General features: G+C 36.9%; 1 protein-coding gene, 2 long non-coding RNA genes and 1 other non-coding gene across 5 annotated transcripts; 3 read left to right on the top strand and 1 right to left on the bottom strand.

Moving 5' to 3' along the window:
- The first annotated feature begins 657 nt into the window (after positions 1-657).
- On the top strand, positions 658-65,867 carry LOC129480682 (uncharacterized). Its single transcript, XR_010120494.1, has 10 exons — positions 658-1,348; positions 1,448-1,520; positions 6,515-6,620; positions 7,583-11,046; positions 25,478-25,591; positions 25,941-26,099; positions 31,726-31,845; positions 32,773-32,876; positions 42,259-42,308; positions 57,252-65,867. It is a non-coding gene; the product is annotated as an uncharacterized lncRNA (long non-coding RNA).
- On the bottom strand, positions 10,856-143,779 carry PDE5A (phosphodiesterase 5A). Of its 2 annotated transcripts, none has more exons than XM_055274713.2 (21): positions 143,355-143,779; positions 121,209-121,797; positions 110,660-110,749; positions 80,254-80,325; positions 78,565-78,654; positions 76,068-76,205; positions 73,562-73,629; positions 67,145-67,253; positions 66,057-66,144; positions 55,957-56,132; positions 52,463-52,522; positions 39,066-39,212; positions 34,414-34,539; positions 32,520-32,614; positions 24,160-24,247; positions 20,700-20,800; positions 18,947-19,024; positions 17,630-17,693; positions 15,695-15,769; positions 14,264-14,347; positions 10,856-11,880 (listed from the first exon to the last, which is right to left on the bottom strand). In XM_055274713.2, exons 1-21 carry the CDS (start codon positions 143,504-143,506, stop codon positions 11,743-11,745), a joined length of 2,628 nt encoding a protein of 875 aa, XP_055130688.1. In that variant the 5' UTR covers positions 143,507-143,779; the 3' UTR covers positions 10,856-11,742. The 2 variants fall into 2 exon arrangements, with proteins under 2 accessions (XP_055130688.1, XP_055130689.1); XM_055274714.2 differs by lacking the exon at positions 143,355-143,779 and adding an exon at positions 141,964-142,577.
- LOC129480685 (uncharacterized) lies at positions 66,192-80,659 on the top strand. Its single transcript, XR_008657103.2, has 3 exons — positions 66,192-67,082; positions 68,994-69,083; positions 80,271-80,659. It is a non-coding gene; the product is annotated as an uncharacterized lncRNA (long non-coding RNA).
- Positions 83,792-83,918, top strand: LOC129481458 (small nucleolar RNA SNORA11). The gene has a single exon (XR_008657447.1). It is a non-coding gene; the product is annotated as a small nucleolar RNA SNORA11 (small nucleolar RNA).
- Positions 143,780-243,793: the final 100,014 nt, after the last annotated feature.

The following is a 243,793-nucleotide window of genomic DNA, read 5'->3' as shown; positions in this document are numbered from 1 at the left end:
ATATACCCAAAGGAATATAAATCATTCTATTATAAAGATACATGCACGTGTATGTTCATTGCATCACTATTCACAACAGCAAAGACGTGGAATCAACCCAAATGCCCATCAATGATAGACTGGATTAAGAAAATGTGGTGCATATACACCATGGAATACTATGAAGCTATAAAAAGGAATGAGATCATGTCCTTTGTAGGGACATGGATGAAGCTAGAAGCTGTTATTCTCTGCAAACTAATGCAGGAACAGAAAACCAAACACCGTAAGTGGGAGCTGAACAATGAGAACACATGGACACAAGGAGGGGAACAGCACACACTGGGGCCTGTCGTGGGAGGGTGCTGGGAGGAGAGCATTAGGGAAAAGAGCTAATGCATGCTGGGCTTAATACCTAGATGATGGGTTGATAGGTGCAGCAAATCACCATGGCATACATTTACCTATGTAACAAACCTGCACATCCTGCACATGTACCCCGGAACTTAAAAGAAAATGTAGAAAAACGAGTAGAGAAGAGCGATTTACATACTTCATTTTCCAATTAGTGCATGTGAAAATAATTCATCTTGGTAGTAGTGTCCAGATACTATCTCTTCCTATTTAGGTCCAGGAACAGTCTGCTTGTGTTTTTTATTGTCAAATGTGTTGTTCCCTAATTTCATCTCTCACTGGGAGAAAAAGAATAACAATACTCATACTCATAATGCTGTGGCTCTTTAGAACCTGTTTATATGAAAATAATATAGATCTTGCCTCTGCAGTTCCCTAATACCATTCACTGATGTTGTTTATATTATTCGTGATGCTGTTTCATCCATTGTGTTGCCTGTGAATATTGGTTTCCAATGACTAAAGGTTTGTTAGTGTGCTTTGTTGATGGTCATCACAAATGCAGGTGTTCCATGGTGTAGGAAGAAAAAAATGGGAATGATAATTTCTGGTCATGTTAAATTTATTTTTCAGAATTTTATAACTTAGAAACACATCTTTCAGTTTTACTTTTCTTGAACTCATTAGATCATATTCACTGCATTCCTAAAATGTGATCCCTTTCAATGTTGACCTCTCTTCTGTCCCCTATTCCCCCATACAGCCACCAGCAGAAAGGAGAGATGAGTAAGAATGTTCTCATTGGCACAAGGAATGTTTGTCCCTAGAATGGCACAGCTTAAGACAGAACTAGGAAATCGCAGATTTACCACATTGATCAGAGGCAGGAGAAGGCTTGATTGGAAAAGCCCATTGGTGTTGCTAATCAACAATCTAGAAAGCCCTTAGAGGGCAGGCATAGTTAACCTCAGAAAACTCCGTGACATTGGCTAGTGTGCTTTGTGGAGGGAGTCAGGTAAGTAAGGGGTTTGGAGAACATGTTTAGGTTCAGGAACATTCTGCACTTAAATGGGCTAATTCTCACCCTCTGCTTCAATCCCCATCCCTTCTACAGGTTAGATCTTGGGACAGCCCACATACCTAGACAAACTTAGGCTTTCCAGCTTGCACTGGACCAGGGTGGAAAGGTAAGGAAAAGAAACACATCTGCAACATTTTACTGCTTTTTTTTAGATCAACTTCACCCATTTAAGGAGTGTGGACTGATGGCTATCACACTACAAACAGACTGGGTTGAGTTAGAGGTGGAGAAAGAGGCTGAGAATGTCACTTTAGGGGTGCTCCTCCATATGGAGTCACAGGAGTGAGGAATCAATGATTTCTCCCAACTGCTTCAAGCAAATAGATCTATTGTGTGAATTTCTTGGGGATCTGATCTTAGTCTTGTGACTTCTGACTTCTTACATGGTGATTGTTTCCTCATGTGTCTTGAAATTATGAATTAAGAATTTTTCTTAAGTAGTGTAATTTCTGTGGAAATTTGATGGGTCTGTTTGAGGATGTGATATTCCAAAGACATTCTGCCTTTGCTTTTGCCAGATATACAGAGGACATTACTGGCCTGAGACTTCTTTTTGTGCTTACAATTTAATGTGGGTAGTTCTAGATCATATTCAAACTCAAATTTGTGTGACTATGAGGATAAACCTGATGTAAATTTTTTGTTAACCAGGGCCCAGATTCAGACAGACATGCTTCCTTTTGTTTCCCTGTGAATCTGAGTGGGTTCTTGCCTCCCCGTCTCACACATATTCATTGAGGATGTAGCTCTTCAGAGGTTTCAGCCTTACTTGGAGGGCCATTCCTTAAAGGCTTCCTGGGCTCTCAAGACCACGTTTCCTGTGTGAAAGTTGTCTGTACCAAAATAGAGTCACTTATGTCAAACCGTAAGGAAAGAGAGCTGGGAGACCATGAAGGGAGGACCTTCTTACATGTTTGCATGATAACAGAAACTATCACAACAGATTGTCAAAACCACAACCTTGTACAAAGATTACATCTATAAGGATGCCTGCCTAGCAGCTGCCTGTCCACTAATGAACTGATGCCACTCTTGTTATTAATCCTTGTAGCCAAAGATATTGTTTCAAAACAACGAATGTAACCTCCTTTGTTTTGCCTTTATTTTCATATTGTTTTGAATTATGTGTAAGTAATAATATAATTTCTGGGTTATTCCAAATTCCCTTTTGTAAGTTATCCTTAAGTTATTTCGCACACTGCTAAGTTTAATTTAACCTTGCTAGTTTTGTTTAATAGGTTAAAAGGAATTAAATTGGTTTTAAAATAAATTATGCTGTGAATAATAAAAACGCTAATAGGAAATATATTCCATTAAAAAAACCCCTTGTCTTCTTTGCTTCTCTGGATGCACCTATGGCCCTCTATAGCATGGGTATCTGATTACAATCCCCTGCTATTACCAGATAAACTCTGATCTGGAAGCCAGTCTCTCTGCTGTTTATTTTAGGTTGACACCAGCTGGGGTGGGCATTAAACCCTTTATGACAGAGGTCTGCAAATTGTCCCAGGTCTGTTATAGCATCAGCTTACATGCTTTCTACTTGGATATTTAATTAGCTTTGTTTTGGCCTCTGGGAATTTCCCTTACTTTCTTAAGAGCTATGTCAAAGGATATTTGCTTTATTTTATAAAACATAAGTATATAATATTTATACTTTATAAATATACTTTTAATACTCATCATTCATAAGTATAATAATTTTGTAAGTATTTAAATAAGTAGTAGGAGATGTTTCAAGTTCTCTAGTCTGCTAGTTTTAGGTCTTCAGATATTCTAATTCTTCTGCCTGGAATGCTGTTTTCCCTTTTCACTTGACTAAACCAGAGGTCACATCCTTAAGGAAGCTGTGAGCCTCAAGTTTGAATTAAATACCCTCCACTCTTTACCCTCAGTGCATAGATCTAATGGCCTGTTTGCCCTGGTGTGTTTCCTCCACTAAACTGCAAGCTCTGTGAGCCCATGCCTATTTAGTGTACCCTAGCTTGACACTTAGTAGAGAACCAAATGTTTCTGAATGAATGCATGTCTTCTGTTGACTTGTTTGCTTATTATTATTTTTTTTAATCCTGCCTCTTGGCTTGAAGTTGTTTGTCTCCATAGATTTTTGGCCTTTAGCCTTTATGAATTTTCGTTGGTGCCTAGCAATAAAAGCTCCCACTGGGAGTAACTTCACACTGGTCATCAATTTATTAATGAAAGCCTGGCAACTAACTTGTTTTTCACAGTAGAAACAGAAACATATTTTTCTAAAAGCTTTTTTATTATTCAGTCAGTTTTTTCATAGTACGTTTCAGCTCTTGTTCAACCGAGGATTCTTTTAAAAATGCTATATTGATTTTTCTATTGCCCTTCACTAAAATTACCTTCTTCATTATAAAAAACTCAATTTTATGTCAAGTAAGAAACAATGGGAATCTATTCTTTTACTCCATAGGTATTTGTTGAGTCCCTTCAAAGTACAAGAAAGAATGCAGAGAGATGTTGGTAGTTCAGGAAGGCTGTGTAATTCAGGTGGGGCAGGGGAGAACTGAATGTTTCTCGAGAATGGAGCCAGAGTAGAAAAAGAGCAGCAGAGGTTCCAAAAAACAAAGTTACTAATGATGGGCACAGTCGTCTCCTCATCTTCCAAGGAGTGTTACTGATTTACTGATTCTTTTCTATAGGTTTTATTTTTAATTGACACCTGACAATTGTACATATTTATGGGATACAATGTGATATTTCCTTATCTATCTATCATCTATCTATCTATCTATCTATCTATCTATCTATCTATCTATCATCTATCATCTATCTGTCTATCATCTATCTATCTCTCATCATCTACCTATATATATAGCATAATGATCAAATCAGGGTAATTGTCTAATCCATCATCTCAAACATTTATCATTTCTTTGTGGTGAGAACATTCAAAATCCTCTCTTCTAGTTATTTGGAAATATAAAGTACAATATTGTTAACGATAGTCACCTTACTGTGCACTAGAACACCAGAACTTATTCCTCCCATCTATCTGTAATTTTCTGTTGACCAATCTCTTCCCCTTCCTGACCCCCAACCCCAGCCTTTGGTAACCATCTACAGTGTACTTCTATGAGATCGGTTTTTTTTTTGTTTTTTTTTTTTTGAGACGGAGTCTCGCTCTGTCACCCAGGCTGGAGTGCAGTGGCGCAATCTTGGCTCACTGCAAGCTCCGCCTCCCGGATTCACGCCATTCTCCTGCCTCAGCCTCTCCGAGTAGCTGGGACTACAGGCGCCCGCCACCACGCCGGCTAATTTTTTTTTTGTATTTTTAGTAGAGACGGGGTTTCACCGTGGTCTCCATCTCCTGACCTCGTGATCCGCCCACCTCAGCCTCCCAAAGTGCTGGGATTACAAGCGTGAGCCACTGCGCCCGGCCAAGATCGGTTTTTAAAAATTCCACAAATTAATGAGATTATGTGGTATTTGTCTTTTTGTGCCTGGCTTATTTCACTTAACATAATGTCTTCAGGTTCATTTATGTTGCCACAAATGACAGGATTTCATTCTTCTGAATGGCGAATAGTATTCCATTGTGTATATATACCACATTTTCCTTATTCATTCATCCTTTGATGGACAATTAGGGTGATTCCATATCTTGGCTATTGTTAATAGCTGCAATAAACATGGGAATGCAGGTATCTCTCTGAGATTATTTTATTTCTTTTGGATAAATACCCAGTAGTGGGATCGCTGGATCTACTTATTTGTTCTTTATTTAAAATTATTTTATTTTTTAGCGATAAAGGTCTCACTCTATCACTTAGGCTAGAGTGCAGTGGCTTGATCTTAGCTTACTGTAACCTTCAACCCCTGGGCTCAAGCAACCCTTCTGCCTCAGCCTCGAGTAGTTTGGACTAAAGGCGTGAGCCACCGTACCCAGCCAACTTACTTATTCTCATAGGCTCAGTAGAGCAACTTTAGTAGCTATTTCTATAGGCTTTTCTGGAGAGAGAGAGAAAGACAGACAGATAGAGAGCAGTTGTGGCTGAGGTAGAGTTGTTGACCACGTTTCATGGCAGATCAGTGAGACCAGAGAATTCCTGACTTTCAGAGCTGGGTGGTAAAGGGGGAAGTTTGCTTCTTACAGTTACATGCTGATTGGTGTCATATAAAGCCTTAAAACACTCCTATTGGGTAAGATAAAAATGATATGAAGTGAAAATGTGAAAAATAGCTTTGCAGGTAGTTAATATTGGGTATATTAAAGTTAGAAACTATTATGAAGGTTGCATGGTGGCCAACGCCTGTAATTTCGGCACTTTGGGAGGCCGAGGTGGGTGGATGGCTTGAGCCTAGGAGTTCGAGATGCTGTCTCTACAAAAAATGGGTGTGGTGGCATGGGCCTGTGATCCCAGCTACTTGGGAGACTAAGGTGGGAAGATCACTTGAGCCCAGGAGGCATAGGTTGCAGTGAGCCAAGATAGCATCACTGTACTCCTGCCTGGGCAACAGAGTGAGACCCTGTCTCAAAACAAAACAAAAAAACCCAAACCCTGTTATTTTAGTTCATGTTCAGTGTTTTTTTCTTTAGCTATGCAAGCCTGTCCCTCAGATTCCAGTTTAGGAAGAGGAATCCTAAAATTGGGATTGCCGTTAGATAACTGAAAGAACCAACTTAGTTCCTGTGGCTACTGCCTAAAATCCCTTTGTCCACCATAAACACACCTTTGCACAGGTGTGTGCACATGCACACAAACACACATACTTAAAATGAGGAAAGCCAGGAAGAGAAATCACATATGCTAGTCAGTCAGATTTTCTTTGATTAAAATAATCATGATTTTTATTCTATTTGTAACTTGTGGGTTTTTATTTTAAACAAATGGTTTGTGAACTGGAAACATGTTTTTCTGAGTTATAATCTGAATACAGCTTAAAACTGTAAAGAATATTTTCTTCAAGTTTTAAGTATTTCTTCTAATTTAATGTTATGTGCCTTAAGAATAGAAAATCATAGGCTGACATTTCCATATATCAAATGTAAGAATCCTTGTTTGCTAAGAATGCTACAGAACTAATAGCAACAAAGCAGGTTCAAGAGTTGTCAAATGTGTCCCTTTTCCATAGGAAGGGTAGATGTCTACCCAAATGGAATATTGAGTATCAGAGACTTCAAATGATAACTTATTGTTTGTCTGGAGAAAATCTTGAGGACATGATCACTGTACAAAAGGTAATAAGCAAGTCTTAAAAAAATTTTCCCCCTACCTTTTATTTTCTCTATTGATTTTTTCCATTTATTTTTCTTTAGCCACTAAAAATCATTGGTCAGAAAGGAAGATTACTTCTTTAAAGATAACTAAAACTCTGGCACTCTCTAGTGGTCAGAGAATCTAAAATATTGTTCTACATGAGCTTATACTTTACTTCTTCCTTTAGCTTTATGAATTAGACATAACCTAGATATTCTGCCCCACATGAAGACGGCTTGTCTAGTGGCAAAATAATGAAATCAGAAATTCTGCATTTACTCATACTTTCACACCTCTAGACTAGAAGCACTGAGATACAGTGGTGTTGGAGTCTGTGAAGGCATTTTCTTAGCTATTACCAGATGAACTAAATTAAGAAATGTTAACTGTAAAAACTCAGACAAACCAAACCTGCTGGGTGAGGGAATTCCTATCTCTAATGCTTCCAGATAGCCCATTTGGCTTGTAAGAGTGGACTTGAGACCTTTATAAATTTAAATTCAAAAAGAGAACTAAGGAATAGACCCTTGCTTTGCAACTAGACAGATCTGGGCTCAAATCCAGCTCGTGCCATTTGGCCAAGTATTCAGCTCCAAGCCTCAGCTCCTCATGGAGCATCAGGCTGGTAATAATCACCCTTCAAAGAGTCATTATTGACTTGAAGTGAGAAGGAGATGGAAAACATTGCCCCCAAATTGGCAGCAAGGAGTATTAATAAAAGGAAGACTATTAACTGAGAAGAGTCTAGGCTAAGGAAAGGATTACTTTTCTTCAGCTAATAGGATCACAGTTTAGCTTGATTAAAGTCTCTCAAACTATTGGGCCCATTCTCTCTGCCTAAAATCCAAACTCCCCTATTAATTCCCCACCCTTAAAATTCAGAGTCCCCTAATAATCACACAGTATTCATACCTACTTGTTCATTCTTTTTATTTTTACAAAGCATGGCAAAATGAGGAAACCACTGACAGGTGAAGAATCTGCATAATGGAAAACCACCTTGACCATCTCATGACTTTATACAGGAATCGGAGGTAAGTGTTCCTTTAAAGTGATTTTGTCATAAAAGAGTCATCTGAAATGACCCTCATGATGGAGGTAAGGAAAGTAATGAAATCAACATTCATGGTTATTTAAAATGACTTAAAAGCTAAGCATAATATACATAGTAACTCCTTTTCCTAGTATAAAAATAGTGCCAGAAACTATATTTGTTCAAATATATTGAAAAGGTATAAGAATACAAATAGATATTAACAGTGGCTAGTGATGCCTCATAAGGTTTTCTTTTCTTAAACTGTAATATAAATTTATATTTTCAACTATTTACATTGCTTTCAACAACATTCATTAAGACATGTTTATGCAGGCTTTTAGTAAGTATATGGAATGGTAAAGTGAGCTTTAATACTTTCTTCTTCACTCTCTGTAGTAGAGCAGAAGGGGTCCAAAACCATGCACAATTTAACAGTTCAGAAGAACTGTGTAATCTTTACCTGGCTAGCACATGGAAAAAATAAACTATATACAAGAATACAAAACTCCTAAAGTGTTCTTCAACTATCAACAGGTTAAGTGATTCATATTTGCAAAAAGACAGGATGTTTGTTCACTGGTAGATTCTTAGTAAGTTTCAGGTAAAGAACGTGCATAAAACATATGTTATCGATGAAAATGGAAGTGATGCAGTATACCCCACGTTCTCACGTTAAATCGGCAGTATCAGAAGCTAAGTCTCTTCTCCAGCACCTCCTTCAGGGACCGTGAGCTCCTTGAGGTCACTGCTCTGTCTCCACAGCAGAGCACAGTACCTAACATGTGGCAGGACTCAATAAAAGGTGGGTCAATGTATTTCTGACACAAAACAATTAAATTGTGCCACCTTATTTTGACTACAGTTGTTCATAAGAGAGGATAACGATGACATTTTGTATCCTCTCATATTAAATCAGTCTTGTAAACAAAAGACAATTGCTTGTGATGGCCTGTTAAGTTTTAGGAGTACAATCTGGTGAAAAACACAGAAAAAAACTGTAAATCAAATTGGAACAGGTCTAGTATGTATTTGCTATGCTGAAAATAAAGGCACTTTACTGCTAGGCAAGAATATATCTGTGACTGAACAGTTTTCTCCAAGAATCCAATATTTCCAGTATATTTTCATATACTTTCTTATCTCTAATACTCCTATTAAAGGAAACTATTATTCAAAATTAAGAGACAGTGGTGACAACATCATCATCCTGGATTTGTACCTTGAAGCAATGTACTCGATGAGCTCTAAATCTCACATTCACTAGTGATCTGCAAGTGAAGCTGAATAAATATATTCTCTTTGTTCAGTCTTGGAAACTCAACATTAGAAATGACACGTGGGAATAGATCACCTTCTCTCTAGACTAATATCCCATTTATGACAGTCGTCTCCACAGCCCATTGGGGCTTATAAAGTAGCTGCCTTCTGTGACATTCTGCTTGAAGACAAAGGCTTTGCCCAAACATAACTCCTTTTAAAAAAGCACAACTTGTTTAGGCACACAGAGGTAAAGTGACTTACACAAATCCACCCAGGATTGTGATTGGCATGGTCTAATCTACTGAAAAATATAAGGCCAGGCAATTATATAGATATCTTTTAACAAGTTAGTCAAATAGTGGGGACTTTTCTGACTAAAAATTGAAATTAAATGGTATGTTACTCTGTTATAACTAAACAAACAAAAAATCTAGAACAAGAACTTCTTGCTAGTTATGGGTAATGTAAATACAGAGTAAGGTGAAGGAGGACTGTATGTATATTTTTCCAACTTGAGAAGATATTAGAAAGGAAATTAAAAATTATTTGAACCAATTAACCAGCCCTAAAGAAGTACTCTGCTTTGTATGAACTAAAATATCCAACAAAGAAATAAAATAGGCATTGCCCAGCTTCTTTTAATGTCTCAACTAGTAAAGTAAAATAAACATTATTCAAAGGCAGACCAAACCATTTCTAATCTAAATATATCTTCTTGCTTATTAAAATGACACACATACAAAGCCTCTAAACACGATCTACCATGTCTTTAAAAAATTTCTCAGTGACACATACTAGAGGGGACCAAACTACTAAAGTATAAGTACATATTTTAGCATAACTGCTAAATCACAATGTAATAAAAAGGTTTATTAAAGATTGCTATTCTTTATACAATTTTTCTATACTAAGGATTTATGTATGCATGCATAAGTATACACCTGTATGTATATATAACTATTATTTTAGTGATAGTCTGTGTATTTTACACACCAGTGCCACCAAGGGGCAACCTTACAAATTTTATCTGTATGGCCAAAAAAAATAAAATATCCTAAAAATACAAGTATACAATACATTAAACAGTTGGTAACTTCCTAGATTAACCTTTACCAAATACAAAATAATGGCAATACAATGTGTTTTGCTTCTATTTTTTGTTTTTTTGCCAGAATGATAAAAATAAAACTGCATTGTCAAGATATTTGTACACACTCAGAATTTTAAAAACTTAAGGAACATACTGAATTTTAGGCAAAATTTAGGGGAATCGGGACATAGATGGAAAACACATTTTGGCGAAAGGTCCTTGAGAATGCTGCATTACTATGTCCCTAAGAAATTTTCTATCCAAATTAGTGATAGAAACTCAGATCAAATATCTTTTTTGTGGGTTGGAGGTAGAAGTTAACAAATCAAGCAAATCTCTCCTTCTACTCTCCCCAAATCCAAACATTCCTGCATATTTGAAACAAATTTTCCTTTCCTAGACCAGTTGCTTAATTCATTATCTACTTTTCCAATATTGAGTAAATGTATCTTTAGGGGCGCACATGTAGAATATTAATCCACTTAAATGGGCTCAAATTCTAAGAAAATATTAACTATACTAAATGTTATGGGAAGAAAATACATTGAATATGAGTTAAGGGCCAGTGTTTAGCATTCACATCCAGAATTCTCTGGATCTCAGCTGACTTGTCCTATACATCAAAATATGGCAATTTTTCAATCACAATACTGCTAAATGTTATTCAGGCATAAAGTTTCTTACCCACTGTTCCCTCAAATTCATTTTTGACCCTACTATTGGCAATAGCCCTTTGCTATTTATATAATTAAAACTTTTCTTTAAATTTCAATTGACAGGAAAAAGAGTCATTTTGTACTCTCTTATCTAGAATCATGTCTCACTTCAAGTCAACGCTACAATTGTCACTTTTATTTTGAAAAGGAAGCTCAGAAGGAAAAAAACTCTTAGATCTTCTAACAGAACATTTTTTCTTCACTGATAGACATCCAAGGCCATTCCATTTCTAGATCACACTTATCCCTCAATCAAGTCAGTGACTGGATCATCTCCTAAGGTTTCACCTGCTTTGCATCATCAGGTAGGTGAGATGAAAGTGATTTTATGGGTAGCCTTTAGAAAAATGTACTGCACTGAAGTGACAAAGTTCTCTCTTGCCTGTTCTCTCACAAAACAACAAATCAATTAACTAATGTTTTCTTTACAATACAGTTTCATAGGACTTTCCATTTGTTTCAGAATGCCTTAACTTTTTAAAAAAGACACTGTTGACAAATACAATTATTTCTCTTAAAATCCACTCAGCCAGCATTTTTCACTATCCTATAAAGGCTTTAAATGTCACAGAATGTATGATAATTTGCTCCTAACCTACTTTTGAAAAAGGAAAGATTCCAAACATTCTTGAAAAAATGGTAATTCAGAAAACACAAAAACCAATTATTTAAAATAATCCCCAAGCAAAAAAACCTCAGTGCAAGAATACTGCTTACACTTTGCAGTACACGAAATATCACAAACAATGCTTTTATCAATGTGCTGACAGTGGATGTTGTTGATCCTTTCAGTTCAGTAGCATAAAACAAATATACAAAAAATATGTAATAGTCCTCTAAAAACATTCATGCTATACTCTCAAAAGTTGTGCAAAAATAAAAATACAGCAGTGGCAAAGTATATACCAAATACAGACACTATACAGACAGTGTGTAAGAAACTAGGCATATTGCAGAACACACCATCTCTGTAAACTTCAACTCTGCATGAAATAGGCCACTCAGTTCCGCTTGGCCTGGCCGCTTTCCCCATTAATCAGCATCTTCTCCTGCTGTTCTGCAAGGGCCTGCCATTTCTGCCTGTTCTTTCTGCAGCCATCTAGCAAAGGGAAACAGTCCTCTGACACGTGGGTCAGGGCCTAAAGAGAAAAAAGAAAGCAAACAGCTAGAGGGAAGCCAGGAAATAAGCCCTCTCCCACAGGCCTGTTACAAAGGGCCACATCCCACACTCATTTCATGAGCAGACTCACTGTTGAAATTTTCACAAGCTGTGTGAGCACATACACATATCATTTACGCATGATTCTTCTAAAATACTACAGATAAGGAGTACATGCTGAGAGACAGAGCAAACACACACATTCCAAAATAACATTACTGTGCTAGGGAGACAGATCTGTGTGGAATCCACTTTTAGGGGAAAAAAGACGTTTTGTTTGGCTCTCCCTAAGTGTGACTGCATCAGGGAACTGCTTAGTTTTTGCATTTTCCTAGGGAATGGTTTCATACAATGTACTTAAATAGGCTTTTATCCAGGATTATATTATAATAAAGATTCATAATTCGGTGTGGCATTATTATGTACCAATTATAGTGCCATAAATATTTAGCCACAAGAATGTTCATTTTAGATTTCTTCCTAATAGTGAACCACTTAAAATGACAAATACCCAACAATAGGTTGTCACTGGAAAACCTCCCACAGAATAAAAAAAAAAAGAAACCTCACAGAAACAGATTTGATACATAAAATATGGATATAATGACATTATGGATTGCAAAAGGCAATTACTGAATTATTGTTAAATGAAAAGTATATGAAAATGTCATAAAGCATATAAATTGATATGTTATCTGTAGTTTTCTCTGGGTAGTGGATTGTAACTGGTTTTATTTTCCTTTTTGCTTCTCAGTAATTGTGATTTTTCTTTTTCTTCTTTTTTTTAGGGCAGGGTTCCACTCCCATTGCCCAGGCTGGAGTGCAGTGGCATGATCTTGGCTCACTGCAACCCCCTCCTCCCCTATTCAAGCAATTCTCCTGCCTCAGTCTTCTAAGTGGCTGGGACTACAAGCGCATGCCACCACACCTGGCTAATTTTTCTATTTTTTTTGTAGGGACGGGGTTTCACCATGTTGGCCAGGCTGGCCTCGAACTCCTGAGCTCAAGTGATCCACCTGCCTCAGCCTCCCAAAGTGCTGGGATTACAGGTGTAAGCCACCATGCCCAGCCTCTGATTTTTCTATAGTGAGAACATAACTATTTCTGTAATAATATTAAAAATACATGTCAGTATCACATAGAATTTTCAACAGCAGATTCAAATAAAATGAATCCTTGTATATATATAAATGAAGGATAACATCTATAATAGGTGATGTGATTACTATGTTGACTGTATTTACAGGGATGGAGAAAACTCAAAAGAGCCATTAGTATTTTTAATGGAGAAACTCTTAATCCAATCAATAAGAAAGCAACTGTTATGGAAAGAATGAGATGTCCAAGTGTTTGAAACAATGCTCTGAACACATTTCATACTTCTGAGGAAGAACTTTGAACAAAGGAGTAAACAAGTAGAATGCTGAGAAAAATAGGGAGACGACAGGGCACATGACACCTGTTTTTTTTTTTTTTCTCCATGGTTCTTTTGGTATCTCTCCTTCCTTTCCCTGTCAGCCACAGTTCTTTATTAATTCTTTTGATGGCGAGAACCCTGGAGTAAGAGTGAGAACTGGACTGTAGATGCACCTCTCCCACTAACCACCTGTTTAGAGCAAATAGTCTATCTCGTTGGGAGATGAACTTTACAAGTTCAATTACTAAATATGAAATATCTGGATTAGAATATTTCTAGTTTTTTTTTCTGGTCTTGACATTCTATGATAACTCCATGAAAAATGTTCTTTTTCCAAATAATTAAAACTTAAAACAGTTCCCTGTTTAAACTTTCAAAGACAAAGACAACCTCTTCTTTCTGCATTTGAGTCATAAACATCTAAACTAATAAATTAGATGTTTTAGGGAGAGTCTATTTGCCTACAATAACCACCCCCTCTCCAAAAGCCAAGCCAGCAGATACGTGGAAATGGGAACCTCCAATATTCTACCTCCCTCCTTTTAATCCTCAGAAGAATTTTTATAACTAAAGCCACATTATGATAATGAGAAAAAGTTGGATTACTTTTCTTTATTTAGGCTAAAATTTAGACTTAAAAAAAGAATATGCTAATGCACAGTATATACAGTATTGCTCCTTGAGGGTAACACTGGCACATAATTCTTCTTAGCATCCCCAAATCAATTTGTTGGAGATTAGCACATAGTAGGCACTCAGCAGATATTAGTATATATTCCTTGTTCAATACAAACATGTTAATCAGTAAAAGAAACCATACTACTAATAATTTTATTTCTTGATTTAGAAGCAAAAAATAGGCACCTAATATTAATCTCTTCAATTTAAGTTCTAATTCATAACAACAGTCTAAGTTTAGCAAGTCTAGTAGTTTTCATATAAATACCTCATACAGTTGCAAGCAGATGGCATCTATGAACCCAACTTGCATACTTGGGATTTTGTTTTTCTTCTCCCTGTTCATTAGATCCTGAAAATACAAATACAGACCAGACATACAGATGTGCATTTATTTATTTAGTTGGTTATTATTTTATTATTTTTTGAGATGGAGTCTCACTCTGTTGTCCGGGCTGGAGTGCAGTGGCACCATCTCAGCTCACTGCAACCTCCACCTCCCAAGTTTAAGCTATTCTCCTGCCTCAGCCTCCCGAGTAGCTGGGATTACAGGTGTGCAGCACCATGCCTGGCTAATTTTTTATTTTTAGTAGAGACGAGGTTTCACCATGTTGGCCAGGCTGGTCTAGAACTCCTGACCTCAAGGGATCTGACTGTCGTGGCCTCCCAAAGTGCTGGCATCACAGGCATGAGCCACTGTGTGCATTTATTTAAAGAACACAATGAAAGCTGGCTGTAGAAAGGTGAATCAGTGGGTTGGCCTAGGAAGGTCAGACAGCAACTAATACAAAAAGAAAAAAGAAAAAAAGAGGAAATCTCTATGTTTTATTTCAAGGAAACTCATTCCAAAAAACAGAAGTGGGCTGAGAGGAATCTTTACTTGTATCCGAGATCCATACTCTATGTAAAAAGGCAGTGTGTATCAAAGACCTTTAAATTCTGTTTGCTCTTCAACACGACAACTTTGGGAATTTATGCTAACAAGATAATGAAGAATGAGGTTTGGCGGTTTATCAATTCCCTTGGTGTAATGTTTGCAGTGTTCACTATTACAAACAGCACTGTGATAAACATCTATGATAGATGAAACACTGCTCTGAACACACTTCTGAGGAGAACTTTGAACAAAGGAGTAAACAAGTAGAATGCTGAGAAAACTGGGGAGACAGTGGTGGTGGCATGACATCTGGTCTTTTTTCCTCCATGTTTCTTTTGTTATCTCTCCTTCCTTTCCCTGTCAGCCATAGCTTCTCTATTAAATTCTTTTGATGGCGAGAACCAAGGAGTAGGAGTGAAACATCTATGATGGATGTTTATCACAGTGCTGTTTGTAATAGTGAACACTGCAAACATTACACCAAGGGAAGTAGGTAAATTATGGTTACATCTATTTCATGTAATCATGATAATACATAAGAATATTTGTTAAAATGAAAAGTAGTTTGTAATACTTAAGCGGAAAAAACAAATTACAAAAATCACTGATACAATATGATGAACCCAAGAGTCTTTTTTATGCCTTTTATTGGTTTTGCTTTCTGTAATGAACATGTGTAATTCTTCCAATGAGAAAAAAGTTTTAAAAAATAAAATGAGAAATTGTGGTCCTAAGGAAAGATCCCATAGAACCATTAAAAGGAGTCTACAATTAAAAAAAAATCCATTTGAATAATTCCTACCAACAAGGTTTCATACTTACAGTGGGTTCTATGTTGAGTTCTTTTCTCTCTCTGTCTCCTTGATCAAAAAATTCAGTTGCTACAAGTTCTGCTATCTGAAATAAATAACAGACTCAGTTTTGACAATGAAAAGCATATCATTCTTTAAAACAGAGACCGTGAATGAAGGCCCTGTTAGGAGCTGTATATCTCCATTTTATAGCAAATAAGCAGCAGCTTGATACCCGAAGACAAGTAGTCCATGTCCAAAGCGTGCTCTCTTGATTATTACATTATACTCTTTTTCACTTAGGTACATCTCTCTCTCTTTGGTAGCTTCCAAAATTTTTCCCTTTTAATTTTTTTTGAAAATGTTTTCTTCCTTCATTTATTTTCCCCCCATAAAACAGTATGTACAAGGGTTTGATTCAAGGGAAAGAAAGGATATATGAAGACACATTCTTCCCTCTTCTGTTCTCTTCCCTGTTTATTATGGGGCAGGAAGGTAGGTAAAGATCACCTAAGTGCTTATGGCATGTTGGCTTTGGCACATGGAGAATGAGTTTTTGATCTTGTTTTCTTGGCATGTCTGTTTCATGAGATGAGCCTGTAGGAAGAGTTACTAGTCTCCCTGACTATGCAGCCCAGAGCCTTGACCAACAGCAGGCTGTCAACAAACCTAAATAGCACATTAAGGACTCAAAATGAAATCTTGAAAAACAAAAACACAATATATATGTCACTACATGGACATCCATCACGTTTTCTGAGCCTGTATTGCCTCTGCAAAACATTATAGCAGTTACTTAGTTAGAGGGAAGGATTTTTTTCTAGCTTCCTGGTAATAGGCTCCGTTCAGAACCTTCTTGACATCTTATATCAATACTTCCTACATCTACAAGCCCCAGAAATCTCTATGTTCTACTTGTTAATGTCTATTTAGAGCTGAGGCATAGCATAGAAGGCTCACCATAAGAAAAGTAATTTTGCTTCTTCTAATTTTCAAGGTCATTAAAGGGATGACCTTAAGAAACAGGTAAGCCAGAAGTATAAGTTATATCCCAAATCCAAAAATCTGATATCTAAAATGCTGCTCCAATGAGCATTTTCTTTAAGTGTCATGTCAGTACTCAAAATGCTTTGAATTTTGGAACATTTTGGGTTTTTGAATTAGGTATGCTCAACCTTTCATACTGAAATGAAAACTGTGCTAATGTAGATGCTCTCTTTCTTAATATATCTTACAAAGAGTATGTGCAAATGCATCTTCTAAAAAGAAAAGCCTTTGTATGTCCAATTATCTATTTTTAATACTACTTAAAAATTCCAAAAAAAATTCCATACTTACTTCAGGAGCTACCTTTAAGAGTAGAAACTTAAAAAAAGTTTGTTTTATTTTAGATTTAGGGGGTATATGTACATGTCTGGTATATATGTATATTGTGTATTGGTGGGGACTGGGCTTCTAGTATACCCATTACCAAAATAGTGAACATTGTACCCAGTGGGTCGTTCTTCACCCCATGTTCTCTTCCCACCTTTCCCCCTTTTGGAGTCCCCAGTGTCTATTATTTCCATCTTTATGTCCGTGTATACCCACTGTTTGGTTCCCACTTATGAGCGAGAATGTGCAGTGTTTGATTTTCTGTTTCTGAGTTAGTTCATTAAGGATAATTGGCCTCCAGCTCTAATCATGTTGCTGCAAAGGACATGACTTGATTCTTTTTATGCCTGCATAGTATTCCATGGTGCATATGCACCACATTTTCTTTATCTAATCAACTGTTGATGGACACTTAGGTTGTTAGTACCATGACTTTGCTATTAAATAATAAATGGTGCTGTGATGAACATGTAAGTGTCTTTTTTATATAGTGATTTATTTTTCTTTAGGTAGATACCTAGTAGTGGGATTGCTGGGTAGAACGTTGTTTTGACTTTTTAATTATTATTGTTATTGTCACTAAGTAACATACCCGTTGTTGAATAGGCCAGGGTTTTGTAATTGCAGAAAGATCACAAGCTGTCATCAGCATTGCCCTGTTATGGAAAAAAGAAACCCAAAACTCCTATTTACTTTTGTGTTATTATATATCCTCAGGAAATAGTTACTAATAAAAAAAAGTTAAAACCCTCTAAACAATGGAAATGGCAGTTTATAAAGACCAAAGAAGAAGAAACAATTTATATGAAAGTCTAACTAATACAGTGATAACAGAGCATCATTGTTTCAGTTTCCCTTTGAACTTTTGGAATTTGTCCTCAAACTGCCTCACTAGCTCCAGATTGGCAGACTGAAAAATTATTAACCTTGGGTAAAATCTTGCCTGCTTTTATTATTTTTGTCACCTTAGTATTCCATTCTCAGAGACAGTATGATGAAAGTACATTGATTACTAATAACCATTAAAGTACAACATCAGGTATCATACTGATAAAAGTCTTATATCAGAAATTATAGTAGGTCATCCTAATTCACTCAACACACATGGTAACTTCTACATGAAAAGCCTTTGAATGATTAATCACGTTTTTCAGCCTTTTCCGTTATTGTTTCTGCATGTTGAATTATAGTTAGGAAAGTTTTCTCATCCTAGGTTATAGAAGAATCCACCTATATTTTTTATTTAATGCTTGTATGATTTAATTCTCTACATTGAACTCTATGCTTCAGTTGGAATTTAAGCCTGTATAGTAGATCCAATTTTGTCTTTTTCCAGTTGGTTATCCACTCATCTCTCTCTTTCCTCCAGTCACTGGAAATGTTATCTTTATTATACACTATATGTCTTATGCAATTCTAGATTTTCAACTGTTTTCCACTGGTCTGCCACCAATATCAAACTGTTTTAATCATAGAGACTTCATAGTATGGCTTCCATGTCTGGACCCTGACCTCACTGCTCTACCTTTTCAGATTTTCTTTAAGAGAAGTAAACATTTTGCAGCTACATCTTACTTCCACAACATTTATAATTCCATTTTCAGCACTTCCATTACAATGAATTAGGAAAATGAATAAGGGAAACCTATAGCCATATATTGACACTCTACCACATTTTAAAGGTTTTTCTAGAACAAAGGAACAATTCATTCACTTGGATTTGCAAATGCATTTCTTTTCAAGTAAATATTCAAATTTACTCTTTGTACAACCCTCTGCAGAAATCTGACAGCTTTTAAGATCATCATATTATAACAAATAATTGCAATAAAAACTAATAGTGAGAAAAAATACTGAGAAAATTAACTGGGTAAAAAACTTCAGCTTTAAAGATAGTAAACCTACTTACAAAAACAACTCCTTTTGATGAGGATCTTCCAAATTGAATTGATTTTTTCTTATAAGTTCAAAAAATTCTCCTCGCCTCCTACAACGTTTAAAAAAAAATTGTTAGTTATAATGAGTACCCAGGCTCTTATCCCTTTGGTCTACAAAGACTCATGGACTAAATTTTTGGTTGAAAAAACCTCTGATTTTTTTTTCCCATCTTAGAGCCCACTATAAAATCATCATTTACAAATCTTTAATACCTCACTTTCCCCCTTCTATCATTTGCTTTCGATAAAACATTAAACCTCACCTAATTTTTAACTATAGATCACAAATTACGGTAATTTCAATTCTTGAATATTTGTTATTTTAAGAAAAAGGAAATAGTATGAGTTAAAAATTTGATGCTGAGAATGATTTCAGATATTTTAAGTGCATGGCATAATGAGATCTATAGGTTTCAGTTTAACTATCATTTATTTCATGGTAGAGGATAAAATATATAAAGTCGTGAAGTGCTTCTGAAGTAAACAAAGACTAGGTAAAGTTTAAAATAAAATAATATTTGTTATTATTCAGTGAATATAATAATATTCGGTGTACAGTGAATACCTCTTATGTGCCCAGTATTGTTAAGCATTTTGAGAAGGCATAAGACAAAAATTTTTCTTTTCACAGTGTTTAATATCTACCTGGAGACACAAGACTCAAGAAAAACTTTATGTAATAAAACTGATAGTATATGATTATAAAAAATGAAAAGTATGTTTCATAAGGGTTCAAAGGAGAGACCCATGTGGCCTGTAAAGGTTAGAAAGGCATTGTGGTTACAGGTATTTTTCAAGTTCTTGGTAATTTGATAATCCTTATTCTGCAATTATTTTTAATTAACTGAAGTTTACTATTAATATATATTATTTTGTCTTAACCTCAAAATGCTCTAAAAACCAGTTAAGTAAGCACATGCAGTTACTTCTAGATATATAACAGTAGATATCTGGCAGATGTTTTTGTGTTTGTTCTATGTGTTTTTACTTCTCCTAAGAGTAACTACAACCATGAATGTGAATCCCTTACAGAGGGAGAGAGACTCATGTTACAAGGAAATCCTGAGTGTGATTCCCTGACTCCCCTCATTCCCACACATGCATCAAAGATCTCAGCTAGGAGTTGGAAACTTATGATTGCTCAAATGCAGGAAAGTATTTTCTAGGTTTTAGAAAGGCAGTTTAATCATGAAAATGCATAATCACAGAGACGACTCTAATGTATACTCTTATTTTAGAATCAACAACTTCGAAGTTCTACATAAATATTCTTATTTTGCCAAAATCAAATAAAAAGAAACAAGAGTTACTTGCTTGGCGGTAACTCCTTTTCCTGCCCAACTAAGCTTGAATGACGGTATAAAGGAGTCATGAAATGGTCAGAAGTTGTGGGAAGCAAGGGAAAGGAGGAAAAGCAAATGACCTATATAATCTTTGGACAACATGGCTTGGAATGACTGACCTTGAGATGGCTATTAGATTTGTATATAGTTTCAGAGACACAGTGGTAGATAAACATCAGAAATAATAGGTATTCTTAATCTTCAGCAGTATAAGCCAAAGGAGTAGACTTTTCTGGCCACCGTTTCAGAAACTGCTCCATAGTCTGATAAGCAGTTTTGCCAGGACATTTGTGCTTTGAAATTCCTCAATATGGATGTCAAAAGTTTGAGACAATGCAAAGACTTCAAATACCTATTTCTCAGGTTATTTCTTAAAACTTACTTAATGTACAGTGCTAGGTCTGTAGCTAAAATAGCTTGCTTGATTATTTTCAACGTGGTCTTATATTCTTCAATGGAGAGGCCACTGAGAATCTGATTGCCCTTTATAAAAAAAGAAAACCAATATTAGCATCCTGGAGAAGCTGCTGACAAGAACAAAATCTGGAAATATATTCACATATCTTAAACACATGCCCAGTATTCTAAACTCATGAATGTGGAGGGCACACTTAAATACCACGAAATAAAGTTTCCCCGCTATGCTCCCACCCAACCCCTCTGTCATACATGTAAACTGCTTCATAATGCTTCATCTGCCTACATACGCATGTTTTTCCAACTCTTATACTCCTTAGGCCTTAGTCCAGACTTAAAATCTAATAGTTATCCTTTTCCGTAGGGCAGACTAATCGCTATAATTTAACATCATGTAAAACTTTGAAAAAAATCAAAGCCATATTAATGGATATGAAGAAAGAAGTGGTAAAGTTTTTAAACTTCTCTATGGCATTTTAAATAAATCCAGTAGCATTTCTGGTGCAAATTTATATAATTTTAACTTGGTCAGTTATGATAACAGTGCATATTCCTTAGGAACATCTTAATATAGATGGGTAAAGGGCATGAGCCAAAGGGTGCTTACTGGTCAATGGTGAAAGAAAGAATGGGTTGAAACATCTATAAGGAATATTTAAAAGGTAGCTAATCCATGTGCAAATCATTCAAAGTTTTCACTATGTAACCATTTTTTATTTCTTATCTGTAATGTAAACATAGTGGTTCTCTAATCTTGAACTAAGTAAAATACACAGACCAGGCACTCAGAATACAATCAAAACAACATCTGTAAGTTGAGTCAGATGTGCTTCCTATATCTTAGGGCCAAGAAAAAACCCAAACGCTTAGGAATGAGATCTAAAGGCAAGGGATTTGTTATGAAGACAGGAGAACTTCTGGGTATGTTAGGTTGGGGCCAAAACACATTGGTTAAAGGATAACTAGATGCTGAAATTGTGGCATGGATCTAATTAATGACAATAATCTATAATTACAACCATAAACATTATTTTTAAATACTAAATCATTTTAGATTCTAGGCTAAACAGAAAACTATTCAGAATTATACCTTCTGATACTTATTTTAAGATAAAACAATTTCAAGTGGAAGATGAAATGTCTTTTGGTGCTGTATTTTTATTTTTTACTCTCAAAAGCTGAGGATATAATTTCTTGTGTAATTATGCTTACAAAGATAGAATATATAGATAGGTCTTATAATTTGAGCCAGCCATATAGATAATCAGATTCCTTATATATTAAGTAACAACATATTACATAATAAGTTATATAGTAACAGGTCAGTTGATAGGAATACTGTAAAATATGCTTTTAAAAAAGTTAGCATATTTTCTTTCTTTGGAGCTAAATTTGTAATGGGATACTGAAATGAAAGTTTTACTGGAAACACACAGATAGCAAAAGTACAGATGTTCCTACTATAACATGACATATACATTCCTGAGAAATTTCAGTTCTGAAAAACTGTACACTAAAAATAACATGGATTATGTGAAAAAATGGTATTGGGAAAGACCACTCAAAACCTATGCAACTTTGTAACCCGAGCACAAACTAAACCAAGAATTGGTTCCTCTGGAAGTAACTTGGACAGGCCAGTCTGGCAGGTCTGAAGGCTGCCTCTGAGGACATTAAAGATGGACAAAAACAATCAAGTAGAAATTCTGGTTTGAGGGGCCCTGCAATAATGCATATAGAATTGATTGTTGAGACAGTAAGTCTGCTATTAAGGTGGGCATTGAAAGAAGAGCAAGCTACCGAGAGGCTACAGCAGTCCAAAGCAAGGGAGAGAGCCTTAGGTGCAAGTGCTCATTTTTAATATTCCTAAGATAGAATGGAAAGGGCTGTATATGCACAAGCCAAAGGGAGGGCTTTTTTCTTTATTGCTGAAGGTCAGAATTCAACTTCTATAATTCTGGCACCTCTTACCCCAGAGAAGTTGTGTATGAAATGATAGAACATCTATAGTATACTGATACCATTCTTCTACCTCCCAATCACACATGATATAATTCACATTAAACAATCACATGTTGCAGAAAAACAATCTGTACTAGACCATATACAGACTTTATAAGCAGGTTGCCAGAACAGGCTATATAACTCTTAACTCCTCCCTGACACTGAGGTGTTGAGGGAGGCGTGAGAGTGAGTTTCCCTTTACCTCAGGTAAGAGAGGGGGCATAGAGTTCCTGTGTATGTCTCCTATCATTTAGTGGGTGGAGGTGGGGCTAGAGTAGACTTGTGTCTGACTCTTGTCTGGAAAGTCTAAAAGGCAAGGCACTCATATCAGTACCAGTCAGTTAAGAATGTTTTGACGTTTCTTACCTATTCTCCCTTCCCATTCTCCAAGTATGAAGAGGTAAGAAACTACATGGAGGCTGGGGAGAGAGGAAGGAGTTAGAAGAAACACATGGTAGGGAATGGGAGAAGCCTACCAGTGCAGCAACAGAAAACCTGAAACTTTAAATCATGTTCAAAATTTGGACTGCTACCCAGGAGTACATATTTTGGTTTCTGAGTTGAGAACTCTATACTATATGTTGGAACCTAAAGTAACTAGAGGGCTTTTGCTTATAAAATAGTGACCAGAAAAGTGATGGGAATCCCTGAATTTTTTTCCAGGGCTCAGGAAAGAACTAGCCCCATTGAGTAAACTTAGCGATATTGTGGTAAAATTGCTTTAAGATTATATGTCATGCATTGTGTACGTTCAATGTAATAGTTAAAACTTTCATTTTTTCTTATTATTAAGGTAATACATACACACAGCAGATAATGTAAATAATGAACAACCATCCCCCCCAAAAAAGAGATTAACAATTTCATTACACCAGCACAGCCATTGTTAATATCCTGGTACATACTATTTTAATCTCGTTTTCCTTAACATAAGTATGTTTAGCATAGCATAGCATATGCTTTCTTATGTTGATAAATACTCATTTCACCAAGTAGTTAAATAGCTTCATTCTTTAATAAAATCCTTTCTTAGTGACTGGAAGTTTCACTAAAAAGAAGAAAAGGTATTGCTTTGTGAAAGCAAATGCTTGAGCTACAGAAACCACTTCATTTGATTAAACAAAAAAAGCAGAATTAACTGAGAGCCACAAAATACACATTTTGTTTGTTTCTAATTTGGAATAGCCACATAGAGTAGAATAACCAAATTTCCCTTATTGGGCAACATGTAGACAGTTCTGGTTGTCTAGAGAAGTGAGGCTGTGAGGATCTCAAATGTTTTGGCTTTGCCTTCCTTACCCAAAAAGGAATAAAGTATGTGCAAGAATTTATGATGCTGGGAATAAATCCAAGAACTAAAAATAAAACTGAATTTATAAAGCTCTCTTTTAAAATTCCACAACAATAAATTAGGTACTTACTGGACTATTAAGAATCATCAGGCACTGGTCAAAATGATGGTGTTCCATGATTGAATGGCAGTAAAGCTGGGCAAGTGGATGTTCACTTCTGAAAGTATTTTGTTGAAGAAAAGAAAAAAGATTGGTTTCCTTAATATGCCAGTTTATCAGTACATTTTTATTACTGTTTAACTAAAAAAGAGGCTACTTCACAAAATTAATCAACTAACAATTTTCTCTCCTTTTACTGAGAAAAGTGTGAAGTAATCTCTGGGAAACAAATACAAAGAGTCAAATTGTTTTCAAATACCAATGTGACCATTGCCAGTGTAAAGTATGAACAATTTCATTGGTTTAAATATGGATTAAAATAGAAGTAAGGAGTAAAGACAAAAAAAAATACCTCCAAACATGGAAAAAAACCCTCTGAAATAGTTGTACCAATTATATTTTTCAATTTCAAAACTGCAATTGATATACAATCTGAAACAAATTCATGTTAGTTTTTCCTCTGAAATAATGCTCAGGCTGAAGGTCAGCTTATTCATGTGTGCCTGCAAATAAGAAAAGGACTGACTGAGATGGAATTAACTGAGGTATGATTGATGAAAGGCAAGAAAAAGAGGGATAGTCAGTGCACATGCTCCCTTGGAAGGAAGGAAGGAAGGAGACGGCTGAGTTGGAAAGTTCCCCACGTGGGATCCAGGTCATTTTAGTGCAGAATATCCTGCTAGTTCTGCTAATTGAACTTGATGAAGCAGTAGAGACCCTTTGGCTGAGTGAAGAGAAAGGAAAGGATATTATACTCAGTTCATTATATCTCTGAGACAGTCACAAATAAAGCTTTAAAGCACGACAAGCACAATCCTCCACCTCATGTTTCTCAAGACCCTTCACATGTGAATATTAAGCATAGTTTTCACTATTTCTTCATAAGAAAAAGATGAAGTTTCTGAAAGCCTCTGTTCATAAAATTTATAGGAAAGGGGTTTGTGAATTGTAAATCTCCATATACAAGTGTTGGATAATACAACTGATTTGTTATCTCTTCCTATTACTATCTGAATGATTATTTTACTTTGCATTTAATTTGTTGAAGATAGAGAAGCTACCTAAGACTGAAGAAATGTAATGTGGGAGAAAAATGGGTAAAGTGAGAGAAACCTGAGGGAAAAAGAAAATAGTAAAGTGAAAATAAAAGTAAGAGGACAGAAAATCTCATCTATTCTTATTGTTTAAAGTGTTGTCTATATTGCTGATTTATCAATGTTACTGTTGTTCTAACCTTTCCCAAATTAATTCTTGCCCTTCTTGTCTTCTTTGCTCCTTCCATATTTAGTGAGTTGGACTATGGATCAGGTACTGTGCTCAGCATCAGAAAATGGGATGACAATGAACAGAGTAACACGAGTATATTTGTGAAAAAGGATGAACTTACTGGAAACAGGATTGCGTATGTATCGAGACTACTGGGAGTTAGTTAGGAGACTACTGGGAAAATTCTAGTAATCTAAGTAAGAGAGAGCCTGGATTAGAGTGGTAGCAGCCCTAAGGAAGAGAAGCAGACATCTGAGAGCTGTCTAAGAGTAGATCAGATAGGAACTGGTAATGACTCCTGACTAGGAGTGGGATGAGGGAGATGAGGGGATGAGGGAGATAAAGGGAAAAAGTATGAATGTTAAACTTTCTGCCTTGGGATGCTGACCTCATTTACTGACATAGGAAAAGGGAGAAGATGATTAAAGATGGGGGATGAAACAGGGGAAGCTGACTAGCCGAATGTTGGATCTGTTCATTTTAAGGTGCCTGAAATAGACCCAAATGGATATAAATGTCTGAACTCAGTTCTGGGCTGGAGATATAGACTTGGAATGCACCAACATGCAGATGGCAATCCTGGCATGCCAGTAGGTGAGATCATCCAGAGGAATGGCCTATAATGAGAGCCTATAACATGTCAGGTAGTTTGCTTTAATTTTTTTTAGTTTATTGTATTTAATTTTTACAATAACCCTGTGCAGGGCATTCCCATTTACCACATCAAAACCCTCAATCCCACCTCTTACTCATCCACTGATGTAGTGTCCAGTTACAGGCCTTTAACAGACTTCATGCAAGTACCAATTAGAAGGTATTTTGCCCCAGCCTACCTTTAATACCTCTCACTTCTGCCTTAGAGCTTTCTGACCCCACAGCTGGTGCCCAAAGGAATTTTCTCTGCACTCATACTTGTTCAACCTGAAAGTGTCAAAGAGTGAAGGCCTGTGGACCACCTTGGACCAGGGCGGGTACAAAGACCTAGGGACAACTGCCTTTGTCTTGCTAGTCAACAGTTCTGTGTCTTATTTCTTAAGACTCCTCAAAGGCACCTGGGAAGACTAAGCACCAGTATGGGTGGACATCTGGATAACTCATCCCTCTACTGCCTTTCCTTTCTTTCCTGCTTCCTTCCCAGTTCCACATTCCTGCTCCCTGGGGTCATATTCACAAATAACCTATAGGCACACTGACTTTCATCTCAGGTTGTGTCTCCAGGGTAACCTCAGCTGAGACCTCTCTAAAGTTGCCATCTTTTTGCTTTCTAATCAAAGGCTCAGTGAAAAATAATGTGCTCAAGGTTGATATGAATGGTAGAGCTGGCATTCAAGTATATCCTCTTCAACACATCACACTGTCTTAGGATACCAAAGTACTTTAAAGGCACACAGTATCCACTCATTGACCTACTTAGGGGCTGGACTACGAAATGCAATTAGGTGGATATAACACAAACAAGTTAGAACTTCAAACACACATTACATTTTTAGACAACGCAGAAGGGACTGTTTCACATTAGAGAAAATTCTTGGCTTGTGAGATAGATGAATGCAAACTGTGTTTGCCTTTACTTACATTCTAAAAATACAGATTTATGAATCCATAACAGAGTGACAAATGCCCCGAATTTCCTGTATATAAAAACATTCATGGAAACCAGTGTATTCTCTATCTGTTGCATTTTCCTCTTTCAAACAAATGTGGCTTCTTTATTTAAGGTTGCATCAGAAGGACCCAGTTAAACCACTACTGCTACAGAATTTTGTTCTCACAGTGCTGTCAGTGAGCACTAATGGATCAGCAGACTCACTTTGCATTTTCCTCTGTTCTGCACAGTTGTTGGTCCATCTCTGACAATAGTATTAGGATGTCCAATGCAGAAATCAGACCAATATTTTAGAAATAGAAAGCCTTAGAAATAGAAAGCCTTAGAAATAGAAAGCCTTAGAAATCTATAGAAAATGAAAGCCCCATGGGGGTGGGGAACTATATTGCCACCCCAGTCTTCCTATGTCACCAAGAACAAACAACGTCCTTGGTTCTGCTTCTTAGCCATATATATTACTCTGGGCTCAATTCTCTAACAACCTCTTTGTAACCTTCAATCCCATTTAGTTCTTTACTTCATCATTTCTCTTCAAATCATCACTATTGCCTTCTTCTCCTAATCAACCTTTTTTTTTCTTGCCTTCTCATTGTCTATAATCATATTCAATGACACAGATATTCATAATGATGATTCATTTCACCTTTTGACCTCAGAGTTCTCTGACCTCCTTGACACTACTGATTATCTCTTTGCACATAATGATGGACAGGGCTCCGCTTCTTTGTTCCACAGCTACTAGATTCTACTGGGCACAGTATTTTTGCCACTCCCTTTATTCACCACAGGACAAAGCAAGATCTTGAACTCCTATCTGTTGCAAGAACATTCCCCTGTGAAAATAGCTAAAACCTGTAGAGCATTTAACATGTGCCAGGAAATGTTCTAAGCACTTTACATCTATTTATACCCCTTTAATCCTTATGAAAATCCCAGAAGATAGGTATTTTCATTATTCCATTATACAAAGAAGGAAACGGGGACATAGAGAAGTTTAATGACTTGCACAAGGTCACAGAGTAAGAGGAGAGAGAAGCCAAGATTTGAAGCTAGGCATCTGGCTCAAGTTGGCTCTTAACTACCATAACCATCACAGCCACTGCATGGTGGTATAAGGACTAAATGAACTAATATATAAAAAGTGCAAAAACGTTTCAAATGGCATAAGGCCTATATAAAGTTTTAGCTTCTATTATTAGTATTTACTACTGACATAGGACTAATTGAATTGATCTTTCACTTTATTCATAGTCAGATCTCCAGGCTCTCAAGATCTCCAACCTGAACAGAGATCATCTCATTCATGGATAAAATGGACTTTATCCAGTTTGAACTTCACACATGATTTTGTGCTGTGTGTAGTGCCCTTTTAAGTCTCTCAGATCCTGCTGACCCTCTATTCCCACTGTGCCAGACCATGACTTCAGCTCACTTCTGTCCTCTATTACAGCAGAGAAGACAGTCATGGGATAGAACAAGTTCTCCCAGGACAAGTATACAGTGTGATTGTGGCTACCAGGAGATTTTTTTCCCTCTGATTTTATTGCATCTCTAACCTTGAAAAAAACATATTCGTTTGATTATTTTACCACTTCTAACTACCACCCTATTTATTATCTTCTACTGGACTTATTGCCAAAACTCCCATAACCTCCATTCTTGCCATCCCTCTCTCTCAATGCACACATATACATATTTCCCAGCTCTTTCATTTTCATCAATGGCACCATCACTGTTCCAATTTCTTGGACCAGAAGTCGTATCTCCTTCCTTCATGTTTATATATAACTAGCTACTCATTATTAAATTAAAAAAATTTTTTCTCCTTCAGTCTCTTCCTCTCTCTAGCCAATATGTGATTTTTCAGCTTATACCTGACTTGCTGTAATAGCTTTCTAGTTGAGCTCTGTGGTTCTAATTTCTACCCATTCACCTTGTAGCTTACATTCAGACTTCCTTCCTAAAACTGTGTGTTTATTACACACTGCAGTGGCTCCTTTTTCCCACCCATATCAAATCTATAATGCACTGCTTAGTTTTATAACCCTGCGTCAAAAAGTTTCCATTTGTTCATTCTCTTCTTTTTCATTCCTAATCAGTGTGAACCTTTCTAACTCTAGTCAAGCTAGCCATCACCACTGTTCCAAGAACATGCTTACCTCATGGTGCTCCTGAAATATATTTATCCTTTTTCCTTTCTAAATCCTACCCACATTTTAAGACCAAGTTTAAGTCTCATTTCCTCCATTAACAATGGAGATGTACTACATCTGTCTTGACCAGTTTTCTCTGCTGAACACTTACAGTCCATGCACTAAATAACTCAGGACTAAATCTTTCTTGTAGTGATCACTATTACTTCATGAGACTATGACAATTCTTAATGGCAGGAATCACATTTTATACTTCTATCACTCTCTTTCTCCCTTGCAAAGGGCAAAAGCCCTAGTATAATAATTTTTCATTATCTATCTGCCTAGAATATAACATAATTTCACTGCATTATTTATCAACACCAAACTTGAATCTAACCAAATAAATGCATCTACAATAGTCTTCTTATATTGAATGCAGACCTAATGCAGGTAATCTCTCTACATAACCCAAATGCTACAATTGTGTTTTCTCTAGTGGTTGTCTGCACTTTAGCTATTTTGTTCCTATTACTGCCTATTTTTAAAATAAGAATTCAGTATCTATCTGAGATCATTATTATTATTATTATTATTTTTGAGATGGAGTCTCGCTCTGCTGCCCAGGCTGGCGTCAGTGGTGAGATCACAGCTCACTGCAACCTCTGCCTCCTGGGTTCAAGTGATTCTCCTGTCTCAGCCTTCCGAGTAGCTGGGAGTACAGGCACCCGCCACCACACCCAGCTAATGTTTTTTGTATTTTTAGTAGAGACGGGGTTTCACCATATTGGCCAGGCTGGTCTCGAACTCCCGACCTCGTGATCTGCCTGTCTCAGCCTCCCAAAGTGCTGGGATTACAGGTGTGAGCCACCGTGCCCAGCCCTCATTCTCTTCTTGATTCACCCAAATGGGAGAAGTAAGCATGAGCAGTGAACTCTTCCCTCATATATGCCACTGGCATACCTGTAGAACTCCTCTACAATGGTAGTTTCCTAATCAAAGAAGGCATCAAATAATCAAATGACGACTCAAGGGGCAACTTCCTATTGAAGAAATATCTTCTTTCAAGGTAATTTCAGGGTAATTTTCTGAAAAGATGTTCAAGAATGAATGAGGAAAATCTCAGTTTCTAACTTTGCTACCCCATGACCATTTTTTTCTCTTTTTGATAAATTACTTTCATCTCTGTGCATTGTTTTATTTTTTGATTTTTTCTAAATATTAGTTTGAATATCTGATGAGGGCTGGACACAGTATACCTTTTTAGAAGATAGTACTTTACATGGGAATATTTATGGTACTCATAGTTTCCTGGGTCCCCTGGCTAGGAAAATTCTACTTTAAGTATCACTCATTTACCAGCAAGGAAAGAAAAAAAAGAAAAATCCCTGGAAAATGCTTGGTTTCCTCTACTGAAACCACAGGGATGTAGGAAGAAATAAAAATCTTTGAAACTGCCTTAACTTTTTTTTTTTTTTTTAAGTTGAAGTCTGCTTTGTGGTGTGTGTGTGAAAGCAAGATTCTGCAGTCAATGACTTTTTCCCAGGACGTTTTCTTTTTCTTTTTTTTTTTTTTTTTTTTTGGAGAAGATGACGTTTCTCCAGATGTTTTCGGGATAATTATTTTTAAATAAACAAAGGAAAAAATAGTTGAGTGTTTTTTTTCACTCTAAAGCAGGGCAATATAGCATCTTAGAGCAATCCATACACTAATAATCCACATACTAATAATATTATGTTCAGTGTAGCACATGCTTATTCTGATCTTTAGGTTGTGCTGACTGTGGAGGAGCATACTGTGTGGCTTGACTCTGCACTATACATCTTTTCATATCAGTGTCCCCTTTCATAATTATTCTGTGTCTATGTGAGGCTCAGGATTGCAATCACATGACAAAGCACAGGGGACAAAGGACATGTCACCCAGTCAGTTCTCCAAAACATGAGATTTTTCAAGAGGAAACAGCCAGACTCTGATACTCAGGCAAGAGTTTGCTATCTTTTCCCATCAAAGGTCAGCAGAGGACATGGTTGTTACATCACTACAATTCTTTCTACATGAAGTTTTCCATTTATTTAGATAAGAAGAATGTGATTAGAGAGCTTTCTGAAATTCCCTCTAGATATCAGACATCTGGAATTTCCTTGAGAGATCTGTCCATTAGTTGAATCACTTCTGTACTTAAAAAATGCTCAGTAGTAAGAGATCTTGCGCTTAAAATGTAGACCTTTCAACTAAATTCCTATAAGAAAATAAAAATATCACAGTGGCTCAAACATTTGATGAAAAGTGATGTCACCTTTATCCTCTCATTTGTCATCTCAAATGCCACTTAAGTATGGCTCTTAAAGGAGCCTGAAACACTTGTCCTAACGGATAGTATCTCACTCTCAAACTCAGCCAATGGGCAGACATCTGATGACGGTACATCTCTAGCATCTGCTTCTAATATTTAAGACTTAAATAGGTACCAAGCATTCTGCTTGGTATTGATGTGCATTATCTTTTACAACTATTATCTCCATTTTACAGATCAGGACATAACGGTAAAGAGAAATTAGACAGAGGCCCAGACAGAGGCCCAGTTCTCCAACAGAGTGCTATGTAGCTTCCACTAAGACCAAAAGCCTCCTTCTACTGAGCACTTAATAAGTAAGTAGGGGCCGGGCGCAGTGGCTCACGCTTGTAATCCCAGCACTTTGAGAGGCCGAGGCAGGCGGATCACGAGGTCAGGAGATCGAGACCACGGTGAAACCCCGTCTCTACTAAAAATACAAAAAAATTAGCCGGGCGTGGTGGCGGGCGCCTGTAGTCCCAGCTACTCGGAGAGGCTGAGGCAGGAGAATGGTGTGAACCCGGGAGGCGGAGCTTGCAGTGAGCTGAGATCGCACCACTGCACTCCAGCCTGGGTGACACAGCGAGACTCCGTCTCAAAAAAAAAAAGGATGTAGTGCCGAGCTAAGCACTTTTCAAATATTATCTTTTCTACTGCAGGGTGAAATGTTACCTTTTCTAAACTAGTCTTAATAGTTTTCTAAGGAAGCTGTTAAGCTGGATGCATATAAACTAAAGTAAAACTCCTGGTAATTATCTAATGAAATAAGATTCTCAACATAAATATGTTTTGAACTTCAGGGCTGAAAAATTGTAAACATAATACTTAACCTGCATTATTTTTTCCATTACCTTTAAATATAACCAGAGTATGTTATGGGACCTTGACCAATTGCAATTTTGTACCATCAAATTTTGCTGTGGCTTTAACTTAAAAAAATACAGCCCTACAATTAAAAGAAAACATTTTCTTGCTTTACAGGGAGTCTTACCGCTGTATGTAAGAGTTATTCACACCACGGTGATCCAAATCGTGGCTTAATGCAGCAATCAGCAATGCAAGTACCTCCAGGTCAGTCAGCTTGTTCTGCATGACCAAAGACATTGGAGGAAAGAGAGAACAAATATAATGTGGTGAAGAACATTGTATTACCTCTTTTCAGTAATCTTTTTTTTCCCCTCAGTGCTTTACATACATACTTCTCTATAGTTATAAAGGACTAACCCTAGAATCCTATTCTTCAGGGAATCAGTTGTCCTTTGTCATTCAGAATGGGATCACCACAAATGTCACTTAACAACAGGAAAAGCTGAAATGCCTCAATAAATTAATAATCTGTCCACCTATAGTAAGTATTGCTAATTCTTAATTATTATGTGAAATAATCACAATAAACTTTAAATAATTTTTTTTTCCTCTTTTAATTCCCTGCAGACTCTGTTCACTCTCTGCTATCACCTGCTGTGTCCTTAAGGAAGGCAGACAATGTTAATTCAAGCAAAACAATAGAAAGAAAAGGACTTGAAATGAAAACTTGGCTTTAAAAAGTTACATAATATACTCTAAAGCTAAATATAGGTTATTTTTTAGTATCTGCCATGAGTATTATCATTAATACTGTTCCCCTTCATTAGCAAAAAAACACAAGTTAAAATTATCATCAGCTGTATTTTCCTAGAACTCTCAGTACTCTAAATAGGTTTTACAACAAACACAAAAATCATCATTTTATTATTCCTCACAGAGAACAAGGATAGTTTTCAGTGTTGATAATCCTTATGACCTTCCAATACCCCAAAATAAGTTTACACGATTTCTTACACTGGTTGAGTATCCCTAATCTGAAATCCAAAATGCTTCCAAATCTGAAGCTCTTGGAGCACCAACGAGTCTCAAAGGAAATGTCCATTGGAATATTTTGGATCTTCAGATTAGGTATATTCAACCGCTAAGTATAATGCAAATATTCCAAAGTCTGAAAAAAATCTGAAGTCCAAAACACTTCTTGTCCCATTTCGGATAAGGAATACTCAACCTACACGTGTTTGCTAAGGTAGGAAAATACTACTATTGTATTTAATTTCACCTCACTTCTTTAATAACAATCACTTCTTTTAGATTTAGCCAGTTAAAATGTGCACCCATGAAAGTAGAGACAGAGAATAACATTTTAAGAATTTATTTACAAAAAGAAAAAGGCAGGGAAGCTCTGAATTAAAAACAGTTATATGATGGATGCCTGGAATCACTTACCTAGAATAACTAGTCGATTCCCACTGAAGTTAGAATCTAAGTACAGAGATATGGATAAAATTTGGCCTGGAAAGGAACGAATTACTTGAACGTTTTCTGCATTGATCTTCCTTTTAAACAGTCTCTGGTCAATGTATATGAATCCAAAACCCTTTGTATGAAACAGTACTTACAAAATTTACTGAGTGCTCCAGAGAAAATGCAATAGAGACCCTTAACTTATCAATGAAGCAAGTTCAGGACTTGGGTGGTTTTTGAGGAATTCTACTATGGAGCAGGTTGAATGTGAACAAGAGAAATGTGATACTTTTTCTTACTTTTTCTTAAAAAGGCAGTGTTTTCCTCAGAAGGAAATATTTATTTGCCCAAAGACTATTTACGTGCAACATGAAGTTATTTTAAAGGTTTTCTAATATGCCATATACATCATATATGGAAGAAAATTAGCAACTAAGTAGTTTTGCCAGATTAGTCCTCTTTAATTAACAAAATATAACTTATTATTTAAGTGGCAGCAAATATTATTTTAAATCATTATCTGTGCACCTTGAAGTGAAATTGAAAGAATAGGCTATAAATTTTACTACTAAGCAACAAAATGTATTAGATATATGAATGGCTCTAAAAGGTACCTGAATTTTGCCTGCTTTTAGAGCAGCAAACATGCACTGAGCTGTATTAAAGGCATGTCTCCAATTATGATAGGCAACATTCTTCCGATAATTCTTCTTAACACTTAAAATCCATCTGCAAAGAACCTTTAGGGAATAAAACATAAGTAGTAACAATAATTGCCAACATCTTCACACATTTACTATGTTCCAGACACTGTACAAAGCATTCACATTTAGCCTGATACTCCGATTTGGATCATCTTACAGACAAGAAAACTGACACTCAGAGAGGTAACTTGCCAAAGGTTACCTATTGTTAGTTAGAGATAGGGCCAAAATTCAAACTTGAGCAGTTTGACTTCACAGCCTACCATGTTAACCACCATGCTAATTAAATTGATATAAAACACAAGACATCCCTAAGAAGGGTATTTTTGGCAGGGTAGGGCACTGAGTAGGTTTTTTTTTTTAATAAAAGGTCCATGTGTCCATGTGCCATGTCCATGTGTCACCAACTAGGAGAGTCCAAAGGGTCACATAGGTATGAATTCACCATTAGAGAGCCATAAAAGCGGCCACTGTCAAGTTCTTCCCATGCTCTCATGTTGTATATCTGTGAAGGTATTTAGTGCAAGCCCTGGGGGTGGACTAGTAACAAGGTATATAGCACATATCCAAGGACAAATTGGAGCTACAAGACAATGCTCTTTGTCCTTTTAATTTAGCTACAAGCTAATGCTCTTTGTCCTTTTAAATTATACTTATTCAGGTAGTTACTGCCTGGTTACAAAGAAGTAATTAAAAAAATAATAATATGTGCCAAATAAAGCCCTGGGGTCCATATGAAAAACACTTTAAAGGATGGCCGGGGGAAGGATAGACTTTAGCAAGTCTCAAGAGTTGGGTTTAATTCAACTTCTAAGTGGTGTATTAAATAAAATCCCCAGAGACTCATGGGCCCTAAACATGGTTTGTGTTAGCATCAGAATCTGCCTCTCTTCAAATCTGAGTGATCTACTATACTTTTGGGGATTTGTAAAATAAATATGTGATTCTCCCTACATGTATCACTGGCGTTGCTTCAAACACAAAGAACATTGCCCTGGGAAATGGAAAAAGTACCATGGAAAAGAATGTTGCTTTGACAATATTCAACACAATACGATTAGCTACAGAAGTAGGCCAAAAACAAGGCTTTTTCATTGTTGGTAGAAACTGCTTATAAAGAACTTGGTGTGAAATCAATGCTTCCATATCCTCCCTTTTCTTTTCACATCATTTTATTCCTGTTCTATTGCTCAGTTTACAGGAAATTCTGATAACAAAGAACCCTAATGTCTCCTAACCTTTTTACCTACTGAGTTGCCATATTTCAAGCACAGGATTTCTGTGTGCCTAAGATTGAATGTGTTCACCCCAAGCATACTGCAGCTTCTTTCACCATTTTTTCATTTCTGAATAGAGTCTGTCAGGAAGGTGATGGATGAATCTTACTGGGAGAGTAATCTTACTGAGAGACTTTTAAGTAAGATCTATAAACTCTCTTTGATATGTTTAGAAAATATATTGCAGAAAATTACTGGTGATTAATTAAAGCAGCAAGAAAAAAAAAACAGGAAAACCCAGAAATTTAATCTTTGGATATATCTTTTTATTAATCATAAATGTACAGATATAATTAAATATATAATACCATATATTGTGAAACAATGACCAAAATGACTCTATGAAACATAATTCCTAATGGACTACTCTATTTTCCTTTTATTAAGACGGACCTAATAGAATTGGATAACCCAATGGACAAAATAGTTAGTACCTATATTTAAGCGCAGTTTTAGATTCTGTTACCAGGATGTTCTCAACAGCATACAAGAAAATTATGGTCATATCTGGTAAGTTCTCAGTGGATATGCTGGACAACATTAAAATTTGTAAGACAGTATTTTGTACAGGACTACTGCGTAGTTATTTGCAGTTTGGATGACTCTAGAGAGCACGTTCAATACGTTCAATCAGTCTCCAACAATTATGGAAGGTTTCCTGAGTGGTGAACTCAAGATGCCACCGGAGAAAAAGAAGAAACAGAAAACAGCTTAGCTCCTGCTTCAAGAAACTCAATCAGTAGTGAAAATAACAAAATTGCATATATAAAGGAAATAAGCAAATAAACATAAAATTAAGAGCAAGTTTATACACTGCCAAATAGCAATTGAAGCAGCATGAAGTCAAGCCTAGGGTTCTCTTACAAACAGATATTCCTGAGTCAGGCTCTGAAGAAGAGAAATGTTTGTTGTGGCAGAGAGTGGAACAGACATTATTCAGGGAGGAATGAGATGTAAAAGATAGAAAGTGAAAATAAGCACAGCACATGCAGATTTGCTTGAGCAGAATGAAGAATCTGTTTCAGAGATCAGCAAGAGGCAATGGTTACAATCATTAGAGGAGAATAACTAAAGATTTAGAAGCCATGCAGAGAACATGAAGATCTGTCTTTCAATATGAAATATTCTTAGTCACAACAGCTTCATGATGTTAACATCCTCTCTACCATTAACATTTTAATTTCATCATCCTAAAATTATACTGACAATAATATCTGAAAGAAACAAAACAGAAGAGCCACTAAGGAAGGCAGGCCAGCCAGAATGATTGCAATGTTCAAGTTTGATGTTAGCCAGAATTAGAATAATAGTTATTCAACCAGAAAAGGTAGGATGATGAATCAGACATTAAGAGGAAATATTTTCCTCATGCATAAAAAACCAACAACTGGTAAGAATAAAGATTTCTACAGGAACTTTGAGTGATTATCTTCATTACCCAACCCTTAAATGCTATCTAAAGGCCAAAGAGAAATAAACCAACTTATATGAATTTCATTTAAAAGTACAAGAATCACATTCCTCTGCTCTAGTCAAGTCCTTTCAACAGAATCATTATTAGTTTCAAGAATGAGAGTACTCAGGAATGGAAAAGGATTTGAGATACTATATAGGTTTATAAAGTCCTGTAACTAGCAAGAAGCAGAAGTGAGATTCACATAGAACTTCTGGCTCCAAATGAGATCTTCACCTCATCAATAGATACGGCTTTAAAAAATGAGCCTTATGATCTACTATTGAGAAATTTGATGAGTGATGTAACCAGTCAAACTTGGCCTAAGAATGGGAAAACTGACATGGACTCTACACCTGTTTGTTAAACAGAATATTATAGATAAGTACATACATACACATGCATACAAATAGATAATCACAGATGCACGTATAATTCTCCTAAGACTCCCATGGGGAAAATAATACCATTACCCCTAATAACAGATAAGGAAACTGAGAATATGAATGATTAATTGCCCAAGGAAAAAAGAAGTAACCAGTAGCAGAGGTACGACTCAAAAATCCATGATCTTTCTACTCTACCATGCTGTGTCAATTTCTTTATTTGTAAAATGGGGATAACAGTAACCCCAGTAACAGCCTTTCTAGAGAACTTGTTGAAATAATTAAATGACATGATATCCCTTAATCAACACACTCTAACAAGAGTAAAGTATTATTAGGTAAGAGTCTACGGACAATTGTTCTTTATTTTCACCTAAGAAAGAGTAACATAAACTTTGGTTAAATTCAGGAAGAACCAGATTTGGGCCCCAATAATACCATAAATGACAATGTATTAGTCTTAGCTATATTCACTCTTAGTTTTCATTTCTGTGAGGCCTTTGAGAGCAGGGACAACTCATTGCTGAAATGTGCACCTGGCATAGTCCTGAATTAATACAATGCTAAATAGTGGAGACCTTCAAGATATTTAAATTTTCAGATAGGAAATCTGTACAAGGAGACTAGACATTCAACTGATCAGAAAAAGTAATTTTTAAAGGCAAGATTACTGAATTCTTTTTTTCAAATAGTCCTTTCTGCTTCTTCTTATTCTTTGGTGCTATATATTATAATACATAGCCATTATGAAACAGCAGAATTCCCTAGTTTCTCCAAACTGATATTAGAAGATATTTATTTAAGTTTTTCTATTTTCTGAGAAGTGAATAAGGTAAGCAACAGAGGTTAAAATCAGTTTTCGTCTTCACCCATATGGGTGACCCTGTTCCAACTAAAAGCTTGGCCTCCCATCAGTCCCCTTTATTTCCTCCTTCATTTTCAAAGGAGTTCACTCTGCTTCGGTCCTTCCCTGTACACTATTGTTATAACCACTGCAATGAGAACATGCTACTTCTCTGCATAAAATTCCTGTGACTCACCATTGTTTTCAGGGTAAAATCCAAATTCATCTGTACGGCTTACAAGGTTCTGTATGATTTGCTTCTCACCTTCTTCCATTGCTTCTCTTGCCATTCTTAACCCTCAACAGTACTCCTGGCTCTCACCCTCAATCTCTTCTGTCCTGCCTTTGCACATCCTGCTCCTATTTTTAGGAACACTCTCCCTTAGTCTTCACCCTGATACTTGATACACGCTAGTAGCCCATTAAATGTCTTTTTGATAATGATAATTTTTCTTTAAAAGTCTCGGCTATATATTAGGTGACAGTATATTAATCACTAAAATGTAAAAATCCCTATTCCATATTTGCATTCAAAACCAATTCTCTCTCTTACATACACACACACACACAGACTTTTCCAAAGGACATTGCTGCATTCCTACCTCATGTTTCATCTGGAAGTTCTGTACAAGGTTGAGGTCAGTAAACATCCGAATTGTACACAGTGCTGTTTCCAGATCAGACAGCTCAAAGTCACTGAAGCTAAAGTCAGTAATTTTAAGGGTCTGGGCAGATGGCACCACAGCAGCCTTAGGTAAGGAGAGAAGAAAAAAAATAATGCTGTTAATTAAAGCAGCAGTGATTCGTAAGGTTTTCTTGTTTTGCTGCAGAGAAATAGCATATTGTGGCTTTTTTTTTCTTTTTAATGAAAGACACTAGAAATCTTTTTGTACAGTGGCAACTCCACTCTCTGCATTTTTAAAACTGAGCCACATACGGGTAACTAATATGGTTCAAAGTAGGCTAAGTGGAGAAAAGGGAGTTGTCACCCTTAGACTGTACCTAGAACAGTGAGCAACACTAAGAACTCTAGTGATCTGGCTCCTTTATACCTCCCCAATCTTATTCACTCAAAAGAAATTTATAATTTATTGAGTAAATATTCTGGAACCATCCCAGTGCTCTGGGCTGCAAATCATCTGGTAAGAAGGGTAATGATAATGTTCTAAGCATTTTATGGTTAGTTCTCAGGACAACCTTATGAAGTGGACACTCTAGCTCCATTTTTCAAGTACAGGAACTTAAGCACAAAGAGGTTAATTTTCTTGCCAGTGGCAGCCCAGCTAGTTAAGGAATGAGGATGCCAGGCCTCCAGTCCAGGAAGACTATCCTGTGCCCAGACTAGCAGAACTTGTCTCCCACCATACTTGCCTCACACAAGCCTGATCATAAGAATCACCTGGGTGCCTATTAAAAAACATTCATTTGGACCAAGGAGCCCTGGCTCCCTCAGTCTGAACAGAGCACACAGGCTCCTCTCCTAGATGTTTTGCTGGGCCCTGTGGGATGGGAATTTAAAGGAACCTCCACTCCTCTGCCCTTGGACCATTTACCCTGTCAGCACTTTGCTAACTGTTTTGGCTAGATCAGGCTCAGATTAACTGGACCAACGGAGGCCTTTATGTGGTTTGAAGTAGAGGGAAGAAAAATTAAGAAATTTCAGCCAGGTTCTCAAACCCCTTAAGTTTCCTATGAGTATATGAGATAGCACTACTTTGCTTTTGGGAAGTCAAAAGGTGAAAATAATAAAATCTTACGGAGCAATCTAAAGTAGATTTCCCTACAAATCTGAAGGCACTTGCACATTCTCCTTTTTATTCTGGACTTCAGATTTCACTTACATATACCAGACTTGTTTAAACTTTCCATGAATGTCACCCTCTTCATTCAAGCTAAGAATTTTTTCCCAAGACCAAAACTGACCAGAAAAGATGCATTCTTTAAGTCAATTCCATAGGCTAATGTGTGGGCTGAAATAGGGGAAGAAAGAAGGATTTAAAATGTTTAGATAAAGGGCTTAGTTGTTTATACCAGCCTCCAACATCAGAGATGGAGTGGTAACTCAAGTTTGGGAAGTGTGGAGGTGGGAACAAGCCCACCTTTTAACTCAAAGCAGATAACAGCTGCTTTCCTTAAAATACAGTGCAATGGAAAGGAGAACAGATGTTTTTTCCTTAGGGCATCATTATTCTTACAGCAGGAAGTTTTCTTTCATTCCTCCCACAAAGAACATTCTAAAAGCTACAGAATAGAAGCCAGCACAGCTTGTGCCTCTTTCCATTATCTACTGTAATTCCTAATCTCTCTCTCTCTACTAAGAGAAAAGAATCTTTTCTTTTGCTTGTTTGGTCACACCACACTACAACTCAAACATTCTGAGCTGACCCAGTGGGGACATGCAAACATTTTCCATAAGAGCCTTGTGGTCAGTGATATACAGGTTCAGAATTCTGGGATCTATTATTAACAAGCCATGAGAAGTCAGAAATCCTTTCAAGCTCTTGTACTCTGCTTCTTTGACCATCACAAGAGAATTCAACTTTCTGTTTAACTTAGAAAGGCTTTGGATAAAGGTGATTTTAAGTAAAACATAATTACCTATTATTTTTACTTATCACGTTGTAGGATAAAATATTGTACATTTTACTAATCGCAGGAAATAAATTTACTAACAGCAGGGAATAAAGTATGTGGTATTTCTGGCATAGGATGTATATACAGTTCCAGATTTTCACAGTTTCTTGTTTCAGTGACTGTTTTATTCATTAGAATTAGCAAAATGAGATTTCTGAGTTTGATTTTCTGCAGGGGATTTTATTATTGCATTATGGTTTTGAAGCCTAACAGAAAGAACATATTTTAAAGATTCTGTAAAACAATAAGGTACTATAAATTAAATATGTAAATGTATTTTTATGGTTGGGTAATCCAATTCAAAACCACTGGAACTGTGATACCACCTGATACCACCCAATATTGCTTATTTATATGAGAGCACAATGTCTCTGAATTCTTGGACAAAACAGTTTAGATATTAGTGTTTAATTCAAATACGGTTAAGCTCTTACAGGACTATGGTTTTAATGTCAAATTAACCAAATATGGAATGTAAAAAAACAAAGCTCATTGGGTTAAAGATTCAATCTGACAATTTGATGGTGTATGTATTCTTCTGGGTTCTTCAATTGTATCTGCCACTCAAACTAATAAAGAAACTAGTTGGCCTCTAGTGACTCTTTAAAGGAATTATATCATAAGTCACCTTTTTATGATCCTTTTCTAATACCATGGCCCTCTTTTCACCACTCTTGCAAAAATTAAAAATAAAAAAAAAATTCAACTCTGGACATGAAAAGTCACTAAGAGTGGAACGAGAGTTAATCTTTGAGTGCAGGAATGTCTTGAGTTAAAGCAGTAGTCAGAGTTATAAAAATATTTTAATTTTGCAGTGACCTTAAAACTAATTGTTCTAAATACCATCTGACTGATAAGGAGCTAAATAGTAAACTGATGTCCAGCTGACAAAATGCAGGATCAGCTACCATATTTACATTTCAGCACGAGATGATGATCACAAACAGAAACTTAAAAGCAAGGTGAAGCAAGTGATAAAAAGGAACGTCAGCTATTGGGGGTGCTAGTCCAGATGTTCCACTGACTTTGTCACCCTGAACAAGATGTTCAACCTCTCTGCCTGCTTTTTTTTTGAAAGTCTAAAAGAAGGAAGTTGGAGTAGACTATCTCTAAGGTTTAACATTCTCTGATATGTTAACACATTTATCTCTGTATCCACAGGGCTCAAGCACCTCTTACTGCCTCCTCACTCTGGAACCAAATGCCATACTGTAAGTGACATCTAGATCTTGCCAGTGACTTTCCTGTACACGGCCTAAACTCAATCTCTGGTTTTCTCAGCATTTAAGGTACATGGATGGCTGCACCTTGGCAGTTATGATTATGTTGTATTTTTCATGCTCGATTCCATACACATCACTTTGGTCCTGCTTCCTCACAGGTAGGAGGAGGGATATTTCACAGCTCCTGGCTTAAATGGAGGATCCTAACCTCTACTGGGTTAAAGTAGTGGAGGGTTAGACTCAATATGTGGTAGCCTCTCTTCTTATTGCAATAATGTTCTAAATTTTAAAAACTCACTTTTCTGAAATTGTCTTTTTCAGGGATGGGGGAGGTGTCTATATATTTGCCATCTGTTTTTAAGGTTAATTAATAATCTCTCTCTCACAAGAGAGAAAAAGAAGGCTCTCTTCCGGGCCTCTTTGTTTCTTCTCTGCCTAGAATGCATATTCCCATGTTTTCACATAGCTAATTCTTTAACTTTTTTTATATCTCAGCTGCATCAGGGAAACATTCACTAGTCCTTGTGATAGCAAGGCTCCATTAACATCTGTTTCAACCTTTTTCTAGTGAGTCTTCATCTTCTGAAGAGGCTAGACAGCTAACAATAATACATTTCCTTGACTCCCTTGCAACTAGGGTTCCAGATAGATTTGGTTTCGGCAATGAGGCAAACTTGAGTGAGACTTGAATTTCAAACTAACGTAGTGACACATGGGAAACTCATTATTTTTGGGGGACGTGACTCTAGAGGGAATACTGCAGTCCTATAGCTTGCAGTTCTGCTAGCAGCTTTCTGACTCTGGCCTACGTACGTAGAAGTTTCCATAGTGAGCCAGAACAGCAATTTTGTTCTAGGACTTATTCCTGGGATGACTTACCTACCCTTTCCAATGATTTGAAAGTACTTAGTTAAATTCTTTTCTGCTTAAAATAGCTACAGCAGTTCCTATTACCTGCAGTTGAACCCTGTTGATGCTCTATTTTGCAACAAAAGCATGTGTAGGCAACAGACTCTCAAGGAGAGAAACTGGAGTTTGGATATTTGACCTGATGAGTTTGAAGGCAGAGGGGATCCGTTTCCATTAGAGCAGTGGTTCTCAAAGTTAAGTTCCTGGACCAGCAGCATCAGCATCTGGGAACTTGTTAAAAATGCAAATTCTTGGGCCCCAACACAGACCTACTGAATCAGAAACCTTGGGAGTGGGGCTCAGCAATCTGTATTATAAAAACCTTCCAGGTGATTCTGATGAATGCTGAAATTTGAGAACCACTGCATTAGGGATAGGTTATTGGTAGTAAATAGTAGTTAACAGTCATTTTAAGTGAACAGTTTAGAACAAAATGCCTTTTTGTAGACCCAGTGGTGACTGTCATATCACAGTGTGATGGGCAGAAACTGTAAGTGCGTTGGCTGCTTCTTGCCATGTCAGAGAGATTAAAGAAAGAAAATGAAGGGCTCTGGGCTTAAAATTTTTGGCTCAAATAATGGTCTGAAAAATAGGGAAGTTTTATGGCTTTCCTAAAACAGCCTATTTCTTGTAGCACTGATGAGCCAAAACCCAAGTGTAGTCTTATCCTACAGGTTGGTGAATTACAGTGTAGGTTGAAATCACAGACTTGCCACATCTCCTATGTGAAAGCTAAAGCACTGATTAGGAAGGAGTGGAGCACCAAGAAATGGAATTGAGACATAGGAAAAGATCTGGATAATGACATGTATCTCAGACCATTCACTCTAGAACAGGTTTCTTTGTAATTTCACAATGTTTTATACTTTACAGTCCTACCTCTTTTTCCTAATTGTAATTATACAAATTGTATAATTATCTTATATATGACTTTATTCATTGTTATATTTGGAGCACCTAATATAATGCCTGCATAGAATAGGAGTTAAATATTGAATGAATAAATAAATGGGTTTTTAAATCATCTAGTACCTAATCAGTTTCTCCATATTATGCAGAACTATTTCATATAAATTTAATTTGGCACAGAGCTATAGTATAGTATTCATATTAGTAATGAACTATACTATGGCAGAAACAACCAATATGTTGTGGTACATGCCTTTTTCTCTTAAAGTTCAATTATTCAATTTATTTTCTTTTGAAAAATTTTAATGATAATTGAGTTTCTTTGTTCATCTGCACAACAAATACTCCATTGCTGTAATTTTTAAAAATCAGTTACAGCTTGTCTTAATAATCATTAAGATTTGATTCTCTCACTTCCAACAACACTGAAAACCCAGGATGAGAAAGCAGTGACCAAAAAGTTTTCCAATTTTTAGCTTCTTTCGTAGGAAGTTACTGAAAATGGTGAATTCCAGATTGCTCCCCATAAGTACAGAACTGGTTATACATTATGAATACAAGGTTTACACTTTTTTGTGTTTACAAAATATGACACATTTTCCCCCAGTAAGCTTTCCACCTACCTAATTCAACTTAAGCTAATTTAAACATGAGTTTATAATTTCTTTTTTTTCTTTTTTCTTGAGATGGAGTCTCACTCTGTCATCCAGACTGGAGTGCAGTGGCACGATCTTGGCTCACTGCAACCTCCACCTCCCGAGTTCAAGCGATTCTCCTGCCTCAGCATCCGAGTAGCTGGGACTACAGGTGCATGCCACCACGCTAGCTAATTTTTGTATTTTCAGTAGAGACAGGGTTTCACCATGTTGGCCAGGCTGGTCTCACACTCCTGAGCTCAAGTGATCTGTCCACCTTGGCCTCCCAAAGTGTTGGGATTACAGGCGTGAGCCACGAGGCCTGGCCAAAAAAATGAGTGTATAATTTTTTGAGTGCTTATTATTGGAATGGCTAGTGCAAAAAGGCTTGGAACATCATAGGAACATAAAGATTTCAATGGTATTGCTACTAGATATTGAAAATTGACGTTCCCTCCCCCACCTATTGCCACTATGAGCAATAACTAATACTTAATGGAGCAAATGTACCAGGAACACATTTGCTCTGATTCTGTGAGGTAAATTCTTTTATTATCCTAATTTTGCAGAGGAAGAAACTGAAGCACAAATAAGTCACATATTTGCCTGAGATCACATACCTGGAATTTGAACCTAGGTATCTCTCTCTCTCTAGTACCCAGTGCTCTCCATCTTGCTACAGTCACAAATATGAAAGCTGACAATGAAAACGTTATCTCAGTGTCCCTCAACATGGCTGGCTCTATCACCAGTTTGTAGGCTGTTTTATGTATTTAATCAACTCTCAAATTATTTCTAGTTTCTTAATCATTTTAAGGGAAAAGAAAGCAAAACCTTATTAAATGTATTGAAGGAGCTTGATCTGTGTTTCTTCTTCCTTCATGCTAGATTATATGCTTTCTAAAAGTCTGGGTTTTCTAGAATCCATTCATTGACTCATTCATTGATTCAATAATTCGACAAAACACATAAACCAAGTTCATGTTAAGCAATCACTAAATGACAGCTATTATTATTATCACCAAGAACTAACAGCCTGAAGGGAAAGATAGATACATAAATGAAATACATATTTTTTAAGTGGAATAACAGAAGGAAGTATGTTAGTAGCTTGTCTAAGTGATCCCTAACAACACAATGATACAGAATGTGAGTCCACATTTTACTTTTTTCATTAAAGAGAATCTTTCCTGAGCTTTACCAATGCCTCACTTAAGACAAATGACAGCCCTTCTTTTGTTCAACTTTTTATCATTATAATGGCCATTCACACAACAAAAGGGACATACTTGTGTCCCTTTTACACAAGTATAGAGAGTGCCTTTTTGTTTATTCAATAGAGAAGAAACTTTATAGAAAATAATACATTTATAAAATGTATGGTCTCCTTGAAGACCATAAAGCATGTGTTTGTAGAAAATAATATACTTGGGTAAAGTAAATATAATGATCATTTAAAAATTATTAAGTTTCTAATTTTTAGTGGATGCCTCATGAGAAAGGTCTATATTTAGGCTACAGCAAAGTCTCTGGTAACCTCAGCAGAAAATAAAGAAATGTGGCTACATGGCTACGCAATTTGCTCAATTGTGTAATCTTTGTACAAAAAAAGGTCATACTGCTATCAAAGGCATTCTGCTTGCCTTAGGTCTGAAGCGTGAAATCTTAAGAGCCAAAATAAAAATTACAGAAACTGGAAACAATTCCTAATAGCCAACTGCTAAGAAAAAAAAAGCCTCTTTATTCAGAAAGTTTTTTATTAAAGTAGTGTGAAAAGAACGGCAGTGATGGAACTTGGTCTTTCATAAAATGTCAAATTCTTCCAATTAGCCTCAGTGTTTTATAAAGGTATTTTGTTATATTGCTCCTTGGTATTTATTCAATATAAATGTCCACAGGTAAAAAGGTTTCAATCTCAATAATCCATTTTTAAAAAAATTATTTTTATTAGATATTTGATGGGTTATATCAGTGGCTATAAGGAGACATCTCCTGCCAGGTGTTTTAAGCTCTTCTTATCGGCTCTGACCACCACCCCTACCTCACAGGATACTTCTTAATGGAGAGCAGTTTAATTCCAGGTCTTTGAATAAAGCCACCTTGACAGCTGCTACATTACACCTTATGGAAGACCATTATCTCTTTTCTCCACTTTCCACATGCACAAGACAGGTGTTTTTAAAGAAGAAACCACACAATTAGTTTATAAGGCTTTTAGAATTTATCTTTTTCCAAGAGGGAAGTGAATCCAAAGACAGATAAGAAAGAAAACCACTTTTAAAACGGGAATGAGTATGAAACTCAGTAAATCTTGCAGACAGTAAAGAAGTGAATCAGGCACAGTGGGACTGGACTAGTATATTTTCTTTAATAACAGCAGCAACATGTTATATGATTTTTCCTTTTTTTCTAACATTATATAAGTGAATCCCTTTAAATCTCAATAAGAAAGAGGCACTGACTATAAAAGGTTTTATAATGTGCTTATAGTTTTTCAAAATCATACAGAAAGCATGTAATAATGTTAAGATTCTGATATAATGTGCATACATTTATAAGAAAACTTTTAGAGTAAATTTATGATTGCAATTGGGAATAATATACACAGATCTGATTACCATCTTGGTTATTGAGTTCCAAATAAAAAAAAGATACTAAAACTATGGTGTTTAGAACTATACACAGTAGTTAGTAAAGAAGCAGCTTAAGAATGGTGCCCTCATACTTTGGAGCTAAGCTTATCATTGGAAGTAACCCACTAGTAAAATCAAATCAAAACAGAGAAGATTAGCTTGTCACATGAAGGCAGGAAGAATTAAACAGAAAATCTAGTAAGTCTTGCCAATGTGAAAAACACGTAGCCCAGTTAATGTTACATAGGTCTACAAAAATCAATGTCTCAATCAATGGTGTACAGAAAGTCCAAAGTATTGTTTCAGAGGATTTTTAGGACTGTTTGAGGAAGATGATGCCTTGGGGCTTCCCAACCACTGAGTTGTGGACTGGTACCCGACTGTGGCTGGTTAGGAACCAGGCCACATAGCAGGAGGTGGTGAGCAGTGGGAGTGAGAATTACTGCCTGAGCTCCGCCTCCTGTCAGATCAGTGACAGCATTAGATTCTCATAGGAGCATAAGAACTGTACATGCGAGTGATCTCGGTTGCATGCTCCTTATGAGAATCCAATGCCTGATGATCTGAGGTGAAACAGTTTCATCCCGAAACTATTCCCATACCCACTATGTCTCCATTCTGCGCAACCCCCCAGCCAACCCCTGGAAAAATTGCCTTCCACAAAATCAGTCCCTGGTGCCAAAAAGGTTGGGTACCACTGCCTTACTGGATGCCATAGGTAATTACAGTTCAGTGATAGTGGTTATCAAGATAGTAGGGCCAATATTTCTTTGTTAAATTATCTGCTCAAAATTTTTCCATTTATAATCTGGCCATCCATACAGTTTTCAAAAAGTGAAGGAATATGATGGTCATCTTGACATAAGGAACTTGATCAGTGCCATAACACTGACTTAGGCATCAGAGATTTGGGTGAGGTACCTGGCTCCGCCCCTTACTGCTGTCACCTGCAGCAATCACACACATGCGTGATCAAGACAGGGTCATGGGAAGTTTTTGGCTCTGAAAGGTTAAGGTCAAGATGAGGAAAATTCTGGCCTAAGAAATCCTACCTAAATGGTCAGCTAAGCTATAAGGACTGAACTGAAACAGCACTGACTCTGTGACAAAAATGAGAAGCTATTTTATAAAACCAAACCCTAGTATATATTTTACTGTTCTAACAAGAAAGGAAGGCTGCCGGGTCTGACCCACAGACCCTGACAGAGTGACGGATGAGAAAATGCACTCTGACACAGATATGCAATGAAAGAGCAGGCTAGGGGACCAGGTAACCCACAGAAGGAGTTGTAGCTGCTGCAGCCCTGACAAGCTGGGGCTGCAGGCATTTATTTAGTACAGATTTAATGACAGAGGCCTTGAGTCAACACACTTGTGGGTAATTAACATGGTCGCCCCCCACCCCCCTTTTATCTAACCTAAGCTTTTAGGCACCAGATAAGAGAATCTGGCTGCCTTCAGCCAAATCCTTTTCTGAAGCTTTTGTAAAACCTCCCAGCCTTCCAAGAAGGTTTGCATCTTTCTACAGTTTTTCCTGCCACCCTGACCGATCTCCTACAGAAGGCAAAAAAGGCTGTCAGTCAATCAATGACTCAAATATTTACTTCCTAGTTTTTCAGATAATAAATAAGCACTTATTATATTCTGATAATTAATTAACTTTCTAATAACCATAACAGGCCAGCTGGGGTTCTTTTATTATTATCTCAGCAACTTGCAACTAAGGATCATTAAAAGGTATACGCAAAATGCTCAGTTTAATGCCTAATTTATGCTACACCCAATTTTAAGCCAAGAGAAGGTTAGATTTATAATGGGATACAACACTCAAGCAACAGAAGTGGAAAAAATAAAGATTCTGAATTTCCTATCCACTAATTACTTTGTTATAACTGGAGAACTTTTTCTGGACACAGGCATAAATATTTAGTAGATTTAATTCTCTTAAGAATAAATTTGTTAAAATAAAAGTTAAGAAAATATTTGATAGCTTTTCCATTTATTTTGGGTTTTAAATTGAGATAACCAGACAAATGACAGCAATTTTGGTGATTGCTGGATGATACAAACACCTGTGTAGCTAGGGCTGTACAGGCATTTTTATTTGGTTGACAGAAAACTAGAACTGAAATCAGTTGCTGAATTTCAACCAATTTAAGTGAATTACTTGACCTACAAGCTATGTAACCCTAAATTTCTCAATGCAGCTGCCAGAAATCTATTTTCTAAATGCAACAACAGCTGGTTTTGAACAATACTGCAATATAGCAATTTTCAGTTATTCCAAAGTATTTTTCTCTTGCTAAAATTATAAACAGAGAGAAAATAATTTTCATATTTTTCTGAAAGACTGCTATTTTCAAAGTGAAAAACAAACTTGAATATCATCTTTAGAAATTACTTGCTAGCTTTTTTTTTAACCTAGAACAATACATATAATGGTAGAGTGTAACCCTCGCCTTCATTTTAGAAATAACTTAACCCTGCAGTACCTGCAGGAACTTCAGTATGTAGATAATTTCCAAATCACCAAACATATTGCTTGAAAACTACGTCATTCTAGGAAGAATAGACAAATGGGCCAATTAAGCCGGAGGCGAATAATACTTTAAACCTGTAAACCTTTGTAAATAATTGAAAAACTGCTCATCACTTCAAATACTGTCATCAACACACAAAATAAATACAGACAATTCCATATGAGGTTAACTCAAAAAGGACCTTAACCTTTCAGGTGCAATTAGTATCTAAAGTTCATAGAATTGTTGTTCTTGGCAGTTAACTCAGTTTCACTGGCAAATGACTCGGTTTCTTACTCATGGATTTAACTGAGAATGTTTACAAGTCCTCATTTTATTTTGTTCTGTCTAACTCTCTCTCCACTGCTGTGCAATCTTGCGTGGGCTCTGGATCCAGAACGCCTGGATTTAGTACTGGCACCATTCCCTCCTTACAACCTAATGAGATCCTGAGAAGCACAATAGAAACTCTCTAAGCCACAAATTCCCTCTTACAAAATGCTAACAATACTGATTGTTTAGGTTGTGGATTCAGTAAAGTTAGTTGACTTACACAAAGAACTTAAAACACAGTCAGTATACAGGAAGTGCTCAACAAATGTAGCTATTATTATTATCTGTATCCTCTTGTTTGGGCAAAAGAAATGTTGCTTTTTCATGCCTAGCCCTCTTCAAGGCCCTCATCTCTTCACTGTCTTGCATTGTTATTCTCTCACTGACGTCTGTGCCTCTGCCTTTGTCTAAGAACATTCTGCCTTTCTTGCTTGTGAGCAATGCCAGCTCACACATTCAAAAGCTAACGAAACAATAGAAAACTTCACATGATTTGGGCAACATCCTTCATATCTGCTCCTCTACTCTCTTTTACACAAAACATTACAATTTTTGAATAGTCTATATCATTTCTTCCACCATTTACTTTTACCTTTTGCAGTTTCACTTCCCTGAAACTGCTTTCTCAATAGTCACTTAATCAACGAATCCACAGCAGCTTTTTCACAATCCTCATATTTCTCATCCTTCCTACCACTGATGAGTCTCCCTTTTTAAAACTGCTTTATTTTGCCTTCTGTGCACTGCACTATCCTAAATCTTCCTCCTTGTTTAACTACCACTTCTCCACCTTCCTAGCTGTTTTCTTTTCCTGTTCCTTCCATCTAAGCCTATATTCACAGGAGTTCTGTTCTCAGTCTCCCTACCTCTCTGCACTCTCTCTCAATTGATGCACCCCATCCATGGGATGTTAACTCCCAAATCTCCACCTCTAGTTCTAAACACCACCCCCTCATCGCCCGAGTCCTGCCTTTTCTGATTGCTGAAGATGTTCACTTGGTTGTTCAACCAGCACCTCAAACTTATCTTGTCCTAAATCAAACCTGCAGTTTCAGGGAAGTGAAACTGCAAAAGGTAAAAGTAAATGGTGGAAGAAATGAATATAGACTATTCAAAAATTACAATGTTTTGTGTAAAAGAGAGTGGAGGAGCAGCTATGAAGGGTGTTGCTTGAATCATATGATTCTTAATATTCATCTTAATATTTCCACTTTTATGAATTAATGTCACCATCATTCTTTGAATTGCCAAGGTCAAAATATTTGGATCATCTTTCCTCTCTCAGCACAGTGTTCTGTGCACAAGCTCTGGATGGTGAACTTGTATCCTCATTCTTTCACTGCATGGCAGTGACCTCGAGCAAGTCACTGGGCTTCTCCAGGCTTCAGTGTGGCCTTCATAACATAGTTATGAAGTTTACATGAGAACACAGTTGTGCAGTTATGAGAAGATGTAGGTAAGGGCACAAAGAGTTTAGCATGTGGCAAACTATGATAAGGATGACAGAAAAAGAATCTCAATGATCTGTTCATGCTTTTCTCATTCCTTACATAACTCTTGTCACATCTCACGTGGCCCTTACCTATGTCATCGCAAATACATTTAAACACAGGAGGACAACCTAGGTTGTAAGGTGTTAAAGTGCCTCAAATTTTCATTAATCTCAACCAAGCCACTCCAAACCAAGACCTACAACATACATCTACTTACATATCCATGTGCTTTTCTCTCATTGTATGCTAAATAATGCAAAGAGAATTCAGGAACTGACCTTATTTGACCCCAATTTCAAACAGCATTTTATAAGCCATATGGTCAGAAATTAAAATCACTCTCAATTCTTGATAATACAGAGTAGGTATCAGTAACAAATTATAAATTGTTTTGTTATTACCCTAGCCAAGCAACCACCTCGTGGTCCCCATTTCCCCAGGAACTAAAAGAAAAGTAAATTTAATTTTGGCCCCAAAAAGATGTAATGATTATAACAATTACTGGAAAACAATATCAGAATCATATACTGTATTACACAGTCAGTATAAGTTATTTAATACCTTTTGCTTTGTATTATCAGTGACTTTGCATCCCTGCAAGAAATCAGAGTTAATTAAAGATTTTTATAAGTATCCATCTAAATATTTACCAAATTTGGTTAAATTGGGTGTCTGTAATTAGTAATTTTTAAAAAGAAAGAGGATAATTACCGCTAGCGACTGTAGCTCTCTTGTTTCTTCCTCTGCTGCTGAAGCATGATACGACAGAACCTACAGGGTAGGAAAAGAAGTCCAGGTTACACAGGAGAGAACTACCACATGTAGACTAGAACTTCAAGCTTGGAATTCTGCTAAATCTTCTTGGAGAGATAATTAGACTCCTCAGAATGCCAAATCTTGTTTGCTGTTTTCTTCAACAGTGAAAAACCCAGATTTAGATTCCATTGCTTGTTTTGGAAAACAAAAAGTTATACTCCCTATGTTTAAAGAAAACTCTTGTTAACTTCCAGTCTGACATTATTGCTATAACAAACACATTATTTATAAGCCAGCCTAGAAATAACTTTTGCTCAAACTTGGCAGAAAATTTATTTTGTTTTTTTTTAAGACAATATTGACTTTAGTTATTTTTGCTTGTGTACAGAATTAAAGAGAAAATCTTTGCATAATCTGACATTTTGATGTTAATATTTGGAAAGAAAGTAGTCTAGAAGTGGCTCTCAAATGAGGCCTGTAACCATTCTAGAATTCACACAGAAAAACTAGATGCCTGGGACACAGTCATACAGATTTAAGGATCCCTTTACACTTCTACAATTCAAGAGCTGAGAAGAGAGTAGTGCTGGCCTGTAAAGCCATCCATTGACAGTTGGGGACACTGAGCCTCAGGGAGTCTCATGATTTGGCTGTAAGCTCACACCTCGTGAGATGACAAGGAGATTTAGGACCCAGCTTTCAATTCCTAACCTATACACGTTCCATTACTTAGTAGGGTTAAAAAAATCAGGCTTATTAACCTAATTTCCATTTTCAAAAGCAATCATTTCTAAGTACAGGTTGAACATCCCAAACCTAAAAATCTGAAATCCAAAATGCTCTAATGAGCATTTCCTTTTGAGTGTCATGCTGCTGCTCAGAGAGTTTTGGATTTTGAAACATTTTTGAGTTTGAGATTTTTGGATTTGGACTGCTCAACCATTAAGTATAATGCACATATTCCAAAAATCTGAAAAAAAAATGCAAAATACAAAACACTTCTGGTCTCAAGCATTTCATGTGAGGGTTACTCAAACTGCAATGGGATTTTTTTTTTAAACATTCTTTTAAACCAAGGTAGTGGTTGTATTTAAAATACCTATCGTGCTTTGAAAGCATATTTTTTTAAAGCTCATTTTTGACAGAGACAACACAGATTTACAAAAAAACCCCAAAAGCTTAAAAATCATTGATGAAAAGGTAGCTCATTTTCAGACTTTAAATGGTGAGTAAAGTAATTCAGCAACCCAAACCAGTATTTCTTGAACCAGTCTTTAAAATTTTAAGTAATTAAAAATTTAAAGCCAAATGATACATATTTGTACTATCTTATGATTTAGAACTGTTACCATACTGCACTACATTGCGTCTTTCTCACCATTTGAACCATTAATCACTAGGAAACCTCAAGAAACTCATAGCTGCTCTCTCCTTCACATGTGAAATTGATGGGTCATGGCTATAACCTGTTGCTACTGAGACTACAGTGGTGGTTCCCCAAGAAAAGCTAAGACTGTGTCCATGAATTAGACTAATACTAACAAGTGCAGTGCAACATGGATACATGAATAAAGAAATGACACAATACATTCTAAGTTAAAAAAATTTTATTACACACAAAAGATAAAAATAACATCTTACACATGGGGCATAAGGATTAACTTTGTTAATACATGTAAGCATTAGAATACAATTGAAACATCTGATAAATTTAGTTATTTTTATTGTCATCATTATTTTATTGTTATTAGAATGATCACAACTTCCAGGTCAAAATAATTCACTGTCTTTTGAAGACCTGAGGGGTTTGTGCCCTTGGCTTTTGTCCAATGGCCTCATAAAGAAAGGACCATTTTTTTCAAAGTCATATCTACGATCATAGAAATGACTACACATATGACCTGAAATCAAAAACTTTTTATACTAGGTAAAAGCCTAATTATCCATATATTTAACTGAAGGAGAGCTACAAAGATAGAAGTAAGTCTCAATCAGGAAAATATTCAGAGATTCTGAACGAAGTAATACAATGTCTGGGATTGCTTCAAACTAAGCCAGTGGGAGGGGAAGGGAAGTGCAGAGGAGTGCGGTGGGAATGGATGGAGTGATAATGGCCATGGGTTGATAATTACTGAATGGATGATGAGTACGTGAGGGCTTATTAAGCTCTCTACTTCTGTATATGTTTGAAGCTTTCCATAATAAAACATTTAACAAAAGAAATAACTTCTAATTGATAGCTGACTTAGATTCAATTTTTCAATGAAAAACCATGGAACTGAAAAAATTAGATTAAAAATTATATATATTTTTATAATATATAAACACATATATACAGATATATGTATATATGTATATTTAAAGCTATTTGTACACATATGTACATGTGTATATGCACCTAATTGAAACTATATTTGAAATATATATTTGTGTGTATATGCGTACATACATATTTGAAAGATTTCCACTGGTTTATAATTCAAAGTCTTTTATATAATACTATAGCAAACCTATTAGTATAATATATTCAGCATAGAAAGTAAAGGGTACCATCTGGTAAATTTTATATAATATATGTCCCTCTAGCTCTTTTGGTTAGTTATGTACTTAAGAGAGATTGAGGGAAACGTTATTATATCCCAAACATTGATTTTCTCTAATTTCAACTAGATAAGAAATCTCCATGTTACATCAATTAAATAATTTCAAGGCAGTTAGTGAAACATTATATAGAAAGGACTGACCCTGTTTGAGTCGGCCGGTCCTTTGTGAGAAAGACTGTTCCTCGGTCAGTCCCTGGGAGCCAGTGGTTTCTTCACTCGCTACCTGCACATTCAGAGTCACCTGGGGGAGCTTGGTAGTCATACAGATTCCCAGCTTCTACCCAAGACTTGCTGAATCAGAACTTTCAGAAGTAGGGCATATAAATTTGTAGTTTGAAATAGTTTCTTAGATGATTCCAGGAGTTAATACTCTTCCTGCTTTTCGTTGATTTTATTTTTTCTTTTCCTCACTTCTAATTCTCTTAAGAGTGCCTAGGGTTTCTGTTTTTTGTTTGTTTGTTTATTTTTAATTTTTTTCCACAACTGTTCTCACGGAAAGATGGGGAGGCTCAGGCAATGGGAAAGAGACAGGTAAGTGGCAGTAGTCATCTGTGTCAATGGATTATTAAAGTCAATATTGCTTTCTGCAGAAAAAGCAAAGGCCTAAAGGGATAAACATCCTGAGTTGTGGTTTGGTTATATGACATTTGACAAGTTTCTTAAATATTCTGAGTCTTAGTTTCTTTCATTCTTTAGTTGAGGATAATAAGGATCTCATCATCTAAATCACATAATTTTGGTGAGGACACAATGACAGAACACACGCACACCATGAGTGATTATGAGGGAAAGGTAAAAGCTGAGGATTTGGCCGTACGGTGTGAGAGGTCCCTAAACTTCACCCACCTCCAATGTGACCATTTGCTTGGCCATGGCTCTCTCCACTGCTTCATACATCTGTGTGTTCTGGATCCCCAAGCCACAAAAGATGACAAAAGCTTCCAGAAACTGTTCGTCATTTCGGTTGAAAGGCTTAACCTTGCCAGTATTCTCCTCCATCTTATTAACAAGTTGGCAAACCCCTATAACAATCCACGAAATTGAGCAAATGTTATTGTTGATTATCATAGTTTTTGTGGACTTTAACACACACACCCAAAGACTGTCTTATACTTTTCTCTTAGGAATGCTTGGTATGTCAAAATAAGCAAATTAACCCCCACAAATATAAGCTAGAGAAGTAAACAGAATTTATATGAGAACTAGTTTCACGTAGTTCAAAATGTACATTGCTGGCGTTCAAAAAATCCTAGAGTACTATTTTCTTCCAGACTCAGTCACGAATTTTAGATCAGTTAAGTCCCCAAAGACAATTTGTCCTTTGGAAACTAATTGGATTTTTGTACACTTGCCAAGAGAACAATTTTGATGCACATCAGAATTTTGGGTCAAACAGATCTCCTTTCCTTACTGAGAAACCAGAAGTTACACACACACACACACACACACACACACACACACAAACACACACACAGTTACATACAAAATAGAATGCAGAAAGGAGGCAACTGACATAAGCAGTCTCAAATTTCAAATCTACACCTCTGTATCCAACAGAATCAAATTTGCAGAAAACTTTTGATTCTGCAAATAATTATGCAAATAAAAATGACTACTTAGAAATAAAAGTTAAACACGTAGTCAATAAAAATGGAAGATTACATCAACATTAGGATAAATCTTTACTGAACTGGTTGTTCTATGAGTTTCTGAGCCTAGTGGTCTCTGTGAGGAGTGACCTCACAGAGGTCACTTTGACCCAGCCTACCTCTGTGTAAACAGTGTTGTTAAAGTCCTTATCACTTCTGTCTCTGAGTATATAATAACAGACTTCTACCATGTGCCCACTGTGGGATAGGCATTGTGCTAAATACTTTGGTAGACACATGATCTCCAGTCCTCACAATTTATTCTGTGAGGTAGATGTGACCATCCTCATTTTACAGATGAGGAAACTGAATCTCAGAAAGTTACCATTTGCTCAAAGCCACTTAGCTGGTATGCGTGGGTCTAAAATTCAATCCCCAGCTCAGCCTGCCACAAGGGCCACTCTCAACTGCCATATTACCTGTCAGATCATTGCTATCAGTGCCCTGGTTGCATCTTGCTTTGCCCACACCTTTGCTCATGCTTTTCCACAGGTCTGCACTGCTCCCCATTGCCTTCCCTCCTGCCTCACCAGTTGATCCCTATACCTCCTTCACAATGAGCTCCAGGAGGCCTCTAACTTACAGGTGAGGCAGGCATTTTTCTATTCCCTTAACATGACCAGTTGGTGTATCATGGTAAATTTTATTTCTATCTCTCTTTCTAGACTGTCACTATCTCAGGCTTAGAGTTTTATTTATTTTTTTCAGCTCCACTTCTTCAGCTGGCAAAACGCCTAGCATATAGTAGGAACTAAAAAAATGTTTTCCGAATTAATGAAAGAATGCAGAATTGCAGCTCTGACTGTAACTAGTTTCCCATGAAGACTATAATAGTCTATTCTTTATTTTTCCTAGAACACAAAAGGATTTCATAGAGTCTGGAAGACGGTTGCACATTAAGCCCCTTTACCACCATCAATGTTCACTTTCTTTACTTTTCATCCTATAAATGATCTGGACTCTCCTTTTTGCTCTTTTTGTTTGTTTATCTACTTTAAACAGTAAAGACATCTACATGCTTATCTATTTGCATTAGTGCTGCAGAAGTTACTTTATCAATTATTCCATAGTCGAGGGAAACTTTAAACAAGATATAATGAATTTGGGCACTGCAAGTAAAAGCCATATACTAAATGGCAATCAGCATTCATTATCTTAAATGTATATATCCTGTGTGTGGCAAAAAACAAGAACAACAAAAAGCAAAAAACAAACCAAGGGTTATGTCCTTCAACCTTTGTGGATCCCCAAAATATAAATATGGAACTGTTTATACAGGCTTCTGTCTCCCAAATCATATTTTCTTGAGAGTCACGTTTCATGCCCTTATCCTCACATCACAATGGAATTGCCTTTCAGTTTTACTAAAGTTTTCTCCTACTTGATAGCCTTTTTCATAAACAAGATTTTAAAAATTACTTCTTAAGAATTACTACACGTATAGCAAGAAAAGTACAACACAGAGGGGTTGAGATGTGAATAGCAGGCAATCTGCGAGGCTTATGACCTAGCTAAGTATCTCTCCAATGCAGCAGTTCAAATCTATGCCTTGGTCAAAATTCACTGAATGAATATATTAAGAGTCATTAAATTATACCTTTGGAATTGCCCGCAAGTCCTTTAAATGGAATGTTATGTGTAGAAATATCAAGGTTCTGCTATAACAAATACAGCTCAGAGCAGAACATCTGAAGTATATCCATGTTATGATCTACCATTATAGATATAGATCCATAGACACAGAGTTAAGCTCTGGGGAAAACAACAACAACAACAAAAACGGGTACTGAAGACAAATCATCCATCTAGGCATATAAATTAATTCTCTTTTCAAAGTGAAATGAACAGCCATATTTAAATAGCATTCATGATAATCCCATTGATCTCTTTACACTCTTTGGAAAGTTTAATTCTATCAAGCAAAAATACCCATGTTAAAACAAAAAGTTATCAAGAAAAAGAGGGCTTATAACAAATGGGGTTCCCTGTTTAAGAAAACTAAAAACCGGCTCACGCCTGCAATCCTAGCACTTTGGGAGGCTGAGGCGGGCGGATCACGAGGTCAGGAGATCGAGACCATCCTGGCTAACACGGTGAAACCCCGTCTCTACTAAAAATACAAAAAATTAGCCGGGCGAGGTGGTGGGCGCCTGTGGTCCCAGCTACTGGGGAGGCTGAAGCAGGAGAATGGCGTGAACCCTGAGGGGCGGAGCCTGCAGTGAGCAGAGATCGCACCACTGCACTCCAGCCTGGCCGACAGAGCCAGACTCCATCTCAAAAAAAAAAAAAAAAAAAAAAAAAAAAAAAAGAAAACTAAAAACTAGGGCACATTTACAGATAAGAGTGTTCACAACTTCTTCCTTAAAGATCTGAAAGAGTAAGGAGTACAATAATGAAATTTAAAACTGAAATTTGAGATGCCACATTACTCATAAACTATACAAAGTCAAATCATTTACATTTAAAAATGAAATGTTTAATGCAAAACTAAAAATAAAAGAGAACCATTCAGCAAAAACTCATTAATAAGTGCAATCATAAAATAAAACAACATTCAAAAACATATTGGAGAAAACCAAGAAGTAGTGAAGTTAGACAGCAAACTATCAGTGTTACGTAATATTATTATAGAGTTCATGAAGTACTCAGAATGTGGTCATTATAGTAGGTCTGAGAGTTGGTTAGCATTGAAGGCACCTCTGGAAATTATGCTGAAGGGACTAGATGGCTTCTAAAATTAAACAGTTATATTTTCTTTTCCATAATTCCAGGGATCCGATGTTGTTACCAACCACAGTCTTCCTCCTGGCTCTTTGGCAGAACAGGGGGTAAATGCTTATACCCTGCTTGCAGTCTTATGTCCTCTTTGCCACATAACATGGACTCCAAAATTAGCATCCTGCCTTATTAAAATGTAAAACGAACCTTTATCATCTATCTTGCAAATACTTTTGTTTTTGCACTTTTCATTTGTCAATCATCTTAATTTAGAGAGGCTTTTGCTGTATAAAAGATTTAATTTTTTAAGGAGCCAAAATAATTATCCTTACGATATTCAACTATAGTGCCTTGCTTTTAAAAGAGGCTTCCTCATTTTATTATTATATATAAACCTATATTTTCCCTAGTACTTTTATAGATGTATTACATTTAATCTTATAATCCAACTTAATTTTTCCCCTAACTGCTATTGGAGTCTTATAACATCTGAATAGTTATCCATTCTCTGATGATCTGAATTGTCACCATATACTAAATTCATGTTTGTTTCAACTATTACTTACTTTTTCCACATTTTAATATTTTTGAAATCAGTATGCATGTTATGATCAATAGCTTGACAGAGTAAATTGAAATCATATTTTACTTTCTTGGAGATACATAAAATGTTGTATTTCATTCAAAAGTATCTTACTTAAAAATAATGAAATATACCCTACTCTGTTATATACAATAATACAATTATATATGCCAGATTATGGGTCTACATTTAGACTTTCTGTTCTGTTTCATCAATCTTGGCATGTCTTTTAGCACCTATACCATACTTTTAATTATTTTACTTGTATATCATTTTAATTTCTGAATTAAATCTAAATTTAATTTCTGAAAGGGCAATAACCATCAGCTATGATTCTTTTTTACACCTCTAGTTGTAAGTATTATCAATGTTTGTAAATGTTGATCAGGAACAACCTCCCCACCCCCACCCAAATCTCACAAGGATACATAATAAAATTGATGCAAATCTAATCTGGGGAGACTTGATATCTCGTAAACTAGATTTCAATCATTTCAGAAATGTATTCACTTCTTAATGATTTTTAAGTCACTCAGAATTTTGTAGCTTTCCTCATATAGATGGCATATATTTCTGGCCAAGTTTATTCTTTGTTACTATAGTAAATGGGTTTTTTTTTCCATTGTTTTCTAACAAATTTGTCTTGGCATATATTAAAGTTATTTCTCTTTAATAATTTGATAATTAGGCTTCTTATAAAACTCTTACTAGACAGGTACTTTCAGCTAATTCTTTTTGGGTTTTCCATTTAACACTAATATAATTTGTAAGTTATTTTATTTTGCCTCCTTTTTTTCTGTGTCTCATCTTATTTCAACATTGCCTCCCTTCTGATTGCTTTGGTTAGAATTTCCTTGGGCAATAGTTTGTTTTTTTTTTTTAATAACAAATTCTTTCTCAGTTACTCCCATGAACAATTCTAAAATCTTCTTGAGTTAGTATTGGTTATTACCAATTTTTATAGAAATTCTCCATTTCTCCAAATGTTAAGCCCTATTTGCTACACTGTAATATCAAGTATCTTTTAAAATGTCTTTGGTATCTGTAGTTACATTCCCTCTCTCATTACTATTTGCGTTTCTCTCTTAATATCCTCATTATCTGTTGGAGGTTTGTCTATTATTATTGTGTTTGCCCACTATCTCTTGTTTATTTCTTCTCATTTCATAAGTTTGTTTTTTCAATTTTTTCTTCTACTTTCTTTCTTCTCATGTATATATTTATTTGGGGAAGGCAGCAGAGTGAGAAAGAGAAAGGTGCTGTTTTTCTAATTTCAACGGTTGAATGCTTAGTTAAAATGTTTTCATTATTTCTTAATAATAATAAAATATTTAAAGCTACATAATTTCCTCTGAGTATAGCTTTGACAATGTACCTTCAGTTTTTACGTTATGTTGATAGAACAATTACTTTTCTAAAATGCTGTAATTTAATTATGACTTTTGATTTCTTCTTTGTCATTTAGGAGAATGCTTTTCAGGTTCTAAGTGAGTATTTTCCTTGCAATTTATCTTTTTATTATATATTAACAGTTTTAATGCACTGTGATCTATGAAAGTGGCCAACAATTCTGCTTTTCAGAAACGACTGACTTTGTGTTGCATATCATCAATATTTGATTTCTGACATATATTTGAGAATAATTTATATTTTTAAATTCTGAAACATGAAAGTAAAGCTATATATGTCAATTAAATCCACTTAATTTTTATCAATTCTAATGTTTCTTTATTTTTTCCTATATTTTAACACTGACAAGTATATTTCAGGCCCACTGTGATGATCATTTTGTCCATTTCTCCGTGTATTTTTAACAGCTTTAGTTTTTGTATGTCAATGATGCTATTTAGTTTATTAGCATTCACGGCAATTACATTTTCCTCTGTGAGTTTTAATTTTACTCAATGAAAGGTGATTCTTTACATTACGTTTTACCGTATATTCTACTTTGTTGGATAGAAATATTGTTATCCTTATTCAATTTTTGCCCATGTTGTATAAAATGTGTCTTTATAAATGACGTATACTTCACAGGTTCCAGGAATTCCTTAGTGTTTCTGATCCACTAAAGACTACTTCTCTGTTTTCTAGTGCTACTAAAAAATTTTCCTTATTTTTGTCTTTCTTCAGTCAATTATTAAATCTGTAATCCTTACATTGTTTTTATTATGTAGATCTTCACTTCTGTAATTCTAAACTATAATATCTTAATTCTATTTTTTTCTAGTTTTCTTCCACCTATTACTGCCCTTACACCCTACAGTCTTATTTCCTTGTGCTTATTATAACTAAGCATAATTTACAATTCTCTAATTGGGAAATAACCTGGATACTTTAAGTAATACAAGCAATGTATACCATGGAAGACAATGTACAATTATAAACAAATGAATAGTGATATTGCCAAGTGATAAAATCTAATATGAAAAGTAAAATGAAGTAGTAGTCAAACTTAAGCTGATATAACATTAGAATACTTATTTATGCCTTGGAATTCTACTGCAACACACAGATGAGCAGGTTATCTCTCCACGTATTCACCTATTTAAAGGTCCACCCCTGAGCAACTTATTAAATAAAGCCAAAATAAATTAACAGAGTAAGATAAGATGATGTGGTAGTGACAATCAATGATTCAAAAATTTATTAAGCCCTACTCAAAAAATCTCTGCAGGCATGCAGGTCTCCCAAATTTTATTGATAGAAAGGAACTAAAATGAGGTGCCATTTGGAGCATCGGAATGATGTAGGTGTTTAGCCAGTTCAAATAGGCTAACAGAACAAGTTTGAAAGTGTAAGAGACTTAGAAAATTCATTGTGGAAGGAAAAAACAGAACCTTCTTACAGTGTACATGAGAAAGGATTAAGATAGTAACCAGTTGACAAATACATATTTCTTTGTCATATTTCTCTGTCAAACAATGTGTGGTACAGCACTGTAATTTTTATTTTTATGCTTTTATTTATTAACAAGGAGATGAAAAAGCAAGCTATTTAAAGTGGAGATGTTCTAAGTATCTTTTTTTAAAAAAATTTTTCAATGGGAATAGGACTAATTTCTGCAAAATTTATCCTGAAATTGGTATGGAAAAAATAGGCATAAAAATGTCTGGTAAATATGATATTGGAAAAAGGCATTTAGCATAATAAGCAGGGAAAACAATTAGTTAAAATAAATGAACGTTCAATGAGAAATATATTTCCTTAAAAGTACTGGAAGCAAAGTAGTGGAAACACTTGTGTATTAGCCAGAGCACTAAGAAAACATTTGATAGGAAACAATACCTCAGGGAATAAATGTGATGAGACAGCAGGCCCCATACTGGTGTAATGTCTATAATTCCATCTAAATGTCAGTAATGGAAAAAATGAGAGGAAGGAAGAAGATTACAAAAAACACATGTGTCCGTCTGTCTTTCTGCACGTAACTCTATAGGGATTCTCTATTAGAATTACATAATAGTGGAATCTGGTCTATGACATGTAAGACAAATTATCCACACCATGACATTTTCCATGCTACAACTGTAGGTACATAAGTATAGTCCAGAAATCAAATTCTTAGTTTTGTCACCCTTGTAAAGCAGCAGGAACACTGGAAATTTTCCCCCTTATATTTGGGATCTACTTGAGAACCTCCCTTCACCCCACACAAAACCTGACTAGAGAAATCATTTCTTTCTCCTTTCTTTTTATGTACAAAGAATTTTTCTCTCCAAAATCTACATTTGCCTACTTTTGGCTCTGTCATCAAGTAGGGTGATACAAAATACATGCCAAGAGAAGTCTGATTGTTTCATTTTTTATTTTTTTGCTTACTTGTCTGACACAGTGACAGGATCACAGAATGTGAATTTTGAACAGATCTGAAAAGTTATTAAGTTCAACTCCACAGAGGTGAGTAATGTGCCCATAAGTGTGGTTGAAGATGAGTGGCGCTAACACAATGCTATGAGTCCGACCCCCAGTCCAGCGCTCTTTCCATGTCGTCTAACTCGCTCTTATTTACTTTCACATAAAGTGACAAAGGGGCCTGATGCCTAACTTCCTCCAGCCACTCCCCATTCCCAGTTACTATTCCAAAGAAATGTTGCTGGGGAAAAGTGAAGATGTGACTTGATGGGGCAAGCTGCCACTCTGCCTTCCTTCCTATGACAACTTACTAGTAAATAATACATTCCTTCTGGAATTTAATTTCACATTTTCAAAGGCCAAAGACAGCTTGCAGTAAATCTTTATACTTATAAAAAAGCATTTTAAACAGCATAACATTTATAATATAGTTTTCCCCTTGAACTCCCTAAGAAATAAAATTTTATAACATTTACTTGGTATCATATTGTAAGGCACCCTTGGCAGTTTTCTTTTATTGCTCATGTTAGAGATCTGATCAGTGACAATCTTTAAAAAAGATCTCACAGATTCATTAGCCTCCACTTTTTTCTCTGAGAACTGTAGAAGAGTTGACTCAACAGCCCAGCAGGGGGTTGGCACGCTGGTTTCTAAGCGGCTTTAATGCACAATTCACCAGGGTCAGGAGCTGACCCTCAACCTTGTAGCTTAGGCACTAGATTAGCATACTGAAGACTGCTGGGGTGGAGTCACAGTAACTAAGTTGACAAGACTGATTTATAAAACCAGAATAGTATCAATGTTCAAAAAGAAACAGATCTGTCCCAGAAACAGAAGTATAAGCACCTGCAGCTCCAGCCCATTGCCTCAAGTCCAGTTCATACAGTAAGAAACAACTTTCAGGGCAACCAGTATATTTGAGAGGACATGAATAATGCATTCTCTTCCCATAAGCTAACCTACACTGGAAAAGAAAGTAATCAGTACAAGTTGGATTGGTGGGACTGGAATCAGAACAAGGGAAATTAGAGTCAGAGAATGTTGAATTGTGCTAAGCTGATGTATTCCTTTGACAATAAGCATGCATTCTAGGCAGAGGGACTGGGAATTGGAAAGATATTACTGGCTATAATCTGATGCATCCATTGCACCTAGTGAAGGCTCACCATATGGTCAGAATACTCGATGCACACTGATACAACTCTCTACATCCGTCTCTGTGTTAGGGACAAATGTTACTTTACTCTTGCACAGAACTTGGACAGTCACTTTTAATATCTGTCTTTTCTTTTTCTATTTTCATTACTGATACCTTCTGCCCCTTCTTTCTGACTAAAACTCTCATTCAATAAAATTACAGTCAAATCTTGCAACTGGAAAAGTATTCAGACTTTTAAAGTTATATTTATATATCTAAATGTTGCTCCATTAGGGTTTTAATTCTAAATTTAACCTTTAAAAAGTTATCATATTTTCTTTACTTCCAAGTTCCTAGGAGAATGTTAACAGTCCAGACCTTTTTCACTACATCAACCATGGATGATTGGCATATAAAATCCTACTTAACCTTTACATAACTGCAATACCAGGAAACAAATATGTCAATAAAAGGAAACATCATTCAATTTTTCTGAGAATGCATTCTTCCATCATTCCTGAAGTAGAGGTTTTTCTATAATCATGTTAAGAACATAAGCTCCTGAGGGCAGGAATTTCTGCTTTGTTCATCAATTTATCCCAACTGCCAAGAACAGTGGAGTGCTCAATAAATATTAAATGAATAAATAAATATAACCTATAATCTAAACTACATTCTTAAAAAAAGTCAACATCCAGGAAATAAGACTCTAAAACAATACACATTATCTACTTAATATCTCTTATACAGTCTACTAAATTCAATACATCATCAATCATTTTTAAAAAATTCTGCTGAAATAGGATAATAATTACAAAAGTGCACCATAGTTTATAAGATATTTAACAAATGTCTGTTGGTATTTATCAATTATTTTGGTTATTCTATCATTCCAATTTTTATCTTTTTAAAAACATTTTATTCTTTACATTTGAAAGAAAGAAGTATAGCTAGGAATACATTTTTAAAAATAAGTTTAGAGTATAGGTTAAAGGAAAGGCTTTACCTATAACTTTATTCTTCTTTCCATTTTTTATAGGTGTACAGAGCAAACTTCTAATGCACTGCTGGTTTACATTTCCTGTATTTTCAGTCTAAACAAAAATAAAAAGAACAAAACAGCTAAAATGGTAAAGAGATTGATTTGTCCATTAGATGCCATATAAACTATATGATACATTTGAAAGCACTATAGATTCAACTTTTATGTTAGAGAACATTGGAAAGCAGAAAATGTATAAATTATAATGAAGTACACATAAATGCAATATAAAGCAATGTCTTTACTTTGTTAAAAATATCGGAATTTTTTTCACTTTAAACTTTCCAAGCAGCTTAATAATAAGTAAAATGTAAAAATAGGTAAAAAAAATAAGTAAAAGTACAGTATCTATTATACTAGTGTAGTAAATGCCCCAAATAATTTAACAAGCGGGGGAGAATCTAAACACCACCTAAAATGCACCGTGTTACAAACCTGTCCTTTAGTAATACCACTGTTGCTATTGCTATATTGCTAAAGTTCTAACAATGTCTCCAAATAACACCCAAATAACAAAATCATCCAAATAACAAAATCAAGGCAGCTGCCTCAAAGTGCAATGCTTTCCTGAAAAGGTGGAGAAAATACTATAATACAAATTTTTCAGTGTCTTAGAACCAGATATTTGTAGCTTTGAGGTCAAGAAAAACCGACATCCATTTTCCCAGAGCTACTCACTATGGGAGATTACCAATTGCATCAGTTCAAACCACACGGAAACTAATTTTTGCAAATAAGACAAAAACTCTAGCAATATTATCTAAGGAATGTCATTGACATTATGTAGGTAATAGCTAAATTACTTCAAAAATAGTACAGTAACTTATTAATAGACATTTAAAAAGGTGAAAAAAGTACAAAGAAAAATACCCAAGTACAGCTCTCAATAGATGTTATCATCTATTTTATTCTCCTTCCTCAGATGAGGGAAAGCACAGATCATTCCTAAACAGTCAATTCTAGAGCCAGTCCTTCAGTTCAAGAATAACTGTAAGTACAGATGTGATGGGAAAACAGCCTTCTAGCTTCAAGTCTAAAATTGAGTTACTTACTGTCCAGGGAAATCTTTTATCCTTACTGACATCTGGGATATTAAGTGGTTCCATAGTATTTTTGACATACTGAGCATACATGTAATTGATTTTGTTTGCATCGTGTTCCCTGTGAAAATAACAGATATGAGTTCCCTCTTGTGCAGTTAAAAAAAAGCATGGGCAAACAGTTAAATAAATGATTAAGGGAGAAAAATACCAGCCTTAAATTATAAGGCATATATACTTCTTTGGAAAATGCAGCTTTAAATGTGTTTGATGATTTACAACCTTGTCAGTTACTATAATTTAAATGTTTTGAAAAAACAAAATCCCACAATTTTTCAATAATTTTTTAAGTGTGAATGGCCTTATTCTCATTGCAAATGGGCATGGTGATTTTTGGTGTCATTTAATGTAAACTCATATGTCCCTTCATATCTTATTATTTTCCAATCAGATTATGGAATGCCAAAGGTCTAGTGCTTGTTTTACTTCCTCATTATTTGGTTTCTCTATCCATCCCAATAAAACAGTATTTTACACATTTTAAGACCAAGGGAAAAATCAAACAGCTTAGAAAAAATTTTTAAAGCTCTTCTCTCTAGTTAAGTCTATTTTCATTCTCCTTCTTTTTGTCGTGTCTTCCTTAACATCTTTCCCTTTGTTCAGTTTCCTCTCTACACCTTTTTTCTGCCTTGAGATGCTTTAAGATACTTTTAAAATTAAAAATTTATCTTCCTCGAGAAATTTGTATGAACTTAACAATATTTTTACCAGTTATGTTTCAGTCTCTTGCTTAACAGAGTGAACATGAAAGATTAATCTGATGGCAGGGGGTACAGTGTCAGTGCAAGGGATGGAAAACAGAATGGAACATGTTTTTTCATCAGGAAACTCCGTATGTTCCCTTGTGGTGATGATAAATTCAACAAAGAGGGTCAGGTTATGGAAATGTACTCTATCTATAAGGACATGCTTATTTTAATTGTAGTATCACTAAAGAAGTAGGAAAACCTAACAATAGTAGACATTTCAAAATAAAATACAGTTGGCCCTCTGTACCCACAAGTCCACATCTTTGGATTCACCCAACTGCAGTATCGAAAATAAGCCAAAGAAAAAATAAATAAATAAAAAGTAACATAAATTTAAACAATAGTCCAACACAACAATTATTTAAATAGCATTTATATTGTATTAGGTATTATAAGTAATATAGAGTGAGTGGATGTGCATAGGTTATAGGCAAATACTACATCATTTTATACAGGGGACTTTAGTGTCTGCAGATTTTGGTATCCATAGGGGTTCCTGGAACCAATTTCCCAAGGATACTGAGTGACAACAGCATATATCTCAGGAAAAATGTCCACTGGTTCTAAGTTTCCAAAGTTCCAATGTTCTGCCTATCTTCTGTCCTTCCCACCCAACCTGCCCCAGCTGCTTCTTGGGACAGTGGTTTCATATGGCGTCCTTCAGTGCTAGTGATTCCATGAAGATTTCTGAACTCTGTGGCCTTGTTCCTGGTCAAAATATTTCAGTCTTCCCTTTGTTGTAAATTTTACTTTAAGTGTAATCTGGTCAACCAAGTACTGACCACTTGTCTAGTATTATGTATACATGAAAAAGAATGAAAAGGAAATGGCAGAGGAGTGACATAATAGTAAATGAACTTTAAATTGAGTATTTCTTAAGACTAGACTGACAGTCTGCGAAGGCATGCCAGTTATCATACACATCAGACCTAATACACTCCTGTGGTCCTACTTCATACGTATTATCTGGGTGACACTCAAGAAAAGGTTACATAAATGCAGGGTTTAGTTTAATAAAACAATGTTTAAAACTACAAATATTTCATAAATAGCAACAGCCTAGAGAGAAGAAAATAAGAAGCTATAGTGAAAAGAAGAAAAATGAAAAGGTGACCACCAGGAGAATGAAGTATATTGGAGAAGTAAGTATCCTTGTAAAATCTCTTTTAAAATGATAATTAGCATTTCAGTAACTATTATTATTCTTATCATCATCATTATTTTAAGAGTAGGAGCCAGGAAAAAATCGAAAATGGTTAAGCAATTTGTCAGAGATCATAAATTCAGACTTACACTAGTTAATATAGAGAAGGAGTAGAAAAACTACTTCTAAATCAATAAATACCTGATACCTTATTTAACTCCTCGAAATTTTTAGGTTTTCCTGATGGTTACTTTAAGTGAAAAATGAGCATTAGATTTATTAAAGTTACATGATACTATGTTTGTTTCTTACTCTATAAGAAATGTTGATAAATTTTTAGTTCCTGAACTCAATAAATACAGATTGAATACCTTCTCCATCAGAGGCACCCTTAGCAGTATATGGGAGACAAACGTACATAGGTTAGTAACTGTCATAGGAGCTTACAATCTAGTAGAAGACTGAAACAGAATGAATAATGTGTTCAAATTACATGGACTATTTGGGTAGAGTCTAGTGCAGAGACTGCCAGTTGTCCTTCAATAATTCTCCTCCCCTTCTGTTTGTCTGGACATATATGGCCACCCAGAATAAAGACCACATTTCTCAGCCACCCTAGTGGCTTAGTATTGCCATCTGCCTAAGTTCTAGACAACAGGATGTAAGAGTAAATGTCTGTGATGGCTTCTAGTAACCTTCCTAAGAGACAGGTGATACATGCTGTCTGTCTCTTCTTTCCCTGTCCCCCATCCTACTGTTTAAAATGTGGATATATAATGACTGGAGCTGCATCCTTGACCCTGAAGGAAAGGGCCATATCCTAGGGATGTAAGGTAGAAAGTCCAAAGGTGTCTTGGTCCCTAAGGCCTTTGTGGAGCAGAGCTACAGCACCAAGCCTGAGCTGGCTACCTCTGGGCTTTTACAGGAGAGAGTAATAATACTGTGTTCTTGTTTAAGCTATTTTTATTTTGGGTTTTCATGATCCACAGTTAAGCCTAATCCTAAGTGATACAGTGTAACAATGCAAGCACCACACGTGTGGAGAAGATGGACAGGTAGCACCTAAATGGAGTGGAATAAGGAAGAGGTAACATTAGAGAAATGAATTCACAGTTGGCTGAGAATTTTTAAAGGAGAGACATCAGGAATGAAAGGTAGAGTATTCCAGGCAGGAAAAAACAAAACAAAACAAAAAACAAAACAAAACAAAACAGTATAAAACACATTGCTGACATGGAAGAGTTCCATGTGTAATTGGGAAACACTAAATAGTTACAGATTGTCAATAATAAAATGATGATTTCAGGCTGAAAATGTTAGGCTAGGACAGATAGTGAAAGATTTTGAAAGTGTAATACAAGGAATATGGATCTCATTCTTTCACTGATGGGAATATTATAGTGGCCTTTAGAATGTGCCTCAGAGCTCCAATTGTAGAAAGAGTAGCTGACCAATGTCTCAAGTTGCTGTGCTCTGGAAGCCATCAACAAGTTTGCACTGAGGTCACCTCTACCAGGGCTGGTCCCAGAGAAAAAGACTGAGCACACTAGGGACACTAAAGTAGGCCTAATCCTGGGAGGCCCAGTATTCTTCTCACAGTAAATTTCAGCTAGAGGACTTCCCAGCAGCCTTGCCAAACCTTCCTTAGAACTGTTCAGCTGGCTAGGATACTTCTGTACAACTTTCCTTCCTTCTTTCTTCCTCTCCTTAACTCTGCGTCAGACTTTTGTGTTAGTCTGATGGCTTTCCTGGCTCCTTCCCTCTGGTTCTCACAGGGTGTTTTCCCTAATAAATTTCTGCACATTTAATCTAATCTTGGCATCTGTTTCTTGGAAGACCTGGACTAACTCACACATCTAAGGCTTTTTGTACAATGTGTATCAATGAACTGTATATGAGTGCATTGTTGGGATGACAGAATTAGGTACATGGAGCTTGAAAAGATAAATTTCTGTGCTTTAGAATTAAATGGGAGTCACTGCAGGCTAATGTAAACCAAAGACAAAAAAATATCAAAGAGCCATGGAAATAATAGCTAACACTTACTGAATGCCAGAAATTTTCTGAAGCATTTTATATACATTATCTCACTTAATTCTTAGTACAATCCTACTACCACTACAGATGAAGAAACTGAGGCTTTGAGAGATTAAATAATTTACATGAAGTCTCACAGCTAGTAAGCCCAGTAAGTGGTGCAACTTAAATACTTACATTTAAATACAATCAGTCTGACTTCTACATTCTTCTATGCTGTATCCACAATTTTTTAAAGTAGTAGTCTTTGCTTATTTAATTACACTTATATTTTCTAATATGATAATCAATAACAAGTATAAACTAATACGTATATTCCAAGAAAGTGACCTAAAAGGATTAATTCTATGTATTTGTCATTTTATGACACAAATGTGCATTTGTGAATGAACAAAAAGTTAATTAGTATGGAATTATAGCACTAAAATATCTACTTCTCAAAATAAAGAGCTAACATAAACTGCACAACATTATACTCATTTTTTTCCTTCTAATTGGGTGGCTCTTGAATTGAAGCACAAAAACTCTAAAACTTCCCACCATGTGGAAATGAGCCTCCCTTTGGAAATTCCTGGGCAACTCAACTCCCAAGAGCTTACTATATTTTATCCCTTTTATGATATGCTTCTAATAATTATGTGTAATGTTCACCCTGAATATGTTGTTTTACATTTAACATTTCAAAACCATCTTCAGTATATTAATGTATGAGGTCATTAGTGGATTGGTTGGAAAAATCTTCAATGAGCTATGCTTTTTAATTGATAAATAACTTCCTGAAAAGAATGATTTGCTTACTGCTAACATCAAATTGCCTAGTATTTCATCAAATTGAGAGATGGAAAAGTTTGGATTGGCAAAGTTTTTAATAATGAGAATTGGAGTCCTAAATCCTACCAATAATCAGTTTTAGAAACATAATAAAGAATCTGCTGGTGAAAAATAAGTATCAATATTAGTTTTGCCCTTTTTCAAAACATTAACATTACTAAACACCATTTTAAATTCAGTTATTGCAAAATTAGGCCTGTTACCTAATTTTTATTAAAATAAAAAAAACTCAGAGGCCTTTTACTGTATCACTATAATAAAAGCTAACTTTAAATGTTTAGTTAACATAAGCTATTACTGTTGAAATGATTTTCATTATTGTAAAGTCAATTAATAAATCAGTTAAAATGATCCATGTAAATTAGTCTCTTTTAAGGTAATCACACTGACCTATTTATCCTTTATAAAAAATATCTTTATACTAAGACTGTCTTGGAATCATTAAATCAGTAAGTGGAAAGATCCTTTCCATTTTGCCTACAGAGAGGGAATGTGGTATTTAGAAACAAATTATATATATATAGCAAGACATTTTTGTGTTTTTTTAAATGCATATTTACCAGTAGAGGTCACTATCACACTAATTCACCGGATTTGTCCAGCTACTTCTAAAAGAAATTAGAGGGCCTGGCTGAATTTATAAGAAAAAAATCAAAAGCCAATACCTAAAATATAATACACAGAGATATGCTGCTGCACAAATATTAAAAGATAATGAAGATGATTCATCATTTTGGACTTTTAATATGATTATCATACTGATGTTCCTATTGTCCCATGGAGATAAAAGATGTATATATTTCTATTTATATATAGTAACTCATTATTTATGCAAGCCAAAAAGTAAAATATTCAAATACTTACATGTGTCCTACCTAGAAACTTTCTAAAATCTTCTTTTCAAAAAGGAAAAAAGGTATTACAGCATCATAAAATTAAAATAATATATATTAATGTGCACATTTTCAGACATTTCAAAAGGATTCAACACTAACTAAAACAATGTCAAATCTGCTAGAAAATGCAGTGGCACAGGAGCTTAGGATAGAATAGGTGTGGAGACGGGATATAATCTTCAGTGCATGATCAGCAAAGCCAAGAAGGAAATAAAGGTCAGCTATTCAATTATGACCATGTGAACCCCAAATTCCAGGACATCAGAAAACTCTCTGGTTAAAGAAACCATCGTTTATCTCCCTTGACTACCCACTTCATGCCCAAGTCAGCAGTCAAGGCTTAAAGTCAGGTCTACCTTCTGAGTCAAATGAATTCCCCATCTGCCTCCAAGTTACACCCCTGCCCTTTGCTAATTCCTAAAATCCTTTAATAGGAGAAAAGGCCCTTCCTTGTACCACATTGTCAAAATAATAGTCTAGTAATGAGTTTTGATTTAAATATAAATACTTAACAAAGTAACAACTTTAAGTCACTGTGGTCAATAGTCTCTCCATCTTGATGGAGGACGACTTAGGACCGGAAATGTGAGAAAAGACTAGACAATAAAATAATCTGTAGCTTATATTTCTTAAATCAAACTGGTCATGAAATAACTCTTTAGCCAATATTATATACATGTGATAAAGACAAGTAGAGAATAAGTGCTTTTACCTTGTTAATGTATCAGATGATTTTTCTAATTCCTCACACTCCATGTGAAACACACTAGAAAAAGAATCCTAAAAATAGACAACACAGACTGAGAAATAAGTTTGACAAGGTAATGAAAACTATCTAGATACAGACATACATGCTATGGAATTGACAAAAGACCCCAATACTTGTAATATATTTTTGGACAAAATAGACCCAAGTACTCATTTTATGACATCCTCAAAACTGCTTCCCATTTAATTAAAATAAAAGTTTTGTTCATATAATTTCTGATTTTCTCTTGGAAGAATGACTATATGAGTACTACTTATTTTTTTCTAGGTGCTGATGGATTTATTAGTTTCAAAATTTTTTACACTTATTGAAAATTCTCAAGTTTTGGCTTTTAAGCTTAAGTACATTGATTGTTGTTAAATCCCAGGTAAAGAATCCCTTCGTAAAAAGATGTTTCATTCAGTAATACTTTATGTGATTATTAAAATAACTGTGAAAATTTTAACAACATAGAGAAATACTTTTGAAATTACATTAAAGGCGTGGTAGCTCACGCCTATAATCCCAACACTTTGGGAGGCCAAGGTGGGCAGATCACTTGAGGCCAGGAATTTGAGACCAGACTGGCCAACATGGCAAAATCCCTACTCTACTAAAAATACAAAAATTAGCTGGATGTGGTGGGCGTGCCTCTGTCATCCCAACGACTGGCGAGGCTGAGGCACAAGAATTTCTTGAACCTGGGAGACCGAGGTTGCAGTGAGCCACGATCATGAGATCGTGCCACTGCACTCCAGCCTGAATGATACAGCAATACTCTGTCTCGAAAATAAGAAAGAAAAAAAATTTTTTTAAATCACATTAAAAAGCAGAACAGCACATTACGCCCATGCTCTATTTATACAGAATTGGAAGAAAACAGAAAAAAAAATGATAGTTTAATTTGGGGATGGAAGAAATCTGCACATTTTTTTCCTCGTTACATTTTCACCTTTGCTCATGTTGTTGACGTATTTTTAAACAACAAATAAATGTAATACAAAGGAATATAAAGTCACCTAATTCCTTTCCTAAATCCTACAACTTAAGTAGTCAAAAAGTGAGCAAAATATCTTAATAAGCATATTGTTGCACTATGCTTCCAAGTAGCACTGATCCAAATCAGTGTACTACCATAACAGGTGTTAACTGGTAGAAGTATCCATTGAGTGTGAATTAAAGTGAGATTTAAGTTGTCTAAAAAAAGGAGTGCTTCACATATAACTTTCAAAAATTAAATGCAAAAAATGGGTCATAGAGCAAAAATTACAGATTAAGTGACATACTGCATTCAGGAATTCTGATCTGAAGCTTAAAATGATGGCTGCTATATTAAAACCACCTCTATATTAAGGATTTTATAACTGATTGAAAAATATGAAATAGTATCTATGAAAATACTGATTACCTTTTAGCCTACTGAGTTCTCATTTGATATTAATGAGAATTTTGTATTAAACAATGCATTCATCTGACACATATACACATCCCAAATGGTTGAGATGTTGGGTCATACAGTATAGTCCTTATATCTAAATCAACTAAAATTTCTTAAAATAAATTAAGTACTGAATACCTTTTATTATTCTACTTTGCCCCAAAACATAACTTCAGATATCATATGTAGATTATAATTGACCTATACAAGTGATAGTGCACACTCTCTTTCCTATTAATCTACAAATGAACAACCTATTCTTAGGGACTAAAGGAAAAAGAAAAAAAAACAACTACAGCAAAAAGAAATATTCCAGAAACAGTGGTTCATAGGTTGAGAAGGGAGAGAAAGTGCATAAAGAAAAACCGCCTTAGGCCAGGGGCCCTGATTCTACTGGCAAACTCAAGACAGCTGGCCTGGCTGTAACTAGCACTCTGTGACACCAGACACCTGAAAATGTTTCTTTACATTACAAAATCAATGGACTGAAATCTACCAGTTAGAACAGTTTAGTGGTTTTCCATTGTTGGTAAAAATATGGAACTTATGGGGACCATTAGTAATACTCCTACTGGGCTATGCCTTTGGTTTCTATACAATTTCTGGTAAGAAGAAATTTTTATGCCCAACCCATTCAGAATGAGGAGTCTGGTCTGCCTGTTCATAGCAACTAGGGCACCAGTATTCCTGACCAAGAAAAGTCAGCACACTGTAATGACAATATATTTCTCCATGAAGACAGTGTAGCCATTGGTAGAAGCAGCACAAAGACATTCCCATGGTAACTATTTTCAGGAGGGTGGGATGGGGACATGAACAGAGGTAAAAAAGGGTGATGAAGGCACCCTCCACCCTCCGCCCCTACTTGTCTTCAACCAGAACAGCTCATACCCTGATTGGTTTTATATACATATTCATACACATTTGGGTTTGAGAGAGGGTTCTAAGACCAAAATGAGTTTTAAAAGTAGTGATTACAGAAATACAAGTTTCTGTCTTTCTAAAAATAAAAAAGTCATACTCTGTACTCACGGAGCAATCTTCATCCACTATGAAAATGGTGCATTTCTGCACTTGCATGAAAGAGATAATAGTGGCAGCTATTTTCTTCAGGATTACTTCTAATGATTGTTGTTCTTCAAAAATTAAACTAGCAAGGTCAAGCAGCACCTAGACAAAAAAATTAAGAGCTTATTATTTAGCAATTGTTTGTAATTATTAAAGCACAATTATTTATATGGGTTATAAACTGTTTATATAACCTAGCAGGTTATGATCAAGTCTGCATTCAAATATAAATATGTCTCCACTTATTAACAAAATCCTTTATTGACTGTTAATATAGTTAATATAGTTGTTAAGATCACAGCCTCTGAAGCCAGAGTAATCAGTTTTTAATCCTGACTTCCTTTCCTGCTAGCTTTGAGACTGAGGGCAAATTTCTTGAACATGGGGATATTAATAACATTAAAATCATAGGGCTGTTAGGAGGATTAAGATAATATTTATAAAGTATTTTGAACACTATCTGGTACATAAAACACACTGTTAATGTTGTTCCAAACTTTTTAGATCAACATTTGTCAACATGATCCATATTTTTACAGAGCACAGTAAATATTACCCGTCAAAGTAAACAAAGTTTTAAGAATTTCCTTTGTGTTTTTTTCTGGTAGATTTCTCTTTCTTCTGAACCGCATAAGTATTACCAAAAACTCAGTGGAGGTGACGCTATCCTAGCTGAGGTCTGAAAGATGAGCAGGAATCATTCAGGTGAAATACAGAAGAGAAATATTTCAGGCAAGAATAATAGAATTCAGAGAAAGTAGTACACTGAAAGTTTTGATCAGATTTTATAAGAGCACAGACTATAAAGAGAAGAACTGGGAAATGAGATTGCAGGGTTAAGCAGAAAAAGAACCTGAAAAGCACTCTATGTCTTTTGAAGCAGTTTAGACTGTGATGCACTGCAGGAAGGAAGTGGTGTGATCACATCTGTTTGTAAAAATGGGGACTGGATGAAAGGATTGCAAGAATAGAACAGGGAGAACATTGCAGTTAAAGTCAATGAAAGGTCCCATATCTTATTAACACAGATTCTAAACAGAGAAAATAGAGGGTAGAGAAGATGAATTATCAAAGAAATAATGAAAAAAGAATTACACAGAAGTGAACAGTTTGCTTAAACCTCCAAAGAGATGAACCAACATACAGATACCAGCATGATGAATGAAAAAAAATACTGTGAAATTAAGTTACAAAAGCAAATACAAATAATCTGAAAAGCTTATAGACACATAGACAAAAATCAATATAAATAATAATATAAAAATACAAAATATGTATTGTATGTCACATTATATATTTATATTGTAGATAATAAATATAAAATAGCTACAAAAGAGCCAAGAATAAGGACAACATGGACGCTAGTTAGAAGACAAAGCACCACTTCTAAATTCTGAGAAATTGATTTTTCAATTTAGAATTTTATACCCAGCCAAAGTGGCAGGATGGCACAATACATATTTTCATACATGCAAGAACTCAGAAAGTTTACTTTACCAATACCCTTTCTTAGGTAGTTAATTGAGAATGTGCTGCAACAAAATAAGGAAGTGAGAAAGAAGTAGGGGATCCAAAAGATAGTGGAATCTTTCTAAGAAAGCAATGAAGAAAAGTTCCATGATGACACTAGTGTAGCAGGCATAGGGTTAAATAGTTTAGCTTGGAAGAAGAAAGGTTGGAGAACCTCAGTTTGGACCTCTGCAAACAGAAGCAGAAGGGGAACTCAACAGGATGCCTAATATAATGGAGTTTGGGGAGGGGAGGAAACAAGAACATGATGCTATACTAGAGCAAAGAGTTCAAGGAAAAAAAATTCAGAAACAACAGGAAAAATGAAAAGTTCTATAACAAAGGTAGTATGAACAACATCTACATAATTATAGTGCTTATAAATAGTTTCTTTAAAATTGCAACTTTAGAATTAACCTAGACAAAGCCCAGGAAAAGTTCATCATGGTTGTAGAACAGTATATATTACCAATGTGGGCAATTGTAAAAGAAAAAGTCCAGATGGGAAAAGCAGGGCTAAGGAGTGGTAGTTGGGAAAAAGAGATAAAGAGAACAGGGGATGCCAAGACACCCATCTTACAAAGTATGAAATGAAGAGTAATGTCTACAGTTGACAGAGCAAGAACTAAAACCATTATTTAACAACACAAGTGCAACCCATACAGTGACTTAAAACAGTGACAGAATGATTCCAGTAGGATAAGGGTAATGGCAAGTAAGGTGCGGTGTAAGGCAAATAAATCCTCATCTCCCAAGTTAATGAACATTGTCTAACAAGATAAACAACTAAGCATGGAAAATAGGAAATACAAATGACTACTAGAAAAAATAAAGTATTGAGAAACTGTATCTGTACTATCTAAATTTTTAATCATCTGCATACATTACTTGGATAAAAATGTAACAATTTTTAAAAAGTATTTCTATACACTTCCTTAGTAATTAGACTGACCTGATTTCTCTTGTTCTCCAGCAGTGAAGTCTCATAGAGCTGAGCATTATGAAGAACAATACCACAAAATGCCAAATAAGCAGCAAAGTCCTAAAAAACAGATAATAGACAAATAAAAACTGTACATAAAACAGTATAGTTACATTGCCTGAAATACAGATCCTCAAATATTTACAGTTAGAAAGCCAAAAGAGTAGATGTTTGTTCTACATAAAATTAGGATGATATAAACCAAGTCTTAGCTAAAGGTGTTGGAATAGTCTCCTAAGGTGTAAATTAGGTATAAATCAATAAGGAGAAAAAGGAGAGGAACTAAGATAAAGATCTGTTTATACCACTTGAAGTTACAATTTATTCTATGCAAAATTTGGTTTAGCCTCTCCATGATATTAAGACTTGGATCTATGCTGAAATTATTATATAAATAGCTTGTAACTCATTACTGCAGCAAACAACAGCTTACATACTTGTTAAAAGAATATTCACAATAAAAGCATAAAGTTAAATATTATATAAAGTTGCAAACATTACTTTAAATATGTCATTTTTAACATGGATCTATCATCCTCACTATACTATACTAGGGTAATGTGTTTCCAATTATATTAATTATCGATTGAAATAAATATTTAGACAGCATATCTTATCCACAATGTGATAGAGCCTTAAAAATTCAAATCAATTCAAGAGGGAGTTATATTAATGGATTATAGACATAATAATGGAATTTAAAGCCAATCCAGGAACCATGTTTTCATACCAAATATTCTCAAGTGCCATGAACAGAACAGGAGCCTAGATGTCTATTACTCTGATTTAAAAAGTATTTGCTATGTTCCAAAGCAATTATAACAAGGGGAGCAACACAGGTGCCAACCTAGCCTATAGCATAGAGATAAAAATAACTGTCTTGTTTGAACATCTTCCAAATTCAAAAGCTCCTACTAATTTTCAGGGGAACAACATAAACAGCAATGGGCTTGGAATAGGAATAATTCAGTAGGCTATGATATACACATAATTACTTATTCAATAGGAGAAATAATGAAACCTACTCATAGAATGAATTTATCAACAGGTTTAAGGGCTTTTGTCCTTAAATGGAAAGCATGTCAATGAGGTGTGTGGAAGGTATTCCTTCAGAGTTGAATGAGAAGAATAATAAAATAATGCTGGCTGTTGCTCTCTCTGAAGCTAAATTTACATCATCCAGCCTGAATTCATACCTTGGCGCCCCACCGTCTCTGTGCAAGGCTTATAAAACATTCAGAAATTTGCTACACCAGGAGGCAATTCCAATTTTTAGCCAACCAAAAGTGCTGAACTTGGAGCAGTGTTTTTATGGGGTTTTACTCAAGGTTGGATCTCTATAGCAGTGATGAAAGGTAAATGATATAGTTAAAATACCATAAGTCACCCTCTGTGTGGCCCCAACATGCCCAGTGCAGGCTTGGCAGCAAAGCAAGGAGGGAATTTGGGGGTTTCTGCTGACTGAATAACACAAGTACTCAGATGTGAAATCATTGCTCTATTTAGCCTAAGATACACTTTTGAACATTTCAGATCATTTTTAACTCTAATTTTTTTTTGTGACCAACAATTTCAGCAATAGCTAATCCTAGAGGTGTATATACTATAAAGAGAAAGCATATTCCTAAATTGGCTCATGTCTGACACAAGTTTTGGTACCTTTTCATCTTTTTCAGTAAATGTCCCACCGTTTCCTGATTTCTTGTTGATGGCCTGGGCTACACCAACAACCTGGTATAAGGAGAGAAAAGTGACAATTTTTTTATTGACTGAAATTACTTGTAAAAATTCACCAAAATGTATTTATACAAGATATCCTGCATGTGCTTTAAAATAACACTAGTCTACAAAACAAAAGCAAAACCCCTCATCAGCATTTGAGCAAGCTTTACATCATTTATCACATTCTTTCATCCTAATAAGAATTCGAATGTTTTTAATTTATTAGGGCCCAAACTATGTTTGATCCTGTGATTTCACCCTGCACTTTGAATGAAATTATTTTAGCAATCACATTTTAAGTATATATTTTCCATAGTTTTTAAATATAAACAACAAATTTTGATTACAGTTCCAATAAAGTATATAAGAAAATGAACATTCGTCTAATTCTTTTTCAAAGTTTTTAACTTCTTTGCCTTTGGCTTGAATTTCCTACTGTCCAAAAAGTGGGTGAAAGACATGAACAGACACTTCTCAAAAGAAGACATTTATGCAGCCAAAAAACACATGCAAAAATGCTCATCATCACTGGCCATCAGAGAAATGCAAATCAAAACCACAATGAGATACCAGCTCACACCAGTTAGAATGGCCATGATTAAAAAGTCAGGAAACAACAGGTGCTGGAGAGGATGTGGAGAAATAGGAACACTTTGACACTGTTGGTGGGACTGTAAACTAGTTCAACCATTGTGGAAGTCAGTGTGGCGATTCCTCAGGGATCTAGAACTAGAAATACCATTTGACCCAGCCATCCCATTACTGGGTATATACTCAAAGGGCTATAAATCATGCTGCTATAAAGACACATGCACACGTATGTTTATTGCGGCACTATTCACAATAGCAAAGACTTGGAACCAACCCAAATGTCCAACAACGATAGACTGGATTAAGAAAATGTGGCACATATACACCATGGAATACTATGCAGCCATAAAAAATGATGAGTTCATGTCCTTTGTAGGGACATGGATGGAACTGGAAATCATCATTCTCAGTAAACTATCGCAAGGATGAAAAACCAAACACCGCATGCTCTCACTCATAGGTGGGAACTGAACAATGAGAATACATGGACACAGGAAGGGGAACATCACTCTGGGGACTGTTGTGGGGTGGGGGGAGGGGGGAGGGGGGAGGGATGGCATTGGGAGATACACCTAATGCTAAATGACGAGTTAATGGGTGCAGCACACCAACATGGCACATGTATACATATGTAACAAACCTGCACATTGTGCACATGTACCCTAAAACTTAAAGTACAATAAAAAATAAAAAAATAGAAAATGAACATTTTATATGGGTTTTAAATATAATATTTCAAAACGGCTAAATGCTCTTTTACTAAAAATGAAACCGGACCTAGTGGCCAATCATGGAAAGAATGCAGGAGCATCATTAGGGCAAAAATAATTCTTAATGTAGGGATGTAGTCCAACTTCTTTTGAAATTTCTGCCCTTGAAAATTATTTTACCTTCAACAGACTTATTTTTGGGAAAGAGGGTACTGAAAAATCAAAACAGGAATTAACACGCTGAGGCTTATTTCAAACAGATCAGAAGGCATTTGGAAGTTACTTACCTTTTAGTTCCACCTTCATTTTGAGTTATTACCTTAGTCTTATAAAGACCTTCAACTTACTCTTCTCTCCTCTTTATTACTTATTAATTCTACTCTTTCCTTTCTTCTGCTATTTAGTATCAGTGGAATAAGCTATTATCCTCTAACTGGCTATACTTCAGAAATATGTATCTTTAGTTCTATGTGGATGGTTCACTTTGTTTTCTCAGCTCACTATAGTATCTTAGCTTTAAGAAAAAGATATAAAATTCTCCTCTAGGATAGCAGAACAAGGAAGGGGAAATACCTTCTTGTCTTATGTAGTTTTCTAGTCTTCTTAACATTTTTCTTTCTCTCTTTTTTTTTTTTTTGCCCGTATGGTAAAGGGATATTAATTGTTTTTAAAAGTAGAATTATGCAATTATCCTATACCTTTTCATTTCCCTTAGAGCAACTCTCTCTTATTTTTACATACTCTTTAGCTCTTGAAAACAGCGGCAGATTTCCAGATGCTCTAACCTCAGTGACTAAATTTCTAGTAAAATTCCTCTAAGGTCCAAAATGTCTGGATTGTAGTTAGGAATGTTCACTGGAACTATAATAAGAGCCACTTGAAGGTCATTGGGGTCTGATATAGAGTAGCATAATTCAGTTATTTTAAACGCTCAGATATTCATTCATCCACTCAACAAATACTGAAGTGCCTATTACGTACCAAAAAGTAATAAAAAACTGGGGAAGTGATTACTCTGAAGGAGCTCAGAATCAAGAATGAGTGATACATAAACATAGACTTATAGCATAGTAGGATGGTGGGATCAGTTGATACAGTGGCCACGGATTGCTAGGAGCACTGAAGGGGCACTTAATGTGGGTAAAAGAGAAGGAGTCACAGAAATGACATTTAAATTTTTTTTCTCTAATAAATAGTTTTACAAAGTAAAGACATAAACTTTAAATCTGTGTTTTAAGAAAGATGAGTTTCAAACAGATATAGAAAGTATTATGCAAAGTTTCTGATAAATATGCAGTACAAAAAGTATACATTGATATGCTATCTGCACCTGGAACTGTATGAAGCAATGTACTAAGCAAGAAAATAAAGAGAAAGCTCCTGCTCACTCGAAAATATAAAAAGACAAAAAATCAGCTGCTTATTAAATGATCATTAATCAAACTATATTAACATTTTAGTCAATCATCATATCAACATAAATTTACAGTAAGATGATGATTCCTTTCAGTCTTTTTTTTTTCTTTTTGAGACGGGGTCTGGCTCTGTTGCCAAGGCTGGAGTGCAGTGGCACAATCACAGCTCACTGCAGCCTTGATCTTCCAGGCTGAGGCTATTCTCCCACCTCAGCTTCCAAGCAGCTGGGACTACTTGGAAGGCATGTACTACCATGCCTGGTTAAATTTTAAAAATTTTTTTGTAGAGATGAGGTCTCACTATGCCCAGGCTGGTCCCAAACTCCTGCGCTCAGGCAATCCTTCTGCTCTGGCCTCCCACAGTGCTGGGATTACAAACATACAGTAAGATAGAAGAAATAAATTCAATGTTTTATAGTATAGGAGGGTGACTATACTTAACAAAAATGTATTGTATTAGGGGTAATAGACACCAGAAATACCCTCATTTGATCACTATGCATTATATACATGTAACAAAGTTTCACATATACCCTGTAAATTTGTACCAATAAATAAATAAATATTAAAAAAAACCAAGTTCTGTCAAAAGACTATTAGACCAGGAAAATAGAGTTGGTCCTTTGTATCCAACTGTGATAGAAAATGTTTGACAAAAAAAATTTTAAAACCCACAGCGATAAAAATAACATAAAATAAATATAGTAGGACAATTATGTACAGAGCAGTCACATTATATTAGGTAGTATAAGTAATCTAGGGGTGTGCTCAGAGCAGGGGGCTGAAGAATGGCTCCTCTGTTTACAACACATGGAACAGGCATCTGGGGTCACTGTGACAAGGGGCACAAAACTTGTGACTCCCTAAGAACAAATGTCCTACACGTGTAACAAAAAAAGTAATCCAGATGATTTACAGTATATGAGAGGATGTGCATAGGTTTTATGCAAATATTATGCCATTTTACATAAGAGACTTGGGCATCCACAGATTTTGGTATGAGGGGATGGAGTGGAGTCCTCAAATCAATCCCTCTTTGTATTCTAAGAGACAACTTGTATCTAACATGTATATGTGCCTCCATCCCCAGAAGGATGACATCTGAAAAATGACACTGATAAAAACAGACAAAAAATAGAAGAAAAGGCATAGTGTTCATCCAGGGTCGCATACACAATAGAAGACAAATAACAGTTTAATTCTCTGACTTTAAGGATCCTGAGCAAAACTGGCACCCTCTGCCCTCATGTTCATATAAAGTCAGTCCTTCTTTCCGCTGTCATCCATTGCTTCCTTAAACAAATTAGATCATTGTCTTTAAATCAAGTAACTGCTAACTATAGGCTTTGAAATGTCCATTTTTAATGACAGCTTTTACTCTAAGTATATGTCAGACTCTATGTGAGAGGCAGCACCCCTAAAAGCATTAGCTTCCATATCAGAACGTCCATTCACTTTTGCCTACCTGCTGGCTAACTGTACTCTCAGATACGGGTACTCCATGCTATTTCTGTAAAAGCGCAAAAAGCCTTTCTGTTTTCTATTTTATTGGCACTATGCACAGCACAAATGGATGTTATGTCCTCACAGGGTCGAGTGTTCTTTTAGGAATGCGAAGGCCAAGACTTGACTCTCACTGGGCGAGCAGTATGGAATGTGACAGCTGGTTGTTTCAGGGCAACTGATCATTGCCACAGTGAGCAATTTCTTCTTCAATAAGCAGCTGCCCCAGACATTTACCGAGGCCATACATCAATCCCAATACATTTCCCCATCCCCAGTTCAGGGGATGCTCAGCATGGAAACTAAAAGCAAAAGAGGAAAGGACAGACTACAAATCATAGCTATCCCTCTCTCTCAGCCTCAGAAGATCTCCATTGCAATGACAGGACTCTAGACAGTCTAATCTGTGCCAAATACAAACTTTACTAAGAAAACTAGAACTTAACAATATACAGAGGAGTTAGGGGAGAATTTTCCCTAGTGCTCTTTTCAAACTTTTCTTTGACTCATTTATTCATTCTGCCATAAATACTTTTTTCAACAACTAACTACTAAGTGCCTTTATGTACCGGTAGTGAACAAAACAGATGAAAATCCCTGTCTTCGTGGAGCTGACATTCTAATCAGTGTTAGGCTTGGGAATCCCACCCCCATACCCTCTCCCCACCTGCTTTACAGATGAGAAAACTGAGAGTGAGAGAGTTGACATAACTGATCCAGGCTTTCTGACTTCTCTTCTGAATCCTAAGGAATCATCAAGTTATGGTAATATTCCATGTGGTAGGCAAAATAATGGCCCCCAAAGATGTCCTTGTCCTAATCTCTGGAACCTATGAATATGTGACCCTTAAATGACAAATGAGGTTTTTGACATGTGATAAAGTTAAAGATCTGGAGATGGGGAGATTATCCTGAATTATCTAGGTGGGCCCAATGTAATCACAAGGTCCTTATAAGGAAAAGTGGAATGCAGGAGAGGCAGAGTCAAGGAAACATTTGACGATGCTATTCTGCAGATTTTGAAGACAGAGGAAGGGACCATGAGCAAAGGGGTACAGGCAGCCTATGGAGGCTAGAAGGGGCAAGAGAACAGGTCTGTTTCTAGAGACTCCACACAGAAACACAGCCCTGTAGATGCCCTGATTTTAGCCCACTGGGAATTATTTTAGACTCCGAAGTCCAAAGCTTCAAATAATACATGTGTGCTATTTTAAGTCACTAAATTTCTGGTAGTTTTTTTACAGCAGCATTAAGAAACCAATACATTCCATTCAATTATGATTCTTATATTCTTGCATTCTTTTTCTTCTTCTCCTCACCTCATTTTATTTCTTCTGCTTCACTATGTAAATCTTCACTGTCTTTGAAGAACTTGACATCTCATTCCTAATCATCTTCCTGCCTTCAGTCCATCTTTGACACTTTAGCCAAATTTATATTCTTGGGGCACTGTTGTGCATACACAGATCATCTCATTTCTCAAAAATTTTAATGGTTTCACCCATCTACAGAATAAAAATTAAAGACTCTACCTAACATTCCACACTCTCAACTTAACTATACCACTTACATGGGTCTTTGAGTTAGAATACTGCAATGTCCTTTGTTCACATAATTCCTTGAAATATCACCTTCTCTACTGAGGCCAACTCTCCAAAAAATCTTCCCTTCAAACCTACCCCGCTGAAACTCCGTGTGGCAGTTGTATATGCCCTATACCAGGCAGGGTATTCCTTTTTAACCTTTTAACCTAATTTTCTTTACTCACATCCTAGCCCTGCAATTAGATTGTTTTCTAAGGACTTGATTTATATTTTATGCTATTATCAACACTTTGCATTGTTTTACATGTACTCAAAGGTTGAATAGTATGTATTGTTGATGATAATGGGAGAAATGCCAGAAAGAATAAAATTTTTTAGGGTGATGTACTAACTGAACAATGCACATTCAAATAATAATTAATTATGTCTTCCCATTTTTGGCTCTCGCCTTTGCTTAATATTAAGAAACCCATCCGTATCTGAGAACTTTGTGTGGCAGTAAAAACTTTATTTTCTTAATGAGCCATTAATTATGGAGTTGAAACTTATAGACTAAGGCGACACTGGAAGAGAGAAGAAAGAAAAGCTTAAGATTATTTAATTTTTAATTTAAAAAGTATAGAAAATCACAAAGAATGAGATAGTAAACATCCATGCCTTTGCCATCTAAAACAGTGGTAGTGTGAGACTTGTTAAAACACAGTTTCGTGGGTCTACCCCCCAAATTTCAGATTTTGTAGATCTAGACTGGGGCCTGTATTTCTAAAAGTTCTCAGATGATTACAAATGCTGCTGGTCCAGGGACAAAAGATGCATTGAGAACTACTGATATAGAATTACTAAATGTTAATATTTGGTGATGTTTCCTTTATTAATACTATTAAATTAAGATAAAATTAAATTGGACTTCCTCTTTCCGGTCTCATTCTTCTCCCCTCTGTTCCTCCTACTATAGTCAACCTTCTTCATTATACTGTTAAAAATATATAAATCTATACACAAAACATAGTACTTTTATCTTTCAAAAAGGTTTCTTAAATGAAATAATATATAGGAATAATTTTGCAACTTGCAATTATATTCAATGTTGTTTTTAAAGATCAATTCATATAAATCTGGTTCATGCATTTTATATACAATATTGCATTCCATATCAAACTGTATTCATTTGATCTCCAAAGAATGGATGTTTGGGTTGTTTGCAACTTTTTGCTACTACATTCTTTAAGAAACATCTTTGATTTTCTTCTTGTGCACATGTGCAGCAACTTCTCTGGTTAAATCTTCAAAAAGATTACAGAAATTTATACCTTTACTAGCAAGGCATAAGAGTCTCCATTAACCTCACATCCTTATCAGCATCTGGTGTTACCAGACTTTTTCAATGTTCGTCAGTCTGATGGGTATAAAATTGTATATCATTGTTGCTTTAATTTGTATTTTCCTGATTAGTAGAGAGAATGAACACCTTTTTTATTGTTATTGGCTAAGCTGGTATCCTCTTCTGTATTGCCTATGTGTACATTAGTCAATTTTGACCATTTTAGTTATGGTTTTGGGGTGGGCTCTTATTAATGAATTTTAGAATCAAAGTTAGATATTTCTTTAAGTGACTGGTAAGATTGATTTTATCCTTCTGTATATACAGGCACCTTTATACCTACGATTTATCTCAAGACAATGTTTACAGATATTCCATGGTTAGGGGATGAGACAAGGAAAAACAGAGGAGAATGATGCTTTTAGTTTCCTCTCACAGCCTTCGTGGCTACGAATGGGCAGCCAAGTAAGTTGGAGAGAAGCTTCTAAGGAATTGCAAGATATAAGAAAGCAGTGCCCTGAAGATAATTGGCATCAGAAATAACATGATCAATGCCATTGTTTCTAATACAGTTAAGAAATCTCCTCCTCGCTAAAACCAGAAAAATTCAAATGCTAAAAAGCTTGCCATTAAAAAAAGGAGAAGGGAGTGCTTGCCCTGTAACAGGCACTTTGTAACTGATCATTCATTTAATCCTTGGCATAATTCTTTAATTCTCATTCCCATTTTATCACAGAGCAATCTGATGTTCAGAAAACTTACATAACTAGTTCAAGAATATGCAGACCCAGACACTCTCCAAACTTGATCCCAAGAGCTACAATTCTTTCTACTACTCCCCACAGGAAAAAGTGAAATCAGCCCTAATATAAAATATAGGCTTTTTTTTTTTTTTTTTTTTTTTTTTGAGACAGAGTCTCGCTCTGTAACCAAGGCTGGAGTGTGATGATGTGCTCTCGGCTCACCGCAACCTCTGGCTCCCGGGTTCAAGCAATTCTCCTGCCTCAGCCTCCTGAGTAGCTGGGATTACATGCACCCACCACCACGCCCCGGCTAATTTTTATATTTTTAGTAGAGATGGGGTTTCACCATGTTGGTCAGGATGGTCTCAAACTCCTGACCTTGCGATCTGCCCGCCTCGGCCTCCCAAAGTGCTGGGATTACAGGTGTGGGCCACCATGCCTGGCCAAAATACAGGCTCTTATGGACTCCTCTTTTATACTCAAGGAACCATGGAGACCAAGGGTCCTCCAGTACATACTAACGCTTAGTCTTTAGATCTCATAAGCATGCTTATCTTCTTAATGCACATTTTCATCAAAGGGAATGGAACAATTTCAAAATTATCACTCTAAGAAACAAAGACAATCCAAAGTGGCTGCTAAAAGTTGTTTCTTAGACTTAGATTATAAGTCTCGTAACAAGTTTTCACAGCCAAGAACCACTTATGCAACATTTAAAAAAAATCCTATGTATCAAGGAAAAGTGAATAATAATGCAGTATCAAAAATAAGTAGATTCTTCAAGAAAAGGCAAAACTAATTTGTGGTGATAGATATCAGAACAGTGTTGCCCATGGGTGGTGAGGACTGATTAGGGAATTAGTTATAAAAATATATGTGCATTTTTCAAAACTCATCAAATTGTACATTAATATCTGACAAATGGCTAACTAGAATAACCAATGCAGAGAAGTCCTTAAAGGACCTGATGGAGCTGAAAACCAAGGCACGAGAACTACGTGATGAATGCACAAGACTCAGTAGTGGATGCGATCAACTGGAAGAAAGGATATCAGTGATGGAAGATCAAACGAATGAAATGAAGTGAGAAGAGAAGTTTAGAGAAAAAAGAATAAAAAGAAACAAACAAAGCCTCCAAGAAATATGGGACTATGTGAAAAGATCAAATCTACGTCTGACTGGTGTACCTGAAAGTGACGGGGAGAATGGAACCAAGTTGAAAAACACTCTGCAGGATATTATCCAGAAGAACTTCCCCAATCTAGCAAGGCAGGCCAACATTCAAATTCAGGAAATACAGAGAACGCCACAAAGATACTCCTCGAGAAGAGCAACTTCAAGACACATAATTGTCAGATTCACCAAAGTTGAAATGAAGGGAAAAATGTTAAGGGCAGCCAGAGAGAAAGGTTGGGTTACGCACAAAGGGAAGCCCATCAGACTAACAGCGGATCTCTCGGCAGAAACTACAAGCCAGAAGAGAGTGGGGGCCAATATTCAACATTCTTAAAGAAAAGAATTTTCAACCCAGAATTTCATATCCAGCCAAACTAAGCTTCATAAGTGAAGGAGAAATAAAATCCTTTACAGACAAGCAAATGCTGAGAGATTTTGTCACCACCAGGCCTGCCCTAAAAGAGCTCCTGAAGGAAGCACTAAACATGGAAAGGAACAACCGGTACCAGCCACGACAAAAACATGCCAAACTGTAAAGACCATCGAGGCTAGGAAGAAACTGCATCAACTAAGGAGCAAAATAACCAGCTAACATCATAATGACAGGATCAAATTCACACAGAACAATATTAACCTTAAATGTAAATGGGCTAAATGCTCCAATTAAAAGACACAGACTGGCAAATTGGATAAAGAGTCAAGACCCATCAGTGTGCTGTATTCAGGAAACCCATCTCACGTGCAGAGACATATATAGGCTCAAAATAAAGGGATGGAGGAAGATCTACCAAGCAAATGGAAAACAAAAAAAGGCAGGGGTTGCAATCCTAGTCTCTGATAAAACAGACTTTAAACCAACAAAGATCAAAAGAGACAAAGAAGGCCATTACATAATGGTAAAGGGATCAATTCAACAAGAAGAGATAACTATCCTAAAGATATATGCACCCAATACAGGAGCACCCAGATTCATAAAGCAAGTCCTTAGAGACCTACAAAGAGACTTAGACTCCCACACAATAATAATGGGAGACTTTAACACCCCACTGTCAACATTAGACAGATCAACGAGACAGAAAGTTAACAAGGATATCCAGGACTTGAACTCAGCTCTGCACCAAGTGGACCTAATAGATATCTACAGAACTCTCCACCCCAAATCAACGGAATATACATTCTTCTCAGCACCACATCACACTTATTACAAACTTGACCACATAGTTGGAAGTAAAGCACTCCTCAGCAAATGTAAAGGAACAGAAATAATAACAAACTGTCTCTCAGACCACAGTTCAATCAAACTAGAACTCAGGATTAAGAAACTCACTCAAAACCGCTCAACTACATGGAAACTGAACAATCTGCTCCTGAATGACTACTGAGTACATAACAAAATGCAGGCAGAAATAAACATGTTCTTTGAAACCAACTAGAACAAAGACATAACATACCAGAATCTCTGGGACCCATTCAAAGCAGTGTGTAGAGGGAAATTTATAGCAATAAATGCCCACAAGAGAAAGCAGGAAAGATCTGAAATTGACAACCTAACATCACAATTAAAAGAACTAGAGAAGCAAGAGCAAACACATTCAAAAGCTAGCAGAAGGCAAGAAATAACTAAAATCAGAGCAGAACTGAAGGAAATAGAGACACAAAAAACCCTTCAAAAAATCAATGAATGCAGGAGCTGCTTTTTTGAAAAGATCAACAAAATTGATAGAGCACTAGCAAGACTAATAAAGAAGAAAAGAGAGAAGAATCAAATAGACGCAATAAAAAATGATAAAGGGGATATCACCACTGATCCCGGAGAAATACAAACTACCATCAGAGAACACTATAAACACCTCTACACAAATAAACTAGAAAATCTAGAAGAAATGGATAAATTCCTCGACACATACACCCTCCCAAGACTAAACCAGGAAGAAGTTGAATCTCTGAATAGACCAATAACAGGCTCTGAAATTGAGGCAATAATGAATAGCTTACCAACCAAAAAAAAGTCCAGGAACAGATGGATTCACAGCTGAATTTTACCAGAGGTACAAAGGGGAGCTGGTACCATTCCTTCTGAAACTATTCCAATCAATAGAAAAAGAGGGAATCCTCCCTAACTCATTTTATGAGGCCAGCATCATCCTGATACCAAAGCCTGGCAGAGACACAACAAAAAAAGAGAATTTTAGACCAATACCCCTGATGAACATCGATGCAAAAATCCTCAATAAAATACTGGCAAACCAAATCCAGAAGTACATCAAAAAGCTTATTCACCATGATCAAGTCGGCTTCATCCCTGGGATGCAAGGCTGGTTCAACATATGCAAATCAATAAACATAATCCAGCATATAAACAGAACCAATGACAAAAACCATATGATTATCTCAATAGGTGCAAAAAAGGCCTTTGACAAATTTCAACAACACTTCATGCTAAAACCTCTCAATAAATTAGGTATTGATGGGACGTATCTCAAAATAATAACAGCTATCTATGACAAACCCACAGCCAAGATCATACTGAATGGGCAAAAACTGGAAGCATTCCCTTTGAAAACTGGCACAAGACAGGGATGCCTTCTCTCACCACTCCTATTCAACATAGTGTTGGAGGTTCTGGCCAGGGCAATCAGGTAGGATAAGGAAATAAAGGGTACTCAGTTAGGAAAAGAGGAAGTCAAATTGTCCCTGTTTGCAGTTGACATGATTGTATATCTAGAAAACCCCATCATCTCAGCCCAAAATCTCCTTAAGCTGATAGGCAACTTCAGCAAAGTCTCAGGATAAGAAATCAATGTGCAAAAATCACAAGCATTCCTATATACCAATAACAGACAAACAGAGAGCCAAATCATGAGTGAACTCCCATTCACAATTGCTTCAAAGAGAATAAAATACCTAGGAATCCAACTTACAAGGGATGTGAAGGACCTCTTCAAGGAGAACTACAAACCACTGCTCAATGAAATAAAAGAGGATACAAACAAATGGAAGAACATTCCATGCTCATGGGTAGGAAGAATCAATATCATGAAAATGGCCATACTACCCAAGGTAATTTATAGATTCAATGCCATCCCCATCAAGCTACCAATGACTTTCTTCACAGAATTGGAAAAAACTACTTTAAAGTTCATATGAAACCAAAAAAGAGCCTGCATTGCCAAGTCAATCCTAAGCCAAAAGAACAAAGCTGGAGGCATCACGCTACCTGACTTCAAACTATACTACAAGGTTACAGCAACCAAAACAGCATGGTACTGGTAGCAAAATAGAGATATAGACCAATGGAACAGAACAGAGCCCTCAGAAATAATGCCACATATCTACAACCATCTGATCTTTGACAAACCTGACAAAAACAAGAAATGGGGAAAGGATTCCTTATTTAATAAATGGTGCTGGGAAAACTGGCTAGCCATATGTAGAAAGCTGAAACTGGATCCCTTCCTTACACCTTATACAAAAATTAATTCAAGATGGATTAAAGACTTAAATGTTAGACCTAAAACCATAAAAACCCTAGAAGAAAACCTAGGCAATACCATTCAGGACATAGGCATGGGCAAGGACTTCATGTCTAAAACACCAAAAGCAATGGCAACAAAAGCCAAAATTGACAAATGGCATCTAATTAAACTAAAGAGCTTCTGCACAGCAAAAGAAACTACCATCAGAGTGAACAGGCAACTTACAGAATGGGAGAAAATTTTTGCAATCCACTCATCTGACAAAGGACTAATATCCAGAATCTACAATGAACTCAAACAAATTTACAAGAAAAAAACAATCCCATCAAAAAGTGGGCAAAGGATAGGAACAGACACTTCTCAAAAGAAGACATTTATGCAGCCAAAAGACACATGCAAAAATGCTCATCATCACTGGCCATCAGAGAAATGCAAATCAAAACCACAATGAGATACCATGTCACACCAGTTAGAATGGCCATGATTAAAAAGTCAGGAAACAACAGGTGCTGGAGAGGATGTGGAGAAATAGGAACACTTTTACACTGTTGGTGGGACTGCAAACTAGTTCAACCATTGTGGAAGTCAGTGTGGCGATTCTTCAGGAATCTAGAACTAGAAATACCATTTGACCCAGCCATCCCATTACTGGGTATATACCCAAAGGATTCTAAATCATGCTGCTATAAAGACACATGCACACATATGTTTATTGCGGCACTATTCACAATAGCAAACACTTGGAACCAACCCAAATGTCCAACAATGATAGACTGGATTAAGCAAATGTGGCACATATACACCATGGAATACTATGCAGCCATAAAAAATGATGAGTTCATGTCCTTTGTAAGGACATGGATGAAGCTGGAAACCATCATTCTCAGCAAACTATCACAAGGACAAAAAACCAAACACTGCATGTTCTCACTCATAGGTGGGAATTGAACAATGAGAACACATGGACACAGGAAGGGGAACATCACACACTGGGGCCTGTTGTGGGGTGGGGGGAGGGGGGAGGGATAGCATTTGGAGATATACCTAATGTTAAATGACGAGTTACTGGGTGCAGCACACCAACATGGCACATGTATACATAAGTAACTAACCTGCATGTTATGCACATGTACCCTATAACTTAAAGTATAATAATAAAAAAAGATATGTGAGTTTCACTGTACCTGAATTTTAAAGCATTTTAAAAGCAAATGAACATGTAATTGCTGAAGGTATGTGAAAGTGGAGGCCCATGTGCCAAGTTCCCAGCTGTCTGGGTAATGTTGAAGCAGGCTGACGTCCTGATCATCTGTTCTGTGCTGTTAGGGAGAATGGTCGCTCCCCAGACGGTGCCAGGGCAAATCCAGCCTCTGGGGGTCAGTAGCTGTCCTGCCCCAGGAACATCCTGTAGGAATAGAGTCAACCTGAGACTGGGGTTCTTCCCCACGAGGAAATGCTTGGCATAATTATTGATCCTAGTGTTTATCCTCATCCCTTTGAACAGTTAAAAAAAAAAAATCCCCCTCCTGCCAAATACTAAACTCTCTGCCACACTAGCTTTTAAGTAATGAGATAAAGCTCTTAAACCTAGAACTAAAGGGACTTTTTGTCTTCTTATTAGATCTTTCTGTCCCTTGAGATACAGAGATTCTAACCAGAGACAGAACAGCGCATAGCCATTGTGAGCAAAGTCTCCATATAAGCCCTTTAAAAACTGCCAGAGACACAAAGGTTACGTAGCAGAAAACAGCCTGCTGTCTTTCCCATGGCAGGGAACATTCAGTGTTTACTGTTGTTGTTTAACTTTCCATTCCTCCATTTGTCTGGCTTTGCAACATTCTCAGAAGGAGGAAATGGACATTTTCTGACCCCCACGAGGTGAGAGCTCTGCAGTAGGCACTGTCACATTCCTCATCTCACTAGGAATTCAAAACCACCCTGTGTGTTTGCACTTCATGCTGAAACTTTACAAACCAGTTGCCTAAAGCATAGAGAGAAGAAACTTGCTGAAGGAATCACGGCTCCTAAGCCAGCACAAGACCAAGTCACTTTTGCTACAGTCAGACCTCTTTCTTTCACACTCTGCCTCTCTGCTTAAGTGAGAGTAAGCCCAAAATGTCAATAAAAAATGTTGTATAGCAACATAGGTTATACAAGTTGTACTTCATATCAGAATACTTCCACCACTGTTTATGTTCACTTTTACACTATACATTGCGAAAAATGACTTCAGAGCCCTGGATCTATTTAATAATGAAGATTTATGTTAAGGGTGGTATCCTGCCTGACGCTAGGTGTTGGCCTGCAAAGCATAGGCTTACCCTGGACAGTGTTGTTGGATTTGGACTCTGCTAAATCAGGATCAAGCTTGTTCCAGCATTGCCTGTACTTATTATGAGTCCTTGTCTCTATAGCTTTGTAAAATGCCTAGCCAGTAAAGCTTCCTGATAATTACAGTATAGAGTGGTGTGCCCATAATGGGCATCTAATACAAACAGAAAAGAAGTAACACAGCAAAAATGGTAAAAAGCAAGTTTTGTGCATCAAAACACTAAATAGGCTGAATAGAATTTAAAAATTAAAGTTGGTATCGAAGGGGTTGAAAGAATGCCTTCTCTACTAGAGCTGAACTAAGTGTTTGGATCACTGCTGTTGCCTCTACTGGTCTAGCTAATCACATATATAGCCATTGAAAGCTAGATAGCCATATAATTTAACATAAGATATTCAAGAAAAACATATGTGTGTGTGCGTGTATATATATGTACATACATAATTTCTTTACATTCTAAGTCCTTCATATGGAGAACATAGTTTATTATGTTCTCATAGCCAAAACATAATTTTATCTCGAAATATTTTCCCTCCAAATGGAAGATGTGCCTGAGAAGCTAATCATGTATGAAAGCACAGATGCAGACATCTGTCTCACTAGCGAAACTCCTAGTTGTAGGTGTCACCAGCAAAAAAAGACATGACCTCTTCTCCATAGCTGTGCCAGTTAATATACAATGAAGTAATTGTAGGCATGCCTCACAGATATTGTGGGTTGGTTTCAGACAATGGCAATAAAGTGAGTTACACAGATATTTTGGTTTCCTAGAGGATATAAAAGTTATTTTTAGACTATACTGTAATTTAAGTGTGCAATAGCACTATGTCTAAAAAACAATGTACATACCATAAATAAAAAACACTTTATTGCTGAAAAATGGTAACAATCACCTTAGTCTTTAGCTAGCTATAAACTTTTTGCTGGTGAAGGGTCTTACTTTGATGTTGATGTCTGCCGAATGATCTGGGTGGTGGTTGCTGAAGGACGGGGCTGTTGTGGAAATTTCTTAGCATAAGACAACAATGAAGTTTGCCACCACGGATTGACTCTTCCTTTCATGATAGATTCCTCTGTAGCAAGTGATGCTGTTTGATAGCATTTTACCCACAGTAGAACTTCTTTCAAAATTGGAGTCAATCTTTTCAAGGCGTGCCACTGCTTTATCAACCAAGTTTATGTAATATTCTAAATCCTTTGCTGTCTTTCAACAATATTCACAGCATTTACAGCAGGGGTAGAGTCCATCTCAAGAAATCACTTTCTTTGCTCATCCATAAGAAGCAACAGATCATCTGTCCAAATTTTATCATGAGACTGCGGCAATTCAGTTACATCTTCTGGCTCTATTTCTAATTCTAATTCTCTTGGTATTTCCACAACATCTGCAGTTACTTCCAACAGTGATGTCTCAAACCCTTCAAAGTCATCCATGAAGGCTGGAATCAACTTCTTCCAAATTCCTGTTCATGTTGATAATTTGACCTCCTCCCATAAATCACAAATGTTCCTAATGGGATGTAGAATGTTGAGTCCTTTCCAGAAGGTTTTCAATTTACTCTTCCCAGAGCCACCAGAGGAATCCCTATTTATGTCAGCTATGGCCTTATGAAATGAATTTCTTTTTTTTTTTTTTTTTGAGATGGAGTCTCGCTCTCTCACCCAGGCTGGAGTGCAGTGGCGCAATCTCGGCTCACTGCAAGCTCCGCCTCCCGGGTTCACGCCATTCTCCTGCCTCAGCCTCTCCGAGTAGCTGGGACTACAGGCGCCCGCCACCACGCCCGGCTTATTTTTTTGTATTTTTTTTAGTAGAGACGGGGTTTCACCGTGGTCTCGATCTCCGGACCTCGTGATCCGCCCGCCTCGGCCTCCCAAAGTGCTAGGATTACAAGCGTGAGCCACCGCGCCCGGCCACGAAATGAATTTCTTAAATAATAAGACTTGAAAGCAGAAATTAGTACTTGGTCCAATGGGCTGCAGAATGGATGTTGTATCAGCAGGCATGAAAACGACATTGATTTCCTTGTGCATCTCCATCCAAGCTCCTGGGTGACTAGGTGTACTGTCACAGAGCAGTAATATTTTGAAAGAAATCATTTTCTCTGAGCACTAGGTCTCAATAGTAGGCTTAAAACATTCAATAAATCATGCTGTAAACAAAGGTGCTGTCATCTAGGCTTTGTTGTTCCATTTGCAGAGGACAGGCTGAGTTGAATCAGCATAATTCTTAAGGGCCCTAGGATTTTTAGAATGGTAAGTGAGCACTGGCTTCTACTTAAATTCACCAGCTGCATTATTAGCCCATAACAACAGAGTGAGCCTGTCCTTTGATGCTTTGAAGCCAGACATTGACTTCTCCTCTCTGGCTATGAAAGTCTGAAATGGCATCTTCTTCTAATAGAAGTCTGTTTAGTCTACATTGACAATCTGTTGTTTAGCATAGCCACCTTCATCAGTGATCTTCACTAGATCTGGATAACTTGCTAAAGCTTCTCCATCAGTACTTGCCACTTCACCTTGCACTTTTGTGTTATGGAGATGGCTTCTTTCCGTAAACCTCATGAGACAACCTCTGCTAGCTTCCAACTTTTCTTCGGAAGCTTCCTTACCTCTCTCAGCCTTCACAGTATTAAAGAAGTTAGGGCCTCACTCTGGATTGGGCTTTGGCTTAAGAGAATGTTGTGACTGGTTTGATCTATCCAGACCATTCAAACTTTATATCAGCAATAAGGCTATTTGACTTTCTTAGCACTCATGTGTTCATTGGAGTGGCACTTGTAATCTCCTTCAATAGCTTTTCCTTTGTGTCCACAACTTGGCTAACTGGCACAAGAATCCTAGTTTTTGGCCTATCTCAGCTTTCAACATGCCTTCCTCACTAAGCTTATTCATTTCTAGCTTTTGATTTAAAGTGAACACTTGAACACTTAGAGAACACTATAGGGTTATCAACTGGCTTAATTATAATACTGCTGTGTCTCAGGGAATAGGGAGGCCAAAGGAGAAGGAGAGAGACAGGGAACATGAAGAAGGTGAAAGCTTTGGTGAAGTATGTTCAAGAGAGAATGGAAGGAAATGGAAATGGCAAACGTGGCCTGTATAACTCTTTCAAAGAGTTTTGTTCTGGTGATGATCAGAGAAATGAGATGGTAAAGCAGATGTGTGGTCCAATGAGTGTTCTGCTTTTGTTTTCAAGATGGGAGAAATAGCAGCATATTTGTATGCTGATGAGCAGATTTGATAGCCAGGAAAACTTTAATGATTCTGGACATAGAGAAGAGAATTGCTGAGCTAATTTCTTTGACCAGGCAAACTGAGATGAGATCTGGCGCACAAATGGGAGGCTGGCCCTTGCTGGTTCAGATAGTTCATCCCAAGAAGTAAAAGGGTAACCAGAGTATATGGACTCAGATGCTGGAGCAGGAGAAAGAAGTAGGGGAAGTTCTCTTGTGGAAATATTCTTCTAATTGTGTTGGCTTTCACTGAAACAGTAAGCAAGGCCATCATCTGAAAGCGGGGATGGGGAGGCAATGTAGAGATTTCAGGGGAGAAGAGAAAGGATTAGAATGTAAAACAATACATGCAAAAGAAAAAGAGCTAACTGTTTTGTTCCCCACAAACCAATGACTTATTTTAGGAAATATGACAACTCTCCCCCTTTATAACCTATCTACAAAGCTAGAAAGTATTTCAGATTCTTCCCTCTCCCTCATTCCTCCATCAAATCAATCACTAAACCTCCTAAACAGAAGTGTAACCAATCCACAAAAACCTCTTTAGCAGCTTTCCTGCCTCTAAACAAAGCACTCTCTCTGCTTATGAACAAATATGAAAGTTAATTATCAAAATATATCAAGTGTCAAATTACATGGCTCTGGGTTAGAAGTGAAGAAAATGGTTCAAACTCACTGCCGTAGCCACCCAGATTTTTAAATAACAGCAAATATTTCCTGGCATTAAAAAAAATTCAGTACCTCCTTTGCATGACATTAGAAGGCTCTTCTTGATCTTGCCTCTGTCTACCTGTCTGACCTCATTTCCAGGCACTTCCCTCCTTCTAGTGGATGCTCAAACAGTGTAGCAAAGTAATAGACATATTCCCTCTGCTCTCAGTCTGTCAACAGAGGCAGAAAACGATGGTGCAGAAAGATATAATAGAGACATACCAATGAGCATTCCCTGTGAATATTAAGTAGTGAGTACTTATATTACGTGCAAACAGAGATCTTATGTAGAACTGTTAGTATTTGTGGCATAATATTTTAAAAGTCTTGGCTGGGTGCGGTGGCTGACACTTGTAATCCCAGCACTTTGGGAGGCCAAGGTGGGCGGATCACAAGGTCAGGAGTTTGAGACCTGCCTGGCCAACATAGTGAAACCCTGTCTCTACTAAAAATACAAAAAATTAGCTGGGTGTGGTGGCAGGCGCCTGTAATTCCAGCTATTCGGGAGGCTGAGGCAGGAGAATCGCTTGAACCCAGGAGGCGGAGGTTGCAGTGAGCCGAGATCATGCCACTGCACTCCAGCCTGGGCGACAAGAGTGAAACTCCGTCTCAAAAAAAAAAAAAAAGTCTTTTAATACCTCAATAATTTGCCACCATACAAAGAGGCAGACATCTTCCTCTTTTTCTCCTTGGTGCTCCCTTTTTCATGCTCTACTTCCTCTTTTCCCTCTGATTTAAGACAACCTTGAACACCAATTTTTGTGTAAACCTTTGTGTAAACCCAGTCTATATCGCCTCTCCTCTGGTAGTTCATATTATTTTTTAGTACATGAAAGGTGAGAAGTCAAAATGATTTTAAGAGATCATTTTAATTAATGAGCAGAGTTCCTCTTTTATCCTCTGGCTAGTTTTAAGGAAAGAGAAAAATAAACATGAATATATATGTTCTATATAATAAATAATGAAAGTACATTAGTACTATGTCTGGTAGGTTAAAGTGTCTCCACAAATTCTCTGATACTACTCTTTTCAAGAGCTGGAGCCTAATTCCCTTCCTCTTGAGTCGGGTGTAGAACTTAAAGCCTCACTGCTAAAGAACAGAATGCCGGGAAAGTCTTGGTGATGGACAACTTTGGAGACGAGGTCATATAGAGCACTACTGCTTCCTCCTTGCTCATTTTTTCTCAAATTGCTCACTCTGGAGATGTCAGCTGCCATGATGTAAGGACACCGAGCAACTTATGAAGAGCCCACATGGTGAGGAATGAAGCATTTCTCCCAAAAACCTCTTGAAAATGGATGATCAAGCATAAGTCATGCAGCCCCTGCCCACATCCTGACTGTGTGAGATACCTGAGCCAGAAGGAACCAAGCTTGCTAAGCCACTCCAGAATTCCTGAACCACAAAAACTGTGAGATAATAAATGTTTGTTCAGAATCACTTAGTGTAATTTGTTATGTTGCAAGAGATAACCAACATGGCATAGTACTTATGATTATCAAATAATTTATAATAATCAAATAGATCTAGAATTCTAAATCCAGGTCATTTTCACTCCATTTCATTACTATAAAATGATGCAAAAAAATTTAAATATTTTTGTAAGATCCTCATCTCTTGCTCTTTGATTTAAATTCAGCCTGGACTATTAATTTCCATTCTATGATCAAAAGCAAGTGGAGATTTAGCATAGACTATTAATTTCCATTCTATGGTAGAAGAGAAGCAAATGGAGCTTTTTAGATAAGCATTTAATAACAAGGAATACAGGGTATTTAACAGTTGATAAAGTACTTTACCTATGGAATCTTAGACATTAATGGATGAGTATAGATGTTTGTACATATCTATTGAGAGCAGAAATTTCATTAACAATCACCTTAACTCTTCAAGAATGCATGAAAACATGAAAATTATTTTATAGTCAAAATCCACCCCAGAGTGCAATTATATGATATTGGGTTAGATACTATACAAAGAAATGTTTTATACTTATCTGGTTCCAGATCCCTAATATCCATTATTCAGGGACTATGTAAAACTTCTCAAAATTAAATTTATAAATCATCTATTAAATTAAAAATGTAATGCATTCCAAAAAGTGCTGAAATGGTTATCTTGAAATTACCAAAGAAGATAAGCTTCCTATTGAATAAAATATAGTACTCAGTATGAACCAAATTTTCTGATCATTAAAAATAGGATACCATTTGGGTACACAAAGCCTACCACATTAATTTAATCTTCAGTTTCAAGTTTTTATTCACTCTTTCTTTTTCTTCTTGATCAACAGTGTAGACTTGGGGATTTCACATATTAGCACTATGTTTTTCATCTGCTGCTCTTAAGAAACATTCTTCTTTTAGGAAAGCAGTTAACATCTTCATAATATATACTTCGCTATTTAAAGGGCAGTGTGCAGAAGGAAAAAGAAAGGATCGTCACTATCACAACCTCAAGTCCAGAACAAACAGAAACTTTGCGGAGTACTTTTGTTTCGAAAACAAAACTACAAGAAAGAATACTGTGGGTAATAAATGCAGTGAACAATTTCTAACTTTTCCTTTTTTTTTTTTTTTTCAGGCTGGCGTGCAGTGGTGAGATCTCAGCTCACTGCAACCTCCACCTCCCTGGTTCAAGCAATTCCCCTGCCTCAGCCTCCTGAGTAGCTGCAATTACAGGTACATGCCACCACACCTGGCTAATTTTTTTGTATTTTTAGTACAGATGGGGTTTTACCATGTTGGCCAGACTGGTCTCAAACTCCTGACCTCAGGCAATCCGCCCGTCTTGACTTCCCAAAGTGCTGGGATTACAGGTGTGAGCCACCACGCCTGGCCAATTTGTAAGTTTTCGAAAACGTAACTAGCCAATTCTTTAAGACTAAAATAGATCTAGATCAACTGGTAGTCTGCTATTAAAAACTCTGCTTATTTTTACAGTTATATTTTCATCTATTTTGACTTAAAATTGAAGGATTATTAATAAAACTGTAACATTTATTTCCTCCAAGTTTACTTGCCAAATTTAAGAAAGCCGCAGTCAGTACTGTGAGTGTGAGAGATCACAGACAAGGACTCCTTGGCCTCCACCCTCCATGGAGATCAAGCATTTGTCATCAGGAGCATTTATGTGGTTCCTCTCTTGAGGCTGTGAGATAAACACAGCAGGGCACTTTCATCTCTTCCCAGGGATTTCTCTAGCTTCCCCAGTTCAGTCTTTCCTTCGAACTTGTGTGTTGCATATTGGACTCATTTAACATTTATCTTGTCACCTTATATACATATTTAATTTTTGGTGTACAAAAGCTACCTCTCCAATTTTTTTTTTTTTTTTTTTTGAGACGGAGTCTCACTCACTCTGTCACCCAGGCTGGAGTGCACTGGCACGATCTCAGCTCACTGCAGCCTCCATCTCCCAACCAGGTTCAAGCGACTCTCCTGTGTGAGCCTGCCGAGCAGCTGGGATTGCAGGCGCACGCCACACACCTGGCTAATTTTTGTATTTTTAGTAGAGACAGGTTTTCATCATGTTGGTCAGGCTGGTCTTGAACTCCTGGCCTCGAGTGATCCACCCCCCCTTAGCCTCCCAAAGTGCTTGGATTACAGGCGTGAGCTACCACGCCCAGCCTACCTCTCCAAATTGAAAAAAAATTTAAAAGCAAGTATCTTCTTTGCTTCATTAAACAAAAAAAAAAAATCTACAAAGTGCAGTGATTCAATAGTTATTTGTCAAAACAAGATAATTTAGGAGAAATAAATGAAAATATTTTTAAATGAGCAGACACAATCATAAAACTTAAATTCTAGAAAACACTTATTTTTGTATTTTGTAGTTGGAATTACATATCTGATTTCATGAATGCCTCAATTTATAAGTTTCGGTAGGTGTTAATCACTTGGATTCGCCAAAGTATAAATCTCATAAAAATTAGCTGATACTTTTTGAATCTTTTTAGTTTTTAAAAGGAAGATATAAGCTAAAATGCTAAGATATTAGCTAAAATGATCCTTTACCACAATGTAATGAATTTATCCTAAATCCTTGATTTTAACTGCCATATTTGCATCAAAGAATTGCAAGTATATCACTAAGTATGATAAAATAAAACCAAGATGATAAGATAAAAAGAGAGAAGGAGGAAAGAGCTCTGATTTCAAATTGAATTTCTACTTAATAACTGGAGTTGACATTCAACAATGATAGTTCAGCCTAGCCTGAAAGACATTATTGGATATAATCTCTAGTTCACATCAATAAGAAATTTTCAGAGCTTGCATTATTTCATAATGTCCTGCTTTCTACTCCTTATCCTCTCCTCCCCAAATAATCTACAGAAAAAAAAAAAATCAGTAGTCCCTGAGTGACAAATAGGGCTCTGAGGAAGAGTTAATATTTAGGGTCGGTTATACCAGTGCAGCCACTATAAATAAAAAAGAACACTCATCTTCACTATGTCATAACAGGCAATACATCAGGGGAGGGCAGTATTTCACAAATAGGTCATCTGAGCTAGGGGGAAAGATCTGAGCTTCTCTGTAATTCTTTACTAAACAAAAAAAAGAATTTTGTCTGGTTATAGAAATAATTAATACAAATGACAAAGATAAAAACTGGTCTAAGTGCCCAGGTCTGAAAAATCCAGAATTAACTTTGAAATAAATTTAATAGCAGCCATAAAAATTCACATACCTGTAACTTTTTTTTTTCCTTATGCTTCATTTGTAGTCATGGTTCTTCTCTGGAGCAGATTGGCTCAGATTAGTATGAAACATGCTTCTGTAACTCTTTTATCTCTGGTAAAAATTTTCTTCTAGATTCCTCTTAAGGCAATATAGAGGACGTGACTATGATCTCTCTCTTGCTCTCTGTCATCTCATTTTTCGTCTTAAAAAGTCTGTCTGCAGAGCGGTTTAAACACTAACATTGAAGGGCCAGCAGAATACAGCCAGGTCTCCTTGTTGCCACCTCAAGTCCTGCTTCTGCATGCAGCCACATTAAACACATCAGTGTACCTTCCACTCCAACAAAATCAACAATAATTTAAGTGCTTACTGCAGAGTCTCAAGAAAACACCAATCAGGAGGGAAGCAGAGTGCAGCCATCATCTATAGCAGACTTTTAAGAAATGCTCTTCTCTCTATTATGACCCCTACAGTCCGAATGCCTGGGTTTGAATCTCAGCTTTGCCAGTTTTTAGTTATGTGACTTTGAGCAAGTTCCCTAAATGTTTCATGTCTCAGTTTACTTTTTTATTAGGTAGGAATAAGATAATGGGTTACCCCTTATGGTTGTCATGAAGATTAAATGAACTACTTGCCAGATCATTAGCACAGTTTTCACAAGATTTGCTCAATAAATATCACACATGTTTACTGTCTCCTACATACAAGGCAGTTATTTCCAAAGTCCTACCCCATACTCCTCAAACTGCTCCTTCATATACACCCTGGACTGGCTCTCTTCTCTCCCTTGATCACTTTTTTCTTTCTGTCTTTATTCATTTTCTCCAGTCAGTAGCTCTTTGACCTTCCAAAATAAATTATTTTAGCCTTCTCACACTTCTCCAGTTTCTTTTTCCACTTTGCCCATTAACTCCATTCTCTAGAAGGGAGTAGGGAGAGGGGAAGATTGCAAAAACTTAACCTCTATGATTTTTTTCAAAAATTACCATCACAGATGTTTAGTAATATCTATGGTCCTTACTTGTAAAAAAAGCACTGCTGTATGTATAACAGTTATGGTTATAACATTAATGAAAAGAACTCCCAAACATTTTTAATTAGTTGAAATACTTTACAAGAATAAGAGGCAAATAAAGAGCTTAGATATTTCAGTGAATCTTAAAAATCTTCCTGCACTTTCTGGCCTATGTTATAATTCAGACTTTAGTATTCAATAGTCAACTACTCCATTCAAACAGCTTTCCAGAGTTGGTACCAATGTCTTTAAAAACCAGTGTCACTGAAAGGTACCAGGATATTTTGTAAACAATCAATATTTAATGATTCAATAATCACAGTTCTTTTTAGGTTCCTTGACAATTAGTCGGAATGGGTATTGGCTTACTCGATAAGTCTGGACTTAGAAAAAGAGAAAACACCAAATTCATTTTGCCTCATTTACACGTTTCCCTTAAGTTTAAAGTTTCTTAGAGGGAAATCAATAGACTATGTCAGGGGCTATGTTGGGATCCCAGTTAGCTGAGTACTGGCTTTGGTCCCAGTTAGCTGATTATTATGTGGCTAATGACCTCTTCATGGAGCTCTTATTCCTTGTCTCTCTTAAAAGCTCTATTAGTTCTACACCTCCTTTTAAAGAATAGTAGCTGACGCACTTCCAGTGTGTCAGGAACTACGTTAAACGCTTCACTCACATGAATGCATTTAATCTTCCCAATAACCCTTTAAGGCAGATCCTTTTATTGCCCTTATTTTGCAGATGAGGAAACTGAAGATCAAAGGGATTAACCAGTTCCATCCTGGTTTGTCAGCCAGCAACCAAGTGGTAAAGATGGGATTCAAGCCCAGAGCAAGCAATCTTAATAATTAGTCCCAAAAGCCTCCCTGCAACTTTCCATTTTGGTTTAAAATTTTCATGAGAAAGAGTAGTTATGTGTACATACAAAAGCAAACACTACTCTGAGTTTGTTTATAAAGATATAAATTTAAAGACAGTTCTGGAAGTCAAATATTGCACCTTGTTAGTGGCCTGGGTTTATTTTTTGGCCAGCCAAATTACTTTTTATATTATAACAGCCACGCTTGATAGTGTGTCTGTTCTGTCTCTCTTCATTCTTTTCTCTAAAAACGTTAATTCTCAGGAGAAATAATTTTGAACTTGGCAGTGTGACCCTGGGAAGAAAGGGAGCAAGATGAGAAGGAAGGAGAATGGGGAGGGTCAGCAAGATGTTTAAAAGGCTGTGTTCTGGGCCAGGCACGGTGGCTCACGCCTGTAATCCCAGCACTTTGGGAGGCCGAGGCAGGCGGATCACGAGGTCAAGAGATCCAGACCATCCTGGCTAACATGGGGAAATCCCATCTCTACTAAAAATACAAAAATTAGCTGGGTGTGGTGGCACATGCCTGTAGTCCCAGCTACTCAGGAGGCTGAGGCAGGAGAATTGCTTGAGCCTGGGAGGCGGAGGTTGCAGTGGGCCGAGATCATACCACACTGCACTCCAGCCTGGTGACAGAGTGAGACTCTGTCTCAAAAAAAAAAAAAAAAAAAAAAAAAAAAAAAAAAAGACCGGGCGTGGTGGCTCATGCCTGTAACCCCAGCATTTTGGGAGGCTGAGGTGGGCGGATCACGAGGTCAGGAGATCATAGCCATCCTGGCTAACACGGTGAAACCCCGTCTCTACTAAAAATACAAAAAGAAATTAGCCAGACGTGGTGGCAGGCGCCTGTAGTCCCAGCTACTCAGGAGGCTGAGGCAGGAGAATGGCGTGAACCCGGGAGGTGGAGCTTGCAGTGAGTTGAGATTGTGCCACTGCACTCCAGCCTGGGTGACAGAGCGAGACTCCGTCTCAAAAACAAACAAACAAACAAAAAACAAAAGCTGTGTTCTGGAAGCCCTCTCTTGAATAAAGTTACAGATTGAACATCCCTTATCCGAAATGCTCGGGACTTAGAAGTGTTTCAAGTTTTAGAATATTTTTGTATTTTGGAATATTCGCATTATTATCAGTTGAGCATCCCTAACAGAAAAATCCAAAATGCTTCAATGAGCATTTCTTTTGAGGGTCATGTTAGCACTCAAAAAGTTTCACATTTTGGAGCATTTTGGATTTTCAAATTAGGGATACTCAACCTGTATTTAGTCCCCAGTGAAGCTACTGAAGATTTTTTAATCTCATGAAATGCTTAGTGTAAGAGTCCAAGCCTCATATTAAGTCACCACAAGGTAAAACAGACACCAGCAGGAGAGGATGTGAGAGCACAGAGAGAGACACGAGAAAGCTCAGGAACCCAGCAGAAGTCTAAAGGAGAGCTTCGGGCTATTTGGGGATCTGTGGCCGAATCCACTTCAATCAGATCTGTAAGAAGGCAGCAGGTCCTTGGCTAAGAGTGGGGTTATATATTCATGTAATGAAATTTAAATCATCTCTCAGTAGAATGCCTAGAATTAAAAAGACTGATACACTATGTGTTGCCAAGGATGTGATGTAAGGGGAACTCTCATACACTGCTGATAAGAATGAAATATGGTACAGCTACTTTGGAAGAGTTTGGAAGTTTCTTATCAAATTAAATACCTACCATATGACTTAGCAACTGCCCTCCTATGTATTTACCCAAAAGATGTGAAAGCATAAGTCCACACAAAGGTCTGTATGCAAACATACTGACAGCAGCTTTTTTTTGTAATAGACACAAACTGGAAATAACTGAAATGTTTATCAACTGATGAATGCATAAACGAATTGTAGTATATCCATACCATGGAATAAATCACTCAGCAATAAAAAGGTACAAACTACTGATACATCCAACAGTAGGGCTGAATCTCACACCCATTAGGCTAAGTGAAAGAAGCTAGATACAAAAGACCACATACTGTATGATTCCATTTAAATGACATTCTAGAAAAAGCAAAACAATAGTGACAAAAAGCAGATCAGTGCTTGTCAGGAGCTGTGGGTTAAGGGAGGAGGAGGAGATCAACTGCAAAGGGGTACAGGGGAACATTTGAAATGACAGAAATGTTCTATATCTTGATTGCAGTGGTGGTTATGTGATCGAATATACATATCTCAAATTCATCAAACTGTACACTTAAGCTGGGTAAATTGTATTATATATGTATTAATCTGTTCTCACACTGCTATGAAAAAATACCCAAGACTGGGTAATTTATAAAGTAAAGAGGTTTAATTGACACACAGTTCCTCATTGCTGGGGAGTCCCCAGGAAACTTACAATCATGGCAGAAGGCAAAGGAGAAGCAGACACCTTCACATGGCGGCAGAATGGTGTGAGTATCAGTAGGGTAAATGCCAGATGCTTATAAAACCATCAGATCTCATGAGACTCACTCACTATCACGAACAGCATAGGGGAAAACGCCCACATGATCCAATTACCTCCACCTGGTCCCGCCCTTGATACGTGGGGATTATGGGGATTATAATTCAAGGTGAGATTTTTGGTGGGGACACAGCAAACCATGTCAGTATGTAAATTATATCTCAATATAGCTGCGGTTTTTAAATTTTTTATTTAATTTAAGTCATCCTCACCGGCAGTCATAATATGGAAGAATGTATATCCTGAGGATACTTTCTGTAGAAGGGGCCATCCTACTCACTTCTTCCTAGTGATTCTGTTGCATTCTCATCAGTTCCCCCAATCCTGACTGTTGGAGAAATTGTTCACACTATCTAGAAAGAGAAGCTCAATCAGGGCATAATTCAGGCTGAATCCCTTTGCCAGTACAAAGCTGTTTTGGGGGCCACGATTTTAAAGTATCCTTAATAACTAAAAGCTGAACATTGTCTTCCTAAGTGCACGGAATCTTAGTCTGTGGTTTATAACTAGGCCTGCCAGATGAAATTTGAGTTGGATTTGAGTTCAGATAAACAACAAATAATTTCTTAGTATAATGATGTCCCAAATAATGCATGGGACACATTTTTTAAAAAATTTGATATACCTGGCAACCATATTAATAACACAATAATGATCAGTCCAGTCTTTTCAATTTTATGTATTCATTCACATACTTAATTAAACTAATTAATTAATCTCATATTATGTCATTGCTGCAGGCATTCTTAGTTACTACTGCTGGAACTACACTTTTTAAGAAACCATATGGCAACTCTAAGGCACTGAGAATGACTACTGGGAAGTAACTGACTTAGGGCCTTGTTAATCAAATTGTGATCAGCAGACCCAGGTAATCATCAACTTGGTACTTGTTAGAAAAGAATCTCAGGTTCTACCCAGACCTACTGAATTCAGAATCTGCATTTTAACAAAATCCCCAGGTGATTCCTATGCACAACACAGTTTTAGAAGCACTGATTTAGAAAGCTGTGTTTTAGGCAAATTTCCAGGCAGTGATATGTAGAATGGACTAAAGGGAAATCGACTGCAAGGATAGAAACACCTTACAAGAACATTTAAAAACCTCAGGCATTACTTCAAAATCTGAATCATGGTGCATGCAGGTAGCACGAATAAAAAGAAAAAAATACTGAAATCAGAAACATTCTAATGGAAAAAATCAATGGGGTTTGGTAACAGACTAGATGGAGGAGGGAGAATAAATGTCAGAATTTGAATATAAATCAAGTAGAAGCATCAAGTACTTCTAATATGATTGGCAGTGGTTCTCAACCTTGGCCACACATTGCAGTCATTTGGGAGCTTTAACAAATACTAATACCTGGGTCCCAATCCTTGAGATTCTGATTTAAGGTGAAACCTCGGCATTAGAATTTTTAAATGCTATACCCAGATAACTGGTAAAACATTTCCGCATGTGTCTGTGAGGGTGTTCCCAGAAGAAATTAGCATTTGAATCAGCAGACTGAGTGAAAAAGATTCTCCCTCACCAACGTAGGTGGGCATCATCCAATCCACTGAGGGCCCAGACAGAACAAAAAGGCAGAGGAAGAGCATATTTTGCTCTCTCTTAGGAAGCTGGGACATCCATCTTCTCCCTCCTCTGAGACAACAGAACTTCAAGTACTCAAAGATCCTTGGACTCTAGGACTCACACCAGCAAATCTCCCAGTTTCTCAGGCCTTCAGCCTCAGACTGAATTAACACCACAGGCTTTCCTGTTCTCCAGCTTGAAGATGGCAGACTGTGAGACCTCTTGGTCTCCACAATTACATGAGCTAATTTCCATAAATAAATCCCCTCATATATCTTCATATATCCTATTGCTTCTGTTTCTGTGGAGAACCCCAATTAATACAATTGGTAATCTTTTAGACTTCTCCAGTTGGTTGTAATAAACAGTCAGGATTGAGAATGCTCAATTGAAATATTCAGTTTAACTGATAATTTATTAACTCTTTTTTCCAAATAAGTGTAAAATGAAGAGGGAATTCGGTGATAACAGAATCCAAATCTTCTAGTTAGGTGAAATATAAACTAACATATTTTCATTTGCCTGTTAAAATTTCAAATTGAAATTTACATGATTAGAATTAGCTATGATTCCCATTTTTTTCAAAACCTCAATTTGAATGAAATCAGTTAATGACCACTGTAGTTGGATGAGCATTTATGAATATTATTCATACTCCTAAAACATAATATGCAATGAATTGATTCTAATCACAACCATAATTACATATCTTAAGATAGAATAAGGCCTTCAGGAAGAGGGGAGGTAGAATATGACCTGCATAAAATTTATTTCTAAGTAAATGGCCATAATAAAGTAATTACCAGAATTAGGCCCTGTAACTAAAAATCTGAATACAAAAAAATCAAGCAGAACATTTAAGAACTTTATAGCTAATCTGTCACTAAAGCATTATTTCATATATATGCAAAGTAAATAAAAAATATTTTTCAAAAAGAAAAATATTTCCAATGACCTTTCATAAAATGGAAAATTGGCTTACCTCTTCCCTGTGATTCTTAATTGGCATACAAAGAATGCTTTGTGTCTTGTAGCCTGTAATTTGGTCAACTTCTGCATTGAACCGAGGATCCTAGTATGGAAAAAGAAATTCAATTTAATGACTGACCTGTTCAAAGATTGATTTGATTTTTCTGATTTATTAGATTAGAGAAATCTAACCTTGGACTTACCTTGTTACTCTGAGTAACAATTTTATCGTTGTGAAAGGCATCATCATGTAAGTACATATTATATTTGACAAAGATAAATTTAAGTTGCTGAGCTTTTTTATAAGCAGCTAGTGTTTAAGAGAAAAAAATACAGACTCAAACAAATGTTCAGAAATAAAGAAAATTCAAATTATTAACCACTTTAGATAGCTGTACTTAAATTCAGGAAAAAGTGGCATCTCTCCACCTCTGTAATATCATCTCACAACCTGATTCTATTGTGCCTCCAGAACAACCTTTTCAATAAATGACTTTACTTCCCTTGTAAGGGCTCTTTTACAGTTCTTCAGTATTCTGTACTTCTATCTCAAGTATTCCTAAGAATTTAAATTATACACATATATACACAATCTGATTGAGTCAGATTGTAAACAATCCTTTAATCTTTTGAATTTCCCCTTTTACAAGGAACATTATACACATCCAATCATCATAAAGGACTTCTGAGGTGTTAAATTTCTAAGTATGAATTAAAGAAACAAAGGTAAAGTTTAATTTTCCATTACACTTTAGATTGGGAAGATCTCAAATTAGGCTGTAAACTCTACGAGGGTTTTTTGTTGTTGTTGTTGTTCATTACTGTATTCCTAGCACAGGAACTCAATCAAAAGCATGTGTTAAATCAATGAATGAATTCATTAACAAATAATACCACGGTTATCAAATGTTATCATTTTTACCTTACCATATAGTTTAAAGCAAATCTTGTCAGAAAAGGGAAAACCAAAGTAGAGGAAATCAATAGCTACAACTACATGAGGTAAGAGTGGAATGGAAACAAGCATTCCAGGACATAAACATCTGAATGAGTGCTGTTCCCTTCAAAGCGATAGCCTTGGGGAGTTACATGCTCAATCTAATAATAGCATCACTGCTCCAAAAACCACGCAGTTGGAATTCCCTTCAGAGAATATGGAATACCCACACTGGAAAAGCTCATCTTTTGATGAGCTTTGAAGGTCATTTCTTTTTAAAAAAATAAAAAATAAATTAGTCACAGTAAAGCTGTGAATGAAGTGATTACACTAGATTCCATCAATTGGGGTCAGAAATGAGGCCAATTTTCAACTGAGGGCCCAACTTAGCTTAAAGATAATTTCAAAAGAAAAGCTATAAAATGGTGAAAAATCAGCATAAATATTTTATATTATAAGCACTACTACATTTTTGCTTTTTCTGCAAACATGCTCAAAGTTATATGAATTGAGATGTAGAGAAAAATTTTAGCTGAATCTTCCTAATAAAATTCTTATTTTATCTTTAGATATTGTCTAAAGAAAGCAGACAAGATAATGATGTTGATGAATTAAAGAAGAGAAAAATTATTGATATATAGTGAATTATTTTACAAACCAATAAGTAAAACATGAATAAAAATACATCCTCAGTGTTACTTTGTTAATAAACGTTTGAATTATGAGACAATTTATAAAGAAGACTTAACCCAACTACCTAATCAAAGCAGTAGAGTTTGACAGATTAAATTTAGTAGGAACTTTCACATCTTTTTTGTGTCTACTGTTAGTTGAAAATCAACAGCAGTTCTGAATTTTACTCTCCAGTGAAGTGGGTGGGAATAAATACATCTTTCAAATTTCATTTGAGGTGAAGTTCCAAACTCCTGACATCTCAAGGAGTTTTCCTTTAATAATGTACTCAGTGCAAAGACAATATACATAAAGGAGTTCTAACCCCTCTAGGTCCAGTAAACATCAAAGAAAAAAATGGAACACTACAATCATTGTGATTATTCCTTTCATGGTTTGTTTACAAGAACATGACAGTATGAAAGAACACAAGCCTTGGATGTCCACTTGCCATAACAAAGTATCAGGTACCAGAATCCCTTCCTGCTGAAGACATCTATAAGACTAGACAAAATACAAGACAACAAAGCCATGGGCAGAGCAAAGAGAAAGACAACATACGTCATTGCCATTCAACATTCTGGCTTTCTGCCTGAGGGCGTTTTCCTGCTTTAGAGAAGGCAGGTGCTACCCAATGAGAGCAACACTTTGAAACAGAACTGAATGGAGCTCCAAACTTCTAAAGTGGTTGGAAAGTATAAAGCACAGGGGCTGTGCTAGGGGGTTGGAAGGAAGATGGTTAGGAAGCGGTGACCAAAATATACTGAGTTTCTAGTCACTTTGGGCATGTATAGGGCAAAAAACCTAAAGGACTAGCAAAAATTACCTGCTGAAGGCTAAAAACTGAATGTGACACCAATTAGTGAAGTGTTTGGAGACAATGGAGTTCCAGCCCAGCCAGAGTAGAGAATTCATTCAGCAGCTCAGGCATTGAGACAGGGAAAGACCACTCCTTAGGAGTAAGGACTATACCATATAGTTGGGGGTACTCCATAAGACTAAATTCAAAAGATCCACTCTAACAAATAATAAGACCAAGCCTGACAGGATCAAAAGAATCTGCCAGTAATTTTACTGCCTGCCCGAACAAATCTCATCCCTTTTTTAAAAGAAGAGGATATAATCCAAATGTAGTGAAACAGACTATGACCAGCAGACAATACAAAATCACCACATATGTAAAGAAACAGGAAAATGAAACCCATAGTAAAGAGAAAAAGTAGTCAATAAAAAATGACCCCAAGATGATTCACATGTTGGACTTCACAGATAAGGACTTTAAAGCAGCTATTAAAAATTAATGTAGGGATTTAAAGAAAAATATAGTAATAACTTCTTTGCAGAGATGGGAATCTCTGCAAGGAAAGAAAAAACTATTAAAATAGTCAAATGAAAATTCTAGAACTGAAAAGTATAGTGTGTAAAACACCAAGTTCATTAACACATTTAACAGCCCACTGAAAACAGCTGAAGAGTCAGTGACCCTGAAGATAGATCAACAGAAAGTATCCATTCAGAAGGATTGAAAGGAAAAAGAAAACAAACCATAAAACATTAACAAAGTTTCAGTGTCTTTTAGGATACTATCAAGTGTGTATACACACACACACACACACACACACACACACATATATTTGGAGTCCCAAAGATAATGAAGCTGAAAAATATTTAAAGACTTATAAAGAAAAATTTCCCAAATTGATGAAAACCTTAAGCTTACACACATGGTGTGAAAATGATATGTAGGGTGAAACATATAAGTCAAAAACAATACAAAGGATGGCTGACCTCTCCCATGAAAAATGAAGACAAGAAAAAAATGAGAAAGCTCTTTTTTAAAATATTGAAAGAAAACTACTATCAACTGATAGTGGTTCATCTATCCAGTGAAAATATCCTTCAAGAATATAGGCAAAATAAAGGCATTTTCAGATAAACTAAAACTGAGAGTATTTGTCAGCATTGTATGTACTATAAGAAGTGTGAAAGGAAATTCTGTAGTCTAAAGAGAAAGATACTAAAATCTAGAAAGAGCTGGAAATGTGGCTTGAGCACGAGTATATATATATATATATATAAAAACAATAAGGAAGCCTAGTCTTTCATTTTTGGAGAACAAAACACCCAACAGAGGAAAAAAAGAAAAATAATGCATCTTTAGTTGTTGGATGAAATTGGAAGTATCAGTATGAATTCAGTTGTTTTTATTATAATAAGTGGATAGATATAGAAATAAATACAATATAGATGTGTATGTATATTTATATATTATTTTCCTAGCTCTGTCTGCTAATATACCAGCAACAATGAGCACATCTAGTGCCTTAATCTTGGTTTCTTAATACTATTCCCCCCACTAAAAGAAACCAGGGCTGCTTGGGAAAAAAGAATGATTCTAGGGCTAGGGCACGGAAAGTGTAAGACAGGCCTCAAACATTCTGATTAGCCAGAAAGTGAAAAAAATGCCCCAAAAGTAATGAGGACATAACAAAAAGACACAGGACTCAGCAAATTTGTAATAATTTGAACATCAGCCTAAAGATAATAAGAGAACATAATTGACTAAATAAAATATTACACGAGTCCATAATGATGTGAATGCATGAATGAAGGAGAAGGCAAAACTCTCCCTTACATTAGAATTTCAGCTAATAAATATAAGAGGTATGATGGAGTTAGAAAATCAGTGGATGCTAAAGCTGGTCAGTAGGTTGTTGATGAACAGAGTATTTACACAGTCTCAAAGTATCTGCCCATATGATACTTATTAATTACAATGGGAAAAACTATTGGAGAAACCTGGTGGATATCACTTTAAAAAAGTTATCAAATTTAACATCATCAATACTTACATCACATAAATATGTCTCCTTATAAGATGCACTAAGAAGGTGTGTGGTATAATTAAACATGTTTCTGATCTTTGTTCCCAGTTCCTGACACAGACCTCCTAAAGGCCATGGGATTTCTTGAGTGATACTAGTTATTTCCATATTTGCAACAAGCCCTTTTCAACCATACCCGAATTCACACTAATGAGGTGAGCCCTAGAAGGCTTCAGGATTAGGGGTGGAAAACAGAAAACCCAACCTTGTGATTAGAGGTTTAGAACTTCCAGTCCCACCACCAACCTCTGGAGAGGGGAGACTGGCTGGAGATTGAATCCACTCACCAATGGCCAATAATGTAATCAATCATACCTACATAATAAAACCTCAATAAAAAGCTGAGAAGAATGAGGTCTAGGGAAGCTTCCAGGGTGGTGAACATATTGATGTGCTGGGATGCTGGCATTCTGGAGAAGGCATAGAAGCTCTGCACACCACCCCAGCCCCTGCCACCTCCCATACCTTGCCCTATTTGGCTGCTCCTGTGTTGTATGTGACCTTTTTAATAAAACTGTAATCATAAGTATAGTGCTTTCTTGAGTTCCGTGAGTCATTCTATCTAATTACTGAACCTAAGTGGGGGTCACTAGAATCCTTGAATTGCTAGTCAGCCTGGAAGAAGTGTGGTACCCTAGGGATCCCACTTGCGGCTGACATCTGAAGTTGGGGCAGGCTTGTGGGATTCAGCCCTTAACATGCAGGGTCAGTGCTAACTCCATGAGGTTAAGAATCAGAACTGAATTGGGTTGAATTAGGTTGAACTGGGTTGCAGTGTCAAAGAACTGGAAAATTAAATAGTTGTTGCTTAGTTAAGGTGTTAGCATTAACATATATGGTATTCCAGCTAAAAGGGCCTAGCTTGAATCTATTTGTGAAGGACATTCTACAAAATAACAGGCCTGTACCCTTTAACAATGTCTAAATTTAAAAAGATAAAGAAATGCTGAGAAACTGTTTCAGATGGAGGGGAGACTAAAGAGACATTACAACTATGTGCAATATGGGATCCTGAATACTATCCCGGATTGGGAGAAAATAACTCTAAAGCTTATTAATGGGATGGAACAACTGATGAAATTTTGACTATGGACTGTTAATAGTCCTGTATCAGATTAGATAATAGTATTGTATCAATATAAAATTTCCTGATTTTGATAATTTTATTATGGCTGAGTAAGAGAATATTCTTATTAGAAAATATACACTGAACTATTTAGTAAAAACATATCTTTAGCTTATTAAATCTTTCAGAAATTATAAGCATATATTACTTATATGCATTATAGAGTGAAAAAGAGGAAACGATAAAGCAAATGGGGCAAAAAAATAACTGGAGAATCTGGGTAAAGGGTGTATGGCAGTTTCTTATACTGGTCTTGCAACTTTTCTGTGAGTTTAAAATTATATCAAAATAAAAATAACAGAAAATTTAAAAAAGGAAACAACACAGATGACTCGACAAATTATAAGGCTGGTTTTCTTCCACAGAGTGGAATTTTTAAGACAATGCCTGAAACATTGAACAAGCATAGACACAGCAGTTCCCAAACTGTGTTCCCAGGGGCACAGTTACACTTCGATTAGGAGATTTGTCTAAATTACAACAATTGCTAGGGGTTTTCTTTTTCTTCTAGAATTCATCTGGAAATAATCATCTGAAGTTCAGTTGAAACAGTTCGTATTCTTTTAGAAAAATATATTGATAAATAGTTGAAGTAGAAAGTAAGACCTGCATGGTGAGAGAAGGTGAAAATTTGTTTCTCTGGAGAAAAAAAATGAAAGGGAAAGATGAAGTGGGGAAGGAAGGAATAATAGCTACATGGTCAAGGCCACATAAGTGGCAATTTGACCCTTCCCTAAGACCCTCCAAGCTTTCTCTCCAGAAATCATGGTTCACATGGAGTGTCTGTCCTGGAGTAGAAACAGGACATGAGTCTGAGTTTTGTACTCTAATTGACTTGGGAGAAGGAGAGATGTTTTGACAATGTAAATCCTTAAGACATAGGAATCATGGGAAGGTTTAAGACTTCCTTAGCACATGGAATGGGGTTCAGGGCAATCCTGTGTAGTTATTGGATGTTATCTGGTTTTCCTATAAAAGGAAAATACCAAGCACATTTATATAGTAGCTCTGATTATATATCTTAGTATTAGTAGCTTCTTAGTATAAGTGTTAATATCTTATTAATAAATGTGTTAATATCTTCTTGTTATTTATAAATGCTGTGCCAAGCCAGTTGCAGTGGTGTGCACCTATGGTCCCACCTACTCAGGACCATAGTCACTTCTCATGTAGTTGAAGTGAGTGGATCACCTAATCCAGGACTCCAACCTGAGCAACACAGTGAGACTCTGGCTTAAAATAAATAAATAAATAAATACATACATACATACACACATACATACATACATACATGGCGTGGCACATTGAAGGTAGTTGCATGATGGTGGGCTGATGCATGAGACCATGTGTGACTGAACATCAATGTACAGGTAGCATTTACCAACTAATCTTTTCATCGGTATTTATAGGTCTACGTAAGAATCACTGGTCTGAGTAGTGGAGCTTGTCTTGTATTTTGAATATATGAATATGTTTTCTTATCAGTAATAAAACAATAGAATTTTTCAAATTTATATCACTTTATATCATTTTCTGTTACAAAGTTTTAAAAGTGAACTAAATATAGGTCATTTGTTATAATTAACTTTATAAGACTTTAAAAAAAATTCACAGCATCAATCAGTATTATTCTGTTTCACAGACACCTCTCTTGGTTTCCCACAGCGACATTACATCCTTTAAAGTGGTCTACGGTCAAATAAGCTTAAGAAATACTGCCATACAGTGTCATTTTTACAGATGCATGTTTAAAGAGCTAGGACTCAGAAAACATTAGAATATATTTTTATATCCTGACTACTTTAAAAAAATATAGTACTTTAATTATTCAAATTATGGATGGTGCTTAGTAATGAATTATCCATTAGCCAACTGACTTCCACTGCTAATATCAATATAAATTAGATCACAATGTAAATTAGATCACAATGTAAATTAGATCACAGATCAACCCCCACAAGTTCTAATGAAATTCTTGGGACATGAAATAACTCCTGCAAGGCTACTATAAATACAGATCAAGGGTACCAAAGGTGAAGTAGCAACATGAGAAATCCACAGGCTAAGAGGCATCACCCCGGGAGCAGTGCAAATCAAGGACACTAGCTGTTTTGAACGATAGTACAAGAATTAAATCATTATCAAATGCAAAACAGAAAATACATTGTCAAAACTTTGACGATGGTAGGCAGATTAAATAAAACGCATATAAGTGAAGAATTCTCAGGGCTGGAGACAGTTAGGACCATGAAGACAAATAAAGGCTTTCTCAACAAAGCTGGAGAATATTTATGATCCTACTGTACTCTTGGGACCATAGTGCCATTGAAAAGTGGATACCCAGCTGTCACTTAAGACAGGAAGAGGATTCTGCAAACTTGGCAGCAATCCTTCAGCTGTGTCCCTAATACCCCTCTTGGAATCTGCTACAGTGTGAAGTTACTACAGAGCTCAAAGAGGTCATAGACATACTCTATGAAGACCAGTAAATTTTTCCAAGAGAATCAAAATTGAACACATTGCTTATATAGAATGGATTCTGAAAAAAACATTTCAGGACTTAACCTAGATGAACTATCACACCCCAAATCCCGGCCCTCGGTATTACTCACTAGTAGTACCATTATTCATTTACCCAACTTCAAAACCTGGGTCATCTTCAACTCCTCTTTTCCCTTCACTTGCATCTCCTATTAGCTGCCAAGTTCAGCAGATTCTATTAGGTTGGTGCAAAAGTAATCGTGGTTTTTGCCATTAAAAGTAATAGCAATTACTTTTGCACCAACCTAATACTTCTTCATCTGAAATCCATTCCTTCCTTTTGATCTTTAAGGCCAGGGTCCTTGTTAAGGTCCTTACTTCCTCATATTTACTTAGACTATTAAGATAATCTTCTACCCTCCCAACTTGTAGCATTTCCCCCTCTAATTCATTTTAAGACTACTGTAAAGTTAATCCTTCCAAGGCACAATTTAAATCATACTAGTTCCCCTTTCGAAACATCTTCAGTTACTCCTCATGTTTCTAAACCAAATATATATTCCTCAGCCTGGCATTCAAGACCTCAGTAATTTCCTGGCTGTGCTCCCACAGCTCCTTCTTTTTTTTTTTTTTTTCTTGAGACGGAGTCTTGCTCTGTCACCCAGGCTGGAGTGCAGTGGCGCAATCTCGGCTCACTGCAAGCTCCGCCTCCCGGGTTCATGCCATTCTCCTGCCTCAGCCTCTCCAAGTAGCTGGGACTACAGGCGCCCGCCACCACGCCCGGCTAATTTTTTGTATTTTTAGTAGAGACGGGGTTTCACCATGGTCTCGATCTCCTGACCTCGTGATCCACCCGCCTCGGCCCCCCAAAGTGCTGGGATTACAAGCGTGAGCCACCACGCCCGGCCTCCCACAGCTCCTTCTTATCCACACACTTACATGTCCAGATTCTTATCCACACACTTACATGTCCAGATTCTTATCCACACACTTACATGGTCCTACTTGCCTATCTCTTCTAACTTCTCTTTACCTCTGGATCTCACCATGCACAAATCTCAATTTATTCAATTTATTCAAATTTTCCGGGATCTGTATCAGACATTGCTCCCTCAAAGAAATCTTCCTCTGGCCGGGCATGGTGGCTCCCTCCTGTAATCCCAGCACTTTGGGAGGCTGAGACAGGAGGATCATCTGAGGTCAGGAGTTCGAGACCAGCCTGGCCAACATGGTGAAACTCCGTCTCTACTAAAAACACAAAAATCAGCCAGGTGTGGTGGCGGGTACCTGTAATCCCAGCTACTCGGGAGGCTGAGGCAGGAGAATCACTTGAATCTGGAAGGCAAAGGTTGCAGTGAGTCGAGATCGTGTCACTGCACTCTAGCCTGGGTAGCAGAGTGAGATTCCATCTTAAAAAAGAAAAAAAAGAAATCTTCCTCCATCTTTCCCACTAGATGTCCTATCCTGCTTCTCTGAACCTTATCACATTTTTCTTGGCATCTGTTATGACCTGCTCTCTATGCTATTTATCTATTGCATGTACTATTATTTTAATTCAACCAATATTTACCAAGCCCTATGTGCCAGGCACTATAAGGCACCAGGAACACAATAAAACAGCTATGACTCTCTGAATTAAATGAACTGAGCCAGAATTACCACTGAATCTTTATAGTGTACCACACAGTAGAAAGCTAGAACAATTGTTCTATCAAGATACTGTAAGATACCTCATAAACATATAAAGTGCCATTCAGTTAAGATGCTTGGTTTTAAAACTAAAATTCCATTAATAAAAAGGATTATTTTAAATGGGAAATTTGAAGAATCTTACAGTGTAACCTTTAAGCCCTTAATTAAAGACTTGTGCATAGGTATAGCAAAAGCAGAAGAAATAACAAATCTTTCCATTGAAAACTTTTAGAGCAAAAATTTCCATTTTTTTGAAGACATCTGTAAGTTTATCTGTTTAAAAAATGAAAGAGAGGATAGAAGGAAAGAAAATCAGACTTTGGTATCAATGGGACTTTGAATGAATATGATTAATTGAATGAATGAATTAAAAGAGACTATGAGGTTTTTTTTTGTTTTTGCACCTATCATTTTAGAATCTCAGTAAAATCCTAAGAGGTTCATGTGGGGATAACATAGATGGGGATATGCATAGTGATCAGATAAAAAGATGGGAGAATATAACCATGAGATGAGCTATATTAAATTATCATTAAGGAGAAAAACAGGATGAGATTTCCTTAAGGCTCATATCCTCAACTGAACCACCAGGAAAGAAACTCTGGCAATTAAAGATGGGAAAATTCTTAGCATACATTCCAGTTTTAAATAAGTATGCAAATTATTACATCTCAGTTTCAAATATCCCCACCATTCATGATTGCTATCCAGTGCCCCAGCCATAGTACCCTCCCCAGCACCTGTCCTGCTCTCATGGTCCCCCGTTTACCTCATATGCATCTTTGATGTTCAAGGGCTCACCAAGTGCTGCCACATGTCCCACAATGCCTTTGTTCCATTCTAAGCGGATACAGTTATTTGAAGCTTCTTCCAGTGTTGAACCTTCAGCAACATCAAAGAGGCGGCTGATAAGAAACTTGTCATTGGAGCTGTCTTCACAGACAAGGAACAGGGAATAGCGGTCAGCAGAGATGAGTCCATGGATATGCAAGAAAATTTTGTGACATAAGGCTGTGACATCCAAATGACTAGAAATATCCTTCACTAATTCCAAGAGTCTTGAGCACTGGTCCCCTTCATCATGATCAAACCTTGGAGGGGTTAGAGGCATCTGTTCCTTTTTTTCTGAGTCAGAGAGGAAGCTCACAGTTCCCTCAGAATCCTTGACAACAATGGGTCTAAGAGGCCGGTCAAATTCAGAGGCAGAGATTTTCCTGGTTGGTGTTCCAGGGGCGCTGTTATCTGCACGAGGACTCTGCTGCAAGGGACAAGAGCAAGATTCGGCGTGGCCTCTGATACCTTCCTTGCACACAGGGATGGTGTGAACTCTCTCAGCAAACCATGCGTTGACCATTTCTCTGCAGAACAGAACATGCAGACACATTAGATACCTGAAGAGGAAGGGTGCTATGCCTGAGAGCTCCTAAACTGATGAGACAATAATTTGATATGTTACAGAAAATAAAAACAAGATGGTTTACTTAAGACATATGATTTTGGCCAGGAACAGTGGTTCACACCTGCAATTCCACCACCTTGGGAGGCTGAGGTGGGAGGACTGCATGAGGCCAGGAGTTGGAGAAACTGGGAAACCTAGTGAGACCCTGTCTCTAGAAAAAATTAAAAAATTAGGTGGGCATGATAGCACGTGCCTATGATCCTAACTACTGGGGAGACTGAGGCAGGAGGGTTGCTTGAGCCCAGGAGTTCGAGGCTGTAGTGAGGTATGATCACACCACTGCACCACTGCACTTCAGCCTGGGTGACAAAGTGAGACTCTCTCAAAAAAAAAAAGACAATTTTATTTTGGAAAACAATAGAGGACAATTGCTTTAAAGAACATCTTAATAAAGGCTGACTTCTACATACATAATTTTATATATCTGATTGCAGCATACCAAGCATAAAGTCTGCTTCTCTCAAAATTAGCTTATATTAAAAAGTAAAAGACACTAAATTTGCCAAGTTTTAGGAAAATATAAATATGCACATTAATTTGATGTTTAAAACACATAACTTGTTCTGAAGTTAAATATTTGAAAACTATAACAAATATTTGTCTAAATTTGGCTTGCTACTATGCCTATTTTAGATAGTTATATCTATATTGCAAAAGTAGATAAGTTTAGAAGGATTAATGAAAGAGACAAATAATTGAATCTTGTATAGAAAAATCAGACTTTTGTAAATATTATCCCAATAATGTTTGTTTAATAATGGTAAAAAAAAAAAAAGATCGCTTCTTCTAGATTATCTACAACTATTTTAAAGTAGGCTTTATCTAAGTTTAAAAATGCAGTCCAAGAAAACTGAAGGCATTTATGTTTTTAATGTACCCTCCTGTGAAAGAAACTCATTTGAGCTAAAGCTGTCACAGTAGGTGACTTTTTAAAACAAACATACCAGATCATACAAAATCCAAAACATGTTGTTCAATTCAAATAATTCCCCTCAGAACGCTGTAATCTTACACCAATTAATGGTGTCATTACTCTAGACATTTTTGGAACTCTTCTTTTGAAACAAACTTCTGAAACAATTTATAATCCAAATAAAAATACTAATTTTATCTAAAAATTAGACCTTGTTTCTCACTAACTCCTCCTCCGAAAATGAACAAATAAAACAAAAACAAAAAAACCTATGGTAACAGCTAACTTAATTCTCTATCTTCTGATAAGACATGACCCTTTAGAAAACTCAAACTTACCTTCAAAAGATAAAAACTTGCTATAACTGAGGATATTTCAAATAATTTGCCTATACAAAAAGCAATGTAATCTCAAATCTACAATGACATAATTGACTGTTTATACCAAACAAAAGGCCAGGATAAAAAAGTTTGACAATGTACTATTTTGGAGATAGTATAGGGATGTAGTCACTCTCCAAAGTTTTTGGTTGTAGTAACAATTGATATTACTTCAGCTGGGAGCGGTGGCTCACGCCTGTAATCCCAGCACTTTGGGAGGCTGAGGCGGGCGGATCATGAGGTCAGGAAATCGAGACCCTCCTGGCTACATGGTGAAACCCCGTCTCTACCAAAAATACAAAAAAATTAGCTGGGCTTGGTGGCGGGCGCCTGTAGTCCCAGCTACTCGGGAGGCTGAGGCAGGAGAATGGCCTGAACCCGGGAGGCGGAGCTTACAGTGAGCCAAGATCGCGCCACTGCACTCCAGCCTGGGCTACAGTTCGAGACTCCATCTCAAAAAAAAAAAAAAAAAGGCAATATCTAACAAATTTTAAATATATCTATCCTTTGTTCCAGAGATTTTACACATGTGACAAAGGAAATACAAGAGTATTTACTGTATATAGTAAGTACGTTTCCTATAGCAGATAAGAAGCAACCTAATATCACCAACAGAAGGCTGACTAAATACATCATGGCACATTTATACAAGAGAACACTAGGCAGACATTAAAACATGATTATATGTACTGATATGCATGATATGAATTAATTAAGTGAAAACAGAAGATGTAAAAGAGTTTGAAAAGAACACACTGTCTTATTTCTGAGTCTTTACTAAGTCTTTCATTTATGGGATATTCCCCTAATTATTTCATTTTGAACAATGATGTATTATTTGTTAAATATACATTACTCTGAAATGATACCCCATCCAGAATGTAATGGGTCAAAATGAAAAGATAAAAATATTACCTCCCTTATAATTTCAAGAGTTGAATACAGTTATAAAAGTCTCCAAAAAGTTTAGGAGAAATAAGTTTAAGAAATCCATTGTAAATATGGTGACTATAGTTAATAATAATGTATTGTATATTTAAAAATTGCTGAAAGAGAAGATTTTAAGGGTTCTCACCACAAAAAAAGATAAGTATGAGACAATGCATATGTAAACTAGCTTGACTTAGCCATTCCACAATGTATACGTACATCAAAGCATCATGCTGTACACCTTAAATACATATAATTGTTGTCAATTAAAAAATTAATTTAAAAATATCCAATGAGTAATTTAAAGGAAAACAACCTTGCTGGTCTTATGAATTGACTGACTTTCTAATAAAGAGGTATTACAAATTTGAAGAAGCACGAAAGTAATGTGGTAGGTAAGTGTATTGTACAAATCACAAGCATATACCTACACAGATTTTTAAAAACATATAATTGTCCTAATGTTTCATAGATGCATGCTGTGACTTAGGACAAAATTTCCAGTGAAGACAACATACATTAATTAAAATAATTCAGTATCTCAAAACCTTAGAAGTGAAGGTGACACATTCTGGGATTTGCTTATGTAGCCCCCAGAATTGCACTAATAGTGCCAAAGACACTGATGTTAAAAATGCATGTGAAGCTGCCAACAGTGCATAGGAAGCTTTCAAATAAAACTGTTTTGGAAAAGATAAGACAGGAAAAAAGCAATATGTCTAAGTTAATATATCTGATGTGATTTTAAATGTGGACATGTTACTAAACTGTTAAATCAATATAAAAATAGACATTTTAACAATTTCAGCCACAAACCCAAAACTTAGCCCCAACTTATTTCTTATCTTCTCAATGGGAAATGGAGATCTCCTTTTGAATTTTAAATTAAACTGCCTACTTGACAACTCCACACGGATATCTAGACCACTTAAAATGGTGAAAACAGAATTCCTAAGACCCTACCCATCTCACCTTGCCTCATCTTACTCCCTGCCAGTTTTCCCACATATGGAGTACCATCACCTCCACAGTTACTCAAACCAAACACATAGGAATTACTCTAAATTCCTGTTTCCTTCAACTCTCACATTCAGTTGTGCAGTCAAGTTCTGTCAACCTGACTTCCAAAATCCTATAACCCAATCTGCTTATTTCTGTCTCCATTACTACCACCCTGGTCCAAACGCCACTATCTCTCAGTTGGATTGTTGCCATAGTCCCCTAATTGATCTCTCTGATCCTATACTTACCCCCTTGCAATCCCATTCTCCACACAGCAGCCACAGTAAATTTTCAGCAAAGTATGTCAACATCTTCGTTACCCTACTTGGCTTTTCATTGAACTGAGAATAAAACCTGAGCTCTTGTAATCCCCTACAAATAGGTTCGTCTCGCCCATGCCAGCATCCTTGGCGCTCCTGAAGCACACCAAGCTCTAACTGCCCTGTCTGGGATGCTCTCCCCTCATTGGCACGTGGCTGATCCACTGCCACATCCCCTGATCAAACAAGTCATCTCTGACTGCTCCACCTAAAGTGGTCCTGACACATCATGTTCTTATCCTACATAATTTAAATTCTCACTATCTGCTATTTTACTTGTTTATCAATCTGTTGTTTTATCATCTATCCCCTCTGACTAGATATTTCATTAGTGCTATGTGTTCACTGCTGCATCTCCTATACTTAGATTAATGCTTACCACATACAGTAGTAGGTCCTCAAAATATTTCTTGAAGTAAATGAATAAATAAATGAAGCCTCCTGAAGCATCAAAAGGTACAACAGTCTTTTGAATATCTAAATGCTGGTGTGTTTATTACAGAAAATCAACATTGTGTTTTAGTGATTACTGTTCATCACCCCTTGGATGTGTAAGTCTCACAACTGACCATGACTAATTTATGCTTGTATACTTGCAGTGCCTGGAGCAGCATATGTCTTAAGCAGAGCCAGTGCCTAAAAATTCTACATTATGTGTTTGTGATTACTCTATTTGTCTCATAAATGTTGCTTACGGATATTTTCTTAGAGACATTAACTCAATATTAAATGACATAGGAAAAGCATATGTAGCATACTCAGTCAATCAACAATCTGTATTAACCACCAGTGGTAGGGAAAGAGAGTTCTCATGACCACATTATTGATTATCTGAGTCCCTGTAATTACATGCTTGCAGAGGAAAACATATGTTTTCATAACATCAAAATCACTGATGAACCAACCACAAATAAAATTAACTCATTTCTCACACATCTTTCCCTTAGCATTCCTTGGAGTTCTGCAGTGCACAATCTATATGGCCAAATGAAGTGAGCCTTTGCCCTTAAGACTAATATCTATACTCCACTGATTTTTGAAAAATACTTCAGTCCGTATGCAAATACAAATCCCCTGCAAATTGAAATTAAAATTCTTATATAAGACATAAGCTATGGTCTAAAATGTATGTCCCTACAAAATTCATCTCTTGAACCCTAACCCCGAAGGTGATAGTATTAGGAGGTGGGGCCTTTGGGAGGGCTCTGCCCTCATAAATAGGATTAGTGCCTGATGTAGTTTGGATGTCCCGTCCAAATCTCATGTTGAAATGTAATCCCCAGTGTTGGAGGTGGGGCTTAGAGAGGTAATTGGATTATGGGGGCAGATCCCTCATGAATGGCTTCACACCATCCCCTTCATGATGAGTGAGTTCAGGGCCCTGTTTAAAAGTTGGTTGTTTAAAAGTACATGGCACCTCCCACCATCCCGTTCTTGTTCTCATTCTTGCTCCTGCTCTTGCTATAACTTTCTCACCATATGATATGCAGGTTTCCACTTCACTTTCCATATGATTGAAAGCTTCCTGAGGCCTCCCCAGAAGCTGGGCAGATGCCAACACCCTGCCTCCTGTAAAGCCAGCAGAACCATGAGCCAATTAAACCTCTTTTCTTTATAAATTACCCAGCCTTGGGTATTTCTTTAAATCAATGGAAGAACAACCGCTGGGCGCGGTGGCTCACGCTTGTAATCCCAGCACTTTGGGAGGCCGAGGCGGGCGGATCACGAGGTCATGAGATCGAGACCACGGTGAAACCCCGTCTCTACTAAAAATACAAAAAATTAGCCGGGCGTGGTGGCGGGCGCCTGTAGTCCCAGCTACTCGGAGAGGCTGAGGCAGGAGAATGGCGTGAACCCGGGAGGCGGAGCTTGCAGTGAGCCGAGATTGCGCCACTGCACTCCAGTCTGGGCGACAGAGCGAGACTCCGTCTCAAAAAAAAAAAAAAAAAAAAAAAAAAAAAAGAACAACCTAATAGAGGGCCCTTATAAGGGGCCTATGGGAGCTTGTTAACTCCTTTTGCCCTTCTGTGAGGACACATAAAAGTTGACATCTATGAGGAAGAAGCCTCCACCAGAATCTGCTGGTGCCTTGATCTTGGACTTCCCAGCATCTGAAACTGTGAGCAACAAATCTGTGTTTATAAATTATCCAGTCTAAGCTATTTGTTATAGCAGTCAGCATGGACTAAGACAATATAGATTTTCTAGACATAGATTAAAGTGATGTTGGAGAATCCTTCTAATATTACACAAAGCCACTGACAATTAAGAGTTATGCTCAATTAAAGACCAGCTAACAACTGAAGAAACAATCAATAAGGATAATGACATAGCAGATACTCACAAAGAGAATATTAGTCAAATAATTATATTCTTAATTAAGAAAGCCCCTTGGGCAAAGCTGATGAAGCCTTCAAACATTAATTCAAAAAGCTAGTTTAGGGAGAAAATTATCTTTATGACCTTGCTGCAAAAGCCAAACATGAACTGAAGATAATTGTTTATGGCTACACTCTGTTACAATTTATTTAACAGAATTAGCAGAGTTTCATCCTAAGAATTAGCAGAGTGTCATTACAATCTCAATTTTATTATTAATAGTTCAAATATAAACTTATTTTCATAATCTGTGGTTCTATTTTTCAAGATAAAGCTCCAATCAAAACCTTCTCATGAAATTTTTTTCTATTTTGATAGAATTAACTTTAATTGTCTTTTTTTTTCTGGAATGAATTACTCCCATAAGACAGAGATTTCCACAAGGTACTATGTTGGGCACCAGGGACAGAATAATGAGCAACTCCAGAAAAATTATCATGATCTTTCCTTTCAAACTTAAAAGTTCATATTGTGTTCAGAAGTTATATACATATTGGATGTTCCTGGCATATAAAGTTAGGTAAATGTACACAAATAAGTAACGGAAAAGATGATTGTGAACATGTCCAATATAAAAGTAGAAAGCAACAGATGGACATCCAGAAACCTCAGTAGTAGTTCTGACTGGGTAATCACTTCGATGGTCTAGGATAGGATCTCTATTTTCCCTTCCCTTTATTAATTCTAGGGGGTTTTGAAAAATATTCACATTAGTGCTACTGAAAAAAACATAATTTTAATTAAACCTGGTGAGGCAGGCATTAATGATCCTACTTTCTAAAATATGAAGCTAATTAAATGTCTGAACCACACCCATTCTACTATTTGGTGGCAACACCAGGAATCAAATCCAGGTTTCCTATTCCAGGTACTATACCCTATTAAGAATATAAAAGTTCCCAGAGCATCAGTGCTTGCCATGAAGAAGGCACTCCGTAACATCCAGCTGAATCTAGAAGTAAAAATCAAATTCAAGCAGAGAAGGCATAGAGAAAGATGACTTACGACACATGTTCAAATGAAATCCTTTACCTCCAGGTCATAAAAGGACAACACGCTGTTCTCTTAGGGTAAAAACACTATTTCTAAGGACTCAGGGAACAAAGATTCTTAAGGATAGTGTCCATAAAAAAAAAACTAGATAAATTCCAACATATCTATGTTTCTCTGAAAACAGGTCACATTTTATAAGTCTAAAGCAATGTACTGAAAAGAAATATAATAAATGTGTTAGAGAAAAAGTCATCCCCAGAGTTGCTAGATTTAGCAAATAAAAAAGACAACCTGCTAAAAATGAGTTTCAGAAAAATAATGAATAAGTTTTCAGTATAAGTAGTATTTGAAATTCAAGATGAACTGGGTGTCCTGTATTTGATCTGGCCACTCCGGTCATTCTATATAGCTTTTCCTAACTGAAATTGTTGGTGGATAGGCAACAAAGAGAAGGCAGGTTCTATGCAGCATACTAGTAAGTTCCAGGCTATCAAATCGCTCATTTTATCATTGAGAGCGCACAAAGGACTACCACACTGTAATCCTGTGTATGATAGTTGAATCTGTTGAAAGCACTTGGATTCATAATTTGCAGTAAAACTACAGCATAAAATATCTCCTTAAATCAAGTTCATTCATTTTGCTCTAAACACCATCCCACATAATGTATTTCCTAGGGACAAAACAAACTGCAATCTACTTATGAAAGGGAGATTTATTAATTGACAAAAATTCTTGGGATTACAAAGCATTGAGAGGCTGCACTTTCAGTCATGAGTTCTGGGTTCTAATCTTAGCATTTGTTACTAATAGGATGTGTGACTAGCACTAAGCAATTTTCTTCCCCTGAGTTTCCATTTCATCCCTGATAAAACAAGAAAAATAGCACCAGTTCTGGCCTTTTATGAAGTGTAAGGTGCTGACTGTCTTTACCAGAGTATAAAGTCAGGAATATCAGACTAACAATTAGGTGATAATTCTAGTTCCAGCTGCAACACTACATGGATCTCATGCTGAAACAATTACAACTTCTCTGGAGTTCATTTTCACTGGAGTTTGAGATCTTCAGTGGTAAAAACGGGCTGCTGTATTAACAGGCTATTAAGACTCCCCACCACAGCTTGCGGTATGAATAGGACAAGAAGTGGTCCTTGGGTCCATTAACTTAACTTCTTTTTGCCCTTCAACTTCCTCATTTTTAAATAGGGGAAAAGTCTTCTGGCTCCTTTACTCACTGCACAGGGTTGATGTGTGAGTCAAATTAGAAAATGCACATGGAAGCATTTCAAAATCTCTTCAACATATCTAAGAATTTGCTATCTCTTACACCCTTAGTACTCATTCCAATGGAGACAAAGGGCTGGGTTAACGAGCAATGGCTGTTATTTCCTCAAAAAGGTCAGCCAAGAGAATCAGAAAAAGGAGGACAGTAAAAAGGTTGTTTTTGGTGATACAAGCCCACAGGTTGAGGGGCCCTAACTGGGTTTGGATATAGGCCAGCAACATGCACCATGAACACTCAAAGTCCTTGGCCAAAGCAAATACTTTAGAATGGCATTCTTGACCGAATCCTACTAAGTTTAAAAAAAAAAAAGAAAAAAAAAAGAGAACAGTTTAAATTACATCATAGCCATCTGAGCAAAAACAACAAAACAGAAACAAATTCTTCCATTGAAGTATCTGTACTAATAATCTGTACTCTCTACTTTCATGTATTAAGTGTATCTTTGCTAACTGCCCTGCAAACCTGGAAGCAATCAGAAGAAAGCCTAGCTGCCCTCTTGAAGTCTTTCAGTTGATCTAACTTTTACAAAGCTATTAATGAAAGACAACACTTCAAAGAAAGCCACAGCCATTGAAAATACAATGAACACTGAAGCCAATAATTTATAGTCAATGATAAGAGCCTGAGTTTTACATCACATCCATATCTTCCCCTCTTCTCACCAAAATATTTTATTATCCTCCAATCACTTATTTCCTACATATTTTATTACACAAAAAATTCTTACCCATAAATGAGTTGTATTACATACCCTTTTAACAAGAGTGAATTTAGTTTTGCTTTTAAACTTTTACAATACATCCTGAGATATTTAGAAACCCTGGTGGGCACCCCAAAATCACTGTTGGAAGTTATTCCTTTCAGATAACACTAATGTCAATACAACCTGTTGTTTCAAACTTGCATATTCCACAGATGATACTTAAGGCTCACGAAGATATCCTTTTCCATACTGAGCAAGCAAAGAACCCCAAAATTCATATTAATTAGATGGTAGGAAATAAAACCAAATGGAAGTTGACTAAAACCTTTTATGAGCTCTTGTCATAAATGTGACTCAAATCTTACTCTCAAAACTTTTTACACAATGAATCAAATCAGAAGTTTATTATTCAGATATTCTACTTTACAGAAGACTCTTGCAGCTCAAACTGCTTATAAAATAATGATTTAATATAAAAATCAGTGTCATTAAGCATAATGTTTAACACATTTTGATTTCATGAATGAAGCTAACAGCACTGCACCCGTCAAGAGGATGATGTTATTGTGTGAGTGGAGCACCCAGCAAAACTAATGAGCATGTGCACTACCCTGGTTCCAGCAGCTGCTGCAGGAAAAGGCGAAAGTTGACAGATATTTTGTGTCTTTAGTAATACAAAGGGATGAACAAATTCATTCGTGAATGATAAAAAAAAAAAGGAATTCTGGAGGTTAGGAAGCTTAGAAGGTGAATGGTTATCAACTTTTACAATAGTTTTAACAAACAGTTTATTTTATCAAAATTACACACGGCAAAAATAAAATGCTATTTCACTTTACACATACTATGTGCTCATATTTTGTAACTAAATGAAAAGTGTGGCACTCTTAAAATGATGGACTCAATTAAGTTAATGATTAAATTAAATAGTGCCAAGTTAGTATTGTAGTACATTTTTATGGATATTTAAATAGATTTGTATTGCATATCGGGTACACTTCTTCTCATAGTCTCTAAAAAGTTCATAAATTGATTAATAATATTCATTGAAAAAAATTAAACGTAACTGTATGGCATATAATCTGGGAAGAATCAAAACCTTCCCCCCTTTCCAATTTATCGCTTCCACTCAAGATTATTATAAACCTATCACAAGATAGAAAACTACAACTTATGTTTTGGGTTTTTAGAAATTTTCCACTAATCTACACACGTCACGGCTTCTTCCAAATGCCCTCTATCTAGAAGTATTAAATAGGACTACAAAACTTGTTGACAGGATGGAGGGATGCAAGCCCTGGAACTGCATTTCAAATATAATTAGCTAAAGGGATACGCACACACACACACACACACACACACACACACACACACACGTGTCTGTGTCCAAAGGGTCTCCCTGTGGCAATAACTTTACTTTCTACCAAAGTGGAACTGCTCACTCATGTGACAAAATGAATCTTGAAAAAGACAGAAAGGCTTTAAAATACATATTCAATATTCCAGATGTCTTGAAATGGAAAATTAATTAAAATATTTTATAAGGTTTATAGAATATTTCTTGGCTTCTAGAAAAGTAAGAAGAAAACTAGAAAAGTAAAAGAGAAGAAAAATTGACAAGGCAAAGTAAACTTTTGATATAAACATAATAACCCTCACGAGTTAAAAATATAACTAGATGAAACCTACTCGTAGAGCAACTAGTTTAATACGTTTTGCACTCTGGCCTAAAATAATGTATCAAAGGATAAAAATCCTTTGAAAATATACTGTACTAGGGTATTTGTGTTCTAATGCTAAAAAGATAATTATAATGGCCTAGTACTGAAATTTTCAACCACTCTATTTTAAAATGTCATTTGAGATTTCCCAATTTTTATACTCTGAAATTATATATGGAAACTAAACTCACTTGGGCAAAGTCTTTAGGCACATCATTAAATATGTGCTTCCACAGAAAGAGGCCGTAAAAGAAAACGTTAACCTCTTCCTGAGTTAGAAACCTCATGACATTAAATCTATGAGCCTTTGCTTTGCTTGCATTAATACTGACACTGACCTTCAGTATAGCACAGTGGTTAAGGGCCCTAGATGAGACAGACTTAGGCTTTAACCCCAGAATCACCTCTTTCTAAGAATATGACCTTAGGTACATTATTTACTCTCTTCGTAAAATGGAGATCATGATAAAAGTAAAGGAAATCATGCTGGAGTCAGATACACAGTGTTTCATTCATGATAGTTATTGTTTTTAAGTTAACTGAATATTAAGTGGAGTATATTTTTTAAACTAAGTTTTTGGTTTTTTTAAATAAAGAAAAATTATTTAATGGATTTATACAGCAGAATAAGTAGATGCCAGCTCTTGCTTCTTCCTAAGCCCCTAATTTAAAAGCAATAACTTCTCTACAGAAGCATTTTATATTAAAATAAAAGAGAGAGAGAGGGTTGTTTTCATGTATTTTTTCAAATTACAACTTAAAAAATGGACTCCTCAGACTAATATCTACACTTACATATAACACAATTTTCTGAATTTTATATTAAGATTAGGTGATAAACATTTAACTGACAAAAATAAATGCAAGAATATAATTTGGTTTTTTCAGTACTACTTAGAGGCTTTTTTTGGTCAAAAAATAAGTTATAGATTTGGGGACTATTTTTTCCCAAAATATAAAAGTTAAAACTGTTTGACAACAAATGTAAAAAAAATACAATAATTACCTATGATGAACACCATAGCAATGTTTCATAATTAATTCTAAACTGGAGCACAGTTTTAATATCTGATAAAACAATGCTTTAACACTCTGCTATAGGTAATTTATGGATCAAATTGGCTGTTTTAGTTCTTATCCAGGGGTACTTACTTGGATAAATCCTAAAAGTAGGGTGATACCAATCCTTGGACCTCAAAAATGTCCATATAGCAAGTCCATTGAGCAGTAACTTTTGGGGGAGATTTGCAGGGTGTATTTTTGTGTTTATAAGTCAGCTACTAAAATGCCATCCTCTTTTCTCTTTTCAATGCCTTTTTCATTAGTCATGTGAATTAATCACTAATACCAGCACTGCAAAGAGTATACTAAATTTTCTGACTGGAAAGTATGATTGATAACTTATATAGAAATCTGCTAAAATTATCTGTAGGGAAAACACAAAATAACTCACATAAAAAGTCATGTTGGCTACTTTTCCTGCTCTTGGATCCGTATTTTATACAGTTTTAGTTATGTTGTTTGCATAATTTGACCTGGATCCACTACTCAAATTTGGAAAAATACTTAAAAGAATGAAACTATTCAATCTGAGAAATCGATACTCAGCTCTCCTGGTGAGAATAAAGAACTCTTACAGCTGAAAGAGATTTTTAAGCTCACTTATGAATCTCTCCGCCTTGAGTCTTCACCCTCTTTCACCTCCCCTCTTAAACTTTGAGGTTCATTAACTTGAGCAAGTCACAAAGTTAGCTAATAGCAAAGCTGGAAACAAAATCTGGGGGTCTGGGCTCCCATTCCAGTTCCCTTTCCAGTACCTTACATAATCCCATAAAAGCTTCTGTTCAAACCTTAATAAAATTCATCTAAAAAATGAAAATGACATTTAAAGTCTATGAAATCACTATGCTGTCAGAACTTAATTCCCATCTACCAGGATAAGCAAATGCCTATCAAAGTTTGTGATTATATTTAAGACACTGATGATACTCAAGGTAAAATGGTAAACTACTGAAAATCACCACTAAAAAGATAAGGAAACGTGCATTATTTCCTTTAATTTTCTTAAGAACACTATGAGGTAAATGACATTATCTCCATTTTACAGAGAGAGTAAATAATGCACCTAAAGTCTTCCTCTTAGAAAAGTAGGTCTGGGGTTGAAGCCTAAGGCTGTCCTATCTAGGGTCCTTCACCATAAACAGAAATCAATTTCAAAGGGTTCACAACAGTGGCTCCTAATCAAGTAGTGGTGCCAACCCTTGAGGGGTATTTGGAAATGTATGGGAATGGATTTTCCATCACATGGATGGGGGTGGCCCTGGCATTTACTGTCTGGAGTTCAGGGATATTAAATGTCCTGCTATGCACTAGACCGCCTCTAACAACAAAAAAGCGTCACCACCAAATGCCAACATCTTCTTTTGAGAAGCAATGGTTTAGATGATTAAGAGATTAACAGATTATTATTAAACAAAATGGGAGAGTTTGGACACCTCTAAGTGATATCCTCCAATAACCTCCACTCTGATGTTGCAGTGAGTAGTTTGCTTGGGTCTGGCATGGTAAGGAAATGAAGAGTCTGCCCAAAGTTACTTAGTATTTCTAAGTTTGCTCCAGCTATGAAAACATCTGAGAAGCTTAAAATGCAGAATTGCTTCATATGATTTTACCTTCAAATTTGACTGAGAATTGGAAGGTACAAAATATTTTGTAATTTTCTGTGCATTCATAACACATGGTATAAAAGAAGTTGCTTAAAGGAAAACCTACCACTTCTGAAAGAAAACATAATAACTCAAATCTATGCACTAAACATGTAAATCAGTTGGCTTTGCAGTTTAGATATGGGAGAGACTGGACTACAATGGCATTTATCTGAGGTTTGAGAGCCCTCAGAATTCAAAACAAGTATGTTTTGAAGATCTTTACTTTGTTCTATAAAATGTTCTAATTTTATATTTTCACAATAATCATAATCAAAACAAAAGAAAGTGAAAGAAATTGCTTTCAATTACTGGGATGACCATCTTATTACCAACTACTGCCCTGCAATTTTAGTTCTAAGGTTTATATTTGTGTTAATGAGAAAATAAAAGAGGTAAATTTAATATGCATATATGCCTTCATAGCAAGTGAAAAATGAAAGCTGGTATGCTGTGCTAGAGGAATAAAAGTTTCATGATTGTTCAGAGACACCCAGTGGGAGAAGTGAAATCATTATAGGCCAAATTGTAGCAAAGGCCAGCTGACCTACCATACTGTTTTTCAGGTAGTTAAAACCATATTTACTTTGCAAGAGTGTTTTAATGAATGCTGTAAATCTGCATTTGGCTGTGGTTTTATCATTTTGTTCGTAATTAACTGAGAATGTATTTTGGCATTACAGTTGCATAAATGTTGTAACTATGATTAAATTATATCTGCTTTTATTTATTCTACTTCTAAGAATTCCACACTTCACTAACATTAAAATAAAAGGAAGTCAACACTAGGTATGGTAGAGATCTAGAACTTCTGGGTCTGCCCACATCACTTTCTTTTGGGAATGTACCCTCCCCAATGACATATCACCTTATGGGCTATCTGCCCCAACAAAACAGTCAAACAACCCTACTCTCCTGAATACAATGATGGGTTCAGAGTTGGGATGTGTCCCAGGTAAGACCAGGGTAATCTGGGGAAGACTGATATGGATAAGAAGGCACCTCTCTAATATCAGAAGTTTAAGACCCACATACAGTTAACAAGTAGAAACTCTCAGCACATGAAGGAAGCATGCAAGAAAATAAAGCCAACACAGCACAGGACCAAAAGATACATGGATAGATGAATACATGAACAAATGGATACATGGATAGATAAATAGATGCAAGGAAGGGCAGGTAAACACAGTAGACAGATGAAAAGATAAATAGAGATAGGTAGATACATAGATAGACAGACAGATAGACAGTTAGATAGACACAGAGACAGACAGAATTTTGGCAAGATTATTTGATTAGCTAAATTCACAGCTAACCCAATCCTGCAAGCAATTAAAATTATGTGAGTCAATTCTGTATGGGTTCAAGTTGAGTTTCTGTTACTTGCAACCAAAAGCTTTCTAATATATTATAATTCAAAAAGAATGTCTTTCTTTAACAGGAGTACATTACTTAAGTTTGAAAAATGAGATTGGCTGGGCGCGGTGGCTCACGCCTGTAATCCCAGCACTTTGGGAGGCCGAGGCGGGCAGATCACCAGGTCGGGAGATGGAGACCATCCTGGCCAACAAGGTGAAACTTCGTCTCTAATAAAAAAAAATACAAAAAATTAGCCGGGCATGGTGGTGGGCGCCTGTAGTCCCAGCTACTCGGGAGGCTGAGGCAAGAGAATGGCGTGAACCCAGAGGTGGAGCTTACAGTGAGCCGAGATCATGCCACTGCACTCCAGCCTGGGCGACGGAGCGAGACTCCGTCTCAAAAAAAAAAAAGAAAAATGAGATTATATGATCCCTACTAACTCTAAATTTCAGTGATCCTGTGTGTGTGTGTTTTAATTATTTCATCAGCTCGGAAGGTCAGGGTCTTTTCTCCTTGTATATTTTCAGTATAGGTACTCAACTAAAAGTAGAGAAGATAATTCTTATTTTTTATAATTATCACTATGAATATGATATCAAATGGTGATCCTTTCTCTCCCGATTTTAGGTAAAATACACTTATTCAGAGAAGATAATTTGCAAAAAGTTAATCTTACTTTATAATTCAGAATCAAGGGAAAAGTCTCCCCTCTCCTGAAGATTAAAAAAGCTAACAATGGCACATAAAACATTTAAAAGCATTTTCATTGCAAACTAAAAACCAGAGAAAATATATCTTTAAAAGCTTTAAAGGCCGGGTGCGGTGGCTCACGCCTGTAATCCCAGCACTTTGGGAGCCCAAGGCGGGTGGATCACAAGGTCAGGAGATCGAGACCATCCTGGCTAACACGGTGAAACCCCGTCTCTACTAAAAATATAAAAAATTAGCTAGGTGTGGTGGTGGGCGCCTGTCGTCCCACCTACTCGGAGTCTGAGGCAGGAGAATGGCGTGAACTCGGCTTGCAGTGAGCCAAGATTGCGCCACTGCACTCCAGCCTGGGTGACAGACCAAGACTCCGTCTCAAAAAAAAACAAAAAAAAAAAAACAAAAAGAAAAAAAGCTTTAAAACATTTTTAGAATATTTATCAAAATGATTCTTACAAACTTAACACTCAGTTTGCTTTAGCTTTACCTACCTTAAACATTTGGTTGGCAACAAATATAAATTCCTACCACTCAGAGAAAATGAATTAAGCACTTACATTGCAAAAAAAAAAAGTAATTTAAAATGAGAATATCAAGTCAGTAAATAAGATTACAGAGCTAAATATCAAATGAATGACTCATACGGAAAGACTTTCTTCAATTTTTATTCCTAGGTATGTGGCTCACAGGCACTTTTCCCTGAGAACCTGGTATAACAGATATTTCCAAGCCACATTCACCAGCTGTAATAGTGGCCAACGAAATCTACATCTATGCAGCTAAACTAATTTCATAGGAAGTCCTGCAAAGTCAGTAACTAGTCTGCATCCTAAATTCACAAATTAGTCATTTTTCAACCCTTCACTATCAATCAACTCATTGATTTATTTAATTGTCCTACAGTCCTTACTAAAGGTTTTTTATCCTAGGAAGAGGTTTTTATCCCACAATTGGCTGTGGGAACAAAAAACAAATATAGCTTGACACAGCAATTATAGGTTTAACTTCTAAGTTAATTTGTATTTTCAAATCTAGAGGAAGGGGTGCCTCAAAGTAGGACACACTCTCTATAATCAGATAAGGGTGAAGCTACAAGCTTTACCTATACAACCTGAACAGAATTCCAAATATTTCAAAATAAATGATACTTGAGGCCAGAGTCAAATCATTTATTTAAGCAGAATAATTTAAAAAGGAAATTTTGTTGCTAGCATAATCAAAATACTAAAAATTTCCTCATCTTGAGGTGCTGAGGACATAAACGTGTGAAAATGTTGACAATTTCTACAAATCATCAGATGACAGACTGAAAAAAAGCTACTGAATGATACCACAAGCCTATTTAAGTTTGTGTTATACTAAGCAAATTGATTTATTTAAAGATATCCATCTACACTAATTGCCACTGCATTAATTCTACCGCATTTTTAGGAATCATGTAGTTTAGGCTCTAACATGGGTCTGAATTTGAAACTTTGAAAACACTACAGATAGAAGAGCAATGAGAAATATTATTTCAGGGGCTCCTATGGATTTCTCCAGGCAGGAAGAATGCAATCTAGAAGAGTGCTTCAAGGACACTAAAAGGCAGCTTAGAGCTAGTTATATGGACCCTGGTTATGAACAACATAAGAAAAAAAGGCCATTATTGCACCAGAATTACCATTATAAAAATACTATAAACAATATCAAAGTTAGACTGGGTCAATGCCCAGAGGGTTTTATTATCATCAACACTAACAACTGCCTCACAAAATATGCTTAACAATTCATTTGTCTGAAAATTGTGGAAAGTTTATATTCCTATATAATTATAGAAACAATAATTTTAAAAAATACATAGCAATATTTATATACTTAATCTGATTGTATTGTAAATACCGTGCAATAAAAATGCTACAGCTTTTAGAAGTGAGAGAAAAATTACAAGGAAAAAAAATGAAAGACGGAATTCCAAACACAGGACCAGGAATCTCAATTAATTCAGCACAGCTTTGCAGTGTCAAATAAAGTCTATCATAGAAAGCTATATGGGAGTGTAAAACTTCTGTTTCTGGACTTTGATCCAAGCTGTCATAAAAACTTGCCCTCACTTACTATCTCTTATTTCCAGTATATGCTAAATATTCTCAAGCTTTTGCCTGTACAAAACAAAGCAATAAAGTCAATCATGTCATCCTTACAATATAAATGACCTAAAACATCACCCACAATCACAGAGCTGATTAGTAATTAATGAAAGGTAACTTTATTCTAATATGCTGTCAAGAATAACAACAGCTCTTAAGCCGCATTAGCACCAGGAAAGCTTCAGTTGTAAAGGCATACGCATTAAAGCCCTCAATTAACACAGTAGCTGAGGCCTTTAGGACTGCAAATTGTCTACAATAGTGACCTGGGAGTTTTCCAGATGTGATTTATTGGCCTCAAATTAATTTTTATGCCAACAGACTATGTTCAGAATCATTCAATTGACACCTTCAAATGGACATAAACAGGTTGTGACAACTAAAAAGCTCCAAGCTATAGCTTTTTTTTTTTTTTTTTGAGATGGAGTCTCACTCTGTTGCCCAGGCTGGAGTGTAGTGGCGCGATCTTGGCTCACTGCAACCTCTGCCTCCCGGGGTCAAGCGATCCTCCTTAGTAGCTGGGATTACAGGCGCGCGCCATGCCTGGCTAATTTTTGTATTTTTAGTAGAGACGGGGTTTCACCATGTTGGTCAGTCAGGCTGGTCTTGAACTCCTGACCTCGTGATCTGCCCGCCTCGGTCTCCCAAAGTGCTGGGATTACAGGCATGAGCCAACGTGCCCGGCCCAGCCTATAGCTTTTAATAAGATGCGTAGCTCTCTACTTGAAGACAGTGATAGTAAACAATGTAATATAATGGCATAAATGCTTTCAAGGTCAACCCAAATTCACAGGTGTTTGAGAATTTAGGAATGCCAGAACCTTGATGTTCAATAACTACCATTGAGTGTAGATCATTTAGTCTGAGAAAAGGATGGAAAATCATGTATGAACGTCGAATGACAACAATTAAATAATGCAGAAATTGTTTTTATCAGCAAGCCTGATTACTGGTGCAGATGGACAATCTGGGTGAATATAAATATATTTTAAATCTTAAAACATGCCGCATGCATCTACAGAACTATTTTGTTTCATGGGTTTCCTGAATCACATACAATATTCATTTTACACTTACAAAGTGTAAAAAGAGGGGAAAAGCAAAGTAATGTGAGCTCCTACTTTAAAAAAAAAAAAAATCCTTAGCTGTAAAGTTAAAACGTATGCAATAAGTTTTTACCAGAATAATGTGAACCACACTGGGGTTAGTGGTTTGCATTTTTATAATCAACAAATGTTCATCCTCTTATTCACATTTTAAGTCTCCTGTTAATGCCACCAAATATAAAACCAAATTGGAATATTGTTTCATGAAAGACCTCTGGCTACACACAAATTCTTAGGTTATATTCTTTACTCTGACAACTCTCAGCACTTTATTATAACTCTTAAAATTGAGGACCTGCACTATTAAATATTTTACACTTTCATTTTCCAACTTACATTCAACATAACTTCTTAAGAATATGTATACACGCATATATATATATCACAGAAAGTGTTCAGCCTGTTGCCAACATCAACTGTAATTTAAAAACCCTAACCGAAAATTTTTTAAAAGATTTTTAGAGCCTCAGATGATCTAAATTTTACAGTGAGCATGGTAAATTTGAGAAATAGGATTTTGATCCTATGCTGCTTGGGAGAAAAAGTAATGGGAAAACAAATGTAACTCAGCTCTTTCAATTTATTTTCCAATAAAATGTTGCTACACTTTCAAAGTGTTGGTAGGTTCTGAAAGTGTAGTGTTCTTATCTATAACTAGTCAAAAACGACCAACAAGCCATCCCTAGTTTACATCTTTAAAAGAAAAATAGGGAACGAAGAAAGGACATTTATCCTGATTTATTAAACAATAACTTTTTTTCTTTAAACTGTTTATAATTTGCCTAAAAACAGGTCCAATACACACTTTTAAAAATCGGCCTGGTTCTCTGGCCCCCTGATCATTCTATGCGCTGTAACTCAAGGAGAGCAGAAGGCTGGGAATGCGCTGAGTGAAAGGAAAGTGGGTGCAGACGGCCTCAGAGGAGCAGGTGACCCCTGAAAACTGTTGGTCCACAGCAACAGATCATTCTAGACCTCCATGGCCTTAGGGTCTCAAGCTAAACTCGCAAAAAAGTGCCCTTTCAGGGCTATCCTCTGGGCGCTCAAGATTTAAGATTTTGAAGGAAGAAGGTGAAAGCGGGGGAAGACGATTTTAAAAGAAGGGCTGGGTTATTAAATAGAAAAGATTAATCCCGGAGCCTTCCACTCTGTCAAAAAACCCTGAAAGTGACTAAATTGACACCAACTCTGGATGTTCCTTAGGAAAAAAACAAAACAAAACAAAACAAAAACAAGATTAAAAAGGGCCCAATTTAAGACCTTCATTAATACATCTGCAAGAGAGCAAAGAATAACAACAACTAAAGTTACACAGTCAATTTTCAATGATACACCGTCCCACTGGTGCCACCGGGGCGCCACCAACCAGCACCCGAGACCCGCCGCGCCCCCGGAAAAAGTGGGAAGGGAGATAGGGGGATGCTGAAGGAAGTACCTTGTTTTGTCTCCAAAGGGCAACATAGCAAACGTGGGAAGTTCGTTTTCGAACTCCGCCGATCCTGGACTCCAGGAGGCTCCGTAGGGGCAACAACGTGCGCAGGTGAGGTGAGGTGAGGTCGGCGACTCGGAGCCAGCTCCCTCACGGCCCCGGCCTCCGCGCCGCCGCCCGTCGCCTCCCGCTCGCCCGGCGCTGCGCCGCCCCCTGGCGGGGAGCGACCGGCAGAGCCACGGCCGCGCGCCGGCGGGTGGGACCCGGGCGTCGAACCCGGGCGGGTTCCTCGACCATCACCGCCTGGCGTGTGTCACCCTCCCGGCCAAGACGGCCAGCACCCGCTGCCCGACGGCCGCTGCCCAGAGAAGGCGGCAGCGGGGCACGGACTCTTTCTGCAAAGGGGGGCGTCCTGGAGTCCGCGCACCCCGACTATGCATCAACTCCTCAGGCTTCGGGGCACCCGCCCGCCAAGCAGTCTCCGCTCCACTCTTCCTGTCCCTCTGCTCCCAGTCTCAATTCCTCCCCAACTCTCCTGCGAGCGTTTCCCACGAGCGCCCCGACTGCCCGCTGCGCAGCCGCCTCCAAAAGGACAGGCTCCCTCCTCCCCGCCCTCCGCAAGGGCCGCCCCGGCGCTTGGCTCTGGACCAGAAAGAACTGGCCTCTGGGGTCTCCGCTGCCCCTTGGGGTGCGCTCCGGGCGGCGCCTCCCCTGCGCCCTTTGTGTGCACGCCGCAAACCCCTCTGCAGAGCTCTACTTTTGGCGGCGCAGCCTTCGGCGGAAAAGCGAGTGAAAGGCGCGCGGGACAAGCAGGGGACTGGAAGGGGGGAAAAGGCGACCGCACTCACTTTGGGAAGGTTCCGTCATGTTGCCTTTGGGCTTTCCCGTGGTCTTGTCCCTAACCCCAGCTTCCCCGCCCAGCCAGGGCCAGGGCGAAGGGGGACGGGGGGAGGAGCGGAGCCATCAAGACCGACTTGGAAATGGTGCTTCCGGAGCTGCAGGGAAGGGGCTCAGAAACTGTTTGGGTTTTGCTGATTGGATTTTGGGGAACCAGAGGGCTAGAAAGGGGCTAGGGGAAGGCCCGTGAGCACGGATGTATGAAAATAATCATGTTCCCGGGGAATACCAAGAGAGGCGGGGGTGAGGGTGGGAGGTCAGCAAGTACATTTTTGTATTTGAACTTTGTGAGCAAGTTGTATCAAATCCGACGCTTGAGTTTTTCGACTGTGCTCGCTTAGAGTTGAGGTTTCTACCTCGTAACAGGACCGAGGACCTACTCCAAAAGCAAAGGGCCTGGGAACAGGGGTGAACGAAGGGCACAATTCAACAGGGGAGAGAAATCAGCCCCGGGTCACACTCCATGCCCCAGCCGGGTCTTCCGTGGGTCCTCTTCTTACCTGGTGGCTTTTCTAACAAAGTAAGAGAAAGTAAAGTCCCAGTGATCGTCCAGCCATGCTTCGACCGAGTCCTGATCCCTCTGCTGCTGCTTCTGCTGCTGGGGTTGCTGCTGCTGTCGCTGCCGCCCGAAGCTGGGGCCGGCCCGCTCCATGGTTGGCACTGCGCGCCTCGGAGGCTCTCTGGTACTGCTTTTCCACCCCAGCTGGGGTCCCTCCCTGAGAAGAACAGGACTCGGCCTCGAGACCCTCCCCCTTCGTCCTGCTCCAGTCGGGCCGGCTCTCGGCAAAGCGGCCGGAGCGCCAGGCCAGCCTCCTGCCCCGCCCCGCCCCGCGCGGTTCTCCGGGCGCCCAGGTGTGGTGGGCGGGGCCAGGCGCAGCGGCCGCGCCCCCGCCCCGGGGTCCGGCAGTGTTCGGCTCTCGTAGGCCCTTGAGTCCCCTAGTTCACAGGAGGCGGCGGCGGCGGCACCCGGCGAGCTCTCCGGAAGCCAAGTGGCTGCGGCTGGATGGAGGCCACGCGGCCGCTGGGGTGCGCTGTGTGCTGAGCCGGCTTCTGGGGAGCGCGCTAGGTGACTGGGTGTGTTTTCAGAGTGCCCCAGGGAGGGAAGGTCTCGATGTGGGAAGTTTTGCCCGACAGTAAGAGATGGTGAGACCCTGGGCCCTTTTCCTGGGGCCTGGGAGTACAATGACCTTCCCGCCTAGCTTTTCCCTAGCCCTACGCTTGGGTCTGGGAGGAGCGGGACCGACCTCCTTCGGAGCCCAGCCCGTTCAGTGACTTAAAGCGCTCCAGCCACGGACCACCGCGGGTGGAGAGAGCTGGGGCGTGTGCTAGCAAGACAGATTTGCAGGTGTAGGTGGGTAACTTGCAACAAAGCCATACCCGTGCTTAATGTTAATGATAACAGCAATAATTATAACAAGTGTCTTTAACCATTGCCTCAAACTTCCCTTTTGCATAACTAGAAAAAAGATTTTCTTGGAGAAGAAAAGGCAAAGAAATAATTTCCAATGCTTCGTGCATGAAGTTAGAAAACAAGGGCACCTCTGTACAATTAGGTTAATCCTAGAGCACTGGCGCAACCCAGGTGCAGTCGAGGGCAACCAGTTAGGCCAATTTTAAATTAATGCATCATTTTAATTAAATTGGAATTAACAATCCCTCAAAAGTATCCATTAAAAATGGCCCAGCCTTTTTGTCCAATCCCTATCTTGCTTCTTTAAAAAAGGAGTTGGTGTCATCCTTTGCTTTGTCTGCATCCCCATCTTCCTGTCATGCATTGGCAGTTTTAATATGGCATTTTGCAATGACCTATATTTTATGGTAGAATTAAATCTGGAATTATGGATTGCACAATGTGTGAATGACACCATTAGCAGTGATATACAAAAAAAATGAGTTAGCTTATATACTTCTAACAAACTTCCTTCAAACTACTCTTAGCAAGAATGTAAGGCATTATTCACTACATAGAAACACATCATTAAATTGATAATCTGAGAACTTTTAAAAGTATCTTCTAGTCCTCCAATGCAATGGTTTATCTCTCCTTCATTGAGTAATTGACGTTTTGTGACTTCAGTTTTTCTGAAACTTTACTGCTGTAGGCAGGTAGCCACAACCAAGGAAAAGCAATCAAAGCAGTAGAGTATGAACTAATGTGTGATAAATTATATTGGATTTAGAAATGAGAATTCTCTCCTAATGTGTTACTATGATAGTGATTATAGTGCTCATGGAATACAGTCATGCGTCACTAAACAACAGGATACATTCTGAGAAATGCATCCTTAGGCAATTTCATCCTTCTCTGAACATCACAGTGTAGTAACACAAAATAGATGGCTCAGCCTACTACACACCTAGGCTATTGCTCCTAGACCACAAATCTGCACAGCATATTACTGTACTGAATACTGTAGGCAATTGTAATGCAATGATATTTGTGTGTCTAAACATATCTAAACATAGAAAAGGTACAGTAAAAATATAGTATTATCTTATGGGACTCATATATGCGGTCTGTCGTTGACCGAAAAGTGGCACATTACTGTGGAGAGTTTCTCCTCAGTACTGTTTTTTCTTGTGGAAATCCATGCATTCCTCCTAACAGGAGATCAATTGTAATTTAAAACTCTGCTTATCTACTAAAGATGCAGTGAATTTGGGGCTTGAATTATTTGCTTTTGTTGGATATTTGATTAAATAAACACGTATAATCATTTCAATGTTTGTATTCCTTCTAAAATTCATGTTGAAACTTAATCCCTAATTCAACAGTATTAAGAGGAGGTGCCTTTAAGTGGTGATTAGACCATTAGGGCTCTGCCTTTGTGAATGCATTAGTGCCTTTTAAAAAAAAGACCCAAAGGAGACAGTTGGCCCCTTCTATTCTTTCCACTATGTGAAGACACAGCACTGACCCCTGCTGAGGATGCAGCAACAAGGTGCCATTTTGGAAGCAAAGAGCAGCCCTTACCAGATGCCAAATCTGCTGGCACTTTGATTTTGGAGTTTCCAGCCTCCAGAACTGAGAGAAATTAATTTCTGTTGTTTATAAATATCCCAGTCTGTGGTATTTTATTACAGCAACACAAATGGACTAAGACAGTGGGTAATATCAAAATGTTCATTTTTCTCTCCTAACCTGAAAGGGTTAAATTATCAGAAACCAGGAAGGTTTCTGAAAAGTTGCTTCAGGAAAAACAATCCATAGGCTGGGCACAGTGGCTCACTCTTGTTATCTCAGAACTTTGGGAGGGAGAGGTAGAAGGATCACTTGAGCTCAGGAGTTTGAACCAGCCTGGGCCACATGGCATGACCCCGTCTCTACTAAAAAATTTTAAAAATTAGCCAGGCATGGGGGAACACACCTATAATCCTAGTTATTCGAGAGGCTGGGGCAAGAGGATTGAGCCCAGGAGGTCAAGGCTGCAGTGAGCCATGATCGTGCCATTGCACTTCAGCCTCAGTGACAGTGTGAGACCCCCGGCTCTATAACAAAAAAGAAAAACAGTACATAGATTCTCTCAATAGTGAATCTCAAGTCTGTGTGGTATATATGATAGTTTGGGAGTTACTGTGAAGGCCTGTTACCTGAGAAACATCACAAGGGATTGGGGAGCAGAAGTATCTCCAACAGTTCTAGTCTCTGGGAAATTCAGCCAAAATGTGTAACTATACCTCCTGTAAATTTAAAGTAGTTAAAGGTAAGCATATTTTGAACTGACATTACCTGGGCCTCTTGTTTTTCAACTCCATTTTATTCTTTATTCCAATTTGCCCAATTATTTTGTTTTAACTTGGTATGAATTGTTCTAAGAACCTCAAATCTTGTTATGGAATGTGTTGAAGAATAAGTAAATCATAAACACTCCCAGGATATAACTTGAAAAACGCTGTTAATGCTATTTATAACAAACAAATGAGCAACGATATATATATGTGTATATGTATGTATATGTATGATATATATGTGTATATATATGTGATATATATGTGATATATATGTGCGTGTGTGTATAGTGTGTGTGTGTATATATATATATTTAATTTTTATAAATTACCCAGTCTGTGATATTTTGTTATTGCAACACAAATGGACTAAGACATATATATATAATATCAGTGATATATATGTATATATACATATATATATATGTCATTGCTCATTTGTTGCTCATGAGCAACAAATTAAAGACCTTCAATGTATTCCCACTGTGCTAAAATAAAACTCAAACTCTGTAACGTGGCTTATAGGGTTCTACATTATTTGGCTGTTACCTACCTGTACTGCTAAGGATTTTGGTCATACAAATGGAAAAAACAAAAATAATCAAAAACGAATGCAACAAAGCAAAAACACAAAAAAGAAATATAAGGCATAAAAATGAAAAAGTAAACATTCTCTGTTTGCAGACATGAGTGTCTATGAAGAATACCCAAAGGAATGTACAAAGCAACTACAAGAATTAAGAGATGATTCAGCAAGGTTGCAGCATAAATGGTCAGTATACAAAAATGAATTGTATCTCTGTATACTAGTCTTATGGGCTGATTTGTTTCCCCAGTTTCGTGTGTTGAAGCCCTAACCCCTAGTACCACAGAATGTGATTGTATTTGGAGACCTTTAAAGAGGCAATCAAGGTTAGATGAGGTCATGTGAGTGGTCCCTAATCCAATCTGACTGGTGCCCCTATAAGAAGAGGGAATTTGCACACACAAAAAAGTGACATCAGTGATACTCTCCCACAGAGGGATAACCGTGTGAAGAGGCAGCAAGAGAATGGCCATTTGCAAACCGAGGAGAGACACTTCCAAGGAATCCAACCTGCTGGCACCTTGATCTTGGACTTCTAGTCCCCAGCACAGTGACAAGATCAATTTCTTTTATTTAAGCCACCTAGCATGTGGTACTTTGTTACGGCAACACTAACAAACTAACACAACTAACAGTGAACAATTTGAAAACAATATGATTTATAATAGTGTAAAAAACATTAAATACTTAGGGATAAATTTGGCAAAATATATGTAAGAAATATACACTAAAAGTTATAAAACATTGCTGGGAGAAATGCAAAAAGACCTAAAAAATGGACAGATATATTCATTGATTGGCAGACTCAATATTATTATGATGTTTATTCTCTCCCAACTGAGCAATATGATCCCAATTGTATTTCAGCAGACATTTTCATGGAAAGCGAAAATCAGATAACAAATTTTCTATGGAAATGCAAGAGATACAGAATGGCAAAACAATCTTGAAAAAGAATAAAACTAGAGAACTTATGCTACCTAGCTTTAAGATTTACTATAAAGTTATAATAATCAAGGCAGTATGGCATTTGCATAAGGTTAGTCAAACAGAACCATAGAATAAAGAGTTTAGAAATATCGTTTATACAACTGGTTGATTTTCAACAAAGGTACCAGTTATTCATTTAAATAAAAGTAAAGTTTTTTTCAGTAAATAGTGCTTTAACAACTAGATCTTTATATGGAAAAATAGTATCCTCAACCAATATTTTATATTCTATATAAACATTAATTAGGAATGAAACAGATCTAAAAACTAAATGTGATTTCTAGGAGGTGACATAGGAGAATATCTTTACAACTTGGGAGCAGCAGGGATTTCTTAGGAGGATACAGAAATCAATTAACTGTACAGAAACAACAACAACATCTAGATTTTATTAAAATCTTTTACTCTTTGAAAGACACTATAAGGAAAAGAAAAATCCACAAACTAGAAGAAAATGTTTGCAAAACATATCTAACAGGGACTTGTATCCAGAATACATAAAGAACTCCACAGCTTAATAATAAAAAGATAACTGTCTCAATAGGGGAAAAACTAGCAAAAGACTTAAGCAGACACTTAATAAAGTAAGACATGTGAAAGTTCACTAAGCACATGTAAAAATACTCAACACCTAAGTCTTCAGGGAAATGCAAATTAAACCACCGTGAGATCTGCCTCCACCCTCTAGAATGGTCAAAATTAAAAAGACTGCTAATGCCAAATGATGTTTGGTGTTAGATATGTAGCAGTCAGAACTCTCATACATTGCTGGTAGGAAGTTAAAATGGTATAACCCACTTTTGAAAAAGGTTTTGCCTTTTCTTATAAAGTTAAGAATAAGCCCTTTCCTCTATTAATTTCATTTATAGATATTTACCCAAAATATATTTACCCAAAAACTTATATCTGAAGATAAATTATATAAAAATGTTCAAAGTGGCTTTAACTTTAATAACCAAAAGTTCCAAATCTCCAATTATTTCATCAGGAGAATGGATAAATTTTAATATAGTGATTAAATAGAATGTAACTCAACAATAGAAAGGAATGAAATATTGATACATTTAAGAATGTGGATGACTATTATAAACATTATACTATATACACAAAATAATATATATGATTAATTCCATTTACATGAAGCTCTAGAACAGATAAAGCTAATCTACAATGAAAATAATTCGAAAAATGGTTTCCTCTGGCAGAGAAGTTGACTGAGAAGAGGCTTGAGGGACCATTACTGGGTGATAGTAATGTTCTGTGTCTTAAAAAATGGTGTGGATTGAGTATGTGCTTTTTTTCGAAAGTTATCAAATTGTGTATAAATGAAATCACTATGTAATTTTTACCCCAAAAATCTATTAAAAATATTGAAACTAGTTAGTAGGGTTGCTTTTTGTAGGGGTATGAGTTAAAAGTTCTGAAACTACTTTCTTTATATTCTAGGCTTGAGAAAAGTGAGCAAATATAATGAGATCCAGGTTTCTGGTTGTTAGAGAAGAGAATAACACATATGGAAAGGGGAAAGACTAAAAGTTACATTGTGGTGTTGAAATGAAATTGGAGGTTAACATTTTTAATTTAGTTTAAATTTTAATACATACATCATGTGGGGAAAATCCACTTGACAAGGAAATATAGGCAGTTTGTAAGAGCTGTGGACGGCCTCCAGCTGATAGCCTACAATGAGTTCCAGCCAGGAAGAAAATGAATTCCTCCGTCTTGTGAACCACAAGGAATTGAATTCTGCCAACAACCTGAGTGACTCAGAAGTGGATATTTCTCCAGTCACGCCTCAGATGAGACCACAGTCTCAGACAGTACCTTAATCACAGGCTTGTGAGAAGCTAAGCAGAAGACATGTTAATAATTGATGTCTTAATAATATTGAGTTCTACAATCAATGGACATAGTGTATCTATCTGTTTATTCATGTTTTTAAAATTGTTGTTTTTACAGTAAATGTCTTGCATATGTTTTGTCAAATTTGCGTCTATGTATATTCTGTCTATCATCAGGAAGTACTAGAAGCAATAACATTCCAGTAGCAGTGAGTACACTTCATGCCCAAATTTGGTTTCTAAATATCAGTCTCCACTAAAAGCAACCAGGAGTGTTTGGAGTAAAGATTCCAGGTCTGGGGGCAGAGAAGGTATAAGATATGCCTGGAAAATCTTGTCTTGCCAGAAAATAAGAAAGCCTTAAAGAATGATGGAAACATATCAGAAAGATAGATGATGTGTCTTGAAAAACCACTCTCAGTGAACAAATCTGGAACAATCTGAGCATCAAAATGCCTAACAGTAACAAATTATAAACTATCGACTAAAATATAAAACTATGATTCTATACTGATATAAATAAATAAATACATAAGTAAATAAGAGAGAGTGAATTGCTTCTTAGAGTAAAGGCCCACTAATACATATAAAAGGAATCACATAGTTTAGAAAATCATTAATAGATGCTAAAAATCATAGATGAGAGTTTGATGATGAATGGGATATTTACATAGTCTTAAAATTTACAAGTTACTCATCTCCTCACAAGTTACTTATTAGTTACCATGGGAAAGTAGTAGCTTTACAATGAGGAAACCTTGTGGATACCACCCTAACCAAGTAATAGATTTAATATCACTTAATACTGGGACAAACCAAAACTATATACCTTTTAGTAGAATGTACTGAGAAGGACACAACATCATTTCTGTTTCTGTGTTATTCCTCCCCAAAATGTAAAATCTGAATCTAATCATAAGGAAACATCATTCATACTGAGGGGCTTTCTATAAAATAACTGGCCTGTATGCTTCAAAAATTTTAAGGACAAGAAAGAAAAAGAGAGACTGAGAAACTGTGTATTAGTTATTTATTGCTGTTTAATCTTACCACAATCTTAGTAGTGTAAAGCAGTATACATTCATTATCTACCAGTTTCTGTGAATCAGGAGTCCAGGCTTGACTTAGGTGGGGTCTCACAATCAAGGTGTCAGCCAGAGCTTCAGTCTCAACTGAGGCTCAACAGAAGGAAGTATCCACTTCCAAGCTCATTCAGACTGCTGGCAGAATTCAGTTCCTTGCAATCACAGAAGTGAGGGTTTCTCTTTATTGCAGGGTTCTGGCTGGAGACCTTCATAGGATGTTGACTAGAGTCTGTTCTTAGCTTCTGGAAACCACCTGTAGTTTTGTGCCACATGGAGTTCCTCAACATTGCAGCTAGCTTCCTCAAAGCCAGCAAGGGAGGAAGACTTCAGCAAAATGGGCACTACAGTCATGGACAAGTTCTGAGAAATGCATTGGTAGGCAATTTTATAATTGTGCAAACATCACTAAATGTACCTACACAAACCTAGACTGTATATTATAACCCAGCAGCCTCCAACCTTTTTGGCACCAGGGACTGGTTTTGTGGAAGACAATTTTTCCATGGACCGGGGTAGGGGGATGGTTTTGGGATGATTCAAGTGCATTACATTTATTGTGCACTTTATTTCTATTATTACTATCTTATATAATGAAATAATTATACAACTCACCATGATGTAGAATCAGTGGGACCCCTGAGCTTGTTTTACTGCAATTAGATGGTCCCATGTGGGGGTGATGGGAGACAGTGACAGATCATCAGGCATTAGATTCTCGTAAAGAGCACACAACCTAAATCCCTTGCATGTGCAGTTTACAATAGGGTTTGCATTCCTATGACAATCTAATGCCATCACTGATCTGACAGGAGGTGGAGCTCAGGTTGGTAATGTGAGCAATGAGGAGTGACTATAAATACAGATGAAGCTTTGCTTGCTCACCTGCCACTTACCTCCTGCTGTGTGGCCCAGTTCCTAACAGGCCACAGACCAGTACTGGGGGAGTTGGGGATCCCTGATATAGCCTATTGCTTCCAGGCTACAAACCTGTACAGCATGTTACTGTACTGAATATTGTAGGCAATTTTAACACAGTGGTAAGTATTTGTGTAGCTAAACATAGAAAAGGTACAGTAAAAGTATGGTATTATAATCTTATGGGACCACTGAAGTATATGCAGTCCATCATTGACCTACATGTTGTTATACAGCTCATGACTATAATCGTAGGTAATATATACACACAGTCATGTACAGATAATCATATATATCCAATCACCTTTGCCATATTCTATTTTTTGGAAGCAAGTCAAGGTCTTGCCTTCCCACAAGCAGAAGGGATCACACCAGGGTAGGAATCACTGAGACCATCTCAAGAGTCTGTCTAGAATATCACTGTGTGATAACCAAAGGGCCCGGGACATAGCATACATTGGTAGATATTTGTTGGGTCCATTTAAAAAGACATGTGGATGTTTACTCTCTTGGAGTACCTTGACAGTACTTCTGAGTATTGTATATAAATATGTCAGCAATTAATCTTTGAGGAAGGGTTGTTTCTTTTAGTGGTCTTAGTGAGTCTTATCACACTTAATAAGATAACCCTTTACATTTAACAGCAATAGGCTCATATGAAAGAGCGGTTTTCTGTTGATAGTGCTGGAGCTCATATTTCAAGTTGTTGCACAGCAGAGATCAGCCTAATATTTTAAATGCAGCTGTATAGCTCTGTTTTCACATTGCTACAGAGAACTACCTGAGGCTGGGTAATTTATAAAGAAAAGAGGTTTAATTGGCTCACAGTTCTGCAGGCTATACAGGAAACATGGCTGGGGAGACCTCAGGAAACTTACAATCATGGCAAAAGGAGTGGGCGAAGCTGACATGTCCTACATGGTTGGAGCAGGAGGAAGAGAGAGAAGGGGGAGGTGCCATGCACTTTTAAACAACAAGATCTTATGAGAACTCACTCACTATCATAAGAACAGCAAGGGGGAAGGCCACCCCCATGATCGAATCACTTCCCACCAAGCCCCTCCTCCAACACAGGGTATTACAATTTGACATGAGATTTGGGTGGGAACACAAACTCAAACCATATCAGCAGCCTAATATTTTAAATGTGTGAATTTAAATCTAATTCTGATTCTCAATTTTAGGGACACCTTATGAATAATAACACTTTGTTATAGTGCAACAGTTCCGGTGAGCACACAGCATTCCCTTTCCCAAATCAAAACTGGGCTTTTCTACCCAAGTCTCTTGTAGCAACCAAGAATTCAGTTTGATATACAAGGGCTTATCCATCTGGAAAAGACATCACACAGAAGATAGTAAGCAGCTGCTCTCCATATCAACGAAGGTCACACATAGAGGAAATGAACTTGCATTAAGACAGGAGGGATTTTAGACAGATATTAAACACACTTTCCCTACAAAGATGTAATACAGATGGATCCATGATGAAAAACAGCTGTGGAATTTTCCTCTGGAGACATGGACAAATGGGGTGGACAACCATCTGTTGATAATGCTTTGAAGTCCTGTCTAAGAAGCAGTTCAACCTCAGGAGCTCTTGAAGTGCCTTGCTGCCCTTTCACCTGCATATGGATTGTATGTTATGCAGAGGAATTAGGTTGTTTTATTGATAAATAATATTAGCCACTCACAGAAAAACAAAGTAATACAAAACACTTGTAGCCAACACAAATCTATATTCCTCCCTTCTACTTTTCTATTTAAAAAGAGATTTCATTCTCTAGAGAGAATATCTTACATTAGTCAGAATGACTAAAAATAAATTAATTAGTTTAGAAAGAAATAGCATGGAGTGAAATATTTTAAAATCAACTACATCAAGGTGTGACACACTTAACTAAAAACCAGTTTAAAAGTAGGTCATTTAAAATAGACTCTTTAAAAATTGGAAGAACAAAGATGTATGTTTTCAAAAGAAAATCTAGAGAAACAGGTGTACTGATCTTGAATTTCTAGTTTAGAGAAGGACTGCTTTTCCTTTATATCGATTGAAGTTTATAGTTGGTGCTCAAGAGTCTCATTTTTAAAATCTCAAATGGCTTTACAGACATGATTATAGAGCCTGCCCCCTCCCAAATATGTAAGGAAAAGTGTGATTGAATTATCATGCCAGAGAAAAAGAAAGAACCACATGACTGGAAGTAATGTTTATCTTTCAGGAGTAGCCTTTGGATAAACTTTAAATTGATTTTTTTTAAATTAACATTTTATAATTCAATACAATTAATTAAAAAATCAAGAAAGACCCTCAAATTAAGTACATTAAAAGGTGTGCAAAAAATTTCCCTCAAGTTTGATACATGCTTTGAAAATACTACACTTTAAAAATAAACAAAATGCTATGTGGAGATCTGGATTAAGCCAAAAGTTTATTCTTTATAGATACAGTCATAGTGACTCAATTTTCTCATGCTTTCCTTCTAGGGAACTTAACATATTAAAAGGGAATAACTTGCAGCCATTCCAATCTGGAAATACAATTTTCAGCTATGCTTACAGAAAATGTTGTCTTTAAATGATAGTACTTCCAAGAAGAGTAGTCAATAAATCAATAGAAAGAAGGAACTACATCCACAGAACAGGCCCTAATTCCTTCAAGTTCATTTGTTTTCATTGTTCTCTGGCTGTGAAATAACTGAAATGGTGGAAAAATTAGAAGTGTTACACAGACTATTGTAGAATGATAATAAGGCCTGCATAATCACTTTCATATTATGGCCAAAAGTTCCCAATAAATCTGAAAAACTTTTCAATAATGTTTTAAAAATCTCAAATTTATCAATGCAAGTGTCTTTTTTATTTGAAAAAATTACTTAGAAGACCATATGTTTTTAAAAGTTGCATTGCCATTGCTGAAAACATTTTGGGAAATTCCTCTTTGGAATGCTTTCAGAATCTGCATTAGTCTTTTTGCATCTCTTTTTGTTTGTTTATTTTATGTTGAGAATGAATTTGTTTCTTTGAATATTTTAAACAGCCAAAAGTCACCCCACCTATGGTTTGGTGGGAAATTTTTTTTTATTTTTCATAAAATAAGAAATGGTTATAAAGTAATGGGACTGATTTTTAGGTTGGAAGTTTATATTGTCTATTTGCTAGCTGTGCAATCATGGGCAATTTGCTCAGTTGCTCAGTGCTTCAGTTTGCTTATCTGTAACAGGAATGACAATAGCCCACCTAGGCTTGTCATGACTATGAAGTGATACAATAAATTCACAGTAGCAACCGCAGTTCCCAGAACATAGCTAGAGCTCAATATTCTTAGTCAGAGAGTAACTGCATGTCAGGACTTCTAGCCCTCTCCTTTTAACAAACTCCTTTCTCCATCTGTTGAAATCCAGCATGTCATTCAAAAGTCACCTCGAATCCATCCTCTCAAGTCAGCTCTCCATTTTTGGTGTGACTAATTTCTTTTGTAACTCTCCTTTTTCAGTCAAAGATAGAATCCTTAAGGTTGACCTTGCATCATAACTTTGAATACCGTCTCCTTCTGTCCATCCCACTTCCAATACTTGTCTTTAATCCATGAATCCTTGGATTCTCCATGTTGCAGAAAGAGTGATCTTTCTAAAGTACAAGCCTAGGCTGGATATGGTGGCTCACACCTAATCTCAGCACTTTGGGAGTCTGGTGTGGGAGGATGGCTTGAGGCCAGGAGTTTGGGAAACATGGTGAGGGCCTGTCTCTACCAAAAGAAAAAAAAAAGATTTTTTAAGTTAGCCGGGTGTGGTTGTGGGTGCTTGTAATCCTAGCTACTAGAGAGGCTGAGGTGGGAGGATTCCTTGAGCCAGGAGTTGTTGGCTGCAGTGAGCTATGATCATGCCACAGCACTCCAGCCTGGACCACAGAGTGAGACCCTGTCTCAGAAAAAGACAACAACAACAAAAAAGCCTGTTGGAGTCACTTCCATCCATTAGTGGCTCCCCATTGCCCTCTGGATATAGGATAAGCTTCCCAGTAGAATCTACAAAGATGTTCACAATCGGATCCTGGCTTGCCTATCACAGAAGCATCAGTGCCACATTTCTTGAAATGTAGCATGTTCTCTCTTTTCCAGGATTATTTATTAAGTGGATGAATGAACACAAAAATGTTTCTAACGTCTTACTTGTGGTTCCTGGGACTCATTAACAACTTTTATTGTTACTAAGGATGTTTAAATTTTATTCTCCCAGATCCTCTCTGCCTTGGGAAAGACCTGTATCTTCCTCCCAAGAGTTGCACAGCTCATCCTTTCACTTAATTTAGGCCTCTACTCACAAATCATCTCAGAAAGATGTCAGATTACATAGGTAAACATTACACACAGTCATTGCATTGTCAAACACAGCTTTATTTTTCTTCATAGCACTTATGAATTCTGTACATTATATTGTTAAATAAAATTGATGGGAGGCCATTGTTTTGGGCTGAGCTCCTGCAACTAGGCCTCAACACATCCAACCAAAATGGGGTCACTCATTCTAAGTCCCACATAATTAAACTGAAACTAAAAAACAGGGAAAATTCTCAAACAGGTTAGTTTTCCAAAAAATAGATTCACAGCAATTGGTCAGATTGGGCCCAGTTTACTCAAGCTGAGATGACAGGAAATTTCCTTCTGTTTTAGTCCTGCAAGAAAAGTAAATTCATAATGCTTTTTGTTTCGGCTTTCTTCAGCCTTTTCTTGCTTGTAAAACCTACCTCCTCTGCCTAACTCATTGGAGCTCATTCTAAATCCTTTGATGGGATGCTGCCCAAGTCATGCATTACTAATAAAAAGCCAATTCAATCTTTAAACCAAATGTGTAGATATTTTGGTTTTTAACAATATTCTACAGATATGCATTATTTATTTGTTTATTACTATTTGTAAGCTATACAAGGTGGAACTTGTTTTTTTACCAGTGGGTCCCCAGCTCCTGTGACACACCTGGCACACAGCAGATGCTTAGTGTTAATAAAGTATTGAGTACAATAAATATAAGATTACAAATTCCTTGAGAACAGTAAATTATATATGTTTCACATCTTCTAAACTGTTATAGTATATAATTGATAAATATATTCATGCATATATTAATTGAAATCACCTAAAGCCTGTATCTGCCTGCTGTATCTTTTCAGAGGGGTTAATTTTGTGCATGAGTAACAGGATGCCTCTTGAGGCAGACATTAATTGTGGGCACCCTTAGTGGTGGGGAAATTAAAATTAGGCGAAATTTCCAACATGTGGGAAAAGGAGGCAGAAAGTTGCTTTCAATCAGATCTTTGCTCTGCTAAGCATCAAGTGAAGTTTTGTCCTTAGTTATGTAAATATAGAATAGAAAGGTTTATCCCATTTGAAGGGGATGATAGTTGAAACAAAAGGCTGCCACTCCCTGAGACCTCCAGTGAGCAAAGAAGGTCCCTGAGATGGAGTTGGATTAATTTGCACAAGGAGCCTTGTACCTCTGGAGGAGGGGAAATACATGTGTCTTTATTCCCTGTGATTTAACACTGGGTGGGCGGGGTCTGTCAAGTTGAATCAGGGTGTCCCTGACCTGTGTACAGAGGCAGGAAAAAGCAATGGCTCCTTTGAGGAAAAATTATCTGCAAATAGGGCAGAGCCTAAAGGCTCTTCTGCCATGTGAGAACAGAGTTCCTCTCTTGCCCTTCTGCCTTCTTCCCTATGAAAGTGCAGTATGAGAGAATAAATTTCTGCTCTTTCTAATTTTTTTCAAAAGGACAGAGGTGGTTTTACCACAAAGCTACAGAAGTTTTTAGGATCTTGCACTTGCAGGGCCCCTTCTGAGTCTCTGGGCAGGTCCCTAGCAAAGTGCTCACATGGATGCATGCATTTAACTGCTGATTGATGACAACAACTGACTTTACTCCAACATTTCCTTCTCAGGTTTCCTCAGTGATAATAGGCATTTAGGAGATTCAGCTAATGGGAAGTTGAGTTAGGGATACATTTAAGTTTAAGTTGAATATCTTTATCTGGTTCAAAGCCCATTCTCTTTATCATTATGTTTTCCCTAGCTTTCCTAGTGTAAGAATGACTTGCAAGTGTTGGGGTTCAGAAAACACTACTCCACAGTAATTTGAATTGAAAGAAACTGGGAGGGCTTCAGAAGCAAGAAGGTTGCTCTGACTTTCCCCTGCCTTTTTGTGTGACAGCTGATGATTAAGGTCACTCTCTGACCTAGCTCCCCTGAAAATCAAACCACCTTTGCAAAGATGACAGCAAGGGAAATCTAGCATGGGTGACTCCATCTTGCTTCTAGCCTTACAGACTGGCTGTCTTTGCTATTCCTGAGCATAAGCCAAACTAACCACGAGAGGAATTTAGTTTATAGTGTAACTTTGAAGCAAGCATGATAATAGTCCCTCTCTAAAACTAACACTCTCTTTGCTCAGGGACAGAAGCCACCTTTTTAAAATTAATGAAAGGCCAGAAGATGATGATTATGAGAGGGGGGTGAATTCTGCTGAGATGTAGATGTAGCTTCTATAATCCCTTTCTGCACAGCAGTCATGTGGCCAGAGGTCACAAGATTTGTGACTTCCCCAATTGCTCCTATAGATAACATCACTGCTATAGAACTTAAGATTAGTCTTTTGAGATGTTTTTTGAACTTTGGCATTCTGGCAACTTGACTGACCATACCTTGACCTGTGACTCCTGACTCAACCTGTCTTGTGGTTCCCACTCCACCCAGAGGTGGTAGACTCAGTGCACAAGGACCTTTATCCACACCCATATGATTTCATCCCCAACCAATCAGCAACAACTATTCCCTAGACCACTGCCTGCCAAATTATCCATAAAAACCCTAGCCTTTGAGTTCTTAAGGACACCGATTTGAGTAATAACTCCAGTCCTGCTGCTTGGCTAGCCCTGCATTAATTAAACTCTTTCTCTACTACAATACTGCAGTCTCAATGAGTTGGTTTTGTCTTTGCAGTAAGCAAGAAGAATCCATCAGTTTATTTACAAAAGTAGGTCATAAGGCTTTAATGTGACAGGTGTCCTGCCTTACGCCTGGAGAAAAGGAATGCTATATAAAGAGACCAGGAAAAATCTGAACAGACAGGCTTTGCAGAGTTCACCACTCAGTTTATTATAACTAGGTAATACCCCCTTTTGTCCAATCATCTTTCTCCATAATTATCCAGTTATTTCATTACACTTAGCATAAAAATACAGTTTTCCTTGGGTCTTTGGGTCTTCATTTTGGAAAACTCCAATGTTATGCAAAAGTTAAATTTGTTATACTTTTGTTTCTCTGTCTTTTGTTATAAGACTGTCAGCCATAATCCTTGTGATGGATGAGGAGAAGATACTACTTTTTCTCCCCTATATAAGAATATTTCTATCACCACCTCTTCAGAATCACCTGAAGGATGCTATGGTTTGAGTGTGTCCCATAAATTTCATATGTTGGAAACTTAATCTCCAAATTCATAGGTTGATGGCATTTGGAAATAGGGTTTTAGGAGTTAGGAAAGATAAGGTTATCAGGATGGGGCTCCCATGATGAGAGTGTTGGCTTTATAAAAAGGAGAAGAGAGACCTGAATTGGCATGCTATTGCCCTCTCATGATGTGATGCCCTCTGCCATGTTATGATGCAGGAAGAAGGCCCTCACTAGGTATTGACCCCATATTCCTGGACTTCGTGGCCTCAAGAACCATGAGCTAAATAAGCTTCTTTTCTTTGTAAAGTCTGTGTTATTCCATTATAGCAACAGAAAATGGACTAAGACAAAGAAGCAGAAGTTCTATTGTGGTATGAATGTACACTACATTACACGTTGTTAGAAGTATGTGGATAGTTCAGGAGAAACAAGCTCTTTCTGATTTGGGGAATCCAGAAAACTACAATGAGATTTAGTTTAAAATGTTACTACAAGATGTTTTTAAAATCACTGGACAGATATTCAGTGGTTAGCAAAAGATTCTGGAAGAAATAAAATGTGAATGTTACTTTTACTAGACTTTGCTGAAGAAGGTATTAGCTACTAAACCAAAAAGAAGAGGATGTACAGTATGATTTTTAAGGCCTTTACCTGAGACTCTACTGTTCCCTGCCACACACACACACACACACACACACACCATTAGTTATTTTTTACCTGACCTCACAATGAAAGAGGGCACACAGTGTTCGATGTTGCTAGATTCCTGGGGTATAAGAGCACTGCATTCTAAGCCTCATCATGCTAGCAGACATAGACTAACATGTTGGAAAATCCAAATCTCTTCAGATTTTTCTTGAAGTTGGGAAATTGAAGTACCACAAATGGTGGCTGTGTTCTAGGAATGAAATTCTAGCCCATATGAAAGCTCTGAATAAACACTGATCAAGATTTCAAGAGTGAAAGGCATTATAATTGGGAATACAAATGTAGATAATTAAGGGCTTATATGGTTTTCTCCTGGCTGTCATTCGTGTTACCAAGAATACGCTGCTTCATAATCTGGCACAGTGCTTGAAAGCCCTAAAACAAGCATTTGGGGATTAGGAGTCATTGGATACCCTATATCCCAGAACAGGAGTCCCCAACCCTGGGGCCCCTGACCAATACTGATCCATGGCCTGTTAGGAACTGGGCCTCACAGCAGGAGGTGAGCAGCGGGCAAGCAGCATTACCACTTGAGCTCCACCTCCTCTCAGATCAGTGGCGGCATTAGATTCTCATAGGTGTGGGAACCCTATTGTGAACTGTGCATGCAAGGGATCTAGGTTGCCCATTCCTTACAAGAATCTAATACCTGATTATCTGAGGTGTAACAGTTTCATCCCAAAACCATTCCCTGCCACCCCATAGTCTGTTGAAAAATTGTCTTCCGTGAAACCAGTACCTGGTGCCAAAAACACTGGGGGCCCCTGCTCCAGAAGGCTGACCTGTAAGGACTACATCAACAAGCTCCTTTATCCTCTGCCTATTGGCTGCCGTAGTTAATAGGGAATACCAGCAAGCGATGGTAAGGCAGAAGGAGAATGGACTCAGAGTTTTACTAACCTGATATGTTAGACTAAACATGGCGGCAAATTCTCTGCTATTTCTCCCATTGAGAGGCAGGACCTAATTCCTCCCTCCTTTTTAACCTTGACTGGCCTAAGTGACTTGCTTGAACAATTGAATGTGGTAAAAGTGACATTTTGGAACTTCTGAGGCTAGTTTATCACAAGAAGCCTTGGAGCTCCCATTTACCCTGGTTTCCTGGAGCACCCACTCTTGGAGCTCCGAGCTGTTATATAAGAAGTCTGGCTACCCTGCTGGAGGGAGCCACAGCAAGCTGGCCTTAGACAGAAACTGCACGGAGAGAGCAATGCTGGCCATTGCCAAGATATTCAGCCTTCCATGGAAGACATGTGAATGAGAATGCCAGGTTGCAGGAAATTCTAACCCCAGCAGATGTATCATGGAGAAGAACCAAAGAACCCAGCCAACATCAGAACTGAAGCCCAAGATATATGGTCCCATCGAGCTTTCTCAGCCATCTCCAGCTGTTCAAACTAACCGAGCAGAGGCTCCCAGCATTGTGAAGCAGACAATCCATCCCCGCTGTGTCCTGCCAGAATTCCTGGCCCACACAATTGTGAGCATAATACATGATTACCGTTTTATGCTAGTAAGTTTGGGCATGGTTTTTATGCAGCAATAAATAACCAAACATTTGGCAACCTCCCAGCTGGGCCATCTATGGTTGGCTGAGTTCCTCTGCCAAAGTCCCTTTAAGATAGTTCTCTCCATATAGCTTTTCCTGCCATCTGGCCTGTGGGAGGTAATGGCTCCCTGCCATTGCTGGCTGTACTACTCTTTGTTATTGGCTTTCTTAAATCATGGCCACCTTTTAAAAATGGTTCCCTAATTAAACTCTCCTGAATTATCCAGTTTGAGAGTGCCATGTGTTTCCTGCTGGGATCCTGGCTGATACTCCAGACCTCATGTATAATTCTCAAGATGTACCTGTGGTAGAGAGCAGGGAAGAAAGTTCTAGTCTGTGTAAAAAAGTTCGAATTATACTTCAGAAAGCCACAGGAAAAGCGGCCCTAGCAAAACTCTATGTTTATATATTTACATCAAGTGCTTATATCAAGTAACTAATGTGTTATCCTAAATAAAAAGCCTTAGAATACTTCAGAATAGACTAGGTTCTTAAGCCATCCATAAGGTTTTCTGGATTCAGTGAGTTGAACCTATTCTTCTGCTTTGCTTGTGAGGATAATGGTCATTTTCTGACACAGTGTATGTGTCCTGTGTTATTTTATTCAACAGTTGTGTCACACTTTTTGTATTCCAGGCACTCTTCTAAGACCTTTACAAGTAATAACTCATTTAATCCTCCTACTAATCCTATCAGATATGTGTGATTATTACCATTTTACAGGTGAGGAAGCTGGAGCATGTAGAGATTACATAATTAACCAAGGTCTGTCTGCTAGCAAGTGGCAGAGCTAGTACTCAAAGCCATGCAGTTCAGCTGCAGACTCTGGACACTTGATCACTGTTCTATACTGTGAAGCCTTACTCAGAAAGACAGAAAACAAGAGAAATGAGTGAACCTGGTCTGATGTAAGATTGGGCTCATTGAATGCTGGTGCCTTCTATTCTCAACAGGCATCAGAGATGAGGGAGAGAGAAAGAGGCTGAGAGATCTTCAGATGATAGACACTAGAGAGGACAAGTACAGTAGTTCCTGTTGCTGTGTAACCATGTAACGAATTATGCCAAAATTTAGTGGCTTAAAACAAATTTTTCTCTCTTATGGTTTCTGTAGTTCAGGAATTCAGATGGGGTACTACACCACAGAGTTCTAATCCACTACATGTGGGGTCTCTGATAGAAAACTTGAAGGCTCAGAATTGGAATCATCTGAAGGCTCATTCACTCCCGTGTGGTCCTGGCTGGGTCTGCAGCCTAGAATATCCTTCACAATCCCTCACCCTCTATCTGAGTCCAGAGGTGCTTGGAGAAATGCTACCCACAAAATGAAATGCAGTTTCACGTGTGGGAGTTACTATTTTAGAAAACTTCTCTTGGGTTCAGTCAAGATTTCTGAAGAAAATAGAAGGTAAACCAAAACGAGGTGAAAGGATTATTTACAAAAGTATAGGAGAGGGATCAAAGAAACAAAAAATAAGAGATTGTTTAGAACCCTAGGACTAGCAACACCAGAGAGCCATTACCTCTCCTAGAACTGAAGAAGCAAGGGAAAAGAGAAATTAACAGAACTCCAAGAGCAGCTGTTTGTAGAGTGTCTGACAAGAGCTGTGACCTTTAGAAAGGACTGCAAATAACCAGGGATGACCCAGGGGAGTAGGAGGAGGGTGGATTAACACCGCTATCTTGCTGTCCTCTTGCCCTCTGATCTTCTGCTTTTCTATCCCAACTGGATGCCATAAGGCCAGAACAATCCATACAGGTCAGCCTCTTGGGATCAAAGGGTAGGGTGGATGATGGGTGCGGGCAGGCAAACAGAAGATACCCAACACACCAACATATTCCTGGGAGTGGAGTTGGGGGTGAGCAAGGAATGTATTTTGGAAGGTCATCAATTGTTCCTTGTAGAGCTTCAGGTGAATGCTGCTGGAGTTTGTAATGCCATCATTGACAGACTCTATAATAAGTTGAGTCATATGAAATTATCAAAATACTGGGAAAATATTAGCAATTTCATCTAGTTCAACCTAGTATTCTGGGTACTTTCCAATAAAGTTACTAATGAATAAATGCTTATATTAAATGATCAAAAATGTTACTCCTTACTGTCTTATTATTCAGTATGTTCGAAGTTAGGATTGCATAAAATACTTAAGTGGAATGGATATTCTAATTGGATAACATTAAATTTTTTTGTTGTTGTTCTGAGATAAGCCAAGACAAAAATATAAAGTCACACACATGTTAATTAGCTTGATTTAGCCATTCCACAAGGTATCTATTATTTCAAAACATCATGTTGTACATGATAAATATATGGAATTTTTGTCAACAAAAAATAATAAATATAAAGTCAGCGAAACCTTTGAGATAGGCATGTAGCTCGGTACAACTCGTGGTAGTATGTCACTGGTGCCCAACTGAAATAGTTTAACCTACTTAGCAGTTTGTCCTTCAAAGGTAGACAGGCTTGAACCCAATCAGAGACCTGTAAGGGATGGTCTGATTCCTGGGTTTCAGAAGACTAAGCAATAAGTAGGAGAGGCCCAGAATAGACCATGGAAAGGGCACACTTTGAATTTTATATTCTAATCATGCCTTTGATCATAGTTTCCCCCAATTATATGTTATTTAGTAAACTACTGGATACAAAAATTGCAGTTTTGATACATTCGATACATTTTCTCCCTCTGCCATGTGGCTAAGAAAGTGCAAATCAGGATGCTGGTTAATGTGAAATTTAAAGGAAATGCCCATTGAGACATATCTTTGAATTCTGCTTCTTCCCACTATGCCTAGGGTGAAAACAGAAAGTCTCCCTGAAGTAATCTTTGCTGTGAAAAGAATTATTTGAGTGGTGTGGTTGACAGAATAGTGGGCCCCTAAAGATGTCTACGTCCCAGTCCCCAGGACCTGTTACCTTACGTGGTAAAAGACAGTTTGCAGATGTGATTAAGGTAAGCATTTTGAGATGAGGACATTATCCTGTATTAGCCATATTATCCTAAAGTATCACAAGCATTCTTATAAGATGGAGATAGGAGGGCTAAATTTAGGAGAAGGTGATGTAATTTAGAAATGGAGATTGGACATAGTGGTGGTTGGATATAGAATGGAATACCATGTAACAATTGAATATGGCCATGATCCAAGGATTTCCAGAAACCTCTGAAAGTTGGAAAAGGTGAAGAATTGGGCCTTCTTTAAAGGAATCAGACAGGCAGACACATCAATTTTAGCCCTGTAAGACTCAATACTGACCTCTGATCTCCAGAACTGTAAGAGAGTAAGTTTGTATTGTTTTAAGTCAATACATTGCTGCTAATTTGTTACAGTAGCCATATGAAACCACTAAGAGTGGTTTACCTAGTTATGTGAATATAGGATGAGGAGGCATTCCATATTGTTATTCTTTAGAAACCTTCATGTGTAGTTTGCATGAGGAGCCCAGGAGCTCAGTGAGATGGGGACCAAGACATATGTCCAGAAATTTGGAGTTAGAGGGACCTGTCAGGGAAGACTAGGATGATTCTGGCCAATACATGGCAACAAAAAAGGACAATAGCATGCCTAGGTACAAAGTTTTTTGGTTTGTTTGTTTTTGGTTTGTTTGTTTTTTTAAGAAAGTGGATGGCCTTGGACAATCCAGGCTAAACTTAAGATTCCAGATGTTGTTATGGGGAAGGACTGGTGTGACATAGCTTGTTACTTAAGCAAGAAGACTCTCGGCCTCCTGCGGCCCAGATGTAGTATCAAGTTTTTGGGGAATAATGACTGAACAAGACATTGTGAACAAAGAGAACTCCAGGAATCCAAGTGAGAGGCATCCCTGAAGCCAGAGCAGAGGCTTGGACCAGCCCAGCAAGGGTCTGAGGAACTGACAAGACCAAGTTTCAACAGTGACACGTGGCAATGAAAAACTGGTGATAGTAGGCTGACTGGACCTCCGTTCCCTTTCCCCTTGGTCTCTGGGCAAGGATTGACCAATTCAGGATTGAACAATCCCTGAAGGTTCTCTGTAAATGGGAAAAGAAGGACGAAGATGGGGTAGAGTTTAAGAGGGTATGCTGGGCTATCTATTAAAAAGATTTTTTTGATTGAATGATTAGGATAAAATAAGAGATATGTACAATTGTTTCATTCTCTGCGTTTTTGGAGCAGGTCATACTAGCTACACACAACATTTGTTTAGTGTTAGAAAATTTACAAAGAGATTTCTAGCCTATTCTTTTTGTACTTTTGGAAATTTAAACTAGACTATACCAGTCTCCATATTCTTTACTCTTGCCCTTAATAAACACACGCACACACACACACACACACACTTACAGTAATTTTGTAATACAGTACTGTGAAACTAAAGTACTTGCATTTATATGCCTCCTACCCTTAGAATGTTAACTTCTTTAACTGGGAGTCTCCATCAATAGGCATTTCCCAAAAGTTGCTTATCCTTTATTGAGGGAACACTTTCTATCTTTTATTTTATTTTATTTTATTTATTTATTTATTTTTTGAGACAGAGTCTTGCTCTGTCATCTAGGCTGGAGTGCAGTGGTGCAATCTTGGCTCACTGCAACCTCTGCCTCCTAGGTTCAAATGATTCTCCTTCCTCAGCCTCCTGCATAGCTGGGATTACAGGTATGCACCACCACACCTGGCTAATTTTTGTATTTTTAGTAGAGATAAGGTTTCACCATGTTGGTCAGGCTGGTCTCTAACTCCTGACCTTGTGATCAGCCCACCTCAGCCTCCCAAAGTGCTGGGATTACAGGCGTGAGCTACCGCACTTGGCCTGTTGAGGGAATACTTTATGTCGGACATGGCCCTAAGATTTTACACACCTCATCTCATTTAAACTTTCCCACAATTCAGTGAGGTAGATTTTCTTTCCATTTTATAAATGAGGAAGTAGGTTTACAGAGCTTAAGAATTTCTTCTAGATGGTTATGAGGATGATCTCTAATCATATAATTGGTTGTATAAACATCAATTAAGGTCACAGAAATCAAGTGACAAGTGAAGTATGAATACTACTAGTATGATGCTTAAATGTAGCTAGTCTGGGGCAAAATCAAAATATAGTATAAATAGAAGATGTAATGTAACAACAATTTGAATATCTCTTATTTGGCTACAACAAATCGCTCATTTCTATTAGCAAGTAGCTCAGCGCATCCATCTTAAACTCCACCTCCTCTACCAATTTAACATGAATCATACATGTTAAGCATGTATAATAGATATTAATCATACATGTTAAGCATGTATAATAGATGTATTTAAAAACACCCAGTATTATGCATTAAATATAGGAAGTGCTTGTTAAAGTTTGGTTGAATAAAGGTTAGCAAATACATACTTTGAAATGCACAGTAACAAATAGGGGAAACAAATAGAAGTTCTGGTTCCCTAACATTGTATATTGTATGTTTTGTGAAATTATATGTATCCTGTGATAGCAGGGAACTCAAGTAATAATTTATTTGGCAAAGAAAAGTGAAGAGTGAAGATGGGTACATAATTTATGTATGAATTTCTGTATAACCTTTGCATATTTTAACACCACATGGAATTACTACAATTTTTTAAAAAAGGCTTAAAAGATTTTAAAAAGCCAACAAATTAAGCCAAGGCCACAAATTACTTTTAATGCACTTTTGAAGACTACTAGAATCACAGCCATTAAAATTTATTCCAAGTAGGAATGATACTTTTTAGCTCAAAAACAACATTTGACCTTTAAGTAGATGATGAAAATATACATAATTTTAAAAGGGTATTCTGAATTTAAATGATCACAGAGCTATCAATATGGGGTTTCAAATTGAGACTATCTTAAGCAATTAACCTAAAATACCGTGTGCATTTTGTTTAAAGACCTAGCAGGGAAGAGCAATTAGCAATTTGTGAATTATCATTTTATTTATATTCATATTCCAAAAGTAAGCTCATGCCTTGAATATACTACAGAGTATATAATAGGAACCTAATTTACTTAAAAACTTTAAAAGTTTTTATTTGTTAAATGATTACTTATGGCCTATAATCAAGTTACTATATATATTTTTTAAAGCAATTTTTGGGCCAGGTGCAGTGGCTCAAACCTGTAATCCCAGCTACTCAGGAGGCTGAGGTAGGAGGATTGCTTGGCATTCAAGACCAGCTTGGACAACATAGTGAGATCCCCATCTCAAAAAATATATTAAAGGCTTGGTAGGCTAAGGCAGGAGAATCACTTGAGCCCAGGAGTTTGAGCCTGAAGTGAGCTATGATTGGCCACAGCACTCCAGCTTGGGCAACTGAGTGAGACCCCCATCTCAAAAACAAAACAAAAAGCAATTAGTTTTTATATCTTCTTAAGTTTGCTTATTTTCCATCCCAACTAGTATTCATGGCATATTTATTTGGAGTAAAGTGGTACAAACTAATCCTGCTCTTATGAAAGCTAGAATATTGGCTTTTGGAATTCCAGAGAAATTTCGTCTTAATATTTTGCATTTACTAAAATAAATAATAAATTTATCTTTTAAATAATTCAACAAAAAGTAGGACATCCAATCTGTTGGTCAGAATTTGTTCACTGTGTTGTCCCTGATGAATCTTATAGCAACTGTTTTCCAACTCATCCTTGAACTCATAGTTCATTATGTTAAACATTTATTACAGCATGTGAAATAGCTACAATCTTGAAACCAAATTAACAGATATTTATTGACTATCACTACATACAAAGTGCTTTATTTAAATACAATTATTTTCCCTGTTGGACTTAAAAGCCCAGACTATTTAAGCCACATTATCCCCTTATAAAAGGTAGAAACAGTATCCAAACCTTTTAATTTAAAGAAAACCTAATTATTAACTATAAAGAAAATGTAGTTGCAAAACAAGTCAATAAAAATCTGAATAGGTGGGATAGTCATATCCAGTATTAAGTTTAAATTTAAGAGATAAAATATCTCCTAAATGCCTTTTGAAATCCATATCACCTTGCTTGTTCAAGCCTTTCCCAGTATCTAGTAAAAATGTGACTCTATTGAGATAGATTTATCCCTTATATTATTATTATTATTTTACAAAAGCTAAAGGATTTAGGATTTATAAAACTGTTTTTGCTGCTTTAGTACCCAAACGGGCAATGTTCTAGAAGGGCAGGTAAGTCATTTATTGAGAATAATTCAACTATTCATAGGATCCAGAAAGGTCCATAATGTTTCTTTAAGATTTATTCATCTATTTGTGTATTCATTGATGAAGAATTTTGAATACCTCCTATCTAAAATCATCATTATTTAAAGGAGATTTGTGAAAATATACTATTACTGGGAAGATAGCTATTAGACTATTTATTTTCCATTCATTTTGCAAGGAAGTGTATCCCTCTGAGCTTGTTTGATTTGGATGTGCATCCCTAAAATAAATATTGCTATGATGGCTTCCTGTTTAATGTCAGGCTAGTCAACTGACCATAGAAATCCTGCAGTTGTATTAGAAGTTCCTTCACATGGATTCCAATGTAAATGCTTTCATTATTTGGTATGTTAAAACCAACTGCCTCCACCTATATTCAAACTTTTATAGCGTTTTGTTCTTACACTTACAAAGAGACTAGAACTACTTTACAAAGATAATGCTATTATTTTTAAATAATTATACTATGTCCCATTTAGATCAACATTTAACATATGCCACATTAATTTTGAGATGGATATTAAATTAGCTATTCTGGTTTCCTGGTTCTTGGCAAGTTATTTATTACTCTTTTTTTTTCCTTATCTGCAAAATTACATTCCCCCAAATCTATTACCCTTCCTACAGCTGGACCCACATGCTCTGCCTTTCCTGCCATTCTAGGGGATAAGCATGGCTCTTGCCTCTCTGCTTGTGTACCAGGTCCTGTTCCTCCTTAATTTCTGTGAGCCTCTGCTGATCCCTTGCCTCTTCTGTATAATCACACTTTATTTCATCCCCAAAGCATCAACACATGCTGTGATATCTTCCAATCTTTTATATATATATATGTACGTTTGTGTGTATATTACACGTAATATATATATTATATATATTTATTTATATTTATGAAAAGCCCTTCCTCCACTCCATGTCCCACCTCAGCTTTGCCCATTTTTCTGCTCCCCCTTTATGGTAGAATTCCCTGTTTTCTCTTTTCTTCTCCTCCTCATTCTCTGCCTGGGTCTTTTACTTGAACCTTCTTGATTTTTTTTAAGCAATATTTCTACAAAATGTTTTAAAACAAATATCTTTCTATACCTGTCAGTTTGTAGAATTTTATCTGGATATGTAAATCCCATTTAAGCAAAATTGGAGTCCAGCTATCTATTTACCCATCTATGTAACTTTTAAAATATTCTGCTTTTTAAGGTATTTGCCAAATTTATTTTACTCCTTCACAGAACTCTCTCTCTGGAACTCACTGCAATTAGGCTTTCTTCCCTTTCCACTCCACAGAAAAGCACTCTTTAAGGTCACAAATGACCTCTGTCTTGCCACATCCAGCATAAAATTCTCAGTCCTCATCTAACTTGACCTATCAGCAGCATTTGGCACAGCTGACCATCCTTTCACCATTTTCTTCATTTGGTTTTCAAATCACTACACTGATCTGCTTTGAGCCCTATTTCACTGACTGCCTTGTCTGTCTTTGTTGCTTGAGCTGCCTCTGCCTCCTGACCAGGACTCAGTCTTCAGCTCCCTTCTCTCTATTCATACTTAGTTTTTGGCAATCTCATCTCTGAGCTGAAAACTCCCCACATTATATGTCCAGACAATGTGGAGAAAAATGGATTTTTATTTCTCGTTGTGATATACAAACAATTAGAAAAGATTTGATGGCACCTCTTTTGATTCCATTTTCCTCACCTCACCCTGTCTGCTATCCTTGGAAGCAAATATGATTTTTATATGCTCATTTATTTGACAAATACTTATTGAGAAATATGTGCCATCTCTATACTGTCTTACCTCTCATCTGGGCTTCTGATGGTTTCTGTCCTTTTTTCTGTTTTTCCTGGGCAGCCTCATTCATTCCCATTACTTGAGATATATTCTAAACCCTCTCAAATTCATATCTCCAGCCCAGACTTTCTTCACCAAACTGCAAACTCAAAGCTCTGCCTTCTAGTTTTCTTATACCTGGAACAGACACCTCAAATTCCATATTACAGTTTAAATGCAATTTTATTAGAAATTCAAAAAACACAAATAAACCTTGTTCTTCCTGCCTAAGTCAGAGATGAGTCATTCTCAATTCCTCCTCTTTCCCCAGTTCACAATGCCTTTCTAAGTATCTCTATAGCTGGTCCTTATCTTTATTCCACTTCATCATTTACTTGCCTTAACCATTTATTCTCTAAGGATCTCCTGGACTCCAGTCTTGGATTCCTCCAATTCTTGCCCTACATTTCTGCCAGCATAATCTATCTAAATTGAAATCTGAATATTTCACTTCCCTGAAGAATATCTTTGATGACTCTATCTCCCATGAGGGAGGTTATGATTGCTTTCATTCTAAGAATAATACCTCTTAACCCTCATCAGCTCGTCTGCAAAAGCTCTTATGTTCTGGCCCAACAGAAAGACTTGCAGATCTATGAAGCTGAAATGCTCTTCCAGATCTCTGTCTTGCATGTGTTACCACAACTTGAAATGCTTGGCCTTCACCTTGTGTGTCTGGTGAATATGCATTCTTTCATCAATACTCAGATGAAATTGCACTATCTTTGATGCTTCTTAAGCCCTCATGCTACTCAGATGTATATCCTCTCTCCTCTGTCATCATACCTTGTATAGATCTGTTTATTTATTTCCATGTATCTCATGTCATGTCATTATTTGTCTGTATGTCTGCCTACTCCACTGGACAGGAAAATTTATATAGGAAGAAACCATGTATTATGAAGCTTATAATTTTAGTGTTTTTATTTTTATTTCATCTTTTCTACAGAACAGGAAACAGCTGATGTGCACTATCCTTTTGATGGATATTTTATAAGCTGAAGAAGCTTAGATTATAAGACAAAATTTCTTTTTCTAAAGGATAATAGTTATTTTTCTAAAATTAGTTACTTCCCACATATACAAGTTTTCCTGTTAAATTGAAATATAATTCATATACCATAAAATTCACCTTTTTAAAGTGTATGATTAAGGCTGGATGTGGTGGTCCATGCTTATAATCCCAGCTCTTTGGGAGGCTAAGGTGGGTGGATCACTTGAGGTAAGGAGTTCAAGACCAGCCTGTTCAACGTGGAGAAATCCTGTCTCCACAAAAAATACAAAAATTAGCCAGGCATAGTGGGGCATGCCTGTAGTCCCAGTTACTCTGGAGGCTGAGGCACAAGAATCACTCGAACCCGGTGGAGGTTGCAGTGAGCCGAGATCATGCCACTGCACTCCAGCCTGGGTACTCTGTCTCAAAAATAAACAAACAAACAACAAACAAATAAAGTATATAGTTTAATGGTTTTTAGTATATTCTAAAACAAAATCATGCAACCATCACCACTATCCAATTTCAGAACATTTTCATTACTTTCAAAATAAATCCTGACCCAGTTAGTTGTCACTCCCCACTCCCTCCTATCCATCCCAAATAATCGACTTTCTGTCTTTATAGTTTGCTTATTCTGGACATTTAATATAAATGAAATTATACAATATGTAGCCTTTGTGTCTGGTTTCTTTCATTCAATATAATGTTTTCAGGGTTCATCTATGTAGTAACATGTATCATTTCTTTTTAGGACTGAATAGTATTTCATCATAAGAGCGTACCACATTTTGTTTGTTCGTTCTTCAACTGATTTTTCCACTTTTTGGCTATTATGAATAATGCTGCTATGAACATTCATGTGCAGGTTTTTATGTAAACATACACATTTTCTTGTATATTTAGGAGTAGAATTGTTGGGTCATATGACAAATCTATGCTTAACTTTTTGAGGAAACACCAAATCATTTTCCATAACGATCACACTATTTTACATTCCCACAAGCAATGTATGAGGGTTCCAATTTCTCTACATCCTTGCCAACACTTGTTATGGTCCATCTTCTAAATTATAGCCATCTTAGTATGAACTGGTATCTTATTGTGGTTATACAGGATTTGATAGCATCCTCCCGTAAAAGGGTTATAAAGAGTTCCATTCTCTCTAAAATCAGCAAGTGAATATTTCATTTTATATTATGCTGAAATAAGTGGGAGTTACACATTTCAGAAAACAGAACAATCCTTTTTCTTATCTAAGCATCTTTAATGTTTCATAGAGCTTGTCATATTTTAAATTATTTCTTATTCTTCCTAAGATTGTCACCTATATTTCAATTTTTTTTTGCAGTATAAGCCTCCCAAATGCAAACTTCTGAATTAAGATTTAACCTATGTTAATTCAGAGGGGAAAATATTTTCTAGCTTTCATCTTCCCATCCATCCTACTTGTGTTATATGACAGTATATAGTTACCGATGGGGATAACACAGTTAATTTATAGTCCCTTGTGACTCTTTTTTTTTTTTTTTTTTTTTGTGAGACAGAGTCTCGCTCTGTCGCCCAGGCTGGAATGCAGTGACGCGATCTCAGCTCACTGCAAGCTCCACCTCCCGGGCTCACGCCATTCTCCTGCCTCAGCCTCCTGAGTAGCTGGAACTACAGGCACCCGCCACCATGCCTGGCTAATTTTTTGTATTTTTGGTGGAGATGGGGTTTCACCATGTTAGCCAGGATGGTCTCGATCTCCTGACCTCGTGATCCACCCGCCTCGGCCTTCCAAAGTGCTGGGATTACAGGCGCGAGCCACCGCGCCTGGCCCCTTGTGACTCTTTAGACTATTTTTTTCTTGTATTCATAACCAATCTTTCCTGGTAATTAGCTTGTTTTTGTCAATGCTTAACCCACCGAACTTAGTATTATTTGAGAACTTAATTTTCTGCTCCCCAAAATGGTGTTCAGCATTTGTAGTAGGTTTTAAAAACTAGGTAAATTTATTTGAACATGTGGTAGGGTGGAGTGACATTTGTTATAGTGGCTGTGCTTTTCTGCACACATTCTCTTGGTTGAGTCTTACAAACCACAAATGAGGTGACTGTGATTGTAGCCAGCACTTCAGTTTCTAGTTGAAGAGAGGATTATTCCAGTTTACATAAAAAATGACAAGAATGATTTGTCCAGATGGATTGTGCAAGCTGATAAGATATGGCCAGATGCTTCAGGCCATTATCTGCTGTGTTAGGGATTTTGAGAGTCTTCTGTTGACATTTCCATATATATTCTGATGAAGTGGTTGTTATGCGTTTTTCCATGCTTATGTAAATATTCATCTAAAGATCTTGCGTTCAAACACTTTAAGCATTTCTCAGTTTTGTTTGGAGGCTTTTAGCTTAGTCGTTGACTGAATGTTTCATTCATTGATTTACTATTTATTCACCCTGGAACTATATTGGTATAACTGTAATTTTCATTATTGTTATTATTATTATTGAGACATTAAACTATTCACTCCTCAAAGACTCTTTGACCCTTGCTTTAAGCTATCATGTGCTTACATAGTTGTGTATAACCTAATCTACCCATTCTACACAACCTTACCTTCAACATCCTAGCTTAAATATAACTTTTATGAGTGTACATAGCTGAATATTTAGCTTAGTGTTGCCATCATGCTCATAAATATGTACAACTAAGCATTAAACACCATATAATTTTTACTAATATTCACAATTATTTTAATTTCGTTCTATTGTTCAAAAGTAAAAAGCATTTTATCTATCTATCTATCTATCTATCTATAATTTTTTTTTTTTATTTTTTTGAGACAGAGTCTCACACTGTCACCCAGGCTGGAGTGCAGTGCTGCGATCTCGGCTCACTGCAAACTCTGCCTCCTGGGTTCAAGCGATTCTCCTGCCTCAGCCTCCCAAGTAGCTGGGATTACAGGCGCCTGCCACTACGCCCAGCTAATTTTTGTATTTATTTATTTATTTATTTATTTAATAGAGACAGGGTTTCACTGTGTTGGCCAGGCTGGTCTCAAACTCTTGACCTCATACTCTGCCTGTCTCGCCCTCCCAAGGTGCTGGGATTACAGGCGTGAGCCACCACACCCGGCCAGCATTTATACTTCTGCCTGTTAATATACAGTGAGGAAAAGGGGAGTAAAGAGAATTATGTATGTGGAGGAATAACTCATACAACAGATAAAGTCTTGGGAGTTATTAGCTTAAATATGTCTCATCAGTGATGTATGGTTACCCACCAATCCTGATTCATGCATTTTTATTATAAAACACTTTATTTTGTGTTTTGCAATTTCTTTGTTACAACTCTGACTGTTTAAAAGAAAGGAGCTGACATTCTTAGTTATTCTCTAGATTGATGTTAGCAAGCAACTAGCCCTCCCAGTTCAAGCCTATCTTTCTTACCAGTAAAATTTCTTGTTTTTGTTGCCTGCATTTCTAGCAAAATTACATCTAATTTGTGTGACAGGAGCTCGTATAATGGGATATAAAAATAGTTCTCTCCCGCATCCTCCCAAGGATATGATATTATGCTTATTCAACTAACAATTTGAGGAAGATTATCTTCCCTCAAATACATGAGAGGAGCAATGAACACAGCCATGTGTTTTAGGAACTAGTGAAGCCTAGTGCATATCCCATTTATCATGCAGTTTATATCATGAAGGAACTTATCACTGCTACAATTGGCATGTACATTTATAAAGTTTAGGACTCACAGGTATGTCTGTAAATGGAAGATCAAATCCAGAGTTCCTGCTGGTATTGCATCATTTGTTTCAATTTGGATGTATAAATCAATCACATATTCACAGTCCATAAAGTTGATCAGAGTGCAGCCTGGAGGATAAGGTTTTATGGTTCCAGATGTTGTAGAATCTTTCAAGTTTGCTTTGTATTAAGTGATTCACTGAATGTCATATTTTTAGAAGAATTTTTCTTTCAGTGCCGGTTGCATTCAATTTCTGTATGGGAGAAGAGGCATTCTGATCCTAATTAATATATTCAGTGAATTCCATAGGTCCTATGTAATATAATATATTTTCATAATAACTTTCAACAACGTTAGAAGTCCGGGATTTAAAGTTCTTCTCTCTCATCTTGTTTACTTCATTGCACAAATTCTTATTATTAGAATGATTTTAGAACTTTAATTTTGGAAGTAATACTTTCTAGGACCAAGACCAAATTTTGCAAAACAGATGCCTGGCTGTGATCTTGGTCAAATTATGGAATAATGTAAAATCTCAGTTTTCCCATATATAAAATGGGTAATAATAAAACAGCAAAGCCTCCTTACTTGAGCAGGATTGATACTGGAAGAAAAACCCATTTAAAATGTATCTACCTCAAATAGCATAAAAATTGTAAAGCAAATTGTAAAAAGTTTGAAAACTCATCTTAAAAAATTTGAGCTAGACTATATGAAAATGAATTCATTCTAATTCATAGCTAACATTGCAAAAGGTATGTTATTTCTTAGCAGAAATGAGAATGAATCAGATATTAATTTTTGCTATATTTTTTGGGATAAAATTATATGATGATATGATAGACAATCTTCACTTGAGACTTAGCTTTTAAAGCAGGATAGAAATCTCTTAATATTTAAATTATTCTTTGTGAAGAACATATCCTGTCGACAATTTTGATTTTCTCTTTTTCAGTAGTTAGCTACTTTAATCTCTGCCAGATCCTCATTTGTCAATGCTTCAGCCAGTGATGTGAACAGAATCCCAACATATTTTTTTATCCATTTCATGAATCTCCTTCTTTATCAAGACCTGCAATTGTGCCTTGCTGTTGGTTTTCACTGTGTTTACTGGATGTTTGATACAATGAAGAAACCGAGGAACAAAAACTTTAGCTCTTGCACTGGGATAGATGCAGGCATTAAGTGAGAGTGACATATGTTTGAGTAGGAAGCCATTCTACAAGTGGGGAAGTCATTAGTTAATATCTCGTGTTATAGTAACTTTTACTTTCCTCTTAACCATGGGGACCCAGTACATGATACTAATATAAGGTCTCTGTAACTCACCTAATTATTGATATGGTTTGGATCTGTGTCCCTGCCCAAATCTCATGTCAAATTGTAATCCCCAGTGTTGGAGGTGGGGCCTGATGGGAGGTGAGTGGATCATGGGGGTGGATCTTTCAGGAATGGTTTAGCACCGTCTTCTCTGTGCTGTTCTCATGATGGCAAGTGAGTTCTCATGAGATCTGGTTGTTTAAAAGTGTGTAGCACCTCCCCACCCCAACTTCCTTCTGCTCTGGCCATGTAAGATGTGCCTGCTTCCCCTTTGCCTTCCACCATGATTGTGAGTTTCCTGAGGCCTCCCCAGAAGCAGATTCTGCCATGCTTCCTGTACAGCCTGCAGAACTGTGAGCCAATTAAACGTCTTTCTTTAGAAATTACCCAGGCTCTTTTATTTCATTATAGCAGTATGAGAACAAACTAATACAAGTATATTACTGAGAAAACTAAATGAGAGAAAATATCTAAGACACTTAGCACAGTGCCTGACGTATATATTCTTTAAACCATACATATTAGTGATGGTTATTACTATCACTATTTTACAAACATTCTCTAACAAAGGCAGTTAACTATAAATGATTAATCTTTGGGGCACTCACTTAGCAGAGTAGACATAACCATCTAGTACTTCACAAACTTTTAGATTCATAGATCACTACAGTGACCTGAGTCACCCGCTTCATTTATTTAGCACACCAGAGTTTACTGCAACAAACCAACAGACAAAAAATACTTTTCAAAAACCCAACCTATTCATGTTGTAGCCCAACCTATTCATGCTGTTTTTCTCTTTAAAGGGAGGGCATAGAAGGCAGAGATAGTTTAGGATTCTAAGTCAGAGACTGAGAAGGAGAGTGGCTTTGGGCTAAATCAGTGACTGAATGAGGGATCAAGACAGTGTGTCAGCAGCAATTTCTTTTACGGACTTTGCCTCCTTCCTTTCCTCTCCTCTTTCTTTCTGTTTCAGTTCGTCTGCAGTCCTCGGAGCTAAGATAAAAATCAAAAGTAAAAGTAAGATTCAAAAGTAAAAGTAAGATTCAATAACAATTTTTATTATAATGACTTTTATTTGAAATTGTGGAGAAAAGAGGCAAAAAATGAAGATAATTGGAAAGACAGATAACCCAGGCTGAGAGCACGCAGTGCTCAGATTCTGGATGTGCAATCAAAATGACCTGATAACAGATAAATTGAACCTGATATAGGATGGTTATCACTTATTTAGTTTGACCCCCCTTTCTATCCTTACTCTTGCTCGTAACTTTATTTTTAAAATGTGGGTTATCAGATCAGTAGATATTTTAATTGTCTGGTTCAGTGCTTCTCAAAATTAATGTGCATAAGATTCACCTGGGGATTTTGGTAAAATGCAGGTTCTGACTCAGTAGGTCTAAGTCTGTGTTTCTAATAAGCTCCCAGGTGATGTTGATGCTACTGGTCGTGGGCCAAGCACCACACTTTAAGGAACCTAAGAATCTAGTATATTCGCAGGAACATTCAGTGGGATAAAATTAAAGGCTTTCTTGATGTGTAAAGAGATTAAATGTAGTACAGTTTTCCCTTTATCAACATTACTTTGCCATATATCAGGTAAGGAAATTAAACTGTTCTTTCTAACACTATTTGGGCTTGTAAAACCATGCTAATTACTCTATTTTTGGCCCTTCAAGGACATTTCAAAATGATGATGTTCTACTTTCTTTTCGGGGTATTAACATTAAGTTGACTCATCCAATTTTGCTTAGACAAAATTGTGAAAGTAAACGGTCTTTGGTTTTCCTGGTTTCCAGGTTACCTTATGATGTCTTGCCTTTTCTCCTTAATGATGGCTCTACACTTGTTCTAATTAGAGAGCAAAGAATTAATAATAATAGTGTAAGACAGAGGGGAATGCAGTATCAAGTTCCTATTATGTGACATATACTGCTGCAAGTGCTGGAGACACAGTGATAAAACAGAAATATGTTTAACTGCCTTTTCACTTTAATCCAGTGAGATGCATATTCTTTTCATCATACGGATGAGAACTCTGTGAGGTAAATAACTCAGCAGTGCCACCTGGTAAGTGACAGAGCAGAGCTATGAACCCAGTTCTTTTTGCATCCAAAATTCTTACTAAAGCTCCTGAACTCATTCTGAGCAGGAATTTGCCTACCCCCTTACCGCAATAAATAACTTAGAGGTTTTGCATTTTTTACCATTCAAAAAATTTTCTATTTCTCTTTCTTATCCTTTCAGAATAAAACTGCTGATGCTTTAGTGACAGGTTGCAACATGTTTTGTAAAAAACAATCCAAGGAATTCAAGCATAGAGTATTTTCAGATTGCTTTACAATTCAGTTGTTTTTCTCATTTTACTGTGATTTCCTATGTTTGATATTTTTTAAAAGACAAAGGAAAATCCTACCATACACAGAAATCAATTCAAAGTGGTATTGAAATCCAAATGTGAAAGGTAAAATAATAAAGTTTACAATGATAGCCCAGAAAAATATCTTTATATACGTGGACTAGAGAATGCCTTCTTATGCAGGATACAGAAACTACTCATCATAAGGTAAAGTATTGACAAATTGAATTATATTACATCTTCTGTTGATAAAAACATAGTATTAAGAAGTAGGAAGTCAAGCCACAAAATAGGAGAAGATATTTTCAACACATAAACCAACAAAGGACTCTAGCTGGCATATCGAAAATAAAAGGAATATCAAGAATTAAAAAAAGTAGCCAGGCATGGTGGCATGTGCCTGCATCCCAGATACTCGGGATGCCAAGGCAGGAAGATAGCTTGAGCCCAGGAACACAAGGCTCTAGTGAACTCTGATGGCACTGCTGCACTCCACCTTGGGTGATAGAGTGAGACCTTGCCTCAAAAAAAAAGAAAAAATACAACAAATCAGTAAGAAAAAGATAGAAAACATAATAGAAGATGTTGCAAAAGTCTTGAACGGGCACTTCACAAAAAAAATATATTCATATTGCCAGGAGGCATGTGAAAATGTTCTCAACCGCCAGGCGCGGTGGCTCACGCCTGTAATCCCAGCACTTTGGGAGGCCGAGGCGGGCGGATCACGAGGTCAGGAGATCGAGACCATCCTGGCTAACACAGTGAAACCCTGTCTCTACTAAAAATACAAAAAATTAGCCGGGCGAGGTGGCGGGCGCCTGTAGTCCCAGCTACTCAGGAGGCTGAGGGAGGAGAATGGCGTGAGCCCCAGGGGGCAGAGCCTGCAGTTAGCCGAGATCGCGCCACTGCACTCCAGCCTGGGCAACAGCGAGACTCCATCTCAAAAAAAAAAAAAAAAAAAGAAAATGTTCTCAACCTCATTTGTTATCAGGGAAATACAAATTGAATTCACAATAAGATAACATTCCACACCCTCCAGAATGGCTACCATGTAAAAGATTGACAACCCCAAACACAGGCTATGGTGTGGAGCACCGAGAATTCTCATACATTAATAATGGAAGTAACAGTTGGGACAGCAACTTTGGAAAACTCTTTGACGATAAATATTAAAACTGAACAAATGCACACTGACTCAGCAGTTTTATTCCTAGCTGTATATGTAACAGATGCATGAGCAACAGAGTAATGCACATGAATATGCATACTCTTAAACACTCATCATAGTCAAAACTGGGACAATCCAAATATCTGTAAACAGAATGAATAAATAAATTATGTTTTATTCATTGAAGGACATACCATTCAGAAGTGAACATGAATTAAACAACTACTACATGCAACAATATGGGTAAATTTTATAAACAGTGTGCAGCAAAAGAAGTTAGACATAAAGCACACATTGTCTGATTCTGTTTATATGAGGGTCAGAAACAGGCAGAGCTGATCTCTAGTTTTAGAAGCCTGAATGCCACTTTGGAGAGGAGTGGGTAGTGGCTGACAGGGCACGAGGCAGACTTCTAAGATGCTGGAAATGTGCTATTTCTTTATCTAGGTGGTGGTTACCAGGGTGTGTTCACTTTGTGAAAATTCACTGACTTGTATACTTATGTATGTGCAGACATAACACATATACTTTCCTAGATGTAAGTTATTTTTTTAATAAAAATACAATATATGAATGGATAAAATTATTTAAAAATCTCTGTTTCAATGCCGTCTGTTACTGGGTTTTCTCCCTCTATAGCAAAGAAGCAATAATTTTCTTGATGTCATTCCTTTGCCTTGCATAACTGAAATCTGTTTTTTAAACACATTTTTTGTGACACTCGTAAAATACATTTCTATTTTTTTTTTGTCCCCAGCATTTGCATTTTCTACATAAAATCCATTCTGAATTCTTTTTGGAGTTCTAACCTGACCCTGCTTTTTGTCACTTTTCCATTTGCCTTTTATGTTTCAGCAGAGTTCTGGTAATAATCCCACTTGACCTTAAGACAAATGCATTATCAGACATTAAACAAAGACCAGTCACGCTGGGCCTGATGTGTGACCTCATTCCATCTAACATTTAAGGAAACAAAGGTCCCCTAAGAATGATGGGACACTAGCTTGCTGAGGATGTGAGGCTTAGGTCTGAACAGATGCCCTTTGAAAAGCAGTCCAGATGATGGGAGTTTAAAAGAAGCTTATCCTGTCAGCAGGGAAAAACCACTGTGTCATCACAGTGTGTTGTGGATAGCTTCACACACTTTCTATCACCACCACCCAGGGTAGCCCATGGCAGCATGTTGGGAATGGTTTGGAAAAGACTTGGGTTCTGGGGTGGCCAGATAAGTATTCAAACTCTAGGTCTTACTAACAGTGTATTCTGGAACGAGGGATTCAATCTCTTTGAACTTCAGTTGACTTCCCTATAAAAATGGGAATAAAAATAACTACATTACAAAACCTTTGCAAGGATTTATATTAAATAGGTATATAAATGTCTCTAACATAATACTTAGCACATCTAGATGTTCAAAAGATGAACTCTCCTCTCTTCTCTTTTCCATCCTTTTCCTTTTTAGGCAAAATATGTCATTGCAGCCATTTGCTGTCTAGATATTTGACATAGCAACCTGGCTTTGAAGATAATGGGCTGTGGAATATTTATTTCATGAATGCATGTTGGATCCATATATCTTTTCCTACCATTGTTTTGTCTTTTGAATTTTCCAGAAGAAACTTATATTTCAAATGGGATAAGAATGTAATAAAGATGTTTGTAAAATTCCTTTAATAGGAATGAAGACACTTGACTTACTATCTCAAAGGAATACAGAGAAATAGATGAGGATTTATTTTGTATTTTTAATTTCTATATGTAAAGTGTTACAAATTTGGACAAACCTCTGTTGAAGACCTGGACACAATTATAGTATTTTTAAGGAAATGCACATATGGCTACTTTTGATTATAACCAGTTGAACCTGGCTTTTTAGAAATGTGTTACCTAAAAAAGTTGTAAATGAAATAGCTGTGGGGGACTTCAGCAGTGATCAGTCTCCTCATTTTATATCTGAAAAATTTAGGGAAGTGAAGCAACTTGCCTGACGTGGCCATTGAAAGCTAGAAGTCAATGAATCACCCCTTCTCTTCTCTAAGTTCTGTGCATTAGAAAGTAGTCACAAATGCTGAAGAAATGACCACTGTGTTAATGGCGGATAAAGTCAGATTAAAAAAAGCAGCTGGGCTGGAGGTTAAAGTGGCAGTGTGCTGTAACCAAGCCTCCAAATCAAGCCCTTGGAGCAGCCATAAGCAGAGCTAGCTGTGCAAAGCTGATTCCACATACGATTGCCCTGTTAGCCCCGTGAAGGAAACGCGGCCCGCTTGGCCAAATCAAACACCACAGAGTGCAGTTCAAGGAGAAAGATGAGCCCTTGTGGCTTCTGTCTGAAGGAATGCCTTGTCGATGGGTAGATGCTTTCAAAATGCCAGAAAATATTCATTTGAAGTACTATTTGCTCTGTAATTATATCTAGAGTATTAATTTGTTTAGCCTGCCTCTTTCAACCATTTGTATCTCATCAGGGAAATTGCTAACCTAGTATCTGCCTAAATTATCATGATTAATTTTTTTTTTTGGTTATCACTTTTCTTATTGTTTTGTAGATTTCTCCCTTAACATCAAACAACTTGGTATAATACTTCACAAATGAAGGTTCTTGGGAAATTCTACAGAATGTTGTTGCTGTTGCTTATTCAAATTTATATGGAGTTAGTTCTCCCAAGTCTCCAGGAGCTAGTTCATAGTTCTGAATTATAAAACTGCAAAGCCCAAAGAGAAAGGAAGAAAAATGATAGATAAGGTTGAGGGCTTTTTACCACATGGTAGTCATGATAAAATTAGGAGAAAGAATGAGTTTCTGGACACAAATAGCAGCTTATTCCCTAAAGTTAAGAATCTAGTAATGAAATATAAGGAACTACCCCTTTCTTAAGTCATCTCATTAAGCAAATTAGTTTGATGTTACGGCAGGAAGAAACAGAGGCAGGCTTTAAGGACACGTATTTTTAATTTAGTTCTTTATATGCCCATCATGCCACAAAGAATTTGATGCACTAAACCATTATTGAGAAAAGGATAACTCTTTTTTTCCAGGAATTTGGCACCTAACACATTTGCATCTAGAAGTGTGGATAAGAATGATCTATGAAATAAAGGGCTCAATGAATAAGTTACATATTTCAAATTTGTTAAACTCTTTGTGCATTTGGAAAACTCCAGGAACTAAAATAATTGGGTAGGTTGACAATGGCAGGCACATTGTCAAATGTCTCTATGTGGAATCAACAACCCTTAGGGGAAACACAGGTTGGTTTATTACTTGCTAATACTTTGTTCAGCTTCTTTCTCTTTTACTCAGTCTTTTTCTTGCTCCTTTACTCCCTTGCTCTTTCCTCCAGATAAAGTCTGGTTTTTGAGTACAGAGTACATTAATTCAGTACCTTCAGTCTCTGCAATCATCTATCACAAATTAAAGTCATTAAGGATATTTTGCATAATATTTACCGCAAAAAGTAGTTCTAAAAGGACATACTTGTCTGGGCAGGGTGGCTCACGCCTGTAATCCCGGCACTTTGGGAGGCCAAGGCAGGTGGATCACCTGAAGTCAGGAGTTCAAGACCAGCCTGGCCAACATGGTGAAAACCCATCTCTACTAAAAATACAAAATTTAGCCAGGCATGGTGGCATGCCTGTAATCCCAACTACTCGAGAGGCTGAGGCAGGAGAATCCCTTGAACTTGGGAGGTGGAAGTTGCATTTAGCCGAGATCACACCATTGCACTCCAGCCTCGGTGACAAGAGTGAAACCCCATCTCAAAGAAAACAAAAACAAAAACAAAAAAAACCCAAAAAGGACATTCTTTTTTCATGTAGTAAAAACAGAAAATGCAGCAGTACTTTAGCTGGATGGGTAGCCGTCTTACAATGTATTTATTTCCATTTCTACTAATGGAACGACGTAAAAGAGGTATGGCTTGATCTGTCTGCATTCACCTCTGAGCTATTTCTGTGTTCTCTTGAATATAGATGATAACTTCCTACTCTTGTAAATGGTGTGTCTTTTTCTACTCAGCAGAGTGCCAACGCGGGACCTGTACATGGCTTGTTTCTTTGGGTCATGATTTATTATTCTCTTGGCCATTTTATTACTGTGACACTGCCTTTATGTTAATCATTTTATATTCCAAAGATTTTGAAGAGCATGCTCAGAATATGGACTATTCCTTTAAAGTCATTGCTACTCTTTAGTTTATGAACAGAAATCAATGGTTCATTTATTTCAGTGGTTCTTAACCTAGGGTGCAAGAACAGAATCACCTGAGAGGCTTTTAAAAAACTTAGACAATAATGTCTGAGTTGGGCCTGGGCTCAGAAGTGTTTTTAACCACCTCCCACCTTTCCCCAAGATACCACTGAGCCTTCAGAGTTGAGAATCAGAGAGCTGTGTACACAGCTGTCTTCTGTTGTCTGGAGAAGTAAGGCTGCAGAATAGCATAAGAGACCCCATAGCCAGCCTGTTTGGCTTCAAACCCCGGCTGCCACTTTGTACCAGCGTGACTCTAGGCAGGGTAGTTAACCACTCTGATCCTCAATTCCTTGTTTGTAAAATGAGAATGATGATAGTAATACAACGGAACAGAGAATTACTAAAAGGATTACCTGAACTGATGCATATATAGCAGCTAGAATAGTGTCTGGCACATTTCATGTAGTTTATAGGCTATTAATAAATACTTAATTCTCACTTCCAGCATTTTTTAATTTAAAAATGTCTCCCATATGTTAAGGAGAGCCTTATTATTTGTGATTCATGCATTTTAAGTGGTTAACAAGTTGGTGCTCCTAAGCAGTGAACTAGGATTTTCTATTGTTCCCTTGTTTTCTCATCCCCATAATCACCCAGCTCAAGACAACTCAATTAATGATGATATTATTTCAATAACATTTGATTATTTATACCCACACTTTATTCCAAAGTGACTTTGGGTAGGTATCTTACAAATATATATGTAATATAAAAAGTTAAAAGAGCTGAATAAAACAAGACCAGAGGAGAAACAAAGGTAGAAAATCAGATTAGCTTTTAAGGTCTGGCTCTCAAGAAGGTACCCTATAAGGTCCTGTACTCTTTTAGCTCAGGCCCACATTGCTCAAGCCTAAATTCACATCACAGTGATATTTTGCATGATATGTGCAATAGTTTTCTCACTAACACAAGAAATAGAGAAAACACTTTTATTTTTGCTGTTTTTGTAAGTGGGAAAATTTAGGCTCCAGAAAATGAAGCACATTTTTCTTGTTGATTTTACAGTCAGTGACATTGAAATACCAATTCAAATGCTATTTGTTTTACCTGGAAATTATATAATTTATATCATAATATTAGATAAAATAGAAATTCTTTAAAAATACCTGTTAGACATTACTGCCTTACAAAAGACAACTGTATATATTCATTGTCTAAAGAAATGAGCCAAAAATATGTGCCAGATAATGCAGTTATTTCCATTTCTATGATTCACTTTTATCAAAGTGTGCCACTGCATGTGGTTAGCCCTCAAGTCTATAAAAGGAGACTAATGAGGAGTTGAGAAGTTTGGCCTAACATTCACCCACAATCTCCTCTGGACATCCTTCCTCTGTCTTTATTACATACCCATGTATATAATTACATGGATATAACCCTAAAGCTGGATATGCAGGACACCCATCCTGAATGGCTGCCTGGCAGATGGATAGGTTGGCCTGTATTCCCTGAGTAGCCAGAGAATATGCGGCCTTCTTAAGCATGAATCTGCTAAGACAAGAGAAAGACAAAGTAACTGTCAAGTCTAAATTTGTTAGAAAGCCATTTAGTACTCCAACACTGTTAACTTCAGGCTTGATTGTGGAAACATTTCATTGTCAGAGGAGGCAGGTTTGTCATGTTGCACATTAATTAATGATGATGTTAAACTCTCCTGGACTGTCTTGTTCCAAGACTAAAATTTTCCAAGGACCTTCAAATTTACAGTGCTCTTCAAGACTTCCCAGGGGTGTGTATAGCTGTGTGTGTGATGAGTATATGTATACACATCACACACACACAGTATTCTTCCCATTTAGCAAATACTTAACCCCATTGAACATGATATGCTGGCAGACAGTGAGAATATAAGGTGGTATCTCTGGGCTAATCTAATTTTGGTTTTGGTCTTAGATTGATAGTATCTATATTTCTGACTGATAGTTTTTCAATTCTCATATTTTTACCAAAAGATGAAGGATGTTAGAGTATAGAAACTCCATCTGTGTTTTTTTAATTAAACACATAGATAATCATAGCTTTTAATTTCTTTCTTTAGCTGCAGGGTAACTGGTGGGTTGTACTTAAAAATAAAATTATCCTTCTTTATGTACCATTTACCGCCTTATAGGATTAGCCATTATCACCAGAAGCGCTGCTCATTCATTCATCGGTTAGTACATGGCCCTAGGCTAAGTGTTGTGGAGAATATAGAGAACAATGGGAACCAAAAAAGACTTACATGGTACTGGGGAAAGCATGGATTTTTTTTGTCTAGTCTAGGTTTGAATCTCTATTAGTAATTTGCTGAGAAAATTCTCAGTTCTCTTCCTTTACATGTCTATACTTTTGCCTGTTTACACTGTCTTGATTAATGTAGTTTTGTAGCAAGTTTTGAAATCAGGAAGAGTGAGTTTTCTAGTTTTGTTGTTTTTCAAGTTTGGCTTTACTGTTTTGGATATTTTGAATTTAAAGATTAGCTTGTCAATTTCTGCAAAAAAATGTCAGCAGGTATTTTGATAGTGATTGTAGTGAATCTTTAGATCAATTTGGGGAGCATTGCCATCTTAACCACATTCAGTCTTTCAATCCAGGAACATAAAATGTCTTTCTATTTAGGCCTTTATTGATTTAATGAAATTTTATAGTTTTCAGTGTACTCATGTTGCACTTTTTTGTTAGGTTTATTCCTAAGTATTTTAGTTTTTATAATGCTGTTATCAATGGAATTGTTTCCTCACATTTATTTCTAGTTTGTTTATTGCTAGTCTATAGCATTACAACTGATCTTTGTATATTGGTATTGTGTTCTGCAGCTGTGCTGAACTCATTAGCTATAGTGTGTGTATGTATGTGTGTGAATTTCTTAGTGTTTTATATATGTAAATTATGCAACCTGCAAATAAAGATTATTTTATTTCTTGCTTTCTGATCTGGATACTTCTATTTCTTTTTCTTGCCTAGTTTCCCTGGCAAGGTATAGAAGTGGTGAGGGTTGAAATTCTTTTGTTACTGATTATGGGGGAAAGCTTTCACTCTTTCACCATTATAATTCAAGCTGTAGGGGTTTTTTGGTAGATGTCCTTTACCAGGTTAAGGAAGTCCCTTAATATGTTCATTTGTTCAGTGTTTTTTTTAATCATAAAAGGATTTTGGATTTTGTAAAATGTTTTGTTTGAAATTATTGAGACAATCATGTATTTTTATCTTTTATTCAATTAATATGGTATATTACAATGATTGATTTTCAAATGTTGAACCAATCTTACATTCTTGGGCTCAACCCCATTTTAAATATCATTATTTTCACATCATCAGCCTACAGCAATGATTTTTAAGTGTAAGCTTCAGAGCATTAATTCCATGCAATTCTAATAGTTGCTCCATGGAAAAAAAGAGATTTGTTAACTAAGTTTGGGAAGTGCTGGGTTAGTGTTACAAAGATTGTTTTACGGTGGAATAGACTCTCTGAGAGAGGTATAGTCTTCTATGTATCATAAGCTTATTTGGCAAGGATATTCTGTGAGATTATTTTTCCATCAAATATACCTTGAAATACTTTGGTCCCAAGAATTTTGATTAATTTTCTCTATCAGGTGATAGTGAATCAGAAAAACTTAAACCTGATGGGATCATCAATTTTTAAACTATATATTTCTGTTTAGAAAAATTCATTGAACATTCAATAAATATTTATAGAGCGTCTTTTATGTGCTAGGTACTCTTCTAGGCTCTAGAAGGACAGCCCCAGGGAGAAAAAAACTACAAAAGAAATCTCTGCTCTTGTGGAGCTTACATTCTGGAAGAGAGGCAAACAGTAAACACAAAGAAGTACGCACAATATAAAGTACGTTAGTAAGCATTATATAATTACATTAAAAAGGAAAATAAGTTTAAGAGGTTTTGGAAATTCTGGATGGAAGGATGGTTAGCACATTGGACTATTTAATAGGACACTCAGGATAAGCCTTATTGAAATGGTGACATTTGTCATTAGTAAGGAAGGTGAGAGAATATCTAATTTGTCCAAAAACAGCGAAGACGTCAATATGGGTGAAGTGGACCATGTGAGAGAAGAACAGTAGGAGTTATCTCTTACCTGAATTAGTGCAGTGATCTCCTAACTAATTTCACTGCTTCTACTTTTGCCCCTCAGTTGAGAGTAGGTGTGTGTGTGTGTGTATGTGTGTGTGTGTGTGTGTGTGCGCGCGCGCATGTTTAGGGGTGGGAATTACAGACACAATAGTATTTAGAAGGCTATTTCGTGATCCATGTAAGAAATGATGGGGGCTCAAACCAGGAATGAGGATGAGGAGAAGTGTTCATATTCTGGGTATTTTGTTTTTTTAATTTTTATTTTATTTTTATTATCTTAAAAATAGAGACAGGGTCTTGCTATGTTGCCCAAGCTGGTGTTTATTCTGGGCATTTTGAATGTAGAGTTAACAGGAACTCCCGGAAGCTTGGATAAGAGGTCTGAGAGGAGAGGAGTCAAAAAAAGTTTTGGTCTTGTGCAACTCTTAAGATAGAGTTGCATCAACAGGCAAGGGAAGAGATGAGGGTGGAAAAGGTTTGTGGAGGACAGTCAAGATTTCAGTTTTGGAACATGTTACATTGGAAATTTCTATGAGACCTCTTATATATGCTAACCCAACATAGGAATTAAGACACAATGGTCTCTCATTGGCTTGATAAAGTGTGCCTTTTACCCAATACCAACAGAGACACTAACCTACTAATACTGTACATTAAGAATATCTAAAGAAATGAGAAAAAACTCAGAATTGAATAGATGTTGTTTATAATATTTATTCTTTAATTTGTATCCTCTCTCTCTATTTTTTTTTTTTTTTTGGAGACGGAGTCTCGCTCTTTCACCCAGGCCGGAGTGCGGCGGCGCGATCTCAGCTCACTGCAAGCTCCGCCTGCCAGGTTCACGCCATTCTCCTGCCTCAGCCGCCCCGAGTAGCTGGGACTACGCCCGCCACCACGCCCGGCTAATTTTTTGTATTTTTAGTAGAGACGGGTTTTCACCGTGTTAGCCAGGATGGTCTCGATCTCCTGACCTCGTGATCCGCCTGCCTCGGCCTCCCAAAGTGCTGGGATTACAGGCATGAGCCACCGCGCCTGGCCCTCTCTATTTCTAAGAAACGGACTGCTTTTTAGAACTTGCCTTATTCATGAACTAAGTAGATCTTACTTAAAATATTTTTGGATCCTATCCTACCAAAAACAAACAAATAAACAAAACACCTTCCCCCGCAAAAACAACAAACAAACAAACAAACAAAAAATTCCTCCATTTGTCTTTTTATGGAGTGAGTAATCATTCTTCAGCCCTCTGCTTTTAAAATGCACATCCAGGGCTGACACATAACTGTGAATGAATTAATGGGATGGATTTCCTCCAGCAATTAAAGCGGCAACAGAGGCAGCTGGGAAATGACTAGTGACTAAGAAGAAGCTATATTGTGTAGGCTTATCAAGAATCATGTGGCATTGATGACTGTCATTCTAGGAATATTTTAGACTAATTTCCCAGCTTCCCTTACAGTGAGGTGTGGCCGTATGACTGAGTTCCAGCCAATGGAATATAAATGGAAGTGGTATTTGTCTCTCTCCCAGGTCTGGTCTAGGAAATCTTTCTACTTGAACTACTTGTTATTTGCTTTTTTTATTAGATGAAGACAAGGATGGCCATATTGGAAGCAACATGTTGAAGACAATGGAGCCAATGCTGGAAGAAGTTTGGGCCTCTGAATTTCTGCTCAAAGGAGATCATCTGTCGGTGAGAACTCCTATTTTGGACTTTACATGAGTGAGAAATAAACTTCTGCTGTATTTGTAAGTTTATTTCTTATAGCAGCTAATGTTCTCAAAATTAATACAAAGAGAGAAATGGGGATTCAAAAGCACACTTGGCTTACTGCTCACATTTCCCTATTTAGTTCTGTAGTTTGGAGTCAGTTGTTTCCTTCAAGTCTCCTATAAGACTAAAGTTAAGTAGTGCAATTACAAGCGTGTGCTTTTAAATGCAAGGTTTAAATGGATCTCATGAAATATTGCATATTCCGTAGTATTGACTTAAGCATTACTTCAAAGATGTATGTCTTTGAGGCCTGAGCAAATTGACATAACTGAGATGTTCAGTTTTTCCAATTTAATTTGTGTTGTCAGCTAAATCTGTTTACAGAATACATGGTGGTATTTAGAAATCGAATTCAATGCTCTACTTGAAAATCTCTGATCATGCTTTTGGAGCAGAGCTTTTCTCAAATATTACATCCTTTCTAGGATTGTATTTATTTACAAAAGCATTTCCTTAGAAGTTTAAAACTGTTTAATATATTCGTTCTTTGTTTTTATAGGCATACTGAGTAAAGCCCATATTTTCAATTTCATATACATGTCTGCCAGCAAAAAAAATGTTTTTGACATGGGACACATCTTCTGTAATGACTCCATGTCAAATATGTACTCTTCAAAATAAAGTACAAAAAGTTGTGAATTTTCCAATCTTAGAGGAAAAGAGTAAGTAAATTAACATTCTATAAGAAAGTAAAGATACCAGTGAGTAAAAATTTTCCAGTATTTAAACCCTAATTTAGTTTTGTGTGTAGTCAAATATCACCTGGTATAGTATACATTGAGCATTGGCAAGCTCCTCCTCCACTATTACCTTGAAGAAAGTGATATAGGGTCTCAAATTTATTGTTTATCTTGCAATATTTTTAATAATAATAATAATGAAATTTTATTGAGCACTTAGTATGTATCAGGGGCTATGTAAAGCACTTGTTATGAATCTTTTTATTTAATTCTCGATATGACCCTATAAGGAAGCTGTAATTATTTTTCACTTTCCTAGTGAAGAAATTGAAGCACAGATAAGCTGAGGGTTGCTCAGGATTGTATTTGGTATGTGAGAAAGCTAGTTACTGAATAGTCTGGCTGTCTGGCTCTATAGCCCATCATCAATATTCCTGAAAAAGTTAACATATTAATTTTCATTAAGTATAAATTAAGTCATAAATTTTATTAATAATTATACACATTAGGTGTACATATTAGGTGTGCTAAGGCTGGGCACGGTGGCTCATGCCTGTAATCCCAGCACTTTCGGAGGCTGAAGCGGGCAGATCACCTGAGGTCCAGAGTTCGAGACCAGCCTGACCAACATGGAGAAACCTCGTCTCTACTAAAAATACAAAATTAGCCAGGCGTGGTGGCACATGCCTGTAATCCTAGCTACTCAGGAGGCTGAGGCAGGAGAATCACTTGAACCCAGGAGGTGGAGGTTGCAGTGAGCCGAGATCTCACCATTGCACTCCAGCCTGGGCAACTAGAGCAAAACTCCATTTAAAAAAAAAAATACTAATGCAGGAAATTAAAAGAAGAAACTATTAGTATTTATCCTTATATTAGTCATATATTAATACTTATGTTTATTCTTATGGTTATATAAGTATATATAAAGTTAAATTATACCTTATATGCTTATACTTATATGAGTATAGTTATACGACTTACTATAAGTAATGCTGTATTTATATTAGTATATATACTTATATTAATATGTAAATGCTATATGCTGTAAAAAAAACTAAATCAGGGTTTAAATACTGGAAAAATTTTTTAACTGTTACCTAAATCTGTAAAGAAAATTTAAAACAATTATATGTGTGTTGTATACATAAAGATATACCATAAGATTGTACGATATGCTAATATAGTATACTAAAATAACTTATAGTCACATAAATAATAATCACTGCAAAGTTCAATTAAATACAATATTAAAAACATCATTATCTTGTACTAATTTGGGAAAAGTTCAGTCCTATTTATATAAAAAGTATGAAATATAAAATACATTAGATAAAGCACTAATGATATCTTTAAAAATATAAATGAGCTTCTTGATGGCTAGTCTTTTTAAAAAATCTGCAGCACTAGTCCCGTGTCTGGCATATACAGTTTAAATAAATAAATAAAGGATGGCTTCAAGTTTCCTTTAGACCTGCTTCACATTAATGAGTCACTAATGTGATTCATTATCTAACAAATTTATTATCAATTATCTATATTAATTTATAAATAATTCTAAAAGTTTTATGCTAGTTCTTATAACTAGCTCATGCCCTTATGAAAGTTAAACTTTTAATCTATAATGGTTTTTACATTATTAATGCAATCATCTGACATTTTCTTCAAAGTACAGATGTCAATGGTAAACTAGTTCAATCCATGTGAAAAGACTATGGTTTCCAAAATAGTAAATTTGGAGTTTATGAAATTATATTGTACTGCTGGATGTGATAACTAGAAAGGCATATTCTAGAGCTGCATTGTCCTGTCTGATAGCTGTTAACTATGTGTGGCTATTTAAATTTAAATTTATTAAAATTAAAATAAAATTAAAAATTCAGTTACTCAGTTGGACCAGTGGCAACCACATTGAATGACATAGATACAGAATATATCCAAATGCTCCATTAGACAGTGCTGTTCTGAAAAAAGGGAGAATTGATCACATGAATCAATTAGACTTATGGATAATTTACAAACCTCACTTTTGCTTGTAAACTCTTGTTTTCTGGTCTCTCCTCAAAGCCACCCACTAATAAATACCATGACTAGACTGAGTTTAAAGCCTTGCTTGTCCCCTTTCTTTAGCTCTGGAGAAGCAAGCCTAAAGGAGGCAAAAAGGAAAGCAAAAGCAAGAATCAGGATAATGCACAAATTGCACAGTAAGTTTTCTGTGATCAAGAAAGTTGTCTATGATACATCGTAGATGAGTTATTTCATTTTATAGCTTTCAGTGAGTAAAAATGTCCTTAAAGGAGGTAGAATAGTACTGGGGAGTACTGTGTGATTCATCAGTTGAGTAATTAGCCTAAAATTAAATGCTGCACATAGAAAAGGAAATTAGAAACAGCAAATATAAATGGACAAAGGTATATTCCAAATTTTTAAATAACAATATAATTTAACTGCTGCGGAAGATTGAATTTTTCCTTGACGTTTACACACTTACAGGATCGGAATTTCTGGTGCTTTCTTCCTTTCAGCGATCAGCCCCTTCAGTTGTCTCTTGATTTCTAGGTTTCCAGCACAATCACTAGCTCTCCCCTAGATGCTAACATCCTACCCTGAACTTTTCAACTTGGGATTCCTGTCTCAAATGTAGTCTAAAAAAATGACTGATTACATCTGAGTGGGTTTCCAAGGCCGTGGCACAGTATCAGCTATGTTCCAGAAAAGTTCCCATTTCCATTATAAATGCATTAATTCTTACCCTCTTGCTGACCCAATTGTGTTAGGTCTCTGTAATTAGATTTCTTCCAGTCACCGTCTTCTCTTTTTCAAGCTTCACTTTAATCTCTCTCTTTTTCAAACATGATGTAATAAATATCAGACTTCAAAAATTTGCAAGGACAAGCAAAAAGAAAAAGGTGTTTGCACATTGGTGCAGACATAATTCACTGCAGTGTTTAACCTTTGTCTTATTAAAACAAACTCTAGGTTTGGGAAAAATACTACAGGAAATAATGTCTCATATTTGCTTCTAAGTGTAGTTGAGACATTTATAATAAAATATTTAGCCATTTAAACAAAGCTTTCACTTTTCAGCACCAAGTGACCCTAAGTTTTACAACTTACTATGAATTGTTCATACACTGCATTGTGTAAGATGCATTAATTTTATCTTAGTAGAATTAATAGAGAATATTTACCAGAGTGTTTTAGGAGGTCTTGAATCATTTTATGCCATAGTTTGAACTGAGCAAAAAATAAATATAGAAAATTATAATTTCCAATAATATCTTCTTAGGCTACTGTGTCCAGTTACATACTGGTCGTCACCTAGTCTAAGGCATGTTCAAGCCATAATGAGTATAATCTGCAGAAGAACTTTGAGCCTTCCTGGAATTACTTAATTTTTGGCACATATTTCTTTAATAGCCACAACATTTTCTAGACGTGAAAAACTTACTGTAGAGTTAAGCTTGGGAGCATGACAATTTTTTCAGAAAGTCAAGAAGTACAGACTTGACTTAGAGCTGGAACAAGACTTCAATATTTATCTGGCATGGAGGAATAGATAAGGGAATAAAACGAGTGGTTAAAGTGTAGTAGAAATCCATGCTTGGGACTAAGCTATGCCTACTGCTAAAGCTCAGACTTTTGCTGGACATTGTATACAGATGGTCTGAGTCTATTTGAATGAAGAATTCAGCAACCTCCTTGGAGCGTCATCACCTTAAAGAGAAGAGGGATTAAGGTATAATTGGAACAAAATCTTCATTACTAGGGTTGAATTTCAGTTTTGAGTACAGCTATCCTGATCTGGCTTCCATAATCTTACCTCTGAATTCTTGGGGTTGAGAGATGTCTTCTCTGCACCTTCCAGTTTGCTTAGTTTTCTTTTTTCTTTTATTTTATTATTATTTTTTTTTGGTCAAGTACTTCAAAGCTAGATTAAGGTGCTTTCTTGTTCCTTCGAAGGGCCACAAGTCAGTGTTGTATACGTTCAAAAGAGCAGACAGACCGATATTTATGTGTAGGTAATCTTCCAATTCTTTCTTTTTCATTTTAGGTGACACCCTTAAGTAAAATCAGACAACATTAGAAGCCCTTAATCTATGCCAAGCACTAGGGATACAACGAAGAGCAAGACAGATAGTCTTTTCCTTGCAAATAATTATAGTCTCATGGAGGACCTCAAAAATACGTACTGCATTGGGAGGCTGAGGCAGGCAGATCATGAGGTCAGGTGTTTGAGACCAGCCTGACCAACATGGTGAAACCCCATCTCTACTAAAAATACAAAAATTAGCCAGGCATGGTGGTGTGCGCCTGTAATCCCAGCTACTCAGGAGGCTGAGGCAGGAGAATCGCTCGGACCCGGGAAGTGGAGGTTCAGTTAGCTGAGATTGTGCCATTGCACTCCAGCCTGGGCGACAGAGGGAGACTCTGTCTCAAAAAATGATAATAATAATAAATAAGTACTACATTAATTACATAATTACAAGACTGTTTGCTAAAGAATATGTGGGGGAACCTAATCTGATGGAATTCTAAGACAGCCTCTTAGAGTGTGATTAAATTGATAGTTAAGGGACGGGTCGAATTAGGTAAATGAAACATAGAGAAAGCATTATAAGAACAAAAAAGAGCACATGCAAGGACCCTGGGGGCAAGAATGAATCTGCAATGTTTGAAAAGGAGAAAGAAGCAAGTGTGGCTGTTGCAAATAGATTAAGGAGATCTGAGAGAGATGAGGCTGGGTAATAGCAAGGGACCAGGTGGTAAAAGCTCTCTCAGCCATGGTGAAGGTTTTAATTTTGCCCTAAGACTAACGGGAAGCCATAAAAGTGTTTTGAATAGAAAATGACATGACTAGAATTGCCTTATTAAAAGCTCTGTTTGGCTTTCGTTGGTAAATGGATTACAAGGTAGCCAGAATGAATTTAGGAACCTGATTAGGAGGCTATGGCAATAACCAAACCAAGACGTGTTTGTGACTTTGGGCTAGGGTGGTGGTTCTCCAAGTGTTATCTGTGGGTCCCTAGAGGTTCCTGGAGATCCTTTCATGAGATCTGCATGGTAAAAATTATTTTCATAATCACACTAAGACATTATTGGTCCTTTAAATTGTTTTGACATTTTCACTGCTGGTACAGAAGCTATAGCTCTGGAAATTTAGCTCTAATCAAGGCTGAGGCACTAAACTGTGTTTACAGTCATTAAATTCTTCATCTCTACATGTTCTCAGTGAAAAACTGCAAGCATTCTTTGAGAATATCCTTGATGAAGCAGAAACATTTATTAATTTTATTAAATCTCATCCCCGACTGTATATCTTTTTAATATTCTGTGTGACAAAATGGGGAAGCATTTTGCTGAAGTAGCTCAAAGTTATTGCCAGCTTCCCAAAGCAGAAGCTACATTTCTCTTTACAGTAACAGAGGTCAGGTGCTTAATGTGGCAGAAGGCTAAAGAGAGCCAGGATGTGTGAGTGAATGCTCTAAAATCCAGAGAAGAAAAGAGATAAACATAATGGGGTCCTATATAAATATGTCTATGGGCAATTATGAGTCACTCTGCAAAGCTATTCAACCTCTCAATCCTGACTGTTAGGACTGTTAGGTAGTCATAAATAGAGTCATAGGGTGACCCTAGAAAGCCACTGTCCGGTGGGTACTAACAGTGAAATGCTACAGCAAGCTCATAATGGATCAGAGAATGCTTTGTGTGCATCTCTTTCCAACTCTGCATTCAGTAATGTCAGGTGGGTAGCTTGAAATCAGACATTGTGTTCATATTTACACCATGCAAATTGGCAAACACTACAAATCAGGGTAGTGGAGAATGGATTGTAAAATGTTTACCAACACACCTCTGGTCCTAGTTAGACCTCTGAATTCTTTCTCCCTCTGATGTTCCAAAGGCAAATCATTGTCTTTCTCCATGAATTCTCATTTATTTAATAATCTTTGTTTCAAAAGAAAATTTGAGATAAAAGTTGGCATTGTTTAAAATGTAAATATTTGGCATATAATATATGATCAATAAATGTTTGTTGAATATCAAGTGTTAATTGAATAACATGTAAGTCAAATAAAGGCTAAGAATGTATATTTTAATTACCACTGATAACATTTTAAATCTGTCTTCTCATAACATGTACTTTGAGTATAGCACTTACATCACATTAGAATTATTTGTTTATATTTGAATGCCAAAGATCTAGCTATTATGCCAAGGAATAGAGTCACTGAATTTCCTTTTTTCTATTTATTTTCATGAAACTATATCTAGAGAAGAAACTAAAATTTTACTAATTCCTTTTCTCAATGATACGTTAGTTTAAACAGTTCTAATGTTGACATTAATTTAGAGAAAAAAATAGGGACTTCAGAATTTTGAGAGAGACTTCTTTCTATCACGCTTTACAAAATTTTGTAAAGCTACTCTTCTTTAGCTGTCAATTGAAACAAAAAAATAAGCTCACTCGTAATCCATTTTGTGTCATTCATGGGTTAATGGGCGAGCTTGTGGGGTTGTTACATCATCTTTGGTTTTCTTTATTCTCTTTTTAACTTCCTGCCACTGAATCTTTGCATTATTCTTCAGAACCCACACTACTGCCTGACCAGGGGAAATAAAGAGCTCTGAAACACAAGTATTTCTTTTACTGTTTTTTTTAGCAGTTCTCCAAAAAGTGTTGTCGTAGGAGGAGGAGGTCAAAGCAATTAACTTAAAAGGAAAGTGTTTATATTTATTAGTTTCAAATATCCATTTACCATAAAGGTGGATCTGTTTAACTTTATACACAAAAAAGGGACTAGAAATGCTACTTCAATAAGTTGAGTTTGTTTAAAATCTCTAAGAAACTTATATATTGTCCACTTCTACAAAGGAACAAAACTTTTTAAAATTAGATAATAACTCCTCTTCCTCCAAAAAGCTTTCACATTTCACAATCTTAAAATACATTTCCACAGCAGGTACTTTGTCATGATGAGTGCATTGGAGCATGCTCCTTGGAAGATAAACAGTGGAAGATAAACAAAATGTTAGGCTTCAGTTATAGCACAGCCTTCCAAAAGAAATAAAGTGACTAGTTAATCCTTAGAGTACTGGAATTTGCTGGACTGTTAGCCAAACGAGTGTGTACATATGTTCAAATCTTGAATCTCTGGTCTGAGGAAAGAGCAGAAGGAAGATAAATGAAGGACCACTGACTGACCTTGTCCAGAGGGTGTTAAGTATTGTAGGGACCATTCCTATTCGTGAATGTGTGTGTTTGTGCATTTGCATATGTGTGTGTGGTGGGAGATGGGAGTGAGGTAGGGAGGAAAACAGATAAGGTTAGCATCACCATTTTTTTTGACAGTTGAAGCTAAGCAGACAGTCTGTAAAAGTCTTTTTCTGACAATTTCTAAGGCTTCTATGATAAAAATCACTTTGGGTACCTCTACCTTGGGTGAGATTTCAGGCAGTCTGATTCTGAAGATTTTTTTTGCTGATGGTGATGACATCTTTTTAGTTTGAAGATTCAGCTAAGCTTTACTACAACTCATTTGGTCTATTTGTCTCTCCGCTATGTACAAGTACCTGTGTGTGTATTTTTTTTTTAGCAGTCTCTCAGGATATTGGAAAACACCTAGTTCACAAACAAATACATTAAATTTCCAGTGCAGCATCTGAGGAAAATGAAAATATGTACTGTATTGGGCACAGAAGAATCTAGCTCCCCGAACCCATTCTCGATGATCAAACTTTAATTTAATCAACATCACCATGTCCCCCAATCGCTCATGTCTACAGCAGCTACATGGTTGGTTGCACTGGAACTAGGAAAAAACTCTCTGCACTGATTTGCATAGAAAAATAGGAGCTGAAAGAAGGAAACCAAGAGGTGTAGGTGCAATTTCCGAGAGACTCATCAATGCTCTTTAGTTCCCAGAATAACTGTTTCCTACTCTTGGCAGGTCGACCTTTGGGGCAATGTGTGATTTCTCTTTCTGGGCCAGTAAATAGTGAAGGTCAATTCTATCATGTGGGATATGGGTCAGGAAAAAAGGAGAAGAAAAATGGCTTTCTGTATTAGTATTAGTTGGGGGAATTTTACCTTTTCTTTTTAATCTACATACTTGCCTCTGAATAACAATGCTATTTCAAATATTTAATTCAAGACACACGTTGGTGTCAAGTTGCAGTAGAGTACCACTTTTGATTTTTCAGGCCCTTAGGAGTGTTATACTTTATTCCTAAAATTTCCCTTGAGATCTTAGCATGTTTCTATTCTTTTTTCATGCCCCTCAGTTTACTTCTTACTACTACTTCTGGAGTTTGATTTGTGGATCAAGCTAATTCACACTGAGTCAATAGAAATATGCATTTTGAAAACTTACCTTTGAGCAGCTATTTTACCATGTTATTGTTCCTGTACCAACTGACATCCTCTAAAAGAGAGTTATGTTCCTTTAACCTCACAAAACACAGTTTGATATTTCAGAAAAGTGTATGTTTTACAAATCAAAAGTAACATGAGGCAGAAACATCCTTTGTGAAAACTAAAAGGAGGGACAATTAAGCACAGTTCTTAGTTTAAGAAGACCCTATGTGTATAATTAAAGTCAGAATTCAGAATCATGTAAATGGCTCTGCTGGAATTATATCAACACATGTAGGTAAAAAGGAGAACAACAAGAAAAAGTTACATCACATTGTAGTAATTATTTCTTTACTTCTTAAAAGTGCCAATGAGAAGACTTTTAAAGGACCTATTCTAAGTCGCAACAAATCAGAAATAGTTCACTGTTCAATCAACAAATAATTTTTAGTATGTATCATTTGCCAGTCAAACTGCTAGGTCTGCTGCTTTTATAAAATGCTTTTTTCTTCTTGTCTATCAGAATGAAGAATTTAAGACTTAGTGTCTTCAAAATGACATGTAAATAATTTTCTTTTAATTTAGTAGATATTTAATAATCATTCTAAGTACTTATATATAATTACTTATAATTTTTTTTTTGAGACAGAGTCTTGCTCTGTTGCCCAGGCTGGAGTGCAGTGGCACAATCTCGGCTCACTGCAACTTCTGCCTCCTGGGTTGAAGCAATTGTCCTGCCTCAGCCTCCCGAGTAGCTGGGACTACAGGCATGCACCACCACGCCCGGCCAATTTTAGTATTTTTAGTAGAGACCAGGTTTCTCTATGTTAGCCAGGCTGATCTCAAACTCCTGACCTCAGGCAACCCGCCTGCCTCTGCCTCCTAAAGTGCTGGGATTACAGGTGTGAGCCACTGCGCTCAGCCACTTATAAATATTAATTACAGAATATGATTCCAAAAAATCTTAGTTTGAAAATTTCAGATCAATAAGAAGCAGTCAGCAACTGCCTGACTACTCTAAAGCATTCTAGATAAGAAATCAAATCTCCCAGCCTGGGCAATATAGCAAGACCCCATCTCTACAAAAAATTAACCAGCTATGGTGGCACATGCCTGTAGTATCAGCTACTCAGGAGGCTGAGATGGGAGGATTGCTTAAGCCTAGGAGTTTGAGGTAACAGTGAGCTATGATCAGCCTGAAAAAAAAGAAAAAAGAAGGAAAAATGAAAAAGAAAGAAAAGAAAATATCTTAGAATTGCATTTTAACAACAACATAATGAGGTATATAGTTAAAATTAACAAGACTTGGTCTATATTATCTCTCTTCTCCTACATGCATCTTTAAGTAAGGGTTATCCTCATGCCTTGGTACCAGCTGATTGATGAAGGTGTACAACTCACACTCTAATTCCATACTCAGTAATCCCAGGACTTTCTGCACGCTCCCATTCCAGTCCACTTCTACCTATTATTTGCCCCTTGGATTATATTCTCATTGCCAGCCCTGATCCAGGCTGTGGTTCTGTTGTTCATACTTGGTTTCTACAACTATGACTCTTCATGCTTTTTAAGATCAATGATTTGGACCCTCCATTTCCTTTCTGGTTTTGGCTCCTTCTTGCAGAATTCCTAGCCTGGTTTTAACATGTCAGGCCCTAGTCCCCAAGCTTTGTGATATCTGGCCGGTGCCCTGGGTGACCCCATTCAGGTTATATTGCAGGTTATATTTTATATATTTAAAATGGTGAATGGAAAAAGATTCACAATAGCCATGGTATGTGCATTTTTATCTTCAAATGAGAAACCACTTTTCTGATATATGTGTTTAAAACCTATGTTTATTTTTCTGGCAAAATGCTCTATTTATCAGCAAAATGCTAATAACAGTTATTTGAGATATAAATATAGTTTTGGGGTGTTTTTTACATTTTGACCAATTCAAAAGAATTTACTGAAGTCCATAACTATATTTGGTTAAATCATAAATGGTAATGTATATGAAAGCATTTTAAACAGTATAATTGTTCTGCACATGTCTGTGGCTATGTTATTAGGCATAGCTGGTAGTCTCAGGAATAGGCAATGGCTTTGCTTAACATCAAATCTATAGTTGAGTCAGATTTATGTAGAAAGTGGCTTTTCACTACATAAAATTTTATATATTAATATCTCAATTAGGAAATAATTTTACAAACACTTATACAAAGAATAGTATCAAAATGAGTGATAAAAATGAATATTACTTTCAAATATGCTTACCTCACTTTTTAGTTTTATTTTGTTTTATTTTTGAGATGGAGTCTCTCTCTTGTTGCCCAGGCTGGAGTACAATGGTAAGGATCTTGGCTCACTGCAACCTCTGCCTCCTGGGTTCAAGCGATTCTCCTGCCTCAGCCTCCCAAGTAGCTGGGATTACAGGGGCCTGCCACCACGGCCAGCTAATTTTTGTATTTTTAGTAGAGGTGGGGTTTCACCATGTTTGCCAGGCTGGTCTCGAACTCCTGACCTCAGGTGATCCACATACCTTGGCCTCTCAAAGTGCTGGGATTACAGGTATCAGCCACCATGTCTGGCCTTTTTAATTTTATTAATATGCTGAAAAGACTTGGTTTTGATAAAATGCTGAAGATTTGGTTGAGGATTTTCATACTTTTAGAATCTCCTTCCCCACACCTCATACAAATACAGTTTCCTTTCAAATAATATTCTCTCTTGGTAGAGTACCAGATTAGATAGCTATCCAAAGTAGCCACATGACAATTATCTTGAAGAATAGCATGTACTTCACTTAGCAGGAGAAACTTGGATTTTTCTACCTTTTAAAAGATAGGAAATTTGTGTGTTATTTCTGGTATTCCAAGGGAAGAAATTTGAGTGCTCTTCAAGGGATGTGTCAGCTGAACTCATGAAACATTTTGAAAATTATATTTTATTTGAAAATTATATTTCAAAAGTTATATAACTATCTGACTTACGATATAAGAATCATGTCACCATCTACAACATTTATAATCTATATATGAATATATTCAATACATTTAATTTTAGTTCTAAATATTATACTCAAATGAAAATAGTGCTTACTGGAAAAAAATTCTTTTCATAGCAATTTTTTTTTTCTAAATGTAAATGAAAAACATGCAAAATCAAAGTCACAGCAGAAAAACTGACCAAGGGGAATGGAGGGAAGTTCATGTATACTCAGAACTCATGGAACTCTATCTTTGGCTGAAGACTTTGTAAATAAATCTTGTACAACATAGTGGACTGGGGTTAGAGGCTATTTAGTATAAATAAAACAAGGCTTGCATTTGGCTTACTATATTACATAAGACTTTCTCCCAAGATTTTTAAATATTGGAATTCATAATAGAAAGCCAAATATGTCTTTGGAAGTCTAATGTGTTGTTAAAAATGCTCTTCAATTATGTGACATTTTAAAACATGTATGTTGGGACCATGAGCTATGGAGTAATTGAAACATCCTTATGATACTTGTTCTGAGGCTATGCCTGCAATTTCCAAATTTGGGAGATCATTGAACTTTATAAAGAGAAAAAAGTAACTGCCTACTATGTATAAGGTTTTTCATTTATGTCTCTATTTCTTATAACAACCAACAAGGTAGGCATTCTACCCACAAATTACGAATAAAGACACATAAGGTTTAAGGGTACTTCTCAAACTTCATTTTTTCATTTCTTTGTGTATCTTCAAGAAGCAAGTAAACTTATGCTTCATTCATTGAGAGAGAGATGTTTATCCACTACAGATAGAAGAGGAAATGGTGCAATTCACACACCTGCAGAAACTCCAGGGGTGGTTGAGCATGTGATAGATGATTGAACCAAAGGCTTCCTTCCAAGGGTAGAAGTTTAAAATACGGAGATCAGTGAAAGAGCAGAGCATAGACGTATGCACTTGGAAGAAGGTACTGTACATATACATATGTATGTATGTTTCATATCTTCATTTGGAATCTCAAGGTGGGTGCTGAGGAACATGATTTTCTTTCTGTATTGTGTGTTCTTTATTCTTTATTCTTCTCCCTTTTCCAATAATTGCTGCACAGGCAGGAACTAGCTCATTTACTGGCTTTGTATATATACAGATCCAGGAGATATTGAAATAATTTTAGGAGCCACAGAAAATACTGTAAACTTTTCACTCCTCAGTGTCTTGACCCTCAGATTCTTGTGGAGGAAAACCCTAGAGACTCCTTCAATTCAATTCAGTTCAATTCAGTTCAAAAAGTATTACCTTTCTCAGAAGGCCATCTGTTATGCCTCTTTCTGATTGTTCTTCTCTCTCTTCTTCAGGGTCAACTTGAAAAACCTGGCCCCCTGAGTTTCACCTTTCAAAATCCTTTTCTCATTAAAAAGTAAAAGTGAGACAAAGATGAGATGAGGGGTGCTTATATGAAATCTCTTATGTGAATTTGTTTTAAGGTAACTTATTTGAAGCTCTGACTCTCTTCTTTTGATCCCTCAGCCTGAACAATCCACCAGCAACTCATGAGCTAGCAGAAGAAAAGATGGCAGAGCTGGGGCTGGCAGAGCGAGGTATGAAGACAAGTGTGACTTTATCACCTTTGACATAACCTTATATGAGTCATATTTGTGTCCCTCTGGTTCCGGATTTTATTACCAATGGAAAACCCCCCCAAAAATGACATCAAGTTTAAAATTTAGGCACATCCCAGCTTCTTTGCATAACATAGAATCATAGAAGTTTAGAGCTAAAATGAACTTTGTTTCTCCATGGAGTCCCATGCCCTCGGCTGCCTTAGAAAGGAAAAAGATAAGCATAATACCTTCTGACATATGCCAAGCAAAGTACAGCATTAGGCTTTTTATATACATATTCTCTATACATATATTTTATAATCTTTCAAATTCTTACAATAACCATCAATTTAGGAATCATTATCCCCAACTTATAGTTGAAAACTCTGACATTAAGAGAATTTAGGAAGATTTTAAGATTTTTAAGGGCAGAGGAAGCAGATATTTTTAAAAATTATTCTGATTGTACCAGAGAAAACATTTTCAGAGTATAAATGTAGATACGAGAAAATCAGCTGTGGCTAACATCATGACTTATTGCATTAGTCTCAGCAAGTCATGAAGTAGAAATTTAGAATATAGAACTGATTGGACTTGGTTATAGATTTGTTGTCGGAGGAGAGGAGAAAGAGAAGAAAGCCAAATTTGACAACCAGTGTTTGGCTTGAAGAACTGGCTGGATGGTGGAGTCATTTGCAAAGATGAAAAATCCTAACAAGAGGATTTGGGAAGTGGAAATGAGGCAGGGAGCAAAGGATGGGGAAGGAGATTGCGAACTGCTGCCGTGATACAGGGAATTTTTCAAATAGGTTTTATTTTTTGGATTGTAGATCTGGGAATACATATTCTATCAAATGTGCACCAAATCCCTTTTTTTCTCCCCTCATCCATGTGGCAATCTGAAGGGTTCTTGAGCCTTGGGTTTGAAAATGCAGATGCTAACTGCATTTTCGGGATAGCAATAGAGGTTGACATTTATCAACTCACTTGATCTAAGACCATGTTGTAAGGCTTTGCTGCAGCCAGGCAGGCATAGTCAGAGGTGAACATCCTGCATGACTCAGCAGGATTGGAGTGCAGGTGCACATTCCCATGCTTTATATAATCACAGCTATGTAGACAAAACATAGAGAAGCTCATCACCTGGTTCTCAGCCACTATGGTTTGTGAGGTGTATAAAGGTAACACTGACACTGTGAAGGGGCTGCTGAATAAAGCCATATCTCATCTACCTGCTGTCTCTTGAGTGTTCTTCTAGCTCACTGTGCCCCATCCACCTACTCCCCTCAGACCTCAGCTGGGGCTTGAACCTGACACATATGATCCCCTTAGACTTAGCTAGATTTTGTTACATTGAAAGAAAGGGTATTATTTTAGAAGAATACTGTGTAATGAGGATATCACCTCAGTTTAAACTGGGGTTTAAAATTTTGGTGTATGTTTGATAAAAAGGTGCAGCTAAAAGCTCAAAGAGGTGATTTGAGTGAAATAATTTACATAAGTAGGAAAGTGTCTTCAAATAAAAGGGTGTGTGGGGGTAGAGATGGAAAGGGATATGAATGGACAAGAGGCTCTCTCTTTTACTGATGGGTCTCATGGTCTCAGTCTGAACCCTACAGGAGGACACTGAAGATTCTGTTTTCCCAGGCATGGAGTCACCTATCATGTGGCCTAGGGGCCAAAGGGATGAAGCAGGATACAGGTTAGGGAAGAGCACCATTTTCACCGTATCTGGGGATAATACAGCCTGGTTCTGAAGTGATAAATGTTGTTTCAGCTTGAGGGTTTGCACTTTGGGTTTGCACCAGGATAGGTGTTGGTACTATGAACAGGGAGCTAATGTTAAGAACCATTCTCAAGTGTTTCTGCTAGCCCTCAACAAGGGATGCCAGGCAGAAAGATCTGGGAGGAGTTCTTGCCAACTCTGTTCTATATATTTGGGGACTACAGAAATATATAAATGAGACTCTGCAATTATACATAGGGCCATGAGATTGAGCTATGCTGTATTGTAGTTCTGTTTGTAAACACAGGGTGGTGAGGCCTGGGGTAAATGGGGATTACACTAGAAAAGTAGTATGCTTCAGAACAACTGATGGAACTTATTTTAAAATGACCCATGCCCATGCCCCACCTCCAGAGATTCTGACTTAGAAAGCCTAGGGTGGCATCGTGGCAGCTGTGTGGTGCCAGAGCTCCATGAGCAGTTCCAATGCTTATGCTTGGTTAAAAACCACTGCATTTAATTTATCAGAGTTGAGTCAGAGGTAGAATTGGCTAGCAAAGGAGAAGAAATTTAGATTTTTGGAGGTATTTCCCTTTTTGACTTTGTTTTATGTTCTTGTCTCCTTCTCCCTAGTTTTCCACATTCCTATTACAATAGCTTCCTTTCCCTAATATTGGTTTTCTTAATTCCTCACTGAAGCTTTCTCCGAAGGAGAATTACTGGAAGATTCAGCCAGCCTTAGTCTCTTCATACTTGGACTCAGTTGAAAAGAAAATTTATGAATGCGAACATCCTTTTTTCTTCCATAGAAGAAAATGGCTCACAATCTTATTTTGTTTGATCAGCTCAATGTTAAATAATTGTGTGAATATTTTTCTTGAAGCATCCTCTCTCTTCCAGTACTGTTTCCACAGCTCACTCTACTGTTATTTTTTGCTTCAAAGTTATCAATGGAATTTAGACATCAATGCACCTTCAGCTTTATTTCTCGAGTCTGGTTCCACAGGCTGCAAAAATAACCCTCCAGAGTTGTAAGCCACAAAAATGACCCCTCACCAAACACACCTTAGTCCATTCCTATGTAAACTAGAGAAGTATGTCATTCTTTTGTAGAATCTATATCTATAGTATAATATTAAAAATAAACTGGGTTAGTGACTTAATTCTTGTTCAATGATTCCTTTATTTTCCAATGTTATTTACAATTTTCAATACAATAGCATGCTTGCTTTCTTGAAATAAAGCTGAAATACAATAACTGTAACAATTTTTTTAGTGCAAAATTTCAAACGTCCATTCTATTAACTGAGACAATAGAGGTCAAAGTCACATCAGGAATTAAACATATCTTTCTCCATTTATTCCCAGGAATGAAAGAGAGAGAACAGATCAGTGTTCAGTTTGAAAGAGCCATAATTCAGCAGTCTTTCTACATTACCTCTCAGAAGAAGGAGGCTGCGTGTCTGAAGAGAGAAGTGAAGTTTAAGTACTGGAAAAAAAGGAAAGTCCTCAGCCTTGGGAATGTAATAACCTGGGGTCAGCTGAGAACCCTGAGGAGGACTGACCCAGTCAGCTGTTGAGAGAAGCAACATAACTGCTCTGCTGGAGGGAGAAACAAATTCTAATCAGATGTGAGCCAACCATCCAGGGAGCTGCTGTTATCATGAGAAAAGGAAATGCTCTTCCTTTCAACTGGAAAACTAGAATGTGCCACTTTTTTGTTGTTGTTGTCAATGCTCCCTCTTTTCTTTTTTATTAGCTTTGTAATAAAAATTTAATTTAAAAGTTGATAGGCAAACAAGAAGTAACAATCTGAGTATTTAACATTGATAGATTTATCTATTTTAAAAAATTAAAGAGAATATATCTGAGTTTTAGAATTTAATGTTTACTGCACACAGGATGAAACAAACTAAACTTTGTTACATTTAAAAAAAATGCTTTAACTTATTCCGTTTGGATTTACTATTTGTAAAGTGAAAAGAAACTCTTTTTCTCCAAAATTTTTGTCCTTTACTGAGTGACTTTAGAAAATTGATTTCACTATTCCAATTTTCAGTTTTTTATTCAGAAATTAAGAAATATGTCAGTATGTGTCTATTATTACTGTAGATCGCTTCTTGGCATTTTGGCTAAGATCAAGTGTATTGTTATTATAGAATGGGTTCTCAGATAAAGAAAAAACTAAGAATTTTCTCAGATTTTTGGGACTATTTCATTATAAAAACAAAAACTATATATGATTAAATTGATATTACCCTTTTGATGGACTCACTTGAAAAAGAGTTACAAGATGCAATTTGAGGAGTTTTACAGGCCAATGTTAAGGCTAGGCCTACATTTTCTATTTTGAAATCTCTGGTATCTTTGTGGTACCCAGAATATGTAGTGAGGTAAATAGATATCACCTTAAGAAATAGAAAAAAGAAAGAATAAAAAGAAACACCTTCTATTTCTCAATGCTTATTAACTAAAAATGCAAAATTTATTCACATTTTTCAATAGAGGGGTCATATGGTTTGATATATCAAATACCATATAAATAGTGGCAACACCAAAGAGAGGCTTGAGGGCCTCTTTTAGTGCCCTGCCTCTTCCTACAGCTGCTCCACAAGATTTCATAATACCTTTTCCATGTAGACAACTGACATTTTCTCAGTTATATAAAAATTATCTTTTGAAACACTTCTATTTTCATTGATCTGTGAGTTGTGGTCTAATTAAAAACAGGTAAGACAGGTTCCTAAACTTTCCCACCCTCTACTTTCTTCTGCCTCTAAATTTCTCCATGTGAACATGAGATACTAGCAAATACTTCAGTGAATACGGAAACAAATTTGAGTGTTTATTGTCTTCGAAGAAAGCAAAAAGAATGGTGTCAGTGTATTATAAAGACTCATACTTTCATGCAAACAAACTCCTTACTGAAGGAAAAGGGACAAAGATCATTTCTGGAGAACAGAAAGACTCAAATAATTTTATTGTCCATGTTCCACAGATGATTGAGATGAAGTCATATCATTATAACTAAGCTTTTATTCTATCATTTTTATATGTGTGTTTTGTAGAAAAGCTATAAGAGAAAATACAGAAATGAGGGGGATTGTCTGTGGATTTTTATTATTTTTTTTAAATTCTCAAATTGGCGGCCAGGCATGGTGGCTCATGCCTGTAATCCCAGCACTTTGGGAGGCCGAGGTGGGCGGATCAAGGTCAGAAGGTCGAGACCAGCCTGACCAACGTGGAGAAACCCCGTCTCTACTAAAAATACAAAATTAACCAGGCGTGGTGGTGCATGCCTGTAATCCCAACTACTCGGGAGGCTGAGGCAGGAGAATAGCTTGAACCTAGGAGGTGAAGGTTGTGGTGAGCTGAGATCGTGCCATTGAACTTTAGCCTAGGCAACAAGAGTGAAACTCCATGTTAAAAAAAAAAAAAAAAATTATCAAATTGGCTTGGGTTTTGATAGTTTCTATCCACCACTGACTTCTATACATCGAAACTTTACACATGCAGCCTGGCCAACATAGAAAGACCCTGTCTCTACAAAAAGAATTTTTTTTTTTTTTTTTAATTAGCCAGGGATGGTTGTGCACACCTATAATCCTAGCTACTTGGGAGGCTGAGGCAGGAGGATTGCTTCAGCCCAGTGAACTAGAATTGCACCACTGCACTCCAGTCCACGATCGTACCACTATCACCCAGCTTGGTGATAGAGCAAAACTCTGTCTCTAAGAAATAAATTAAATAAGTGAATGAATAAACAAACAAAACTCACACATATCGGGACTAGAGGAAAAACAGAGTACATTTTTTGATTTCAGAGACTGGTACATAGGAGTAATTAAGCAGATATTAGCCTAAGGAAATAGTTACTCTGTTTAAAATTTTCTTTTACAGTTATCTGACAAGAAATCTTAGAGTCCTCACTTTCTGGGAGCTTAGAGAAAGGTAGGAGCCTTAGCTGAATTTTAATCTTTCAGTTGTGTCCTTATTGTGAGAAATAAGGACACAACTGAGTTTGAAATGCCCATCTGAGATATCCCTTGAGATACAGCTTTAGTTTCTGTTTCATCAAAAGCGTATTAAGAAGTCACAACGTGTAAAACATTGTAGTTTGGGGATGGATAGAAAGAGGCATTAGACATGGCCTGCGGTTTAAAAGGAGATTTTAGTCTGGTGAGGAGACTGATTGGAGAGAGTACACAATCAGATTTAGGGAGTGAATGAAATAGAAGTTGTGAGGAAAATGCTGAAGGTGGTCTAAGTAGCCAAGGCTGCAGCTGTGGTTCTGATAGGCAAAGTGTTATTGTTGGGGATGTCTTTTAATCCCTCTGTTTGCTGAGTGACCTAGAAGCTACACTGCCTAGGTCTGAGGGGGAGACTTGTAAATAAATCCCATCTGAATTGGGAATCGATAGCACCCATTAGTCTGCACAAATATCAAGTACTTTTACAACATCTATAGTCTCAGTGGTTTTTAAACCTTGCAACAGTGTGTATCTTTTAGAAAATGTAAATAAACTAAGATCTTTTCTCACAGAAGGGGACAAAAAAACACACGAACAATTTCAAGGACTTCTTCCTAAAGTCCTTAGGCAAATCATCTAATCTCTCTGTGTCTCAGTTTCTCAATCTGTAAAATAAGAGTGATAATACCTGCTTTATTAAGTAGTGGGGAGAATTAAATGAGAGAATTATATAAAGTATCTAGCACAGATCCCAGGGCAAATGTGCAATAAATGACAGCTTTTATTATATTCTTTCTTTCTTCCTTTTTACTATGAGACTATGCTGTTTCCTTAACTGTGACTGATCCTATCACAGAGACAAGGCTGGGGAGTCAAATAAGGGACTGGTCACCAAGGAAGGCAAATGAAATAAAGGGGATAGATGAGATTCATGTTCAGCCAAAAATATGATAGAATAAGGAAATCTGAAAACTTTTACAGGAAGTTATCTGGGGAAATGACTAGGAGAATATGTAAAATAACTATGAAGATGCTGTTTTAACTGTAGCTATTTTGTGGATTTAATATAATACTAATGCTAATGGTATTAATTTCAAAATCAATGGCAAATTCACACTTATGGAGAGCTTATTATATGCCAGGCATTGTTCTCAGCTTGGCTTACATAGGTCACCTTCTTTAATTCTCATAATATAAAATAATACAGCCCAAAATACCCCATCTGAAATTTTAAAATAAAAAGCCTCTGAAAACCTACATTTTGCAATGATTGATTCAGTAGGAAAACCTGAACTGAACTGCCAGAGGGTGTTTTTAGTCTTTACTTATCTCAGTGTGAATATTCATGCATTTTGAGGCAAAAATCTTAATGTTTGGTCAGGGTGTTTTCTGTGACCTCGCTGGGGTAATACTCCGTAATTCCATGTGGACTCTATCCCATGTGTAAAATAGTCCAAATTCCAAAATTCACCTTGCTGCCAGGATTTCTGATAAGGTAGGGTGGGCCTTTGAAAACAGTAACATTTATTGATCACTTGCTGTGTACTAGGCTTTGGTTCAAGTCTTATGTTTATTTATTTTATCCCCATAATAATCTTCAGAGGAAAATCTACTTATCATCTTTCCTGCTTTACAGTTGAGGCAACCGAGGTACAGAGAGGTCAGGGAGCCCAGGGTTACCAGACAGTAACTCAGAAACAGAGAATTTGAACCCAGGTCATCTGGATCTGGGAAGCTTTTGCTGAAATACTATACATAACACCTCATTTATATTATTGTAATTGTTATCCTTACTTTATAGCTGAAAATGCTGAGGATTAAAGATCCGCTAATTTAACCAAGATAAAGTGTCTGTGTGATCTTGAGCAAGTTACTTAATCTTTCTGGGCCTCAGCTTTCCATTCTGTAAAATGAGGGTAATGATAACCCATATTGCATTGTTCTGGGGATTAAGTGAGTTTAAAGCAATGAGAACAGTGCCTGACATACCTCACGTAATCTATGCGTCTTAGATCTTACTACTTTTTACAACTAGGCCATGTGGATGCTAGGGGAAAAGAGAAGGATATGATGGAAGTCAGTCCTCATGCAAAGATTTACTATAGAAAAGCTAAAAAATAATATTTTTCAGGTATTAAATCAGTGTTTTCTTTATTTTTTGTTCCTTAGTCCTTAGGTGTATGGTGGCTGCCTGATTTGTTGAATCAATCACCTGGTGAATGGCATGTATTGATTCAGGGTGAGGGTAGATACAGAACAAACAGGTCTTTTATTCTTCTCTGAGTCCCCAGGCAGACATTTTTTAATCGATTGCAAGACTCTAGTCATAAAGCTACTCTTTGTTAAAGAACAAAAGACTTTTATGAATCCCCCATATTTCCCTTTACATTCAAAAGCGTGGGGTTGGTTCTTTCAAGTCTTAGAGTATTGTATTTACATGACGCTAAAGCATAAAGAGAACAGAGGCTATATTGCCGGGGAAGTTTCTTTATGACAAGAAAGGAGAATTCCCTTTCACTAAGGGAAGTAGAATTTAGAAACTAGAGAAAGAGAATGGGAGAGTTATAGTTATGAGTGACTTGACTCACCTGTTTGGATACTAGTGCCCTTGGGAGAGAGAAGGGGGAATGTGGTAAACTCTTTAGCAAAGCCCTGCATTTAGACTGGTGTTGGTACTATGTAGCCTCTAGGCAGAAGAGCAATGCCTGAGGAAATGTTTCAAGGCCACCAGAAAGAATTCTGCATTCTGTGTCATGGTGAGGAAAATCAGCTGATGGCTGCAGGGTCACCCACAAGGGAGGTAATCAGTAGAGCAGACAAAAGATTTAGATAATCAGTAGAGCAGACAAAAGCCACTATAGGGACTTTAGAACTAGGGAGCATGACAAGATCCAGAGGCATCCACAGATGACACCTCAAAAACATAGGACAGGACCAGACTAGTCAGACCTCAGAAGGCACTGGCATAGGATATCCAGATGTGAGAGGGAAGGGAAAATCCCAGCAAAAGACAGCACATGGACCAAAGGTCTCTCTCTTTGCTACCGTGCTGACTGGGACCCCAATGCCAGTTATAGAGGAAAGAGACTTAGGAGACACTCTGTAGTGGTGGAGAAACAGTTGTGACTAATTTATATTGACTAATTTCCTACCCCAAATATTTTAAAATCAAAACAACCTCAGTTATTATAAGTTTACTTGGTCAATTTTATTCACTTTTCTGGCGAGTAGAAGGAATTGAACTCCAGAGACTATGATATCAAATAATAAATGCTTTTTATTATTTTTACAGCTGAAGGTACATTTCAATTTTATTTTTATATTTAAAAAGTATAACAGGATTTTCTTTTTTTGTATTATACTTTGAGTTCTGGGATACATGTGCAGAACATGCAGGTTTGTTACATAGGTATACATGTGCCATGGTGGTTTGCTGCACTCATCAACCAATCACCTACATTAGGAATTTCTCTGAATGCTATCCTTCCTCTAGTCCCCTATCCCCCGACAGGCCCTGGTGTGTGATGTTCCCCTCCCTGTGTCCATGTGTTCTCATTGTTCAACTCCCACTTTTGAGTGAGAACATGCAGTGTTTGGTTTTCTGTTCCTGTGTTAGTTTGCTGAGAATGATGGTTTCCAGCTTCATCCATGTCCCTGCAAAGGACATGAACTCATCCTTTTTTATGGCTGCATAGTGTTCCATGGTGTATATGTACCAAATATGGGCATTTGGGTTGGTTCCAAGTCTTTGCTATTGTGAATAGTGCTGCAATAAACATATGTGTGCATGCGTCTTTATAGTAGAATGATTTATAATCCTTTGGGTATATACCCAGCAATGGGACTGCTGAGTCAAATGGAATTTCTGGTTCTAGATCCTTGAGGAATCGCCACACTGTCTTCCACAATGGTTGAACTAATTTATACTCCCACCAACAGTGTAAAAGCGTTCCTATTTCTCCACATCCTCTCCAGCATCTGTTGTTACCTGACTTTTTAATGATCACCATTCTAACTGGTGTGAGATGGTATCTCATTGTGGTTTTGATTTGAATTTCTCTAATGACCAGTGATGATGAACTTTTTTTCATACATTTCTCGGCCACATAAATGTCTTCTTTTGAGAAGTGTCTGCTCATATCTTTTGTCCACTTTTTGATGGGGTTGTTGTCCACTTTTTGATGGGGTTGTTTTTTTCTTGTAAATTTGTTTAAGTTCCTTGTAGATTCTGGACGGTAACCCTTTGTCAGATGGATAGATTGCAAAAATTTTCTCCCATTTTGCAGGTTGCCTGTTCACTCTGATGATAGTTTGTTTTGCTGTGCAGAAGCCCTTTAGCTTAATTAGATCTCATTTGTTAATTTTGGCTTTTGTCGCCATTGCTTTTGGTGTTTTAGTCATGAAGTCTTTGCCCATGCCTATGAGTATGACAGGATTTTCTAAAATGAAACTCCATTCTAAATTATGTCAGAGTTTGGCCGTGGGAGATAATGGGGATACATAATCACCCTTCATCCATAAACAACTAGAAAACTAGATAAAGTTGAGGAAATAACTAGTTTATGATACTTGATAGTAGGTAGCATGAGACGGTGAACCTTGAGGAAAGAGAAACAAATGAGTTGAGCCATACCTTTGCCCAGACTTTCTACCTGGAGTTAATTTCCATTGCAGCATGCATAGGAAGAGAAATCCAAACAAAGTTTGGCGATGTCAGTGAGTTGAGGAGAGAGAAATAGGCATCTGGGGAAGGTAAGGCAGTTAGGATTTGTGGAGCAGATTACTGAGAAGGAAGAAGTTATGCAGAAAAAGTGCTGCAGAAAGCTTCATAGGAATTCCATTGAGTCTTTGGCTGAATGTCAATCTACAAAGACATCACTGGATGTGAGCAATTTCAGAGAGAGAAACAACTATGAAGGAGCTGTAAGCTGAACAATCCCTGGAGCTTACAAAGGTCTGGGAATCATCTGAATTCCCACAAGCCAAAGTGAAGAGACCTTCATGAATATATGATGCATGCAGCAGAAACCTAGAAGAACCTCACATTAAAAGTGAGGCTAAAAGAGCCCTACAGTAAAGGTTATCTAGATCCACACTAAAAGATATAACAAAACACAGCACCCTAAAATGTAAAACTACAATGTACAACATCCAGTAAAAAAATTCCTCCATATGTGAAGAAGCAGGAAAATGAGAACCATATGCTGAAGAAAAGTCAGTCAATAGAATAAACCCAAAATTAAAAAGATGGCAAAAATCTTATATGTTTTGTGCTATTTTAAAGTTCTTGTCTGTTAATGCTTTATTTGTTTTATTGTTTTATCTTGTTTTATTTTACATCTATGTGTAAAAATATGTATCTATATATGATGCTATAGGTATAGCTCTATATATCATCATATATATGTAGAAATATATATACCAAATATATATATGGGGTATATATATATATATATTTATCTGGTATATATGTATCTGAATATATATAGCATCATATATATATATGAGATATATATATATGAGATATATATATATATATATGAAATCCTGAATAAAATGAGGACAGAAACGGAATACATAAAAAAGACCCAAATGGAAATATTAATGACAAAAATGAAACAATTTTTGAAATGAAAAATTTGCTGCATGGGATAAACAGCATATTTAGACACTGTGGAAGGCAGTATCATGGCACATAAAGACGTAGTGCTAAAAGTATCCAAAATGCAGCACAGAGAAATAAAGACTGAAAAAGATTCACCTCTCTTGACCTATGAAAAAATATCAAGTGTCTTAATGTAAGTACAACTGGAATTCCAGAAGAAGGAAAGAAACAGAATAAATATTTTAAAAAGAAATAGCGAAAATTTTCCCAAATTTAATTTAAAAAACTATAAATTCACAGACAGAAAAGGCAAAATAAAGTCCAAGTAAAATAAGCATAAATAAAACCTTGCCAAGTTTCATTAGAATCAAGCTGCTGAAAAACTGTTAAAAAGGGAGTCTTAAAATTAGCAAGAGAAAAAAGACAAATAGCATCCAGAGAAATAAAGACAAAAATCATATCAGATTGCTTGTCAGAATTATGCAAATTCAAAGACAATAGGTTTAGCTCTCTAAAATGCTGACCAAAGAAGGTGTGAACTTATGTTTCCATATCCAGTAAAAATGCCTTCCAAAAATGAATGCAATTAAAACTGACAAGCTTACTGAATAATTTACATGGAAATTCAAAGGATCTACGATCTCTAAACAATTTTTTAAATAATAAACCTGGTGGACTTACGCCATCTGATTTCAAGGTTTATAAATCTACAGTAATCAAGGCAGTACAATAGTAGCAAAGAATAGACATTTAGATTAATGGAACAGCAATGACAGTCCAGAAATAGGACAACAATTACACACAGTCAATTGATTTTCAAGAATGGTGTAAAAATTTGATGGAGAAAAGATAGACTTTTCAGTAAATTATGCTGAAATAACTAGATATCTGTATGGGAAAAATGAATCTAGGCCCTTTCATTAAACCATACACACAAAAAAATTCAAAATAGATCATAGACCTAAACATAGAAACTAAAACTATAAAACTTTTTAGAAGAAAACGTAGGAGAAAATATTTATGACCTTGGACTAGGCAAAGATTTTTGGATAAGACATAATCATAAACCACAAATAAAAAAATTTATGAATTGGACTTCAAAGTTAAAACTTCTACTTTCAAAAAGATACTGTTAAGAAAATGAAAAATAAAGCTACACAATGGGAAAAAATATTTGTGTAACATCTGTCTGACAAAGAATATATATATGTATATGTACATATCTATATATAAATACATGTAGTACGAAGAACTCTTATAACTCATTAAGAAAACCAAGAACCCAATTAAGAAATAAGCAAAAGATTTGGACATTTCATAGAACAAGGTATATAAATGGCTAACAAGCTCATAAAAAATACTCAACATCATTTGTCAAGAGGAAAATACAAGTAAAAAATAAAACACCACTAAATACTGCTATACACACATTAAAATGTCCTAAATTGAAAGGCTGACAATTCCAAGTGTTGACAAAGATGTAGAGAAACTGGAACCCTCATGTATTGCCAGTAGGAATGTAAAATGTCACATCTACTTTGTATAACAGTTTGGCAGTTTCTTAAAAAATTAAATCTACACTTACCATAGGATTCATTGCATCTGAAAAAAAAAGATGGTACTATATTGTGTTTTTAAACATATGTAGATGTAAATTGTAAGAAAAGTGTAACACAAGGAAAGAGAGGAGAAAATGAAATTATATTCTTGAATCTATATATTATATATAAATTAGCATAATCCTAATTAAAAGCAGACTGTGATAATTTAAACATGTACACATATTATAAATCCTAAAGCAATAACTTGAAAAACATTATCCACCTAATAAAGAATAGTGCAGGTAATGTGGAATTATGAAAAAATATTAGTCTGAGAAAAGGCAGGAAAAGAGGAAAAAGAAAACTAGAACAACAAAGCAAGTGGGAAAACAGAAAACGGCAAGACTTAACGGTAAACAAACTAAACCATACTAACGATTCATTAGCTCTGTGTGGTCTAAAAACTCTCGTTCGTAGAAATGGATTAATATTTTCAGATTGAATATAAAAACAAAACCCAATTATATGTTATTTAGTAATTTATGCAATTTAAATATGAAGACAAAAGTATGTTAAACCTATAAATGGAAAATATTCTCCTGTAAACAAGAACCATAGCTGGAATGCTCATATTAGTTTCAAACCGAACAGATTTAAAGATAAAGGAGTATTGCTAGAGACAAAAAGAAAACTTCATAAAGGTAAAAGGATCAATGAATGAAGAAAAACTCCCCTAAATGCGTGTATGTTCACCTAATAACAGAGCTTCAAGATTCAGTTTCAACAAACAAATGTGGACGAAAGAAAAATGGACAAATCCACAATTATAGTTGGAGATTTCAACATTTCTCTTCTAGGAACTGATAAAACCAGTAGAAACAAAATCAATAGGACTATAGAAGACTTAAACAACACTGTCTTCAAATCCAACCTAACTTGCAGTTATTGAACACTCCACCCAACAACAGCAGAACACACATTCATCTAATGCATATATTCAGTATTCAGCAAGATAGACGAAATGCTAGGCCATAAAACAAATACCCAATTTAAAAGGATTGAGATTATAGAGCATATATCCTCTAATCATACTAAATTGAGTAAATGAATAAGAGAAAGATATTTGAAAATCCTGAAGACTTGGAAAATAAATAACATACTTCTATGTAATCAGCAGATCAAAGAAGAAATCACGAAGGAAATTACAAAATGTTGTGAGTTGAATGAAAATAAAAGTGCATATAAAATGCGCTAGATTCAGCTATCTCAGTGCTTTCAGGAAAAATTATAGTTCAACTTCTTATATTAGGAAAGATCAGTGACCTATCCTTACAATTAAAATGGAAAAAGAAGACTAAAGAAGAAAAATAAAATATAACAAAGCAAATTAGAAGAAGGGAATAACAAAAATAAATAAAGAAAAGAATAAATTGGAAGCACAAAGTGAATGAAAATAAAAGCTGTTTCTTTAAAAAAAATCCATTAAATTGACCAATCACTAGCTAGACTGATCAAGGACAAAATACACATAAATTATCAATATCAGGAATAAAAGATCACCAGAAATCCTAACAACATTAAAAGGATAATAAAAGAATATAATCAGAACTTTTTGCCAATAAATTTGATAATTTGGATTAAATGGCCAATTTCTTGAAGGACAGAAATTAACAAAATTGACTCAAAGAGAAATAGCTCCAATAAGCTCATATCTATTAAAAAATTGTATTTGTAACTAAAATGTTCCCACAAATACAACTACAGATAGACTCAGCAAAGAACTTTATCAAACAATTAGGGAAAAAATAATAGCAATTTTACACGAAAACTTTCAGAAAATAGAGGAAGGAGGATTTTTCAACTCATGTTATTAGACCAGTATTATCTTGATATCAAAACCAGACAAAGCTATTGCAGGAAAAGAAAATTATAAAGCAATATGTCTCATGAACATAGATGCAAACATTGTTAATAAAATACTAACAAATTGAATTTAGCAATATATAAAAATGATAATACTCTATGACTTTATTCCAGGGAACAGGTCTGATTTAACATTTCAAAATCAATTCATGTAATTCTAACCATATTAGCAGAATAAAGGTAAATCCATACAATATTCTCAAGAAATAGATGTAAAGCATTTAACAACATTCTACATCTCTTCACGACAAAAAATAAAATAAAAAACCTCTCGGAAAAGCCAGGCATGCTGGTGCACCCCTATAAGCCTAACTACTCTGGAGGCTGAGGCAGGAAGATATCTAAACAGAAGGTCAAAAAAGAAACAATGAATTTAAACTATACCGTGGAACAAATGGACTTAACAGATATTTATAGAGCATTCTACCCAACGACCACAGATTATGCATTCTAGTCATCAGCACATGAAACTTTCTCCAAGATAGGCTATATAATAGGCCACAAAATAAGTCTCAATAAATTTAAGACAATTGAAATTATATGAAATACTCTTTCAGATCACAGTGGAATAAAACTGGAAATCGATTCCAAAGGGAACCTTCAAACCCATGCAAATGCATAGAAATTAAATAACCTGCTTCTGAATGATCTTTGGGTCAATAATGAAATAAAAATGGAAATTAAAAAATCTTCAAAGTGAACGACACAACCTATCAAAACCTCTGGGATACAGCAAAGGTGGTGCTAAGAGGAATGTTCATAGCCTTAAATGCCTACATCAAAAAGTCTGAAAGAGCACAAATAGACAATCTAAGGTCACACCTTAAGGAACTAGAGAAATAAGAAAAAAAAAAAACCCAAACCCATAAGAAGGAAGGAAATAACCAAGATCAAAGCAGAACTAAATGAAATTGAAACAAACAAACAAACAAACAAATTACAAGATATAAATGAAACAAAAAACTGGTTCTTTGAAAAGAGAAATAAAATTGATAGACCATTAGCAGAACTGACGAAGAAAAGAAGAGAGATGATCCAAATAAGCGCAATTAAAAACGAAATGGGAGATATTACAACTGACACCACAGAAACGCAAAAGATTATTCAAGGTTACTATGAGCACCTTTATGCACATGAACCAGAAAACCTAGAGGAGATGCATAAATTCCTGGAAAGATACAACCCTCCTAGCTTAAATCAGAAAGAATTAGAAACCCTGAACGGACCACTAACAAGCAGCGAGATTGAAATGGCAATAAAAAAATTACCACAAAAAAAAGTCCAGGACCAGACGTATTCACAGATTAATGGATGACATTGGTTAGTGATAACAATGAGGAAGCTGAAGGGAGGAAGATTTGATTATAAAAGGGCCACATGGGGGATCCTTGAGGTGATGAAAATGTTAGTATCTTCACTGAGGTGATGAATACATGAACCTATATATGTGACAAAATTGTACAGTAGTCCCCCCTTATCTGCAGAGCATATGTTCCAAGATGCCCAGTGGGTGCCCAAAACTGTGGATAGCACCGAACTCTATATATACTATGCATTTGCTTTGATATGGTTTTGCTGTGTCCCCACCCAAATCTCATCTTGAATTGTAGCTTCCATAATCCCCACATGTTGTGGGAGGGACCCAGTGAGAGATAATTGAATCATGCGGGCGGCCTTTCCTCATGCTGTTCTCCTGATAGTGAGTAAGCCTCAGAAGATCTGATGGTTTTATAGAGGGCAGCTCTCCTGCATACGATCTCTTGCCTGCTGCCATGTTAGACATGCCCTTGCTCCTCCTTCACTTTCTGCTATGATCATGAGGCCTCCCCAGCCATGTGGAACTTTGAGTCTATTAAATCTCTTTTTCTTTATAAATTACCCAGTCTCAGGTTATTTCTTTATAGCAATAGAAAAATGGAGTAATACATGCCTATACACACATACCTATAATAAAGATGAATGTGTAAATTAGTCACAGTAAGAGATTAACTATAATAGCTAATATTAAAATACAACAATTCTAACAATATACCAGCATCACTGCTCTTGTACTTTGAGGCCATTATTAAGCAAATTAAGGGTTACTTGAACACTAACACTGTGATCCTGTGACAATTGATCTGATAACCAAGAAGGCTAAGTGACCATAGGTGGGTAGCATAGACAGCATGTATACACAGGATGATTCACGTCTTGCGCAGGACAGAGAAGGGTGATGCAAGATTTCATCATGCTACTCAGAACAGTGTGCAATTTAAAACTTATGTCTTGTTCAGTTCTGGAATTTTCCATTTAATATTTTGGGCTACAATTGGCTATGGGTAACTGAAACCACAGAAAGTGAAACTCCAGATAAGGAGGGACTACTATATAGACCTAAATCCACAAACACATGCTCAAAGTTGTATAAATAAAATTGGGAAATCTGAATAGGATGGGTGTATTGTATCAATGTCAATATCCTGGTTGTAATATTGTGTAACATTTTTGCAAAATATTCTCATTGGGGGAAATGGGTAAAGGGTACACTAATCCTCTATTATTTCTTACAACTGCTTGTGAATATATAATTAACTCAATAATTATTTCAATTAAAAGAGTGTTAGTGGGTTGTCCTTGCTAGGCAGATAAAGAATTAAATCCTTGCTACACTGTAGATGGATGGCCTGTCACCTGTTTTCTTTCCAGTCCCATATTGCACCAACTCTCTTTGCACTCCACCACTCCACCACTCCAAGTTTAAATGGACTTTTAAACTTTTCCTTGAATGCATTACATTCCCTCACATCATAAGACCTTTGTACACATTGCACCTAAGGTGAATCCAGGTCATGTGGGCCTAAAACTTACTCAGTTTTGGAGGCAGTTTTGAGTAACAACAACACAAAAATTATGAATACAAAATTAATTACAGAACTTTGGCAGGGGCCTGAGAAATTGAGGAGCTCCAAAAACTTAGTTCTGATAGCTTTACAGAAAATCCATTTCTAATTATACCCTTTACTTGAAATTTCTCACCCCTTCAACTTCCCTACCATCCATCCCAGGTATATATCCTCACAGTGCTGTGTCCCTTACCTCTTAGCATTCATTACAATTTTTAATTATACATTTATTTTTGTGATATTTGACTAATGTCTCTCTTCCTCGCTGCAGTCTAGGCTTCATGTGGGTAGGGGTTGGGTTTATTTTGTAAACTATTTTATACCAGGAGCCTAGCACAAAGCCTGACACTTTTTAGTGGGATGGGAGGTGGTTGAAGAAACAGGCCAACTTTCAGCAACTAGGAGGGTCACAGAAGCAGAAGGAGCAGAAGCCATGCCTGGCAAAGCCAAGGAGAGAGAGACCCAGTAATAAGGCATCTATAGTCCAGGTTCAGCTCTTTAATACCTCCTTACCATGTGGAGGTAGAGAACAGTAGGGGTAAATATTATCAAGGCAAATCATTAAGTTTATTAATAAATGTAAGCTAGGTAAGATAAGGAGATATTCTAACAATGAATTTGACTGAATTAGAACTTATATGAACCAAACAGCAGTTTGCAGCAAATAGGTCCATATGTAAATAATCTATTTGTAAATAAACCACAACTTTTTGCCTTGTTTTCCATTTTTAGCTTCTAGAAATCATATCAACAAACAACTAAGGCTATATTCTTCTCATTGCTGTAGTGATGACTTCATGTTTCTGCTTTTCCCCTCTCCATTGGGCATAAAGTATCATAACTAGATAGAATAGAAATAATTTTAGAAATAAACACCAAAGAGTATGTCTGCATCTGTGTTTCACAATTTGTGTATTTGTTAGTATTTTTTCTACCACATGTTATATTCAGAATTATGAAAAATATGGATTTTGTTTTCTCTATCCCAAAACCCTAATGAATGGCTTACAGTGTTGGGGAATTGCTCTCTGTAAAACTAGAAAATTTTTTTTTAGTTAACACCAACAAACTAATGTTTATCAGTGAACCCGTTCCTTCAGTGATCCCTGGGGACAGAAGAGTCTGAGGCAGGTGAACAAGGAGTGCTCATAAAGATCCATAAGTGCTTTGTGAACCTATTAGTCCAAGCTGCTCACCCACAGCTCTAATGCAGCCATTGATGGTGGATTTGAGGAGATTGCAACTTTTCCTCAATCTAAGAAAGAGTTTTTAAAAAGGTCTGCAGAATGTTGGCTAATAGTAGACAAAACATCTTCGGACTCTGCATTTTGTTTCTGAGGAAAAGTCAGACTGCAAGAATCATTCCCGTCTGAAAGGCATCTTGTTTCCTGGACAATTTGAAATTGTTGTGGTCTGGGTTCAGGCAAGTCTTCATGGAATCATGAACTTCAAAGATGGGAAAGGCCTTTAAGAAGTGAGCTAGGTAAGATGAGGGGTCTGATCTCCAACAGGATCCCACCTTCCCTTCCAAAGGCAGAGGAGAAAAAGTAACTGATTAAAGCACACCTGTAAGGAGTGCCTTTTGTTCCCATTCTCCCATACTTTTAGAAACACCAAAATGCTCTTTCAGATTCCAAGGTCGTAACACTTTGTATCAATGAAAATATACATAATCTAACATCTTATCTGACTGAAAAATATAAGTATTGTTAAATGCCTTTTAGAGAGAAGAGAAAAAGGTCAATAACTTGGTAGTATCTTTTTTAGCTACTTTCCCAGTATTTAGTCTTTCCCATCCAGGTAGAATCCATAGTAATGTATTGAATCAAGGTAAGTAATTGACTTTTTGAGCTTGATGATAACTTGATAGTTTAGAGAGGTTGACCCATATGGTTATTGTATGTATAAGTGATGTGTTTTATGAACCTTACTGGTATGCAATAAAACCTCATAAACATCTGTAGAAGTACTCAAATTACCTTAGATTAGATGGTGAACTTTTCATTAAAATTTCTCCACATTTGCTTTCAGACTTCCTGGTTAATTTCTTGGAAACCTGGCAGCTTCTGAGTAAGTTTTCTCAAGGATCTTAGGTGTATTGTTATGCCATTTAAGAACCCAATTAGTAATTTTGTCCTTATTCTAGACGTTTCCATTATAACTAGTGTATGCACGCACACACAAACACACACAGGCCCATATGTAATATATTCCATTTCTCAGAAACTGTTTTTGTCTTATTCATAAGCCAAGACTAAGTACTATCAAAGATCAGGTGGTTCTTTGAAAAGCTATTAGGGAACAACTTTGAATTTAAAGACAAATAATTATTCATTAAACCTTCAGAAAATTCTCAAGCTACAATTCGTCCTTAAGTTTTGAAAAGGTGAAATTTAATATCATGAATTCTTATCTTTACATTTTCTTTTCTATTCTATTTAGAAAAAAATGAGTAGAATTAATCTGGTACCATTTTGATTATCATAATACGATTGCTTTAATAGATCACTTATCTTCCTATTTGTTTACACTACATTTCTGAGATCATTTGCAATGTATCTATGTTGTGATTTTTCAGTTTCTCATGGAATGTGCTGTCTTATTTCTAGATATTTCATCATATTTAAGTGCCTTATTCCTTCCTGTTCAAATAATAACTTTGTTTTTTGTTAATATTCCACAGAAAAAGTAAGCAGGTTATTATAGGTCGAAATGTTTAAGCGTGTCCTCAAAACATTAATTAATTCTGTCACATTTTTACTGGCAAAATACTTTTTAAAAAGGCTTCCAGCAAAACTACTTGTTGCGAAGTCCACCAAGAGATATTCCCATCCTAAATTACTCACTGTTTAACTACAGGAATTAAAAAACAACAAAACATAACAGGAAAGCAAGATAAAAACTATCTCTGAAACACATCAGGTCCTAATATATATTAACAAATATCAGTCCATGTATAACTTAGACTTTTAAATTACAAAAAGGAAATTTGTTTGAGAGTCTTTATATGTTATAATTAGAAGACGTAGAATAATTTTAGAATAGATTGTAAAGTACTTAGAATAGGTTTAGTATCCTACTTGAGGAAATTGTGTAGTTGAAAAAATGAAATAGGAATTGTCTGCCTTCCCACTTTACCAGCTGGGTCACAGAAGCAGTGCTTTGTCCTCCTCAAGCTTTCTGTAGCTAGGCTGACCCTGAGGGTGGACAGTGAGGGATGGATAGAAGAGAATGTACAAACTTTTTTTCTTATTGTAGTCATCTGTCATCCATCAGCCACAGATTCACCAAGTTTTGTTTCTTCCCTCCTGCAGCACCTTGAAATGCAGCTGTAAGAGAAAGTACCACTAATAGTCACAGATTGATGCCTGCAGGTCTAATCGGAGTGTTTTTCCTTTTTAAAATTCATTTTGCTTTATTTATTTTTATTTTTTGGTTGCTAATATGGTTTGGCTATGTCCCCACCCAAATCTCACCTTGAATTGTAGCTCCCATAGTTACCATGTCATGGGAGGGACATGGTGGGAGGTAATTGAATCATGTGGGCAGGTCTTTCCCACGCTGTTCTCATGATAGTGAATAAATTTCACAAGATCTGATGGTTTTATAAAGGGGAGTGCTCTCTTTTCTACCACCATGCAAGACATGCCTTTGCTCATCCTTTGCCTCCCACCATGATTGTGAGGTCTCCCCAGCCATGTGGAACTGTGAGTCCATTAAACTTCTTTCCTTTATAAATTACCCAGTCTCATGTTATTAGCAGCATGAGAACAGACTAATACAGTAAATTGGTACCAGTAGAGTGGGTTGCTGCTGTAAAGATATCCAAATATGTGGGAGCAACTTTGGAACTGGGTAACAGGTAGAGGTTGGAACAGTTTGGAGGGCTCAGAAGAAGACAGGAAGACGTGGGAAAGTTTGGAACTTCCTAGAGACTTGTTGAATGGCTTTGACCAAAATGCTGATAGTGATACGGACAATAAGGTTCAGGCTGAGGTGGTCTTAGATGGAGATTAAGAACTAGTTGGGAATTGGAGTAAAGGTCACTCTTGCTATGCAAAGAGACTGGCAGCCTTTTGCCCCTGCCCTAGAGATTTGTGGAACATTGAACTTGAGAGAGATGATTTAGGGTGTCTGGCAGAAGAAACTTCTAAGCCACAAAGCATTTGAGAAGAAGCAGAGCATAAAAGTTTCGAAAATTGGCAGCTCAACAATGCAATAAAAAAGAAAAACCCATTTTCTGAGGAGAAATTCAAGCCAGTTGCAGATATTTGCATAACATTTGCATAAGTAATGAGAAGCTGAATATTAATCACCAAGACAATGGGGAAAGTGTCTCCAGGGCATGTCAGAGACCTTCATGACAGCTCATCTCATCACAGGTCCAGAAGCCTAGGAGGAAAAAATGGTTTTGTGGGCTGGACCCAGGGCCCCCCTGCTGTATGCAGCCTATGGACTTAATGCCCTGTGTCCCAGCCACTCCAGTTGTGGCTAAAAGGGGCCAAGATGCAGCTTGGACTGTGGCTTCAGAGGGTGCAAGCCCCAAGCCTTGGCAGCTTCCACCTGGCATGAACCTGCAGATGCACAGAAGTCAAGAATTGAGGTTTGGGAACCTCCACCTAGATTTCAGAGGATATATGAAAATGCTTGGATGTTTTGGAAGAAGTCTGCTGCAGGGGCAGAGCCCTCATGGAGAACATGGAGGGCAGTGTGAAAGGAAAATGTGGGGTTTGAGGCCCCACACAGAGCTCCCCCTGGAGCACTGCCTAGTGGAGCTGTGAGAGGAGGGCCACCATCTTCCAGACCCAAGAATGGTAGGTCCACTGACAGTTTGCACTGTGTGCCCAGAAAAGCCAAAGACACTAAATGCCAGCCTGTGAAAACAGCAGGGAGAGGCTGGGGACAGTGGCTCATGCCTGTAATCCCAGCACTTTGGGAGGCCAAGGGCGGGGGGGGCTGCTGATCACAAGGTCGGGAGTTCAAGACCAGCCTGGCCAACATGATGAAACCCTGTCTCTACTAAAAATACAAACATTAGCTGGACGTGGTGGCGTGTGCCTGTAAACCCAGCTATGCAGGAAGCTGAGGCAGGAGAATCACTTGAACCTGGGAGGCAGAGGTTGCAGTGAGCCAAGATCACACCACTGCACTCCAGCCTGGGTGACAGAGTGAGACTCTGTCTCAAAAAAAAAGCAAGCAAGCAAGCAAGAAAGCAGTAGGGAGGGTTCTGTACCTTGAAACAACACAAGGGCGGAGTTGTCCAAGACCATGGGAACCCACCTCTTGCATCAGCATGACCTGGATTGAGACATGAAGTCAAAGGAGATTATTTTGGAGCTTTAAGATTTGACTGCCCTTCTGGATTTTGGACTTGCATGGGGCCTGTAGACCCTTCATTTTGGTCAATTCTTCCATTTAGAATGGGTATATTTACCCAATGCCTGTATCCACATTGTATCTAAGAAGTAGCTAACTTGCTTTTGGTTTCACAGGCTCATAGGTGGAAGGGACTTGCCTTGTCTAGATGAGACTTTGGACTATGGACTTTTGAGTTAATGCTGTAATGAGTTAAGACTTTTACGGACTGTTGGGAAGGCATGACTGGTTTTGAAATGTGAGGACATGAGATTTGGGAGGGCTTAGGGATAGAATGATATGGTATGGCTATGTCCCCACCCAAATCTCATCTTGAATCATAGCTCCCATAATTCCCATGTGCCATGGGAGGGACCTGGTGGGAGGTAATTGAATAATGGGTACAGGTTTTTCTCATGCTCTTCTTGTGATAGTGAATAAGTCTCATGATATTTGATGGTTTTATAAAGGGGGGTTCCCCTCACATGCTCTCTTGCCTGCCACTGTGAAAGATATGCCTTTGCTCATCCTTTGCCTTCCACCATGATTGTGAGGTCTTCCCAGCCATGTGGAACTGTAAGTCAATTAAATTTCTTTCCTTTATAAATTACCCAGTCTTGGGTATGTCTTTATCAGCAGCATGAGAACAGACTAATACAGTTGCTCATTTTGAAGCAAATTTTGTATTGAAGTGTATATTATTCTTTAATACAGAATAATACACAAATCAAAGTATACAGCTCAAGGAGTTTTCACAAAGTGGGCACATTTATTTAATCAGTACCCAGAATTTACCAATATGGTCAAATTGGGAGATTACTACATAAAACATTCAGAGTTCTGATTTCTCCTGAAAAATTAGAAAATCTCACCATCCTGAGCCCACATTTCCACTAGCCAGCAGGAAAGCAGCTGTTCCCTTAGGTGGAGCATATGCTCTCTATTTTCCACTGTAGAATTGTGACCAATAAAAGGGATAATAAGACAACAAAAATATAAGAGAAAAGCAGGAGTCAATGAAATGTTATTAAAATGGCAAGCACTTGACTGAACTAGATAAAAGGACCTTAAAAGAGTTCAGATTCTAACTCACTAGCAATTATATTACTTGGAACAATTATATATTAAAGAGAAAGTTGGCTGGAGCCTGGGTGGAGGTTGCAAACTCCATCTGCTTGAATCAAATGATAGATATTGCTCTGCTAAAAGGTGTTAGGATTAGGCTTTGACAATGTCTATAGCTCTTCTTTGATTGTGGTATGTACCTTGAATTTTGTAATTATGTTTCTGTTGCTTCTTACTGCTACTTACTTCTAATATTTGGGTTGTAAGGTCACATTGGAATTTCTTAATGGTATCTACTCCCTGAAATTTAATTAGGTACCTTCAAATTAACTCTGGCTAATAAATGGGGTACCTTTTATTAGTAACAACTTGCTAAATATTAATTCTGGTTGTAGAATTTGAGTATTGTTTTACTACCCAATAACAACTCCCCACACCTCCCTGCTTCTTCCCTTCTAATAGAACACTGATTTTTGTTCAGGTAATTTAACTTCCTTCACATGGCCATGTGGTTTCCTAATGCAATCATGGCAATCTCATTCTTCTTGCCAGTTCGAATTTTAACAACAGGTGTAATGTAATTCAATGAGCCATGAAAGAGAATCTACTGCAGGGTTCAGGGAAAAAAATTGCCATGATTAAAAAAGGATGGAAAAGATTTAAAGAGTACAATTCAAAAATGCTGATAGGAGGCAAGACTAACTTGCAGCTCCGACTTGGATGGACGGACTGAACAGGGTGCAGAGACTCACATTGTAAACTTTTACTCCAAGAACTACCACAGGAACATACCAGGAAAATTGAAAGAATTCACAGACCCTTTGAAATAAGTGGCTTGCCGCTGCAAACTCCATGAGACAGCTAAAAACTGTGAGTGTCCAAAGAGTGAGGGGGAGATATGTCTACCTCCAAAGGTACATCCTTACTGGGAAACCTGAAAATCCAGATCACAGGAGAAGGATTTAACCTTACTTAGAGCTGAAACAAATTCAGAGGGCTGAGAGAAATACAAAAGTAGAAGAAGTGAGTCAGGCACGGTGGCTCATACCTGTAATCCCGGCACTTTGGGATGCCAAGGGGGGTGGATCACCTGAGGCTGGAAGTTCAAGACCAGCCTGATCAACATGAAAAAACCCCATTTCTACTAAAAAATACAAAATTAGCCAGGTGTGGTGGCACATGCCTGTAGTCCCAGCTACTCGAGAGGCTGAAGCAGGAGAATCGCTTGAACCTGGGAGGTGGAGGTTGTGGCGAGCCGAGATCATGCCATTGGACTCCAGCCTGGGCAACTAGAGCAAAACTCCATCTCAAATAAAAAAAAAAAAAAAGAAAAAAAAAAAAAAGCAGCAGCAGGAAGAGCCCTTTAGACACTCCCAGTCCCCAGGAAAGCCATTTCTGACTTTGTCTCACAGAGTCCTTGGGGAGGGCAGGTAGTGGAATTGGGGAAGTGCCACAGGGAGAAAGAAACTTCCAGCTCAACTTTGTAATAATTTTGATTGAGTGTGAATTTTGCTGGCCAGAATCCAGTGGCGGGTAAGGGGGTGAATGCAAAGTGCAGCTAGGAGCACAGAACCTGCAGCAGGTGGGGAGGGTGGAGCCCGAAAACCCTGCTTGCTTTCTTAGCAAGGAGGCTTGTAGCCTGGAGCAAGATCTCAGCCCTGTTTGCTGGCTGCCTTGATATAAACTCGGTACTGTTGGTGGGGCACAGTAGGAGTGAGACTGGCCTTGCTGGCTATGTGGGAGCTTGGTGAGGCCTGTGACTGCTGACTTTACCCCACGTCCCTGGTGACCTGTATGACACAGCAGAAGCAGCCATAATCCCCCTAGGAACATAACTCCATAAGCCAGAAGACCATCCCCCATCCCCTACAGCAGCCACAGCAGCCACAGGAAGCCCCACCCAAGGAGAGTTTGAACTCAGAATTAATTGTGCCCCAACTTGATGGTTTTTCTTTACCCACCCTGATAGCTGAAGACAGAGGACATAATCTTTTGAGAACTCTAAGGACCTGCCCACTGTCTGAGAAACCCAAATACTTATCCAGGTGACCCTAGGTCAAGCTTGTATCCCCTTTATACCACTGCAGCTGATGCTATCTTGAAAGCACCACCTCTTGGATGGAGGCCAACCAACTCAAGCCATTTTAGCACCTCATAAAAAAATAACCTCATTTCGAGAAAGGAGAAAACAACAGCTAACTCCACTGCCTTTAACATCCTGGCTAACCATAGGTCCTGAGTCTGGCCATGCGACAACTTCAGTGCTAGCACAACAAGCATTTGAGAAAACCAGCATTCTAAACTACGTAAACGAAACTACAAACAAAGATTTTCACAGAGTCTATTTCACTCCCCTGCTACCTCCCACTGGAGCAGGTGCCGGTATCCATGGCTGAAAGACCTGAAGATGGATCATATCACAGGTCTCTTAGCAGACACTCCCCAGTATCAATCTGGAGCCCAGTAGCTCCACTGGTTAGCTAGACCCAGAAGAGCTCAGGAAGCTCTCAGGAAGCCCCATCCGTAGCGGAAGCAGGGGAGCACCACATCAAAGGATCACCTCGTGGGACAAAAGAATATGAACAGCAGCTCTTGAGCCCTAGATCTTTCCTCTGACCTAGTCTACAAAATGAGAAGAAAGCAAAAAAACAATTCTGGTAATATGACAAAGCAAGGTTCTTCAACACCCCACAAAGACAACACTAGCTCGCCAGCAATGGATCCAAACCAGAAGAAATTTCTGAAATACCAGGAAAAGAATTCAGAAGGTTGATTATTAAGCTACTCAAGGAGGCACTAGAGATAGGTGAAAACCAACTTAAAGAAATTTTAAGACTTGGGGAGGGGAGAGAAAAGAAAAAAGAAGAAAAATAATACAGGATATGGATGAAAAAAATCTCCAGAGAAAGAGATAGCATAAATTTTTTAACAAATCACAACCTCTGGAAATGAAAAACATGCTAAGAGAAATGAAAAATGTACCAGAAAGTTACAGGAGAATTTAAAAAGTAGAAGAAAGAACTTCATAGCTCAAAGACAAGGCTTTCAAATTAATCTAATTTAACAAAGACAAAGAAAAAATAATTTTTTAAAAAAGGAATAAAGACTCCAAAAAATTTTGGGATTATGTTAAATGACAAACCTGAGAATAATTGGTGCTCCTGAGGAAGAAGACCAACCTAAAAGTTTGAAAAACTTATTTAAGGGAAAAATCAAGGAGATTCCCTGGCCTTGCTAGAGATATAGGCATCCAAATACAAGAAGCTCGAAGAAGAACACCTGGGAAATCCATCACAAAAAGATCATCACCTAGGCACATAGTCATTAGACTATCTAAAGACAAAGGGAAGAATTTTAAGAGCTATGAGGCAAGAGGATTAGGTAACCTATAAAAGAAAACCTATTAGATTAACAGCAGATTTATCAGTAGAAACCCTACAAGCTAGAAGGGATTGGAGTCTTATCTTTAGCCTCCTTAAACAAAACAATTATCAACCAAGAATTTTGTATTCAGTGAAACTAAGCTTCATAAATTAAGGAAAGATAGTCTTTTAGAGATACTGAGAGAATTTGCCACTATCAAGCCAGCACTACAAGAATTGCTAAAAGGAGCTCTAAATCTTAAAACAAATCCTGGAAATACATCAAAACAGAACCTCTTTAAAGCATAAATCTCACAGGATCTATAAAACAAAAATACAAAAAAAATGTTACAAAAATAAATAGCATGATGAATGGAATAGTACCTTATAACTCAATACTAATGTTGAATGCAAATTCCTAAACGTTCCACTAAAAAGATACAGAATTGCAGAATGGATAAGAATTCACCAACAAACTATCTGGTGCCTTCAAGAGACCCACCTAACACATAACGACTCACATAAACTTAAGGTAAAGGGGTGGAAAAAGACATTCCGTGCAAATGGACATCAAAAGGAGCAGGAGTAGCTATTCCTATATCAGACGAAATAAACTTTAAAGCAACAGCAGCTAAAAAAGGCAAAGAGGGACATTATATAATGATAAAAGGCCTTATCCAACAGGAGAATATCATAATCCTAAATATATATGCACCTAACACTGGAGTTCCCAGATTTATAAAACAAATATTACTAGACCTAAGGAAAGAGATAGATAGGAACACAATAATAGTGGGGGGCTTCAAAACTCCACTGACAGCACTAGACAGGTCATTAAGACAGAAAGGCAACAAAGAAACAATGGAATTAGACTATATCCTAGAACAAATGGACTTAACAGATATTTACAAAACATTCTACCAAACAACTTTAAAATATGCATTCTATACATCAGTGCATGGAATATTCTCCAAGATAGACCATACGATAGGCCACAAAACAAGTCTCAGTAAATTTAAGAAAACAGAAAATTATATCAAGTACTCTCTCAAATCACAGTGGAATAAAATTGGAAATCAACTTCCAAAGGAATCCTCAAAACCATGCAAATACAAGGAAATTAAATAACCTGCTCCTGATCAATCATTGGATAAATAATGAAATTAAGATGGAAATTAAAAATTTATTTGAACTGAATGATAATGGTGACACACCTATCAAAACCTTTGGGATACAGCAAGAGCAGTGCCAATATTAAAGTTCATACATTAAACACCTTCATCAAAAAGTCTGAAAGAGCCCAAATCTAAGGTCACACTCAAACAAACTAGAGAAACAAAAACAATCCAAACCCAAACCCAGCAGAAAAAAAAGAAATAACAAAGATCAGAGCAGAACTAAATGAAATTGGAACTAAAAAATACAAAAGATAAATGAAACAAAAACAGGTTTTCTGAAAAGATAAAATCGATAGACCATTAGCAAGATTAAGAAGAAAAAATATCCGAAGAAACTCAATTAGAAATGAAACAAAAAATATTACAACCAATACCACAGAAATACAAAAGATTATTCAAGGTGACTGAAGTAGAAACTCTGAACAGACCAATTACAAGCAGTAAGATTGAAACAGTAATAAAAACAATTGCCAAAAAAGGGCCAGGACCAGACATATTCAGAGCTGAATTATGTCAGACATTCAAAGAAGAATTGGAACCAATCTTGTTGACACTATTCCACAAGATAAAGAAAAAGGGATATTCTCTAAATCATTCAATGAAGCCAGTATCATGGTAATTCCAAAACCAGGAAAGGATATAACAAAAAGAGAAAACTATAGACCAATATCCCAGATGAACATAGATACAAAAATTCTTAACAAAATACTAGCTAATGAAATCCAACAGCATATCAAAAAGATAGTCTACCATGATCATGTGAGTTTCATACTAGGGTTACAGGAATGGTTTAACATACACATGTCAATAAATGTGATATGCCACATAAACAGAATTAAAAACAAAAATCACATGATCATCTTAATAGATGCAGAAAAAGCATTTGACAAAATCCAGCATCCTTTATGATTAAAACCTTCAGCAAAATCAGCATAGAAGAGACATACTTTAATGTAATAAAAGCCATCTCTGACAAACACACAGTCAACATTATACTGAACAGGGAAAAGTTGAAAGCATTCCCCTGAGAACTGGAACAAGACAAGGATGCCCACTTTCACCACTTCTATTCAACATAGTACTGGAATTCCTAGCCAGAGCAATCAGACAAGAGAAAGAAATAAAGGGTGTCCAAATTGGTAAAGAGGAAATCAAATTGTTGCTGTTTGCTGATATATTAGAAAACCCTAGACTCATCCAAAAAGTTCCTAGATCTGATAAATGAATTCAGTGAAGTTTCAGGATACCAGATCAATGTATGTAAATCATTAGCACAGGTATACACCAACAGTGACCAAGCTGACAACCAAATCAGGAACTCACCCCCTTTACAATAGCTGCAACAAACAAACAAACAACGAAAAAAAAAAAACCCTTAGAAATATACCTAACCAAGGAGGTGAAAGACTTCTACAAGGAAAACTATAAAACACCATGGAAAGAAATCACAGATGACACACACAAATGGAAACCATTCCATGCTCATGGGTGGGTAGAATCAATATTGCAAAAATGGCCTTACTGCTGAAAGCAATCTATAAATGCAACGTAATTTCTGTCAAAATAACATCATAATTCCTCACAGAACTGGAAAAAAACATTCTAAATTTCATATGGAACCAAAAACAGCCTGCATAGCCAAAGCAAAACTAAGCAAAAATAACAAATCAGGTAGCATCACGTTACCTGACTTCAGACTATACTACAAGGCTATAGTCACCAAAACAGCATGGTACTGTTATGAAAATTGGCACATAGACCAAAGGAACAGAACAGAGAACCCAGAAATAAAGCCAAATACTTACAGCCAACTGATCTTTGATGAAGCAAACAAAAACATAAGTGGGGAAAGGACTCTATTCAACAAATGGTGCTGGGGTGATTGGCAAGCCACAAATAGAAGAATGAAACTGGATCCTCATCTCTCACCCTATACAAAAATCAACTCAAGATGGATCAGAGACTTAAATATAAGACCTGAAATGATAAATATTCTAGAAGATAACATTGGAAAATCCCTTCTAGACATTGGCTTAGGAAAAGACTTCATGACCAAGAACACAAAAGCAAATGCAATAAAAACAAAGATAAATAGATGGGACTTAACTAAAAAGCCTCTGCACAGCAAAAGAATTAATCAGCAGAGTAAACAGACAACCCAAAGAGTGGGAGAAAATCTTCACAAAGTATGTATCTGACAAAGGACTAATATCCACAATCTACAAGGAACTCAAATAAATCAGTGAGAAAAAAACAAATAATCCCATCAAAAAGTGAGCTAAGGACATGAATAGACAATTCTCAAAAGAAGATATACAAATGGCCAACAAGCATATGAGAAAAATGCTCAACATTGCTAATTATCAGGGAAATGCAAATCAAACCACAATGCAATACCACCTTACTCCTGCAAGAATGGCCATAATTAAAAAAAATAAAAAAATAATAGATGTTGGCTTGGATGTGGTGAAAAGGGAACACTTTTATACTGCCGGTGAGAATGCAACTAGTACAACCACTATGGAATACAGTATGGAGATTCCTTGAAGAACTAAAAGTAGATCTATCATTTGATCCAGCAATCCCACTACTGAGTAACTACCCAGAGGAAAATAAGTCATTATACGAAAAAGATACTTGGACACACATGCTTATAACACCACAATTTGCAATTGCAAAAATATGGAACCAGCTGAAATGCCTCCCAATCAATGAGTGGATAAAGATATTTATCAGTCTACCTACACACACATACCATGGAATATTACTCAGCCATTAAAAGAAATGAAATAATGGTATTTGCAGCAACCTGGATGGAGTGGAGACCATTATTCTAAGTGAAGTAAGTCAGGAATGGAAAACTAAACATCATATGTTCTCACTTACAAGTGGGAGCTATGCTATGAGGACACAAAGACGTAAGAATGATACAATAGATTTTGGGGACTCTGGGGGAAGGGTGGGAGGGGGTGAGGGATAAAATACTACACATTGGGTACAATGTACACTGCTCAGGTGATGAGTGCACAAAAACCTCAGAAATCACCACTAAAGAACTTATCTACGTAACCAAACACCACCTGTTCCCCTAAAACCTATTGAAACAAAAAACAGATTGAAAAAAGAGAATATTTTGTCTGGATATTACCTTGTTTAATTATGATATAAGGTAGTTAGCTTAAGGACAAGCCTAAAGAATGCAATATGGAAAAATGAAAAGACCCTTAGTCTTTGATAATGTTTTTAAAGCAGTGAAATAAGCAAGCCTGGAGTCACTTAATCTCAACATTTCTTCTATGAAAGAATAAAAGCCATCATGATTCAGCTAGTTAAGACAGAATTTTACGTTTCTTGTAGCTGAAATCTTTCTAACTGCCACAGCTTGTGGAAATACTTCATTAGTGAATCATTTACAGTTAAAGCATTTGTCAGGGCTGAGTGCCATGGCTCACACCTGTAATCCCAGGACTTTGGGAGGCCAAGACAGGAAGATCAGTTGAGCCTGGGAGTTCAACATTAGCCTGGGCAACATGGCAAAACTCCATCACTACAAAAATAAAAAAATTAGCCAGACCTGGTGTTGCACATCTATAGTCCCACCTACTTGGGAGGCTGAGGTGAGAGGATCAATTAAGCCTGTGATGTCGAGGCTGCAGTGTTGTGCCACTGCACTCCAGCCTGGGTGACAAAGTAAGACCCTGTCTCAAAACAAATAAATAAATTAATTAAATTAAATATATAAGCATTTGTGTACATGCACATTAATAAAGTTCCCTTCATTCCTACAATCTCTTTTATATACATGTGTATGTATATTATACACTATCTCCGAGAGAATGAGCTAAGGGAGATATGTAGATAGATAGATAGATACGCACATATATGTGTTTTGTTTGGCCTGTGAACTATAAAAGGTTATTACTTGTTTAAATGGTTAAATAAATAAAAGTAATTTTGTGACATGTAAAAATTGTATGAAATTCAAATTTCAGTGATCATAAATAGTTTTACTGAGATGGAACCATGCCCAATTATTTATGTATTGTCTGTGGCCACTTCCCAGTTTCCAAGGCCTAGCTGAATAGGTGCAACACAGACATATTGCCACAAAGGGTGAAATATTTACTATCTGGCCATTTACAAGAAAAGTTTGCCGATCCTTGGCCTAAACCAATGCTTCTCAGCGTCTACTGTGCATGTGAATTACTTGGGGATCTTGTGAAAAGGCAGACTTTGATTCAGGAACTGTGAGTGGGGCCTGAGTGTCTGCATTTCTACTGAGCTCCCAGATGATGCAGATGCTGCTGGTCTGAGGACTGCACTTTAAGTAGCATGGGTTTAGAGTAGGGTCAGCAAACTTTTCCTTTGAAGAGCCAAGTAATAAGTATGTATTTTAGGATCTGTGGGCTATGTAGTCCTTTTTAGTACTCAAATCTTCAAGGTGAAAGAGCTGCCACTGCACTCCAGCCTGGGTGGGAGAGCGACACCGTGTCATGAAAAAAAAAGAAAAAAAGATTTGTCAGACTAAGTAGGTAGGCCTTTACTTCAGGCTTGTATCCTAAGAATAAATCATCCTAGAAAAAATAGAGAAAACTGGATGATGACGGAAAGATAAAGTAAACTCATTTTCATTTTTACTCAAGTAAAAAAAAAAAAAGAAAAAAAATACATGTACAGAAACAGAAAGAGGAAGATGGCAGTAACCTAGACCAGGAGTCAGAACCTATTCTAGCAAATCCATTTAGAATAAAAATTTTAAAAATACATATTGTGTACATATATTATACACATATACACATATAAGATTGTGTATGCATATACACACACATTTTTTCATATCTATATACATACACATAATATATAGGAAACATATACATATGTTTCCCATAAGATTATATATAAGATTATATATAAGACACATATATACACACAATATATAAGAAACTTACATATAGGAACATATATATCTATGTTTTCTATAAGATTATATATGATTGCTATAAGATTATATATATTTCCTATAAGATTACATATAGGAACATGTATATATATTTCCTATAAGATTGTATATATATAGTTTATATAAAGTGCACTTCTGAAAAATCTTGGGCACTTTCATGTTTCTTAAATTGGTTAACCTAAATTATTAATGTTGTGTTAATTCAATAAAGTCCTTTCATCTACCCATCATTAGTGACAGGTCTTCATTTTGTGTCTCTAAGGTTGGCTTTGATAAAGTTTGAACATAAAGGTTTCTATGAGCTAAACTTCTTTTCTAATACTGATCTATTCATAAGCTCTGTATATCAAAAGGTTTGCATATCAATTAAAGAGAGTTGAACCCTGCCAGCATATTTAGAAACGGTTAATATGGTTGGTTTGAATTTGGGGCCAAAAGAGTTCTTAATTGTGGTTAGTTTCCCGTTCCTTCAGAACCAGGTATGTGTATACACAGATAGGTTTGCTGACCAACATACATGTATATGAGATTGTAGGGAAGAAGGGAAAGTTTCTCCTTTGCTCTCTGAAGGTCCACTGAAAAGTCAGCTCACAAAAGGCATATTAATTGGAGAAAAAGCATACAAATTTATCAACGTGTACATGGGGAGAATCCCAGAGTGATTACACAATGTCCCAATGGGGTACAAGTGCTTACATACCCTACTTCTTAGGGGAAAGGGAGATGGGAACTGTGGATGATTTAGAGGGATAATAAATGGTTTTGAGGAGAAGTCACTGGGCTTGAAGAACATACAATGCTGGGACAAAGTCTGCTGGGCCCACAGCACAAACAAACGTATATAACAAAAGCCTGTCCAGGTTTTTGACAGACTTCAGTCTTTTTTTTTCTGTGGTATGAGTTTAGTTAATGAAAACTCAAGGAAGGAAACAGAGATAATTATTTTCTTCTTTGGCAGGTCTAAATTTTAAGCAGATAAGGAACTTCAGAGAACAACTTCATCCTGTGCTTTGGGAGACACAGAGGTTCGAGAGCCAGGAGGGGTGAGGGGGAATAGGTCAGAGAGACCTTGAGGTTTCTTCTTCAATTCATCATGTCAAAACAAGTCAAAGCACCATATTGTAGGGTATCTGTTTCTGAGCCCCAAACAGATATACATAATATATACATTATATATATATATATGCATAATATATCTATCCTCCTAGTAGTCTCTCTGTACTATGTTTTTATTCTGCCAATGAAAAATATGTAGTACAGCATCACATCACTTGACAGAACCTTTATTACAAGTTAGAAATTATACAGGAGGAACAGAAACATATTCTAGGATAAATCAGATAATTAGTAACTGATCTAAAGTCACATGTACTAGACAATGTAAACTAGGCCAGGTGCAGTCTTTCATGCCTGTAATGCCAGTACTTTAGGTGGCCGAGGCAGGAAATCGCTTGAGCTCCAGGAGTTCGAGGCCAGCCTGGAGAACACAGCAAGACCTTGTATGTACAAACAATAAAAATTTAAAAATTAGCCGGGTGTGGTGGCATGCACCTGTTGTCCTAGCTACTCAGAAGGCTGAGTCGGGAGTGTTGCTTAGCCTAGGACTTTAAGGCTGCCGTGAACTATGATCACGCCATGGCTCTTCAGCCTAGGTGACAGACAGAGACCATGTCTCTTAAAAAAAAAAACAAAAAAAGAAAGAAAATAAAAGAGAAAAGAAAATATAAACTAGGTGTTTAGAGTCTTGGGGAGAGTGAAAAGGGAGGCAAAGTATTGGCTGAACGATGATGTGGCAGTAAGTAATGAGGCAGTATCCTAAACTGGATCTCTGCAAACTATGGCTTGTGGCCAAATCCAGCCTGCTGCCTGCTTTTGTGTGGCAGGTCAGCTAAGAAATGATTGAAATCATTACATTTTTAAATGATTGAAAAAAATAAAAACCAATAACACTTTGTGGTGTGAAAATTACATGAGATTCAAATTTGAGTGACCATAAATAGTTTTATTGAGATAGAACCATACCCATTTATTTATGTATTGTCTGTGGCAACTTTCCAGCTTCCAAGGCCGAGTTGAATAGCTGCAACAAGGACATATTTTCAAAAAGGTTAAAATATTTACTATCTGGCCCTGTATAGGAAAAGTTTGCTGACTCCTGGCCTTGACAGCCTAGACTAATGCTTCTCGATGTTTACTGTGCATGTGAATTACATGGGGATCTTGTGAAAAGGCAGATTCTGATTCAGAAGCTGTGGGTGGGGCCTGAGTGTCTGCATTTCTACTGAGCTCCCAGCTGATGCAGATGCTGCTGGTCTGAGGACTGCACTTTAAGTAGCAAGGGCTTAGAGAGGGGTCAGCAAACCTTTCCTTTAAGGGGCCAAGTAAGAAGTACATATTTCAGGATCTGTGGGCTATGTGGTCTTTTTTACTACTCAAATCTTCAGGCAAAAAGCAGCCATAGGCAACATATAAAAGAACAGGAGTGGCTGTTCCTATAAAAGTTTATTTGCAGAAGCAGGTGTTGTGCTGGATTTATCCCATGGGCTGTAGTTCACCGGTTGCTAGGCAAGATAATTAGTAAGTGATTTCTGTTAAGAAATAAGCATTGTCCTTCCTTCAATGTGCTTGCTGGTTCCATTAACCCCCAATAATAATGGTGATGAGTTTCAGAGAACAGTAACGTATCCAAAACTGCCACAGAAAATCAGTGGTGAACCTGGAATAAAACACAGCCATGATTAGTGGATGACCATCTGGGGAACATGTACACTGGGATTATGACTATTCTAGTTTCCTTCATTGTGGGGCCTGGCACCTGCAGACCTAAACAATAAAAGGTGAGACATCTATTTAGGGCCAAAATTAAGTGTAGGTGTCAGGAAACTTGATGTTTGGGTCAGGGAGGGCAGAGTTCTCTATTTAATAACAAAGTTTACGCCTTCACTGCATGTTCTTGAAGTTAAGGCTCAGACAAATCTCAGAAAGCAAATGTTTCATAGTCTTGAATTTCTCATGCTCTAAAAATGAAATTGCTCTACTTTATAATAATGTGTTATTTTAGGCACCAAGTAGTGTGGCATTCTGCCTTCCCAGTGTACTTTGGAATTTTTAATTATACAATGAATGCCCTTTTAACCACAATGACTAAAATTACATTTCTCTTTCCAAATTCTTCTAGAATTATTTCCCTCTGTCTAAGCTACAGTTACTGAAATAGGGAGTAGACCTTAATTCTGGCCTAGAATATAAGATTTGTTTTATCTTTCTTTATGCTGTCATTTCTGTGTAAATTAATGTTTGTCAATAAGGCATGAATCAGCATAACTACATGTAATAGATTAATAGAACACTAAGAACATATACGTTATAAATAAAAATGCTCAGGAAAAATTTATCTACAGCTTCAGACACAATATCCTTAGATTACAGATAACATATAGATATGAATAATTGTGTCATTTTTATGACTCATGTGTTGAGAAACAACGTCACTGCTTTGATGATAATAATAATTTCCGTTTTACAGGCAATTAGTGTATATTCCTGAGCAAGGAAGAATATAATGAGCTTTCTAAGTCCTAAGAATCTATCATCTCAATTTTAGATGGAGCAGGAAGTTGAAATATGACATTAAATAAATATGAACTCACACAGAATCAACAACTCTTAGAGCTAGAATTTTTGATGGTCTAATTTAGCAATTTCATGCAATGCTTCTATGTTTCCACATAAGTCCATATTGAATAAGTTAAATTGTTAAAGCCGTTTTCTTCTTCAGCACAAATATATTAGCATTTTTTCCCTGAACGTAGGGATGTGTATTAGTTTCTCAGGGCTGTCATTAACAAACTGGCTGGCTTAAAACAACATAAAGTTGGCCGGGCGGTGGCTCACGCTTGTAATCCCAGCACTTTGGGAGGCCGAGGCGGGCGCATCACGAGGTCAGGAGATCAAGACCACAGTGAAACCCCGTCTCTACTAAAAATACAAAAAATTAGCCGGGCGTGGTTGTGGGCACCTGTAGTCCCAGCTACTGGGGAGGCTGAGGCAGGAGAATGGCGTGAACCCGGGAGGTGGAGCTTGCAGTGAGCCGAGATCGCGCCACTGCACTCCAGCCTGGGCGACAGAGCGAGACTCCGTCTCAAAAAAAAAAACAAAAAAACAAAAAAAAAAAACAAAAAAAAAACAAAAAAAACACAACATAAAGTTATTGTCTTACAGTTCTGGAGGCTAGAAGTCTGAAATCAAGGTGTTCGCAGGGCTATGCTCCCTCTGGAGGCTCTAGGGAAGAATCCTTCCTTACCTTTTCCTAGCTTCTGGTGACAGCTAGCAATCCTAGGTGTCCCTGGGTTTGGAGAAGCACCACTCCAATCTCTGCCTCCATCTTCATATGCATTTTCTCTGTGTCTCTGTTTTCACATAGCTCCCTTCTGAAAAGTACATCAGTCGTATTGAATTAGGGGCCTACCCTACTGCAGTATGACCTCATCTTAACTAATAACATCTTCAACAACCCTATTTCCAAGTAAGGTCACATTCTAAGGTACTGGGTATTAGGACTTCAGCGTGTCTTTTTTTGGGTGGACACAATTCAACCTGTAACAGAATACAAGGATGCAAAGACATTATTGTTTCCTATGCAGCCCTTAGAGTACAGAGGAGAAAGTGAATGTGTAGATGTTTGAAGATACAGTTTATAATAATTTAATACATACAAAATGCTGTTAGAGTATTGTGGTGGTGGCAACTATTTTTTTCTAAGTGAAATGATAAAGGAAAAATTTTAAAGGCAGTTGCCATTTGAACAAGGTTTTGAGAGACAAACAGAAATTCATCCTAGAGAAAAAAATTGTCAGATGTGGGGACATATTAGGAAAACAGTTTTGGGTAAAGTCATGAAAATAAGAATGAATACAGTGTTTACTTCCTGTGATTAACACTAGCAATCTACTGAGTATTAGTATGTGTCATTTAACATTCACAACAACTCTTTTTATCCCCATTTTGCAGATGGGAAAACAGAAATTTAGAGAAGCTAAGTACTTTGTCTCTAGCTTATGCATCTGAAGGTAGTCCTACTGGGTAACCAGATGGTCTGATTACACAGCTTGTGTTATTAGCCACTGAGATAAAAATTACAGTTTAAAATATTTGGAAGTACATATGGGATGGCTAGAGATAAAGCTGAAGAAGTAGACTGAAGATTAGTTGTAAAGAAATTGGTTTATCAAATCAGGAGTTTGAACATTGAGGATTATAAGCAACTGAACAATGAACAAAGCTTTAAGGAAAGGTGTCAAATGACCACACTCATGCAGAGTAAAGGGTGGATTGGGGGAGAGGGAGATTGGAGGCCCAGGGGCTGAAAAGGAGGCTACTGTCTCCAGCTATGTTAGAAATAATGGAAGATAGGAACTTAGGCCATGATAGTGAGATGGAGAAGAGTGATAGAATCAAAAGATATTTTTCCATTAGTATCAATCAGACATGTTCATGCCCAAGTCAGTATATTTTCTTGTAATCACCTGACAGGTTCTTCTTGCCTGCTGCACAGATAGAACCAATTCACTGAGACAGTGCTATTGCAGTGGAGAAAGAGTTTAATAATTGCATGGCTAGCCAAGCAGAAGGACATGTTTATTACTCAAATCAGCATCCCCCACATTTTGGAGGCTGGGGATTTTTTTAGGATAGTTTGGCAGAGAGGGCTAGGGAATGGGGAATGCTGATTGCTTGGGTTGAGGATAAAATCATAGGAGGTCAAAGCAGTTTTTTTGCATTGAGTCAGTTCCTAGGTGGGATCACAAGACCAGTTGAGCCAGTTTCTTGGCATGGGTTACTAGCCTGGGCGGTACTAGCTGGTCCGTCAGAATGCAGGGTCTGAAAAATACCTCAAAACACCAATCTTAGGTTTTACAATAGTGATATTATCTTATGGGGCAATTAGGGTGGATACAAGTCTTGTGACCTCTGGCTACATGACTCCTTGTGTTTAGTTTTACAAACGTGGCAGTGGAGGGTGTTTAGTTTCAGGAAGGGGCTGTGATCATCTTTGTTTTAAAGTTGAACTATAAATTAAATTCCTCCCAAAGTTAGCTTGGTCTGTTTCCAGGAATGAACAAAGGCAGGTTGGAGGTTAGAGGCAAAATGAAGTCAGTTAGGTCAGATTTCTTTCACTGTCATAATTTTTGTAAAGGTGATTTCACTCTGTTGCATTGCCATCCCTCTC

The sequence above is a fragment of the Symphalangus syndactylus genome, chromosome 4 (genome assembly GCF_028878055.3).
Source record: "Symphalangus syndactylus isolate Jambi chromosome 4, NHGRI_mSymSyn1-v2.1_pri, whole genome shotgun sequence".
Taxonomy (NCBI): Eukaryota; Metazoa; Chordata; class Mammalia; order Primates; family Hylobatidae; genus Symphalangus; species Symphalangus syndactylus.
Note: the sequence above shows the minus strand (reverse complement) of the source record. Positions and strands in the feature narration are given on the sequence as shown.

Coding starts and splice junctions, on each gene's coding strand:
- PDE5A (XM_055274713.2), bottom strand. CDS start 143,506: ATGGAGCGGGCCGGCCCCAGCTTCGGGCGGCAGCGACAGCAGCAGCAA. Junction 110,750..121,208: donor ACATCAAAGATGCATATGAG/GTAAACGGGGGA, acceptor TTTCCATACTAG/GATCCTCGGTTCAATGCAGA. Junction 14,348..15,694: donor AACTCAACATAGAACCCACT/GTAAGTATGAAA, acceptor TTGTATTTTCAG/GATCTAATGAACAGGGAGAA.